The 241290-nt window shown below is 32.8% G+C and overlaps 2 protein-coding genes and 2 long non-coding RNA genes across 6 annotated transcripts; 2 read left to right on the top strand and 2 right to left on the bottom strand.

Annotated features, from left to right (window-relative positions):
- Positions 1–47510: 47510 nt before the first annotated feature.
- On the top strand, positions 47511–240653 carry LOC139525466 (coiled-coil domain-containing protein 149-like). Of its 3 annotated transcripts, none has more exons than XM_071320820.1 (12): positions 47511–47696; positions 59592–59747; positions 86347–86403; positions 117778–117882; positions 153037–153159; positions 159838–160010; positions 161548–161620; positions 177919–178006; positions 204044–204182; positions 213536–213612; positions 219062–219487; positions 240190–240653. In XM_071320820.1, the coding sequence occupies exons 1-12, from the start codon at positions 47628–47630 to the stop codon at positions 240501–240503; spliced, it is 1800 nt and encodes a 599-aa protein (XP_071176921.1). In that variant the 5' UTR covers positions 47511–47627; the 3' UTR covers positions 240504–240653. The 3 variants fall into 3 exon arrangements, with proteins under 3 accessions (XP_071176921.1, XP_071176923.1, XP_071176922.1); XM_071320822.1 differs by having other exon boundaries at positions 47558–47696; positions 86347–88987; XM_071320821.1 differs by lacking the exon at positions 47511–47696 and adding an exon at positions 54083–54104.
- Positions 180585–185554, bottom strand: LOC139523881 (uncharacterized). Its single transcript, XR_011664707.1, has 3 exons — positions 184843–185554; positions 182059–182145; positions 180585–181363 (listed from the first exon to the last, which is right to left on the bottom strand). It is a non-coding gene; the product is annotated as an uncharacterized lncRNA (long non-coding RNA).
- On the bottom strand, positions 188297–193536 carry LOC139523880 (uncharacterized). The gene is made up of 2 exons (XM_071318249.1): positions 192592–193536; positions 188297–188405 (listed from the first exon to the last, which is right to left on the bottom strand). Exon 1 carries the CDS (start codon positions 193412–193414, stop codon positions 192599–192601), a length of 816 nt encoding a protein of 271 aa, XP_071174350.1. The 5' UTR covers positions 193415–193536; the 3' UTR covers positions 188297–188405; positions 192592–192598.
- Positions 196868–201342, top strand: LOC139523879 (uncharacterized). Its single transcript, XR_011664706.1, has 3 exons — positions 196868–197256; positions 199540–199632; positions 200652–201342. It is a non-coding gene; the product is annotated as an uncharacterized lncRNA (long non-coding RNA).
- Positions 240654–241290: the final 637 nt, after the last annotated feature.

Genomic DNA, 241290 nt, shown 5'->3' with positions numbered 1-241290 from the left:
TAAAACTGTAAGGGATGTAATCCAAAAGTAAGGGAACTACTTCACACTGCTTTAAAAAATCTGTATTGGAAATTTGCCAATAACTTCAGTATAAATAAACTACATTGGAAACTTGCCAATAAGTTTAGTATAACAAGTAATAGCTTTTCTAAAAAGTTTCATTTTTTACATAAATAAGGCCGCTAGTTTTCTCGTTTGAATTGTTTTATATTGTCTTATCGGGGCCTTTTATAGCTGATTATGCGGTATGGGCTTTGCTCATTGTTGAAGGCCGTACGGTGACCTATAGTTGTTAATGTCTGTGTCATTTTGGTCTTTTGTGGATAGTTGTCTCATTAGCAATCAAACCACATCTTCTTTTTTATATTTATTCTAAAACCTGTTCATTTTTAGCTCACCTGGCCCAAAGGGCCAAGTGAGCTTTTCCCATCACTTGGCGTCCGTCGTCCGTCGTCTGTCGTCCGGCGTCGTTAACTTTTACAAAAATCTTCTCCTCTGAAACTACTGGGCCAAATTACACCAAACTTGGCCAAAATCATCATTGGGGTATCTAGTTTAAAAAATGTGTCCGGTGACCCGGCCAACCATCCAAGATGGCCGCCATGGCTAAAAATAGAACATATGGGTAAAATGCAGTTTTGGGCTTATAACTCAAAAACCAAAGCATTTAGAGCAAATCTGACAGGGGGTAAAATTGTGTAACAGGTGAAGATCTATCTGCCCTGAAATTTGCAGATAAATCGGATAACCTGTTGTTGGGTTGCTGCCCCTGAATTAGTAATTTTAAGGAAATTTTGCTGTTTTTGGTTATTATCTTGAATATTATTATAGATAGAGATAAACTGTAAACAGCAATAATGTTCAGCAAAGTAAGATTTACAAATAAGTCAACATGACCGAAATGGTCAGTTGACCCCTTTAGGAGTTATTGCCCTTTATAGTCAATTTTTAACCATTTTTCGTAAATCTTATTAATCGTTTACCAAAATCTTCTCCTCTGAAACTACTTGGCCAAATCAATCCAAACTTGGCCACAACCATCTTTGGGGTATGTAGTTTGAAAAATGTGTCCAGTGACCCAGCCATCCAATCAAGATGGCCGCCATGGCTAAAAATTTAACCTTGGGTAAAATGCAGTTTTTGGCTTATAACTCAAAAACCAAAGCATTTAGAGTAAATCTGACATGAGGTAAATTTGTTTATCAGGTCAAGATCTACCTGCCCTGAAATGTTCAGATGAATTGGACAACCCGGTTTTGGGTTGCTGCCCCAGAATAAGTAATTTTAATGAAATTTTGCTGTTTTTGGTTATTATCTTGAATATTATTATAGATAGAGATAAACTGTAAACAGCAATAATGTTCAGCAAAAAAAGATTTACAAATAAGTCAACATGACCGAAATGGTCAGTTGACCCCTTTAGGAGTTATTGTCCTTTATAGTCAATTTTTTAACCATTTTTCGTAAATCTTAGTAATCTTTTACATCTTCTCCTCTGAAACTACTTGGCCAAATCAATCCAAACTTGGCCACAACCATCTTTTGGGTATGTAGTTTGAAACATATTTACGGTGACCCTGCCATTCAACCAAAATGGCCCCCATGGCTAAAAATAGAACATAGGGGTAAAATGCAGTTTTTGGCTTAAAACATAAAAACCAAAGCATTTAGAGCAAATCTGGAGTAAAGTTGTTTATCAGGTCTGGATTCATCTGCTCTGAAATTTTCCGATGAATCGGAAAACCCGTTGTTGGGTTGCTGATCCTGAATTGTTAGTTTTAAGGAAATTTTGCTGTTTTTGGTTATTATCTTGAATATTATTATAGATAGAGATAAACTGTAAACAGCAATAATGTTCAGCAAAGTAAGATTTACAAATAAGTCAACGTGACTGAAATGTTCAATTGACCCCCTAAGGAGTTATTGTCCTTTATAGTCAATTTTTAACAAATTTCATAAAATTTGTAAATTTTTTCTAACATTTTCCACTGAAACTACTGGGCCAAGTTCATTATAGATAGAGATAATTTTAAGCAGCAAGAATGATCAGGAAAGTAAGATGAACAAACACATCACCATCACCAAAACATAATTCCTCTTCCTTTGTTTAATATTCACAAAGACCAAGGTGAGCGACACAGGCTCTTTAGAGCCTCTAGTTTAGGTAGTTAAGCTGCCTTATGCTAGTTTACAATGGTACGGGATAACTATAATTCCTGGGTACAGTATATCTAACAATATAAATGTTCCTAGCAGGCCTGGTGACAGTATAAATTTTCTTTATCAGTGATAAATGTTGATAATGCATGTTAGATGCTTTTTAGCTCACCTGGCCTAAAAGGCCAAGTGAGCTTTTCTCATCACTTGGCGTCCGGCGTCCGGCGTCGTCCGTCGTCGTCGTTAACTTTTACAAAAATCTTCTCCTCTGAAACTACTGGGCCAAATTAAACCAAACTTGGCTACAATCATCATTGGGGTATCTAGTTTAAAAAAATGTGTCCGGTGACCCCGCCAACCATTCAAGATGGCCGCCATGGCTAAAAATAGAACATAGGGGTAAAATGCAGTTTTTGGCTTATAACTCAAAAACCAAAGCATTTAGAGCAAATCTGACATCGGGTAGAATTGTTAAACAGGTGAAGAAGATCTATCTGCCCTGAAATTTTCAGATGAATCGGATAACCTGTTGTTGGGTTGCTGCCCCTGAATTAGTAATTTTAAGGAAATTTAGCTGTTTTTGGTTATTATCTTGAATATTATTATAGATAGAGATAAACTATAAACAGCAATAATGTTCACCAAAGTAAGATTTACAAATTAGTTAACATGAGTGAAATGGTCAGTTGACCCCTTTAGTAGTTATTGCCCTTTATAGTCAATTTTTAACCATTTTTAGCTCACCTGGCCCGAAGGGCCAAGTGAGCTTTTCCCATCACTTGGCGTCCGGCGTCCGTCGTCGTCCTGCGTCCGTCGTCCGGCGTTAACTTTTACAAAAATCTTCTCTGAAACTACTGGGCCAAATTTAACCAAACTTGGCCACAATCATCATTGGGGTATCTAGTTTAAAAAATGTGTCCGGTGACCCGGCCAACCAACCAAGATGGCCGCCATGGCTAAAAATAGAACATTGGGGTAAAATACAGTTTTTGGCTTATAACTCAAAAACCAAAGCATTTTGAGCAAATCTGAAATGGGGTAATATTGTTCATCAGGTCAAGATCTATCTGCCCTGAAATTTTCAGATGAATCGGACATTTCGTTGTTGGGTTGCTGCCTCTGAAATGGTAATTTTAAGGAAATTTTGCTGTTTTTGGTTATTAACTTGAATATTATTATAGATAGAGATAAACTGTAAGCAGCAATAATGTTCAGCAAAGTAAGATCTACAAATAAGTCAACATGACCAAAATGGTCAGTTGACCACTATATGAGTTATTGCCCTTTATAGTCAATTTTTAACCATTTTTCGTAAATCTTAGTAATCTTTTACAAAAATCTTCTCCTCTTAAACTACTGGGCCAAATTTAACCAAACTTGGCCATAATCATCATAGGGGTATCTAGTTTAAAAAATGTGTCCGGTGACCCGGCCAACCAACCAAGATGGCTGCATGGCTAAAAATAGAACATAGGGGTAAAATGCAGTTTTTGGCTTATAACTCAAAAACCAAAGCATTTAGAGCAAATCTGACAGGAAGTAAAATTGTTGATCAGGTCACGATCTATCTGCCCTGGAATTTTCAGATGAATCGGATAATTGGTTGTTAGGTTGCTGCCCCTGAATTGGTAATTTTGAGGAAATTTTGCCGTTTTTTTGTAATTATCTTGAATATTATTATAGATAGAGATAAACTGTAAACAGCAATAATGTACAGCAAATTAAGAACTAAAAATAAGTCAGAATGACCAAAATTGTCAATTGACCCCCTAAGGAGTTATTGCCCTTCATAGTCAATTTTTAACAATTTTCTTAAAATTTGAAGATTTTCAATAACATTTTCCACAGAAAGTACTGTTATAGATAGAGATAATTGTAACCAGCAAGAATGTTTAGTAAAGTAAGATCTACAAACACATCACCATCACCAAAACACAATTTTGTCATGAATCCATCTGTGTCCATTGTTTAATTTCACATAGACCAAGGTGAGCGACACAGGCTCTTTAGAGCCTCTAGTTCGTAAATCTTAGTAATCTTTTGCAAAAATCTTCTCTGAAACTACTTGGCCAAATTAATCCAAACTTGGCCACAATCATCTTTTGGGTTAGTAGTTCGAAAAATGTGTCCGGTGACTCGGCCATCCAACCAAGATGGCTGCCATGGCTAAAAATAGAACATGGGGTAAAATGCAGTTTTTGGCTTATAACTCAAACCCAAAGCATTTAGAGCAAATCTCACATTGGGTAAAATTGTTTATCAGTTCAAGATCTATCTGCCCTGAAATTTTCAGATGAATCGGACAACCCGTTGTTGGGTTGCTGGCCCTGAATTAGTAATTTTAAGGAAATTTTGCTCTTTTTGGTTATTATCTTGAATATTATTATAGATAGAGATAAACTGTAAACAGCAATAATGTTCACCAAAGTAAGATTTACAAATAAGTCAACATGACTGAAATGGTCAGTTGACCCCTTTAGGAGTTATTGCCCTTTATAGTCAATTTTTAACCATTTTTCGTAAATCTTAGTAATCTTTTACAAAAATCTTCTCCTCTGAAACTACTTGGCCAAATTAATCCAAACTTGGCCACAATCATCTTTTGGGTTAGTAGTTTGAAAAATGTGTCCGGTGACCCGGCCATCCAACCAAGATGGCCGCCATGGCTAAAAATAGAACATGGGGTAAAATGCAGTTTTTGGCTTATAACTCAAAACCCAAAGCATTTAGAGCAAATCTGACATGTGGTTAAATTGTTTATCAGGTCAACATTTATTTGCTTTGAAATTTTTAGATGAATCAGACAGCCCGTTGTTGGGTTGCTGACCCTGAATTGTTAGTTTTAAGGAAATTTTGCTGTTTTTGGTCATTATCTTGAATATTATTATTGATACAGATAAACTGTAAACAACAATAATGTTCAGCAAAGTAAGATTTACAAATAAGTCAACATGACCGAAATGGTCAATTGACCCCCTTAGGAGTTATTGTTCTTTATAGTCAATTTTTAACAATTTTCATAAAATTTGTAAATTTTTACTAACATTTTCCACTGAAATTAATGGGCCAAGTTCATTATAGATAGAGATAATTTTAAGCAGCAAGAATGTTCAGTAAAGTAAGATGTACAAACACATCACCATCACCAAAACACAATTTTGTCATGAATCCATCTGCTTCCTTTAATATTCACATAGACCAAGGTGAGCGACACAGGCTCTTTAGAGCCTCTAGTTTTAAAAGTGTAAACATATTACTACAATTTCAATAGGTATTTTTTTCTCAATGATTTTGATGAGTAAGTTAAAATAGCTGGAAGTTTTTACTTTTTTTTTTACAAAAAGTGCAACTAAATTACATAATACCTTTATGTAAGCAAATCATATGATATATATAGGTGGAGTCCTTTGGGCCACTCTACCCTTCCTGTTTAATAACTGAGAAACGGATGAGATCCCCACCCCTCAACCATATACATTCATGTTACTGTATGGGACTTTATAACTAATCAAATGAAATATAGGGGAAGTCCCTAGGGTCACCCCATCCCTTCCTGTTTTAGAACTTGGAAACAGTCGAGATCCCCACCCCTAAAACGTATATATTCATGTATGGGACAATATAACTAATTAAATGAATTATAGGTGGAGTCCCTAGGGTCACTGTGCACCCTCCTCACAGTGGTCCTATAAAAAATTTCCATTTGATATGGCTCATTTTAAAAGAAAACATGCTAGTAGTCTGTTGTTATTTATGTATTATTGTCATTTTGTTTCTTTTGTTACATCTTCTTACATCAGACTCAGGCTTCTCTTAAACTGAATTTTAATGTGCTTATTGTTATTTGTTTACTACATTGGCTAGAGGTATAGGGGAGAGTTGAGATCTCATAAACATGTTTAGCCCTGCCTCATTTTTGTGCCTGTCCTAAGTCAGGAGCCTCTAACCTTTGTGAGTCTTGTATTATTTTAACTTTAGTTTCTTGTGTATAATGTCAATTATTTGGAGTTTAGTATGGCGTTCATTGTCACTGAACAAGGATGTATATTTATTTAGGGGCTGAAGGACCCCTCCGGGTGCGTAAATTTGTCGCTGCATTGAAGACATATTGGTGACCTTCTGCTGTTGTCTGTTATATGGTCAAGTTGTTGTCCACAAATCCATTCTCAATTTTATATCTTTCAAGCCAAAGAATGTTTGACCAACTGTTTTATAATTACCTGTCATTTTATTCCAAACTTAGACCTCGTGGACTTGGGGAGAAGGTGGGGGTCACTTACTATGTGCAGGTCAGTCAGACCTCACCTTTGATCCCTTTAGTACTTAGTAAACATTTGTTTGATTTGTGTCTCATGCCTTTTGCACTGTAGAACACAAACTCGGTTTTCTTTCCAGGGAAGCAAGTCCATTCATACTTTTACAAGCTCGTACTAAAGTCAAATTGAACTACTAAAAGTCAACTAATACCATCATTAACTATATATATATAGCTATCAACTAGAAGAACTGCAATCATTGCGAATTTGTACCACTGCAGATTCGTGACCATGAAACAAATATATTTGATTTATGTGTTGCTTTTGAAAACCTTGATAACATTTGAATTATTTGCTTTAATGATTAATTCATTAAATGAACATAAATGTACAATATATGAATGTTTAATGTTTGATCTTTTAAATCTTTAAAAAAAAAAGCAACATTGCCACAGTTTTCATAATTATGCTTGCCTTGGTTTTTGGTTAACTGCCTACAGCGCTTACAGTGCTTTGATTTTAGCTTGGCAATACATCATATACTGACTTCAGCTTGAATTGCAACATATGTGGCTCCATCTTCCAGATCACATTCCATCCTAACTTCTGCTGCCTTGCTCCTTCCCAGTCTAACCAGCTTCCTTGTTTCTTCATACTCACTGCATTAACCATTCTACTTTCTTCTTCCATTGATCGTACCTCTTACCAGGTGTCTTTTGTATACGACCGCAAAAAATTTAATTTTTTGGTTGTATATTGGTATCACTTTGGCTGCGTCGTCGTCGTCGTCCGAATACTTTTAGTTTTCGCACTCTAACTTTAGTAAAAATAAATAGAAATCTATGAAATTTTAACACAAGGTTTATGACCACAAAAGGAAGGTTGGGATTGATTTTGGGAGTTTTGGTCCTAACATTTTAGGAATAAGGGGCCAAAAAGGGCCCAAATAAGCATTTTCTTGGTTTTCGCACCATAACTTTAGTATTAGTAAATAGAAATCTATGAAATTTTGACACAAGGTTTATTACCACAAAGGGAAGGTTGGGATTGATTTTTGGAGTTTTGGTTCCAACAGTTTAGGAATTAGGGGCCAAAAAGGGCCCAAATACCCATTATTCTTGGTTTTCGCACAATAACTTTAGTATATGTAAATAGAAATCAATGAAATTGAAACACAAAGTTTATGACCACAAAAAAAAGGTTAGGATTGATTTTGGGAGTTGAGGTCCCAACAGTTAAGGAATTGGGGGACAAAAAGGGGCCCAAATAAGCATTATTCTTGGTTTTCGCACCATAACTTTAGTATTAGTACATAGAAATCTATGAAATTTAAACACAAGGTTTATGACTATAAAAGGAAGGTTGGGTTTCATTTTGGAAGTTTTGACCGTAACAGTTTATGAATAAGGGGCCCAAAGGGTCCAAAATTGAACTTTGTTTGATTTCATCAAAAATTGAATAATTGGGGTTCTTTGATATGCCGAATCCAACTGTGTATGTAGATTCTTAATTTTCGGTCCCGTTTTCAAATTGGTCTACATTGAGGTCCAAAGGGTCCAAAATTAAACTTAGTTTGATTTTAACAAAAATTGAATCCTTGGGGTTCTTTGATGTGCTGAATCTAAATATGTACTTAGATTTTTGGAAAGTTTGCTATAGCTTGCTATAGCAATAAACTTTCTTAAGGCATCGGCCTAACCGGAAAAGAGACAGCCTAACTTACTTTAGGAAGTGTGTCCTACTTCTAGATAATGTAGTACTGTTGTTTGAAAACTAATAATAGAAAGATGCTTTTGAAATTTTGAGCTCTTCTATTTTAATAGCATACAGCTTGAATAAAAAATGCACTGAATTTTCATCGATAAATCAAATAATTCAACTTCATTTGAAAAACGAACAAAAACTACTTCGCGGATCTGCGCTACGCGGAAAGTAAAATCAATACACACACGAGACAGCAGTTTCTACGTTATGATTTTATCGGTATTCTTCAGACATGCGTCAGATCCATATATGTGTGCCTCCAAACGGGAGTACTACAATCCCGGTTTCAAAGGTTTCCTACCTTCCTCCGGTTGAAGAGAAAATTAATAGCGTGTTTAAAATATTTCATGAATGAACATTTTTCGTCGCTTTATACTACGATTTTTACAAATTTCTATTCAATATGTAAAAGCCCGAGAGTATCGGAAGTATCATGGTATCTCATCTGTGTCCATACTTGCCCCAACCGTTCAGGGTTCAACCTCTGCGGTCGTATAAAGCTGCGCCCTGCGGAGCATCTGGTTCTCCTTGGGGTCTATTTAGTTGTATTTTGAGGGGCCAACAGAAGGGAGGAATTTACTAAAGAACCCTAAGGGATTTTTTTTTTAATTTTCAATAACAATAATAAATTATAAACTTGAAGAAAACAGTAAGTGACAGACACACATGGTTTTCAGTAATGATCACAGGACCATAAAACAAATCAAATTAATTAAATTTAGGTTGAGTCCATGGTGTCACCCCACCTAACCCCTCATGTTTGAATACTTAAAAACAGTCAGATCCCCACTCCTAAACATTATATGTTCTTTATATGTTACAATAAAACAAATCAGATGAAATAAAAGGCGAGTCCCCTGGGGTCACTCTCACCCCTTGTTTTTTTGAGAACTTATTAACAGTTGAGACTTCAACCAATATACCATATATATTATTGTATGGGACAATGAAATAAATCAAATGAAATATAGAGGAACTCCAGAGGGGTCAGTCACCCCACCCATAAACCATATGTATTTTTGTATGTGGCAACAAAACAAATCAAATGAAATAAAGTGGGTGTCCCTTTGGGTCAGCCCCAACCCCTCATGTCTGGGAACTTAGAAACTGTCTAGATCCCCACCGCTAAACCATATATATTTTTGTACTGGACAATAAAACAAATCAAATTCAAAAGAAGGCGAGTCCCTAGGGGTCACTCCCATCCCCTTGTTGTTTGAGAACTTGTAAACGGCTGAGATCCACACCCACAAACCATATATATTTTTGTATGAGAAAATAAAATAAATCAAAATGAAATATAGAAGAAGTCCACAGGGGTGATCCAGCCAACTTTTTTTGAAAAACTTATACGGTCGAGATGATCACCCCTAAACCATATATATTCTATTTTATGGGGCAACAAAACAAAACCAATGAAATATAGTGGGAGTACCTCTGAGTCATCCCCAACCCCTCATGTTTGAGAACTTGTAAACGGTTGAGATCCCCAACCCTTAATCATAAATATTCTTGTATTGGACAATAAAACGAATAAAGTGAAATATAATTAAGTCCCTCGGTGTAACCCCACCCCATCCTGTTTTGAGAACTTGTTAACAGTCAAGATCCACCCCCTTTTCGAAAACTTGAAAACTGTTGAAATCCCCACACTGAAACAACATATATTCTTGTACGGAATAATAAAACAAATCAGATGAAATAAAAGGCTAGTCCCCTAGGGCCACTCTTACCCTACCTCCTGCCTGTTTGAGAACTTGTAAACTGTCTAGATCCCCACCCCCAAATCATGAATATCACTTTACTAGACCGGACCAATTTGTATTGGAAATGTCAATTTGAAATATTACAATCTACAGTTGCAAACTTTCCACAGGTGCTATCCAGCACTTTGATTGATTATTGGCCCAGTTTTCAAGTTGGTCCAAATCGGGGTCCAAAATTAAACTTTGTTTGATTTCATCAAAAATTGAATAATTGGGGTTCTTTGATATAGTTGTCAAATCTAACTGTGTATGTAGATTCTTAATTTTTGGTCCCGTTTTCAAATTGGTCTACATTAAAGTCCAAAGGGTCCAAAATTAAACTAAATTTGATTTTAACAAAAATTGAATGCTTGGGCTTTTTTGATATGCTGAATCTAAACAGTTACTTAAATTTTTGATTATGGGCCCAGTTTTCAAGTTGGTTCAAATCAGGATCCAAAATTATTATATTAAGTATTGTGCACAGGTAAACGGGAAAGCGGCGGGCGTCCTAATACCACATATATGACTTTGTCCCCAGTTCATCCAAATCTCGCATATTCTCGCATGAATTTTAATTAAACGCTTGACCAACTCAGAATTCTAGGTCGCGACGGGCAAGCTTTCCCTGAACTAGAGTATTCTTGGTCACTCATGTTTAGTCACCCGCTGATTGATACTTCGACACAAACGAAAACGTTTGTGTAGATAAGTTTGAAACAACAGCAGGGGTCCAGTTTAGTTTAGAACATCTTCGCTAGCCAAGGGTTACGATCCACTCCCGTTCTCTTCATGGCTAGCGAAGATGGTTTACACAGACGGGGGAGAATTCCAAACAATAACCGACCAATCACAAACTTAGATATTTTCTTGGTAGGGGTGTGCCATTTTTGCCTCAAAAAACGTACCCATTTTAATATAACATTCACTGAAATTCAGTACCTATAGTTATATAAATATTTAAGAAAGAATGACCTATACTTATTTACAATATTTAAAATATGAGCCATGCTTATATAAGCACTTACTCACCGGGGTTCATTTGGGAACTTATTTGAAAGCACTTTGTTTGAAAGGTGAACTTTCAAATGAATTGATTTAATTTAATATAATAATTGACCATTAATAATGTATGATTCTCAATAGTATATTTATATATGATATGAAGATCATACCCCGAATCAATCTATAGTTATCAAACGTAAATGCATTTTAATATAGGATGTCATTAAAAAGGAGGGTCATTTTTATATAAAATCTCGCAAAATTATGACCCATATTTTTGGCACATCCCCGTATACCCAATAATAGGAAGTTGACCCCCGTGTATATTACATCTTTCCACTATCGACTGAGACTCTTTGTTTTCGATATGACAGAAAGTCTGTTATCCAATCTAGGATAAATTTTGTAATTGCCTATATATATATCTATAATACTAAAATTACGAGGTCCAATTTGTCAGCCGTCATCGTGTAAAAACGACAAATCAAAGAATTCAACTCTATATATAACTAATATATTTATTGAATATAATGCACATTTGTACCCATATGGGTTGAAGGCATACATAAATCAACATAGTAATTTTACAATACATCATACAGAAAAAACCAACAAAAGAACCAAACATTATATACATATATGTATCTATCATGCAGTTGTTGAGTCCACCCTCCTCAGTGACCATGACTTTTTAACAAATGAAGCAGCATACTGCATAATTGACGGACAAGAAAGACATAAAACCAATTTATCCAAATTATCCATATTATCTATATCGGAATAGATATTTTTAACTTTTTGCAAAAATTCAAATCTCAAATCTTTATTTTGGTGTAGATTAAAAATTACACCACTCCAGACCCTTTTGTTTTCCACATAATTAATATTGCCAATAATTAACAAGTTCCGGGTCTAATCCGATACCGATACCAATAGAATATATTCACCTGTTAGCTATTACCTTATCTGTACGTTCCGCATTTGACAGGCGCACCACCAAACGGTGTATTTAGGATTTTGCTATATACACGGGTCATAATCAAAGGGCTGACACTACTAAATTCAATCATTTCAAATTGTTCCCTATTGTAGCTTTATTCAGCAATCAGCAAGAAATTCTAAGATAACTAATATAGGACAATGCTGTTGATACCCCATTCCTGGATACCCTGGACCTTTTGTTTTCAAAATAATTAATATTTCCAATAATTGATAAGTTCCAGGTCGACGGGTTCAAACAGAAAGATTTGAAAGCAGAGAAAACTGTGTATCTTATAATCGACATGACTTTATCAGATGACAATACCAATTACTAAAATAAGGCTTAGGCATAGTTATATACTTTAATTCAGTCATGGACCCGCGATATCACGGGTCGGAACTTGTACTACTCAAAAATAAACAAAAGTCACACAGTACTTTGTATTTGGTTACTCTTACCAGCACAATAAAAATGATCTCACGATGTATTATGATTTCGTAAAAAATAAAAATAGGGCTTCCTATTATTTATTGTCAATATTGGTATAAGAAAACGCAAATCAAAGCATATAAATGTCAAATAACAGTTATGGCACGAAAGCACAACTTTCAAGAAACGTGGTATGACCACAAACCCAGATCAGTGATTTCTTCTACATTTTGGTATGGAATTGATTCAAAATGGTTTATATATGCATATATGATTAATTAAGGTTTGGACAATATGTATTTTGCGTTTTTTTTAGGTCGATTTACACAGATTACAAACAAAACCCACCAATTCATATCTGATTTTTCTTAGCTCTAGTTCAACCACATCAACAAACGACCACTGAACGTCATATTCCTGACTTAGATAAAGGCAACAGTAGTATACCTCTGTTCAAAACTCGTAAATCCATGGACAAAAAACAAAATCGGGGTAACAAACTAAAACCGAGGGAAACGCATTAAATATAAGAGAACAACGACACAACACTAAAATGTAAAACACACAGAAACGGACCATGCATCAGACAAAATCCCACGAGAATAACAAATATAACATCAAAACCAAATACATGAATTTCGGATAGACAAGTACCGTGACACGTCTTATCGCAATGTGAAATTACACTCAAAAAAAAGAGAAAACAAACGATGCAACGTTAAAATGTAACACACACAGAAACGAACAATAATATAGCAATAGCCATATTCCTGACTTGGTACAGGACATTTTTAAAGGAAAAAATGGTGGGTTGAACCTGGGTTTGTGGCATGCCAAACCTCGCACTTTAATGGCAATGTTTAGGACACGTTCAAACAATTACAGCGGGGTTAAACCTTTTAATGATACCAAGCCTTCACCCTTATCTGAAACAATAGTGTAACATCACAACATAGAAAGACACGCTATAAAATATCCGTTGGAATGACTTAACTCAATCAATGGACGAAGTAACACAAATGAACATACACTGAACGAATAAATTTTATCTAATGATAGAATATAAATACAAAGTTAATAAAAAATAAGGAATGAATAATTAGAGTAAAAGTATTCTACCGCTGTGAAATGCTAAAAAATTCAGAATAAAATATCAACTTCGAAAAAAAATTACGCCATTTGCAAAAAAAAAACTATACACAGGTAAATGAAAATATTTTGCTGTTACGTATACTTCTTCTGTCTGTTTAACCTTTCGTTAAGGAATATCAAGATTTTTTTGGATATCAATAAAACTATTTTAAAACTTGGTACATATGGGATGAATACACAGTCAGGATTCTACTTCGTCAAAAATTATCTCCCTATTACGCCAGTTCATTTTCACAATCGTAAATGGAAGCCATTGTAGGGATGACGCGCTGCCAATTTTGCTCTTGGAAACCGATAAATTTATCCACATTGCACCATTACGATCCTTATATGACAAATGTATCAACTAGCAAATGAGCATCAGTTAATGATCTTGTCTGCATTGATTCAACTTAAAACTATTGTCTGATCGGTTGTCGGGTGGAATTTTCGAAAATTCATAAACATTTAAAAAAAAATCTAATTAAATATTTCGTGGAAGGGCAGACTAGATTCTTTTAGTGGTTGAAGACTATAAACCCTAGTTGTCACACACAAAATAATTATAATTTTTCGAAGATATGCATTTTCATCATCCAACTTGAAAGACTGTCGTTAAGTACTTTTAGTAAAAAAAAATAGCTATTCTAACACACCTACTCTGTTTTTGTGATTCATTAGATAGGTATTTCACTTGACCCATATATTTCATCTTTTAGCACTGTGATTTTTTAATGTTATAAAGTCAACCTGTAGCTTCGATATATAAAAATGATAGAATCTGAAGCGAGATGATGTTTGAAATATTCTTGCTTTGTACGATATCAAGACAAAATATTCAACTCAAACACGCCCTAACATAAAAAGGTGCATTCTCTTTTCTCTTTTTGATACAATTGTTACCCTTTTCTTGGAATTTTTTCTTGAGTCACATAATGGAAGGTCAGACACGAAAATTACTGAACTAATAGATTGATATGTTTTCCGTCCGTGGTAATCTTTTTTTTTAATCGGAGGTTATGCATTTTCTACATCCAACTTGAAATATACCCATGTCGTCGACTTGATATCTAATTGTTTTGCTTAACTATGTTCTAGATAAATTGAAAACTTATGCAAATGGTGTCTAAAAGAAAGTACGTTATGATGGATCATTTTAAACTATATGGTTCAATTATTGAAAGAGTGGAGTCGTACCCCTATCTTGGTTTACTTTTAAACCAAAATTGGAAATTTGTAATAACGAAAAAGAAGCTAGCAGAACAAGGACAGAAAGCACTTTATGCTCTATATAGAAAGATTATGTGACTCAAGAAAAAAATCCAAAAAATGGGTAACAATTGTATCGAAAAGAGAAAATCGAGTGCACCTTTTTATGTTATGGTCTGTTCTAGTTGAATATTTTGTCTTGAAAACGTACTAATCAAGAATATTTGATATATCATCTCGCTTCAGATTCTAATAGTTTTATATATTAAAGCTACAGGTTGACTTTATAACATAAAAAAAATCACAGTACTAAAAGATGAAATATATGGGTCAAGCGAAATACCTATCTAATGAATCATAAAAACAGAGTAGGTGTGTTCGAATGGCTATTTTTTTTTAACTAAAAGTACTTGACGACAGTCTTTTAAGTTGGATGATGAAAATGCATATCTTCGGAAAAAAATCTATTTTTTGTTTGTGATAACTAAGGTTTATAGTCTTCAAACACTAAAAAAAAATCTAGTCTGCCCTTCCGCGAAATATTCAATTAAATTTTTTTTAAATGTTTATGAATTTTTAAAAATTCCACCTGCCAACCGATTAGACAATAGTTTTAAGTTGAATCAATGCAGACAAGATCATTAACTGATGCTCATTAGCAAGTAGATATATTTGTCTTTTATAATGTAACTGACATATAAGGATCATAATGGTGCTATGCGGATAAATTTATCGGTTTCCAAGAGCAAAATTGGCAACGCGTCATCCCTACAATGGCTTCCATTTCTACGATTGTGAAAATTAACTGGCGTAATGGGGAGATAATTTTGACGAAGTAGATTTCTTACTGTATATATAACCTTAAACTGAGACTACTATAACTATAGTACCCAGCCACGTCCACTTCTTATGATTTTTGTCCATCTGATGAGATAATACTTTGTCAACTGATTTTGATAGTTCGTTCTTATGTTGTACTGTTGATACCACTGTCCCAGGTTAGGGCCAAGGGGAGGGTTGGGATCCCGCTAACATGTTTAACCCTGCCATAATATTTATGTATGTGCCTGTCCCAAGTCGGGAGCCTGTAATTCAGTGGTTGCAGTTTGTTTATGTGTTACATGTACATATTTGTTTTTAGTTCATTTTATTATATAAATAAGGCCGTTAGTTTTCTCGTTTGAATTGTTTTACATTGTCATTTCGGGGCCTTTTCTCTGAGGGCCTTTTATAGCTGACTATGTGGTATAGGCTTTGCTCATTGTTGAAGACCGTATGTTGACCTATAGTTGTTAATGTTTGTGTCATTTTGGTCTCTTGATGACAGTTGTCTCATTGGCCATCATACCACATCTTTTTTATATTATGATATCTTATTACGATAAAGGTTCTTTATAATTTTTCATTGATAACATATTCTTTATTGTAGGATTATCCCAGAAAGAAATCATGCATTGGATTTGGAAGAAGTTTGAAGTCTACTGGACAAAGTGAAAAAAATAATAATTATTTTAAAATTTCATGGTCATATTGTTATGCTTGTCTCAGTATATGGAGAAATAAATATTTATGTATTTTGATATACATGTTTATTTTTATATGCCGATGATTTCTATGACTGGATTGCAGAAATTTACAAACATGCTCAGTCTGAATGACAGTTCAATTAAAAAACACACAAGTAACCACACATCTTGATATATTAAAGGGATAAGCAATACTAATACTATTAAAAGAGGAGATGTTGATATATTTCAGTAGAAAAAAGGAATAGTCTACATTAACAAAGAAATTTACAAACAATCAGATATGACAAACATGAACCACACCCAACCACTGAAATGCAGTATCCTGATCGGGATCATCAGATTGACTGTACATGAAATATTCATCATTGACAGCAGTTGTTAATCAAATTTAAATTGACAGAAAGGGTGACATCATCATATGCTATCATATTTAATTTTCTTGTTTGGATCTGACCTTGCTACATCTTTATACATTCTGCAATGTTTTTGCTTCTCAGAAATTTCACATGGAAAACTGTCAGCAGATTGTTCCTTGTTTGGGTTTACGAAAGAGGGTCCATATTTCTCGTGTTGAAAAAATCTCGATGTTTACACACATGTCAACATAGATATGATTTGTTAGACAATTTGATTATTTAGTTATGCAACTTGGAAGCTTTCTTCATATAGAAGATCTTGTGTCATTAAACCTGGAACTGCACTATGTATACATTTAATGGTATATAACTAGATTTGGTACACCAAGAATACACCACCAAAAATACTTCTTCAGTGTAGTAATATTTGGAAATTGTCAACAAAACAACGTGATATTACAAATTAAATTGAGTTTTAGATACTTTATACAACTTCAATCACTAGGGTACAAAAATTATAATGAACGTCATAAAATCTCATAAAGATTTTGTAAAAACGCAATGAACCCCATATTGAGAAATATTTGCCACTGACGCTCTCGTTTAGCTCAGAAATTGAAATTCGACAATTCTTCACCATACTTTTTATTGATCAAATTGAAAAAGGGATTTTGATTTTTATTATTCAAAATTGTTGTTTTTGTTAAAGACAATTCCTGTTAATATAAAGCATTTCGTTGTAAATGTTGCCATTAAACACAAGATTTGGAAACAACAATATACTATCTTTATCTTATTTATATAGCTCACTATGGTATGGGCTTTGGTCATTGTTCAAGGCAGTTCGATTTCGGAATTCCTTAAGTTTACCATGTTTACTTCTGTGTTGTTTGGTCTCTGAGTAGAGTCTTATTACTTACCTTTTATCTTGATTAGCCTGTGCTTTTTTCCTAAATGGCGAAGGAAACCAGAAACGGAAGAATATGTATTGTCACATTCGGGGCACTGATATATAGCTTGACGTTTTGATTGACAAGCACCTGTGGTTGCTGCTTCTTTTGTAGTTATTTTTTTTTTAAATTGATTGAAAAGGAAATCTTTTAATTATCATTTATTACTGACTATGAAAGGCATCCTTATTAGCTGAATCTTTAGAAAGCAACGACTATGTGATCAGGAATAAACCGCACACCTAATTATCAAACTAGAAATCAAAATAAATAGACAAAAGAGATAGGGTGTTGAAACCGAAAAAAATATGGGTTCAAAAATTAAATTTACGCTGGATAATCTGAATGAGGTTCTAGGTGGGGTTTCTTTATTTACTATAATAAAATATTTGATTTGATTATTTCTGTGTAATTATTCTCTATTCTTTAATTTTTTAACACCGAATTAGTTTCTATTCTTTATTTGTCGGTCCATTTTTCTCCATTCTCTACATTTTTTTGCCCATGTAAAACCCCAATTATACCCTCCCGAATCCTACCTTAAGTGCAACGACGGTAATTAACAAGGTTTACTTTCTTGTGTACAATTTGGAAATTAGTACGGCGTTCATTATCACTGAACTAGTATATATTTGTTTAGGGGCCAGTTGAAGGACGCCTCCGGGTGCGGGAATTTCTCGCTACATTAAAGACCTGTTGGTGACCTTCTGCTGTTGTTTTTTTCTATGGTCGGGTTGTTGTCTCTTTGGCACATTCCCCATTTCCATTCTCAATTTTATTACTGCAAAAACATGTAACTTGGGTACTCAGCTGTAATAATACCTTACAAGTATACAAGTTAATTGCAATAAACGGAGCCTCGTCTATCTTGTGGGCACCCAGCTGTGAAACAAATTCATCTCCCATGCTATTGAGACTACCTGTCTTTACAGGTAAAATATTTGTATATTAGATACAATTAACGGACCTGTAGCAAAACAATGTACCTAAAAGATGGATAAGATTAATCACATTTGCATTTTCAAGAGTCGCCACATAAATACAATTTATTAACGAACTATAAACTGATTAAAAATAAAATCTAGATACATGAGATATGCATGCCAAGAAATTGCCTCCGTTGAAATTCTGCAAACACCCCATAAAGCAAATTACATGGACGATTAATTTTGACCATTTGGTATATGGCCGTACATGAAGGTCATACATTAATTTCTTGAATGAAACAGGCGCGTAGAGCTCTACGTTTACGTCAAAACGCCCGGGCGTACACTTGAATTTAGGTAAATAAAAATAATCTAAATAAATTAAAAAGAACCGCATGGTTAAAAGGGGTCTCTAAAAACACCTCAAAGGACCTCCTTTGTGCACAAAGGAGCACAAATGAGCACTAAGAGTAGTAGTCTAGTGCCTGTTCTGAAACAGCTTCCGGTTTAATTTTATGCCTGTTCTGGAACACTTCCGGATTGAGTAATGATCTAAGGACACAGGAGGTCAATCAAAGTTCAAATAAGTGACATTCCAGCAATTGTCAGAATGATGTCATCAAGAATGTTGTAACCTTAGGAATGTGTAGAATGTGTGTATTTTGATTTTATGAATATACAGTATACATAGGTATACCTCATTCAATAAAGAAACTAATATGTTGTTTTCTCAGCTAGTAAATGATGTGATAAAGAAAAGATGATTAAAGCAAATTAAAATTTGTTCACATCTAACATCAGTGTTTCAAGTGGCTAAATTATTTTTTAAGTAAACATCATGTTCTCAATAACCTATATGTATATATAATATAAAATTGCGATTTTTATCCAACGCAATTATAGGTTTGAACGTAGTTTTCAATTTAGACTCGTTTATATATAATATATATATATAAGTCGTCTAAATATCAGCCCAACAAAGTTAGATCTGTAAATTTGCTTTCGCAAATGTTTTGTTCTTCCTTCGCCAGGATTAGAACTCATGGTACTGATATATCGTGCCATCAAATCGCCTCGCACTATGTCCGATGCGAAAGACCACTCAACCACCTAGGCTTTACTATGGTACATTGTTTTAAAATATGTTACCTGAGTTTTTTTCATTGAGAAAATTATGCAGTGTATAGTTGTTAAACATCAATATATAAACATATAAACATATAACCTGATATAGTATTCAAAAATATGTTACCTGAGATAGCTTTGATTTAAAGAAATACACCAGTCAAGGACAATTATGTGATAAATACTATTATGTATTTACACTATATTTTGACATTGATGACATGATGTGTAAAATAGACGATAAACAACTATACATGTCAACATCAATAATATTCATACATATGATAAAGTCTTTAACATATGTAAAAAACAAATAAAAAAAACCCGCTAAAATTGAAAACGTACCTGAAACGAATTACATTGAGCTCATTTAATCGATATCTATATTAAACTTTAAACTATAAATTAAATTTTGAACTGATATAAGGTATGAAAAAAGTTACCTTATTTTTTTTCTTCTTTGAAACAGGTTTCTAAATAAAAATAAATAAATTGATTTTTTTTTTAAAAAGAATTGCACCAATATATCATAAAGAATCATAGAATAAGTATCAAATGAAACCCATAAAAAAAACCAATCAAAGTATACACATGATTATATAAAAAATAATTTGATAAAAAATATATCTGAAACACGGCAAAACCATAAAAATGCGACAATATTCTGTATACTAAACTTGGATAAACTAGTAACTATGTAAAATGAGACATATATATAAACAATCAAAAGAATGACTTAAATATCAAACTGTAATTTATAACATAAAAATTTGTCTATAAACCCATCAAGCGCAAGACTCGAAAAATACCATTTTCATAAACACCATCTATTTTAATTGAAATACCCGACCATGTAGTAGCTGAAGGTGTGACATATCACATATCACATAATTGATTTTTGTAAAAACACGACACATACCACATTTCCTGTAAAATAAAAAACAGCAAAAACTTCCTTTCAGAACTGTCTCGAATATCTGGAATAAAAGTGGGGAATGGTAAAAAAAAAGATTAATGTATTGATAGTTAAGTTCTGTCTTTACATATTAATATTAACAACACTAAGAATGTTAAGGTATATATCATATAAAAGTCAGTTATATTAAAAGATCATATATTAAGAAAATAATTGACATAAATAAGTGTTTAATTATATAGATGAGAACGTTTACAACTTAATGATTTTATATGCATTGGTAAAGCTAGATTTTTAACATGCATTTTGAAACATTAAGGAACTCTCAAAAAGAAGCAATAAGATTGATAAAAAGAACTTCACATACAAAATTTACACAAACAAAATTTTTCCATCCATAGTATTGTATTTATGTACGCATTTATTTATCTGTTTCTGAATAAAATATTGTTTACACTAAAATTTGACAAGTTTGGTCTTATAACTGTGGTTTTTTTTTGTCTTTGAGACCTTCTCAGTACTTCCATTACATTGACATATGGTATTGGTTGATTCTGAAGGGATTATTTGTTTATTCTGAGCAAGTGCTGGAGCAATGGGATGGTCCTGACCAGCCTATGGTTTATCATCTTGTTGTGCAGCAGGGTTTTCTTGGTGGTTAAGTAAATTTTGAAGTCTTTGTACACATTTTCTTATAATTTCTATGATACCTTCAACAATCATCACCACAGCTAAGATATATTCTGTAAAAATAGTATTATCTACTTATTATTACATCTCTTGTTTCATCTACTGATATTCCATCATCAATTGATGTATAATACGGTTTATCGCTTTTATAAGATAAACCAATTTAATTAAAGAGAAATGATTGTTGCCTCATTCGGATCCGGTTCTTGTTTCCCGCCAATCAACGTCACATGACTCGTCAGCATTACATTGCACTAGCCAATCTTGTAGATATGTAAAAGTTGAAAAAAATGCAATCGTAAAATATCTTTGACATCCGCATATCCTATTCTAATATTTTGAAATGAAACTATCGTAGAGACAAGACAATTCTCCAAAAAAAGGATTTTCATTTGCAAGGGTCAGCAAACGACGATATTAAAAGGTAAACCGAACGGTCACCACACGATCCAATGCCATCAACCGAGTCATCAACACGAGGAACACATCCAGCTTCTTTCGACATGTTTATGTTTGTGAGATTATTAGAACAATTTAATAATGTATCTTCGCCATAAAAGTTATACAATGCTCGAATGACAGGGACAGCTTCCAATTTGTCAGTGGCTCATTGACCGGTGATCAATTTAATGGCAGAACAAAATCTTCACACCAGGAGCCCCCGTTTAGAATTCCACACAGCACAAGATGCACTTGTAAGGAAAACACGATTTAAAAGAAGGAAAACCACTGATCCAAAGAATTCACTACCTGTTTCCAGCGGTTTGCAGATTTCGTCAAGCTTTAACCTCGGTATGTTGAATTTATATATATATAAAAAAAAAAAAAAAAAAAAAAAAAAGTTGATGTTTTGTGGTGTATAATTATTCTAATTGATATTTATCTCATTAGGAATAAGATTATCTGATGGTGATAAGATAAGATTACTGAAAGGATTATTTATGATGATAAGATAAGATTACTGAAAGGATTATTTATTATTACAATTTGATGTCATATATTTAATTCGTGGCCTTTTTTACATGTCTGCTTTAATGTACATAAACTATATAACCATGCAGTCGTTTTGAAGACGCACCTAGCGCTATTACACACAAGATACACACGAGGGCAATAAGTGCAAATTCCTCATCTTTATTTACTTTATAGATTCTACCACTATTATACACAATTTTACACTATGTGTTAGATGGCTCAGCTGACGTGTAATAGATGAAATACACTATATGAGAGTTAGAAGAGAAATTTTGTGGCGGATGACGCGATAGCTTTAGATTAAATCCATCAGAGTCGATGGCTTAGATTAAAATATTTACAAGTGGAAATCCTTTGAACATGTACAGTCTTAAATATTTCCTAAACTGTTTGATACACTTAAAACGGCATTACTATATAAAAAAAAAAAAAATGTACATAAATTATGCCTACTGTTTTCTCGTTTGACTTGTTTAACATTTTTCTTTTTGGTTTTTAATTACTCTTTAATGCAGTATCATGGGCTCTGCTCATTGTTGAATGCAGTACAATGACTTCGTTTAATGCAGTATGGGCACTGCTCATTGTTGTAGGCAGAAAAGTGACTAAATGTTATTAATGCGACTTGGGCTCTGCTCATTGTTGACGGCAGTACACTGACTTATTGATATTAATGCAGTATATGGGCCCTGCTCATAAATGAAGGCAGAAAAGTGACTAATTATAGTTAATGTGGCATGGGCTCTGCTCATAAATAAAGGCAGAAAAGAGACTACTAATAATTATAGTTAATGTGGCATGGGCTCTGCTCATTGTTGAAGGCAGTAAAATGACTTTTTGTTATTATTTTATTTGCCGTTTGTTCTACTGCGAAGAGTTGTCTAATTGAATCATACCAATTCTATTTACACGAGGGAGCTTCTCAGTTACATGTATATATTTATACTTTTCAATTTGCGTTTATTTTCTTGTTAGCTTGCTTGTTTTAATTTTTGCATGTTTGCCTAGCTATTTACATTATGCATGTGTTCCTGTTGTAAAATATGCTTATATTAAATTTGATATTTGATTTTGATATGAAATATCACGTCAGTTGAACTTGTGAGAGATTTGCTGAGCTCTTGTTTACGTTATTGAATCCTACATACCAAGCCCAACCCTAAATTTTCTGACTTGCGTAAATATAGTTCATATAGTGATACAAGCAAATATAGTTATACAAGCAATAGTCTGTATAGGTTTCAAATAGCTTACTTATGCTCATGAACAGGACAATTAGTTTACCAACAAGTCAACTTAGAGAAAATAAGAGAATTATGTGCACTATTCACACAATTATCAAATTACTTTATAACTCACGAAGCAGTAGACAGAGCATGGTACACAACATCCTCTATACTTTGAAGTGCGATAATGTTATTGTATATATACACATGATACATGTACATGTATTGTTTAGATTATTTTTGATTGTCTTATCTAACTCAGATATGTGAACATTGATGTTTTAATACGTTTGTATTTTACTATCATATTTATTTTACATGTCGGCACGAACTATGGGCTTCCCCACATCTATTTTTAGAAACAAAACAAATATGCGGTATATAAGTTACTGTTAAGGACTTTTACAAACGAACACGCGTATTATCCAGATGGGAAACTCGATGAATTTTTAAATTTATTTCAAATACTCTTGATCTATTTCCTTCTATCAAAGGGAACATTTAGCATTCTTATCTAGAAGCTGATGGACACAATCTTTTTAATTCTAGTCGGAATAAATCAACTATCCATTACTTAAAGTAATACCATGGAATTTTACTCTAGCACATCGTTCTTTTAGGTCACAAAATATATTCGACGCAAAACTATTCAAGATAGAACTTTCCAAAAACATGTATTCGAATTTTTAAGTACTACTAGGAATGCATGGGGTAGCCAATTTAGTACAGGAAACGCCTAGTTCTTTTAGGTCTCAAAATATATTCGACGTAAAACTATTCAAGTTTGAACTTTCCAAAAAAGCGGCACATACTGCTTAGCTGTATCCGAATTTTAAGTACTACTAGGAATGCATGTGATTGCCAATTTTAGTCATGTTAGTACAGGATATGTGGTACTTTCTATGTATTGATTGATATGATTTTTTTTTTTTTTTTTTTTTGTGTACGTTCTACTCCCTTGGTTTCTAAAATATTGGTCACGTTACTTGTTTAAAATTAATATATAGATTAGCCTATACAAATGTACACGACTTTGAAGGAGTGCCTAGGATAGCACTTATTATATATACAGGTAATGTATTTTCGTAAACTTTGTAGAGGATTATAAAATTGAAAATGGAAAACTAATATTAGTGCATATTACAGATTAACAAAGCAATTGAGTAGATTCATGGCATACCACCATCTTGCATTGTACTTTTGCAGTGACCAATCAATCTAGTTATTACCCAAATCTCCGAATGTATACACAGATGTTCAGTTTTATTGATTATACTGTTTATTTTTATGAAGAAACTTCCTGATTTATCGAATTATATCTCTTAGAAATATTTAACAAGTTCCAAACATATGTGCTTTAGAATACATTTTGTTCAACTAAGCCGGTTAAGGCGAGATAACTCTTTTAGTAAACCCATTGGTAATTCATGATCGGTTTATCAGTGGATGTATTACTGCTAAAACAATGCGTTTTATGATGATAAATATATATATATATAACATGGATTATACAACGAAAGAAGTGATATCTTCAAAAACAGCACCTTTATAACAAAGCTATTACAAAAGGAAAAATATGATTGTCTAAGATTCAAACATATTAACAAAGAATAATGCCTTCTTAGCTAGTTCACCTAAATGGACCTTTATGTTGTAGGAAAAGGGGGGGGGGATTCTGGTGAGTGTGTATAGACACACTCAAGTGGCAAGATTAAGGGGTTATGATCGTTTCCCGTAATTGTACGTCGGATCATATTAGGTTTTTACTTTCCTGCGGTACCGCAGGAAGTTCTGTTGAGACCATCTCATGTCTACCCTGAGTGGCCGGTTCTGAATTGGTACCAGTTCGAGCTTGACTGTTCATGATACATAGTATGGCCTATGTATTCAGTGTTTTATAATATAAAAAATGTTAATCTTTACTCCCCTGAAACCAGGGGGTGATGCGAATAAGACCCGACGTATTTGGGGATCATAACCCTCGTTCTCTTTAGAATTTAACCTGGAGGAACTTGAGCATCCATTGCTACCAATGGTGCACAGATTTGTCAGTTAAAACTAGCATGTCGGCATTCTGTAATCATGTCAGACCTCGTCATTCTAAGTGAACTGTGGCCGTTATTTCCACAATAGCTATTTGTTTGTTATGTTTTTGCCTAAAAATGGATTCTGTGATTAATACGGTTTATCGCTTTTATAAGATAAACCAATTTAATTAAAGAGAAATGATTGTTGCCTCATTCGGATCCGGTTCTTGTTTCCCGCCAATCAACGTCACATGACTCGTCAGCATTACATTGCACTAGCCAATCTTGTAGATATGTAAAAGTTGAAAAAACCCACCCACCTCCCCTTGCAATCTGCCATCTAATAACAATTCTTGTGTCTGCTGCTGTTTTATTTATCTTTTCAGAATGACCAGAACATGCCGGATTCATAACTTTTTGGACAAAACAGAGGAGACAATCAAGCCGATGGATTTGCTAGCTGAATGATACGTTCGAGAACTATAATTATTATGTCAATGCTAATTTTCATGAATGGCTACAACCTTTATCTAAATATTTAGACACATTCAGTGTGAAAATGGAATTACCAATACCTGGTATTAGTTCTTCGCCTAGATGCATTTAACTTTTGACTTTATTTGGATAAAAATCATGCAGCATTTATTTTAATTACTCGATTCTAATTGTTCATTGTTTTGTAATAAAATCATTCGTCACAGTCAAAAAGAATGTCGGGATCTGGCAAGATTAAGGGGTTATGATCGTTTCCCGTAATTGTACGTCGGATCATATTAGGTTTTTACTTTCCTGCGGTACCGCAGGAAGTTCTGTTGAGACCATCTCATGTCTACCCTGAGTGGCCGGTTCTGAATTGGTACCAGTTCGAGCTTGACTGTTAATGATACATAGTATGGCCTATGTATTCAGTGTTTTATAATATAAAAAATGTTAATCTTTACTCCCCTGAAACCAGGGGGTGATGCGAATAAGACCCGACGTATTTGGGGATCATAACCCTCGTTCTCTTTAGAATTTAACCTGGAGGAACTTGAGCATCCATTGCTACCAATGGTGCACAGATTTGTCAGTTAAAACTAGCATGTCGGCATTCTGTAATCATGTCAGACCTCGTCATTCTAAGTGAACTGTGGCCGTTATTTTCACAATAGCTATTTGTTTGTTATGTTTTTGCCTAAAAATGGATTCTGTGATTAATCCTCATTTTACTTCTATCCAGTTGAAATTGTTCCATTTGAAATTCTTCAATAGGAGCTCCTTTTCTTTTGATATTTGATTATGAATAATGTTGAAGTGCTCAAAAGGATTATCAAAACTGAAAAATAAGAAGAATGTCCGAATATCATGGCTCGCACATTTCAATTATTTGGTTTTTTTCTGCCACAAGATATGATATGAATAGTTTTATTTTGAAGGCACCATATAACATAACTCCAAATGCTATAGCAAAAACCACTGAAAAGATGAAAAAAATAAAGATAGTTATTTTGAACTTACCTTTCTTCTCAGTGTTTTATTGTGTAATTATATTTTCCTTTTCTGTGATTTTTTTTCTTTCTGTAGTTGTATTTCTTTTGTTTAAGTTGTATTTCTTCTTTATGAATATGTTTTTTTTCTTTAACTGTATTTCTTATGTTTAAGTTGGATCTATTTTTTATAAATATGTTTTTTTTTCTTTAATTGTATTTCTTTTGTTTACGTTTGTATTTATTTTTTGTGAATGTGTTTTTTTTTTGTTTTTTTTTTGGCTAAAATTATCATAACATGTCAACAATTCTATTGAATACCTACTTTTTTTTATTAATAAATTTTATGAACGTTTACTTAAATATATATCCTACCAAGCTTACCCCATAAAATTAAAAAAGTAACTAAATAAACTCATGATATATTGCAAGAATGAAATTTTGTATTTGCGTAAAACACGCGTTTCGTCTTAAAAAAAATCACTTGTGACGCTCGAAGAAACAAAGTCGAGCATTATAGTCCATACCCAACGACAGAAATACAGTGTTTTGTGGTCATTGCTACACGAAATAAATGGATTTTATGTATATTTTTTTTTAAACAAATGTATGTCAAATTGTTTAAAGGACAAACAAAATATGAAATATAGAACCCCATCTTGAGCCTGATATTACACACCATTTCAGTTCCTGGTTTTTTTTAAGACCTTGCTTTACTTTTTACATCAAAAGAATGTAAAATGTCTGCAAACCTCTTAGTTCATGTTTAACGAGATCAATAATCTATTGTTATGCCAAATATAATTATCTACATGTATTGTAATTGTTTCTATCTTTTCGAATAATGACTGCATGCATTTTATTATATATATATATAAATATATATGAGACCGTTTGTTGTGTTTCAATACAAAATATGATTGGTTTAAATGACAATTATGTATTGTTTACATGTTAATATTTGGATAATGCAGTACTGTTTTCTTATAAATTTTTTTGCTGGTATATAGACTTTGAAGGGGTTCTTTTAAAACAAATACACATAAAAAAGTTAATAAACAAAAATGAAATTTGGGAGAAGTTTTCGGGGATAAAATTTTCGTTCTCTTTGTTAAATATTCATATTTTATGCAAAACAAACCCATTTTCAATGATCTCAATTTCTAGTAATCAGAATGATTTTTTTTACATTCTAAATATTCAAGAAGGTGCTATATGTATATATAAATATATATGTATTAAAAACTGTAACACAATTAAAATATTGTCCATACAATTCTGTCATTACGGCCCTCTTCATTGGAATAAGTTCCATATCTATATGTTTTAGGGTAAAAATCAATGATACAAACAAAAATAGTTCATATCAGAAAAGAAAGCAATAAAATGAATAATATGTATATATTTATAAATGTATATGTTGAAATAAAGAATTACTAACAAAATAGATAATAAGTTAACGGAAAAGAAATTTGAGAAATTTGAGGTGATTTAACCCATAAAGAAGTCAACCCATTTATGGTTAAAGTATTTTGTAATGGGGGTTTATTCTCTAAAATATTCCTTTTCATGTAAGAATTCTTTAAACTTACTGATTTTAAGAAGATGCTAATATATATATATATATATATATATATATATATATTTATTTTTTTAGAAATGTTTTTTGTTGCAATAAAAGAATCGATAGTAGTTTGTATAAGTTTTATGTAGACTGAAGATGTGCGAATATTCTGGTAGCTGCCTTGTCAAATCAAACATATATAGCTACAGAAAACTTTTGACAATATTCTGTTACACAAAAAAAACCCAACTTGTTGAAAAATCCCTAACGAAAAAAAACACCGTTATAATATGAATAATTTTTAGAAGCAGACGAATTTTTGATTAAATTTTCGTAGCCATATTTGGAATAACGTTTTGAAATGTGTAGGTATAAATTCCTGTCCACTTCCATTCAACATGTTTGTAATCTGGCAAAACTGTTCTTTTATTAGACATTTAGTTAGTAGAAATACTGGTTTGCCAAATTATTGGCTTGCCATCCTTGATGATTTTATTTTATGAACAGACTCGTACCAATACTGAGTCATACTTGAGTTTTGAGATTTCAGAGTTTCTTGTTTGAAATTATTTTTGTGGAATTCAAACAGGTGCATACGGACAGTTAACACAAAGTCAGTCTTGAAAATATCATAAACTGTACAATACCTTCAAAATAGACAAGATGAAGGCATCTCACTAAAGTTCATTTAATGGAATAATTCCCCGAATTAAAAAATATGTAGCTACTATTAGAACAGACCAATTGATCCTTCTAGGAAATCAAATACCGTCATATATAAGACCTTCGGATTTGTTAGACATTATCGGTCCATTTTTGTTTTGTTTAAAAGTTTTCTTTCTTTCTAAATTTAATTTGCCAAAACCTGATATTTTATTTATAATGGTTACTGTATACTTTTGTCCTTTAGCTTGCCTGACCTCACAAGACACACGAGATATTGCTATGACTTGGAAAATTTTGGAGTGAATAATAATGTTTTTCTTTAAGTATATACATAAATAGATAAAGATTATAGCATTAACTGGAGTTAACTAATTTATGGTTGAAGTATTTTGTGATGAATTTTATTTCTCTGTAAAATATTCCTTTACATGTAAGAATCTTTGAAGCTTTTTCTTTCCTTCTAAACTTACTGATTTTAAGAAGATGTCTTATGATGTATATATAAATGTTTTTAAATGTTTTTTTTGTTGAAATAAAAGAATCGATAGAATTTTCTGTAGGTTTTATGTAGATTGAAAGTGGGTGAATATTCTTGGTACTACCTTGTCGGCTGCCAAATCAAATACCGTAATACAATGCCATAGTACCATTAGGGCTTATACAAAGACATCAGTTTTCCATTATTTTTTTATTAAAAGTTTTCTTATTTTCTGAATTAAATCAGCCAAAACCTGATTTCTTTTTATAGTTGTTACTGTTTACTTTCACCTTTAAGCTTGCCAGACTATACTAGGTACGTAAGCTTTTGCTATAAGTTATTGTTTGCTGAAATGGTCATAAAGTTTTCAAAATCGTCACTTCGAAATCCACTTGAAAGCTCCAATTTTCACTAACGTTTGTATAAAGATCCTTAGACTATCTAAAGGATAATGTGTTTGATTGTTCCTTTCTATGAAAATATAGAATAACTTAACCTTTTATTTTGCTCATATCTTAAATAATATGATATAATGTACTAAGTCAGGAATACGGCAATTTTAATTTAATAGTTCGTTTCTTTGCATGTTGCATTGTCGTTTGTATTTTGTTTCACTTCCGCGTTCTGTTGTTTAGTTGTTTTACTCTTATAGTTGATGCGTCCTCGATTTAAGTTTGTAGTTCGGATTGCGTTTTCTCTCCATCAATTTATGATTTTTTTACAACGGTATACTACTGTTGCCTTTATTTAAAAGATTTCCAATTTGTAGAAGGTATATTGGCATTCGGAGCTAAACATATTTTACAAGAAAATTGATACCGTTAATTTTATTACTATCACTTGGTCGATGCCTCTGCTGGTGGACTATTAGTCCCCGAGGGTATCACCAGCCCAGTAGCCAGTACTTCGGTACTGGCATGAAAATACGGATTTTTTTTGTGTTATTAAAATTTGCTGTTACAAAATGATAGAAATTGTTATAAATTAAGGAATGTATCTCCCTCATGCAAAGCTCTGATTCCTTTCACGGATTTGGCTATACTTTTTGGACCTTTTGGATTATAGCTCTTCATCTTTTATATAAGCTTTGGATTTCAAATATTTTGGCCACGAGCATCACTGAAGAGACATGTATTGTCGAAATGCGCATCTGGTGCAAGAAAATTGATACCGTTAATTTTATTACAGATATCTACAATATTACATAAAAAATACAATTGTTACTAAAAAATCCGTAATTTCAAAGTTCACTGGTACAATATTGCAATCAAAAGAATGCATATTGTCTTTTTTAAATAATAAAGATAACAAATTTTATATCTGTTCAACCTTGAAAAAAGAAAAGTATATTTTTGATACATAAGTTTTAAAATGTTCTAAACATAAGCTGCCATTGATTGATTACATATTCAATGTAACAATAAAAAACAACGAGTGGAAAAAGAATCATTTGATGTATAAGATATAAAGTTATTCCAAAGTCAATTAACCTATATGAATCTACGCCTAAAAAAAGAGTTTATCAAATAATGGAAGAGTTTGTATAAAACTGAAATTATTTTTTACAGATAAAATTTCTGAAATATTTTGTTGAAAATAGACCTTACGCATATATTAATGTACTTTCAAAAAGAAAAAAAGTACAAAAAGCATACTAAATAAGTATAAATTGATCTTAAGCCTTAAACACTACAAATTACTGTGGGTCAATCAAAGCGATAGCACATATTTAATTATGGAAATTCATTCAGATGGGAGAGAAGTAGAAATTAGTTATTTCTTTTTGCTCATATCTATGCTAAGATGTTTTACAAATAAGCCTGAATGGAAAGAACGCTTGTTTTATACTGTTCTTCCAGACAATAAACATTTCTACAATTCTCTATGCAAAAGTGGAAATTCATTATGTATATTTTAACTCTTTTTAGGGGGAGGGGGTGACAAACTGATACCGGTAGTTGCAAAAAAAAAAAACCCGCAGTTTTATATTTACTGAATGCATCTCTAAGGCTTAAGAGAACACAATAATTCTGGTAGAAAATGCAGCGAATTTCTTTATAATGCGAAATAAATTAGAATAAAAACTTGTTTCTTTAATCGCAAATACAGACAGGAAAAACAATTATTCTTAAACTCAATGTTGTATTTAATTTTATCATAATTTTCAAGGGAAACTATTTGTTCACTTCCCTTATAAATAAAATAAACTTATTCTTTTCAGAAATTAATAATCAAACAATGTATCTCCTTCCCCTTTTTAGACTCCTCTGGGTTTTTTTCTTCAATAGCCTAATACGTCAATAAAAGTGTGTGCAGTGACTCGTTTTATGATATACACTTTAAAACAATATCTACCAGATCAAACTCAAAACATGGACAATTGGATGTGATAAAGACAATTTTATTCAGGTTGACGCACTGCTCACTAAACTAATATCGAACCATTTATCCAAATAAATAGGATTTCGTTTTTAAGGTATACACACATATATAACAAAAATTGGTAATGTGCAAGAAAATATGGAATTAAGAAATCAGTGGATTAAATACATTACTATCACTACAAAAAAAAATCAAAGACATTAATCAAAGCTGGCCTGCTGAATGAGGTAGATTGGAGAAGAAACAAATCAAATAAGCCTACATCTGGAATTACAGCTTTACAAAGGAATATATTTATAGCATTCTTACTTGGACATTGTTGCATTGCCTGGTGTAAAAATGCATTCGATTTTATGATTAATAGTAGGCTCAAGTAAAAAAGTTGGCTTTACACGTATGAATGTATGCTGAATTAATATAACAATTCCACAACTTGTGGCATATTCGAAAATATTTTAAACAAAACTAAATTTATTAGTGCATAAAAAATGTTAAAGGAACATATGCAGAAATCCTATTCATTTGGATAAATGGTTCGATATTAGTTTAGTGATCAGTGCGTCAACCTGAATAAAATTGTCTTTATCACATCCAATTGTCCATGTTTTGAGTTTGATCTGGTAGATATTGTTTTAAAGTGTATATCATAAAACGAGTCACTGCACACACTTTTATTGACGTATTAGGCTATTGAAGAAAAAAACCCAGAGGAGTCTAAAAAGGGGAAGGAGATACATTGTTTGATTATTAATTTCTGAAAAGAATAAGTTTATTTTATTTATAAGGGAAGTGAACAAATAGTTTCCCTTGAAAATTATGATAAAATTAAATACAACATTGAGTTTAAGAATAATTGTTTTTCCTGCCTGTATTTGCAATTAAAGAAACAAGTTTTTATTCTAATTTATTTCGCATTATAAAGAAATTCGCTGCATTTTCTACCAGAATTATTGTGTTCTCTTAAGCCTTAGAGATGCATTCAGTAAATATAAAACTGCGGTTTTTTTTTTTTTGCAACTTCCGGTATCAGTTTGTCACCCCCTCCCCCTAAAAAGAGTTAAAATATACATAATGAATTTCCACTTTTGCATAGAGAATTGTAGAAATGTTTATAATTTTAGAATTATATAGCCAAAATACAGCTTCGAAAATTGCCCACTTCAAGTTTTGTTCCAAAACTAGAATGCTGACTTTCTATCTTAAATGTTTTAATGTTCTGATATTCATATGGCTAGGATAACGTCACGTTGTATTAATCATGTGTACACTATGAATTCAGAGAAAAGTAGATTAACATTGAACAAAACGTAGTTATGGTCCTGATCCTGGTTTGTGTCAAGCAATTTAAATGTGATGTGCAAAATGAACTTACAAAAATGAAGTCCTTCATAAAAATTTTACAACCCTCAATGCTCTTCAACTTTGTACTTTTTTGGCTTTATAACGATTTTGATCTGAGCATGACTGGTGAGTCTTATGTAGACGAAACGCGCGCCTGGCGTACTAAATTATAATCCTGCTACCTTTGATAACTAATCACAAAATCTATTTAAATATAACTGCGGAATGAATGTTTTGCATGAATTATTTCACAGTTTACTTCTGAAGGATAACGAGCGCTTCAAATATACTGAAATGTACTTAGGATAACCTTTTATCAAGTAACTTATTGAAAGTGCAAAACTTTGCCTCAAACCATATTGTCTGGAAGAACAGTATAAAACAAGCGTTCTTTCCATTCAGGCTTATTTGTAAAACATCTTAGCATAGATATGAGCAAAAAGAAATAACTAATTTCTACTTCTCTCCCATCTGAATGAATTTCCATAATTAAATATGTGCTATCGCTTTGATTGACCCACAGTAATTTGTAGTGTTTAAGGCTTAAGATCAATTTATACTTATTTAGTATGCTTTTTGTACTTTTTTCTTTTTGAAAGTACATTAATATATGCGTAAGGTCTATTTTCAACAAAATATTTCAGAAATTTTATCTGTAAAAAATAATTTCAGTTTTATACAAACTCTTCCATTATTTGATAAACTCTTTTTTTAGGCGTAGATTCATATAGGTTAATTGACTTTGGAATAACTTTATATCTTATACATCAAATGATTCTTTTTCCACTCGTTTTTTTTTTATTGTTACATTGAATATGTAATCAATCAATGGCAGCTTATGTTTAGAACATTTTAAAACTTATGTATCAAAAATATACTTTTCTTTTTTCAAGGTTGAACAGATATAAAATTTGTTATCTTTATTATTTAAAAAAGACAATATGCATTCTTTTGATTGCAATATTGTACCAGTGAACTTTGAAATTACGGATTTTTTAGTAACAATTGTATTTTTTATGTAATATTGTAGATATCTGTAAAATATGTTTAGCTCCGAATGCCAATATACCTTCTACAAATTGGAAATCTTTTAAATAAAGGCAACAGTAGTATACCGTTGTAAAAAAATCATAAATTGATGGAGAGAAAACGCAATCCGAACTACAAACTTAAATCGAGGACGCATCAACTATAAGAGTAAAACAACTAAACAACAGAACGCTGAAGTGAAACAAAATACAAACGACAATGCAACATACAAAGAAACGAACTATTAAATTAAAATTGCCGTATTCCTGACTTAGTACATTATATCATATTATTTAAGATATGAGCAAAATAAAAGGTTAAGTTATTCTATATTTTCATAGAAAGGAACAATCAAACACATTATCCTTTAGATAGTCTAAGGATCTTTATACAAACGTTAGTGAAAATTGGAGCTTTCAAGTGGATTTCGAAGTGACGATTTTGAAAAGTTTATGACCATTTCAGCAAACAATAACTTATAGCAAAAGCTCACGTACCTAGTATAGTCTGGCAAGCTTAAAGGTGAAAGTAAACAGTAACAACTATAAAAAGAAATCAGGTTTTGGCTGATTTAATTCAGAAAATAAGAAAACTTTTAATAAAAAAATAATGGAAAACTGATGTCTTTGTATAAGCCCTAATGGTACTATGGCATTGTATTACGGTATTTGATTTGGCAGCCGACAAGGCAGTACCAAGAATATTCACCCACTTTCATTCTACATAAAACCTACAGAAAATTCTATCGATTCTTTTATTTCAACAAAAAAACATTTAAAAACATTTATATATACATCATAAGACATCTTCTTAAAATCAGTAAGTTTAGAAGGAAAGAAAAAGCTTCAAAGATTCTTACATGTAAAGGAATATTTTACAGAGAAATAAAATTCATCACAAAATACTTCAACCATAAATTAGTTAACTCCAGTTAATGCTATAATCTTTATCTATTTATGTATATACTTAAAGAAAAACATTATTATTCACTCCAAAATTTTCCAAGTCATAGCAATATCTCGTGTGTCTTGTGAGGTCAGGCAAGCTAAAGGACAAAAGTATACAGTAACCATTATAAATAAAATATCAGGTTTTGGCAAATTAAATTTAGAAAGAAAGAAAACTTTTAAACAAAACAAAAATGGACCGATAATGTCTAACAAATCCGAAGGTCTTATATATGACGGTATTTGATTTCCTAGAAGGATCAATTGGTCTGTTCTAATAGTAGCTACATATTTTTTAATTCGGGGAATTATTCCATTAAATGAACTTTAGTGAGATGCCTTCATCTTGTCTATTTTGAAGGTATTGTACAGTTTATGATATTTTCAAGACTGACTTTGTGTTAACTGTCCGTATGCACCTGTTTGAATTCCACAAAAATAATTTCAAACAAGAAACTCTGAAATCTCAAAACTCAAGTATGACTCAGTATTGGTACGAGTCTGTTCATAAAATAAAATCATCAAGGATGGCAAGCCAATAATTTGGCAAACCAGTATTTCTACTAACTAAATGTCTAATAAAAGAACAGTTTTGCCAGATTACAAACATGTTGAATGGAAGTGGACAGGAATTTATACCTACACATTTCAAAACGTTATTCCAAATATGGCTACGAAAATTTAATCAAAAAATTCGTCTGCTTCTAAAAATTATTCATATTATAACGGTGTTTTTTTTCGTTAGGGATTTTTCAACAAGTTGGGTTTTTTTTGTGTAACAGAATATTGTCAAAAGTTTTCTGTAGCTATATATGTTTGATTTGACAAGGCAGCTACCAGAATATTCGCACATCTTCAGTCTACATAAAACTTATACAAACTACTATCGATTCTTTTATTGCAACAAAAAACATTTCTAAAAAAATAAATATATATATATATTAGCATCTTCTTAAAATCAGTAAGTTTAAAGAATTCTTACATGAAAAGGAATATTTTAGAGAATAAACCCCCATTACAAAATACTTTAACCATAAATGGGTTGACTTCTTTATGGGTTAAATCACCTCAAATTTCTCAAATTTCTTTTCCGTTAACTTATTATCTATTTTGTTAGTAATTCTTTATTTCAACATATAAATTTATAAATATATACATATTATTCATTTTATTGCTTTCTTTTCTGATATGAACTATTTTTGTTTGTATCATTGATTTTTACCCTAAAACATATAGATATGGAACTTATTCCAATGAAGAGGGCCGTAATGACAGAATTGTATGGACAATATTTTAATTGTGTTACAGTTTTTAATACATATATATTTATATATACATATAGCACCTTCTTGAATATTTAGAATGTAAAAAAAATCATTCTGATTACTAGAAATTGAGATCATTGAAAATGGGTTCGTTTTGCATAAAATATGAATATTTAACAAAGAGAACGAAAATTTTATCCCCGAAAACTTCTCCCAAATTTCATTTTTGTTTATCAACTTTTTTATGTGTATTTGTTTTAAAAGAACCCCTTCAAAGTCTATATACCAGCAAACAAATTTATAAGAAAACAGTACTGCATTATCCAAATATTAACATGTTAACAATACATAATTGTCATTTAAACCAATCATATTTTGTATTGAAACACAACAAACGGTCTCATATATATTTATATATATATATAATAAAATGCATGCAGTCATTATTCGAAAAGATAGAAACAATTACAATACATGTAGATAATTATATTTGGCATAACAATAGATTATTGATCTCGTTAAACATGAACTAAGAGGTTTGCAGACATTTTACATTCTTTTGATGTAAAAAGTAAAGCAAGGTCTTAAAAAAAACCCAGGAACTGAAATGGTGTGTAATATCAGGCTCAAGATTGGGTTCTATATTTCATATTTTGTTTGTCCTTTAAACAATTTGACATACATTTGTTTAAAAAAAAATCTACATAAAATCCATTTATTTCGTGTAGCAATGACCACAAAACACTGTATTTCTGTCGTTTGGTATGGACTATAATGCTCGACTTTGTTTCTTCGAGCGTCACAAGTGATTTTTTTTAAGACGAAACGCGTGTTTTACGCAAATACAAAATTTCATTCTTGCAATATATCATGAGTTTATTTAGTTACTTTTTTAATTTTATGGGGTAAGCTTGGTAAGATATATATTTCAGTAAACGTTCATAAAATTTATTAATAAAAAAAAGTAGGTATTCAATAGAATTGTTGACATGTTATGATAAATTTAGCCAAAAAAAAAAAAAAAAAAAAAAAAAAACCACATTCACAAAAAATAAATACAAACGTAAACAAAAGAAATACAATTAAAGAAAAAAAAAAACATATTTATAAAAAATAGATCCAACTTAAACATAAGAAATACAGTTAAAGAAAAAAAAAACATATTCATAAAGAAGAAATACAACTTCAACAAAAGAAATACAACTACAGAAAGAAAAAAAATCACAGAAAAGGAAAATATAATTACACAATAAAACACTGAGAAGAAAGGTAAGTTCAAAATAACTATCTTTATTTTTTTCATCTTTTCAGTGGTTTTTGCTATAGCATTTGGAGTTATGTTATATGGTGCCTTCAAAATAAAACTATTCATATCATATCTTGTGGCAGAAAAAAACAAATAATTGAAATGTGCGAGCCATGATATTCGGACATTCATCTTATTTTTCAGTTTTGATAATCCTTTTGAGCACTTCAACATTATTCATAATCAAATATCAAAAGAAAAGGAGCTCCTATTGAAGAATTTCAAATGGAACAATTTCAACTGGATAGAAGTAAAATGAGGATTATACATCAATTGATGATGGAATATCAGTAGATGAAACAAGAGATGTAATAATAAGTAGATAATACTATTTTTACAGAATATATCTTAGCTGTGGTGATGATTGTTGAAGGTATCATAGAAATTATAAGAAAATTTGTACAAAGACTTCAAAATTTACTTAACCACCAAGAAAACCCTGCTGCACAACAAGATGATAAACCATAGGCTGGTCAGGACCATCCCATTGCTCCAGCACTTGCTCAGAATAAACAAATAATCCCTTCAGAATCAACCAATACCATATGTCAATGTAATGGAAGTACTGAGAAGGTCTCAAAGGCAAAAAAACCAACAGTTATAAGACCAAACTTGTCAAATTTTAGTGTAAACAATATTTTATTCAGAAACAGATAAATAAATGCGTACATAAATACAATACTATGGATGGAAAAATTTTGTTTGTGTAAATTTTGTATGTGAAGTTCTTTTTATCAATCTTATTGCTTCTTTTTGAGAGTTCCTTAATGTTTCAAAATGCATGTTAAAAATCTAGCTTTACCAATGCATATAAAATCATTAAGTTGTAAACGTTCTCATCTATATAATTAAACACTTATTTATGTCAATTATTTTCTTAATATATGATCTTTTAATATAACTGATTTTTATATGATATATACCTTAACATTCTTAGTGTTGTTAATATTAATATGTAAAGATAGAACTTAACTATCAATACATTAATCTTTTTTTTTACCATTCCCCACTTTTATTCCAGATATTCGAGACAGTTCTGAAAGGAAGTTTTTGCTGTTTTTTTTATTTTACAGGAAATGTGGCATGTGTCGTGTTTTTACATAAATCAATTATGTGATATGTGATATGTCACACCTTCAGCTACTACATGGTCGGGTATTTCAATTAAAATAGATGGTGTTTATGAAAATGATATTTTTCGAGTCTTGCGCTTGATGGGTTTATAGACAAATTTTTATGTTATAAATTACAGTTTGATATTTAAGTCATTCTTTTGATTGTTTATATATATGTCTCATTTTACATAGTTACTAGTTTATCCAAGTTTAGTATACAGAATATTGTCGCATTTTTATGGTTTTGCCGTGTTTCAGATATATTGTTTATCAAATTATTTTTTGTATAATCATGTGTATACTTTGATTGGTTTTTTTTATGGGTTTCATTTGATACTTATTCTATGATTCTTTATGATATATTGGTGCAATTCTTTTTTAAAAAAAATCAATTTATTTATTTTTATTTAGAAACCTGTTTCAAAGAAGAAAAAAAATAAGGTAACTTTTTTCATACCTTATATCAGTTCAAAATTTAATTTATAGTTTAAAGTTTAATATATATATCGATTAAATGAGCTCAATATAATTCGTTTCAGGTACGTTTTCAATTTTAGCGGGTTTTTTTTTATTTGTTTTTTACATATGTTAAAGACTTTATCATATGTATGAATATTATTGATGTTGACATGTATAGTTGTTTATCGTCTATTTTACACATCATGTCATCAATGTCAAAATATAGTGTAAATACATAATAGTATTTATCACATAATTGTTCTTGACTGGTGTATTTCTTTAAATCAAAGCTATCTCAGGTAACATATTTTTGAATACTATATCAGGTTATATGTTTATATGTTTATATATTGATGTTTAACAACTATACACTGCATAATTTTCTCAATGAAAAAAACTCAGGTAACATATTTTAAAACAATGTACCATAGTAAAGCCTAGGTGGTTGAGTGGTCTTTCGCATCGGACATAGTGCGAGGCGATTTGATGGCACGATATATCAGTACCATGAGTTCTAATCCTGGCGAAGGAAGAACAAAACATTTGCGAAAGCAAATTTACAGATCTAACTTTGTTGGGCTGATATTTAGACGACTTATATATATATATTATATATAAACGAGTCTAAATTGAAAACTACGTTCTAACCTATAATTGCGTTGGATAAAAATCGCAATTTTATATTATATATACATATAGGTTATTGAGAACATGATGTTTACTTAAAAAATAATTTAGCCACTTGAAACACTGATGTTAGATGTGAACAAATTTTAATTTGCTTTAATCATCTTTTCTTTATCACATCATTTACTAGCTGAGAAAACAACATATTAGTTTCTTTATTGAATGAGGTATACCTATGTATACTGTATATTCATAAAATCAAAATACACACATTCTACACATTCCTAAGGTTACAACATTCTTGATGACATCATTCTGACAATTACTGGAATGTCACTTATTTGAACTTTGATTGACCTCCTGTGTCCTTAGATCATTACTCAATCCGGAAGTGTTCCAGAACAGGCATAAGATTAAACCGGAAGCTGTTTCAGAACAGGCACTAGACTACTACTACTAAGGACCCTAAAAAAGTTTGATAAAAGCACAAAGGACCTGAAATTCCCTTTAAAGCATAAAAATATTCTGATTCCTGAAGAAAAATGTAAAAAAAATAAAATAATTTCAATAAAAATTGCGATTTTTATAATGTACGATTGGATGTTATCACCGATATCGGATTGGAACCGACTTTATATCCGGGAAAGTGATAGCTCATGTATGTAAAATTTTATATAGTTGTAATATGATATAAATGATAAAAACGTCAATTATTATTCTTAATATTTTGTTGTTGTAATATATTTTAAGATAACAGACTTTACCAAAACTACGAAAATTATGTAAGGATACCGATGTTTTGCTTTCATATTTCATCATCAGCTAGCTTTCTTATGTATGGTAATATGTCAGTATTGCTATGACGAAAACGTTTCTAAAGGCACAAAGGGAATACTATGGCAATAATTATAAAGGTAGGTAATTAGTTTAAATTTGTCAATCCGTATTTCATAAACTTCAAAATACACTATGTTTTTATAGTGTTTTTAACTGGCTGTTTATGTATTGGCACTGGTATAGATTCAAGGTTTGCTGTATTGGCCTCGAGACCCGTAGGTATATTATTATTGTGCATATGTCTATAGTTTTCTTTTGTTTTTTTTAAATATATTTATAATTTAAAAATACATATTTTATTATTTTCTGAATGTAATTGTTTTTAAAGACAGTCTTTTAACGCTAATAATTAACTGTAAAGAATTTATAACGTTTTTTCATCCCAAGTGCTATCAAGTCTTCAATTCTTATTAATACTCGAGTCGAAATCTTGACCAACAATGTTTGCTTTATTTTTGTTCGGTTTATTACCCAGTCTGTATTTATATCATATGTTTGTGTTTTCTCAATATTTTCTAATTCATGAATGTATTACTAAGTAAAATCTTATAGAAAAGGGTCGTAATATTATGCATATCCGTACCCATTACAGAACACATGACTGTGCAGTTCGTATATCTTCAACTTTAATACCAATTTAACTTAATGCATATTTTTTTTCTTAAAAAATATTACAATAAAATATTAAAAATAATAAATGACGTTTTTATCATTAATATCATATTAAAACTATTTAAAAATTCACATACATGAGCTATCATATAGCCCGGATATAAAGTCGGTTCCAAACCGATACCGGTGATTATACCAAATCGTACATCATAAAAATCGCAATTTTTATTGAAACTATTTTATTTTTTTTACATTTTTCTTCAGGAATTATAATATTTTAATGCTTTAAAGGGAAATTAAGGTCCTTTGTGCTCTTATTAAACTTCTTTGAGGTCCTTAGTGCTCCTTTGTGCACAATTAAAGGAGGTCCTTTGCGGTGTTTTTAGAGACCGGGTTAAACGCACATCAGCCTTGTAAATCATCAGACAGTAGCTTTTAATTGCGAATACAAGTGACATATACTTTTCAATCGAATGGTACCGTGTTATATATTTGTTCATTTTCTGTCAAAGTCTGAATCTTCTGTGAATGCTACTTATTACTATCCTTTTGTTCAAAGCATGTCATTGCCTGCTGAGATTCGATATGTGGTTTGCCTTTTTTTTTTATTGAGCCTGCGATATATATGCGAGACAAACCGATCATAGATTTCGTTGGCGTCGTCACCATTTAGGTGGTTAAAGATCTTTGTTAAATATCATTAATTTTGTCAAACCTTCATGAAATTTTACAAAAGTTAGACAGTTCTAAGCTTTTTGTGATCAAAAGAGTATCCAGAGCATAATGATGAAATGTATTTTTTTTATTTTCCCGTATTTTATTGATAGAAGGAATTTCTATTTGAATAACAAGTCGATGGGGTCTGGGGTTAAAGTTTGTTACACATCAATTACTTTTTTAAACTGTCATCGAATTTTATGAATCTTTGGCAGAAGCTTTTTCATGATTAATGTCTAAAGTAAAATTTTGAAAGTACTTTTTTTCATTTTTCAGTTGACTTAAATTTTCTTACTTAACAGACGGTCTGGGATTATTATTTTTTACATGATAAACCAGAAAACCTTCAGACATTGTCATGAAACTTGGGAAGAAGTTAATATTCCAGATAAAGAAAAAAATATCTGTAATGTACTGATAAATTGATTCTCTTTTCGGGGAAGTTATCCCAGGCGAGAACCAGGGTTCCACAGGACCCTTTACGAATGTTCACAATGCACCTGAACATCTATTAAAATTAATGAATTCATGTCCAATAACGAAATTTGCACAAACAAGGGGTTTTGATCACAAGCACTTGTCTAAAAAAAAATCATATATACCTTAATATAACACATATATTGTATATAGGAATATTTTTTTTAGACAAGTAACTATGGTTTTAACCGAATGAGGCTCCTTTTATACATATTTTAAAGTAACTGGTTTTGGACATTTCCCCTTAAACCAATGACCATTAGATTCCAAATCACTACACAATTAATAAAGCAAACACCAGAGATAAACAAATTAGACTCTCAAGTATGTTGCTATTGATGATTTTTTAATGACAAAAATGGTATCTCATTCTCCATAACTCGTTAGCCTCAGGATGTGGACCACTGGACGCGTTAACCTGAACCCGATTGGGGACCCCAAACCCCTCGCCGATGTTTGGGCGTACACTTGAAAATAGCCTAGCCACGCCACTGTGAAATCAAATCTTTAGCTACTAATGACTGCCGTACATAGCCAGAAATTAGTAGTGGTTTTGCTGATTAATATTCATAATATGTAAATGAGAATTGTACCACGTGATAGTACTTTGAACTGGACTGGCTTGACATCATTAAAATCTTTAAAACACGGATATTATAAGTTTCCCGTCACAGAGTCCTTATTTACAATCACTTTGATATTTCCGTAAAGTTGTCAGGCGGTCAAAATCAAAACAATGAACGCGAATTTAGTGAATTTTTCGTGCTTTCGTGAGTTTATTTTTTTTGAAATAGTGACAAAGAGTTCAAAGACTACACATACAAGGTTTGGACTTGCCTATTCTTTGGAAATTCAAGTTTCATATTTCACCCCGGCAACCTGTTTTTGTAAGGCAGTGTCTGCGCGTACCCGCATGTGGGTACGAATAGTCAAATGATCTCAAATTGCCTTTCTAGCCTGTATTTTACACTGCAATGTTAAAAGCCTCTCGCTTCGCTTTTTAAATAGCTCAGGAACCTGTATTTTTGCAACAACAGTCATTATGTTTCGTTTAAATGGTGTATATTGTTGTGTATATTCATTTTCTGCCCCGGCAACCTGTCTATCACTTAAATTAAAATTAAAACAGACATTTTTTCAAAATTCCCTATCATTTTAATGTAATTTCCGTGACCCGTATCCGATTTCTTTAGTATAATATTCAAATAAGCAAAGTGGCGTTGATTTCTGGATATGAGGGGGTCGACCGGAATTTTTAGCGAGGATTTCTTGACATGAATAGTTCTAACAGAGACATATGAGGCCCCTCATGGGGGGTCCTAGTAATCACATAATCACCATTTTTTTGCCAATATAATCACATAATCATTAAATATTTGCCTATCTTTAGTAATCAAATAATCATAAACTAAAAATACAGTCCTAGGTAATCAAATAATCATGAAATATTTGGCTTAATAATCAAATAATCATTAAAAAAAACGGCCAAGTAATCACATAATCAAAAACCCCATGAGGGCCCTCACATATATACACATATTTGTATATATGTCTCTGGTTCTAACAAAGATACAAATAAATTATTTTCCTTTTTCCACTAATTCAATTTTGTTTTTAATTTATTTTTAATTATATCCGATACTGTTATAATAGTCTCAGTGATTTGGTGGTGATATATATGTCGTCTGCTACTCTTAAATACGAAACTTCGGTTAAATACGAAACTACGTTAAAATAACGTAGCTAACAAAGTGGAGACTCACGGCAGCTGACTAAAGTTCTCGTCTATTTATTTCCCTGAGAAACAATTTCCCCGGGAAACAAAATAATTTTTAAAACCACCGGTAGCCGATGGAAATCCATACGCAAAAAATAGTGCACCGTACTTCTAGTTTAGCAGACACTGTATACTGATTACATTACGTAACACAGATCACACATAATTAATTAATAATGTTTAAATTTAAAGAAAAGGAGTCATATTCACTTATCATAGATTGATTAATTATTTTTTAATGATTCTAGTAGATAGTAGGGGAAACATTGTTTATGTCAAACAAGTTTGCATTATGTCCGCCCATTCACTAGTGATCACTAGTTTGACATTCTGTCCGTCAGGACAATTTTTTAAACAATTTATCCTCATGTTTTGAATATATTTATTAGATATTTGGTATATACCATGAACATTTAATAATGCTATCAGGGGGGGGGGGGGGGGTCATTTTTTTGTGTTTCAAGTCAAGGACGTATATTTATACGTCCTTGTTCAAGTTAAAACATTTTTTTTTGTGTTTCCAGAGGAAACATATTGTTATGTTTCCAGGGGGAAACATATTGTTTTGTTTCCAGGTTTGTCTAAAAATTTGTTAACTACTTGTCAATTTCCCCCCTTCCAAGTATGGGTTTATCTTAGAAAATTTTCATGTTTCCAAGGAACACATTTCATTCTTTTTTTTATGTGTTTGCAGGGGGAACACAGATTTTTTTTTGTGTTTCCAGATTTGTCTAGTAATTATTTTTTAACTATTTGTTAATTTATAATGATGTCGCCTAGTATTGGTTTCTCTGTTCCTGAAAGATTTCGTTTTTGTGTTTTTAAGGGAAACATTTTTTGTTTCTGTTTCCAGGGTAAATTTTATTTTGTGTTTCCAGGGGAAACATTTTTTTTTGTGTTTCCAGGGGAAACATTTTTTTGGGTGTTTCCAGGCGAAACATTTTTTTTGTGTTTCCAGGGGAAACATTTTTGTTTGTGTTCCATGGGGAAACATTTTTGGGGTGTTTCTAGGGGAAACATTTTTTTGGGGTGTTTCTAGACGAAACATTTTTTTTTCCAGGGGAAACATTTTTTGTTTGTTTCCAGGGGAAACATTTTTGTTTGTGTTCCAGGGAAACCTTTTTTTTTTGGGTGTTTCCAGGGGAAACATTTTTTGGGGTGTTTCCAGGGGAAACATTTTTTGGGGTGTTTCCAGGGGAAACATTTTTTTCCCAGGGGAAACAGTTTTTTTTTGTGTTTCCAGGGGAAACATTTTTTGTTGGTGTTTCCAGGGGAAACTTTATTTTGTGTTTCAAGGGGAAACATTTTTTTAATGTTTCCATTTTTGTCTAGTCATAATTTTTTAACTACTTAGAAAAGATTTCATTTCATGTTTCCAAGGGACATTCTAATTATTTTTGGAGAAGCATTTAGTTTTTGTGTTTCCAAGGGAAACATTTTATTTTGTTGTTTCCAGGGGAAACTTTTTTTTTTGTGTTTCCAAGGGAAACATTTTATTTTGTTGTTTCCAGGGGAAACTTTTTTTTTGTGTTTCCAAGGGAAACATTTTATTTGTTTCCATCGTTGTTTAGTAATTATTGTTTAACTACATGTTAATTTAAAAAATGGTAGTAAAATAATGTTGATATTACTTTTAAAAAAAATCTAAGAAATAACTAAAATACACAAGAAAGCATTAAAACAAATAATTGTTGACAACCGAAGCGCTATCCAAAAAGCATACCAATCAACGGATAAAACACAAATCAGCTTTGGTTTAGTACTGTTAGTTTAAAAATTCCGCTTGAAACTTTAAAAAATATGCTTCCCCTGTAAGAGAAACCAATACTTGGCCTCAGAATAATAAATTAACATGTAGTTAAACAATAATTACTAAACAACGCTGGAAAGAAATAAAATGTTTCCCTTGGAAACACAAAAAAAGTTTCCCCTGGAAACAACAAAATAAAATGTTTCCCTTGGAAACACAACAAAAATGCTTCTCCTGGAAGCACCAAAAATAATAAGAATTGAATGTGTCCCTTGGAAACATGAAATGAAATCTTTCATAAGTAGTTAAAAAATTATTACTAGACAAAAATAGAAACACAAAAAAAAATGTTTCCCCTTGAAACACAAAATAAAGTTTCCCCTGGAAACACCAACAAAAAATGTTTCCCCTGGAAACAGAAAATAAAATGTTCCTCCTGGAAACACGAAAAATAATTAAAATTAAATGTGTCCCTTGAGAACTTTCCTAAGAGAAACCAATACTAGGCGACAATTAACATTATAAATTAATAAGTAGTTATAAAATAATTACTAGACAACTCTGGAAATACTAAAAAAAATTGTGTTCTCCCTGCAAACACATGAAAAAAGAATGAAATGTATTCCTTGGAAACATGAAAAATTTCTAAGATAAACCCATACTAGGAGGGGGGAAAATTGACAAGTAGTTAACAAATTTTTAGACAAACCTGGAAACATAACAAAATGTTGTCCCTGGAAACACACAAAAATGTTTCCACTGGAAACACAAAAAAATGACCCCCCCCCTGGTAATATTATCCAATGTTCATAGTATATATCAAATATCTAATAAATATATTCAATCGTGAGGATAAAATGTTTGGAATATTGTCCTGACGGAAAGAATGACAAACTAGTGATCACTAGTGAACGGGCAGACAAAATGCAAACTTGTTTGACATAAACAATCATTTTTTATTATGTTTCCCCTACTATTTACTAGAATCATTAAGAAAATAATTAATCAATCTATGAAGAATGAATATGACCCCTTTTCTTAAAATTTAAACATTATTAATAAATTATCTGCGAAAATAGAAGTACGGTGCACTATTTTGTGCGTATGGTTTTCCATCGGCTACCGGTTGTTTTAAAAATTACTTTGTTTCCCGGGGAAATTGTTTCTCAGGGAAATAAATTGACGAGAACTTTAGTCAGCTGCAGACTCACATTACACAAATTAGTGTAGAGCGAAGCAGTCCATAGCTTTTTTAGAAAGCTAAAACTTGTTTATATATAATTTTCAGAATCAAGAACGCGCTTTTGCTCATAGAGTTTAGACACACATTGCTGACAAACTATTAGATACAGAAATGAATATGCGGCAAAATCGATTTTCCCGATTTTTAACATACTAACAAACTTATTAACTGATGATGTCTTCTCTAGAAATGGAACAGTTAAACAGAATGAAAGCTAGATTCGAGGCATTACGTGCAGAGGTACCTCTACTCTAGTCAATCTGTTAAGCAAGCTATAATGTTAAATTTGTTTTGTTAAAAATTAGACCGTTACGGCGTTAAATTATTTAAGGCATGCCGTTTATATCTTTTTTATGTTGATGCCTTTTATACAAGAACAGGGGCTGATCAAGTCATTTTTAAAAGAGATTCCCAACCAAGGATAAAAAGGGGGATGTGTGGTGGTTCCAACTATATGATTAATTTACTTTATGTCCCATTCAACGGATCATCAAAATAAAAGGGGGAGTTCCAACCCCTGGACCCCCCACATTTCAAACCTCTGGATCTGACACTGACAAATAACTTCATCAGCACTATTTAACTAAGGACCAACAACAACTTTTAAATGATTGTTTGATTAAACCGTTATAGTCAAAGCACCACAGAAATGTTATTTTATCAATGAGAAATCCATGGCATGTGGATCAAAATAAAAGGTTATATCTCCAGGAGAAAAATAAATCTTTATAATGATCGGATTCTGGCAACGTCTATGAAATTATACGAGTTATCCTACTGTTTTACATAACGTAAAGGTACCCAACTTGCAACGAGTACCCAAATTGCACCTTTTTCATTGTTTTTAGTGAAAACTTAGTTTGATTTTAACAAAAATTGAATCCTTGGGATTCTTTGATATGCTGAATCTAAAAATGTACTTAGATTTTTTATTATCGGTCGTCCAACTGTCTATATCAATCTGCTCAGCTCTTAATAAAACTCCATATCACGGCTTTGTGACGTCAAATACGTTGCCCTGGCCTTAATAACTTTGACCCGGACATATCAGCGACGTCATAATGTTTGAACCGACGTTGATAAGTTTGACCCGAACTTATCAAGTCAACTTCTGGTTGCTGGTGAAACTAAGATAATACTTCCAAAAGACGCAAATACAGCCTGATAAATCGATTATCAGGTTATCGGCATATTAATATTGTAAAATATTAGCTGCTCGACATAATATGAAGACTTTTTGATCTCGTTCGCTGCGCTTACTCGACAAAAAGCTTCATATTATGTCTCGCAGCTGATATTTTACGATATCAACATGCAGACAACCTGATAATCGGTACTTATTGGCCCAGTTTTCAAGTTGGTCCAAATCGGGGTCCAAAATTAAACTTTGTTTGATTTCATCAAAAATTGAATAATTGGGGTTCTTTGATATATGCCAAATCTAACTGTGTATGTAGATTCTTAATTCTTAATAAAGTCCAAAGGGTCCAAAATTAAACTAAATTTGATTTTAACAAAAATTGAATTCTTGGGCTTTTTTGATATGCTGAATCTAAACATATACAGGCCTCTACAATAACTTTTTTTTCAACTTGTCCTGGACAAGTACATATCAAAATTAACTTGTCCGAATGAAGTTGTTACTTGTCCAAAAAATTCCTAAAAAATAACCTTATTTAAGTAAATTTACATTTTTAGTTGATTAAAGGAACAAAACAAATTTAAACAATAAACAGGATTTGATGTATTTCTTTTGATTTGAAATACTTTCCAAAAATATGAGTCAAGTTCAACAGAATCTAGTCATGTCACAGGACTTAGGTTCAAGTTTTTCATCAATGCCTGTCTTATCAGATTTAAACATGAGGCGCCATCTGGTAGACCTGTACACTCATTGGATTTGTATCCCGTTTTTTTTTTAAGTTGAAAAAAGTTTATTGAAATGCAATCAATAAAAAGAAGATAAGGTACATGTATGATTGCCAATAAGACAACTCTCTGCAAGAGACCAAATGACACACAAATCACCAACTATAGGTCTCCATATTGTCAGTATTGTTTTTTTCTACTTATGATCAAATATGATTTTGTGAATTAAAAATTGGTACATTTAAATAAAAAAAATATTTTTGTGAAAAAATTACTAGTATGGTATTTTTAATAAGGAACAGAATAAGGTAGCAAAATGAGGTACTGATTTGTCTTGGTCCCGAAATGTCTACTGCCTTGCCAAACTGTCTATCAATCATGTCTACTAAATATGTCTCCTACGGTGGCAAACTGTCTATTAAACTTGGAGCTAAACCTATCCAGTGTAAAGTTACCTTATCTACCAAGCCATCATCATTCATTTGATTTGGATCAGTAAGACTGGTTTCCGAGAATAGTATACATTTTACCTGTTAGAAAGTACCTGACAAAGAAACAGTCAGAAATTATCGATTGCAAGTAAACATGTTGAAGAAAAAGGTTTTGAATTTGAATAAACAAAACGCAGAAACATGTCAAATTAATATTTGTTTTCTTGTTTTTTGTTTACAATTACTACGTTCATCAAAGTTGGATTAAATTGATTTTCTGCTGAATAATTGCACTTGTCCCGACGGACAAGCTTGATACAGCTTTTACTTGTCTGACCTTTTTTCCCTCTGGTACCGGACAATTGGACAGGGGCGTAGCTATAAAGAAACGATGTGGAAGCAACTACTAAGAAAAAATTTTGGGACCCTATTATGCAGAATTTTTTTTTCGGTTTTCGGTCATAGGACGGTTAAAAGAGGAGCTATATGTAGATAAAAATTTATGAATGTAAAACTATAAATAAATCTTCTGAATATAGTAATAGATAAACAACACATATTTGTGATACAGAATTTACTCAAAATTGTCCAAAATCTGCTCTTCGGGTCTGGGCAGAAAGAAACTTCTCTATTACTTTGTCAACATTCACACTGAAATCCCGATGAATATGCAGTAATGCTATGTAACTTTCGTTGTTCATTGTTGATCGTACATTTGTTTTCAATTACATACGTACTGAGTATCATGACTGATAGATCTCAGGGCCATCATGGCATGGTAGCACTCGCGAGATGTTATAAACCAGCGTACGTGTTCAGCATCGAGCGACCTCCCAATTAAATTCGTCAAAATTAGATGCTAGGTCAGTTTTGTATGTTTCAGACAATATTGAGATTTGTTCGTTTGTTATATTTCCTACAACAGGATGAAGCAGATACAGCACAAAGAAGCGATTTTCTGATACTTGACGCAACTCCACTCTCCAGTTGCCTTATCATATGGTCTATGAACGCAAAAAATAATGAGACTTTCCAATACTGTTTTGGCGTGGTTGCAGGGTGATTGGCTCCGGTAGTCTGTCAACCACATCGCCTCGGCATATTTTCAACGATATCGAAGGGATCTGATAATTCTAATGCCGATTGGTACATCTCATTCCAAACTGATGAACTGTACAGTAACACTGTAAAATGTGCTCCAAAACTACATATCTTAGACTGAGTATTACAAATTCAAAAGTAAAAATCTTGTAAAAGATACAAGTAAACGGCTTCCGATTTTGTCATAATCTCCAAAAAATAATTTATTTTGAAACCAGATGTCGTTATTTAATGATATTTCATCAATTAAAAAAAGTGACAACATAGGTGTTTCCTTTAACATTCAATTAATAAATTTTTATTTTGCCATTTCTTTTTTTGCATGCCGAATCAATGTGCACGCAATTTCGGAGCTACGCATGATCTTTTTCTGAATGAAAAGCTTCATCAACACTTGTAACTAGGTTGTCAAACTAATATCCGGGATAGGCGGAAAAGACAGCAACAGTCTCCGATTCCGATTGACCAACTCATCTCTCTCGTGAAAACGACGTGGATGCACGTGCTGTCGTGCCTCCGTGTAGCTACGCCCCTGTTGGACAAGCGTTATTGTCGAGGCCTGATATACTTAGATTTTTGATTATGGGCCCAGTTTTCAAGTTGGTTCAAATCAGGATCCAAAATTATTATATTAAGTATTGTGCAATAGCAAGAAATTTTCAATTGCACAGTATTCAGCAATAGCAAGAAATCTTCAATTGCACAGTATTGTGCAATAGTTAGCAATTTTCAATTGCACAGTATTGGGCAATAGCAAGAAATCTTCAATTGCACAGTATTGTGCAATAGCAAATATTTTCAATTGCACAGTATTGCGCAATAGCAAGAAATATCTAATTGCAATTTCAATTGGAGTTATCTTTCTTTGTCCAGAATAGTAGTTGAATCAACTTAAATCATTGTTTTATACAATATATATAATTGATATTTCAATTGGAGTTATCTTTCTTTGTCCAGAATAGTAGTTGAATCAACTTAAATCATTGTTTTATACAATATACAATGTATATTCACTTTTACTACCAACTGATAAATTAAAACAATCTTTACCATTCAGTGATAACAAGCACTTTATTTTACATTTTAATCATTTAATATTTTATGATGTATTTAAATGAGTAGTTATTGTTGCAAACTCCATTAGGAATTTGAATCGAGATCAGTTTTGGAAAAAGGGAAAGGGGGATGTGAAAAATAAGGGGGGGGGGGGGTTAAATTTTTCTCATTTCAGATTTCATAAATAAAAAGAAAATTTCTTCAAACATTTTTTTGAGAGGATTAATATTCAACAGCATAGTGAATTGCTCAAAGGCAAAAAAATATTTTAAGTTCATTAGACCACATTCATTCTGTGTCAGAAACCTATGCTGTGTCAACTATTTAATCACAATCCAAATTTAGAGCTGAATCCAGCTTAAATGTTGTGTCCATACTTGCCCCAACTGTTCAGGGTTCAACCTCTGCGGTCGTATATAGCTGCACCCTGTGAAGCATCTGGTTGGTCATTATCTTGAATATTATTATAGATAAAGATAAACTGTAAACAGCAAAAATGTTCAACAAAGTAGGATCTACAAATAAGTTCGTATGACCAAAATTGTCAATTGACCCCTTAAGGAGTTATTGTCCTTTAATGACAATTTTACACAATTTGTTCATCATATTTGCTAACTTTAAAAAATCTTCTCCTCTGAAACTACTAAACCAATTTCCACCAAACTTAAGCTGAATAAAGTTTGTGTTTTATTTTCTGTTTTGTCAAAAAATATGGTTGCCATAGCTAAAAATAGAGCATAGGGGTAAAATGCAGTTTTGGGCTTATATCTCAAAAACTAAAGCTTTTATAGCAAATTTGACAGGTGTGAAAATGTTTATTATGTCAAGATCCATCAGCTGACACAGAAATTAACAACTATAGGTTACTGTACAGCCTTCAACAATTAGCAAAGCATAATAACCAATTTGGCTTTTGACCCCTTAGAATATTGGCCTTTTAACTCAACTTTACACAATAGTTCATCATGTTGTTTAACTTTTAAAATATTGTCCTCTGAAACTTATAAACCAAACTAAGGCTAAAGGATCCATATTGTGTTTAGTATATATCTATTTTTAGCTCACCTTTCCTAAAAGGAAATGTGAGCTTTTGCCATCACTTGGCGTCCGTCGTCAACGTCCGTCGTAAACTATTTCAAAGATCTTCTCCTCTGAAACTACTGAACCAATTCCAACCAAACTTAAGCTGAATGATCCTTAGGGTATCTAGAATAAAGTTTGTGTTTTATTTTCCATTTCGTCAAAAAACATGGCCGCCATGGCTAAAAATAGAACATAGGGGTAAAATGCAGATTTTGGCTTATATCTCAAAAGCTAAAGCATTTAGAGAAAATCTGACATGGGATAAAAATGTTCATTAGGTCAAGATCTATCAGCTCTGAAATGTTCAGATGAATGGAAAAACCCATTGTTTGGTTGCTGCCTCTTAATTGGTAATTTTAAGGAAATTTTGCAGTTTTTGGTCATTATCTTGAATATTATTATAGATAAAGATAAACTGTAAACAGCAAAAATGTTCAGCAAAGTAAGATCTAGAATAAGTCAAATGACCAAAATTGTCAATTGTCCGGTACCCCTTCAAAGACATGAAGACATTTTTCATAATTTTTTTTTTTGTTGGCTTACTTTAAAAAATCTTCTTCTTTGAAACTGCTGTATCAATTTCAGTTAAACTTAGGCTGAATGAATTTCAGAGTATCTAGTATAATTTTTTTATTTTATTTCCTTGTACATTGTATGTCAAGAAACATGGCCCCTATGGCTAACATAGAATATAGCCGAAAATGCATTTTTTTTCGCTTTAGAAGAAGATATGACAGATTAAAAGAACATTTATATCAATTGAAAAGCCAAAATAATCATTGGTGAAAGATTTAAGCAAACAATTTAAGGTGAGCGATTCAGGCTCTTGAGAGCCTCTTGTTTTGTATAAATATTGATTTTGTTATCAGTAAATTAAAGCAAACTAAATATTACTAGTATGTTATATACATGTACACATATCATGGATCTACAATCTGTCGATACCTGTAACTTGACATTGCACAAGGTCATGTTTTTCTCTAGCTGTTTATGACGTCTTTACACTAAATCCATTGGATGTTGGATGTGTACGGATTGATAGTTTAGTCTTAGATGCATGATTTTTTTTATTAGTTGTTATTGGCTTTGAACTAGCTGTCAGATAACTGTGAGTACTCTCAGATCTGTCTCTAGTGTCTTTTTGTTGTCGGGATGTACAAGTACCCGGCCACGTCCACTTGTATTTTTGTCCATCTGATGAGTTAAGCCTTTTTCAACTGAATTTTAGCTCACCTGACCTGAAAGGTCAAGTGAGCTTTTCTCATCACTTGGCGGCCGGCGTCCTGCATCCGTTGTCTGTCGTCCGTAAACTTTTTCAAAAATCTTCTCCTCTGAAACTACTGGGCCAAATTTAAGCAAACTTGACCACAATCATTATTGGGGTATCAAGTTTAAAAATAGTGTCCGGTGACCTGCCAAACCAACCAAGATGGCCGCCATGGCTAAAAATAGAACATAGGGGTAAAATGTATATTTTGGCTTATAACTCTGAAACCAAAGCATTTAGAGCAAATCTGACATGGGGTAAAATTGTTTATTAAGTCAAGATCTATCTGCCCTGATTTTCAGATGAATCAGACAATGGGTTGTTGAGTTGCTGCCTTGAAATTTAATATATGAAGCAACTTTGTAATTAAAATGTATTCAATAAATGTCAAATTATCAAATAATTCATTTTAATTGTTTATATGAAAAAAAATGTGACTTGGTACTTAAATTGCTTCATTTTGCCAATAAATATATTCTTTGCATGTTTAAAATTTAATACATTTTCATTTATCAATGTGTATATATATGTATCATGCCAGTCCAGCAGTTTCAACAATATAATACACAGAGATTTGGTAGTTTTAAGGAAGTTTTGTCCGTTGTCAGTTATTATCTTAAAAATTATTATAGATAGAGATAAACTGTAAACAGCAATAATGTTCAACAAAGTAAGATATACAAATAAGTCAACATGATCAAAATGGTCAGTTGACCCTTTAAGGAGTTACTGCCCTTAATAGTAATTTTTTACAAATATTTCGTAAATTTTTGTAATCTTTTACAAAAATCTTCTCCTCTGAAACTACTGGACCAAATTTAACCAAACATAGCCACAATCATTATTAGGGTATCTAGTTTAAAAATGGGTGCGGTGACCAGGCCAACCAATCAAGAAGGCCACCATGGCTAAAAGTAGAACATAGGGGTACAATGTAGAATTTGGCTTATAACTCTGAAACCAAAGCATTTAAAGCAAATCTTACAAGGGGTTAACTTGTTTATCTAGTAAATATCTATCTGCCCTGAAATTTTCAGATGAATTGGACAACTGGTTTTTGGGTTGCTGCCCCCAATAGTTAATTTTTAAAGAAATTAAGCTGTTTTTATACGACATGAATTTATCTGTGTCCATTGTTTAATATGTACATAGACCAAGGTGAGTGACACAGGCTCTTGAGAGCCTCTAGTTATATATATATATTAGTCCGTAAATTTTCTCGTTTGAATTGTTTAACATTGTCATATCAGGGCCTTTTATAGCTTACTATGCAGTATCGGCTTTGTTCATTGTTGAAGGCCATACAGTGACCTATAGTTGTTAATGTCTGTGTCATTTTGGTCTCTTGTGGACAGTTGTCTCATTGGCAATCATACCACATCTTCTTTTTTGTATTTCACCAACTTGCAAGAAATTGTGGTGAATTGTTTATATCTATTGACATGAGCTCCCTTTCGATTCTTACATGTCTTGTGATTTTAGATTTTATGTTTCCTACATTGTAGTTACACAGTTTTTGTCTAGCTTGACAGAGTCAAAAAGTGAGACATAGGTATGCTGTTTCTGGTGTCAGCAATAATGAAATGAAAAGTATATATATATATAATGCTTACTACAATGTTCTACCATTTAAACTCAGTTTAATATTTAGTTATAATATTGTGTGTTTTTTTTGGTAATCAATTTTATTCTAAAGTATTGTGATAAAAGTTGTAGATATTCAATCTATAAATTAAAATTAAATTTTGGCACTTACTCATTTTTATACGACCCCCAAAAAAACTTTGGGATCGTATAATGGTATGATGTCGTCGTCAGAACACACATTTGGTTTCCAGACAATGACTTTAGTTTAAGTGAATGGATCTCTATAAAATTTGATAAGAAGGTTCAATACCACAAAGGGAAGGTTGGGATTGATTTTGGGGATGATGGTTCCAGCCGTTTAGGAATTAGGGGCCCAAAAGGGGCCCAAAACGCATTTTTCTGCTTTTAGGATAATAACTTGATTTCGGCAGTTATGGTGCTATCAATTTAGGAATTAAGGGCCAAAAAGCTTTTTTGTAGTTTCTTGCCAATAACGTGTGTTTAAATGTATGGATTCATCTGACATTGTAACACAAGGTTCCATATCACAAAAGGACAGCTGGGATTGAGTGTGGGGGTAATTGCTCAATTCATGCAGGAATTAGGGGTCAAAAAGGGGCACAAAACAAGTATTTTTCTACTTTCAGGACAATTACTTGATTTCAGCAATTATGGTGCCATCAATTTAGGAATTAAGGGCCAAAAAGGGACCAAAAACAAGCATTTTTGTAGTTTCTAGCCAATAACTTGTGTGTAAGTGTATGGATCTCTGACATTGTACCACAAGGTTCCATATCACAAAAGGTAGGATGGGATTGAGTTTTGGGGTAATTGCCCAATTCATGCAGGAATTAGGGGCCAAAAACAAGCATTTTTCTAGTTTTATACAACCGCCAAAAAAAAATTTGCGTTGTATAATGCGTTGTATAATCTCATCGTCTGTGTCGTGGTCCAAAGACACATCTAGTTTCTGGACAACAACTTTAATTTTAGTGAATGGATCTTTATAAAATTTTACTACTACTTTATTACTACTATAGCAAGGTTGGGATTGATTTTGGGGGTTATGGTCCCAATAGTTTTGGAATAAGGGGCCAAAAACAGGGTTGGCAAAGTATTACCCGCCAGGGAATTCCCGGGTCCGGGTTTTCCCGGGCTGGGCAATACTCCCAGAAATGGGTAATACTGGCCATTACTGGGCAATATGATTTTTTAAGCTTATTTTAACACATAATAGTTAAGACTTGGTGTTATTTTATAGTATCACAGCTAAATATATACTTTTTATACAGATAACCATTGAGTCATTTCTAGTAGAATGAAAAATTCAATTTCATTCTGTTCTTCATTTATCATGTTTATTCTATATGTAAGCAGAATACAAGATTTGCACATTTAAGGATACCTTGTTTATCAATAATTCCAAGCATTGTTTCAATAACCCAAACTTTGATAAAAATGCATTTTTTAAGTGAATTGTTATTTTAATTGTTGTACATTCATATTGCTAAATAAACACCCTAAGGGGGTCATGCCATTAACATTTATAGAATTGAAAGGGCTGATTATTGTTACATAAACAAATCTGTGTTCTAATCTAAATAATTACTTATTAATTAGTGACAGTACATATACATTATTTAAATGTATTTTTTTCTTACTTCTTAGTAAGAGTTATACTTATTTGAAAACAAAATTTTTTTTTGCTTTATATTTACAGTTTGACCAATCTAGACAAATAAAACAAGTTATATACATGTATATATCTCAAATATATTACATTTGTGTTTGATCACTGAATCCTCTATAAAATTTAGACCAGTATTTTATATTACCCATTATTGCCCAGTATTACCCACTAAAACCCAGTAAAACCCGGGTTTCCCACTGGGCTGGGCAATACTCATAAAACCTGGGTTTTTGCCAACCCTGGCCAAAAAGGGGGCCCAAATAAACATTTTTGTAATTTTCAAACAATAACTTGTGTTGAAGTGTATGAATCTCTCTGAAATTATACCACAAGTTTCCATACCATGAAAGGAAGGATAGTATTGATTTTGGGATTTATGGTCCCAATAGTAGGAATTAGGGGCCCCAAAATAAGCATTTTTGTAGTTTTCAAACAATAACTTGAGTTTAGTTTATGAATCTCCCTGAAATTATACCACAAGTTTTAATACCATGAAGGGACAGTTAATATTGATTTTGGGGGTAATGGTCCCAACAGTTCTGGAATTAGGGGCCAAAAAAGGGGCTCAAAATAAGCATTTTTGTAGTTTTCTAACAATAACTTGTGTTTAAGTGTATGAATCTCTCTGAAATTATACCACCAGTTTCCATACCATGAAGGGATAGTTAGTACTGACTTTGGGGGTTATGGCTCAAATTGTTCTGGTCAATGGACAATTAAGACAATTTTAAAGCAGTGTAAGGGAGGTAATTCTAAAACATTTAACATATAATGTTGGGTATGTTCGTTTTTACCTCCCTTACACTACTTGTAAATAATGTATAAAGTAATGTCAGGTTTTGGACTAATTGCCAAAAAAAAGAGGGGGGGTAGTTTTCAATTTTTTTCCCCCCAATATTTGAAAAGTTTGAAGAAGAAATCTTTAATTGCACAACATTGTGCAAAAAAAAATTGTTCACAATCCAAATTCAGAGCTGTATCAAGCTTGAATTCTTTGTCCATACTTGCCCAACTGTCCAGGGTTCGACCTCTGCCGTCGTATAAAGCTGCGCTAGGTGGAGCACCTGGTTAGACAATAGCTTGTGTTTAAGAGTATGGATCTCTGAAATTGTACTACAAGGTTCCATACTACAAAGGATTGATTGATTGATTGTTGGTTGCTTTACGCCGCATTAGCACAAAAAGGCTATATTGCACATAACTACAAAGGAAAGGCTGGGATTGAGTGTGGGGGTAATTTGCTAAAAGGGGGATTCAAAAAGTTTAGGGGGTTTCAATTTTTTAAAGGAGTTTCATTTTTTTTTCAAAATTTTTCAAATTTCAAATTTTTGAAAAATTTCAAGAAGAATCTTTAATCGCATGCACAGTATTGAACAATAGACATTTATTTTGTGTCAGAAACCTATACTATGTTAAAAACTTGATCACAATTCAAATTCAGACAGTACAAAGCTTGAATATATTTTCCAAATTTGACCCAGCTTGTTCAGGGTTCACCCTCTGCAGTTGTATCAGGCTGCACTCAGTGAAGCAATTTATTTATGGTTGGTCGTGTGCGCATAAAAAATGAGCAAGTGGATGAGATTTAAATTTAATTAGATTGTGTCGGCTAAAAAAATGATTTTGGAAAAAAATGGGAAGGCTATAAAAATAAATAAAGTGGAGACTATTCCAACCTTAAAGTGTAATATCGAATATTACAAATTTATTTATAAAAGTTTGTTATTATTCACTTCTTCAATTTAATAACACAAAGTTGTACAAGTAGTAGTCTCCTGACTGACCTATATTTCTTAATACCATGAAGTATTGACAGATAGTTTGAATGTTTATTATTTATTCATTATAGTATTTTTAGATGAATTTTGTATACAAATTGTTTAACCTTTATTAATGGAGTTTTCTCTTTATGTTTTCAAACCATCAAAAAACTTCCTTCTTTATGTTGCCAAATGTACGTAAAGTTTCCCTTTATATAGTCATATGTAGTTGGCTAGTAACTACCTTTTTTAAGGACAATTGTTGTATTTAATGTTTTCTATTTCTTGTAGAATCAAGTTTGTAAGAGGAAACTTGAAAGCAAATGCCAAGCACTTATGATTATAAGTAAAGAGTTGGACCATTGCAGAAGTGAAAGGGACCAGTTTAAATTAATGGCTGAGCAGTTACAAGAGAGATACCAAAATATTAAACGACAACTTGGACATGTAAGTTTTTAGTACAAATGAGATTCCAAAATGGAGAACTTTTGTCTAGCCTGCATCATTAGGATGCCATATGCCTAAAAAATCAACCCAACATTTATTTCCTCTCCAGCTGGGCTTTTTCCTTTATACATCTAAAAAAACAGAAGTGACAATAAATTGTTCAAATAGTGTCTTTGAAAATAGTGAAATAACTTTTGAATTGTCAAATATTTGTTGGAAGTAAATTGCATGCTGATATAGGTGATTTTGAATCTGTACAAAGTTTGAATTTTCTACCCTATACTGGTACACAGGGGCCGAAATTAAAGCTGGTCTGGTTCTCCAGGACCAGTAAAATTTGCGTCAGAGCAGTAGATTTTGTCAGCTGGTGGTAGCTGACTAGTAGAAATTTGTCATTAAAATCAAGGATTACATCGCTTATAACTCAACCAAAGCATTTAGAGCAAATCTGACATTGGGTAAAATTGTTTATCAGGATAAGATCTATCTGCCCTAAAATTTTCAGATGAATCAGACATCTTGTTGTTGGGTTGATGCCCCTTAATTGGTAATTTTAAGGAAATTTTGCTGTTTTTATATGCCCTTGAAAATTCTATGCCCGTCAAAATTTTGACGGGACGTATTATGGTATACAAATGTCCAGTGTCCGTCAGTCCGTCCGTCTGTTCATCTGTCTGTCTGTCCGTCCATCTGTCTGTCTGTCTGTCCGTCTGTCTGTCCGTCTGTCTGTCCGGCGTCAACATGTCGCACCGTAACTTGTGAACGACTTATCTAAATTTCATGAAACTTTATATAGTTGTTTTTTATGATGGTCAAATGATCTGTATACTTTTTGGTGAAAATAAGATTTAAACTTTTTGAGTTGCGGCACTTTGTAACTAAAACAGGGGAGTGTTTTTTTTCACATGTCGCACAGTATCTCAAAAACGATTCTTGATTATTGCTTAAAACTTTACACACTTCTTAGTTATATTAATCTTAATATCTGTATACTTTTTGGTGATGATTCAAAATTTCATTTTTGAGTCATTGAGTATTTTGTAAAAAAGAGGGAGGGTTTTTTTACATGTTGTGCCGTATCTCAAAAACGATTTATGATTATTGCTTAAAACTTTACACACTTCTTTGTTATATTAATCTAAAGATCTGTATACTTTTTGGTGATGATTCAAAATTTCATTTTTAAGTAATTGAGTATTTTGTAAAAAAGGGGGAGGTTTTTTTTACATGTGGTGACGTATTTCAAAAACGATTTATGATTATTGCTTTAAACTTTACACGATTCTATGTTATATTAAAACTTAAGATCTGTATACTTTTTGGTGATGTCAAAAATTTATTTTTGAGTTATTGAGTAGTTTGTAAAAAAGGGGACGTTTTTTTTTTACATGTCGCGCCGTATCTCAAAAACAATTTATGATTATTGCTTGAAACTGTACACACTTCTTTGTTATATTAATCTAAAGATCTGTTTACTTTTTGGTTTGATTCAAAATTTTATTTTAGTGATATTTGTAAAAAAAAAACAGGGTGGGGGGGTTTCACATGTCCCGCCGTGTCTCAAAAGCAATAAATGGTAATTGCTTAAAACTTTCTCAGAAACTATTTATGATTATTGCATAAAACTTCCACACAAGACGTCGGGCGTATCATGCGCTCATGGCGCAGCTGTTTATTGGCTCACCTGACCCGAAGGGCCAAGTGAGCTTTTCTCATCATTTTGCGTCCGGCGTTGTTAACTTTTACAAAAATCTTCTCCTCTGAAACTACTGGGCCAAATTGAACCAAACTTGGCCATAATCATCATTGGGTATCTAGTTTCAAAAATGTGTTCGATGACCCGGACAACCATCCAAGATGGTCGCAATGGCTAAAAATAGAACATAGGGGTAAAATGCATTTTTTGGCTTATAACTCAAAAACCAAAGCATTTAGAGCAAATCTGACATGGGGGGTAAAATTGTTTATCAGGTGAAGATCTATCTGCCCTCTAATTTTCAGATGAATCGGACAACAGGTTGTTGGGTTGCTGCCCCTGAATTGGTAATTTTAAGGAAATTTTACTGTTTTTGGTTATTATCTTGAATATTATTATAGATAGAGATAAACTGTAAACAGTAATTGCTACATCATTAGACTTTAATATTTTTGTAATTTTATCCAATAAAATTTTAAAATAAGTAAACACTGACCTTTATTGTGAAGGTATGTACAAAAAAAAAGTCTTTAAAAAAAAATGGCACTTTTAAAATCAAAGCTTCCTTGTAACTATGTTTTTAAGTCTGATAATGTCAGTATGTGAAATAAGTTTGTATTGGTACATTAGCTCTATAATAAAGGGTATATTGGTGCTCTAAATTACATATTTTATTGCTTTAATGGACACCAAAAAGAGGCTCCCAAAAATGTCAGGAGTGTGACAACTGTTTTTTGGGATAAGCTTGCTTTCAAGCAATCTGCAGACTTATACCAGTGGCTCAGGACAATGCCCTCACCACAACCTTTTTATTCTAAACATTTAGGACCATCTCAGATTCTTATGATTGTCTTGGTTTAAAAGGTAAAAACAAACAAAGGGATTGAACTTAAACAACTTTCCTATAATGTTCTTTTCATAATCTTCATGTTTGATATTTCCCTTGACCTATATGCGTGTTTTTCACAACACGGAAAATCAGAATTAAGCAGTATTAATATTTAGTATTTTTATAAATTTAAAAACATGTCAGAGGGAATTCCCCAGTTGTGGATAAAATGTGAGAGTTCTCTGAATTCCGATAAATCTATTTCTGTTATATAAGAACTTAAATGTGGAGTTTTACTTATATGTCACCATTATTAAACTGATATTTTATATTGTACTTCCATAAAAAAAATTTGAGAACCATTTAGGTTTAATATACGTTCTTACTACAGGGTTTGTTTAGGTAATTCATGTAATTATGCACATGCGTATAGTTTTTTTGACTTCAATCAAGAGGTACCTATAGGTTAAATGGTTGCTCTGGATTCACCACTCAATTGATTAATTTATAACTCATGGGATCCTTTCTATGTATGTCTGCTATTGAGGGTTATTGTTGTTGCATATTTTTAAATCATATGCATCATCTAAATTAAAATAAATGTAGTCCACATCGTAAAGGTTTACTTTCAGCACCCCTTCAGGCGAAATGGAGTCTTCCATATTATTGTTTCAAGTTGTCTCCCTTCTGGAAGTCGCTTCCGTGAATTCTGAATCAAAACAAATGTTGAGAAAAATTAACTCGTTCTGTCGATAAACGTCGTATTATATTAAAAATGATCTCAATTTAAACCGAGGAATGTGTACAGAAAGGAGTCATGATCACTGACCCAAAGGAAATTAAATATTTAAAGAGTTAGGAATGGGGTTCTTCCTAGAATTAACGTAGGAAAATAGGTGATAAGATACGAAGTGAAATACTTCTCTCACTCTGAGTCTCAGTGACTGCTGTGGAAAGTAAACTTGGAATTGATAGTACAAAAATTAAACACAATAGGCCTAAGTACATTGTTCATACACTTTTAACCGGGATTGGCTATTTTGTAACTATTCAGATTACGTAAATTACATTTTACATGTGCAGTTGAATAAGTTGTGAAAATAATATTATCCAGCTACATGTATACATGTGTCAATGAAAACAATGGCAATCGTATCCCTCAGAGCAATCTGATCTTTGATTAAACATCTACCAAAGAATACATAGGACTTAAATGTTTTCTTCTTCTTTATTTTTCAGAAGTGGTTATTCCAAAGAGAAAAAAATTTATTACAACTGTGATATGTTTATATCATAGATGTGGGAGTGCATTATATATGTCAGGAGTGTGACGCTTTTTTTAAGGCATTTTCTGTCAATTCATAATTTCACATGAAAAAGTTCCACAAGTTTCTTTGTGTTAGAAATGTTAAAACCAAGTTACATTCCTATCATTTACCTCTTAAATGTGTTATTTATCATGATTGTTTTGGCACAATAAGTTTTAATTAGTCATTTTTCTATTTTTTGTGCACAATGATGCAAATTTATGAAAGGAAATAAGTGTCTTCAACTATAATATCATATAGGAAAGTGAGGAAATGTGTTTTGTACAAATAGATCAATTATTTTGATTTAAAATGGTATATTTAAAGAAGTTTCAAGGATTAATCATTCAAATGTTATTAGTCACACTCCTGACATGAATTTAACATTTTAAGAAAAATATGAAAATTAGCTATATTTTTAGGACAGATAATTGAAAGACAGCTAGAAAAATGAAGAAACTTATGATAAAACTAATTAAACTTCCATTCCTTAAAACATCCACTAGGCTTTCTGGCAGTTGTTTTCTAGTGCATTGTACACGTTTGTTTTCTCACTGTAGATCCAGAATCTGGCATGGTCACAGGTCTGTTTTCATTTGAATCAGCTGTTTTTGTTCCATTCTAAGTCCCAATTCAACCCAACTTTTTTTAAATTTTTATGCCCCACCTACGATAGTAGAGGGGCATTATGTTTTCTTGTCTGTGCATCTGTCCGTCCGTCCGTTTTTCGTCCATCTGTTCGTTCGTCTGTCTGTCCCGCTTCAGGTTAAAGTTTTTGGTCAAGGTAGTTTTTGATGAAGTTGAAGTCCAATCGACTTCAAACTTAGTATACATGTTCCCTATGATAGGCATTCGTGTACTGGGGACACATTCTTGTTATTTCTTTTTCTACTGTTTCTCTGCCACTGCCTTTGTTTTTCTTTATATTGTTTACCAAATTTGGAATTCAAAGTTCTTCTTTCTTTAAGCTTTTTTTTGTTACCTTGGTTTTGTAGTTTTTAATTTTGTTTAAGATTGTCTAACTTCCTCTGATCATTTTTCAATTTCAGATTCTGCCAGTATTTGCGGGTTCTCTCTTTTGAAGTCTCTTTCTTTGATTAATTTCTTCTAGAGAATTTTGCCTGGCTTATTTCAGCAAGTCTAGTGGATGTTTTAAGGAATGGAAATTTTATCAAAAGTTTCTTCATTTTACTATCTGTCGTTCAATTATCTTCCTAAAAATATAGCTAATTTTCATATTTTTCTTAAAATGCTAAATTCATGTCAGGAGTGTGACTAATAACATTTGAATGATTAATCCGTGAAACTTCTTTAAAATATACCATTTTAAATCAAAATAATTGATCTATTTTGTACAAAACACATTATCTCACTTTCCTATATGATATTATAGTTGTAGACACTTATTTCCTTTTGATAAATTTGCATTACTGTGCACAAAAAATAGAAAAATGACTAATTAAAACTTATTGTGCCAAAACAATCATGATAAATAACACATTTAAGAGGTAAATCATAGGAATATAACTTAGTTTAAACATTTCTAACACAAAGAAACTTGTGGAACTTGTCTCTGTGAAATTATGAATTGACAGAAAATGCCTTAAAAAGCATCACTCTCCTGACATATATAGAATGAAATTCAAAACAGTGTGGCTGTGGCCATTGATTGACACATTAAATTCATCCATTGACTGGGACAATTTAGTGAACGTTTGTATGTAACAACTACTGCTCACTATGTACTTTTTAAAGACACCTAAACTATGGGGTCACCAAAGGTTCTCAACACCTTAATAAAGTAATTTCTAAAAACTAATCAGAAATAACACGATGTTTTGATTTATATCAATTATATAAATCAAAACATAAACATGATAAAGGTTATTCCTGATTAATTTTTTGAATTATTTTATAATTAAAGGCGTTAAGAAACCTTTGGTGACCCCACAGTTTAAACGTCTATCGTAGGTACGTCGTGAACAGTGGTCGTTACAGACAAACGTTCACGTAAATTGTCCCAGTCAATGGATGAATTTAATGTGTCAATCAATGGCCACAGCCACACTGTTTTGAATTTCATTCTAATGCACTCCCACATCTATGATATAAACATATCACAGTTGTAATATTTTTTTTTCTCTCTGGAATAGCCACTTCTGAAAAATTAAGAAGAATAAGAAGACATTTAAGTCCTATGTATTCTGTGATAGATGTTTAAAGACAGTTGTCACACTCCTGACATTTTTGGATGCCTCTCTTTGGTTTTTTAAAATTGCCCTAAAAAGAAAGTCCTATAGTAAAAGATATCAGTAATTGAAATCAATGATATAGCAATGTGCTAAGTGATTTTTTGTGTAAGTTTATAGCATTTTTCAATCTTTGTAAAATATGTCAGTCGTGTGACAAAATACTGAAAATAGAAGGCTTTTTCTACATATAATTACATAAAAACGGTACAATGAAATGACATTTTTATTTTTGCAAATGATCACAAAAACTCAGGGCTTTCAAATTTACTATTTTAACTGAAATATATTAAGATTCTTTTTATTTGCAAAAACTTCAATCACTAGTTATTATTATTTTTTTCAAATTAAGCTATTCAATTTGATTGTTATTACTGTGAAAGTACCATTATTCGTGGGGTACCAATTTTCGTGGTTTTCGTGGATGACTTTATCCACGAATTTAAGTGTCCAACGAAATATCCCCATCGGGTAGGTTTGACTACTGATATGATCTAGAGAATATATTGAATAACGCCAAATCTGATATTACTTTAATAGCAGTCACAGAACTACAACCGCATGCAGGATTATACCTATTTAATCTTTAATAACCTAAACGGTACAATTTTTGATCTTTTAATTCTCATAAAAAATATTTTTGATCGATGAAAGTTAGATTTCCGGTATTGATATGCCAATATGATAAAGTGTTTATTTTATATCCTCATAATTATCTTACATATGGCATGTATGGGAAATAATAATTTCATGCTGGGCTTGATTTTGACAAGAATTATTTGACAATTCAAGATACGTTTAAAGCATATGTTTATGTTACTGTTTTCTTTAGGTGACATGTTTATGGCCTAATGAGCACCTTTGATGGTCTTTATTCTGTTGATCACTTTATCATGGGTTAATAAGTGTTATCACTACGATTTACACGGGTCAATGTTTACTTTGCAATTTCCTTCAATCAAGACTATTTGTAACCTTCGTTTCTAAAGGCTTTTATTTTTCAATTATTTTTATGCCCCACCTACGATAGTAGAGGGGCATTATGTTTTCTGGTCTGTGCGTCCGTCCGTCTGTCTGTCTGTCTGTCCGTCCGTCCGTCTGTTCGTTCGTCCGTCCGTCTGTCCCGCTTCAGGTTAAAGTTTTTGGTCAAGGTAGTTTTTGATGAAGTTGAAGTCCAATCGACTTCAAACTTAGTACACATGTCCCCTATGATATGATCTTTCTAATTTTAATGCCAAATTAGAGTTTTTACCCCAATTTCACGGTCCACTGAACATGGAAAATGATAGTGCGAGTGGGGCATTCGTGTACTGAGGACACATTCTTGTTTTTTATAAGAAAACTAAAATCCACGAATTTAAAAACCCACGAACATGTTAATATTTCCCAAACCACGAAAATTGATACCCACGAATTAACGTACTTTCACAGTATATGATTAAGCAGAAAATATGGAAATTTTGGTATTAGAATTTTTCTTTTTTTATTGACTTTTATTTGGAAAAGGTTAGAGCAATGATTTCTTGACTGTTTTATTACAAAACTTGATTATAAGTAGTATGGTTTCTGTTCAACTTTTTTGAGATGTATGCTATTAAAATTTAAAATTATTCAACATGTCTGTTTCATTCTGCCTGAACCTTTGGAATTATAGAATTTAAAGTATTGGTAATAGGGCAAGACAAAAAAAATACAAAATATTGAGTTTGAAATTGGACCCCCCATGTCACACTTTTGTCCGTTCGTCCCGCTTCAGGGAAAAGTTTTTGGTCAAGGTAGCTTTTGATGAAGTTAAAGTCCAATCAGTTTGAAACTTAGTACACATGTTGCCCATGATATGATTTTTGTCGAGCCTGCAACTTTTGTTGCAGAAAGCTCGACATAGGGATTGTGATCCGGCGGCGGCGTTAGCTAACTTTTTAAAAGCTTTATATTTTAGAAGGTGGAAGACCTGGATGCTTCATACTTTGTATATAGATGCCTCATGTTACGAAGTTTCTGTCAGTCACATGTCAAATGTCCTTGACCTCATTTTCATGGTTCAGTGACCACTTGAAAAAAAAGTTCAGATTTTTTGTAATGTTGAATTCTCTCTTATTATAAGTAATAGGATAATTATATTTGGTATGTGCGTACCTTGCAAGGTCCCCATGCCCGTCAGACAGTTTTCACTTGACCTCGACCTCATTTCATGGATCAGTGAACAAGGTTAAGGTTTGGTGGTCAAGTCCATATCTCAGATACTATAAGCAATAGGTCTAGTATATTCGGTGTATGGAAGGACTGTAAGGTGTACATGTCCAACTGGCAGGTGTCATCTGACCTTGACCTCATTTTCATGGTTCAGTGGTTTTAGTTAAGTTTTTGTGTTTTGGTCTATTTTTCTCATACTTTATGCAATAGATCTACTATATTTGTTGTATGAAATGATTGTAAGGTGTACATGTCTAGCGGGCAGATGTCGTCTGACCTTGACCTCATTTTCATGGTTGAGTGGTTAAAGTTAAGTTTTTGAGTTTTGGTCTTTTTATCTAAAACTATATGCCATAGGTCAACTATATTTGGTGTATGGAAATATTTTATGATCTATATGTCAGGCGCGCAGGTTTTATTTGACCTCGACCTCATTTTCACGGTTCATTGCTCAGTGTTAAGTTTTTGTGTTTTGGTCTATTTTTCTTATTTTTCTTAAACTATAAGTAATAGGTCAACTATATTTGTTGTATGGAAGCATTGTTAGCTGTACATGTCTGCCTGGCATGATTCATCTGACCTTGACCTCATTTTCATGGTTCATTGGTCTTTGTTTAGTTATCTTTGTTAATGTTAAGTTTATGTGACAGTTTTTAATAAAGCTTTATACTTAGAACTATCAACATAATATCAATGATTAGTAAAGAAGCCGAGACATTTCAGCGTGTGCACTCTTGTTCTAATTTTAATGCCAAATTAAAGTTTGGACACATCCCTTCGTCTGTTCGTTCGTCCGTGCAACCGTTCCTACGGCTTTAGGTTAAAGTTTTTGGTCAAGGTAGTTTTTGATGAAGTAAAAGTCCAATCAACTTGAAACTTAGTACACATGTTTCCCATGATATGACCTTTCTAATTTTAATGCTAAATTAAAGTTTTGATCCCAATTTCACGGTCCACTGAACAAAGGAAAAAGATAGTGCAAACTGCATAGCTCAGGTTGAAGTTTTGGTTAAAGTTGTTGGTCAAGGTAGATTTTTATGAAGTTGGAAGTCCAATCAACTTGAAACTTTGTACACATGTTCTCAATAATATGATCTTTTTAATTTTAATGCCAAATTAAAGTATTGACCCCAATTTTATTGTCCAATGAACAAAGAAAAAGTGCGAACTCACTGCTCAGGTTAAAGTTTTGGTTAACGTTTTTGGTCAAGGTAGTTTTTGATGAAGTTGAAGTCCAATCAACTTGAAACTTAGTACAAATGTTCCCTATGATATGATTTTTATATGACTGCAAATTTTTTGCGTTCTTATATTGGTATCACGTCGGCGTTCTCGTCGGCATCGTCAGAATCGTCCGAAGACGGACAGTTTCCATATAATAACTTTAGTATAAATAAATAGAAATCAATAAAATTTTAACACAATGTTTATAACCACAAAAGGAAGCTTGGGATTGGTTTTGGGGGTTATGGTCCCTAGGGTTTAGGAATTAGGAGCCCAAAGGGCCCAAAACAAGCATTTATCTAGTGTCAGGACAATAAGCTGTGTATAAGTATTTCAATTGTTCTGAAATTGTAACTCAATGTTTAATACCATAAGTAGAAGGTTGGGATATATTTTAAGGGTTATTGGGCAAACAGTCTAGGATTAAAGGGCCGAAAAGGGGCCAAAAACAAGCATTTTTGTAGTTTCAAAACAATAAATTGGAGTTATCGTTCTTTGTTGTTGTTGAATCACCTAAAACCAATGCTTTATGAAATATTCTTTGAAAATTGGAGTTATCTTTCTTTGTCCAAAACAGTAGTTGAATCAACTTAAATCAATGCAATATACAATATACCATGCAATATTCACTTTTACTACCAACTAATAAATTAAAACAATCTTTTCCATTCAGTGATTATAAGCACTTTGATTACCATTCTAGGGTTATGCCCCTTTACAAATGAAAAAAATTGAAAAAAAAATTGTTTCTGTTCTCTTAACTTAAGTTTGTCTCAACTCAATTTAATGAAATGTGTATATAATGCTTATTACCTCTAAATTCAGTTTAAGTTCAATTTTTGGCAGTGTCACTTTTACAGTTCTTGAGTTATGTCCTTTTATAACGTTATATGCTAGCGGGGGCATCATCTGTGTCCCTTTGGACACATTCCCCATTTTTTTTTTTAGAAGTTACTATTAATTGATATTAATTTTAACCATGACTATAATGTATTTAAATGAGTAGTTATTGTTGCAAACACCATTAAAAATTTGAGATCAGTTTTGGAATAAGAGAAAAGGGGAGATGAAAAAAAAATTGGGGGAAGGGGGTAAACTTTTCTCATTTCAGATTTCAGATATAAAAAGAACATTTCTCCAAACAATTTTTTTTTTTGAGAGGATTAATATTCAACAGCAAAGTGAATTGCTTAAAAGAAAAAAAGAATTTTTAAGTTCATTAGACCACATTCATTCTGTGTCAGAAACCTATGCTGTGTCAGCTTTTTAATGAATGGCTATTATCTATTTTGAATTTATTGAACCATAAAACTAATTTTTGACTCTTCACATTGAATAATCCGCGAAGTGGATTATGTAAAATGTGAAGAGTCAAAAATTAGTTTTATGATTCAATAAAATCAAAATAAATTATTGCCATTCATTATAAATAAATTTCTATCAAAAATTAAGGCACAAAGAACTTTTTATATAATTTATATTAACAAAAACAACGTACAAACATGTTGGCGTATGAATACTAAACTTCAGAGTGGGCGTGTCGCCATCAAAATTGACAACATTGAAAATAAAACTAATAATTTTAACCAATCAGAAGACAGTAAATACACCAAATTTATTTATTTAATCACAATCCAAATTCAGAGCTGAATCCAGCTTGAATGTTGTGTCCATACTTGCCCCAACCCTTCAGAGTTCAACCTCTGCGGTCGTATAAAGCTGCGACCTGCAGAGCATCTGGTTCTAATTTTAATGACAAATTTAAGTATTGACCCCTATTTCATGGTCCACTGAACATGTAAATTGTAGTGCAAGTGGGGCATTCGTGTTCTATGGACACATTCTTGTTTTCTTTTATGCGAAATGTGAAATATTTTCTATAGTACTGGACAGGATAAAACTTTACCCATGCCAAGTATTTCTGTATTAATAAAACAAAGATAAATTCTGCACAATTTTTTGAAAAGTGCAAATTTATCAAAGACTAAAGTAGAGAAAATAAATGGTGGTATTACACCTTATATGGGAATATTGAAAACAACACGTTATTAATTTCTTGTGTCCGAAGCGCTTTTCTGGATTTACCTTCATCAGGAACGCTCAAACCAATCATTTGAATTCCATAGATATATAAGTACCAAAACCGTTAAAGAGCTATATGTCAAAAATACCTAAAATAAATAGCCAAATTCATCTTAAGCCATCTTTGCCTGAGGGAGTTGAAACCTTAGTTTCTTAATATTTTCTAAATTTATAAAAGGACAATTTGAATAAAGTTTATTAAATCATGTCAGTACCAAAATACTGACTACTGAGCTGATGATAGTATTTCGGTACTGACATGATTTAATAAACTTTATTAAAATTGTCCTTTTATAAATTTAGTAAATATTAAGAAACTAAGGTCCCTTGGGGACTGATAGTCCACCAGCAGAGGTACCAACCCAGTGATGAAAAAAATATTGAAAACAACACGTTATTAATTTCTTGGGTCCGAAGGGCTTTTCTGCTGTACATGCACCTATGACCTTGTGAGTAGTCTCATTTGTTAAAATTTCTTGCTATTTAAAGGAAATATTATAAAATATTAAATGTTCTGAGTGGATTGAGTCTCCAAAACACATTTTATGAGAAAAATTCTTTGAAATAGGACGCTACCTTGAATATTCAGTTGACAGAACAAGCCATACTCGGTGTTTTGGGGAGCTTTTTCTCCTAATTTCTTATATTCTGCTATGATAGAACATTTTCCTAGGAAATACTTTAATAAATATATAGTTGTAAGAAAATAATTTTTTTTTAATACTGTATTACAACAAATTAATCACTTAAAAAGAAACCTTTTATGTCCCTCTCTGAAATGTGGTGTAAATTTAATTTTTACGTAAGAACTTATTGAAACTTCCTTGGAGACAGTTAACTTTTATATTGGTTGTTCATTCTGCTTGAATACTTCAAGTCCGAAGGGCCAAGTGAGTTTTTCTCGTCACTTGGTGTTCGCGTCTGGTGTCGTCCGTAGTTGGCGTTTACTTTTTACATTTTGAACTTCTTCTAGAGAACCACTGAATGGAATGAAAGAAAACATGGCATGATTGTTCCTTATGAGGTGCTACCCAAGTGATGTTATTTTGTAGCCGATCCATCATCCAAGATGGCCGCCAGTGGGGGGACTTAGTTGAACATAGGACCCTATGGGAAATGCATACTCATGACTTTTTTTTAGAGAACCACTGAATGGAATGAAACCAAACATGGCATGAATGTTCTTTATGAGGTGCTGACTAAGTGTTGTTACTTTGTAGCGGATCCATCATCCAAGATGGCTACCAGCGGGGGACTTAGTTTAACATAGGACCCTATTGGAAATGCATACAAATTACTTCTTTTAAAGAACCACTGAATGGAATGAAACCAAATATGGCATGAATGTTCCTTATGAGGTATTGACCAAGTGTTGTTATTTTGTAGCCGATCCATCATCCAAGATAGCCGCCAGCAGGCCCTTCTGGTTTGCAAAGTAACACTTCTTTGCACCTAACTTTAACCCTGCTGATCGAAATCTTTCGAAAGTTTCGTTCAAGTCGTTCAAATGTTTCTCAAATGTTTCCGAGCAGAGCAGGACGTCATCCAAGTAACACAGACATGTCCTAAATTTCAATTCATGGAGCACCTTGTCCATTAACAGCTGAAAAGTATTTGGAGCAGTTTTTAGACCCATCGGTAAAATTTTGTACTAAATCCGACATAGATTCAGTTAATTCTTGCAAATTTGGAACAACGTACTTGAAATCCTCTGTTTGAGCGTTCAAATGACGAAAATCGCAGCAGAACCTAAAATTTTGAGAAACCTCTTTATCGGTATTGGCACTGCGCTTTGTTACTAAAACGACGGGCTGGTGATTGGCAATTCCTCTGATTCACTAACAGGTGTAATGATACCTTGTCGTAGTAAATCTTCCAATTGTTCCCGTAATATTTCACGCTTATACGGTGGTAACCTATATGGATTCTGATGTTTTGATACTGCATTTGGTTTGAGATTTATTTTATGTTCATGTAAATTCGAGATCCGGGTTCTCTTTCGTGACAAACAAATCTCGATTTTCATATAGAGACATCGTTGTAGTTGTAGCAGTTGTAGTTCAGTCAAATCTTCGGCAAAATTTGGCAAACATATTCACACTTGAATCTACTGATTTACTCGGGTTGAAAGGAAGGTCCTGTCCTTCAACAATATCAATGCTTTAAGTCACAAGTTCTATATTTTGTACTTTAGAACTGTCTGTATTGTCACTCATTCTAACATATGAATTATCATTTGATAAAACAGTAAATTCTGCAATATTTTTGCCTTTGGGCAGTGTAATACGAACGTTACTTGCATTTAATATCTTTATACGAACCCTGTGATTATGGGGTACAACAACAAGCGATTTCGCTATCATAAGTCCCTGATGTAACGCAAATTGACTATTCAAGCATACCCCTTGCAACCCTACCATTACACAATTTGACACTTTGTCGTACGACAAAAGCTCAGTGTTTGGCTCAATAAAGATTTTCTTTGTAGTCTGGACATGTATGTTCTTTACACCATAAGAAAAATCACTAAAATCTAACAACACTTTATGAGTCCGTAAATATTCAGTCCCCAAAATTATGCGAAACAGTTGGTAGAATGTAAATATCAATAATTTGCTCCTGGTCATCAATGATAGCTTTTAACTTCGCTGTTCCAAACACTTAAATCTTGTCGTTATTAGCTAGTCTAATTTCAGGATCTGATAATTGTTTAAATGAAATTTTCAGTTTATCAGAAATTGAATCAAAAAGGTTCTTTGATGGCGTTACCTGTATCTATAGGTGTAGCTACATTCAACTGATCAAAAACAACATGCATATATATACAAAAATTGAGAGTTAGCAGTCACGCTGGCACTTACTGCGGAAACCCCGGACGGCTGTGCCTGTCGGCCAGGTTCATTTGGTTTCCCTGAACTATATTACTTATTGTAAAACAAAAGGCTGTGGTGTGTCCAAACTGATGACATAGCTGACATTGAGCGTTCGGCTGTGACGCACCGGCACTGTTCCAAAATGACCCAACCCTTTACATTTTCTGCATTCTGCGTTATCAAACCTAGATTGACGGGGAAACCCATTATTTGGGGGCATTTCATTTCGTGTATTTGATTGCTGACCAGTATTTATTTTAGAAACAAATTCTGTAAGCAGCTTTATTTGCTTCTTCATTTCGCTTAGCTCTGAAGCTTTCTCTGGGGGTTCCACATGCTGAAGTTGCGGCTTATGTTTTATTGCATTAACAACATCATTATGCATTTTAGCTGCTGTTAAAGAACTTTGAATGTCACTCAAATGACCAGTTCGGACAAAAAATGACATCTTATCTGGAAGCCGACTAATAAATTTAGCTACTACCTCATCATCTGGCTTCTGCAAAATTTGTGCTTTTTCTAGTATCTGACTATAATAATCCTCGAGCGACTGATCAGGGGACAAGACCAAACTTTGAAATAATTTCGCTCTCCATTATTACAGTGGCGCTATGTAAATTAAAATTTATGTATTTTTCTTTAAACAAAACACAAATATTTTGCCAAGACTGTTTTGAATCATCGCTTAAAGAATTGAACCATGTAAGTGCGGGTCCTTTTAAATGCAAGTGAAACGCCGTGATTCAGCGTTTTCCCTTCTCAGTTAAGTCGTAAAGTAAGACATTAGATTCAAATTCTGCTAAAAACCGCTTAGCATTATCATGTGGGTACCCTGAAAATGTGCTACATTTAGCCATTTTATCCATAGTTACGAAATGTCGGTAATGGTGCAGGCGTATCTGGGACTGTAGCTATATTAAATGGTTGAGGGGAAGTGTCGCTTTCATTACTGGGTGTGGGAACAGTATCAACAACAGAGGACTTGGATTGATCAAGGTCTGGAAATTCGTTTTCCTCAATAAAACTATCATTCAAAACGGAAGCATTATCGTCATCAAGATTACTGTTTAAAGGAACTGTAATACTTATATTCATTTCACATATTCGGCCCGTGTGACAAGACAACCCTCACCAATACCATGTAATCCTACCTTTATGTATATATAGATATAATCAAACTGTTTTATACAAATAATGATCCAAGAATATATGGCAAGGCAGTCCTCACAAAACGACCCTTTTTTATATATATATTTCCCTGATTTGGTATACAATACTAGAAGTGACGAGGCAGTCCTCACCAATTAATACATCAAGCAGATTTTTGTTGTTGAAACAGTTGAAGTGGCAAGGCATTCCTCACCAATAAATATCATCTATATATAAGCCAACTTTGAAAAAACTCATTTAACCATAACGATGCAGAAAATAAATCAGTAGTGTCAATCTTAACAAGGTCACAACGTGCGGACAAAAGACACCAAAATGTCAATCACTTGTTACCTGCTCGTCTCCTCAAAATTTCATGAAACTTAACAATGTCTGTAAACTAGTTTATCATCTTTTAAAATCCTTCACCATATCGTGTACTCGGCTGGGGGACTATGATAATCACAAGTAACGAGAGACGAATAAACTGTTTCTCAAATCAATTTTATTACATCTCCATGCTACTGCACTGGCAGAAGACACCTCAACGTAATCATATTAGCTAAAACATGTTCCACGTTTTCTGACATAATAGTATAAATTGTGTGAGGCAGTCCCGATAACCAGAAGACCCAAAATAGGAATATAACATATGGCTCAAACTGTTTAGGAATTAGAGGCAAAAAGAGGGAAAAACAAGGGTTTCTTGTTTAATGGCCAATTAAGACAATTTGAAACCAGTGTAAGGAAGGTAATCCAAATATATTGAAGTAATCCAAACATAAGGTATGATTAACTCTCTTACACTGCTTTAAAATTATGTGTAAAGCTTTTTTTCAGAAATTTTGCAAAAAAAGTGGGGGATACATTTTTTTCTTCTTTTTCGGGTTGGGGTCAATATGCAACAGCATAGTGTATTGCACAAAATAAAAAAAAAACGGGGGTTGGGGGGTTATATTTCTAATTTTGGGAGGGGTGGGGCAATTGGCAATAGCGTAGTGCAAAAGCAAAAAATTAAGTATAAATTCAAATATATAACCAATTCTGAGTTCTTTGACTACAGTTATTCTGTGTCAGAAACCTATTTTGTGTCAAATATTTAATTACAATCCAAATTCAAACCTGTATCAAGCGTGGATATTGTGTCCATTTTTGTTCCAACAGTTCAGGGTTGGACTGGTACTAGTACCTCTGTGGTCGTATCCAGCTGGGCTTGGGGAAGCAATTTATTAAATACTTAAAGTATATATATATTAAGTTGCGAATATAATGAAACTGATCTTCAAAATAAGTTTAAATGCCTTGATGTGGAATAAATTTGGTAAATTGATCATACTTCTTAATTTCCTTATTTCACTCAGTTTTAAATATTGTATACTTCCTTAATGCTAACATGACTTTAATAACTGTTTCAATTTGTTTGCTGGGCATAACCAATTATAGATTTGATAATTTCCGCTAAAAAAAAACTGAAGTTTACCGAATTTGAACCACCACCATCACATACATCAAACAACATCATCACCATCACTGATCACCTTTATCAACAAAAAACATATACTGTTGTAACCACTGCATATAATGTTGTGAACACTGCATATAATGTCCCAACAACTGCAAATAATGTTTGGACCACTGCGTATATTGTTGTGAGCATTTCATATAATGTTGTGAGCACCGCATATAATGTTGTGAGCACTGCATATAATGCTGTGAGCACTGCATATAATGTTGTGAAAACTGCATATAATGGTGTGACCACTGCATATAATGGTGTGACCACTGCATATAATGTTGTGACCACTGCATATAATGCTAATCATCTTTATAAGGCAGTCAGGGTGTTCCATATGATACACAAGATGATTTTGAGACGATAACTTTTCAAGTCAATAAATACAAATAATGGGGTAAATTTCACTCATTTATCATAGAAATGTTATAAAAACTAGAGGCTCTCAAGAGCCTGTATCGCTCACCTGATTCTACTTGGGTTGAAAAATGTTAAAATTTGGCTACAAAGTAACAAAACTTGGCCAGCACTTCATTAAGAAAAGAACATTTATGCTATGTTTGGTTTCATTCAATTCAGTGGTTCTCTAAAAGAAGACATTTGTATGTATTTCCCATAGGGTCCTATGTTAAACCAAGTCCTCTGCTGGCCGCCATCTTTGATATTGGATCGGCTACAAAGTAACAACACTTGGTCAGCATGTCATAAGGAACATTCATACTATGTTTCGTTTCATTCCATTCAGTGATTCTCTAAAAGAAGTCATTTGTATGCATGTCCCATAGGGTCCTATATGTTAAACTAAGTCCCCCACTGGCAGCCATCTTGGATGATGGATCGGCTACAAAGTAACAACACTTGGCCAAAACCTCATAAGGAACATTCATGCCATGTTTGGTTTCATTCCATTCAGTGGTTCTCTAAAAGAAGTCATTTGCATGCATTTCCCATAGGGTATGTTAAACTATGTCCCCCGCTGGGGGCCATCTTAGAGAATGGATCAGCTACAAAAATAACAACAGTTGGTCAGCACCTAATAAGGAACATTCATACCATAGATATAGGAAGATGTGGTGTGAGTGCCAATGAGACAACTCTCCATACAAATAACAATTTAAAAAGTAAACCATTATAGGTTAAAGTACGGCCTTCAACACGGAGCCTTGGCTCACACCGAACAACAAGCTATAAAGGGCCCCAAAATTACTAGTGTAAAACCATTCAAACGGGAAAACCAACGGTCTAATCTATATAAACAAAACGAGAAACGAGAAACACGTATATATTACATAAACAAACGACAACTACTGTACATCAGATTCCTGACTTAAGACAGGTGCAAACATTTGCAGCGGGATTTTTTGTTTAATTCCATTCAATGGTTCTCTAAAAGAAGTCATTTCCATGCATTTCCAATAGGGTCCTATGTTAAACTAAGTCACCTGCTGACGGCCATCTTGGATGATGGATTGGCTACAAAGTAACAACACTTGGTCAGCACCTAATATCGTACAATGTTTTGTTTCATTCCATTCAGTGATTCTCTAAAAAGAAGTCATTTGTATGCATTTCCATTAGGGTCCTATGTTAAACTAAGTCCCCTCACTGAAGTGCGTTTTTCTTGGTCTTGAGCTATCAAAAGACGGAATACGCCCTCCCAAGGACTGTATTCAGGCTATAACAGATTACCCAGAACCGAAAAATGTTAAACAGCTCCGTCGTCTTATCGGCATGTTCAACTGGTTTAGGAAATTTATTCCCAATTTCAGTGTCCTGATTTATCCACTTAATAGACTTTTGCAGAAAAATCACCGTTTTGATTGGAAATCTGAACAAAGAATAGCATTAAATGAATTGAAAACACGTCTCATTAACTCGGAAATTTTAAGTTCTCCGTCTTTTGACATACCTTTTTGGTTGGCAGTAGATACATCTTCTCGAGGCATTGGATATATGTTTTACCAAAAAGATTCACAAATTAGTAAACCGAAAATAATCCGCTTTGGTTCAAAATCTCTAAAGCCTTGACAACAATCATATGGACCGACAAAGTTGGAACTCTTAGGTATGGTGACGAGCGTACTAGATTGTGCCAATTATGTAAGGGGTGTTAAATTCATAGTCAAATGTGACCACCAGGCGCTTCAACCTCTTTTTCAGAAACAATTTAAAGGGGCCATATATGAAAGATGGCTCGCCGCTTTACAACAATTTTTATTCGTAATTGAGTACAAACCTGCTGAGCAGATGCAGGTTGCGGACGCTTTGTCTCGCTGTGAAAACCCAAATAGTTTACAAGTTGAAAGTCCAACGGAAGAAGATCCTTATTTCCCATATATAACTGATGAAGTCTGAGAAATTGAATAACAAGGTGGTAAAGACTTTGCGGAATTATTTAAACATCAGAAATCTACGTCTTAATGATATATCCGACAAAGATATTGTTCATACTGGAAAGGAAATACCGATAGTTTAAGTATTATTTTGCGACAAAAATCAGGACCCATATGACGCCGACACTGATGAGCCTACGGCCATGGGAAACAAAAAGAACGTTACCAGGACACGCAATATCAATATTTTGAACCACAACTGCTACAACTACAGTGATGTCTATATTCACTTCCTACTGTAACAAACATTATCATTGGTTACTTAATATGTAACATACATTGTGATTGGTTGTTCAATAAGTGAATGGTTACTGAATATGTAATGAACATTGTTACCAATTTGTGAGTACAATTCAAGATGACCACATGACAGTGCTAAAAGTACAAATTCTGCGGAGTCAACAAATGAGGAAATAACTGACGATAAGAATCATATTGATTTGTGTAAGGGAGTAAAGGACATGGCAAAAGTAAAAAATGAACAACGGAATGATTTTGAATATAAACATATTATTACTTATTTGGAAGATAACCAACTCCCTCTGTCTCAAAAACATGCTCGGCGCATACTTCTGAAAGCTCCAGATTATATATTGATACATGGTGTACAGTATCGAAACAGAAAAGCTAAATCAGAGCGAAATAAAAGCAAGTCCGCATATCAGTTAGCTGTTCCTCACAAAATGATCGATACGATATTATTTATGATTCATGACTCGCCGCTAGGTGGTCATAGCGGTATTCAAAATACGCTGGAGTTTTTGAGAGATTATGTTGCGTCATGTCATGACTTTCAATCCAGAAAATTACGAATCTGAAAACAAAAGCCAAGATTGTTCCGTATTGTACACCAAGTGAGCCATTTCAGGTATGGAAAGTTGATTAGTTTGGGCCGCTAAAACATCTCCGAACGGAAACCAATATTTATTTACTGCAAGCGATATGTTCTCAAAATATCTATTTGTATTGCCTATTCGGAATAAGGATATGCTTACTGTTTCAAATGCAGTATTTAGTCTAGTATATCAATTTGGAGTATGTGAAACACTGATTTCAGACCAAGGTTCTGAGTTTATAGGAAGTTGTACACAGGAAGTTTGTAAAATGTTTGGTGTTCATCAGGATTTTATACCGAGTTTTATGTATCATTGTCTCGGGCTATGGAAAGAACACACAGAACACTAGCGGAATACATTACCCCATATATAGAAAAATGGAAAGAATGGGAATTCATATTACCCGCTGTTGTGTTTTCAATCAATGGGTCAATCAATCAAAGTACAGAGGCCAGCTTTCCCGTTATCCACATTTCCTTCAACAGATTTAAATAATAGATTCTGATTTTACAAATTTAGATTCTGTTGCGTTGGAAACAGTCAATGGTGGCGTTTTTAAAGTCAAACGTATTTTGGCGAAAAAGCGAATAAGGGATGATTCCTATATCTCGTGCAAAAAGTTGGTGAACCTGCCTAAAATGCCAAGTGGCTTACAGGTTCACAATTACCACCGAAAACTCAGGAACTCATGATTAAACGACCTCCTTCTTTAATTGAATGAGGACTACGTAGTCAACATATGTTAGATTGCGCTTTGTGTAAATAATTTGTATCAAAGATCTATTCCCATTGAAATTTACAGTGTTTTGGTGATAATTGTATCGCCAAAGAAATAATAAGTGTTATATGATGCTGATGTACAGTCGGAAAGAAAATCCCGTTGTATAAAGACATTGGTTTCCGATTTTGTTTGGTGATAATTGTATCGCCAATATCAAAATAAGTGTTCAATTATGTTGTGGTACAGTCAGAGAGAAAATCCCGTTGTTATATATATAAGGCGTTGGTTTCCGTTTTTGTTTGGTGATAATTGTATCGCCAATGTTATAATAAGTGTTCAGTTATGCTGGAGTGCAGTCAGAAATAAAATCCCGTTGTTATAAAACTTTAATTTCAGTTTTGTTTGGTGATAATTGTATCGCCAATACTTAAATAGTGATCAATTATACTGGTGTACAGTCAGAATGAAAATCACGTTGTAATTATACCGTAGTTTCCATTTTTGTTTGGTGATAATTGTATCGTCTATATAATATGTTCAATGAGAATGGATTATAGTCAGAGATAAAATCCTGTCGTTAAAACATTAGTTTTAGTTTTATTGGTGATGATTGCATCTCAACGATTTATATAAAAAGAAGACTGCGTTTAGCTACAACTACCATTATGCCGATATTTTATTACTGTATACTAACTGAATTTAAGTCAACCAAATTTACTTGCAATTAAGACATATTGTGGAATATAAAATTGTGCTTGGTACTTAATTTCGTGTGTGAGTTACACATAAAATCTTCTGTTTCATATTATTATGTTGATCTTGTATGTGTGTGTGATTGTGAGTGATGTGTGCGTGTCTGGTTGTAAGCTTTTGTAGTTTGATATTTTCATTTGAAGTCAATTTAAGAGTATATATCTCTACTAATTTCACAAAGATAGGAACGCAAAGTTACCATTGCAAAATATACAATATCATGACATAGACATGTGTGCTTATTTAAGTAATTGTAGCAAGAAATGGTATGAAATATCTCAGAGTATACTACAGTATGAATGTAGAAATATATAATGGATTAAGGAAGAAAGCAGTCTTTCAAATTATATTGTAATGTGTTCGGCACTTCCGATAACCAGACAAAATTTTTCAAATTTGATTATTTGGGGCGGGGATGTTATATTCCTATTTTGGGTCTTCTGGTTAATCGGGACTGCCTCGCACAAGTTATACTATTATGTCAGAAAACGTAGAACATGTTTTAGCTATTATGATTACGTTGAGTTGTCGTCTGCCAATGTAGTAGCATGGAGATGTAATAAAAATTGATTTGAGAAACAGTTTATTCGTCTCTCGTTACTTGTGCTTACCATAGTCCCCCAGCTAAGTACACGATACATAACCCCACCCTCCAAAGCCAATCATTACCATCCCTTTGTGGTATGGAAACTTGTACAATTTCAGAGAGACCCATACCAACACAAGCTAATGTCCGGAAACTAAAAAAAATGTTTATTTGGGCCCCCCTTTTGGCCCCTAATTCCTAAACAGTTGAGACCATAACCCCCAATTCAATTCCAACCTTTCTTTAGTGGTTATAAACCTTGTATTAAAATTTTATTGATTTCTATTTACTTATACAAAAGTTATTAGACTTCAGACTTTCTCGGAATAAAATTTCCTTCATAATATAAGTTCCAAAAGGAAAAATTATTCTGGAATATTATTTCCATAGGATTAAATATTACAGTATATGTTCCTAACGGAATAAATAATAAACATTATCTTACCTCCTATACATTTCCAGGAATATGATTGGTTAAAAGCGTCCGCGTGCAAACCGTGTATATTTGATATTAGGTTAGTAGGGAGGCGGGGCTTATCTCATACACGGTTAGTAGTGGAGTTACGTCCCTTTATATTCCTTATTAGGTAAGAAGGGGGTGGGGCTTATTTCATACACGGTTAGTAATGGTGTTATGTCCCTTTGTAAAAAACAAAACGGTACTGAGAAAAAATCTTAAAAGTTCCAACAGACGAAGAAATAGAACAAATTCATAAAACACATTTAAACCTTACAAGTCGTTATTGTTGGCTTCTGTTTTTGTAGGATCAATGGAAGTATTTTCTTAGCGCTAACAGTATTGAAGACTTGCTCGTTTTGAGAATCACTAGTCTTAATTTCACACGTTAAGATAGTCGGTAAGATAAATTCGTTACATAGTGTGCTAGTGACGTAATACGGTATATATGGGGTCAGTAAATTCCATATGGGGATTTGAGCTTCGCTCTCACCCCATATGGGATTTACTGACCCCATATATACCGTATTAGGTCATTAGCACACTATGTAACTAATAATATTAGTTAGGTATAGATATTAATGACAATGTTTATAACAAAGTTTCTATTAAAACTTCTGTTAGGTGGAACTAATGTACATCGACAGGACGACGATGACGACGACAACGACACAACGTAATAGCAATATAAGACCATTTAAAAAAAAATTGCGGTTGTATTAAAACATATATTCCTCTTTTATGTGTTGTTGCTATCATCTGAACCTTAACACACATTTTAATCAGAATTAACCAATCATAAAACATAGGTCGAGGCAACCAACTTTTTTCAAGGTCCATTATTATCAAAGAAGTGCGATCTAAAAGATATCATTTCTATGACTTAATGTATCTTAACCAGAATTAATTAGGTCAAGATGACTCTTTTTTCATGGACAATCGTTACTATCCAATAATTTGTTTCAATCTTTACCTAAATGCAAAAACTTAGGGGCATGATTTTTTTTTATTAGTTGTTTGTGGCTTTGCACTAGCTGTCAGTAACTGCGAGAACTCTAAGATCAGTACTTAGTGTCTTTTTGTTGTTGAGATATACAAGTATCGGCCACGTCCACTCTGTTTTTTTGTTAGATGTATTTATATTTGTATCCATCTGATGAGTTGAGCCTTTTTCAACTGATTTTCATAGTTTGTTCTTATGTTGTTCTGTTACACCACTGTCCCAGGTTAGAGGGAGGGTTGGGATCCCGCTAACATGTTAAAACCCACCACATTCAGTATGTATATGTCCCAAGTCAGAAGCCTGTATTTCAGTGGTTGTCGTTTGTTGATGTGTTACATGTTTGTTTTTCGTTCGTTTGTTTGTACATAAATTATGCTGTTAGTTTTCTCGTTTGAAATGTTTTGCATTTATCATTTCGTGGCCTTCTATAGCTGACTATGCGGTATGGGCTTTGCTCATTGTTGAAGACCGTACTATGAACTATAGTTGTTAATTTCTGTGTCATTTGGTTCCTTTGTGGAAAGTTGTTTCATTGGCACGCATACCACTTTTGTGCATATATATTAACTGCGGACTGATGAACAAACGTAGTAAACGTTTTATTCATCCCCACAAACTAAGTTTTCATAAGAGATGATAACTATAAATGAAAATGTTAAACTGGATCTTGAAAGGGTAAATTTTTCTTATGAAACTGCTTGACATGCTAAAAAGCTTGTAAAAAATTGGAATAATAGATGTAAAGTTATGTTAAACACCTACAATGAAATGCTTTAAACTGCATTTTCCATATCTGTTAGAAACTTATTCATGTAAAAATATCAAATTCTGAAAATTGATGCCAAATAATGATCATGATATATATAAGTGAATGAATATGGCACTTAGGTCTTATAGAAAGCCGACTATTTTTTATTTAAAATGTAATTAGTTTTTTAAAACTAAATACCGACTATTGAGTGGCATCTTGCTAAAGATCTTCAGTAGGAAATGAACTCGAGGCATATATCATACAAATTTTCATTAACTAAAATTTTTATTATTTAACTAACATTATGCCATGCATATTTCTTACGACGAACAGACCTAGTTCATTCATTCACCTCTTAGTTTCATCTGTTCCTCAGAATGAATTTCCAATAAATTAATAACATTATGTCTGTCCAATTGTAGACAATAGCAGGCGTTATTGTTTTCTGATATAGTTCAAACAAATTGCCTTGATAACATGACTTCAACAACTGTTTAAATTTGTTTGCGGGTCACTATCAAACATAAATTTGAGAATGGAAATGGGGAATGTATCAAAGAGACCTCACCCGACCATAAATCAGACAACAACAGAAGGTCACCAACAGGTCTTCAATGCAGCGAGAAATTCCCTCACCCGGAGGCATCCTTCAGCTGGGCCCTAAACAAATATATATACTAGTTCAGTGATAATGAACGCCATACTAAACTCCAAATTGTACACAAGAAACTAAATTAAAAAATAATACAAGACTAACAAAGGTCAGAGGCTCCTGACTTGGGACAGGCGCAAAAATGCGGCGGGATAAAACATGTTGATGAGATCTCAACCCTCCCCTATACCTCTAGCCAATGCAAAAAAGTAAACTCATAACAATACGCACATTAAAATTCAGTTCAAGAGAAGTCCGAGTCTGATGTCAGAAGATGAAAATAAACAAAATGACAATAATACATAAATAACAACAAACTACTAGCAGTTAACTGACATGCCAGCTCCAGACTTCAATTAAACTGATTGAAAGATTATGATTTCATCATATGAATATCAGGCACAATCCTTCCCGTTAGGGGTTTAGTATCATACCATCATAACATATATGAGAAGAACATAACCCGTGTCATGCCAACAACTGGTTTTTAAATAAATGTGTTTAGTTCCGATGCAAAGACCCTATAAGTGAATCAATACTAACGCCAAAATATGCAATCTTTAATGACCTGACAACAGTATCGTAACTATATCCCTTCTTAATAAGTCTATTTAAAGGTTATGTTAGCTTCTGATGTGAATACTGACATTTTTGAAAATTTCCATAAAATATTGGTTGTGAAATACCTGAACGTATAAGAAGTCTGCATGTTGAGCTATATTTACGAATGATGTCCTTATACCGACGATAAAATTTAGTTAATGATTTGACTAGTTTGTGATATCGAAAACACTTGTGTAATAATTTTTCTGTAATACATACATTTTTCTCTTTAAAGTCTAAAACATTGTATTTGGTAATTTCCAATAAAAAATTCCAAAGTTTACCGAATGAACCACCACCTTCACATACATCAATTATCATCATCACCATCATTGATCATCACCTTCATCAACAAAAAACGTATAATGTTGTGACCACTGCATATACATGATATAATGTCCCGACAACTGCATATAATGTTTTGACAACTGCGTATAATGTTGTGAGCACTGCATATATTGTTATGAGCACTACATATAATGTTGTGAGCTATGCATATAATGTTGTGAGCACTACATATAAAGCTGTATCTCAGAAACTATTCATGATTATTGCATAAAAATTCACACACAAGATGACAGGCGTATCATGCGCTCGTGGCACAGCTGTTTATGTTTATTTAGATTTTCATTACTCAAGGAACCACCACTCACTAACAATGCCATTTCTAGTCTATTTGTGAAATAAGACTTTGCATAGATAAAATCAAATGACATTTATTTATTTCAGCCATGTTATTCACCATCCTTAGATGAAACCAAATCCAGATGTTCAACCAGCACTAAGGTGATTTAATTATAATACAGTATTATCAAATGTATATTTTAAAAACTCTTTATGCTTGCTTTTCTTTAGATTTTATATAATGAAATAATACTTCTTATATAAGTATTAGTATCAGCATTTTATGTTATTGCTGAATAAGAAACACACACTAAGTTATTTATAACTTTTATATTCTGAGTACAATTTAAAGCTTTTGTGCACAGAAGACTAAGTGTATGATATATGCATGCATTGCTTTAAGAATTGGATTAACATTATTTTTTACCAGTCACTCGTTTATTATTACTTTGACATTAGTTATTATTAGCATAAAAATGCTTCTTATAAAATTTAAACAAAATTTTTGTTATGAAATTATCTTTCATTGATTACGAGAATTATCTTTCTTTGGTTTTAGAATTAAGAGCTATTTTCAAATTATGTTTATCTGCTAATAAGCTTTAAATTGAATTTGGCCGTTTCAATTTTGAAATGTAAAGACTCTGTCACCACCTAACTGTTTTAGTTCTACTAGTAAAACATTCTGCCAAGTACCCTCTGAATTTGATAAATATCCCTTTACCCAACATAATTTTAGATATGTACAGAAAGACTGCAAATGCACCATATTTTAACCTCCCTGTGAAAAATCTGCAATAAGAGTATTCCGCTCTTACCACTCCAAATGAAATTAAAAAACATAGCACTCAGCTCATATAATTGTGAGTGAGGTAAATTTGGCAGGGCAGTCAACAAATGAATCAGTCTCGGCAATGCCAGAGTCTTAATTACAGTGCTTTTACCTAGTAATGTTAATGTTCTATGTTGCCAGTTTTTTAGTATAGCTGAATATAATTTTTAAATCAAGTGAAAAATCTATTCCTAAAAATCTAAAGTTTGTGTGTGACCACATAAGATATTATAAGGACACAATATTTGATCAAAATATTGTTTTTTACCAATCCAAACAGCTCTTGTCTTTGAATTGTTCATTTTCAACCCAGATAACATATAAAAAGAATCAAAACAATTAAAGTTAGAAAAGTATCATCTGCATACTGACTTAAAAGTTTTTGTTTTTCATTAATGAGGATACCATGAATTTTTGGGTTTGACTTAAGTTTCAACAATAATAACTCTTCGCCAATAACAAACAAATAAGAGGAGAGCAAGTCACCTTGTCTGCAACCTCTCTCGAGATTGAAAAAAATAGATAAATTGCCATTGTGGATTACACAACTTTTAACACTTTTGTAGAGAGTCTCGAACTATCTGCACATCGATTGACCAAAATTAAAACTGGCTTTTGTAAAAATACCCAGTCAACAGAGTCAAATGCCTTTTCAAAATCAACCAATAAAAGTAAGGCGCTCATGTTGTGATATTCAAGATAATGCATCAAATCATACAATAATCTAGTATTCTCCCCAATGAATCTCCCCTTGATAAATCCCTCTTGAGTGTCACTAATAATAATTGGTAATACTGACTTGACTCTGTTTGCTATAGCTGCAGAAGCTATCTTAATGTCTGTATTTAATAGGCTAATAGGTCGCCAATTACCAATATATCGCCTTTCTTTTCCTTCTTTTGGTATAAAAATTATGACACTTTGATATTGAAAATCTGAAAAAAAGTCCACTCATATCCATAGAATAATGATCGAAAAACAAATGGTCCAAGATCTGTAAAACTTGGTTGGTTGATAATATATTATAACTCCAGCTCCTGTGGAGAGAAGAGTCAACATTACATAGTATACAGATATAACACATTCCTGCGTCTTTCTTTAAACTAAAAGTTAATTGTCTGTTGGCAAAACTTGAAATGTTAATGGTCTATTCCATGCAAGAATTTAAAATATTTAAGAAAACAAAACAAATGTCTAAAATTTTAACATTGTCAATTTGAATGTTCGGTTTCAATTTCATGGTCCTTTCCCAGTACTGAGAACTTTGATCAAGGGATGGAAATCAGCTCCTGCTTTAGTTAAACAATCCGATATCTGGCGGCTGCTTTTAATCCATGTGACTGTGATGTCACTAAGACTAACACTTTCTTTGAAGCTAGCTAAATCTAAACACAATCGTTTCTCAGAAATAAGTTTTGTTGAGTGTATGTTTTGACACAGAAATTTGTTGTCTGTGAAACACTTGATTGGAATAGATTCTCTTGCATTTAATTTTATCATTTCTTGAAGAATGCTCCGTACAAAATTGCAAGCATCTAGTCCATCAACAAGTGGTAAAGCTTCCGCAGCTAGAGTACTTTTAATATCACATATCCACCGGCACTTGAAACACGATCAGATAAATTGGCATATGAAGCATCGGTATAGAGTATTACCTCAATGTTCTTTAGACTTTCTAAGTTTGGATATTTATTTATGTATGAATTGTTTTTATCTTTTCTGATTACTTTATTCAACTTTGATTGAGTCTTAGCTTCACTTAGCTGTACAGAAGTGGAAAGATCCAAAACATCAACGCACAAATCAGGTCTACTCTGTGTGGCAATCCAGTGTAACTGACCAACAATTTCTGGATATATGCCATTCTTTATGTCAGCTCTTGCTTCTTCAGTTCATCTGTATAATCATGTTGCTGTAAGTATATATAATTGCCTTCATGTTGAATATTGAGACCTATATATCTGAAATTACTGTCTAGTTCTTTCCCACAATCAAATTTGTCCCTTAGATGACATATAACCTGCTTTTTGAAATGTTCACTTCCTACCCATAGAAAATCATCTACATGCATTAGGAAAAGTCCTTCAAGATTGTTGTTGTTGTGCCAATAAATAATGGCAGGATCAAGCTTAGACTGAATAAACTCTAGTTGTAGAAGTTCCCTTTTAACACTAAGAAACCAGTTCCTAGAGGTATCAATAAGTCCATAAACACACTTGTTTAGATTTCATGCTACTGATTTATCAGAAGAAAGCTCTTTTGGAGGTTTTACAAAAATAATTCTGTCTATTTCTTTACCTTGTAAAAATGCTGCCTTTATATCTATTGAATGAATGTCAAAATCAGAAGTAGAAGCTATAGGTAAAAATAATCTTAGACTTTCTTTGTGAACGGTTGGTAAATCTGATTTTACTTCATATTTTTCCTCAAACCCTCTCACTACCAACCTAGCTTTCACTTTTCTTTCTCCATTCATTTCTTTTTCTGTAATAACCCATCTTCTTGACATTAATTTTTGGCCTGAATATGGAATTTCATCATAAACTTTAAATGATTTCCAATTGTCCATTTCTAGCTGTTTAGCATGTTTCACTTGGTTCTCATTATGCCTAGATTGAGGAACAACAACTGCATTGTCTTCATCTACATCTTGTTCTGTACACCACTCTTGAACATCTTTAGCAAAATCTATGCCAACCTGAGCATCTTCATTCTCATCCTGAAGGTTCAAATAAGCCCAATTTTTTCCAGTTGATTAACCACCTTTACTCACAACCTTAGCTTTGACTCATGTGTCATTTTCTTTCATTTTGTATACTATATTTTCACATACATATGGAATGTCTTTGGTCTTATTTTATTTTGGCCTTACATGCTGTTCAAGGTAATCAAATGCTGCTCCAGGTGCAATATTTTGATCTACTTGTTCATTGTCATCATTTTGCATTTGAGGAAGTTGTATATTTTGCTGATGATCATTTTCATTTTGTACAGGTTCTTGTTCCTCTATATTCGGTTCCACATTTCTATTGATGTTTTCCTCAGTTTGATGAATTTTCTCTCTAACTGGTTGTGCATTGTTTTTGTTTACATTCAGTTGCTTAGATGGCATATCATTTAACTCTGTTCCACATCTGATAAGCCTACATGGATGAACCCTGACATATATACTTCCATGCCTTACAGACACTACTTTGCCATCTTGACCAAGGACGGTTCCAGGGCCTTTCCACTTATTATCATCATCTCTTTTGTAATAAACTTTATCTCCATGCTGAAAACATTCACCAGAAGCTCTAATCTTATGACTTAGAGCCCTTCTTATTCTTTCTGATGACTCTGCTTGTATGAAAGCACGCCTACCAGAGTGCAATGCATTTAGATGAATGGCAAATGTCCGACTGACTGTATTGTGCTCCAAAGTAGGAGGTTTATCATTGAGCACGTTTGGCAAGTTTGGGTTTGTTCCAAAAACAAGTTGATATGGGCTTCATCCATATACCATGGAGAGACTGTTTTTTGCATTCAAGGCCCATACTGAAGCTACGTTTAAATTTAGTTTTGGTTGATCTTCCAATATTTTTGCAACAGAGTCATCAACCACAGCATGATTACGTTCACAAATACCATTCTGCCAAGGACTATAAGCAGCAGTATTCATTACATCAATGTTAAGGTTAGCACACATAGCACGGAAAATTTCATTTGCAAATTCACCACCATTGTCAGCTAAGAAACGCTTTGGAGGTCCCATTCCACTCCCTATCCACAGAAACATTATCTTGTCCGCTATGACATCTGGTGTTTTCCTTTTGATAACTGTAGCCAGACTAAATCTTGTAGCAATATCAATTAAATGCAAAAAGGATGTGTTAGGTTTCCATTCCTTTAAATCAACGGCAACCACTTCATTGAACTCTGTGGCCCAATGAAGTGAGACAACTGGTCGAGCTGGAGTTTTCTTATACTTCTTGCAGACATCACAACCTTCTGTTTTTCCATCCACACAATTTAAGTGTTCTTTGGTATAACCACCTGCATCTTTCAACAAAGTTTTCAGTCTTTTGGCTGATGAATGAGCAAACTGCTTATGTAGTTTTTCTATGATTTTGGTTTTGTCTTTGGTCATTTTTGTTGCTACAAGTGCAGCGGCTGTAACTTTAATATCAATTTTCAATTGATCTATTGGTACACAATAATGCCCTGAAGATGTGCTCTGCAGTTGAACATCTTTTCCGAATATATTTGCACTATCATTTTCAAGATCTAGCTTCATTTTTGCTTTCTTCATGGAGTCCTTACTTAACAACAATGGTATATCTCTTGTTACAACATCTGCTTGAATTTCACATTCAACACCTGCAATAGCACATGGAAAAGTTACCTTCTTTGTTGATTGCAGAACTGTACCTCCACCAAATTTGAAAAGAGTTTCACTTGGGTTTTCTACTTCTTTTTCTCTTATAAAAGAGTCGAGGGAGTCTAAATAACATTTCATCCATGTTTCCCCTGATACAGTGGAAGTACAAGCACTATCTAATATTGCTGAATTGGCAGATTCTGTCAAAAAAACAAGAGCTTCCTGTGACTTATTTCCAGTAAACAACACAGCTTTTTCAACACCTTGATTTGACTTGGCCATATTTTCATAAGAGTGTGGGCATTGCTTTACCAAATGTCTAATTGAATCACAACTGAGACAACGTAGTGGCAAACCATCAGGTCTATTTGAATTGACAGATTTGTTGAATTTTGCTTTGTAATTAGAGTTGCTTTGTGGTCTATAATCACTTGCTCTATTTGTACTTTGATTCCCTCTATATCCTCTACCTCGCCCAAAACGATTCCTTGAATAATTTACCTCTTTATCAGCCATACATGCTGCTTCCACTTTAATTCTGTCTCCCATATCTTTGCTAGCTTGCTGTCCAAAAACCTTTTCAAGAGAAGTTGCCATCTGCTTGAAGAGTGATTCAACTTGCTCGTAATTGACACAGGCTGTTGCAGTTCCATTTTAAACTTTTTGGTTTTGTTATACAATTTCTCAAATTCTGTTACATACTCCTCCATTGAACTAACCTCACTCCACCTAAATCTATCAAATTCAGAATATGCTTCATAAGCTTCACTTAGCTCATCTTTTTTGAAAATTTTGTCCATAAATTCAATGAGCTTATCTACTCCATCATCTGCATTTAAGGCTTCTAAACTTAAGTTGCTAAACACTTTATCTCGAATGGAATTTAGTCCTTCTTCAGGGAGTGACAATGCTATCTCTATAGCCATCTTCTTTTTGTCTAGATCAATCAAGCCCTTCCATGCTTTAATTTCATCAATCCATCTGCTATGAAGCTTCTGTTCAGTAAATACAGGTGGTACTTTATAGTTGACCGATGCTACCATTTTAACCCTACAGTACAATTCGCTAATCTACAATTCATTTCGCTAATCTACAAAACACTTCACTTATCTCCAATACACTAAGCTAATCTACACTAAGATGAGTGTCACTTTACTATACTAGAAATCACAACACTGAATATTTAGTCTCTACAATGTTATTTCTCTACAAAAGTCAATTTCTAATCTGTTTTCTTCAAAATTGGGTGGATCTCACTCTGCTGCCATGTAAAACTTGGTTGGTTGATAATATATTATAACTCCAGCTCCTCTGCAGAGAAGAGTAAACATTACATAAAATACAGATATAACATGATCTCTCCAAAAGAATTTGTAAAAATCGACAGAAAATCCATCGCTTCCTGGGGATTTCCCATTTTTCACCTTACTCAATGCTTTAGCACATTCCTCATATGTCAAGTTACCCTCACACAGGTCATGTTGTTCCTGGGTGAGGGCAAAATCGTGAAAAAAAGCTATCACTTGAACAATCAATGTTTCTCTTTGAATACAATTTTTTATAAGAATTATGTTGTTCTGAGAGAATCGTGGATTGGTCTGATATATGATTACCTTGATCCCCAATCATTTCAACCGTTGTCTTCTTTTTAAAATTTCTCTTTTCTAATTTTAAAAAGTATCAACAACTGTGAATTAAACTTCCAATATCCCTTACCCCTTTTATCAAGACTGGCAGAAAAGGTAAAAAACAATGGCTGAGTGATCTGTTTTGTATCCAGGAATAATTTTTATACGACCGCAAAAAAATGAAAATGTTTTGGTCGTATATTGGTACGACGTTGGTGTCGTCATCGTCGTCCGAAGACATTTGGTTTTCGCACTCTAACTTTAATATAAGTAAATAAAAATCTATGAAATTTAAAGACAAGGTTTATGACCATAAAAGGAAGGTTGGGATTGATTTTGGGAGTTTTTGTCTCAACAGTTCAGGAATTAGGGGCCAAAAAGGGGCCAAATAAGCATTTTTCTTGGTTTTCGCGCAATAACTTAAGTATAAGTAAACAGAAATCTATGAAATTTTAACATAAGGTTGCCACAAAAGGAAGGTTGGGATTGATTTTGGGAGTTTTGGTCCCAACAGTTTAGCAATTAGGGGCCAAAAGGGTCCAAAATTTATACTTTGTTTGATTTCATCAAAAAACAAATCTTTGGGGTTCTTTGATATGCCGAATCTAACCGTGTATTTTTATTCTTAATATTTGGTCCTGTATTCAAATTGGTCTATATTAAGGTCCAAAGGGTCCAAAATTAAACTTAGTTGGATTTTAACAAAAATTGAATTCTTGGGGTTCTTTGATATGCTGAATCTAAACATGTACTTATATTTTTTATTATGGGCCCAGTTTTCAAGCTGGTCCAAATCGGGGTCCAAAATTAAACTTTCAATTTGTTTGATTTCAACAAAAAATTATTATACGGGGTTCTTCAATATGCTGAATCTAACAATGTATTTAGATTTTTAATATTTAAGCCCGGTTATAAAATTGGTCCAAATTGAGGTCTAAAGGGTCTAAAATTGAACATTATTTGATTTCATCAAAAATTGAATTCTTGGGGTTCTATGACATGCTGAATCTAACCATGTATTTAGATTTTGGATATTGGACCATTATAGGTAAAAGTCCAATTTAAAATTTTTAAGTTTTTAAGTTTAAGTTCATAGACCATATTCATTCTGTGTCAGAAACCTATGTTGTGTCAACTATTTAATCACAATCCAAATTCAGAGCCGTATCAAGCTTAAATGTTGTGTCCATACTTGCCCCAACTGTTCAGGGTTTGACCTCTGCAGTCGTATAAAGCTGTGCCCTGCGGAGCATCTGGTTGTACTTTTCTTAAGTGAAAATAAGTTTTCACTTAATAAAAATAATTTAATCGACTCTGCTTGATAGGAGAGGTTTGATGCCAAGTAAATTTTTTGTCATCTGGATGACAGGTTCTCCATGGATCTAAAAGTTTTTGAAATTTCTTCAATCTTATTAGGAGAGTTCAAATTTCTATTGTGCAGAATATTATAAGTGTCCATATGAAAATCTTGTACAACATTCCAGTCACCACACATTAAGATGCTAGTACATGTATTAGTAAAGCAAGAGATGTTGTGTAAAATATCACTAAACAATGATGGTTCATCAGTATTAAATCCATAAACAGTTACAAAGATTAGCTTTTGTTCATATAATGATAAGTCTAAAACAATAAAACGACCTTTCTGGTCTATCTTAGAATCTTGAATCTTAAAATGTAGACCCTTTTAATCATCACACTAACACCAGCACTTTTATTGTTGCAGTGACATTCATTTTGCCAAAGTTTCTCGATATCCACATTACTGTGAGTCTCTTGAAAACAAACAATAGATGCATGTTTACCTCTTATGCCCCTTACATTCATAGATAAGACTGAAATATTTGATCAATACTCATTAAGTAATATGTTCAATCAGAGTGCCAAATGAGACATCTTTCCACCCAAGACACAATCTTGTAAAGTAAGCAATTTTAGGGTTAATACTGAAAAGTAAGCTATAAAAGGACCAATAATAACATGTGTAAACCCCCCCCCCCCCAAAAAAAAAAAAAAAAAAACACAAAAAAAAACAACAACAACGGCTTCATTTAATATACAAAAGAAGAAGAAATGTATCACAAAAAAATGAAAGAAATATAATAGCTTTATTTCCAATTCCACAAAATATATCAATGCTACCACCTTGTCGCACATAAAATAGATATCATTATTAATGGTTTTAATAAGGTTGGTAAATGTACGAGTCCATTAAAAAAATCCAATGTCTCTGTTAGAAAAAAATCGAACTTTGCAAAGACGAAAATAAAATGACCGAACTACAGTTGCTGCTTCACTACCTTTAGAACAAAATGACCAGTAAGTCCCAAGTACAGAAATATGTAAAAAATCAATTATACCTATAGATTTTTTTAACACTGTCAGACAAGAATTCAAAAAGGTCTTCACTGGCGGATCCAGAATTTTTCAAGTAGGGGCCCATTGACTGCCTAATAGGGGCCCGCTTTGGTATTGCTTTGGTATTGCTTCAGTGATTCACTATATTAGCACCACATTTTTTCCCAGAAAGGGGCCCCCACTAAATCTGCCTCTGGGTCTTGTGTAGTTTCGATGAAATATGATGGATGATATAGGCTTTGTGCATGTTCTGTACCTTTTCAAATTCTCAAAATGAAAATATTACCTAGTGTTCTACAGACGTTACTAAATATATTTCACAATGGAAAATCAAACATTCTGAAAGATGTTTGTATACAAAAATAAGAAGATGTGGTATGATTGCCCATTTAAGCTCAAATGAAATGGATGTAAGTAGTGATAGGAATCTGTAATGCCTTCAACAATGAGAAATACCCATACCGTATAATCGGCTATAATTTGCCCCGATTGATGAATATTCCTTGTTGTTTAAGACAAAGAAGTAAACACATTCTTTTCCTCGAATTAAATTACTTTTTAATCATATAAGAAGGTACAATATCATAAAATTAATATTGTGAAATCTTAGAAAGTTTAGTAATCTCGTCAGATCTTTAACAAACTCTAAGTCTTTGCCTTTTTACGAACACAAAATTCATATGATTCTAATTTTTTATTAACTATCTATAGCTACAAGCTATACAACAGTTGCTGAACCCCACGAATATTAGCACCGGCTGTTATCGACGGCTAACTTTACACTAGTAAGTTTGTCTGATGGGTAATTGTATTTTTCACTGTTGTTTCGCTGCTGTCTGCTGGACAAATACCTGAAATTTCATTGTCATCATCAAACTATTACTGGCTGTACATCCGGTTATTCAAACACTTGTTTCTTCGCATAGAAACAACTTTTCATTAATCTGAGCATGGAACGAATACTTTATATCACGAACTATAAATTTGGATACAAAAAATGAAAAACTAAGCCATATTGTCAATCCTGCATTGCATAAACAAATGTGTTTATTTCAGTAAATAACATGCTTGTTTGGTTGATTGTAAACACGTAGTAGTCCATCATGCATTGTTACTCATTTAGTTGATTGGTCAAAAACCCAGGTAAAAGTAAATTTCGTCAAACGTAAAAAACAATTACATGTGCGAGGACATTAGTATGCGTATTCATGCATTTCCATATAAGGTAGTGTTCCCGACCTGTGTAAGATGTTAAAGCATTGCTATTTTGATTTCAACATTAGCGTAGTCAAAATTACAATAAGGCGAGACATATCTCTGTGATAACAGTTTATGTTTTAATTATATTTTGAAACCCCACTCAACGAAGTTGCGGGAGGGTATACTGTTTTTGATCCGTCCGTCCGTCAGTCCTGTTTTTTGTCATCGCAACTCCTTTCAAACCACACAACAGAATTTCACGTGTCCTTTTTCGCTCACCTGGCCCAAAGGGCCAAGTGAGCTTTTCCCATCACTTGTCGTCCATCGTCCGTCGTCGTCGTTGTCGTCGTCGTCGTCGTTAACTTTTACAAAAATCTTCTCCTCTGAAACTACTGGGCCAAATTAAACCAAACTTGGCCACAATCATCAATGGGGTATCTAGTTTAAAAAATGTGTGGCGTGACCCGGCCAACCAACCAAGATGGCCGCCATGGCTAAAAATAGAACATAGGGGGTAAAATGCAGTTTTTGGCTTATAACTCAAAAACCAAAGCATTTAGAGCAAATCTGACGTGGGGTATTATTGTTTATCAGGTCAAGATCTATCTGCCCTCAAATTTTCAGATGAATCCGACAATCTGTTGTTGGGTTGCTGCCCCTGAATTGGTAATTTTGGGGAATTTTTGCTGTTTTTGGTTATTATCTTGAATATATTATTATAGACAGAGATAAACTGTAAACAGCAATAATGTTCAGCAAAGTAACATTTACAAATAAGTCAGCATGACCAAAATGGTCAGTTGACCCGTTTAGGAGTTATTGACCTTTATAGTAAATTTTTAACCATTTTTCGTAAATCTTGGTAATCTTTTACAAAAATCTTCTCCTCTGAAACTACTGGGCTAAATGAATCCAAACTTGGGCACAATCATCTTTGGTGTATCTAGTTTAAAAAATTTGTGGCCTGACCTGGTCAACCAACCAAGATGGCCACAATGGCTAAAAATAGAAAATAGGGGTAAAATGCAGTTTTTAACCGGATTTTTGTCACAAAAATGTCGGTTATTGATTTGGGGATGTACGGCGGCCGGGCGGTCGGTCGGTCGGGCGGGCGACAATCAAATGTTGTCCGTGCATTAACTCATGAACCGTTCAACCAAAGCTTTTTAAATTTTAATATGTTGTTACTGACAACTAAATGAAGGTCAAGTTCAATAATGGCGATTTTGACTTCTACTGTTCAGGAGTTATGGTTCTTGAAAGATTGAAAAATGGTGTTTCCAGTCGTGTCCGTGCATTTACACATGAACTGTTCTACCAAAGCTTCCCAAATTTTAATATGTTGTTACTGATGACAAAATGGAGGTCAAGTTCAATAATGACGATTTTGACTTTTACCGTTCAGGAGTTATGGTTCTTGAAAGATTGAAAAATGGTGTTGCAAGTCGTGTCCGTGCATTTACACATGAACTGTTCTACCAAAGCTTCCCAAATTTTAATATGTTGTTACTGATGACAAAATGGAGGTCAAGTTCAATAATGACGATTTTGACTTTTACCGTTCAGGAGTTATGGTTCTTGAAAGATTGAAAAATGGTGTTTCCAGTCGTGTCCGTGCATTTTCTCATGAACCATTCAACTAAAGCTTTTGAAATTTTTATATGTTGTTACTGATGACAAAATGGAGGTCAAGTTTAATAATGACGATTTTGACTTTTACTGTTCAGGAGTTATGGTTCTTGAAAGATCGTAAAATGGTGTTTCCATTCACGTTGTTCCATTTACTCATGAACCATTCAATGTAAGCTTTTCAAATTTTAATATGTTGATACTGATGACAAAATGGAGGTCAAATTTGATATTGACGATTTTCACTTTCACCATTCATCAGTAATGGTTCCAGGGTTTCCCTTGGGTCAATTATTTTTTTCGCCACCTCTTTCGCCAAAACAATATATTTTTCGCCACTTTATTATTTTTTTCGCCAAGTAAGATATAACTATATTTTTCTTTAAAAATTTACCTTTTTTTCTTACACCCCACCCCCTTTTCCCCTTAAATGAGGTGATTTTGCCCAATTGTGTCTATGATTATTCTAGAGTCTACATTTAATGAATAAACACTAAACATTTACTTTAAAACAACAGATTTTGTTTTTAACATAAAAGGGAAAAATATTCATTGTATTTTAAACAACTTTTCTAAATGAGGGGGCCACTATACTTTCAATAATAAAGAAGATATAAGTCCTGGAATACAACAAAATTAATGGACAGGTTTTGATTATATAATACAAGTAAAGTTCATAGGGAAAGTTTCTTTAAAAGAAAAATATTGATGTGCCCTTTAATTTTGTACTAAGAAGTGGTTTTTACAACAAAACAAAAGCTTTTATCACATGATATTTTGATCCCTCATTTCATGTGTAGTCATCACATTGAGGGGCTACTCTCATTCAAGGGGTTGTTCCCAACCTTTTGGATAGATTTCTTCATAACGACAGGTTTCATTTTTTGACCATCGTAAATGAAAAAGTTGAGACGTAAAACTATGCTTGAAACACACGTGTCACTCAAACGACTTTAAAGTAGTCTCCCTAATCAAATACCTATATTAAAGTCAAAGGATAATTAAAGTTTTAAATCGGAGATTTTTCTTGTTTTTGAAAATTTTTCGTCACAACAACAGCTATCTTTTCTAAACTATCTTTAAAAAGAGAGGAGACGTCAAAAGTTTGCTTCAAACACGTGCGTCGCAAAGTGGTAAATAAATTCTGTATGTGACATTTAGCGGAAGCCATTTAACCATATCATTTTGTCAAACAATTCAATCAACACCTTTATTAATTAGTCCTTTGTTGTCGATAGCTATAAAATGCAATCAGCTGATTATTGATTTTCTGTCCAAATCTTAATGATGTCAAGGTGAATTCCGAGTATTGTCTGATAGGTAAAGTCCGAGAAACTCGAAAAAAGTAAATAAACAAGATGGAGGAAAATAAATCGTTCTATATATTTCTTTCGCCAAATTCTTTCGCAAATGACGAATTTTTATCGCCACAATTATTATTTTTTCGCAAATTGCGAAAATGGCGACCGCCAGCGGAAACCCTGAATGGTTCTTGTGATATTGCCAGGACACAAATAAATGTTAATTAAAACCCAATTCTTCAGAGAACAATTGAAATTCTTTCCACCTCGATTATAAGAATGAAATTTAAAAAACGATGTTAGAAAATGTCACTCCTTGTTGATGTTATTAGGTTCTTCGAATTGATATAAAAAAAAATAAGATTAATAGGTATATGCAGAAGACTTAATTGTTTTAGTATGAACAGAAAATAATTTTTAGCAAAGGTCAAAATCTAGAATGTCAAATTGACCTTTGACTTTGACTTCAATTTCAAGGTAATAGGTCAGTGATCTCAAATCAAAAGACCCCAGGTCAATCATTTGTGTGGTTGTGGAGAAATACTGATTTTAAATACATAAGGGGAGAAAACTCCTATAAGGGTTAAACAAAACACTTCGACTGAAATAGGTTGAAGTTACGCCTTTTTGTAAACAGTAATTTGGCAAACAAATCATATCATTAATTGTAACAGTTTCTTTTGAATAACGATAACAAGCAAAATTCAAAATTTATAACATGACCTTGACCTATGACCTTGATCTCAATTTCAAAGTCATAGGTCAGTGAACTCAAAACGGAAGACCGGAGGTCAATCACTTGTATGGTTGTGGAGAAATACTGATTTGAAATACATAAGGGGAGAAAACTCCTATAAGGGTTAACCAAAACACTTTGACTGAAATAGGTTGAAGTTGCGCCTTATGGTAAACAGTTCTTTGGCAAACACATATCATTTACTGTCACAGTTTCTGTGGAATAACGATAACAAGCAAAATTCAAGATTTAAAACATGACCTTGACCTTTGACTTTGACCTCAATTTCCTTCTAATGGACCAAGTACTTCATATCAAAAGACTGTAGGCCTCTACGACTTATAACGTATGAATTTATCCAACAAATCGCCTATCTTAATTTTTTAAAGGGAAATAACTCCTATAAGATATCTTTCGATCACTCAAGTCAAAATAAACCAAATCATTTTGAAGAATAAACGAACAATTTGGTGAAAACAGTTTGTTAAAATCTTATACGGTTTTAGAGATATAGCGATAACAAGAAAAAAGGGATGCGGGGAGATAACTCCTATAAGAATAAGTGTTCGGTCACACAGGGTGAGGTTTGAAACCCTCATTACTGTACAACATCATTGGCCAAAAAATCCATTCGATATGTTGTAAGACAAAAAAGCATCTCAGACGGCAGAAGAAAAAAAAATTATCAGAAGAAAAACAAAAGGTCTTTCCACGAAAAGTGGAAAGACCTAATAAATCCGGTTTGCTGTCGTGACAGCCTCTTGTTGGCTTATAACTCAAAAACCAAAGCATTTAGAGCAAATCTGACATGGGGTAAAAGTGTTTACCAGGTCAAGATCTATTTGCCCTGAAATTTTCAGACAAATCATACAACCCGTTGTTGAGTTGCTGCCCTTGAATAAGAAATTTTAAGGAAATTTTGCAGTTTTTGCTTATTATCTTGAATATTATTATAGATAGAGATAATCTGTAGACAGCAATAATGTTCAGCAAAGTAAGATCTACAAATAAGTCAACATGACCAAAATTGTCAGTTGACCCATTAAGGAGTTATTGCCCTTTATAGTCAATTTTTAACCATTTTTCTAAAATTTTAGTATTCTTATAAAAAATCTTCTCCTCTGAAACTACTGGGCCAAATATAACCAAACTTGGCCACAATCATCATTTTGGTATCTAGTTTTAAAAATGTGTGGCGTGACCCTGCCAACCAACCAAGATGGCGCCATGGCTAAAAATAGTACATAGGGGCGAAATGTAGATTTTGGCTATATCTCTGAAACCAAAGCATTTAGAGCAAATCTGACAGGGAAAAAATTGTTTATCAGGTCAAGATCTACAAAACAGGCGACCGACCTGTTGTTGGGTTGCTGCCCCAGAATTAGTAATTTTAAGGAAATTTTGCAGTTTTTGGTTATTATCTTGAATATTATAATAGATAGAGATAAACTGTAAACAGCAATAATGGTCAGCAAAGTAAGATCTACAAATAAGTCAACATGACCAAATTTTTTAGTTTACCCCTTAAGGAGTTATTGCCCTTTATAGTCATTATTTAACAATTTTCATCAATTTTTGTAAATTTTTGTAAATTTTTAGAAAATATTTTCCACTGTAATTACTGGGCCAAGTTCATTATAGATAGATATAATTGTAGCAAGAAGAATGTCCAGTAAAGTAAGATCTACAAACACATCATGATCACCAAAACACAATTTTGTCATGAATTTATCTGTGTCCATTGTATGATATGCACATAGACCAAGGTGAGCGACACAGGCTCTTGAGAGCCTCTAGTTAGATAAAAAGGACATATTTTGTAGATGTGCATTTCGTCAGGAAATTACAATTCAATTTTTTTTCTAGGAGTTACGCCCCTTTGATATTATTTTCTTTAATGTACTTCTGCAACAGTCTGTCATCGCAACTTCTCTGAAACTACACAATAGAAGTTCATGAAACCTTTTAAGATAAAAAGGACATACTATGTAGATGTGCATATCGACAGGAAATTACGATTCAATTTTTTTTCTAGGAGTCACGCCCCTTTGAACTTATTTGCTTTAAGGTACTACTTCAATAGTTTGTCATCTCAACTCCTCTGAAACCACACAACAGATTTCATGAAACTTTGTAGATAATAAGGACATACTACGTAGATGTGCATACCGACAGGAAATTACGATTCAATTTTTTTCTAGGAGTTATGCCCCTTTGAACTTATTTGCTTCAATGTAATTTTACAGCAGTTTGTCATCTCAACTCCTCTGAAACCACACATCAGAATTTCATGAAATTTTGTAGATAATAAGGGCATACTATGAAGAGGTGCATTTTGACAGGAAATTTTTATTCAATATTTTTTCTTAAACAATTTTTATACGACCGCAAAATTTGAAAAATTTTTCGTCGTATATTGCTATCACGTTGGCGTCGGCGTCGTCGTCGTCGTCGTCGTCGTCGTCCGGCGTCCGAATACTTTTAGTTTTCGCACTCTAACTTTAGTAAAAGTGAATGGAAATCTATGAAATTTTAACACAAGGTTTATGACCACAAAAGGAAGGTTGGTATTGATTTTGGGAGTTTTGGTCCCAACATTTTAGGAATTAGGGGCCAAAAAGGGCCCAAAAAAGCATTTTCTTGGTTTTCGCACTATTACTTTAGTTAAAGTTAATAGAAATCTCTGAAATTTTGACACAAGGTTTATGACCACAAAAGAACGGTTGGGATTGATTTTGGGAGTTTAGGTTTCAACAGTTTAGGAATTAGGGGCCAAAAAAGGGCCCAAATAAGCATTATTCTTGGTTTTCGCACAATAACTTTAGTTTAAGTAAATAGAAATCAATGAAATTGAAACACAATGTTAATGACTACAAAAGGAAGGTTGGTATTGATTTTGGGAGTTTAGGTCCCAACAGTTTAGGAATTAGGGGCCAAAAAGGGACCCAAATAAGCATTTTTCTTGGTTTTCGCACCATAACGTTAGTATAAGTAAATAGAAATCTATGAAATTTGAACACAAGGTTTATGACCATAAAAGGAAGGTTGGTATTGATTTTGGGAGTTTTGGTCCTAACAGAATAAGGGGCCCAAAGGGTCCAAAATTAAACTTTGTTTGATTTCATCAAAATTGAATAATTGGGGTTCTTTGATATGCCGAATCTAACTGTCATGACTGTGTAAGTAGATTCTTAACTTTTGGTCCCGTTTTCAAATTGGTCTACATTAAGGTCCAAAGGGTCCAAAATTCAACTTAGTTTGATTTTGACAAAAAATGAATCAGTTAGGTTCTTTGATATGCTGAATCTAAAAATGTACTTAGATTCTTGATTATTGGCCCAGTTTTCAAGTTGGTCCAAATCGGGGTCCAAAATTAAACTTTGTTTGAATTCATCAAAAATTGAATAAATGGGGTTCTTTGATATACCAAATCTAACTGTGTATGTAGATTCTTCATTTTTGGTCCTGTTTTCAAATTGGTCTACACTAAAGTCCAAAGGGTCCAAAATTAAACTTAGTCTGATTTCAACAAAAATTGAAATCTTGGGGTTCTTTGATATGCTGAATCCAAAAATGTACTTAGATTTTTTATTATGGGCCCAGTTTTCAAGTTGGTCCAAATCAGGATCTAAAATTATTATATTAAGTATTGTGCAATAGCAAGTCTTTTCAATTGCACAGTATTGCGCAATGGCAAGAAATATCTAATTGCACAATATTGTGAAATAGCAAATTTTTTTTTAATAAGAGTTATATTTCTTTGTCCAGAATAGTAAGCAAGAAATATCTAATTGCAAAATATTGTGCAATAGCAAGATTTTTTTTTAATTGGAGTTATCTTTCTTTGTCCAGAATCAACTAAATCACTTTTTACTACCAACTGATAAATTATAATAAATAACATTCAGTGATAACAAGCAGTTTTTTTTACATCCTAATATTTTATGATGTATTTAAATGAGTAGTTATTGTTGCAAACTCCATTAGAAATTTTAATTGAGATTAGTTTTGAATAAGGGAAAGGGGGATGTGATTAAAAAAATTGGGTTCAATTTTTCTCATTTGAAATTTCATAAATAAAAAAGAAAATTTCTTCAAACATTTTTTTGAGAGGATTAATATTCAACAGCATAGTGAATTGCTCTAAGAGAAAACAAACATTTTAAGTTCATTAGAACACATTCATTCTGTGTCAGAAACCTATGCTGTGTCAACTATTTAATCACAATCCAAATTTAGAGCTGAATCCAGCTTGAATGTTGTGTCCATACTTGCCCCAACCGTTCAGGGTTCAACCTCTGCGGTCGTATAAAGCTACGCCCTGCGGAGCATCTGGTTTTTCTTACACTTATTTAATTTCTCCAATGAGAATGTGGGGACGTGGGGTATGTGAGCGTGCTCACTAAGGTTCTTTAATTTTTCTCTTCGTCTCTGTTTTGGTATATGATATCAAACAGTTAATAAATTTTTATACGCCTGTTTACAGGACGTATTATCATGATTATGGTATTATATTGTATTATGGTATACCGTTAACCGTTTGTCCGTTCGTCTTCAACATGTCGGACATTAACTCAAAAATGCTTTAACCAATATGCATAAAACTTTGGTGAATTGTTTATATATATGTGATTATCCTTTAGTTTTTAGCTCACCTGCCCCAAAGGGCTGAGTGAGCTTTTCTTATCACTTTGCGTCCGTTGTCTCTCGTCGTCGTCGTCCAGCGTCGTCTGTTAACTTTTACAAAAATCTTCTCCTCTGAAACTGCTGGGCCAAATTTAACCAAACTTGGCAACAATCATCATTAGGGTATCTAGTTAAAAAAATGTGTCCTATGACCCGACCAGCCAACTAAGAAGGCCGCCATGGCTAAATATAGAACAGGGGTAAAATGTAGATTTTGGCTTATAACTCTGCAACCAAATCATTTAGAGCAAATCTGACAATGGGTAATATTGTTTGTCAAGTCAAGATCTATTTGCCCTGAACTATTCAGACGAATCGGACAATGGGTTGATGGGTTGCTGCCCCTGAATTGGTATTTTTCAGGAAATTTTGCCGTCTTTGGTTATAATCTTGAATATTATTATAGATGGAGATAAACTGTGAGCAGCAATAATATTCAGCAAAGTAAGATCTACAAATAAGTCAACATGAGCAAAATGGTCAATTTACCCCTTAAGGAGTTATTGCCCTTTATTGTCTAGTTTTTACAATTTTCATAAATTTTGTAAATTTTTGTAAATTTTTACAAATTGTTTTCACTCTAACTACTTGGCAAAGTGCATTGTAGATAGAAATATTGTCAACAGCAAGAGTGTTCAGTCAAGTAATATCTACAAACGCATTACCATCACCAAAACACAATTTTGTCATGAATCCATTTGTGTCCTCGATTAATATGCACATGGACCAAGGTGAGCAACACAGGCTCTTTAGAGCCTCTAGTTTTATAAATTTCAGATTTACCGTTTCCAAGTTTGGAGTTTTATTCATTAAAAAAGGGGAGATTTTCAAGTTTTTCGACTATAACTGTAAATGCTTTCATCAACTTGGAAGAAATTTTGGGAAATTGTTTATATCTGTTGATGTAAGCTCCCTTTAGAATTTTATAAATTTTGGATTTCACATTTTTGAGTGATGGGGTTTTATTCATTTTAAAAGGGGTGATTTTCCAGATTTTGGACATTAACTCAAAATTGCTTTCATCAGTTCTCATGAAACTTTGGTGAATTATTTATAGCTATTCATGTTATCTCCCTATGAATTTTCATAAATTTCAGATATGACATTGAGAAGAAATTGAACTTTATTTGTTAATAGTCTGACAACAGATTTACTAAGTATTGCGCACCAGCACAGTGTATTGCACATGACAGCAATACATCTTTAATTGAATATAAATTCTATTCATATAACCAATTAAAAGTTCTTTGATATAGAAAGATGTGGTGTGAGTGCCAATGAGACAACCCTCCATCCAAATAACAATTTAAAAAAAAGTAAACCATTATAGGTCAATATACGGCCTTCAACACGGGGCCTTGGCTTACACCGAACAACAAGCCCCAAAATTACTAGTGTAAAACCATTCAAACGGGAAAACCAACGGTCTAATCTATATAAAAAAAAACGAGAAACGAGAAACACGTATGAATAACATAAACAAACGACAACTACTGTACATCAGATTCCTGACTTAGGACAGGTGCAAACATTTGCAGCGGGATTAAACGTTTTAATGGTACAAAACCTTCTCCCTTTTTCTGAAACAATAGCATAACATCACAGCATAGAAAAACATACGATAAAATATCAATTGGCATGCTTAACTCAATTAAAAAACGTTAATTTAATACACTACACTCTTTAACTATATTTATTCATAAACCTTTTATATTATTACCATTATTACAATCCAAATTTAGACCTGTATCAAGAATGTCAAGCTTAATATCGTTTCCATTTTTGCCCATACTGTTCAGGGTTGGACCTCTTTGGGCGTATTTAGCTGCGCTCAGCGAAGCAGGTTAAGAAGACCTATCCGTATACTAGTTTCACAATCTATGAATAACAACACGATTTTAAATTTTAATTTTGAAATTATTTATTTCCTCCACTTCAGCATCAATATAACAACTTAGAGATTCTACATTCTGTCGTTGTCGTCGGTGGGGCCACATATATTTACTCTGTGGTTAGATTTTTTAAAATTTTAATAACTTTCTTAATAACCTCATCATAGATACTAGTACCAGGACTAAATTTCAAATATACGCCAGACGCGCGTTTCGTCTACCAAAGACGCTCGAATCCAAAAAAAGTTTAACAAAAAGCCAAATAAAGTACGAAGTTGAAGAGCATTGAAATCCAAATCCTAAAAGTGTTGCCAAATACAGCTAAGGTAATATATGCCTGAGGTAGAAAAGCCTTAGTATTTCAAAAAATTCAAAATTTTGTAAACAGTTAATTTATAAACTATCCCTGGGTTTTACAAAACTTAGACTTGTTGTCATCGGCGCTGTCCACAAACATTCACTCTGTGGTTAAAGTTTTTTAAATTTTAATAACTTTTCTAAACTATCATGGATTTCTACCAAACTGGGACAAAAGCTTGTTTATGATCATAAGATAGTATCCAGAAGTAAATTTTGTAAAAATAAAATTTCCGTTTTTCCATATTTTACTTATTAATGGACTTAGTTTTTCTGCCGGGAAACATAACATTCACTCTGTGGTTCAAGTTTTAAATTTTTTTATAACTTTCTTAAACTACCCTGGATTTGTACCAAACTTGGACAGACACTTGTTTATGATAGTATCCAAATGTAAACTTCCATTTTTTTCATTTTTTCACGTATTTTACTTTTAAATGGACTTAGTTTTTCTGCCAGGAAATAATACATTCTAAGGCTAATATCTAGAAGGTAATTTTGTACCTGCTTATTCGTATTTTTCTTATAAATGGACTTAGTTTTTATACGACCGCAAATTTTGAAAAAATTTTCGTCGTATATTGCTATCACGTTGGCGTCGTCGTCGTCGTCGTCGTCGTCGTCGTCCGAATACTTTTAGTTTTCGCACTCTAACTTTAGTAAAAGTGAAAAGAAATCTATGAAATTTTAACACAAGGTTTATGACCACAAAAGGAAGGTTGGGAGTTTTGGTCCCAACATTTTAGGAATTAGGGGCCAAAAAGGGCCTAAATAAGCATTTTCTTGGTTTTCGCACTATAACTTTAGTTTAAGTTAATAGAAACCTATGAAATGTTGACACAAGGTTTATGACCACAAAAGAAAGGTTGGGATTGATTTTGGGAGTTTTGGTTCCAACAGTTTAGGAATTAGGGGCCAAAAAAGGGCACAAATAAGCATTATTCTTGGTTTTCGCACAATAACTTTAGTATAAGTGAATAGATATCTATAAAATTTCAACAAAAGGTGTATGACCACAAAAGGAAGGTTGGTATTGATTTTTGGAGTTTTGGTCCTAACAGTTTAGGAATAAGGGGCCCAAAGGGTCCAAAATGAAACTTTGTTTGATTTCATCAAAAATTAAATAATTGGGGTTCTTTGATATGCTGAATCTAACTGTGTATGTAGATTCTTAATTTTTGGTCCCGTTTTCAAATTGGTCTACATTAAAGTCCAAAGGGTCCAAAATTAAACTTATTTTGATTTCATCAAAAATTGAATAATTGGGGTTCTTTGATATGCCAAATCTAACTGTGTTAGTAGATTCTTAATTTTTGGTCCCGTTTTCAAATTGGTCTTCATTAAGGTCCAAAGGGTCCAAAATTAAACTAAGTTTGATTTTAACAAAAATTAAAAAGGGTTAAATTCTTGGGCTTCTTTGATATGCTGAATCTAAACATGTACTTAGATTTTTGATTATGGGCCCAGTTTTCAAGTTGGTCCAAACAGGATTCAAAATTATTATATTAAGTATTGTGCAATAGCAAGAAATTTTCAATTGAACAGTATTCAGCAATAGCAAGAAATCTTCAATTGTACAGTATTGTGCAATAGCAAGAAATTTTCAATTGCACAGTATGGTTCAATAGCAAGAAATCTTCAATTGACAGTATTGCGCAATAGCAAGAAATATCTTATTGCACAATATTGTGAAATAGCAATCAATTTTCAGTTATTTGGAGTTATCTTTCTTTGTCCAGAATAGATATTTGTGCAATAGCAAGATATTTTCAATATTCTTTGAAAATTTGAGTTATCTTTCTTTGTCCAGAATAGTAGTTGAATCAACTTAAATCATTGTTTTATACAATATACAATGTATTTTCACTTTTACTACCAACTGATAAATTAAAACAATCTTTACAATTCAGTGATAAAAAGCACTTTTTTTACATTTTAATATTTTATGATGTATTTAAATGAGCAGTTATTGTTGCAAACTCCATTAGAAATTTGAATTGAGATCAGTTTTGGAATAAGGAAAAGGGGGATGTGAAAACAAAATTGGGGGGGGGGGGGTCAATTTTTCTCATTTCATATTTCATAAATAAAAAGAAAATTTCTTCAAACATTTTTTTGAGAGGATTAATATTCAACAGCATAGCGATTTTTTTTTTAAGTTCATTAGACCACATTCATTCTGTGTCACCAACCTATGCTGTGTCAACTATTTAATCACAATCCAAATTTAGAGATGAATCCAGCTTGAATGTTGTGTCCATACTTTCCCCAACCATTCAGGGTTCAACCTCTGCGGTCGTATAAAGCTGCGCCCTGCGGAGCATCTGGTTTTTTTTTTATTCTTCCTATTTACATTACATACCATCTGCAGTTAAAGTTTTTAAAACATTTATTAGATTCATCAACTATGCTGGATTTTTAAAAAACTTGGATAGAAGCTTCTTACAATCAAAAACCATAGTCAACCATGCTCCTACCATGTTACATTGTTTCCTACAACCTTAAATTATCTTGAAACATATCTTCTACTTGTTATGAAGCATTGTATACTTCTCGTCCTTTCTGCATTAGGACTATCAACAAATGCTGAATTACAGATGTTCATGAAACTTCTTAAAGCTATATACCAAGGCAGATCTGTTCATTCATATACAATACACCAATATCTTCACTTGAATTTTATGCGCAAAACTACATGTGCTGATGTCACATGTCTGTACATCTGTTCCCAGTCATTTAAAAAGTAAAATCACAACAATATGAGGAAAATTCAAAACGGAAAGTCCCTAATCATATGGCAAATATAAGGATAAAACACATCAAACGAATGGACAACAACTGTCAAAATGGTGAATGAACCTGGTTTTAAACGTTTCACTCTTTGTGAATAATATTAAATAGTTGCTGATAATAATTGACATGGCATATTTTTCGGATGGGAAATAAAACAATGATGCATTTTATTATTATCTGAGATTTTTCAAGTTCTTTTATATGCTGTATTATGACAAAGAAAGGCACAACTACGAACTTGGACAAAGATTCAGAAAATAGGTTTTTAGAAGAAAGAAATAATAATTTGACAGTAAAAAAATGAGCAGAAATTGAAATCGTATCAAACAAAAGTTTTCCCAATTGATTAAATGGTCGTTTTGGTAAATCTGAATCCAAGTTTATTAGCTGCAACTCATTTAAGGCCTTCTTCTCTAATGAGAAAGGTTGATATGCTAGATATACTTACTGGAGGTGTGATGAGATGATTGAAGCTATTAATTTTTAACTTGATAATATTTGCGTACGTTTTGGTAACAAAGTTTATCGACATATTGTAGGTACCCCTATGGGCACTAATTGAACCCGTTTACTATCAGACTTTTTGTACTGTTAGGATTAACAGTTTATGACCAAACTCATTAAAGACCCGTCTGAATTGCATTCAATTGATAAATTCAACAACACGTACGTACCGTTATCTTGATGATATTTTTTTCTAAATAATTAAAAAATATTATCAAGATAATGGTAAGTATTGTTGAATTATCAATTACAAATAGTTTATTCGGGTCTTTACTTACCGGTCTTTTACTGCCGAAATTTACCCAAAGAAACTTACTGTAGATAAATCAAATGCATACGATAAAATAACTATTCTTTCCTAGATTTAGATATTTCAGTTTTACACGGGAAACTCCACACTACAACAAAAGGGACGATTTTTGTTCCCTATTGTTAATTTTCCTTTTTCTGAATGGTGGTGTTCCTTTGGCACCATCTTACGGTGTTTACGTTTCACAACTTGCTGGAAAATGCAGGTGTCTGTTGTGATGTTTTAGATTTAAATGAACATAATCTATCTATTACTCATAAATTATTAAGTAAGGGATTTCGTTACCACAAATTGCTTTAAACTTTTACCTAATTCTTCCATAGAAAAAAAAGATTTCGAAGTTTGAATGAACGGGTTAGCACATCATCATTTTTACAGAGATGTTAACTGTGCTTGAAAATTAAGAAACGATCCTGGTAAACTTATCAATCCTTTAATTAAACTTATTCTAAAAGGTTACCAATTCAATCCAAGTCATAAGATCTTTGAATATTGTTTTTATTTGTATATCAATATTGATTTTATTATCAGTAACTTAAAAGCAAACTATATATTATTGTTGTATACTTATGCACCTTCATGGATCTACAATCTGATGATTCATGTATCTTAACATTGCACATAGTCATTTTAGCTCACCTAGCCAAAAGGGCCAAGTGAGCGTTTCTCATCACTCAAGGCGTCCGTCGTCATCGTCGTCCGTTGTCGTCCGTCGTCATTAACTTTTACAAAAATCTTCTTCTCTGAAACTACTAAGCCAAATTTAACCAAACTTGGCCATAATCATTGGTATCTAGTTTGAAAAATGTGTCCGGTGACCAGGCCAACCAACCAAAATGGTAACCATGGCTAAAAATAGAACATAGGGGTAAAATGTAGATTTTGGCTTATATCCTTGAAACCAAAGCATTTAAAGCATAACTGACAAATGTTAAAATTGTTTATCAGGTCAAGATCTATCTGCCCTTTAATGTTCAGTCCAATCGGGCAAGTTGTTGTTGGTTGTTGCCCCTGAATTGGTAATTTTAAGAAAATTTTGCAGCTCTTGGTTATTATCTTGAATATTATTGTAGATACAGATAAACTGTAAACAGCAATAATGTTCAGAAAAGTAAGATCTACAAATAAGTCAAAATGACCAAAATGGTAAGTTGACCCCTTAAGGAATAATTGCCTTTTATAGTCAATTTTTAACAATTTTTGGTTAATTTTTGTCGAGCCTGCGACTTTTGTCGCAGAAAGCTCGACATAGGGATAGTGATCCGGCGGCGGTGGCGGCGGCGGCGTTACCTAACTTCTTAAAAGCTTTTTTTTAGAAGGTGGAAGACCTGGATGCTTCATACTTTTTACATTGATGCCTCATGTTACGAAGTTTCCATCATTCACATGTCCAATGTCCTTGACCTCATTTTCATGATTCAGTGAAAAAAAAGTTAAGATTTTTTTGTAATGTTAAATTCTCTCTTTTTATAAGTAATAGGATAACTATATTTGGTATGTGCGTACCTTGCAAGGTCCTCGTGCCTGTCAGACAGTTTTCACTAGACATCAACCTCATTTCATGGATCAGTGAACAAGGTTAAGTTTTCGAGTTTTGGTCTTCTTTTCTAATACTATATGCAATAGGTCAACTATATTTGGTGTATGGAAATATTTTATGATCTATATGTCACTCAGGCAGGTTTTATTTGAACTTGACCTCATTTTCACGGTTCATTGCTCAGAGCTTAGTTTTTGTGTTTTGGTCTATTTATCCTAAACTATAAGCAATAGGTCAACTTTATTTGTATGGAAGAATTGTTAGCTGTACATGCCTGCCTGGCATGGTTCATCTGACTTTGACCTCATTTTCATGGTTCATTGGTTAATGTTTAGTTTTCTTGGTTTATGTTAAGTTTATGTGACAGTTATAGTAGAGATGTCCAATAAAATGAAATTACTCGTCATAACCGACCTATCTGACCGTATCTCGGCCTATTGCAGTGAAGGTCGACGGAGGGGACAATAGACTGCTTGACGTTTTGGCTCGTTGAATACACACACTTTGTTGGAATAAATATTATCTAGAAATTAGAACAAACTACTATTTTAATTATTTCCATATTGTGTTATCAAATTTGGGGTGATTCCATCGAAAACATACTTAAAGGGAATACCATAGGCGGATCCAGGGAGGGGGGACCTTGGGGGGGCCCGGGCCCCCCTTTCGTGGGAAAAATTTGGTTGATTATATAGGGAATCATTGAAGCATGACTGGAACGGCCCCCCCCCTTTTAGGTCAGTCAGCGGGCCCCCCTTAGGAAAAGTTCTGGATCCGCCACTGAATACTTAGTTCAGTAACCGGTAATCAAACACATCGATCATTTCTACGTCATTAAATTATCTCTTAATGCTCATGAATCAAAATTATGTTTGAAGAAATAAAACTAATGGAATATGAAGCGTGACCATATTCTCATTTTCATGTGATAAGAAAAAGAAAACAGTTTCAAACACGCCGGAATGTAAAAGGTGTAAACGACTTGCCTCTTTTCCTTTTAAGCATACTTCTAATTCTATAATTTATACTTTTGTCGAAGGTAAACAAAAACATTAATCGCTGTTGCATCTGTTTCACCTTTCCGTAGAGTTTTATCAAATGAATTTATGAGGACGCATCTGTAGGACAAATATTATTACACTTTACAATCCAATTAAATTTATTTGAATAAAATATTGTTTAAACTAGACTAAACTTTACTAAACCAGTTAATTTATTCATATCTTCATTAATTATTATGGTGCATGCATTCTAGGAAGAGCCCGTACAAACGTACGTGTAATATAAGGTCAATGTTCTTTAAATAATTTTTTCTAATATATTTGGCGTTCAATATCTGTCTCTTTGGTTGCCACGTCTTGACAGAAACCTCTAAAAGATGATCAAGGGAATAGAAATATTGTCACTATTGGTCTTGTTCCGATACGCATTTAAACCATTGTCAAAGTTTGGAGTCCGTTTAGATATGCGAGATGAATATGCACGCTGTCCCGTCCGATCAGAGTACGAAATTTGAATCCGATGCATCTTTTAGATATAATGTCACATTTTCTACACGCTAATTGTGCATGGAATATTTGCCACTGGACGTTAAGCAACCAACTGTCAAACAATCGACAGTACCGTAACTTTAAATATTTCTGGTGAGGCAAATTATTTAAATCCTGGCAGTTAAAGCCTCACCTTGGCGTAAAGACGGCTATGCTAGTAAGGAGTGAACGGTTACTTGAAAATATGAATCGCAAAATAGGTGTAGGGTGATCATACTCTTGATAGGTCACACAATGGCAAATATATACTGTCTACGAAAAATTCAGATTTGTGGAATTATATCATTAAAATATATTTATTGTGTGCATTCAATCAATATATTTCAATGAAACTTCTTGTTAAAGGCTTAATTTTCAGTATCCGGTTAGGAGTTAGAATAAAGATAGACAACATTATAATATGTCCTCCTCTAAAATGCTTTTTTTACAAATCTGGGGATACTAAGTTTAAGATACACTTTGTCTCTTAACTTTATAAATTTATTTTTTGTCAACATGTATGAATGATACATGTAATATCTGGGAGAACAATAAAGTATTGCTTATATTAAACAAGGTAGAAGAGTACTCCATAAAATGTAGGAATGTCAAATGTCTGTTCAAAACTTAACCTACCAAAAGTAACAAGTTCTTTGTAAAAAAAAGCGCGCAGTTATGACCTTTTGTTTTGATCAGTTGTTTGCGAGTTGAGTTATACTTTGTCTGTTACTTTAAAAAATATCCGTATCTAACTTATTCACTTTATGATGCATCTTGGATTCGCATCCGGCAACAAAATCTTACTATGTTATGTAGTTGTTCAATGTTACTTTCCTTAAACATTTCCGTGAATAATTTACACATAAAAAAGAATTCGGTGGCCCCTTTTAGTTCTTCATAAAAAAAATAGATAAAATACTCTTAGTGAGTTCACTTCAAGGGATATTGCATATATTCCCTGGAAACATCTTTTGTATTCGGACTCCGATAGCATTCCAGTTAAAAAAAATGATACAAAATAATACCTTATCGAACACACCTTAATTCTTAAAAAAACTAACACATATATTGGTATTTCTTTATCCATGCATATATTGTATAATAAATGAAAAATCTTTTTTTTATAAAGTAAATGAAAGCGATAGTTATGAATTTGCAATCTTTATAAAGATAGATTCTGACAAATTCTGCTTTCGATATTTCTGAAATTGTCAGAAACATATCCTTCTGAATATTTTTCCCGAAACAATATAATAAAAAGATCGATACACTATAAAGAAAGATTGAAATAAAGTATAATGGGGCGTTTATATGCAAACTATATTGAAAAATTATTTTCATAATTAAAACCACGAAAGATAACTCGAATCGTACGCATGATAGGAATGGGATACGTTTGTTAAGTGGTCTTATGTCAGTAAAATAAAGGCAGGAATCCGGAAAAACACGTGATTAATATAAATATATCAATATTTCTATAATTTGTTCGTCATAATAAAAAAAATTCATATGGACGATCATTCCAGTGTGTGATTTTAAAAGTCTTGTTATACTTTGTTTAGACTTTAGAGCGAATTCAATCAAATTTGATGGTTGGAAATAACCCGTCCCATTGCGTCCGTACGTCGAGTTACGTACGTATGTCATTTTATTGGAAACCTCTAGTAAATCTTTAGATATAGGACTATCAACATAATATCAATGATTAGTAAAGAAGGCGAGACATTTCAGCGTGTGCACTCTTGTTGTTATCTTTTACAAAAATCTTCTCTTAAACTACTATGACAAATTTAACCAGACTTGGCGACATTTATCATTATGGTACAATGTATCTAGTTTAAAAGAATTGTCGGATCACCTGGCCGTGAACCAAGATTGCCAACATGGCTAAAAATAGTACATAGTGTAAAATGCAGTTTTTACTCATATCTCTGAAACCAAAGCATTTAGAGAAAATCTGCTGTGAATAAAATTGTTTATTAGGTCAAGATCTATCTGTCCTGAATTTTTCAGACCAATCGGGCAACTTGTTGTTGGGTTGCTGCCCCTAAATTGATTATTTTAAGAACATTTCGCAGCTTTTGGTTATTATATTGAATATTATTATAAATAGAGATAAACTGTAAACAGCAATAATGAACAGCAAAGTAAGAGCTACAAATATGTCAACATGATCAAAATGGCCAATTGACCCCTTAAGGAGTTATTGTCATTTATTGTAAATTTTTAAACAATTTTCATAAATTTTGTAATTTTTTGTTAATATTTACAAAATGTTTGCTATTGTCACTTCTGGGCCAATTTCGTTATAGATAGAAATAATTGTAAGCAGCAAGATTGTCCTATAAAGTAAGATCTTCAAACACATCACAAACACCAAAACACAATTTTGTCATGAATCCATCTGTGTCCTTTGATTAATATTAACTTTAGGTTTTCACCTTTGTCCGTTTGTCTGTCCATCTGTCCATCCGTCAGTCAGGCATATCAGTTTTCCACACTTTTTTCTTCATGCTTAAAAATAATGATTTAATATTCAGTGTATTGTTTTATCATGACAAGGTAAAGATCAAATTCGAATTTTGTCCAGTCTGATGATTTTGTCCAGAGTTATGGCCCTTGGACTTAGAAAATTCACTTGAATAATCAGTTTTTAACACTTTTTTCGTCATGGTTGAAGATATTGACTTGATATTTGTTACATGTATATAGTTTACACCATAAAAAGTTATATATCTAGTTGGAATTGTGTTCCAATACAATGAATTTTTAACCGGTTGTGGACTATGTATTGCCATGCAATACTCACAGAATGTTTGTTTTATTAGTTTTTATTGTCTTTGAACTACCTGTCAGTAATTGCGAGAACTCTTAGATCTGTTCTTAATATTTTGTTGTTGTTGGGATGTATTAGAACCAAGCCATGTTCACTTTATGTTTTTGTTATAGGTATTTCTATTTGTATTCATCTGATCAGTCAAGAAGCCTTTTTCAACTGATTTTTATAATTCAGTCTTATGTTGTACTGTTACGCCACTGTTCCAGGTTAGAGGAGTGTTGGGATTCCGATAAAATGTGTTACCTAGCCACATTCTGTATGTATGTGTTTGTCCCAATTCAGGAGCCTGTTATTCAGTGGTTGTTGTTTATCGCTGTGTTGCGCATTTGTTTTTCGTTCATATTTTTGTACATTAAATAGGACATTAGTTTTCTCGTTTGCAATGTTTAACACTTGTGATTTCAGGGTCATTTATATCTGACTATGCAGTATGGGCTTTGCTCATTGTTGAAGACTTTACGGTGACCTATAGCTGTTAATTTGTGTATCATTTGGAGAGTGGTCTCATTAGCAATCATACCACATCTTCTTATTTTATATCTTTTCTACAGATTGAAACATTTTAAATTCAGCTGAATCAATAATATAACATAAGAAAAACAATTCTCTGGGTTGTGATAATAACTGATTTGTATACGACCGCAAAACAATTAAAAAACGTTTGGTCGTATATTGGTATCACGTTGTCGTTGTCGTCATCATATAACCAATTTGAAGTTCTTTTACTACAGTTATTCTGTGTCGAAAAATTAATTACAATCCAAATTCAGACCTGTATCAAGCGTGAATATTGTGTCCATTTTGGCCCCAACTTTTCAGTGTTGAACATCTGCGTTCGTATCCAGCAGCGCTCAGCGAAGCAATTTATTTTCATTGAAATTGAATCATAAAAATGCAATTAAGTTTGTCTAAACTACTGTATTCTCACAACATTTATTATAGTACTGATCTTGCAATAGGGAGTCATCAATATAAGTTTTTAAAGAAAAAACAGTTGTATAATGCAAATATCTAGTTCTTTAAAATATTTTTTATCTTTCAGAATCTTGGAAGCTCGTTGATTTCATGCAAAGAGAGAAATAAGTCATTAGAATTTGAAGTGGAAGATTTTAAGCAAAAGCTTCATGATGCTAACGGAGACATTAAGGTACTGAGATAAAAAAAAAAATACATATGGAAGTCACATAAATCAATACCGGATTTTTTTTTCTACTGACGATCTTTGAATGTAAATGAGGGTCCCTGCATTAAAAGCAGGAATAACCCAAACTTTGTCATATTTTTATGCAACCGCAATGGGTTCGTAAAATGCTATGAAGTCATCGTCGTGTGCATCTTCGTCAGAAAAAAAATTGGTTTCCGGACAATTACCAAAGTTTAAGTGAATGGATCTCTCTGAAATTATTTGTACTTTAAATTCAAAAAATTGTGTGTAAATGTATGGATCTCTCTGACATTTTACCATCTGGTTCCATATCACAAAGGGAAGGCAGGTATTGAGTTTGTGGGAAATTGCTCTAACCATGCAGGAAAAAGGGACCCAAAACAAGCATTTTTCTAGTTCCAGACAAAAACTAAGTGTTAAAGTGTATGGATCTCTCTTAATATAGATTATTGAACATTGTGTCAGAATTTACCACAACTGTTTATGAATCGACTTAGACAGGCTTGCAATCACAAGTTTTTTGTGCACAAGTTAAAATTTCATTATCGGTTTTAATACCTGGTTTTGCTTATATTGAATTAAAAAAAATTAATGACAAAATCAGATGCAATGATGTCTAGTTGTCTATGAAATAATAAAAAATACTATTAAATATAAGATTTAAATTAGAGTACTGATATTTGTTTCAAAACAATTATGGTGTAGCATTAATATTTATTTTGAACAAAAATCAAATAGTCGAAAATTTTAAATGATATTCATTTTTTCTAAAAGATCCTTATGGTATATATTTCTTCATGTGTGTACAAGGGAAAGATAAAATATTTATTGGTACATTACAGAAAGTCTAAACTCTGGAAATACATATGAATGTTAATGTCACCTGGTGGCTTTTGGTTTGACAGGATTCCTTTGCATTACCTGACAATTTCTTGTTATGTAAGGGACATTCTCTTTAAAAGGCACAGAGCATTTATCTATTGTTGAGCATTATTTTTTTCTCTCTTAGAGACGAAAACTTTTTTCTATAAAACAATGATAATGAAATGGGGAATATATTAACGAGACAACAATTCGATTGTAGAGCAGATTACAACCAAAGGGCACCAATGGGTCTTCAATGCAGCGAGAAAACCATGAACCCGGAGTCATGTTTCAGCTGGCCCCTAAACAAAAATGATTACTAGTTCAGTGATAATGGACGTCATACTAAACTCCTAAATATATAAAAGAAACTAAATTTAAATCATACAAGACTAAAAAAGGCCAGAGGCTCCTGACTTGGGACAGGCGCAAAAATGCGGCGGGGTTAAACATGTTTTTTGATATATAAACCACCCTCCCCCGTTTTTCATCTTGCCAATGTAGAAAAAACAAATACACAACAATACGCACAGTAAAACTCATTTCAAAAGAAGTTTGAATCCGATGTCAGAATAGGTAACAAAAGAAACTAAACAAAATGACAATGATGCATAAATTAACAAAGGACTACTAGTAGTTACTGATAGCCAGCTCCAGACCCCAATTAAACTGATTGAAAGATTATGTCTTTTTAAATATTTTTCAAAATAAAAATAAATAATAAAGAAACTAGAGGCTCTAAAGAGCCTGTGTCGCTCACCTTGGTCTATGTGAATATAAAGCAATGGACACAGATGGATTCATGACAAAATTGTGTTTTGGTGATGGTGATGTGTTTGTAGATCTTACATTACTAAACATTCTTGCTGCTTACAATTATCTCTATCTATAACAGTACTTTCTGTGGAAAATGTTATTGAAAATCTTCAAATTTTAAGAAAATTGTTAAAAATTGACTGTGAAGGGCAATAACTCCTTAGGGGGTCAATTGACTATTTTGGTAATACTGACTTATTTTTAGTTCTTACTTTGCTGTACATTATTGCTGTTTACAGTTTATCTCTATCTATAATAATATTCAAGATAATAACCAAAAAAAACCAGCAAAATTTCCTAAATATTACCAATTCAGGGGCAGCAACCTAACAACCGATTATCCGATTCATCTGAAAATTCCAGGGCAGATAGATCGTGACCTGATCTACAATTTTACTTCTTGTCATATTTGCTCTTAATGCTTTGGTTTTTGAGTTATAAGCCAAAAACTGCATTTTACCCCATGTTCTATTTTTAGCCATGGTGGCCATCTTGGTTTGTTGGCCGAGTTACCGGACAATTTTTTTTAACAAGATACCCCAATGATGATTATGGCTAAGCTTGGTTAAATTTGGCCCAGTAGTTTCAGATGAAAAGATTACTACGATTTACGAAAAATGGTTAAAAATTGACTATAAAGGGCAATAACTCCTAGAAATAAACTGTAAACAGCAATAATGTTCAGCAAAGTAAGATTTACAAATAAGTCAACATGACTGAAATGGTCAGTTGACCCCTTTAGGAGTAATTGCCCTTTATAGTCAACTTTGAACCATTTTTCGTAAATCTTAGTAATCTATTACAAAAATCTTCTCCTCTGAAACTACATGGCCAAATTAATCCAAACTTGGCCACAATCATCTTTGGGGTATCTTGTTTAAAAAATGTGTGGCGTGACCCGGCCAACCAACCAAGATGGCAGCCATGGCTAAAAATAGAACATAGGGGTGAAATGTAGATTTTGGCTTATAACTCTGAAACCAAAGTATTTAGAGCAAATCTGACATGAAGTAAAATTGATTATCAGGTCAAGATCTATCTGCCCTGAAATTAACAGATGAATCGGACTACCTGTTGTTGGGTTGCTGCCCCTGAATTGGTAATTTTAAAGAAATTTTGCTGTTTTTGGTTATTTATCTTGAATATTATTATAGATAGAGATAAACTGTAAACAGCAATAATGTTCAGCAAAGTAAGATTTATAAATAAGTCAACATGACCGAAATGGTCAGTTGACCCCTTTAGGAGTTATTGCCCTTTATAGTCAATTTTTAACCATTTTTCGTAAATCTTAGTAATCTATTACAAAAGTCTTCTCCTCTGAAACTACTGGGCCAAATTAAACCAAACTTGGCCACAATCATCATTGGGGTATCTAGTTTAAAAAATGTGTGGCGTGACCCGGTCAACCAACCAAGATGGCCGCCACGGCTAAAAATAGAACATAGGGGTAAAATTCAGTTTTTGGCTTATAACTCAAAAACCAAAGCATTTAGAGCAAATCTGACATGAAGTAAAATTGATTATCAGGTCAAGATCTATCTGCCCTGAAATTAACAGATGAATCGGACTACCTGTTGTTGGGTTGCTGCCCCTGAATTGGTAATTTTAAAGAAATTTTGCTGTTTTTGGTTATTTATCTTGAATATTATTATAGATAGAGATAAACTGTAAACAGCAATAATGTTCAGCAAAGTAAGATTTATAAATAAGTCAACATGACCGAAATGGTCAGTTGAACCCTTTAGGAGTTATTGCCCTTTATAGTCAATTTTTAACCATTTTTCGTAAATCTTAGTAATCTATTACAAAAGTCTTCTCCTCTGAAACTACTGGGCCAAATTAAACCAAACTTGGCCACAATCATCATTGTGGTATCTAGTTTAAAAAAAAAGTGTGGCGTGACCCGGTCAACCAACCAAGATGGCCGCCACGGCTAAAAATAGAACATAGGGGTAAAATTCAGTTTTTGGCTTATAACTCAAAAACCAAAGCATTTAGAGCAAATCTGACATGAAGTAAAATTGATTATCAGGTCAAGATCTATCTGCCCTGCAATTTTCAGATGAATCGGAGTACCTGTTGTTGGGTTGCTGCCCCTGAATTGGTAATTTTAACGAAATTTTGCTGTTTTTGGTTATTATCTTGAATATTATTATAGAGAGAGATGAACTGTAAACAGCAATAATGTTCAGCAAAGTAAGATTTACAAATAAGTCAACATGACTGAAATGGTCAGTTGACCCCTTTAGGAGTAATTGCCCTTTATAGTCAATTTTGAACCATTTTTCGTAAATCTTAGTAATCTTTTACAAAAATCTTCTCCTCTGAAACTACTGGGCCAAGTTCATTATAGATAGAGATAATTGTAAGCAGCAAGAATGTTCAGTAAAGTAAGATTTACAAACACATCACCATCACCAAAACACAATTTTGTCATGAATCCATCTGCATCCTTTGTTTAATTTTCACATAGACCAAGGTGAGCGACACAGGCTCTTTAGAGCTTCAAGTTCGTAAATCTTAGTAATCTTTTACAAATATCTTCTTCTCTGAAACTACTGGGCCAAATTAAACTAATCTTGGCCACAGTCATCATTGGGGTAACTTGTTTAAAAAATGTGTGGCGTGACCTGGACAATCAACCAAAATGGCTGCCACGGCTAATAATAGAACATAGGGGTAAAATGCAGTTTTGGCTTATTACTCAAAAACCAAAGCATTTAGAGCAAATCTGACATGCGGTAAAAGTGTTTATCAGGTCAAGATCTATCTGCCCTGATGTTTTCACATGAATCGGACAAACCGTTGTTAGGTTACTGTTCTGAATTGGTAATTTTAAGGAAATTTTCCCGTTTTTATACGACCGCAAAATTTGAAAAATTTTTCGTCGTATATTGCTATCACGTTGGCGTCGTCGTCTGCGTCGTCGTCTGAGTCGTCGTCTGAGTCGTCGTCGTCGTCTGCGTCGTCGTCGTCGTCCGAATACTTTTAGTTTTCGCACTCTAACTTTAGTAAAAGGGAATGGAAATCTTTGAAATTTTAACACAAGGTTTATGACCACAAAAGGAAGGTTGGTATTGATTTTGTGAGTTTTGGTCCCAACATTTTAGGAATTATGGGCCAAAAAGGGCCCAAATAAGCATTTTCTTGGTTTTCGCACTATAACTTTAGTTTAAGTTAATAGAAATCTATGAAATTTTGACACAAGGTTTATGACCACAAAAGAACGGTTGGGATTGATTTTGGGAGTTTTGGTTTCAACAGTTTAGGGATTAGGGGCCAAAAAAGGGCACAATAACTTTAGTTTAAGTAAATAGAAATCAATGAAATTTAAACACAATGTTAATGACTACAAAAGGAAGGTTGGTATTGATTTTGGGAGTTTAGGTCCCAACAGTTTAGGAATAAGGGGCCAAAACGGGACCCAAATAAGCATTTTTCTTGGTTTTCGCACCATAACGTTAGTATAAGTAAATAGAAATCTATGAAATTTAAACACAAGGTTTATGACCATAAAAGGAAGGTTGGTATTGATTTTGGGAGTTTTGGTCCCAACAGAATAAGGGGCCCAAAGGGTCCAAAATTAAACTTTGTTTGATTTCATCCAAATTGAATAATTGGGGTTCTTTGATATGCCGAATCTAACTGTCATGACTGTGTATGTAGATTCTTAACTTTTGGTCCCGTTTTCAAATTGGTGTACATTAAGGTCCAAAGGGTCCAAAATTAAACTTAGTTTGATTTTGACAAAAAATGAATCAGTTAGGTTCTTTGATATGCTGAATCTAAAAATGTACTTAGATTCTTGATTATTAGCCCAGTTTCATCAAAAATTGAATGAATGGGGTTCTTTGATATACCAAATCTAACTGTGTATGTAGATTCTTCATTTTTGGTCCTGTTTTCAAATTGGTCTACGCTAAAGTCCAAAGGGTCCAAAATTAAACTTAGTCTGATTTTAACAAAAATTGAAATCTTGGGGTTCTTTGATATGCTGAATCCAAAAATGTACTATATACAATGTATATTCACTTTTTACTACCAACTGATAAATTAAAATAATCTTTACCATTCAGTGATAACAAACAGTTTTTTTACATCTTAATATTTTATGATGTATTTAAATGAGTAGTTATTGTTGCAAACTCCATTAGAAATTTTAATTGAGATTAGTTTTGGAATAAGGGAAAGGGGGATGTGATTAAAAAAATTGGGTTCAATTTTTATACGACCGCAAAATTTTTTAATTTTTTGGTCGTATATTGCTATCACGTTGGCGTCGTCGTCTGCGTCGTTTTCGCACTATAACTTTAGTTTAAGTGAATAGAAATCTATGAAATTTTGACACAAGGTTTATGACCACAAAAGGAAGGTTGGTATTGATTTTGGGAGTTTTGGTCCTAACAGTTTAGGAATTAAGGGCCCAAATAAGCATTATTCTTGGTTTTCGCACAATAACTTTAGTATAAGTGAATAGAAATCAATGAAATTTTAACACAAGGTTTATGACCACAAAAGGAAGGTTGGGATTGATTTTTGGAGTTGAGGTCACAACAGTTTATGAATTAGGGGCCAAAAAGGGGCCCAAATAAGCATTATTCTTGGTTTTTGCACCATAACTTTAGTATAAGTAAATAGAAATCTATGAAATTTAAACACAAGGTTTATGACCATAAAAGGAAGGTTGGGTTTGATTTTGGGAGTTTTGGTCCTAACAGTTTAGGAAAAAGGGGCCCAAAGGGTCCAAAATTGAACTTTGTGTGATTTCATCAAAAATTGAATAATTGGGGTTCTTTGATATGCCGAATCTAACTATGTATGTAGATTCTTAATTTTTGGTCCCGTTTTCAAATTGGTCTACATTAAGGTCCAAAGGGTCCAAAATTAAACTTAGTTTAATTTTAACAAAAATTGAATCCTTGGGGTTCTTTGATATGCTGAATTTAAAAATGTACTTAGATTTTTAATTATTGGCCTAGTTTTCAAATTGGTCCAAATGGGGGTCCAAAATTAAACTTTGTTTGATTTTTATCAAAAATTGAATAAATGGGTTCTTTGATATGCCAAATCTAACTGTGTATGTAGATTCTTAAGATTTGGTCCAGTTTTCAAATTGGTCTACATTAAGGTCCAAAGGGTCCAAAATTAAACTAAGTTTGATTTTAACAAAAATTAAATTCTTGGGCTTATTTGATATGCTTTATCTAAATATGTACTTTGATTTTTGATTATGGGCCCAGTTTTCAAGTTGGTCCAAATCAGGATTCCATATCAAGTATTGTGCAATAGCAAGAAATTTTCAATTGCACAGTATTGCACAATAGCAAGAAATATCTAATTTCACAATATTGTGCAAAAGCAATTAATTTTCAGTTGGAGTTATCTTTCTTTGTATAGAATAGTAGTTGATAATATATGTTGGAAATTTGCCAGACATGACTATGATGTCATTTTCTATTTTTATTTGCCAATAACTTTATGTAAATAACTTCATTGGAAATTTGCCAATATAAAATGTTGCTGATGAAGCTTTTTTTCCTTATCTTATCTAAAATGTTTTTAGATAATGTATGTTGGACATTTGCCAGACATGACTATGATGTCATTTTCTATTTTTATTTGCCAATAACTTTATGTAAATACCTTCATTGGAAATTTGCCAATATAAAATGTTGCTGATGAAGTTTTTTTTATTGTTTTATACAATAAACAATGTATATTCACTTTTACTACCAACCAATCTTTACCATTCAGTGATAACAAGCACTTTATTTTACATTTTAATATTTTATGATGTATTTAAAAGAGTAGTTATTGTTGCAAACTCCATTAGAAATTAGAATTGATATCAGTTTTGGAAAAAGGGAAACGGGGATGTGAAAAAAGGGGGGGTGAATTTTTCTCATTTCAGATTTCATAAATAAAAAGAAAATTTCTTCAAACATTTTTTTGAGAGGATTAATATTCAACAGCATAGTGAATTGCTCAAAGGCAAAAAAAAACTTTTAAGTTCATTACACCACATTCATTCTGTGTCAGAAACCTATGCTGTGTCAACTATTTAATTTTAGATTTAAAAAGTTTGAAGAAGAAATCTTTAATTGATTTGTAAAATCTTGGCATTTGTTTTGTGTAAAAAAAAACATGTAATGTCAAAAATGTGATCACAATCCAAATTCAGAGCTGTATCACGCTTGAATATTATGTCCATACTTGCCCCAACTGTTCAGGGTTCGAACTCTGCGGTCGTATAAAGCTGCGCCCTGCGGAGCACCTGGTTTGTTATTATCTTGAATATTATTATAGATAGAGATAAACTGTATACAGCAATAACGTTCAGCAAAATAAAATCTACAAATAAGTTTGCATGACCAAAATAGTCAATTGACCCCTTAAGGAGTTATTGCCCTTTATAGTTAATTTTTTACATTTTTTCATAAATTTTTGTAAATTTTTAGAAAATATTTTCCACTGTAATTACTGGGCCAAGTTCATTATAGATAGAGATAATTGTAGCAACAAGAATGTTCAGTAAAGTAAGATCTACAAACACATCACTATCACCAAAACACAATTATGTCATGAATTTATCCGTGTCCATTGTTTAATATGTACAAGACCAAGGTGAGCGACACAGGCTCTTTAGAGCCTCTAGTTTGTTATTATCTTGAATATTGTTATAAATAGAGATAAACTGTAAACAGCAAAAATGTACAGCAAAGTAGACCTAAAAGTAAGTCAACATGACCAAAATGGTCAATTGACCCCCTAAGGAGTTATTGCCCTTTATAGTCAATTTTTAACAATTTTCATAAAATTTGTGAATTTTCACTAACATTTTTCTGAAACTACTGGGCCAAGTTCATTATAGATAGGGATAATGGAGGATTTGGATGGGGTGAAATGATTAAAGAATAATGCCCTTAAAAAATGGAAGATTAGAGAATAACAGGCCAAAAAAAGTCGTTAATTTTTTAAAGATTAGAGAAAAAAGGGGTGAAAATTAAATGTTACAGAATAACAGACAACTCACCCCCCCCCCCCCCACCCCCCATCCAGACCCTCATAATGGTAAGCAGCAAGAATGTTCAGTAAAGTAAGATCTTCAAACACATCACCATCACCAAAACACAATTTTATCATGAATCCATCTGTGTCCTTTGTTTAATATTCACATCTATAGACCAAGGTGAGCGACACAGGCTCTAAAGAGCCTCTAGTTATTATGTATATAAGCAACCCGACTTTACTAAGAGAACAAACGACCTGGGGAAATCCCAGCGGAGTAAAATAAAATACATTAAATTACTTAGATATTACGTATACTTAACAAACTAAGCAACGTTTCCACCAATACAAGCTATTCAGTTGCATATCCTTAAGAAATGCAGACGTATACTAGTATATGTACTTGAATCTCCATGCTATTATTCAGTCCCTGTTGCAGTAGTATGGTAAATCCCAATTTTGTTCTGTATGATCCAAGAGGTACCGAAGGTGCTTTCGACTATTGTTGATCGTGCTTAAAACATACCTGTCAACTGACCTGGATCCTGTGAGTTTTTCACAATTCTGAGGGGTCACCGTCCTGCCCGCCGGGTGACCAGATAACCCGGGATTCGGAAAATAGACCGTTTTCACCCGGATTCCTTAGCCTTTAGACTGATTTCGTAAGAGATATTTTTTTGAAATATTCAGTAAATTCGTATTTCTTCCTGGACAAGAAGTTCAACTACCTGTGTGATTTCAAATCAAGTGACCAATTTTAGTGCATGGCTGCACTTGACAGCTTTGGTGTCTAACACACTGTTAATTAGCACCAATTACCGTAGCTTTAGGTCGTAAATAATTTGTGTATTTAAATTTTGTTTTAAAAACAATTCAAGTTACTTTCCCTTTTTTGTCATCTCACAATAATCTCCTTAAACTTATGTTTTTTTGTGAAAAGATAAAATTGAATGCAAAAACATAGCAGAATAATACATTTACTTATTTTTCTACCTTAGAACAATTAAAAAATAAAAATTTTAATTTTTTCTTCTTCATCTTTACCTCTTTTAATAAAATTAACGGTACCAATTTTCTTGCACCAGATGCGCATTTCGACAATACATGTCTCTTCAGTGATGCTCGTGGCCAAAATATTTGAAATCCAAAGCTTATATAAAAGATGAAGAGCTATAATCCAAAAGGTCAAATTTTATATGAATATCAACGGCTGATATGATCTGACAGTCATGTGACAAATGGAGGACGGCAGTGTTTTTTTAATGAGAGAAAGAAAATGTGAAAATTTTATGGTAATATGCCTCGCAGAGGTGTCAAAAGAACAAATAACAGTAACAGCAATAGCAACACAAGTGATTATACTGCTTTTGATGAATCAGTTAAGAAAAAAAACCGATAAATGCAATTTTTGTTAAACAAAAGAATAAGATTAGTTGCATTTCTTTATTACATGTTCATTTTTGAAAGATTTTTGGGAGAAAGTGCATTATCTTCTATCAAAAATTAATTTTCAAAACAAGATATTAGCAAAACATATAGTATTTGGATACAAAAAATCAGATCAAGGATATAACGGTTTTAATTATTTCTTGACAATACTAGGTTTTTGTATTTACAAGTCGTACTATGTATCCGAGCAAAAACTGAAATTTTTAGATGTGTATGATACGGAGGTTTATGAATAAGAACAAAACAGTATCTCAAAATGTATTTTTCATAAAGTTAAAATTGATTTAATTGATGGAAAAAACAAAACAATGTTTATATTTTATTATATTCTGTGTATTTTCCTGGATACTCGGAAAGCATTTCACAGGGATATTTTATTGAAGCTTGGACAATGAAGTAAAGTTGTAACAAGCAATTTGAAGAATAAAGAATATTTATTTGTTGTAAAAAAAAAGAAGAAAAAACCGTCCAAAAAGAAAAGTAAATAAAGGAATAAAAAAAAGTTATCAAACGTAAACAAAGAGGAACACATAAGTGAACACTTGAATGGTTCAGATGATGTTCGAAATGTAAACAAGGAAACCTTTTCTACAGTAGATAATGTGAATTTAATGTGTAGCTTTAATCAACCACGGTACTTTAACGATACAAATTTAATGTATTCACAAAGCCCCAGTCCGATGTTCCAAATGCAGAACCAGAGTCAACATCTTTGCTCTACACCTATTAACGGTAACCCCGGTATAATGTTGTATCCTTTACACCAAGTCCATCACACATCAACTCTCGCCCAACAATTTCCAGAACAAAGGCCAAGTTTGGTTGACGAAATGTTCCGAAGAATGGATAGCTTTGAAATTAAGTTGGGTAAGCTCGAACAAATTGACTCGGTAGTTACGTCTATAAATTCTAAAGTAAATAAACAAGAACAAAATGCCAAATCGATAGACGATCGAATAGACCAGGCAGAAAGAAGCTCCCAGCTTATCAGCAACGATATTGATACACAGAAAGTTGTTTTTTTCTAAATTTATAACTGAACTTGACAAGATTTCGAAGCAAATTAAATCAGAAATGAAATAGGGGAAACCTTAGATGTTATTCGTAAGGAAAATACCAAACTGAAGAGCGAGTTAATAGACGTTCAAATGAGGTCCATGCGGAATAATTTGATATTTTACAATATACCGGAATCGGAAGGTGAACAATGTACCCAAATCATATACAAATTTTGCGATGAAAGTCTGAAAATAGAAAATGTGGCCACAAAGTTATCTATTGCTGAGGCCTATCGTCTAGGAAAGCATGGTGAGAAGACTCGTCCGATTCTAGTGAAGTTTTCAAATTTTGAAAGCCGGGATTTGGTGAAAAAACGCAAAAAATCTAAAAGATACATGTTTCAGTATTTCAGAAATGAAGAAAAGAAAAGCTGCCGATTGTAATGGATTTACGCGAACGGGACTTTAAGACTTACTTTGTGAAAGACCATATATTTGTAAATGGGAAGGAATATTTGCCATAGGACAAATCCAGAGAACAATTTTGTAAATTAAAATGTCTATGTTGGAATGTTCATGGTTTAACTTCAGTCTACAAAGATAATGACTTTTTGGACTTAATAAATGATTATAATACTTTATTTCTCAGTGAGACATGGTTAAAAAATAATACTTGTTAGTTATAAATGTTGGAATGTTCATGGTTTAACTTCAGTCTACAAAGATAATGACTTTTTGGACTTAACAAATGATTATAATATTTTATTTCTCAGTGAGACATGGTTAAAAAATAATAACTTGTTAGTTATAAATGGTTTTGAAAGAATTTCTTGTGTATTTCGTAATAAATATATAGGTACTAGAAATGAAGGAGGTATTGCTGTTTTTGTAAGATTTGTTTATGTAACGGTATTATTGTTGAAAAAGAATTAAATGATGGTATTATTCTGTTAAAACCTGACCATAGTTTCTTTAATACTGATAAAGATATTTTTATTTGTTTTTCTTATGTACCACACGAAAGATCTAATTATTACCAATTATGTGATATAGATTTTCACGATATTATTGAAAGTATTGTAAATAACTATAGGGATAAAGGTATTGTTTTGGTGTGTGGAGATTTAAATAGCCGCATAGGTGAATTAAGTGATTTTTTACTCAATGATGATCTAGATAAATATGTTGAAAGTGTAGAGCACGTTGTAAACCTCATTATTTCTGACAGAAGTTCAATGGGCAAAACAGTTGATGCATATGGCCGTAAACTATTACAAATGTGTTTTAACACGGGTTTAGTTGTTGTTAACTACTGTGTTTTCTATTATTTTGTTTATATTATTTTCAGGTACATGTTACTTGGTGGGTTTAGTTTATAGTTTAGTAAAGACATAAGAATAGACAATATAATTATATTGAAGCCAAAAATAGTCAATCAACAGTGATAGCAGAGCTTATACAGATGGCAACAGCACCTAGTTACAAGAACCCACCAGGTTTGACCAAAGATAAAAGTTATCAACATTGAAAAATGAAGTTTTAATGTGGCAACTCGTGACTTATCTTGACAAGAAGAAGAGAGGTTTGGCTTTAGCTTTGTCACTACAAGGAAAACCAAGGGAAGTAGCCCTAGAAGTAGATCCCAGTGATTTAAATGTTGACGAAGGAGTAGATAAAATTGAGAATGGAAATGGGGAATGTGCCAAAGAGACAACAACCCGACCATAGAAAAAAACAACAGCAGAAGGTCACCAACAGGTCTTCGATGTAGCGAGAAATTCCCGCACCCGGAGGCGTCCTTCAGCTGGCCCCTAAACAAATATATACTAGTTCAGTGATAATGAACGCTGATAAGCTAGATAAGCTGATAACTGAGTTGGACAAGCTTTTTGAGAAGGATGAAATAGATCAGGCTTATGCTGCATATACTGTATTTGATCAGTTCCACAGAGTAGATGATGTAAGCATGTCTGATTATATCATTGAGTTTGAGCAGAGATAAAATAAATGTAAGAAATATGAAATGGTACTCCCAGGTGCAATTCTAGCTTTTAAACTTCTTGACAATGATGGGTTAAGTCAAAGTAATCGTCAGCTGGCATTAACTGCATGTTCTGACCTTAAATTCGACACAATGAAATCTGCTTTGAATAGGATATTTGCATCAAAATTTAAAAAATTTCCTGGAGAACGAGACTCTGTTGTAACTGTAAAAGAAGAATCAGCTTTTGTCAGTGATGGGTATTATCAGAGAGGTCGAAGTTCAAGAAGAAATTTTCCTCGGAATCGAGCTGATAGATCAACCAACTCTAGTAGACTTAAGACTAAAATGAATCCAGTCTTCAATGGAAATGTCTCAAGATGTATAATATGTGATTCCAAATTTCATTGGGTCAAGGATTGTCCTCACAAGCAGCTCGATGTGAATTTAACAGAACATGAGAGTGATGAGTTAAATGAAATTGTGAACATAACATTATTTACCTCAGCACAAAAATTTAAGCCTCTAACAGTGTTTGTCGCAGAAGCCTACAATGCTGCAGTTATTGATACTGCATGTTCCAAGACAGTGTGAGGTTCTAAATGGTTATACGAATTTGTAGAATCACTTGATACAGGACTTGATCAACTTACTTGTAATGAAAGTCATGTACCATTCAAATTTGGTGATGGACAAACATTATATTCATATCAGAAAGTGAAAATTCCAGCACTAATTGGGTCAGTTAAGTGCTCAATTGAAACAGAAGTGGTGGATTATGAAATACCGTTATTGTTAAGTAAAACCTCTCTGAAAAGAGCAAGCACTATTCTAGATCTCAGCAATGACAAGGTTACCATGTTTGGACAGTTAGTTGATGTGAACCTAACTTCAAGTGGTCATTACTGTATCAACATTAAAGACAAGCAATGCACAAACAGAAATAAAAATGAGACTGAGGAGGTTTTTATCATTGATACAAAATTATCTTTTAAGAAGAAATAGGAGATTCTTTTTAAGTTGCACAAGCAGTTTGGACATGCATCATCAGATACACTTGTATCCCTTTTGCAAAGTGCTGGTTCTGTTGATTCTGAAACAAAGAACATTCTTAAAGATATCTGCACACAAAGTGTTTAATTTGCCATAAGTTCAAGCATGCAAAAGCTAAACCAGTGGTTGTCTTTTCACATGCAAATGATTTCAATCAAATTGTGGCAATGGACCTTTATGAAATTGACCATAACTTTTATTATCTACATGCTATTGACTTATTTAGCAGATTGAGTGCAGCTGCAATAATCAGAAGAAAGGACTCTAAAGTCATTGTAGATAGGTTCATGCAGATATGGGTTGGCGTTTATGGTGCACCTGAAGTTGGTGTTTACACAGATAATGGAGGTGAATTTAATTCACAGATATTTAGAGACATGGCAAAAAACTTGAGCATGTCAGTAAAAACAACAGCAGGATGTAGTCCGTGGTCCAATGGTGTAGTGGAAAGACACAACGCAACGCTTACAGAAACAATCAATAAAATGAGAAAAAGCTCTAACCTTTCATTGGAGACTTCCGTCAGTTGGGCAGTTCATGCTAAGAACAGTTTGTTGAATGTCTATGGCTACAGTCCATATCAAATAGTTTTTGGAAGGAACCCAAACATGCCATCGACTATAGTTAACAAGCCTCCTGCATCAGAAGGTACAACGTTTTCTTCCTTCGAGACAATAAGTGGAAAGGACCAGGCTGGGTAATTCGTCAAGATAACGTACTAGTAGTTGTTTTTGTACGATATGGAGGTACATTTGTGCGTGTACATGAAAGTAGAATAAAAAGACACATTAATGTTGAAAGAAAACAAAAGATTATTCATAAGCATACAACAAAGTCAACTCCTGTGCGTTAGCCGCAAGCTGCGACATATAACAACAACACTGAACCAGATCATGACTTAGTATACTATTCGAGTGACAATGAAGAGCCTCATCAAAATGATACTGAGAATGATGAAAACCAAGAAAATGTTGAAGAATCTGCAGACGAAAGTGCTGATCAAAATGATAGTCATGCTGGTAGCTTGAATGGTAGTTTGCATGGTGAAGATGGTCCTTAATCTGAAGGGAGAGACAGTTTTGATTTCGAAAATCAGGCAGAGAATGATATACATGAGGAAAGTATGGAACATAATCCTGAGTCACAGGCAAATGATTGTATGAAAGCAAAGAAGGATCAGATAGTGAATTTTAAAATCCCTGGTGAAAATGACACAAGAGAAGCAATAATTTTAGGCAGGGCAGGAAAGGCTACAACTGTTAAAAAGAGCTGGTACAATATAGAATATAATCAGCCAGAAAATATGAGAGGTGATCAGATATCAATTGATCTAAGAACAGTTAATGATTTGAAAGTTGTTAACCAATCAGATGAGGTGAATGAGGATGTACTTTTAAGTGATATTGATTTAACTGAGGCTAGAGAGGCAGAACTGGATAACTGGAGAAAGCACAATGTTTATGAAGAAGTTGAAGACAATGGTCAAAACTGTATTTCCACAAGATGGGTTTATACTATGAAAGAATTAGAGAACGAATTTCATAGAAAAGCTAGATTGGTAGCAAAAGGTTTTGAAGAAGACAGCCTAGATGAGATACCAAAGAATTCGCCAACATGTGAAAAGCAGTCTCTACGACTAATTTTATCAATTATTGCTAGTAAAAGATGGTCAATTGATTCAGCGGACATTAAAACTGCTTTCCCATGGGGAGAAAATGCAAAGAGAAGTCTACTTGAGACCTCATAAAGAAGCTTAAGCAACTGGTAAAGTCTTGCGCCTTAACAAATGTGTATATGGTCTTGTTAATACATCCTTAAAGTGGTACGAAAAAGTAAAATCAACATTGTTAGATTGTGGAGGAACAGTATCCAAAATTGATTCAGCAGTATTTTATTGGTATAATGAAAAAGGTTTGACTGGTGTCCTAGCAGTTCATGTAGATGACTTTCTTTGGGCAGGATCCAGTTCCTTTGAGAAAAGTGTTGTGTCCAGAATTAGGGATATGTTCAAGGTAGGGAAAGAATCCTGTGAGTCTTTCACATATTTGGGTCTTGACCTCAGCCAAGAAAATGACGCTATTGTACTCAGCCAGCAAGACTATGTCAGAATGTTGAAGACTGTTTTAATAGATAAAGACAGAGTTAAAACATCTTCTCTTTCATCATCAGAACAGACACTATTGAGATAAAAAAAAAATAGGACAATTGTTATGATTAGCAAGACATACACGTCCAGACATTGCATTTGATGTTGCTGCTATTTCATCAAAAATTAAGTCTAGCACTTTAGGAAGGTGCAAAAAGATCACGTTTCACAGCAATTCCAGAATCTTGGACATAATGTGAATTTTTTTTTTGTTCAGTGATACACTATTTGGAAATCTTCCAGATGGTGGAAGTCAGGGTGGTTATGTTTTGCTTTTGATGGGCGATGATGGTAAAGTGAACCCAATCACTTGGCAGTTTAAGAAATTAAGAAGGGTTTTACGTAGTACTTTGGCAAGCGAAGCCTTGGCCTTAGCTAATGGTGTGGACTGTGTTATATCTTTAGCAGCTCTGTTTAAGGAATTAATGCATAATGAGAACAATTTGATGCATACTCCAGTAGATTGTTTCGTTGACAACAAAGACCTTTATCATGCAATATACTCTGACAAACCTGTTGGAGAAAAGAGATTGAGGGTGGAGATTAATGCAATAAAGCAATTGATTCAAGGTGGAGAGCTTAAAGAAGTAAAATGAATTCAGACTAATGAACAAATCGCCAATGCTCTTACAAAGCATGGTGCTTCTGGACAAGACATCTTACCTTGTTTTGAAAAAGGACTTTTGAATTCAAGCCTTTTGTAATAAGTGCAACTGACAATAAAAAAAAGAAGAAGAAAGATCAGATAAATACTTGATACTATGACATTTTAATTGCCTTCGTTTTCATTTTTATTTGGACATTAACATTTCTAGTGAAAAGAGAAAAGGATTAGATTGTTAACTACTGTGTTTTCTATTATTTTGTTTATATTGTTTTCAGTTACCTGTTACTTGGCGGGTTTAGTTTATAGTTTAGTAAAGACATAAGAATAGACAATAGAATTATATTGAAGCCAAAAATTGCCAATCAACAGTTGTAGCCAATGGCAGACTTTGTAATGACAAAGATGGTAATTTTACGTTCTATACGGCCAAAGGAAGAAGTGTAAATGACTACCTACTAGTGCCCCCGAGCGAATGTAGATTAATCAATGATTTTAAAGTGCTACCTATAAACGAATTTTCGGATCACATGCCTGTTTACTTCGAACTAGACTTATCTGTCATTTCAGGCCGATTGTATTGGTGAGCATTCTTTCTGTGATATTTACTAGCATATTAACGGAACGTTTGCTGTCGTGGTCGGAAGACGAACAGAAATTAATAGACAATCATTTTGGATTTAGTCCTGGTCGTTCAACTATAGATGCCATTTTCACACTGCATGGAATTATATCACATGTTTTAGTACACCAACTTTTGTTTGCCTTCGTGGACTTTAACAAGGCTTTTGATAAGCTACACAGAAAAATTGTAATGTACAAACTGCTAAACAATGGCATTAGTAACAAATTTGTTTCTATTGTTAAAACTTTATATTTGTCAGTGCGTCTTCGTGTACGATCTGGAGGAGTGCTGTCAGATGCGTTTGACAATTTTCTTGGTGTGAAACAAGGGGCACCTTTATCGCCTTTGCTGGTTTTTTTATTTTTTTATTAGCGACATTATTCAAGATATTTCCGTTGAAACAGATAAACATCGTGTCTCTAAATGGATTTTTAATATATTTGATCGTATTTGCTGATGATACTGTACTTTTAGGAAAATCGACGAATGTGTTGCAGCATTTACTGAATAAATTACTATTATATTGTAATAAATGGAACATAGAAGTAACACGGAGAAGACAAAAGTTGTTGTATTTCGAAATGGATTGAGGCCTGTAGTAAACCGTTTTTATTACAACGACAGAGAATTAGAAATTCTGAACTCCTATGTATACCTCGGTGTGTTGCTCCACTATAATTGAACATTTTTACAAACTCAAAAGTGTTTATCTCAACAAGGATCAAGAGCGTTATCTTCACTAATAAATTCATTGAAACAAATATATGTGACTACTGAACAACACATTTTTCTATTCGATAGTATGGTTGGATCCGTTTTAAGTTATGGGTCTGAGATATGGGGTTTTCATCGTGCTGGTGATATATATAGAGCTGATATATATAATAGATTGTGTAGATTTATTTTGAAACTTGGTAAAAAAGTCCCTACAATTTTTTTATATGGTGAACTTGTACACTTGCCATTGCATATTTTGAGAAAATATAAAATCCTGAAATATTGGATTCATATTGTAACTAATAAACCTTATATCGTATATGAAGTTTGTAAACTTTTGTACGAAGATGCAAATAATGGTGACACTAATTGGGCGTCTAACGTCAAAAAGGAGTAGGTCCGGTAAGACCCCTTTTTGGCCCAAAAATATAACAGTTTTACAAAATTGTTAAAATGTAAACTTTTAGTTATTTATTGGACAGTTAAATGCTTCTGCTACATAAATATGGGCTGTTTTTGACAATACAATGCACATATATCGGGTTGTAGCACCATTAAGTCATGCTAAATTACTGAAATCTTCAAAATTCTATCATTTTAGTTAAATTTTAGACGGTTTCCTTGTAAAACGAAAGTCGCCGCATTCGTGTTCATCCTTAATATTGAAATGTAAGTTGAATTTTATGATAATACATAACATATATAAAGTTTGTGGATGAACACAGATGCGGCCACTTTCATTTTTGACAAAAACCATCTGAAAAGTGACGTTTTTTGGCATATTTGAGAGATTTGAGCTTGAATCGGATCGTTTTTAATGACTAAATCAGTTAAAATCTTTCACTTATACTAATTAAATCAAGTGAAATAGACACTTAAGTCTTTAAAAAGTGGTCAAAATCTTTCGTCAGATGAAACTGAAATTTGAGGCCAAAATGAGTCCTTACCGGACCTACTCCTTTGTTTTTATGATGTACGGATTTCACAAGATACTAGTAAATTATCATTTGATTGTATAAAAACACGTATTAGAGATCAATTTTTACAAAGCTGGAATACAGTTTTAGAAGAATGTAACAAACTTTGTATTTATAAACGATATAAACTAGTATTTGGTTTTTAAAAAATACTTAGATTTTCATTGTAATGTATCTATTTTAACAAAACTACGTAGCGGCACACTTAAATTAAATGTTGAAGTTGGTCGTTTAAATACTCAAAGAGAAAACAGAGTATGTATATGTTGCAATATGAATGTTTTAGAGGACGAGTATCATTTTGTTTTATCATGTCCGACGTATAGATCTGTGCGTATAGAATTTTTAACCGGATTTTTGTAACAAAAATGTCGGTTATTGATTTGGGGATGTACGGTGGGCGTCCGGGCAGTCAGGCAGTCGGGCAGTCGGGCAGTCGGGCAGCCGGGCGGTCGGGCGGGCGGCAATCAAATGTTGTCCGTGCATTAACTCATGAACCGTTCAACCAAAGCTTTTAAAATTTTAATATGTTGTTACTGACAACTAAATGAAGGTCAAGTTCAATAATGGTGATTTTGACTTTTACCGTTCAGGAGTTATGGTTCTTGAAAGATTGAAAAATTGAGTTTCCAGTCGTGTCCGTGCATTTACGCATGAACTTTTCTACCAAAGCTTCCCAAATTTTAATATGTTGTTACTGATGACAAAATGGAGTTCAAGTTCAATAATGACGATTTTGACTTTTACCGTTCAGGAGTTATGGTTCTTGAAAGATTGAAAAATGGAGTTTCCAGTTGTGACCGTGCATTTACGCATGAACTGTTCTACTAAAGCTTTCCAAATTTTAATATGTTGTTACTGATGACAAAATAGAGGTCAAGTTAAATAATGACGATTTTGACTTTTACCGTTCAGGAGTTATGGTTCTTGAAAGATTGAAAAATGGTGTTTCCAGTCGTGTCCGTGCATTTTCTCATGAACCATTTTACCAAAGCTTTTGAAATTTTTATATGTTGTTACTGATGACAAAATAGAGGTCAAGTTCAATAATGACGATTTTGACTTTTACCGTTCAGGCGTTATGGTTCTTGAAAGATTGTAAAATGGCGTTTCCATTCACGTTGTTGCATTTACTCATGAACCATTCAATCTAAGCTTTTCAAATTTTAATATGTTGATACTGATGACAAAATGGAGGTCAAATTTGATATTGACGATTTTCAATTTCACCATTCATCAGTAATGGTTCTTGTGATATTACCAGGACACAAATAAATATTAATAAATCCGGTTTGCTGTCGTTGTGACAGCCTCTTGTTACCTTTATTCTACTGTTTACAAATCAGCACAAGTTACATAATTTATTACCAGCTCATTCTAAATCTCAGAGAGTAAAACTATATAGCTATTGAAATGCAGCTTAGAAAATTAGATCACATATATTGTCATAATATTATTGTATACTCTGTAGCTACTGTTCTCTGATGTTTTTTGTTTGTCCTATCTATAATACTAAAATTACGAGGTCCAATTTGTCAGCCGTCATCGGGTAAAAACGACAAATCAAAGAATTCAACTCTATATATAAATAATATAGGACAATGGTATAGATTAAAAATTACACCACTCCAGACCCTTTTGTTTTCCACATAATTAATATTGCCAATAATTAACAAGTTCCGGGTCGAATCCGATACCGATACCAATAGTATTTTCACCTGTTAGCTAATACCTTATCTGTACATTCCGCATTTGACAGGCGCACCACCAAACGGTGTATTTAGGACTTTGCTATATACACGGGTCATAATCAAAAGGCTGACACTACTAAATTCAATCATTGTCAAATTGTTCCCTATTGTAGTTTTATTCAGCAATCAGCAAGACTTTCTAAGATAACTTATATAGGACAGTGCTGTTGATTAAAAAATACTCCATTCCTGGATAGCCAGGACCTTTTGTTTTCCAAATAATTAATATTACCAATAATTGATAAGTTCCAGGTCGACGGGTTCAAACAGAAAGATTTGAAAGCAGAGAAAACTGTGTATCTTATAATCGACATGACTTTATCAGATGACAATACCAATTACTAAAATAAGGCTTATAGGCAAAGTTATATACTTTAATTCAGTCACGGACCCGCGATATCACGGGTGTGTACTTGTATTGTATATATTTGCGTTTGCCATAGCATGTATATGCTTCGCAAATAAAGTATTCATTCATATTCATTCATATATGACTTATGTATGGAATGAAAACAGAAATTGACACATTGAATGTCATGAAATGAATATGAAAAAGGAATTAAGGCAATATAACAAAAATCTATCAATGGCCCTCAAGTACAATGAATTAATACTTTGTAAAATTTTAAAATTACTTTGATATAAATTATAAAAAAAATGTCCCCTAAATACTGAAAAATTTGTACGCCTTATGGGCTTAGATTTCATTCTTCTATGCAGGTCATCACTTGCATTTTCATTGTTATAGGTTGACAGGTATGCTGGACGGACTTGCGGAATTAACTATAGTTGCAATGACTCGATCTTTAACTACTGAATTGACACCTGTCTACTGTTGATTACTGTATGACGACCTCTGGATGTTCTTTGGTTAAATATAGTCATTGGGTTGCTACTGTTATATTTGTCTAAGTGGAGGTGATCAAAGGCAGTGTTCTGCAAAATAACCTTAACAGGTTCGTTTGTTTCACGATCACTGACTTCCCGAGCATGCAACCGCGGTAGGAACATGCTTATTCAAAGACAGTGACTGAAAACATTGAAGCGCCGACTCAATCGAGTAGTTACCTGTAGAGCTTGGTTCAAACTGGCGGGCCAAAGTGTACGGGCGGACTTTTAATGATACTGTAATTTTTGGAATATTGTCAAGTTGAACAAACAGTTACTTTATTATTCAAAGCTTAAGATTTAAACATTGCACGGAAGCGTACACACTAAGTCTACTGAATTGCTGTTCTATTTCCATAATTTGTTTTTTTGTTTTACATTGTTAAGGTGCATTATGGTATTGCGCACTTGTTTCTTGTGATGTAACTTCTATTTACTTTTACTATGACCGCCGCTTATTTCCTCGACACTCGGAAGGTTTAACAAAACAACGAACTAGAGCCAATTAGCCATTCTCCTAGTGTCAATTGGAAATTTAATGTTCTTTCTTCTCAATTCTGCATGAAGTTTAATTTATTTCCAGTTTCGAAAGTTCTGGATCATATGGAGAGGGTCTCTGTTTACCTGGGCGTTTCCCATGACACACACTTCGAAATGAAATAACCACCTAATCAAACAATATCCAATCACTATTTCGAAGAAACGTATATCCATGTCAATTAATCGTTAACATTAGGATGTCAAGTAGATTTTCGAATATGGTTCTCGCGCTATTTTGCCGGCTCCTGCAAAAGGGTGCTCTTTTGCCGGTCTTATTTCAGTTTTTTTATCAAACCAATTGGAATTTTTTTTTTAAGGAAACTATTTATGCACAAATGATATATGTAGCTAGATGTCAATAACTTTTTGTTCGCCTTGCCTTCCTAGTCATTCAATTTTGATGAACTGGACACATTAAATTACAGGTACATACGTACGTTACTGATTTCTGTTGAACATGAAATAAAAATAGAAAACAACAAATTTGTTATCAAACAAACTTGATTTTTGACTGATAATATGAAGAGCTACGGCAGGTTTTTTGGAGTACTTTGAAACGTGAAACGAGGACTATAGAATTCATGAAAACCAGACAAAACTTTTAAAATAATCATTAGTCTTTTGCGCAATAGGATATAAGAGTAATGAAAAAATATTGTACACACAATGCATAGAAATCTAGCTATTAAACAGCATTTAGTCTATAAATGTTGAATACTAAACTACTAAATATATTAAAGAAAAAAAATGTTCGAGACTAGTATCAATTTTGATATTTTTGTGTTTTGTTTACCTCCTATTAATTAAAGAAAAAATGTACTAGTACCAATTTTAGTAGTTTACAAGTTAACAATTGTATTTAGGTTTTGGAATGACTTATAATAAGTCAGTGGTATTTGGTATGCAGTTGTATTAGCATTGGCACATCTCATTTACACGGATATTGTTTAGCAATGTAACTCAGTCATGATTCATAGACTTTGAATATTTGCATATCTTGTGTAAAATGTTAAAGTATTGATATTTTGATTTCAAAATTGCATAATCAAAATTACAAAAAGGCGAGACGTATTGTGTGATAACAGTTTATTTTACATTGTGACTTGGATGGAGAGTTGTCTCATTGGCACTCATACCACATCTTCTTATTTAATCAAAGGTACATTATGAATAAGACATCAAATTCTTGGTGACCTACAACCAATGTTATATATCAGATATCGGATTCTTAGTGACCTACAACCAATCTTATACAAGTATTAACAAGGGTAAATTATGTATCTGTCATTATTGTCAGATATCAGATTATTAGTCATCTACAATCGATTCTGTACAAGTATGTATCAAAGGTATATTATTATCAGATATCAGATTCTTAGTCATCTACAATCGATTCTGTACAGGTATGTATCAAAGGTATACTATTATCAGATATCAGATTCTTAGTCACCTACAATCGATTCTGTACAAGTATGTATCAAAAGGTATATTATTATCAGATATCAGATTCTTAGTCATCTACAATCGATTCTGTACAAGTATGTATCAAAGGTATATTATTATCAGATATCAGATTCTTAGTCATCTACAATCGATTCTGTACAGGTATGTATCAAAGGTATATTATTATCAGATATCAGCTTCTTAGTCACCTACAATCAATTCTGTACAAGTATGTATCAAAGGTATACTATTATCAGATATCAGATTCTTAGTCACCTACAATCGATTCTGTACAAGTATGTATCAAAAGGTATATTATTGTCGAGCCTTCGACTTTAGTCGAAAAAGCGAGACTAAGCGATCCTACATTCCGTCGTCGTCGGTATCGTCGTCGTCGGCGGCGTCCACAAATATTCATTCTGTGGTTACAGTTTTTATACGACCGCAAAATTTGAAAAAATTTTCGTCGTATATTGCTATCACGTTGGCGTCGGCGTCGTCGTCGTCGTCGTCGTCGTCCGGCGTCCGAATACTTTTAGTTTTCGCACTCTAACTTTAGTAAAAGTGAATGGAAATCTATGAAATTTTAACACAAGGTTTATGACCACAAAAGGAAGGTTGGTATTGATTTTGGGAGTTTTGGTCCCAACATTTTAGGATTTAGGGGCCAAAAAGGGCCCAAATAAGCATTTTCTTGGTTTTCGCACTATAACTTTAGTTTAAGTTAATAGAAATCTATGAAATTTTGACACAAGGTTTATGACCACAAAAGAACGGTTGGGATTGATTTTGGGAGTTTAGGTTTCAACAGTAGAGGAATTAGGGGCCAAAAAAGGGCCCAAATAAGCATTATTCTTGATTTTCGCACAATAACTTTAGTTTAAGTAAATAGAAATCAATGAAATTTAAACACAATGTTAATGACTACAAAAGGAAGGTTGGTATTGATTTTGGGAGTTTAGGTCCCAACAGTTTAGGAATTAGGGGCCAAAAAGGGACCCAAATAAGCATTGTTCTTGGTTTTCGCACCATAACGTTAGTATAAGTAAATAGAAATCTATGAAATTTAAACACAAGGTTTATGACATTAAAAGGAAGGTTGGTATTGATTTTGGGAGTTTTGGTCCCAACAGAATAAGGGGCCCAAAGGGTCCAAAATTAAACTTTGTTTGATTTCATCAAAATTGAATAATTGGGGTTCTTTGATATGCCGAATCTAACTGTCATGACTGTGTATGTAGATTCTTAACTTTTGGTCCCGTTTTCAAATTGGTCTACATTAAGGTCCAAAGGGTCCAAAATTAAACTTGGTTTGATTTTGACAAAAAATGAATCAGTTAGGTTCTTTGATATGCTGAATCTAAAAATGTACTTAGATTCTTGATTTTTGGCCCAGTTTTCAAGTTGGTCCAAATCGGGGTCCAAAATTAAACTTTGTTTGATTTCATCAAAAATTGAATAAATGGGGTTCTTTGATATACCAAATCTAACTGTGTATGTATATTCTTCATTTTTGGTCCTGTTTTCAAATTGGTCTACACTAAAGTCCAAAGGGTCCAAAATTAAACTTAGTCTGATTTCAACAAAAATTGAAATCTTGGGGTTCTTTGATATGCTGAATCCAAAAATGTACTTAGATTTTTTATTATGGGCCCAGTTTTCAAGTTGGTCCAAATCAGGATCTAAAATTATTATATTAATAAGTATTGTGCAATAGCAAGTCTTTTCAATTGCACAGTATTGCGCAATGGCAAGAAATATCTAATTGCACAATATTGTGAAATAGCAAATTTTTTTTTAATTAGAGTTATCTTTCTTTGTCCAGAATAGTAAGCAAGAAATATCTAATTGCAAAATATTGTGCAATAGCAAGATTTTTTTTTAATTGGAGTTATCTTTCTTTGTCCAGAATCAACTTAAATCTTTGTTATATACAATATACAATGTATATTCACTTTTTACTACCAACTGATAAATTATAATAAATAACATTCAGTGATAACAAGCAGTTTTTTTACATCTTAATATTTTATGATGTATTTAAATGAGTAGTTATTGTTGCAAACTCCATTAGAAATTTTAATTGAGATTAGTTTTGGAATAAGGGAAAGGGGGATGTGATTAAAAAAATTGGGTTCAATTTTTTATAGGACCGCAAAATTTGAAAAAATTTTGTCGTATATTGCTATCACGTTGGCGTCGTCGTCGTCGTCGTCGTCGTCCGAAAACGTTAGTTTTCGCACTCTAACTTTAGTAAAAGTGAATGGAAATCTATGAAATTTTAACACAAGGTTTATGACCACAAAAGGAAGGTTGGTATTGATTTTGGGAGTTTTGGTCCCAACATTTTAGGAATTAGGGGCCAAAAAGGGCCCAAATAAGCATTTTCTTGGTTTTCGCACTATAACTTTAGTTTAAGTTAATAGAAATCTATGAAATTTTGACACAAGGTTTATGACCACAAAAGAACGGTTGGGATTGATTTTGGGAGTTTTGGTTTCAACAGTTTAGGAATTAGGGGCCAAAAAAGGGCCCAAATAAGCATTATTCTTGGTTTTCGCACAATAACTTGAGTTTAAGTGAATAGAAATCAATGAAATTTAAACACAATGTTAATGACTACAAAAGGAAGGTTGGTATTGATTTTGGGAGTTTATGTCCCAACAGTTAAGAATTAGGGGCCAAAAAGGGACCCAAATAAGCATTTTTCTTGGTTTTCGCACCATAACGTTAGTATAAGTAAATAGAAATCTATGAAATTTAAACACAAGGTTTATGACCATAAAAGGAAGGTTGGTATTGATTTTGGGAGTTTTGGTCCCAACAGAATAAGGGGCCCAAAGGGTCCAAAATTAAACTTTGTTTGATTTCATCAAAATTGAATAATTGGGGTTCTTTGATATGCCGAATCTAACTGTCATGACTGTGTATGTAGATTCTTAACTTTTGGTCCCGTTTTCAAATTGGTCTACATTAAGGTCCAAAGGGTCCATAATTAAACTTAGTTTGATTTTGACAAAAAATGAATCAGTTAGGTTCTTTGATATGCTGACTCTAAAAATGTACTTAGATTCTTGATTATTGGCCCAGTTTTCAAGTTGGTCCAAATCGGGGTCCAAAATTAAACTTTGTTTGATTTCATCAAAAATTGAATAAATGGGGTTCTTTGATATACCAAATCTAACTGTGTATGTATATTCTTCATTTTTGGTCCTGTTTTCAAATTGGTCTACACTAAAGTCCAAAGGGTCCAAAATTAAACTTAGTCTGATTTTAACAAAAATAGAAATCTTGGGGTTCTTTGATATGCTGAATCCAAAAATGTACTTAGATTTTTTATTATGAGCCCAGTTGTCAAGTTGGTCCAAATCAGGATCTAAAATTATTATATTAAGTATTGTGCAATAGCAAGTCTTTTCAATTGCACAGTATTGCGCAATGGCAAGAAATATCTAATTGCATAATATTGTGAAATAGCAAATTTTTTTTTAATTAGAGTTATCTTTCTTTGTCCAGAATAGTAAGCAAGAAATATCTAATTGCAAAATATTGTGCAATAGCAAGATTTTTTATAAGACCGCAAAATTTGAAAAATTTTTCGTCGTATATTGCTATCACGTTGGCGTCGTCGTCGTCGTCGTCCGAATACTTTTAGTTTTCGCACTCTAACTTTAGTAAAAGTGAATAGAAATCTATGAAATTTTAACACAAGGTTTATGACCACAAAAGGAAGGTTGGGATTGATTTTGGGAGTTTTAGTCCCAACATTTTAGGAATTAGGGGCCAAAAAGGGCCCAAATAAGCATTTTCTTGGTTTTCGCACTATAACTTTAGTTTAAGTAAATAGAAATCTATGAAATTTTGACATAAGGTTTATGACCACAAAAGAAAGGTTGGGATTGATTTTGGGAGTTTTGGTTCCAACAGTTTAGGAATTAGGGGCCAAAAAAGGGCCCAAATAAGCATTATTCTTGGTTTTCGCACAATAACTTTAGTTTAAGTAAATAGAAATCAATGAAATTTTAACACAATGTTTATGACCACAAAAGGAAGGTTGGTATTGATTTTGGGAGTTTAGGTCCCAACAGTTTAGGAATTAGGGGCCAAAAAGGGACCCAAATAAGCATTTTTTTTTGGTTTTCGCACCATAACTTTAGTATAAGTAAATAGAAATCTATGAAATTTAAACACAAGGTTTATGACCATAAAAGGAAGGTTGGTATTGATTTTGGGAGTTTTGGTCCCAACAGTTTAGGAATAAAGGGCCCAAAGGGTCCGATTTAAACTTTGTTTGATTTTATCAAAAATTGAATAATTGGGGTTCTTTGATATGCCAAATCTAACTGTGTATGTAGATTCTTAATTGTTGGTCCCGTTTTCAAATTGGTTTACATTGACGTCCAAAGGGTCCAAAATTAAACTAAGTTTGATTTTAACAAAAATTAAATTCTTGGGCTTATTTGATATGCTTTATCTAAATATGTACTTTGATTTTTGATTATGGGCCCAGTTTTCAAGTTGGTCCAAATCAGGATTCCATATCAAGTATTGTGCAATAGCAGGAAATTTTCAATTGCACAGTATTGCACAATAGCAAGAAATATCTAATTGCACAATATTGTGCAATAGCAATTAATTTTCAATTGGAGTTATCTTTCTTTGTATAGAATAGTAGTTGATAATATATGTTGGAAATTTACCAGACATGACTATGATGTCATTTTCTATTTTTATTTGCCAATAACTTTATGTAAATAACTTCATTGGAAATTTGCCAATATAAAATGTTGCTGATGAAGCTTTTTTTCCTTATCTTATCTAAAATGTTTTTAGATAATGTATGTTGGACATTTGCCAGATATGACTATGATGTCATTTTCTATTTTTATTTGCCAATAACTTTATGTAAATAACTTCATTGGAAATTTGCCAATATAAAATGTTGCTGATGAAGTTTTTTTTATTGTTTTATACAATAAACAATGTATATTCACTTTTACTACCAACCAATCTTTACCATTCAGTGATAACAAGCACTTTATTTTACATTTTAATATCTTATGATGTATTTAAAAGAGTAGTTATTGTTGCAAACTCCATTAGAAATTTGAATTGATATCAGTTTTGGAAAAAGGGAAACGGGGATGTGAAAAAAGGGGGGGGGGTTAAATTTTTCTCATTTCAGATTTCATAAATAAAAAGAAAATTTCTTCAAACATTTTTTTGAGAGGATTAATATTCAACAGCATAGTGAATTGCTCAAAGGCAAAAAAAACAACTTTTAAGTTCATTAGACCACATTCATTCTGTGTCAGAAACCTATGCTGTGTCAACTTTTTAATTTTAGATTTAAAAAGTTTGAAGAAATCTTTAATTGATTTGTAAAATCTTGACATTTGTTTTGTGTAAAAAAAAATCATATAATGTCAAAAATTTGATCACAATCCAAATTCAGAGCTGTATCACGCTTGAATGTTTTGTCCATACTTGCCCCAACTGTTCAGGGTTCGACCTCTGCGGTCGTATAAAGCTGCGCCCTGCGGAGCACCCGGTTTGAAATTTTAATTACTTTCTTAAACCATACTATATTTCTACCAAACTTGTTTATGCTCATAAGAAAGTATCCAGAAGTAAATTCTGTGAAAATAAAATTCCATTTTTTCCGTTTTATACTTATAAATGCACTTAGTTTTTCTGCGGGAAAACATTACATCACTCTGTGGTTGTATTTTGTAAAATTTTAATAACTTTCTTAAACTATCCTTGGTTTGTACCAAACTTGGACAGAAAGTTGTTTATTATAACAAGTACACACCTGTGATATCGCGGGTCCGTGACTGAATTAAAGTATATAACTATGCCTAAGCCTTATTTTAGTAATTAGTATTGTCATCTGATAAAGTCATGTCGATTATAAGATACAAAGTTTTCTCTGCTTTCAAATCTTTCTGTTTGAACCCGTCGACCTGGAACTTATCAATTATTGGTAATATTAATTATTTGGAAAACAAAAGGTCCTGGCTATCCAGGAATGGAGTATTTTTTAATCAACAGCATTGTCCTATATTAGTTATCTTAGAAAGTCTTGCTGATTGCTGAATAAAACTACAAAAGGGAACAATTTGACAATGATTGAATTAAGTAGTGTCAGCCCTTTGATTATGACCCGTGTATATAGCAAAATCCTAAGTACACCGTTTGGTGGTTCGCCTGTCAAATGCGGAACGTACAGCTAATGTAATAGCTAACAGGTGAATATACTATTGGTATCGGGTATCGGATTCGACCCGGAACTTGTTAATTATTGGCAATATTAATTATGTGGAAAACAAAAGGGTCTGGAGTGGTGTAATTTTTAATCTACACCATTGTCCTATATTAGTTATATATAGAGTTGAGTTCTTGATTTGTCGTTTTTACCCGATGACGGCTGACAAATTGGACCTCATAATTTTAGTATTATAGATAAGATAGTATCCAGAAGTAAATTATGTAAAATGACAAATCTATATTTTACTTTAAATGGACTTCTTTTTCTGCCAGGAAACAACACATTCACTCTGTGGTTAAATTTTTTAAAAATTTTGATAACTTTCTTATACTATTTTTTATTTGTACTAAACTAAGACAGAAATTTGTTTATGATCAAAAGCTAGTATCTAGAAGGAAATTTTGTTAATATTGTGTACCTGTGTATCTGTATTTTACCTATAAATGGACTTAGTTTTTCTTCCAGTTAACATTACATCCAGTCTGCAGTTAAAGTTTTTAAAACATTTATTAGATTCATAAACTATCCAGGATTTTTTACCAAACTTGGACAGAAGCTTCCTACAATCCAAACATGGTATCAAGCGGAATATTTTTATTGATTTTTTTCCTCATTTTTGTTGATCCTGCAATTTACAGCAAAAGTAGGCGAGACACTGGGTTCCACGGAACCCTTACAAATTTGTATCAGATATCCGCTTCTTAGTCACCTACAATCGGTTCCGTACAAGTACACTGTGTATCATCGCCACCGGAAATTGGGTACTAACGAAGCAAAGAGAAATAGAAAAAAAACAAGTTAAGAATTCATTCAATTTAAAGCATTTCCACTCATTCGATGAGGGTGTCGCTTAAGAAATGATTTTCTGATATATACTTCTTTAAATTAATAGGTCGATAAGTACACAATTAAGACAAGATTTTGTGTTATAATCCAAAACTTACCACTTAGTACCGGAACATTTCGATGTCGATCGTCCTTTGTCGCCCCATTGTCAAGATATTGCACTGTTTTTCATTATTTTTCCATATGTTTTTAGATTATTAAAGTGTGGCATCATATTTACTGAAATTTAATGTCAAAAAGATGTTTTTTAAAGAATATGGACAAAAACATTGTTTGTTTATTGTACGGCAAATTGCAGGACGTTGTACGGCGAATTGCAAAATAACAACCTTTGTCTGTACGGCGTCTTGCAAAATATTGTAATTTTAAGATGAATTTAATCACTGTATAGATAATATCAAGTGACAATATTTTGTCGATATCAAAGCTTTACAGGCTTACAAATATACAAAATAAACTTCATATCAAATATTATAAACTATATGCAGTTAATTCCGTTCAGAAGTCGTCGTTGCTTACCGCTATTCGACTTTGTCCAAAAAGTTTTTTTTCAACCATATTATCCTAAATACATTCATATATCGTTATACTACTAACGATTGTTGTCTTATTTGTAATTAGGGTGAAATATTGTAAGTTTAATAAAAACAAAAAAACCCGACCATTCATCTTTTGTTGATGCTGGTTTTTTTTTAATATAAACAGTGGAGATGTGGTATGATAGCAAATTCGATAACTATCCATCAGGGTCAAATAAAATGTATGCAAGCAATCATATGCTATCGTATGGCTTTCAACAACGAAAAATAGTACCCTATAGTCGGTTTAAAAAAGCCCCGACAAGAAAACTAACGGCCTAACTCAACAATATTTTTTATGAAAAACAACAAATATGATAGAGATGAACCAAGGTTAAACACCGAACTACAGGATCGAGACTTCGGACAGACACATAAAGTATGTGCTGGGTTAAATGCATTGCTTATTTTTTTAAATTTCTGAAATGATTCATTTGTAATCGTGATTATTTGTTTACAAACACATTCACCTTCTCTGTTTTAAAACTTATAAAAGTATGGCCGTATGGATCTCGGCCTGATCTGTTTGGATGAATTTAAATGTGAATTACTGTGTTTCAAAATAAACAGTTATCCCTAATTGTGTGTAGGTGTGTGTGTGTAAATAATATAATCTTTAGATAGATGCTAAAATTAAAGTCATTTTAATTAATAAAAAGAAAAAAGTGCAACTTGAGCACGCCTGGATGTTAAAAGGTGTACCCAAGTTATTCTTTCATGATAGGAATTTACCGATTACAGTATTTTAACAAAACTGTTTACGTGGGCAAATAAATAAATGAACGCTATCAAACCAACAGTTATATTTTCGTGGATTTTCCATAAGAATTTATGAGTATGCACCGTTAGGATTGAAAAATATTTCAACCTGTTCGTAGTAGATGTTATTTGATTTTACGGGTCGCACAGACATGGGTTACACTTAGCAGTACGTCAGGGGCATAAAAACAGGTCAGTGAAACAGTGACATGCCTTTTCAAAAGTTACAACATTTACCTGCTTTTTTAATTGTATACATCTGGTATGTAAAAGATGTAATAGAACTGTGTTAAAGCCTTATATTGTGTATACATCTTAAATACTGTCAAGCGAATAGTATTTTTATCAAATGCATTATTAGATAATATTTGAAGTAAATACTTTATTTTCTTTGAAAGGACGGCATTTAAATATTTTAAAATTAGCAAGTTGCCATACAGTAAATTTGTCAACACAAGCAAGTTGCCGTACCCGAGAAAGTTATTTCTTATGGTCTATATTCTTTAAAAAACATCTTTTTGTCAACAAATTTCAGTAAATATGATGCCACACTATAATAATCTAAAAACGTGTCTGGAAAAATAATGAAAAACAGTTCAATATCTTGACAATGGGGCGACAGAGGACGATTTACCTCTAAATTTTCCGGTACTAAGGGGCAAGTTTTGGAGTATAACACAAAATCTTGCCTTAATTTTGTACGTATCGGCCCAATAACTTAATTAAAGAATTATATATCAGAAAATCATTTTATAAGCGGCACCCTCATCAAATGAATGGAAATGCTTTAAATTGAATGAATTCTTAACTTGTTTACTTTTTAGCTCACCTGTCCCGAAGGGACAAGTGAGCTTATGCCATCACTTGGCGTCCGTCGTCGTCTGTCGTCGTAAACTATTTCAAGAATCTTCTCCTCTGAAACTACTGGGCCAAATACTTTCAAACTTTAACTGAATGTTCCTTAGGGTATCTTATTTGTAAATTGTATCCGAAGTTTTGATCTATCAACAAACATGGTCGCCATTGCTAAAAATAGAACATAGGGGTCAAATGCAGTTTTTGGCTTATAACTCAAAAACCGAAGCATTTAGAGCAAATCTGACATGGGGTAATATTGTTTATCAGGTCAAGATCTATCTGCCCTGAAATTTTCAGATGAATCAGACAACCCGTTGTTGGGTTGCTGCCCCTGAATTGGTAATTTTAAGGAAATTTTGCTGTTTTTGGTTATTATCTTGAATATTATTATAGATAGAGATAAACTGTAAACAGGAATAATGTTCAGCAAAGTAATATTTACAAATAAGTCAACATGACGGAAATGGTCAGTTGATCCCTTTAGGAGTTATTGCCCTTTATAGTCAATTTTTAACCATTTTTCGTAAATCTTAGTAATCTTTTACAAAAATCTTCTCCTCTGAAACTACTGGGCCAAATACTTCCAATCTTTAACTGAATGTTCCTTAGGGTATCTAGTTTGTAAATTGTATCCGAAGTTGTGATCTATCAACAAACATGGTCGCCATTGCTAAAAATAGAACATAGGGGTCAAATGCAGTTTTTGGCTTATAACTCAAAAACCAAAGCATTTAGAGCAAATCTGACATGGGGTAATATTGTTTATCAGGTCAAGATCTATCTGCCCTGAAATTTTCAGATGAATCAGACAACCTGTTGTTGGGTTGCTGCCCCTGAATTGATAATTTTAAGGAAATTTTGCTGTTTTTGTTTATTATCTTGAATATAATTATAGATAGAAATAAACTGTAAACAGCAATAATGTTCAGCACAGTAAGATCTTCAATTAAGTCAATTTGACCAAAATTGTCAATTGACCCCTTAAGAAGTTATTGCCCTTTAAAGACTTTTTCACAATTTGTTCATCATGTTGACTTACTTTAAAAAATCTTCTCCTTTGAAACTGCTGTATCAATTTCAGCCAAACTTAGGCTAAATGAGTTTCAGAGTATCTAGTATAAATTTTATATTTTATTTCCTTGTATGTCAAGAAACATAGCTCCTATGGCTAAAATAGAACATAGGAGAAAATGATTATTTTTTTTGGCTTTTGAAGAAAATAGGACGATCCAAAAAACATTTAAATAAATTGAAAAGCCAAAATAATCATTGATGAGAGATTTCACCAAAAGAATTAAGGTGAGCGATTCAGGCTCTTGAGAGCCTCTTGTTTTTCTATTTCTCTCTGCTTCGTTAGTACCCAATTTCCGGTGGCGATGATTCACAGTGAAGTATGTATCAAAGGTATATTATATATCAGATATCAGCTTCTTAGTCACCTACAATCGATTCTGTACAAGTATGTATCAAAGGTATATTATAAATCAGATATCAGCTTCTTAGTCACCTACAATAAATTCTGTACAAGTATGTATCAAAGGTATATTATTATCAGAAATCAGATTCTTAGTGACCTACAATCAGTTCTGTACAAGTATGTATCAAAGGTACATTATTATCAGATATCAGCTTCTTAGTGACCTACAAGCAATTCTGTACAAGTATAATCAAGGATAAATTATATACTGGTATCAGATATCAGCATATTGATGACATAATGTACAAGTATGTATGAAGGGTATATGTTATGGATCAGGCATCAGATTCTTAGTGATATGCAACTAATAATGTTTAAGTATGTATCAAGGATATGATATATTGCTGTATTTTTTTTTTTTTTTTACTATATGAATGAATAAAGATGTGGATTAAATGAAGATGTTGGTATTATTGAATTCCAGTTATTTTAATTTGTTTTAGAATCTTGTGTATGAGTGTCTCATTTAGATATAACTTTTCAGCTTTTAAGAGAACAGATTGCTCGTCAAAGAGTTGGAACTTCAGACGAAGGCATTAACATCAGACATTTTCCTGCACATGAAAGGGAAGATCTTGTCAAACAACTGGAAGCATCGAGAGAAGAGGTAAAAATAATTGTAAAGTAATAAAATTCTTTGGTGAATGATAGGTGTCAATCCTAAATCACATTTTCTTATATAGGTTGAATTGCATGTTGAGAAGGAAAGATATCTATTGATGTTTTTGGTTGTTGGATCCAATGTCAAGGTCACATCTCAATTATTAATTCTAGATACTACTCTTTTAGTCTTATGCGACGATTAACCAGATTTTCAGTGCATATTACATGATTTGATCCATCAATGCAAGTTTCAGGCTTGCTAATTTTTATTAGACAATATAAAAAAAAATTAAAAAAAAATTGCATATTTGAAAATGGGAATAAAAAAATAATAATATAGTGTTGCTATTTTAAAATCTGTCAGTATATGTCAACAGCATGTCAAAGAGGATATTTGTCTTCATTGAAACTGATATATTATTTTCTGTTAACTAGAAGAAATTAACACAAAATATTGTTTCACGATATTGTTAAGTCACTTGTACAAATTGGGTAGGTCAACTCGGTGAAAATTTACTAATCGATTACTCGTTGGATTACCCAAGCGATACTATAGTACTTTCTCGGTATGACATTTAAAAAATGACCCTTTTTATGTATTGAAGGTTATCTTAAGTTCGTAAAACCCTAAACATTTTTACCTAGGACTAGATAACAGTTCAAGGAATTTTATACCACAATTAATAGCTTATTTATTAGGCCTAAATTTATATATTGTTTTTTTCCCCAATCCCAACACTGCAAAGCCAGATGTGGGAAGGTAGGGAGGGAAATAATTTTTATTTTTTCCATTAAGGTTTAACAATATTGGTCGATCCTGCAAGCCTGAAAATCGGAAATGAATAAAATAATATTGGACATTGTTTTGACAATAAAATATTATGAGTCGCTGTTTTTTGGAGGGTCGGTCGGGATCGGGGAAACACAATATTTTATTTTAGGCCTTACATGTATATATCATGTAATCTGTTAATAATCTAATCAAGTAATTAATTTTCTATGGACAAATTATAACTTGAACAACAGTATTTGTAAATCCGTAAAAAAAAACCACATTTAATGATGAACAAAGGGGTGATTATTAGAACTTACTGATGCCATTTATCATTTTCTGAGGGTTGATACAGCTAGGGTACAACGATTTTGTTCTTATTTAAAAATATTATCCTGTCAACTTTTTCTGGGACGTAGCGTTTCTCAAATTTGTAAGGTAACTAAGAGTCCTGACGATGAAAATATGAGGGAGTGACTAAAATTAGCTAAAAGTGTCAGCCTTGGGTAAATGGTCTTGTTCATATATTGTACATGTATCTCTGTTTGGAGGAATCTTAAATGACAGTTAGACGCAAACATTCGAACCTACTTTGATTTTTGTGGAGCCTTCGACTTTTGTCGAAAAAGTGTGACATAGGGATCCTACATTCCGTTGTTGGCTTCAGCGTCATCGTCGGCGGCCACAAACATTCACTTTATGGTTAAAGTTTTTAAAATTTTAATAACTTTCTTAAACTATCATGTATTTCTACCAAACTTGAACAGAAGCTTGTTTATAGTATCCAGAATTAATTTTAGTAAAAAAAAAATCCTGTTTAACCGTATTTTACTTATAAATGGACTTAGTTTTGCTGCCAGTTAATATAACATTTACTCTGTGGTTAAATTTTTGAAAATTTTAAATAACTTTCTTAAAATATCCTGGATTTGTACCAAACTTTGACAGAAGCTTGTTTATGATCAAAAGCTATTATGCAGAAGAAAGTTTTGTAAAAATATATTTCCAGTTTTCTATATGTTAATTATATATGGACTTATTTTTCTTCAAGTTAACATTACATACAGTCTGCAGTTAAAGTTCTTAAAACATTAATTTCATTCATAAAATAGTCAAGAAACTGGGTTCTGTGGAACCCTTACAGCTTTTTTTAATTTTGAATAATAAACAATTTCCCAGGAGGAACTTTTAATAAAAATGAATTTGTGTTTAAACGATAGAAAGCAACATCATTGTAACAAGAAACAAATTAGTCAAGTATATAATTTTTAGTCCCCTACCGACAAAGTCAAAGGGGACTTTAGGTTTGCACTCTGTCTGTATGTCTGTTAGTCCATCAGTCAGTCTGGCAAATCAGTTTTCCATACTTTTTTCTTGATGCTTGAAGATATTGATTTGATATTTGGTCTTTTGTTTTATGTTCTCATTGTTAAACTTTCCCTAGAATAAGATTTTTGATGAAATACTTATTAATTACTTGATTTCTGTTAGAAGGGAAATAACTCATTTATTTTTAACTTTCCCTAGAAATGTACTTTCAGGATATCAGCTTGCAAATAAGTATTTCAATTGCTCTGAAATTTTACCACAGTGTTTAATACTACAGGTAGAAGGTTTAGGTTGATTTTGGGGGGTTATGGTCCTAAAAGTTTAGAAATTAGGGGCCAAAAATGGGCCTAAATAAGCATTTTTGTAGTTTTCAGTCAATATCTTATTTTTAAGTATATAAATCTCTCTGAAATTATACAACAAGTTTCCATACTACAAAGGGATGGTTAGGGGGGGGGGGGGGGGGTTATGGCACAAATAATATAGCAATAAGGGGCAAACATTTAACAAATGGGGAAAACAAGGGTTTTTCTGGTTAAAGCACAATCTAGACAATTTAAAAGCAGTGTAAGGGAGGTAAGTTAATTCTATTTAAAGAATACTGTTAAATATAGTGTGTTTACCTCCCTTACATTGCTCGAAAAATATGTATTAAGAAATGATGATTGTCTTGAGATGATTAGCTATAAATTAATATTTAAACATGTTAGAAGTTACTATCAATTAATATTAATTATAACCATGACTGTCATTTTATATTTTGATATTTTATGATGTATTTATGAGTAGTTATTGTTACAAATTCTTTTTGAGGGGATTAATATTCAACAGCATAGTGTATTGCTCAAAAGCACAAATATTTTTAGGTTTATTAGACCACATTCCTTCTTTGTCAGAAACCTATACTGTGTCAACTATTTAATCACAATCCAAATTGAGAGCTGTATCAATCTTGAATGTTGTGTCCATACTTGCCCCAAATATTCAGGGTTTGACCTCTGCGGTCATATAAAGCTGCACCCTGTGGAGCAGCTGGTTAAACTTTCCCTAGAATTAGATTTTTGATATACTTATCAATTACTAGATTTCTGTTCAAAGGGAAATAAATCATTTTTTTCTAAAGATTTGTTAAAGATATTGTATTAAGATAAATGGATTTTTTCCCTTTTCTGGGAGTAAATTGTTGGAAGAATTAAGTGGTAGGTTTGTTTGTTATTTTATGTAGTTTACACCATAACAAGTTTTAGATTAAGTTAGCATTTCGTTCTATTACAATGATTTTTAACCGGTGTCATATGGTATTTTGAACCCCATGGTAAATTGACTCAGGGGTCAAAATACCGCTATGGTAAATTGACCCCCCCTGGTAAATTTGCACCCCCCCCCCCCCCCCATGTATGGAAAATTGACCCCCACGGTAAATTGAACCCCTCTGTTTTTTTCATTCTAGATGATTGATAAAACATTTTACATTACATAAAAGCTAATCAAAGATTAAAAATCATTCGTAAAAGAAGGGGAGGTCAATTTTCCATGATAGGTTAAAAGAAATATTTTCTTGGTATAAGTGCTTTGAAGTCTTAACCAACCAAATTTCCTTCAAAAAAACTTCTCAAAGCATTATAAATAGACCATGTAGCTTGAACACTTTAATTATATGAAATTTGAAACATTTATAAAGAATGCAATGGTAGACTTCAGCTTTAATTTTCAATGGTAAAAAGAGGGGGGATCAAATTACCATGGCTCAGTTAAATCTAAAAAGTAAAATTTTCTAAACATCTTTTCAGGCTAGTAAAATACATGCAAACTACTCATAAGAGTATAATAACTTTATAAAGGAGTTTAAGTGACTAAATTTTTGAAATTCAAGGTCTATAGTAGGGGGTTTAATATACCATGATAGGGGGAGGGGTCAAAATACCACGGCAAAGTAAAATTTTCAAAATATCTTTTCCATCATATTCAATACATACAAACTACTTATTGGAGTATTATTACTATGTTAAGGAGTTAGTATAGCTAGAATTTTTGTTATGCGAGGTCTATAGTGGGGGTTCAATGTACCACAGAAGAGGGGGGGTGTCAAAATACCATGGCTAAGTAAAATTTTCAAAACATCTTTTCAAGCTAGTAAAAAAAATACAAGCTACTTATTGGAATATAATTACAATGTTAAAGAGTTAATACAGCTAGATTTTTTGAAATCCAAGGTCTATAGTAGGGGATTCAATATACCATGGTAGGGGGGTCAAAATACCATGGCAAAGTAAAAAGTTATCAAAGGTACCAGGATTATAATTTAGTACGCCAGACGCGCGTTTCGTCTACATAAGACTCATCAGTGACGCTCATATCAAAATATTTATAAAGCCAAACAAGTACAAAGATGAAGAGCATTGAGGATCCAAAATTCCAAAAAATTGTGTCCAATACGGCTAAGGTAATCTATGCCTGGGATAAGAAATCCTTAGTTTTTCGAAAAAATTAAAGTTTTGTAAACAGGATATTTATAAAAATGACCACATTATTGATATTCATGTCAACACCGAAATGTTGACTACTGGGCTGGTGATACACTCGGGGACGAAACATCCACCAGAAGTGGCATCGACCCAGTGGTGTAAATAGTTATCAAAGGTACCAGTATTATGATTTAGTACGCCAGATGCTCGTTTAAACTGCATAAGACTCACCAGTGACGCTCATATCAAAATATTTATAAAGCCAAACAAGTACAAAGTTGAAGAGCATTGAGGATCCAAAATTCCAAAAAGTTGTGCCAAATATGGCTTTTCAAAATATCATTTCAAATAAGTAAAATACATACAAACTACTTATTGGAGTATAGTTACTATGTTAAGGAGTTAGAATAGCTAGAATTTTTGACATGAGAGGTTTATAATAAGGGGTCAATATACCGCAGGGGGTCAAAATACCATGGCTAAATAAAACTGAATGTTATCAAAACATCTTTTCAAGCAAGTAAAATACATAATTACATACAAACTACTTATTGGAATATAATAACTATGTTTAAGAGTTACAACAGCTAGATTTTTTGAAATCCAAGGTCTATAGTAGGGGGTTCAATATACCATGGTACTGGGTGTCAAAATACCATGTCAAAGTAAAATTTTCAAAATATCTTTTCTATCATGTTAAATACATACAAACTACTTATTGGAGTATTATTACTATGTTAAGGAGTTAGAATAGCTAGAAATTTTGATATTCAAGGTCTGTAGTAGGGGGTTCAATATACCGCAGGGGGGTCAAAAATACCATGGCTAAGTAAATTTTCAAAACATCTTTCTCATCATGTTAAATACATACAAACTACTTATTGAAGTATTATTACTATTTATTTTACTTGCTTGAAAAGATGTTTTGAAAATTTTACTCAGCCATGGTATTTTGACCCCCTGCGGTTTTTACTTGCTTGAAAAGATATTTTGAAAATTTACTTTGCCATGGTTTTTTTACCCCTCTACCATGGTATATTGAACCCCCTACTTTAGACAGACCTTGAATTTCACAAAATCTAGCTGTTATTACTCTTTTAACATTGTAATTATATTCTAATAGTTTGTATTTATTTTACTTGCTTGAAAAGATGTTTTGAACATTTTTCTTAGCCATGGTATTGAATATTGAACCCCTATTATAAACCTCTCTTGTCAAAAATTCTAGCTATACCATTTCCTTAACAAAATCATAATACTCCAATAAGTAGTTGTATGTATTTAACATGATGGAAAAGATATTTTGAATATTTTACTTAGCCATTGTATTTTAACACCCCTACCATGGTATATTGAACCCCTTACTATAGACCTTGGATTTCAAAAAATCTAGCTGTTATAACTCTTTAACATAATTGTTATATTCCAATAAGTAGTTTGTATGTATTTTACTTGATTAAAAAGATGTTTTGAATTTTTTACTTAGCCATGGTATTTTGACCCCCCTGTGGTATATTGAACCCCCCACAATAGACCTCTAATTTCTAAAATTCTAACTATTCTAACTATTCTAACTCCTTAGCATAGTAATAATTCTCCAATAAGTAGTTTGTATGTATTAAATATGCTGGAAAAGATGTTTTGAAAATTTTACTTAGCAATGGTATTTTGACCCCCCCTGTGGTATATTGAACCCCTTCTTAAAACCTCAAATTAAAAAAAATTAAAAACCACATTACAATTTGTTGGCTATCTGCAATACTATTGATCAAAAACAGGAGGGTTCAATATACCGCAGGGGGGTTCAAAATACCATATGTGAAAAATGACCCTGGACCCTAGGTTCACTTTTTAGGGGGTTCAAAATACCATATGACACCGATAGGGAACTATGTATTGCCATGCTATACTCATAATATGCTTTTTTTAATCGATACTTGGTACTACCGAGCGATACTCGAGTACTCGTTGACATCCCTAGTACAAATGTGTTTGATGGCCTCCTTTTTCAATTCATGAGTTGTTAATGATACCATTCCCTAAAAACCCTTACAGGATATGAAATGCTTGTCAAATATCACTAGCAACATGAAATATTATTAAATCTAATTTTTAGATTAATCAGTTAGAAAGAGATCTTCAACAAGTGATAGATGAAAAAGAAGAATTAGTAATTGAAAGGGTGGCATATAAAAGTAAATATGACAGACTGAACCAGGAACTCAATTACATTCTAAAAGGAGATGAGAACAGAATTGTTGATATAGATGCACTTGGTATGGAAAACAAGTAAGTTAGTTTCAACTGTACAAAGAGATATAAAATAACTGTGATTGATATTTAAATCAATTAGTTCTTTATCATATTTTACATGACAAAAACAATAAAAGGAGGAGGTATATCATAAGAGTCAACATCTGTCCCTTGAAATTTAAAAAAAATAATGAATTTCTTCGATACTTCCAATTTCAGAAAAGTTAACCTAATCACATAAATGATGATGTAACTGGTTTGGCTTATATATGAACTCTCTGTTTGTATCCCTTTTCACGGAATCTGAGATTTTTCAATATGAATCTTTATTTAAGAATTGAATGCTTCTTTTTGTAACTTCATTGGGATGTAAAAGCGTTGACCGACGTACATTCTAAAAATGTGCGCACGGTCAACGCTTTTACAACCCTATGAAGTTACAAAAAGAAGCATTCAATACTTATAATTACATTTGTTAGCTATAATCATGAAAACACGAATTTTATAAAAAAAAAAATATTTAATTCACCTGACAGGTGCACTTTATTGTGGGACCATGTGTTATCATGAATGATAAGTTTTATTGAGTACTGCAATTGCTTAAGGAATAACATGTGATGTGCAGTTAGCCAATCAGAATAAAGTATTATAATGAAACATACATATGATGTAATTATATAAACTTGAAACGTAACTACAAATATTTACTCTGTGGTTAAAAGTTTTTGAAATTTTAATAACTTTCTTAAAAGAGGGACACAATAGTACACACGACACAACATAGAAAACTAAAGAATAAACAACACGAACCCCACCAAAAACTAGGGGTGATCTCATGTGCTCCTGAAGGGTAAGCAGATCCTGCTCCACATGTGGCACCCAACGTGTTGCTTAAATTATCCTGGATTTGTATTAAACTTGTACAAAAACTTGTTTATGATCATTAGATGGTATCTAGAAGGAAATTTTGTAAAAAAAATCCTGTTTATACATTTTTTACTAATAAATGGACTTAGTTTTTCTGCCAGTAATCATGACAGTCTGCGGTTAAAGTTTTTAAAACATTTATAAGATTCATAAACCATCCTGGATTTTTACAAACTTGGTCAGAAGCTTCTTACAATCAAAACATAGTATCTAGAGGAAATGTTTTATTACTTTTTCCTCCATTTATGTTGAGCCTGTGACGCAAGACATAATGATTCTACATTTTGTCTTTGTCTGCAACAGCAAAAGTAGGCGATACATCGTGTTCCGCGGAACCCTTACAAATGTTTTAGTCAAAAATCAAAACATATCTGCTAACCTGCTGGAAGTAACAAAACAAAATATCTATGAATATCATATATCTCCCCAAAAAAGGCCTGGTTTGTGTATTTACAAAGGGCAACCTTTACAATTTTTAACACTGCCATGTCCTTTTATGTCTTACTACATTATAAGATTTGCTCATAGTTGAAGGTCTTACAGTAACCTATAGTTGCTTTCATTTAAGCATTTCGTCTCTTGTTTATAGTTGTCTTATTGACAATCTTTACCACATTTTTCCATGTTTATCTAATCATATTTGTAGGTATTTACAAGAGAGCTTAAAGCAGATGGCAGAAGAAAAATCAATGGCTATGGCAACAGTTTCTAAATATAAGGTTTTGTAATTGATAATATATAAAAATAATTTGAAAAGGCAAAAGGAACTTAAAATTAAGTCTGTTCAACAGATATTCCAGAGAACAAACACCTGACATACAGTTGACGGTTATTTTCTAGATAAAATCTCTTACTAAGGATCCCAAATATTCAAAAAATCTTGCAATTTTTACTTTTAACATGAATGACTATGAGAGATGACATCTCATTGCATTAATCACTTATTAAGTCTCCCAAACAAAGTTTGGAGACTTATTGTTTTTGCTCAGTTCTTATTAGGTCTTTCCACTTTTCTGTGGAAAGACCTATTGTTTTTCTTCCGATTATTAGGTCTTTACACTTTTCTGTGGAAAGACCTATTGTATTTGTTCTGATTATTATTATTATTAGGTCTTTCCACTTTTCTGTGGAAAGACCTATTGTTTTTCTTCTGATTATTTTTTTTTGTTCTTCCGCCAAATTTTGTTCTTGCGATAAACATTTGTTTCGCAATATGTCGCTTAGATATTTGGTATATGATATCGAACAGTTTATGCGCTTTTGAAATTTACCCTGCGTAACCGAATACTTTTCTTTGTAGGAGTTATCTCCCCAAACACTGTTTTCCTTGTGATCACAACTCCTTCGCAACCGTAATAGATTACGACAAATTTATTTTATAAAATTGCTCGTTATATCCTTCACATGATTTGTCCAATTTCGACCGAAGCAATATGAACGCTCCATATGAGAGTTATTTCCCTTTTTGTATTTGAAATTTTGAAATGTATTTTAAACTGGAACACCATGAGTGATAGAGACCTAGGATCTTTTGATTTGAGGTCCTTGGTCCAAAAAAATGAAAATTAGGTCAAGGTCATATTCTAATTTTTGAATTTGTCTTATTTTCACTCATTTTCATTAACCTTATAAGATATCGACAAATTATTTTTACTAAATTGTTAGTTGCGACATGTCGTAACAAAATAATTTTGGTTGAAAGGGTGCGTAGACAATAAATGGGAGTTTTAGCCCTATCATATCTAAAATTATGCGTTAAGTGATATAACTTATTTACCATACAAATTAGAGACCTAGGGTCTTTTGATTTGAGATCCTCAGTTTGTGACCTTGAAATTGAGGTCAAGGTCAAAGGTCAAGGTCATTCTAAATTTTTGGTTTTGGCTTATTTTCACTCATTTTCATTAACCTTATAAGATATCGACAAATTATTTTTACTAAATTGTTAGTTGCGACATGTCGTAACTTAATAATTTTGGTTGAAAGGGTGTGTAGTCAATAAACGGGAGTTTTAGCCCCTATCATATCTAAAATTATGCGTAAAGTGATATAACTTATTTGCCATACATATTAGAGACCTAGGGTCTTTTGATTTGAGATCCTCAGTTTGTGACCTTGAAATTGAGGTCAAGGTCATAGGTAAATTTGACGTTCTAGATTATGACCTTTGCTTAAAATTCATATCTTTACATCATAAAGCCATAGGAATTGACATTTTAGACTAATTTTTAGTATTTTAATATCAAAATAGATATTTACTGGTGGAAAGAATAATTATTATTAAGTCTTTCCACTTTTCTGTGGAAAGACTTATTGTATTTGTTCTGATTATTATTATTATTATTATTATTATTATTATTATTATTTTTTTTTTTCCGCCAACTTTTGTTCTTGCGATAAATGTTTGTTTCGCAATATGTCGCTTAGATATTTCTCATATTGTATCGAATAGTTTATGCGCTTTTAAATTTCACCCTGCTAAGCCGAACCATTTTCTTTGTAAGAGTTATCTCCCTATTCACTGTTTATAATCAGAGTGCATCTCCTCTGTAACAAAAAAAGATATCGACAAAATTTCTTTAACACATTGTTCGTTACATCCTCAGAAAGTTTTGTCGTATTTTGATCGAAGCGATTCGATGAAATTTTATAGGAGTTATCTACCTTTACAAAATAAATTTGTCGGTATGTTTATTTAACTCATAAACAATTAATCGTATAACCCTGGAATGCTTTTATTTGAGTCCCTTAGGTCTTAACTTAGAAAATGAGGTCAAGGTCAAAGGTCAAGGTCAAATTCTTAATTGTGACTTTTGCTTGTTTTTGCATTTTCTCACTCACTTTGAGAGATACATAAAAAAGAACAAGTGCAAAATGTCTGCTTAATTGTAATGAAGATATGCTACATTTAGTCTTATACAAATAAATGGCATCTTATAGGAGTTGTTGCCCCTGAAATGTCTTGATATGAGGTTATTTGATTATATCTTCAAGTAAGTTCATTACAAAGACATTTGACCTTATACAAAAGGTTAAGTGACAAATGACCTTGAAAAATGGTTACCGGAAGTGACCTTGAGAAAACCGGAAGTAGCTTTTTTTGTAGTTTTTTCACATACAAGTACTCAGAATCCATATATTTTGTCATATAGATACATAAACTGATTACTGAAGAATAAAAATGACTTCCAACAAACCGGAAGTAACCAATTATTTCCCATTCTACATGCAAAAGTACATAGAAACTATATATTTTTGGAATCAGTGTGAAAGAAGCTATCATATGAGACCGGAAGTAGCATATTATCTCCCTTACATCACTCAAAAAGATAATTAAACCATTATTTATATCATCAGTATGAAGAAACTACCTTCTGATCCAAATTTCTTTGTTGTGGAAAGACTTTCAATTGTTCTCTGAACAATTGGTTTTTAATTATTATTATTTTTTTATTTTTTTTTCTTCCGCCAAATTTTGTTCTTGCGATAAATGTTTGTTTCGCAATATGTCGCTTAGATATTTCTGATATGGTATCGTATAGTTTATGCGCTTTTAAATTTCACCCTGCTAAGGCGAACCATTTTCTTTGTAAGAGTTATCTCCCCTTTCACTGTTTATCATCAGAGTGCATCTCCTACGTAACCGTAGAAAAATGCGACAAATTTATTTTATAAAATTGCTCGTTATATCCTTCGCATGATTTGTCCTATTTTAACCGAAGCAATATGAACACTGCATATGAGAGTTATTCCCCCTTTTGCATTTGATATTAGTAATATGCGTTTCTAACTGGTAAACCATAGGTAATAGAAACCTAGGGTCTTTTGATTTAAGGTCCTTGGTCCAAAAAAATGAAAATTAGGTCAAGGTCAAAGGTCAAGGTCATATTATAAATTTTGATTTTGGCTTATTTTCACTTTTCTTCACAAACCGTATAACATAAAGACATGTTATTTTTACTTAATTGTTAGTTACGACATGTCGTAACTTAAAAATTTTGGTTGAAAGGGTGCGTAAACAATAAATGGGAGTTTTCGCCCATCTTATATTTAGAATTATGCATAAAGTGATATAACTCATTATCCATACATATTATAAGACCTTCATCTTTTAATTTGAGGTCCTTGGTTTGTGACCTTGAAAATGAGCTCAAGGTCATTGGTTAATAGGACGTTCTAGATTTTGACCTTTGCTTTAAATTCATATTTATACATCATAAAGCCAAGTGACATTTTAGACTGATTTTTAATATTTTTATATCAAAATAGATCTTTACCGGTGGAAAGACCTTCAATTGTTCTCTGAACAATTGGCTTTTAATTTTTTTTTTTTCTTCTGCCTAATTTTGTTCTTGCGATTAATATTTGTTTTGCAATATGTCGCTTAGATATTTGGTATATGATAACGAACAGTTTATGCACTTTTGAAATTTACCCTGCGTAACGGAATACTTTTCTTTGTAGGAGTTATCTCCCCCAAACACTATTTTCCTTGTGTCCACTACTCCTTCACAACCGTAAAAGATTACTACAAATTTATTTTATAAAATTGCTCTTTATATCCTTCGCATGATTTGTCCTAAATTGACCGAAGCAATATGAACGCTCCATATGAGAGTTATTTCCCCTTATGCATTTGATATAAGTGATTTGCATTTCTATCTTGTAAACTATAAGTGATAGAGACCTAGGATCTTTTGATTTGAGGTCCTTGGTCCAAAAAAATGAAAATTAGGTCAAGGTCAAAGGTCAAGGTCATATTCTAATTTTGAATTTGGCTTATTTTGACTCATTCCCAAAAACCGTATAAGATATCAAAAAATTATTTTTACTAAATTGTTAGTTGAGACATGTCGTAACACGTAAATTTTGATTGCAAGGATACATTGAACTTAAAGGGAGTTTTCTCCCCTCTGGTATTTAAAAATATGCGTATGGTGATATAACTCATTGACCAAATATAAATAGGACCTATGGTCTTTTGATTTGAGGTCCTTTGTTTATGACCTTGAATTTGATCTCAAGGTCATAGCTTAATTTGACGTTCTAGATTTTGACCTTTGCTTTTACCTCATTTATATACATGATAAAGCCATGAGACTTTTGCAAAAGGTATCAAACCATTTAACTTTGAAAATTACAACCGGAAGTGACCTTGTGTAAACCGGAAGTAGCTATTTTTTGTACTTCATTGATATAAAAGTATATAGAACCAGATATTTTTGGAATCAGTAACGAGTAAATATTCAAATATTATCGGAAGTAACATTTTTCAAACCGGAAGTAACAGATTATCTCTCTTATTTTTTTTTGTATAGAAACCATATATTTTAGGAATCAGCGTACAATAAGCTATCATTTGACGACTGAAATGACATTTTAAACTTAATTTTACAACTTTCATATAAGAATACATTGTTTTTGGTGGAAAGACCTTCAATTATTTTTATTATTCTTATTTTTATGTCACCCGATCGACAATGTCGGGTGACATTGCTTCACTTCTGTTTCTTTTTAAACGACAGCAAAATTGTCGTCTGCGTCGTCCGAATACTTTAAGTTTTTGCACTCTAACTTTAGTAAACTTGAATAGACATCTATGAAATTTTAACACAAGGTTTATGACCACAAAAGAAAGGTTGGGATTGATTTTGGAAGTTTTGGTCCCAACATTTCAGGAATTAGGGGCCAAAAAGGGCCCAAATAAGAATTTTCTTGGTTTTTGAACTATAACTTAAGTATAAGTTAATAGAAATCTATGAAATTTTGACACAAGGTTTATGACCACAAAAGAAAGGTTGGGATTGATTTTGGAAGTTTTGGTTTCAACAGTTTAGGAATAAGGGGCCAAAATGGTACAAAATTAAACTTTGTTTGATTTCATCAAAAATTGAATAATTGGGGTTCTTTGATATGCCGAATCTAACTGTGTATGTAGATTCTTAGTTTTTGGTCCCGTTTTCAAATTGGTCTACATTAAGGTCCAAAGGGTCCAAAATTAAACTTAGTTTGATTTTAACAAAAATCGAATCCTTGGGGTTCTTTGATATGCTGAATCTTAAAATGTACTTAGATTTTCGATTATTGGCCCAGTTTTCAAGTTGGTCCAAATCGGGGTCCAAAATTAAACTGTTTGATTTCATCAAAAATTGAATAATTGGGGTTCTTTGATATGCCAAATCCAACTGTATATGTAGATTCTTAATTTTTGGTCCCTTTTTCAAATTGGTCTACATTAAAGTCCAAAGGGTCCAAAATTAAACTAAGTTTGATTTTAACAAAAATTATATTCTTGGGCTTCTTTGATATGCTGAATCTAAACATGTACTTAGATTTTTAACCGGATTTTTGTGACAAAAATGTCGGTTATTGATTTGGGGATGTACGGCGGGCGGCCGGGCGGTCGGGCAGTCGGGTGGTCGGGCAGTCGGGCGGTCGGCAATCAAATGTTGTCCGTGCATTAACTCATGAACCGTTCAGCCAAAGCTTTTAAAATTTTAATATGTTGTTACTGACAACTAAATGAAGGTCAAGTTCAATAATGACGATTTTGACTTTTACCGTTCAGGAGTTATGGTTCTTGAAAGATTGAAAAATGGAGTTTTCAGTCGTGTCCGTGCATTTACGCATGAACTTTCCTACCAAAGCTTCCCAAATTTTAATGTGTTGTTACTGATGACAAAATGGAGGTCAAGTTTAATAATGACGATTTTGACCTTTACGGTTCAGGAGTTATGGTTCTTGAAAGATTTAAAAATGGTGTTTCCAGTTGTGTCCGTGCATTTACGCATGAACTGTTCTACCAAAGTTTCCCAAATTTTAGCATGTTGTAACTGATGACAAAATAGAGGTCAAGTTAAATAATGACGATTCTGACTTTCACTGTTCAGGAGTTATGGTTCTTGAAAGATTGAAAAATGGTGTTTCCAGTCGTGTCCGTGCATTTTCTCATGAACCATTCAACCAAAGCTTTTGAAATTTTTATATGTTGTTACTGATGACAAAATAGAGGTCAAGTTCAATAATGACGATTTTGACTTTTACCGTTCAGGCGTTATGGTTCTTGAAAGATTGTAAAATGGTGTTTCCATTCACGTTGTTGCATTTACTCATGAACCATTCAATCTAAGCTTTTCAAATTTTAATATGTTGATACTGATGACAAAATGGAGGTCAAATTTGATATTGACGATTTTCACTTTCACCATTCATCAGTAATGGTTCTTGTGATATTGCCAGGACACAAATAAATATTAATAAATCCGGTTTGCTGTCGTTGTGACAGCCTCTTGTTGATTATGGGCCTAGTTTTCAAGTTGGTCCTAATCAGGATCCAAAATTACTATATTAGGTATTGGGCAATAGCAAGAAATTTTCAACTGCACAGTATTCAGCAATATCAAGAAATTTTCAATTGCACAGTATTGCACAATATCAAGAAATCTTGAATTGCACATTATTGTGCAATAGCAAATATTTTCAATTGCACAGTATTGTGCAAAAGCAAGAAATATATAATTGCACAATATTGTGCAATAGCAAGAAATTTTCAATTGGAGTTATCTTTCTTTGTCCAGAATAGTAGTTTGAATTTGAATTTGAATTGAGATCAGTTTTGGAATAAGGGAAAGAGGGATGTGAAAATAAAATATTGGGGGGGGGGGGGGGGGGTGTGGGCGGGTTCAATTTTTTTCATTTCAGATTTCATAAATAAAATTCAAACATTTTTTTGAGAGGATTAATATTCAACAGCAAAGTGAATTGCTCAAAGGCAAAATATTTTTTTTTTTAAGTTCATTAGACCACATTCATTCTGTTTCAGAAACCTATGCTGTGTCAACTATTTAATCACAATCTAAATTTAGTGCTGATTCCAGCTTGAATGTTGTGTCCATACTTGCCCCAACCGTTTAGTGTTCAACCTCTGCGGTCATATAAAGATGCGCCCTGCATCTGGTTCTGTATTATTATTAAGTCTTTCCACTTTTCTGTGGAAAGACTTATTGTTTTTGTTCTGATTATTATTTTTTTTTTACCGCCTAATTTTGTTCTTGTGATAAATATTTGTTTTGCAATATGTCACTTAGATTTTTGGTATTTGATATCTATGGAACGCCACAGCTGTCTTATGTGGAATTCTGATATTACTTTATGTTGTTTTATTATTACCTAATGATATTTTGTCTTTACTTAATATGGTTTTGACATTACGTTATCATGTTTTAATATAACTCAATATGGAATAGTCATTACTTATTGATGTGTATGTAACTTAACGTAATGTAGTTGTTTCATTACGTGATGTGGTTTTGTTATTTCGTAATGATGATTTGTCTATTCTTTATATGGTTTCAACATCACGTAATGACGATTTTACACTACTTGATGTGTTGCTTCATTATTTGATGTGGTCTTGTCATTCTTTGATGTGGTCCTGTCATTCTTTGATGTGGTTATCCCATTACTTGATGAGGTAAAACCACGTGACCAATTCGAAAAAAATATGTCTTATTTTTTAACAGATTTCAATATGTCGTTTGTTTAATGTGCTTTGGATGGGTATCGCCAAAGTTAAAGTTCAAATTAAAGTTCGAGTGGTTGTTCATAGTTATTTGGTATGAAAAAGGGGAACGGTAGACAATAATAATAAAAATAAATCTAAAAATTTTACAGTATTTCGGACATAATTTGGATATCCCCAAACCACTTGGTCCTGTTATTTCATCCAAAGTTCTCAAATAGAAGCAGTATTATAATAAATTTGTAAAATATTCCATGGAACGTTGTGTCTCGCCTGATGTTGCTGCTTTCAGTGTAAAAGCGTAATGTTGATCGTCTGTACATTCATCGGTAAAAAAAAATGTTTTTCTGTAAATGCTTTTTCTTGATATTGAGGAACAACTCCTATACAAGTTTTAAAACACTTCATGGAGGTTATAAATTTATCATGTCAAAACAGTTTAATTCGGTTTTATTTACCTAAAAAAAGTGTATCGTTTTCAACAATGAGCAAAACCCATACCTCATAGTAAGTCGGACAAAGCGACAAAGCATCAATACTATAAAATAAGAATTCTCCGATTTTTTTTTTAGCGTGTATATACGAAAATTAATCTTTTATTTTTAATCAATTGAGTTCACTGATCTACTCCCACTAATCGAAAAATAAACTTTTTGGAATATCTTTCACATGTGACGACGAACATGTTCCAGTTGTCGTAACCATAATACCGTCATCTTTTACTCGAATGTGAACTATCAAATAAAACCAAATCACTCAGTTTAAATTCGCGAATAACACAATGGGTGCCATAGTTGAACAGAATCTCTTTACCTTTCTGGGGAACCCGAGATCACCCCGATGGATTTAAATTACCCAGTAACACTGATCTATTGAGTCAGCCAATTGAAACTGTTTTTAAGCCACCGCAACTTTACCGCAACTGAAAGTTGGGGGCATAGTGTTTTACCTCTGTCCGTCCGTCCGTCTGTCCGTCCCATTATTGGTATATAGTTATTCCGCATAACTCTCCAACAGTTTGAATCCTAGGAAGTTTTCTCTTTACTGTCTGTTTGTACATATATTGAAGGTGTACTGCATGTGGTCAGGGTTTAATTTTTATTAATATTTGCTCTTTTGGGAGAAAGTTGAACTTTGTCATTTTGGGGGAAATTTACTTGCATAAGTAGGGCGTTTCCTGACAACTCCTCCTACAGTTTGAATTCTTGGAATTTATCACTCTACTGGCTGTTTGTACATGTATTGAAGGTGTGCATGTGGTCAGGATTTTTTTAAATTATTTTTCCTCTTTGGGAGAAAAATTGCACTTTGTCCTTTTGGGGTATAAGCGGTTAAATGAGTGGAGTGCGGGGGCATCACTTTGTCTGGTTTACATTTTTTTCTTGTGTTGTGCTTTTACACTACTGTTACAGGCCGATGTTAGGTTATGATTTATCACTCTCATACATGTTAAACTCCGCCACGTGCATTTTCTTCATGTACCGGCTTCAAATCAGGAGCATGAAGTTCAATTGTTGTCGTTGTATACATATGTGTTATATTTGTTTTTTTTGGTTAATTAGACCGTTAGTTTTTTCGTTTGATTTTTTTTTCATATAGTGCATGGTGGCCTTTTGTAGCTGACTATATATATAATTTCTTATATCCACTGCATTTAAACTCTGGTGGATAGTTGTCTCATTGGCAATCACACTACATCTAACAGTACTTTATTTCAACTCCTATGTTGCGCTTTGTATACTGTAACATTGTTTAATTAGTACGCATACCCCGGAGCCGTCTTTTCTGAAGTCCGAGCAAAAGCTCTTGTTCCGCGATAGAAAATTTAATTACAACCTCAAAAAGACATAAAAAAAATAGCTCGAATATCAACTCGAAATCTTAATTAATCTAAATAAGACTTAAATTCGAATCTTACTCAACTCTACCTCAAGAAGTGACTCAAATTCAAAGTTGTAACTAGAACTCTGACTTTAAATGTGATTCAAACTCGAAGTCCAACTCGAAACTCAATGCTAACAAGAACTTTAATTCTAAGCATGACTTGAATTCGAAAACTAACTCAAAGTTTAATTCAAACAGTAACCCGAACTTTGATTCGAATGAACTTATTCGATGGATGGCCACACACATTCAAGGCACATGCAACATTGAAATATATCTTAAAATAGAACAGGTTTTTCCGAATTGGTCACGTAGTTTTACATCATCAAGTAATGGGATAACCACATCAAAAAATGACAGGACCACATCAAAGAATGTCAAGACCACATCAAATAATAAAACAGAGTAGTGTAAAATCGTCAAATTTTGAAACATCATTACGTAATGTTAAAACCATATAAAGAATAGACAAATCATCATTACGAAATAACAAAACCACATCATGCAATGCAACAACTACATTACGTTAAGTTACATACACGTCAAGAAATGTTAAAACCGCATTGACTAATGACACAACCATATTGAATAATGATGAAACCACATCGAGTATTGACAAAACCATATTGAGTAATGACAAAACTACATCAAGTCAATACGAAACCATATTGTGTAATATTGAAATATCATTAAGTAATGACTATTCCATATTGAGTTATATTAAAATATCATTACGTAATGTCAAACCATATTAAGTAAAGACAAAATATCATTAAGTTATAATAAAACAACATAAAGTAATATCAGAATTCCACATAAGACAGCTGTGGCGTTCCATAGATATCGAACAGTTTATGCGTCTTTGAAATTAACCCTGCGTAACTGAATACTTTTCTTTGCTCGTTATATCCTTTACATGATTTGTCCTATTTTGACCGAAGCGATATGAACACTCAATATGAGAGTTATTTCCCCTTATGCATTTGATATAAGTGATATGCATTTCTATCTTGTAAACCATAAGTGATAGAGACCTAGGATCTTTTTATTTGAGGTCCTTGGTCCAAGGTCAAAGGTCAAGGTCATATTCTAAATTTGAATTTGACTTGATTCCACTTATTTCCAGAAACTGTATAAGATATCGATCAATTTACTTTTCCTAAATTGTTAGTTGCGTCATGTCATACCACGTGGAATTTTTATTGCAAGGGTATGTTGAACATTAAAGGGAGTTTTCTCCCCTCTTGTATTTGAAAATACGCATATGGTGATATAACTCATCAACCAAATATAATTAAGACCTATGATCTTTTGAATTGAGGTACTTTGTTTATGACGTTGAAATTGATCTCAAGGTCAAAGCTTAATTTGACGTTCTAGATATTGACCTTTGATTTTACCTCAAATGTATACATGATAAAGCCATAAAACCTTTTGCAATAGGTTTCAAACCATTTAACCTTGTAAAAAACAACCGGAAGTAAACTTGTGTGAACCGGCAGTAGCTATTTTTTGTACTGTATTATTATGAAAGTATATAGAACCAGATATTTTTGGAATCAGTGTCAAGTGAATATTCAGGTAATATCGGAAGTAACATTTTTCAAACCGGAAGTAACAAATTATCCCCTTTATTAAATAAATATTGTATAGTATAGAAACCATATATTTTTGGAATCAGCGTACAATAAGCTATCATTTGACCATTGAAAAGGCATTTGATCTTATACAAAAGGTAAGGTGACAAATGACCTTGAAAAAAGACTACCGGAAGTGACCTTCAGAAAACCGGAAGTAGCCTTTTTTGCATTTTTTTCATATAAAAGTACTCAGAAACCATATATTTTGTCATATAGATACATAAACTGATAACTGAAGACTAAAACTGACTTCCAACAAACCGGAAGTGGCCAATTATCTCCCATTCTACATACAAAAGTATATAGAAACTATATATTTATGGAATCAGTGTGAAAGAAGCTACTCGGAAGTGACATTAATTTCACCTGTAGCATTATATTATCTCCCTTATATCACTCAAAAATATAATTTAACCATTTTATTTATCGCATCAGAATGAGGAAACTATCTTCTAAACAAAATTTCTTTCATGTGGAAAAACTTTCAATTGTTCTCTGAACAATTGGTTTTTAATTATTATTATTATACTTCCACCTATTTTTTCCGGCAGTTTTCTCGGAGCTAATGGAACCAACCTTAATGAAAGTTAACTATAATGAGGAACACAAAATTTCGGTTGCAGTAGGTCTTAAGAACATAAAACATGGCTGCCGTTACCATGGATACGGAACTACTGTGAAAAATTCCACTTTTTGGTTTTGGTGGATTATTTGGATATGCTTAAACATAGAATCATTATATTTTGATACAATGTAGGTGTGGAGCATATTCTGGTTTTTGGATGATTTTGGCAATCATTGGAACTACTATGTTGCCATGGAAACTACACCAAAAATTTCAAAAATACCAAAATGCTCCAAATTTTGTGAAACTTCATAGTAACGATGAGCAACATTGGAAGATGCGTAATTTTGCGTTGGAATTTCCAAAATGTCTGCCGTTACCATGGAAACAATGCATAAGTGTCAAGATGCTCTAAAAACTTCAGGGTTTGGTGAATAATTTTGGTATGCTTGAACTAAAAATTATCAAATTTTTACACAATATAGTTGTCCACTATATACAGGTTTTGAATGATTTTAACCATGGATACAGTAGCAAAAATTTCAAAAATTTCAGAATGCTTCAAACTCAATGAAACTTGATGTGATTGTTGACTGGCAAGTCTGAAACAGACTTTTGACTTTGGCATTTCCAAAATGGCTGCCGTTGCCATGGAAACTGCAAAAATATAAAAAAAAAACTATCAAAATGCTTTGAACTTAATGAAACTTGATATTATTGTTAACTGGCATGTATAAATGAGACTTTTGACTTTGAAAATGTCAAAATGGCTGCTGTTGCTATGGAAACCACAAACATGTGATAATTTTTAAAATGCTCTAAATGTACTGAAAACTTACAGAAAGATGTATAGCCACCATATATGTTTAAATTTTTTGAAATGGCTGCCGCTTAGTGGCAATGGGGGAAGGGTGACATCCGCTATTGCTTGCAATGGCAATTCTAGTTCTTTTTCTTTTTCTTTTTCTTTTTCTTCCGCCACTTTAAAATTTGAACTTGTCCGCAGCGTTTCTCCGAAATCACTTGTTAGATTTACTTAGGGTTTCATTAAATGTTAGACTAATATGTCTAGCTGAACCATGAATTGTTCGTTTGTGCATTGGAGTCTATTAAGGGGTATTTTTTTTGGGGGGGGGGCGAAAGAAAGGAGGGGTTTACTAAAGAACCCTATGGAATTTTATTTTCGAAAATTTTCAAATAAATATTACTTGAAAACTTTAAGTGATAAACACACAAAGTCTTCAGAAATGATCATAGGACAATAAAACAAATCGCATGAAATAAAGGTGGAATCACTGGGGGTTACCCCACCCCCTTAAATTTGAGAATATGCTATTATCTTGTAAACGGTCCAAATCCCCAACTCTAAACCATATATTTTCTTGGATGGGACAATAAAACAAATCAAATGAAATTGAAGGGAAGTCCCTGGGGGTCGTCACCCCCACCCCATTCAATTCGAGAATGTGCTAGTATCTTGTAAACGGTCCAGATCCCCACCCCTAAACCATATAAATTCTTGTAGGGGACAAGTAAACATATCAAATGAAATTGAAGGGAAGTCCCTTGGGGTCACCCCCACCCCATTCAATTTTGAGAATGTGCTTTTATCTTGTAAACAGTCCAGATCCCCACCCCTAAACTATATATATTCTTTTAGAGGACAATAAAACAAATGAAAAGAAATGAAAGGGAAGTCCCTAGGGGGTCACCCAACCCCCTCTTGTTTGAAAACTTGTAAACGGTCAAGATCACCACCCCTAAACAATATATATTCTTGCATGGAACAATAAAACACATCAAATGAATATGGGAGGTTTGTTTAGGAGACTTCGTATTCTGTTACAATTACTTCTTGTTTATATTTAAGTTTTTTTCACAAATTTGCTTTTGTAACAAAATAAGTTAGCTTTTTTTTTTTTTTTTACTCATTAAAAACAGGTATATCTTAACATAGTAAATTACAATGTTGAAAGTTTTCTATGAAAAAAATGTTAAAAAAGTAGAATAATTAATCAGTTCAGCTAATTTTAAAGATCCAAATTTATAATTATAATGACATAGGATAATTTATGCATAATTTGTTCCTTTTGTTTAGACAAGGAGGTCATATGAGAAGGAGAGAGGACGAAAGACAATAATTACACATAAATTGTTACCGACTTTTCTGTAAGTGGGTGCTAACTAGTTGAGATCGAACCTGTCACAGAGGGAGATTTTGTCTTAATTACGTACCCGAGTAAGAATGAAAACACCCGAGGTGTCATAAACTGACCGGATATTCAATTATTGACATGTTAAAAAGATTTTTTGTGATATTTTTTATTAAGTAATTAAAAATTAATTTTTTTGGTTAAAAGTAAACTTTTAGTACCAATAGAAATGAAACGAACATCTGTTTCATTGCCGTCAATGTTAATATCAACAGAAAGCCACTATTACGTTCTTCCCGATAAATTTCGCTATGTTTCAATTGCAAATATTCCTTGCGGTCGTTACCGGACACCGTAATACTTTGCATATTCGTATATTTTCTATGATTATCACCTGCCAATTCTCATAAACAGAAATTGAAAAGTGAAGCGAAAATCTTTGTTAAAAGCAATGTAGTGTTGAATAAAAATCGCATAATAACTTTCCTTTAAACCCTCATAACTTTGTCATTTCTTTATCTATTTTCACCGTAGACAGACGATTGATTTTGAAATTGTGGTCGAATCTTTTTCCATATCATAAACACCTATACACGGCATTGGTACCAAAAATACACCTGAACTTTAATGACCCAGTCACTGATAACAATCATGTGACATATGCGATTGATCTAATAGCCCTAACTGCTCGCGGTAACAGCCCAGTACATCAGAGGGCCATGTCAAGTGGGTGATAAACATGTCGGTTTCTTTCTAATTATATCATTTTTCTCTGATCGAACTGCTATCCTGGGGATGCTAATTTTGTATCAAGCAGAGTGTTCACCCTCCTTCTCATATAACCTCCTTGGTTTAGATAACCAACCTAATTACAGATTATAAACGCCCCGTTATCAATAGAGTATAATATATAATCTGGGGCAATATAATGTAAATCTCCTTATTAATTAGACATAATTGAAATCAAAACAAAGTCTGTATCTTATTGATAAGTAAACTTTGATTATCTCATAAGCAAAGACAAGTAGTTTGTTTAGAATTAGATTTTATTTTATAAACAATATATATTTAGTGTGTCAAAATCAGATACATGTATCTATTTCTGAAAGTTTCAATGCATAGCCATTGGTTTATTGTCAAAATGATGTTGTGTTCTTTCTTAATTATATATATATATAAAAACATTAAAAGGAATCAACAACTATGTGGTATGGGCTTTGCTCAATGTTAAAGGCCATAGAGTGACATATAGTTGTTAAGTTCTGTGTCATTTTGGTCTGTGGTGGAGAGTTGTCTCATTGGCAATCAAACCACATCTTGTTTTTGTATCTTATTGAAAATTATGCTTTAAAGAATTTTAATACAAATAAGCTTACTACTCTTATGTAGTACAGAACTTAACTTAAGGAGGCTAGAGGGTAAACAAAAAATTCAGCAAAAATTTAAACAATTGTTTTCTCTTACAAATTTTATTTATTACACTATTAGTTGTAACTTTGTAATATGGTACAAAAATCAACCCCAAAAAATCAATTTGTTTGGGCCCCAGATGACTTTTAAAATGTTTATATCATTGAAAAAGCTCTAAATTATATGCCTTTGGTGAAAATAATGCCAATATTTTTGCATTAAAATTTAAATATCTTTTTAACTCATCTTTTTAAAGACATCCCTTCGTAAGTTTAATGGACGCCATCACGAGTTGGTTATGGAATAACCGTTTAACAAATGATATAGGATATGTTCCTTATGTCGTAACTACAATACCCTTCCCTTTTCACGAATGTGACCTACCGAATTAGACTATGTACTGGATTTGTAATAACATAGGAAACACGACGGGTGCCACATGTGGAGGCGGATCTGCTTTCCCTTCTGGAGCACCTGAGATCATCCCCAGTTTTTGGTGGGGTTCGTGTTGCTTAGTCTTTAGTTTTCTATGTCAAATGTATGTTGTGCCTTGTTATTTGTCTGTTTGTCTTTTAATTTAAAGCCATGGCGTTGTCAGTTTATTATCAATCATTGAGTTTGACTGTTCCTCTGGTATCTTTCATCCATCTTTTAAGTGTGTGCACTATTGATTTAGTGATTGCACTGGTACCTCAGATAGATATTTTTTAAATTTTAAATGTAATTGTTACATTGCCAATGCCTATTCTTTATTTGTATATTCTTTGCCAAAACACTTGCAAGTATAAATGTTTCAAATTAAAACATATGTTTAATTTCTAGATTTACAATATTTTTCTTGTAGAATTTACTAGAGAGAAGAAAAACTAAAAGTTCTTCATTAAAACTAGGACAAAGTAGAAGTGGAGGGTTAGTTATTACACAGAAACAAGGTATTTAAACTCTCAGGATTAAAATTTTGTACACCAAATGAAGGTTTTGTCTACATGACTCATCAATGATTCTCTCTGTCTATTATGTCAATCAATGTATCTGATGTTATGCCCATTCTGGGCCCTGTAATTTGGGAAATACAAATATTCTATTCTATTCTATTCTATAAGGCAAAGTAAGGTATGAAGTCGAAGAGCATTTAGGGCCAAAATTTCCAAAAGTCCTTAGTATTGAGAAAAACTTATTTGTAAACAGTTGACCTATATTCCCTCTTTTATTATTGTGACAATGAGAATTCATGTCAACACAGAAGTGCTGACTACTTAATTATGAAGTGTCAAGTGATCCTATATGCCTACAATATTAGGACATAACTGTATTTCCAATATTTGTCAAAAGGTTTCTACGTTTCCATTTTTTTTATCTTTTAATTATAACCCTGCTCCAATGGAAGGGGTTTACTGTTATACACTTTTCTGTTCCATGAAATTTTGTCGAGCCTGTAACATTTATGTCCCTTAAGAGAATCATAGCAATCCGAAATTCATCATTCTGTCAAAATTATGGTTCAATCTGTGGTTGAAGTTTTAATGTCCCTGTCGTAATGAAGTGGGCATTAAGTTTTACCCTTGTCTTTCTGTACGTCTGTTCGTACGTCCCAAAGTTGGTTTCCATTGAGAGCAAAATTTTGAAACTTATTTATTTTCATTTATCGGAACTTAATGATTAATGAGCATAGTTTTAAAGGCTTTATCTTTATGGTCATGATGTTCATCCCATTTTTTTTTTTTGCTGAAAAAAAGGGAAGAAGACTTTCATTCTTCTGTTCTAACAAGATCGAGTAAACTTTGTGTTTGCTTGATTTTGTATTGAAAATAAGGATAATTTGATCGAACATTACTTGAATTTTTTACATGTATTGTAATTTTTAATCACCTTTCTTAGAAAATGATCCTGCTTACTGTTGTATATATAACAGACTTAATTTTAGGCAATGAAATTAATTTTTCATCACTTGGCTCCTGGCATCTTTGATCGTCTTTGTTGTCTGTTAACTTTTACAAAAATCTTCTCCTCTGAAACAACTGAGACGAATTTAACCTTGGTCACAATCATTATTAGGGTATCTAGTTTAATATTTATGTTCCATGACCCTGCCTGCCAACCAACACGGCTGACATAGCTAAAAATAGTACATAGGGGTAAAATGTAGTGGCCAAAAACCTTTTTGTAGTTTTTTATACAACTTGTGTATATGTACTAGTGTACGAATAGCTCTAAAATTGTATTTCAAGGTTCCATACCTCAAAGGGAAATCTGGGATTGGGTTTTTGGTTAATTACTCCCAATAAATGTGGTCAAAATGTTTCTTGGATATTCTTTTTTTGGAGTTCATATATTTTTTTCTTAAAATTTTTTGAAATCTTCAATTGCACAGTACTGTGCAATAACAAGAAATCTTCAATTGCACAGTATTGCTCCAAAGCAAGAAATCTTCAATTTCACAGTATTGCCCAATAGCAAGAAATCTTCAATTGCACAATATTGCGCAATAGCACAGTAATGTACAACAGTACAGTATTGGGCAATAGCAAGAAATTTTCATTCAAACAGTATTAGCAAACAGCAAGGAATCTTCATTCAAACAGTATTGCCAAACAGCAAGGAATCTTCAACTGCACAGTATTGCTCGATAGCAAAAAAATCTTCAATTGCACAGTACTATGCAATAGCAAGAAATCTTCAATTGAACAGTATTGCTCAACAGCAAGAAGTCTTCAGTTGCAGAGTATTGTACAATAGTACAGTATGGGACAATAGCAAGAAATCTTCAATTGCACAGAATAGCACAATAGCAAGTAATCTTCAATTGTACAGTACTGCACAATAAACAGTCTCCGGGACAAGTTTGCAATTCCGCTGAGTGCAAAAGTTGTCACCTTAATTTTTGGAGTTAAGTCAAAACAAAGTTGATGACTTGGTTGGTAGTGGTTCCCTGATATTTGTCCTAAAAATTTTTTGATCTAGCACCACTGTTGAAAAAGTTATGCCCCTTTTTTCAACAATTTCCTCAGAGGAAAAGTACTTTTCCTCAAGGGAAATCAAATTTCCCTGAAGGAAAAAGATTTTTCCTCAAGGGAAATTTTTTTTTCCTCAAGGGAAAAAGATTTCCCTTAGGGAATTTGCTGCATAATTATTTCCTTTGAGAAAATTCTATTTCCTTAGAGGAAATTCTTTTTCCTTAGAGGAAATTCTTTTTCCTTTGAGGAAATTTGCAGCTTCAAATTTTCCTTGGAGGAAATACTTTTTCCTGTGAGGAAATTTGTAGCTTCAAATTTTCCTTGGAGGAAATACTTTTTCCTGTGAGGAAATTTTTGACAAACACTTTTCCTTGGAGGAAAATTCAAGACAACAAATTTCCTCTAGGGAAATCATTGTTCTTCAAATTTCCTCTAAGGAAATTTCTGAAGATCAAATTTCCCTTAAGGAAATGTTTTCCCTTATTTTTACTTGTTGAACATTTCTTCACTACACCATGTATACAAACAGTATGAATATAATTATTACAAGACTGTATAATTGATGCAAATGATATTTAAAACTTTAATAAATGTTTGACTCAACATTTTAATGACATTGAAAATAATACAGTCTGACTGTTTAGATCTAGGTATTGTTTATACTTTTTTTATAAATTTAACTTTGATTTATAATTTTTTTTGGAGCAAATGCTTCTATTTTCTTTGTAATTGTTTCAATGCGATACATTAATAAGCAACCAATTTGAATGTCATACCATTTGTGGTGTTCTAAAGAATTTGTTTATATATTTGCAGATCAAATAATAAAATAAACACTTTTCGTGTTATTTAAATTAGAATTTCTTCTGTTTCAGCTTGTGTACAGTTATTCAATCCACTACGTAAGAATTCAGTGAATACATTATTCCATTCACTAAACAATTCCCTTCAATTCTAAGAGAAATCATTTTTGCAAATTGTTCTTCAATGATCTTCTTCTGTATATTTGATATGAGGGAGCGATGTAAATGAGTGGATAAAACTGGTGTTCCTTTTTTCAACAACAAAATAGTATTTGTTCAGCATTCTCCTTTCTTTTGATTAAAATATGTTGTTGCTTTTATGCAATAGTGTTTTTGTGTATCTATGATAGAACTCCATTTTGTTTATGGTCATTATCATGTGATAATGTTGAAATTTCCTATTTCTTTTTTGCAGGAAAGCACACATTCCATTTCAAATTAATCCAATTATGCACTATGTAAATAAATTTCAACTATAAGTTTCCTCTTCAGTAATGACCTATTGATCATGAAAACCAAGATGTCTGATCACCTATAAATACACAAAATAAACAAATAAAATGTTATAAATGGAGAGAGAAACAGCAATAAATGTTTTTCATGTGTATCTTTCCTTATTAAAATACATTAAGTAAACTTGAACTCGAGAAAAATAAATAACTGCGATGTAGACTAGAAAGTATAAAATGCCAAATAAAGGATTCACGAAAAATTAGTTGATTTACAGAAGTCAAGTCCGTGTTTGCAGGAAATTTACATCATTGGTTGTCTGGTGGAGAGTTGTCTTATTGGCAATCATACCACATCTTATTTTTATATAACCTTGCCATATTCCTATTGTGCCTGTCCAAAGTTCAGAGCCTGTAGCTTTTGTCAGTTTAGTCTGACATTAAAATTTAGTGGTTGTTGTTGTTGTTGTTTCATACCGGTCATATTTATTTTTTGTAATTTATTTTGTTATAAACTAGGCAATTACCATGATTAGTTTTACAGTTTGGATTGTTTCAATGTTTCATCTTTAGGTCTTTTATAGCTGCCTACTTTGACTATAGTATAGGGTATGGATTTTCTCATTATTGAAGGTCGTAACAGGCCTACAATTGCTTTCTCAAAGCCATGATAGTTTTCATATTTAATATACCACATCTTTTAATTTTTATAGTAATCATGATACTAGAAATCATCTTTCAAGTTCAATAACTTTTTTTAAATTAAAAGGTGCCTTACCATTTAGGTTTAGTTGGCTTCTGCAAATTTTACATTGCCTATCATTTCTGCTGTATATAATTTCTTGTATCTTCTATAGTTCTTGTCCTATACATAAAAGATTAAAAGTTGAATGACATCTTGCATCAATATTTTTTTCTGTTTAATGTACATTATGTATATTAATGTGTGTTTAATAAAAATCTAAACCATGAGTGCTTGATAAGCTTCTTGCCCTTATAGCTGGTCTTTAAGCTTTAAATGAATTTTAATGATCGACTAAAAAACTATGAGCACTGTGCAAATAAGACCCCTGCCCTCCAAAAAAAACAAAACATGCACAAACAGTGGTATTTATTGACATAAAACATGTATATAATTTGGCTCCATTTATAGATATATATCTCAAGTGACTATAAGTTTAAGGCTGTGATTTTTTTAACAAATCCATAAATTTCTAAAACCTTTCAAAGTTTTTGAAAATGGACAATTTTAAAATAACTTTGCAACAACCAAAGTTCCTTAACTCTGCATCTTATAAAAAAATATACATGATAAATAGGGAATGATACTCCAGCTTGCATATTATTCAAAGTTTTAAAGGAACATAACTGAAGAACGGTAAAAGTTTTACTACCAAAATTTGAAATTGATCTGATTAAAATTGTGATAAAAAGTATTTTTTTAAAGTTTAATAAAATTTGGTTGAGGGAAACTTAAGTTAGAAGGCCGAAACATTTTTTTCCATTTTTATAGAACATAACTATAGAATTTAGTAAAAGAGACACTACCAAAATTCAAACTTAATCTGTATTTTGTGATGATAAGCATTGTGTATTGATTTCATAACATTTGGTTGAGACAAACTAAATTTTAGAGAACAGGAAACCAAAAATTCAGCATATTTTCCCCATTTCTAAAGGGGCATAACTCTGATACTCTAGTACAGTAACACTGACATCACCAAAATTCAAACTTGATATGAGAATTGTGAAAACAAGCTTTTGTAAAAGTTTAATTGAATTTGGTTGAGGCAAACTAAAGTACTGTAAGAGAACAAAAAACAACTTTGGGACAGACGGACAAACGATCTGACAAGTGTTAAACATTATGCCCCCTCCACTTTGGGTCATAACAATAAAAAGGGAGTTTGTCAAGATATAAAAACAATTCACCAAAGTTTCATAAAAATTTGTGAAAGCATTCTTGAGACTATCCTAATCCCAAGTCATGATAGTACAATGACATAAATCAGATTTTTTTTTAAATTAAAAGGAAAATTATCATGTTTATGTTATACAAAAATAATTCACCAAGTTTCATGAAAATTGCTCAAAGTATTATTAATAGTATACGTACTGGAAAAATCCCCCCTTTTATGAATAAAATCCCTAACTTTAAATTAAAAATTTAAAATCCCTAAAAATTAAAAAGGAGCTTAATTATCATGATTATATCAATAGATAATTCACCAAAGTATTATGAAAATTTTATGATTAATGTATTCTAATTCCAAGACTATCTAAGACATGGTTTGTTTGAATTAAAAAAGTTGGAATAAAGTACCTGCTAGAATTCAGGAGAATTAGACCAAATCAGGCTATCTTCTAGATTATCAGACAATTGACTGTACATAGAAAAGGAATTTTCTTTTTTCTTTTTTCTTATTTAGCTATTTGTTATCTCTGTCCTTAATATATACTGAACTAAGCCATTTTTTCACATATTTTTTTTGTTTTTTCTCTCTTGTGACTTGTTATTTAACATAACAAAAAAAAACCAAAGGCAATGAAAGAGAAACTGACAATGCCAAGGCAAAACATAAGATGCAGAAAAGAAAAACAAAACAAAACACTAAGCAACACCAACATCACCAAAAAACTAGTGTTGAATTCATGTGCTCAGTCAGTCAGTCAGTGAGAGTTCGCAGATCCTGACCTACTATATCTATGCTTAAAAACCTAAAAATCATATAGTTCTTAACATATTTTGTAAATTTATACTTGATTAAAATGTTGTCATAAATAGCATAGACACCGCTGAGTTTTGAGAACCACATGTGTTAATTGTGCGAGTATAATCATTGATAATCATGCACAAGATTGACTTTTAAAAGCCTATATATTGAAATTTTTTGAAAATATTGCATGCAATTATTAATATGACCAATTTCAAGAAATGCACAAAGATATGTGAGATGATTTATATAATTGTAATTTCAGGAATTTACAGTAAAGGTTTTTATCCTCACTGCATTTTGCACTTTTCCTAATTCAGGAGCCAGAAGTTATATGGCCTTTGTGACCTTTGTATGATTTTTATTTTAGTTTCTTTTTTTTATATTGAAGAGTTTAGTATGACGTCCATTATCACTCAACTAGTATACATTTTTGTTTAATGGCAAGCTAAAGCATGCCTCACAGGCACGGATCCAGGGGGGGGGGGGGCTGAAGGTTGGACATGTTGGAACCCCCCTTTCTTTATTGGACGATCAATGCATTTGAATGGGGAAATGTAGTTGGACACCCCCCCCCCCCCCAAAAAAAAATTGTCCTGGGTTAGGAACCCCTCCTTTATATGACTAGATCCACCCCAGTCTCAGGTTGCGGGATTTTCTCGTTGCAATGAAGACCCATCGGTGACCTATGGCTGTTATCTGCTCTTTGGTCATGTTGTTATCTCTTTGATACATTCCCCATTTCCATTTCCATTTTCTTTTCGGTTCTATTATAAATATTAGAAACGAGTATGGCGCCTTTACAAAAATATAATTGTCTGTCCTGATAGGGGAGTATGTGTGCATACCAATATTTAAATTTTCTAGGCCTTCTTTTTGAATATTTTGTGCATTTCTTGGTAAAATACTGTCAGACCTCGAGTGCTGTTGTTTTACAAAAACGGTAAAGTAATGTAGGGGAAAGAAACTAACTAAAAAGACCAAAATAAGCCACAACTAATGGGGGTCTCATTGGGGGTTCTGTTCACGGATCCCGCTTAGTTACTACTTATTTTTTTTTAGATTCTCGCATGATGCCATCCCGCGTACACTATGTAAGTGAACAATTCTGCTATTTTTGTAATTTCCCATGTCCCGCTAAACTTCATTTCGCGTTTTCACGGCACAATAATTTGAGGGAGGATAGGACCTTTATCGGGACTGCGGGATCGGATGTTTTTAAGCTCTGGATTTCGGGATTGACCCTTTCGGGATACGATAATTCTTTTTTCGAATTTCGGGACCTCTGGATTTCGTGTTTTTTAAGCCCGGGATTTCGGGATTTCGTGTTTTTAAGCTCGGGATTTCGGGATCAGTACCCCTCCTACCCTCCCTCATAATTTGACTTTCATGTGTCACGTTTACAAAAAATACGCCTCGACAATCCCGAGTCCCGCTCAGACCCCCCTTATAGGTACATAATGAATAGTTTACTATGTAGTCAGTAGTCGGGTCAAATACACATGTATACACTTTTAGACGACCTTAGATTCATTTCACAGCGAAAATACTCATTAATATTGAACATTTTAGATCACTTTATAACTTTTAAAATAAAGACCATATAGATTTAAGATCATTTAATCGAAAGATTATAATTTGTCAATGCGCAACTGTAACCAGGTACTGCATTTTTTTTTTGTGCATGCGTTAAGTTAAAAGTGCCGGGAATAGAAAAGCAAGTTAAACTTCTCATCTGGACTTTTTAATAAGTCTGTATACCGGACCTCTTCTCTATTTTGGGATTGAAAAAAAATCTAAAGTTAAAAATGCGGTTTTGAGCCTATTTCTTCTTTTTAATTTGGTAACACGTTAAGCCATTAGTGACACTAATATGGTATATTACCAATAATAAGGCCATATATTTCGGTGTGTAGAAATACCGCAAAAGACTTCTTAGTGCACTAAGAAGAAAGTTTTTGCATTAAGGACACTAAAACGATGTTTTAAGATCACAGCGAACATGAATATAAGAGGATATGATTAAATACCTCAAATCTATAAAGTTAGGTATCAATAGATTTTGTAATTTTGAAGTTAAATGACTTTTTAATCAACGCCTGCCACTCGCCACGTGACCAACGGTTTATTGCAGATTCCCGAATCATCATGTTCAATCAACCTAATCCAATAAACAATTGTCTTTTGATCGTTACTTATTGATTAATCAATAATTACATTAGATGTAGATTCAGATTCAGATTCAATATTTTATTAAAGTCTCACTACTTGCAATACATAAATATACAGTACATACAGAGTATATACACACTATAAAACAGACAATACACAAATATAAATTACAAGTACCATTCTATTAAGAATTATGAGAGACTATGTTTCATTATAATACTTTATCTTGATTGGCTAACTGCACAACACGTATTATTCCGTAAGCAATTGCATCACTCAATAAAACTTTTTCATTCATGCTAGCACGTGGTCCCACAATAAAGTGCACAGGTGAATAAAATACAAAATTTATAAAATTCGTGTTTTCACGATCATAGCTAAAAATGTAATTATAAGTATTGAATGCTTCTTTTTGTAACTTTATAGGGTTGTAAAAGCGTTGACCGTGCGCACATTTTTAGTATGAAGCGCTTCCGCGCTTTATACATAATGTACTTCGGTCAACGCTTTTACACCCCAATAAATTTACAAAAAGAAGCATTCAATTCTTAAATGGTTGTTAACCTAACGGTTCAGCGTGGTATAAATTCAAGTTTATGAAAGAAAAATAAAAAATAAATTTTGTGTTTTAAAACTTTGCCTTTGTTATATATATTTAGTTTTTAAGGAAATTGCTACGCAAGCTTTTTTTTAATTTAAAGAACCCTATTTTGGATAAAAATTGAGAAACAAATGCTTTTGATATTTCATTTCCTTACTAACAACACAAGAGTTTACATACTATCATTATTCCTTGAAAGACATTTGAGAGTATGTGGTGTCCATGGGGTTCTTCAAAATCCGATTACAGAAGTAACATATAGAAAAACTCCAAGAGGTAAAATTATATTACGTTTTAAAAAGAGAATTATAGAATAAATCATAACTGTCTTCTATGAACGATAACTTTAAACTGGTGTCAATGCTTTTTTTTAACAATTCATCTTTATTTCAACAATTGAAGATGAATACCATTTTATTTTATAATGTAATAAGCACTATGGGCAGGCGCGGATCCAGAGCTTGAGGTGGGGGTTTGGGGAAGGGGTTGTGTGAGAAATGTTTAAAACACTAGAGAAGTTTTCATGTTATACCAAACCATATGTTTTTCAATAAATGGCACACTTTTTGTTCATCCGGCATATGGTTACTCTAAATAAAATTTTAAGTATTAATTTTATAAGGTTAATTATTTGATTACAGATCGTATCTACCCGTTTTGCAATTGTTGTATCACTCTAAGGGAGGCTAATAAAGATATATATAATAAAATATAGAGATAGCAGCCTTGGATTGTCTTAATTAAATCCTTTGGTCCTCTAATTATCAAGTTACCCTCTGGCCAATGTTATCATGACTTGTGTATATTTAAAGGGGCGATATCTTTTTGCGCCAAAAAGTAACTCATTTGCGCCACAACTTAATTGCGCCAATACTTCTTTTGCGCCACATAATTTTCAAAACTATAGGTATCATTTGCGCCAATAAAATAATCATCTAATTGCGCCAATTTTATTTATTTTTATTTATATATAACAACTAAATGATTGACTTCCATCCTCCTATTTTTGGGCTTGGGTCCGGCAGTTTACCGACTGGCGGAGTTTAAGTCATTTTAATAACGAAATGTATGCTGAATTAAAACGTTCACCCGTATATATATACAGTTAAAACCATATAAAATGTCTCTGTTCATCATTGAATTAAAGGCTGGTTTTTGTAGTTGAGAAAAGACACATATTCCTTTCTGCTTACTTCTCTACTCATTAGTTCTTTACAAATGCCTGACGGAATTTGTGTTCTTCAACAATGATGACCGGGTTTCCTCTATCAGACTCTAGTTTTTGAATGGTATATCAGACATCTTGACTCGTGAAAAAATATTCTTTTACTAAACAATTTATTTTTTGGTGAGTTTTCTTAAATTTGATAAGTGTTCAGTGGAAAGGTCAATTATAATACATGTATGATATTGGTAAAACATGTACATGTATGATATAGGTAAAAAATATTTACATTTATGTTCTTCTTCGCTGTACTCATACGAACATAAAAATTGTCTTAATTATATATAAATAAAACAAAAAGCAATTTGGGATGAGAAATTGTACTGATCAGTTTAATATATAATAGAAATAAATTGTGACAACTCTGGTCATGTAAGTCGTGGTCTCTGGATCTCCGAATAATGGTAGGAAATCTACAAGTATAAAAATGTTACATCAGAAACAGAAATAACTGCAATTACATATCATCAATGCAAAATATACGTGTCGATCTGATCAGTAAATTTTTCTCGACAAGAGAAAAGGCGCGAAATCCAGATATATATGTGTGAAAACCGAATTACTGCGGATATAAGCGAATGCGAATATTTATACGCCAAATTAAGAAATGAATTTATGTTCTTCTTCGCTGTACTCATACGAACATAAAAATTGTCTTAATTATATATAAATAAAACAAAAAGCAATTTGGGATGAGAAATTGTACTGATCAGTTTCGACAAAAACAAAGGAAGGAAGGATGTTCTAATCACATAATTATAATCCCAAATTTTGAGAAATTTTAAGTCTATTTTCTAACTTTTCTTTTATGTAGCCATCTTTAGCCTTGTCTGTCTTCCATCTACCGTGAGCTTTCAAAAGCCTGTCGGGAACAGAATTACTAGCAGCTGCTGTAACGCCCCCGCTCCTTAGACTATGTAAGCCAAATAAAGAACTATTCAGGCCTATTTCAGAAATCGCGTTTAAAATAATTTCCCTAGTTCGAGTGTAAGAAAGCGGCCTATTCGTGCAAGCTAGTTTATGCTTATCAATAGATTTGAAGTATGAAAGAGCTCTGAAGATGTAATCTTCACTCCCAACTGGCAAACTTGCAACGCGAAAATATTTCTGTAGCATAGCAACTGGACAAAGGTCTGTACCAGTTCTAGAAATCAAAATAGTGTTACCCTGTCGATATCTATCAGTCTTACTTTTTTGAATGCTTATTTGTAGATGAGAATCGTTGAACGTTAAATCAGAAGATCGGATGTGTGCTAACTCATCGTATCTTAAAAACCCGGAAAACCCTAACAACATCATAGCACAGATTCTCAACCCTGGCAGATTGTCATTTTTGTCGAATTTTGCAATAATACTCTTCAAAATCGTAGGGGTGATGGGTTCTTTCCTTTTCAAAGGTTTAGATAACAATCTTATACCACCTTCTAATACCATGTCTAGTAATTTGTCATTTAATATACTGTCATATAAATTCAGATCATGTTCCCACTTAATTGAATAGTATGCTGCGTTTAAAACGGCAGTGGAAACTCCAGATTGTATCAAATAGTTAAGATAAAGGGCAACTGTACACACAGTGGTAGGCAAAAACGGTAGATTGTACTTTAAGCACCAGTATTTGAATCTTTTGAAATATCCTTTATATTTCTTCAAAGTATTTTCGCTTTTTGAAGCAGTTACTACTGAACACAAAGAAACTGTTAGAGCTTTCAAGTCAGGATTAGAAAAATGCCTTAAGGATTCCCAATGTGAATGTTTGAATCTAAACTGAAAAATAAATTTTAATGAAATTAATTTGATTTAAAAAATCATATAGCGAAGCACTATATGTAAAAGAATTTATTCAAAATACTCTCAATTTGATTTACAAGTATACAATTAACGGGTTAAATGTATTAATATGAATTAGAAAATCATTAAATTAAATGGCATTTTGAGAGTACCAAAATGAAATTATCTCCTTTGTAAAATTCAACAATGCATGATAAAATATCTTGACGTCCGAAGGGGACATAACTCATGCATACTAGAGGCCCAAGCTGGACTTATCTCGAACACAATAAAACAGAATAATGCTCAAACGAGACTTTGATGTATACGTGCTAGATGCCCAATCGGGACTTATCTCTCCAAAATAAAACAATACAATGCCCAAACGGGACTTATGTTAATGTGATAGAGGGCCCAAACGGGACTTATGTTAATGTGATAGAGGGCCCAAACGGGACTTATCTCTCCATTAAAGAACAAATAAAGAATAAATCAATATAATGCCCAAGACGGGACTCATATAAGCACACGAGAGAGCCCAATCGGGACTTATCTCTGACATAGAATAAAATATAATAAATGAACCTAAGTTATGCCCAAACGGAACTTTTGTAAGTGCAAACGACGGTATAAACGATTCCATATCTTATAAAATGCGTATTTAATGCATAACTCCAATTTTAAGTATGCTCAACAAATGCGTGTCGCAAAATAATTTTTAAATACTACTATGCCAAAACAGGATTGGTCTGAAACTACTAGTATAACACCCGACAAAAAATACAAATAAAACTAATAAAAAATAAATAAATATTTAAATGGATATTGAGTGATATACTTACGGATTTAACTACAATCAATCTTTAAAACAAGAACGTTGAAAGTTAATGGAGAATGAATGAAAATGCTATTTTTATCCGAACCTTGGCAAAAAAATCCAGATGGTTTAACGTACTCTACAAAATCCTTTACAAAAGATTTGTATTGGTTGTTCGATGATGACCACAATAAAGGCCAAAAACATGACGAGGTCCATTTCGGAACAACGATAGTACCCTTTCCTTTACAAATTAACATATGATTTAATGCTCTACCGACAAGGTGAACAGGGGGAACTAACCAACAGTTATAAGTATTCCACGAAAACCCGAAAGCATCAACACCACTAGTATCTGGACACCAATACGCCGAAAAGAAAATCGGTAATTTGTGATTGTTATAGTCGGCAAAAACATCACAATCGAACGGACCCCATAAAGAATTAAAATACTTGAAATACACATCATTCACATACCAGTCATTAAAGTCAAATAGTTTACTGTAAAAATCTGCAGTAGTGTTAAACTCACGGGGAACCCATTCTACTTCAAGGGATATGCAATTACGAATACATAGATTAAAAATTTTCAAAGCGATGTCTTGTAATTCTGATCTCATGCTCCCAGCCTGCACAATTTTAACTACATTTTGATTGTCCGTATAAATTTTCACCAAACGATTTTGAAAATCGGGCAATAAGGAAAATAGGGTTATAAATACTGCTGAAAGTTCTCTGAATGTAGAGCTTTTCTTTGCCTCGTCGGGAGTCCACATTTTATGTACAATTTTATTTGACGTTTCAACAGCAAACCCCGCACAAGCGAAACCACTTGCATCAGTAAAGACAATTCTATCTGGCAAAAATGAAACGGGTAAGAGAGATTTCCTGGGAAGTGATGTGCAGTTATTCTTCCAAAAGTTTAATTCAAAAATAGCTTCGTCGGTTAACTGAATGTGAAAATCCCAATAATCGCTAGCGGCGATAAGAATGAGCATATTCCTAGACATTATTCTGCAAATGTTTCCAAAACTGGGAATAAATGAAATAATCTTGCCAGTAACTCGTGCTAATTGTCTAGCAGTTATATTATTGATATTGCTAAAAATATCGTCTATAGTAGATTTAAAACGCTCAATCTTATCTTCAGGTAACTCTAAATTAAAAGTGTCCAAATGCCAACGGAACCCAAGCCAAGTTAAAACTTTTGTGGGGTCCCAAATACTTTTTTCATGATTCAGGAAAAAACCTGCTGACAATAAATCATGCTTTACGACCTTAGAAAGCTTCACACAATCCTCAAAAGAGGACTCAATCCCCCAACCGTCATCTAAATATATGATCATACGATAACCTTGTGATCTCCAGTGCTTAACTAGTGGCCTCAACACTTTAGAAAACACGTGACCAGCTGTAGACAAACCAAACGGTAAACATCTAAAAACGAAATAACGGGGGCCAGTTGGGAAAATCCAACAAAAACCTAAAAACTTTTGATGATCTTCGTGTATATTAATGTGATGATAACCACTCTTTAAATCAAATTTTATCAGAAATCCTGGATTTGATACAAATTGCAAAGCCTCAGTAACACCTTCGTATTTGAATTTTCTTTTTTCGTTAAACTTATTAACGTGCCTCAAGTCCAAAATCAATCTCTTTTTACCTGAGCCGTTAACTGACACCGATAACGGATTAACGATAAAAGGAATGTGATCTTTCACCTCACGAATCACACCTGTTGACAATAATTCTATAATTGATGACTCAACAAAAGATGTGTGTTTTACGGCTGAACTGTTGTTCTTTAAAAAAGCTGACGGTGGCAATTTGTAAAAAGGTATAAGGTATCCAAATTCGACAACATTAAGAACAAAATTATTAGCATTTAAAGTATATTTCCAAAAATCTAAATTTCTCCGTAAATTATCTACTCTAAAAGAGCTGGCTGAGGAGCACTCAAATTCAAAATCTTGATCGTGACTTATAAAAGGAGATAAATTGTACTTAACTGTTTCATCACTTTGCTCCTGAAGAGCCACTGATCTCGGCTGGTTGGAACCTCCGTCTCTTTGGGCAATGATAGGCCCAGTGACCCTCTCCATTGCAGTAGTAACACCTGTCTGTTGGTTGTGAACTGGTGAAGTACTCATTCTGGTTGTAGATACCGTTACGAGGTCCTGTGCGGGTTTGTGATCCTTGGGCAGCCGGGTATTTGTAGTTTCTAGATACTTCTCTTGTAGATGCTGATGAAGTTTTACGAAAAGGCTCATCTTGAGGAACTAGGAGACTCTCTGGTTCTGGAATATAAGGAGCAGGACGGGTGCTTACTTTGTTACGTCTCTTAGCTTTGGCCCGATAGTCGGCTTGTCTTAACTTTGTTGCGTCGTCGGTCCCCTCTGTAATAGGGTCGTCTATATATTCGTCCACTACGTCCCACCCGTACTTGTCGGCTATTCGAAGAAGCTTATTTCTTTCCTTTAGGGCCTTTATGCTCTTTTCTAGGTACTGAATGGCTAAAACCGGGGAATCTTTCTCTATGAATTTGAGGGTCTTTTCAAGTTCTGTTAAACGTTCTCCGTTAAAACTAAATTGCTTTTCATTACCGTCGTACCTGAATTTAGGAGTCTGTTTTACCGGAGGAACACTTTCAACTTCTTTAGCACCAATTCGCGTGTCAATCTCCTTGAATAACTCTTCTTTGTGCTTTCTCAATGTCAAATCAAGGCTCTGGGTAAACAGCGATAAGGCATCCTCAGGTGAAAATCGAGTAGACCCTTCACGTTCTTCACTGCGTTGAATTCGTATAGGCGATTCCGGTTCAGGTTCACTCATATTACCAAGGTCAGTATACGTGTCGATCTGATCAGTAAATTTTTCTCGACAAGAGAAAAGGCGCGAAATCCAGATATATATGTGTGAAAACCGAATTACTGCGGATATAAGCGAATGCGAATATTTATACGCCAAATTAAGAAATGAATGTAAATCTGGCGCAATTTCATTTCATTTATTGGCGCAATTAATACCATCAAAATAAAAGACAGTGGCGCAATTAATACCTTTTCAAAACTGCAATTGGCGCAAATTGATTCTGCCCATTTAAAGAAGTGTAGCGACAACGTGTCACCCTATTCAGTGCTAGATATTCAAATTATAGTAAAGATAACATTAAAACAAGAAATGGTTAATACAAAAAATATTTAAAGATTTTCAACCGGGGGTCGGGGGGGGGGGGGGGCTCGCTTTAACCCCCTAAATCCGCTAATGATGTGGGGAAACTAAATTATTTAGTTAACTTAATCATATGACTCTTAAGCCCGTTCTGCCATTATTAAGAAACGCTAAAGAACGGAAATGTATGATTTTAAGATTTGGAAATAAATGAAATTGGTGTCACAAATGGTATGTCTGCTAATATATAAATTATTTCATAAATAGATATAATGCTCATATACATAATTATTAACGGTTGTTTTACTTCGCTTATTTATAGCATTTAACAAATAACTTCGTATTCTTATTTTCGGCATCAAATAAAAATAATGGAATAAATATATTTTAAAAGACAAGGAAAGTGAATTAAAAAATATATACAACAAAAATAAGCGAAAGGAGATGTGGTACGGCTGTCAATGAAACACCTATCCACAAAAGTTAAAAATGAAGAAGATGTCAGAAATAAATTGGTCATAATTTATTTACAGTCTAAAACATCGAAGGGACTAAACATCAACCTATACATATTTATACTTGTAATGCATTTGTATATAAAAATCGAATCAGAAATATGTTCCTTTCCTAAACATGTTTAAAAACATTGCTGTGATAGTTATCAAAAGTACCAGGATTATAATTTAGTACGCCAGACGCGCGTTTCGTCTACACAAGACTCATCAGTAACGCTCAAATCGAAATATTGATAAATGGCATAGTTCTTAACATTAGAAAAATGAATGAAGTATTGGCAACTGGACGTTAAGCAACCAAATATCAATCCTCACTTTTCCGTGAAGTGTTCACAATTATTTGTCTTTTTAAAATTAAAAGGATGAAAAATCCCAAACTGAAAATAGTTGAAAATACGCTATTAATTTAGAAGTAAAAAATATAGCAGACAGAATAAATACGGCAAAAACAAACAAATGAAAAAAAAATAGAGAACAATTTGAAATACCATATACATGTTTAATCAGTATACTAGTAGATTATTCACGGGCCAAGGTTGAGCGAACATGAATTGCTATCGATTATACTAAAGGTGACAATCAACTTTTTGAGGCACGTGTCGAGAAAACATTAGAAAAAATATAATTTAAAATTATGAAAGGAGTAGGTCCTTAGTGCACATTTTTGTTCTTAGTGCACTAAGGAGGTCCTTTGCGGTGTTTCTACGGACCCCATATATTTGAAGCTGTTCAAAATTCTGTACATTATAGGTACGTGTATCAGATCGGACAATAATTTTCATATATATATATATAAAGAATTACTGTATAAGTTATCTAGTATGAAATATGTCCACTGGACCGACCGTGTAAGTGCTATATATATTATATCATGTATATAGCCAGTCAAAAAGATGTGGTATGATTGCCAATGAGACAACTATCCACAAAAGACCAAAATGGCACAAACATTAACAACTATAGGTCACACAAGGTCGTTAAAAACTTCCATTTGTTGTTGTCCACTGAAAATAAGCTCATAAAAACACGAATCCCCGTTTACTCAATTCCACCTTTATTTGTTAATATTTCTTTATCTTTTTCTTTTGATTTTATCATATCTTTTTTGTGAAATATTTTGTGTGGTCGAACATGAAATTGCCTCCGATGCTACAAAGAAAATTTGTTTAATGTCATCTGTTGCAATATATGCTAAGTACTACACGTGGACAGGATGTTCCCCAGAAAATAAGTTATACACACCCCGATATAACCCCGAGGGTACACGCTACTGTCATATGGAAAATTACTGGGTCACCTGTAAGATGGTAATCAGCCATGCAACTAATTAGGTTACTGACCATGTCACTTCAATTTAAAAAGTTTATCGTTTTTTATCGTTAGATATCAAAATGATAAATTCATTTTAATTAAAAATTTAAGAACTAAAGGATTTATCATTAAAATGAAGTGAAATAATTCAACCAAATCGTATATAGATTATATATATATACATATTTTTTTTTATCTATGCCGGAAAGAATTGAAAAACTGTATTTATAATTTTTGATTTGTTTTATAGAAATCTGTGTAGGTCTCATGAAATGGAACTCACGCAACGCATGCCTAATTAAGATTTATAAATTTATTGAAAAATATAACAAAAATTTAGTTTTGATATTAAATTACTGTTACCTTTCCGCGCTGTAATTTATTTGATATGACATGAATCAAGCAATTTTTGTTGAGGGATTTATGGGTTTGTCCATACAACGTATAAAAAAAGAATTGTATGTTATTAGTATTTCACATGCCTTGTTTTCGCCTTGAAGCTCATTATTCAGAGTGTTTCAGACAAGATGATGAAAATAACGTGCAAGATACTTTTTTCGATCATCGTGAAGAGACAATTTTAATTCCCATTCCTCGATGCACTCTATTGTTGAATTGTATATTTATAATTCCTCGTGCTTTTAATTAGCCCCCCCTTTCGTGGTTACCGTTATGCCAACAAATACCCGGGGCTTGATTTACATGTAAAATCATGGGCGGATCCAGATAAAGGGGGTTCCAACTACATGTCTCCATTAAATAAGGGGTGTCGTTGCCGCTGGTTTTCTGTTACCCCACCCTTTTCATATAATTTAGATTTCAAAAGTGTATACCTTATTCATATATTGTGTAGGTTAAAATGTTATCTTTTCCCATATTGTTTGCGTTTTGATTGGTGTGTAATGCAACAGTGCAATACCTAAGTGTCAAAAGAGAGTTTTTCCCGACCTATTCACATATTTTTAAGGTTCCTATATATACAAGGTGATAGGACGTTCGGTTCCGTTGGAATAGGTTACCTTTTCACGCTATGCCTTAAAACTTTTCCTCATGCACAGGTAACCTATTCCAACGGAACGTCCTATCACCTTGTATATAGAAACTTGAGAGGATTCCCGAGATTATCATTTATGCAATGATTGCTCACAAAATGCTAGGGGAGGCCAACCCCGGATTCCATCCCCTTCGACCCGCCACAGAATACAGATATAATTGATAATTGTTATTTAAAAGTCATATACTATAGCCACTATATAGTACTAGAACCGAACACCTGTTTTCGGATATATATATATATACATACACCACATCTTCCTATGTCTATATAGCTGATTTACCGTAAATAACTGCGAGAAAATGAATAATACACAAGTTGATAATTGTCTCTTCTCTGCTAATTTTAATGTGCATGCAATATTCACTCTGATTTACTTGTGAGACCACCGACACTAATAATAATTACCTACAAAATAATAGGTGCTCCTTTACTGGGAAGAACATTTCGGATCCGATCAATTTATTGGTTCCATTCCCCCATTCTACACTTCTCCTTAGAAAAAATGCCTTGCAATGCGTCATAATTATCTGGACTACTAACTTACTTCCATATAACTTCGAAAACAGACTATAATCTATTTCACTGGATGAGATTGGGCTCACGGATTTTTTAATGGATTGGTAATTTTTATTTATAGCACAAGTTTACAAAGCAAGATTAATCACATTTTTCACCCGGCCTACAAATCAAATGGTTGCCTCCTTACTGACTTACACCTACACAAGCTAAAAAAACATATTCATGGGGGGGGGGGGGGGGTTCAGATGGGGGATGCTTGCCTCAGTCATGTTTCTGTGATTCCCTATATAATCAACAAAATTTTTCACACAAAAAGGGGGGCAGGGATTTCTCTAGTCCAAATAATTATGACGTCTGGCAAGGCTATTTTAATTTTTTTCTGGGACGCCTTCCCAGAAAAAAATTAAAATAGCCTTCCCAGACGTCATAATTATTTCGACTAGGATTTCTCCTTAATAAGAAATCTCTATTTTCAGCATAAGCTCATATAAATTTGCCTTTTGAAGAACTGAAATAAATATGAGACGGCTAATGATTTTTCAGATGCTTTACATTAAAATACATCCATGTGACATTCACAATTATATATAGATCCAAATTTAAAAAGCTATTTTTTTCAATATTTTAAATATTATGGATGAAATACATGTAGCAAGTAAGGGATGAAATTAAATTGGATGAAACATGTGAAATGTGGCATTTTTTTTTTGATAAAGTAGTATGTCGTCTGATGTTGTCAAACTTAATTATAGACCCTTAAGGGGCGGATCCAGTCATTTTAAAAAGGGGTGGGGGTGGGATTCTAACCCAGGACAAAAGGGGAAAGGGGGGGGGGGTCCAATTACATGTCCCTATTCAAATGCATTGATTATCCAAAAAAAGGGGGGTTCCAATCCCTTGAACCCCCCTCTGGAATTATTCTGTGCCTGCCCTTTAAAAATAAAATTATCCTTATTTTGAGTTAAAGCTTATAGATTTTTCTATAATGCTTCTCAGGGGCGGATCCAGCCATTTTAAAAGGGGGGTCCCAACCAAGAGCAAAGAGGGGTTCCAACTATATCTCCCATTCAAATGCATTGCTCGGTAAAAGAAAAGGATTCCAACCCTCAAATCTATGGTCAGGTTGTTGTCTCTTTGACACATTCCCTTTTTCCATTCTCAATTTTATCATGTAGTCGTCGTTGTCCCAGGACATTTAGTTTTTGCTTAATAACTTTAGTACAAGTAATAGAAATCTATGAAATTCAAACACAAGGTTTGTGACCAGAGTTTTTGTTCAGAGTTTAGGAATAACATGAATTAGGGGCCAATAGGGGCCAATATTAAACTTTGTTTGATTTTATAGAAAATTGAATTATTGGAGTTCTTTGATATGCCAAATCTAACTGTGTATTTAGATTCCTAGTTTTTTGGTCCTGTTTAAATTGGTCTACCTTAAGGTCCAAAGGGTCCAAAATTAAACTTATTTTGATTTTAACAATATTTAAATTCTTGGTGTTCAGATTAATATGCTGAATCTGAATATTTACTTAGATTTTTTTATTATGGGCCCAAATTCAAGTTGATCCAAATCGGGGTCCAAAATTTTACTTTGTTTGATTTCAACAAAAATTGATTATATGGGGCTCTTTGATATGCTGAATCTAACCATTCATTAAGATTTTTTTATATTTTGACCTATTATCAAATTGGTCCACATTGAGTTCTAAAAGGTCCAAAATTTAACTTTATTTGATTTCACCAAAAAATGAATTATTGCATTGGGGTTCTTTGATCATGTTGATATGCTGCATCTAACCATGTATTGAGATTTTGAATATTGGACCATTTTAGAGGTTAATTGTCAATTTAAAATTTTTAAGTACTTGGACCGCATTCATTCTGTGTCAGAAACCTATGCTGCATCAACTATTGAATCACAATCCAAATTTAAAATTCAGAGTTGTATCGAGCTTGAATGTTGTGTCCATACTTGCCCCAACTGTTCTGGGTTCAACCTGTACGTTTGTATCAAGCTGAGCCATGCATAGCATTTTTATCTGATTTATATATTAATTTGAAATTTTGACAAGTGAGACACATACAGATTATACTGTTAACAATATTTCAGAGTTTAACGTAGTCAAGCGAAACAAATTTTAGAAGAATAGTTGAATCATGTCTTTGTTGTCAAATGAAAAATTAGTACGAACACAAAGAAAAAGTATGGGAATGTTTGTTTTTTAAACTATTGACCAGGGTGAGAGTCTTTGAAAGTCATGACTGGCAAAAAGTTTGTGAAATGAAATAGCACAAATATTCCATTCTTTTTAAATATAACTGAATATAAAGAAAAACACAAACTGATGTTTTATAATAGTTTTTACCCTTTTTATGTTTTATAGGACAAGAAATATAGAAAAATGATGAAAAATATAAACAGTTACAATAGAAATGAGCGCAAAACAAGATAAACAGAATACAACAAGGCCTAAATGGTAAGACCACTTCTATATACTGTAAATTCAGATTTTTCAGGGAAGGGACAACTTATTGTGATTACAAAAAAAATCTGCATAAAGATCTATATAGTTACATGATATATATATATATATGTTTCTGTTATCAAAATATGATTTCTTATTTTTGCGATACTCACCCAGTCACATTATTCGCATTACTAAAAAGTTTCGATAATTTCTGAATTACAGTAATAAAAGAAATTGCCTTTGAATGATGACTCATATAAAAATAAGAAAATGTGGTATGGTAAATGAGTGACTTATCCACCAGAGTTCAATGAAGCGGATGCAAGAAATTAAAGGCCAATCATGGGCCTGCCTTCAATAATGAGAAAACACTTCCTTTATAGGTCATCCATTAAAGATCTCAACATATAAAGATTTAAACAATCCAATATAGTTCAACATGTTCAAAGTCAATAACAATTAATAAAAAAAAATCATGCCTAATATAAAATATTGTTTGTTTCTCCAATCCTGACCGACCCTGCAAAAATGGCACTACTCATAAAATTTTATTGTCAAAACTAAGCCAAATATTATTTTATTCATTTCTGATTTTCGGGCTTGCCGGATCATCCGATAATATTCAGGCTTTTGGGAAAAATAAAATTATTTACCTACCTACCTACCCACACCTGGCTTGTCAGAATAGGGATTAGGGAAACAAACAATATATTAATTTAGGCCTCATGTCTGTGAGCACTCAACCTGACCATAATATAGGACAGTGGTTCAAATATTAACAACATATGAACATTCTATAACAACTATTGCAAGTGGCTCAACTTTAAATATCACTGCAAGGCACTAAACAACGAATATTAAATCTTGGACACAAAGCACTGAAATAAGAGAACTCATAAGCATGACAAGTAAGAATATCAAATGAAAGTTTCTCAAAATGTTCATTAAAACATGATAAAATAAGCTTATTTATATTGCTGTTTTTTTCTCCATTTATAACATTTTTTTTTTATTTTGTGTATTTATAGGTCAGATATCTTGGTTTTTATGATCATCAACAGGTCCTGCAGGTCTATACTGAAGAGGAAACTTAATTGTTAATACTTTTCTACATAATGTGCTAATTGGATTATTAATGTGAAATGAACTCAACTGTGTGTTTTTCTGGAAAAAGAAATAGAAAAAATCCTACAAAATTGCTATAAACAAAATGGAGTACTATCAAAGAACACAATTGTGTAAAATGTAACAACCTACATTCATATTAACTGATGGATTATGGAGAAATTAAGAAAAAAAATAGTATCTTTGTCATGTTTGTTGTCGAAATAAACACCTGCTTTATCAATTTATGTACATTGCTCCATCATATCAAATATACAAAGAAGATGTTTGAAGAACATACGTTGCCAAAATTTATTCAACCAATTGAAGGAAGATGTCTTGTGGATTGAATTATTTATGCACTGAACTGTTATGTAGGGGGTCGAATACACAGCAGCTGAAACAGAAGACAAGTTAATTTGACATGAAAAGTGTTTATTTTATTTAATATGCAAATATGAGCACAATATTAATAACATCACAAATGGTATGATATTCATAGCATTTTGCTTATTATTGTATTGTCTTAAACATGCTAAACAGTCAGCCTTTTGTTTTTGTATGTTTAATACTCACCATGAAAATTTGTATTACAGTATTAAAGTTTTAATTATCTTTTGTATCAATAATTCAGTCTAGGAGAAAATATATTAATACTGTTTGTACTGTTATGAAATTTCCATAGAGGAAAACATTTCCTTAAGGGAAATTTGATGTTCAGAAATTTCCCTAGAGGAAATTTGAAGATCAATGATTTCCTTAGAGGAAATTTGTTGTCTTGAATTTTCCTCCAAGGAAAAGTGTTTGTCAAAAATTTCCTCACAGGAAAAAGTATTTCCTCCAAGGAAAATTTGAAGCTACAAATTTCCTCACAGGAAAAAGTATTTCCTCCAAGGAAAATTTGAAGCTGCAAATTTCCTCAAAGGAAAAAGAATTTCCTCTAAGGAAATAGAATTTCCTCAAAGGAAATAGAATTTCCTCAAAGGAAATAGAATTTCCTCAAAGGAAATAGAATTTCCTCAAAGGAAATAATTATGCAGCAAATTCCCTAAGGGAAATCTTTTTCCCTTGAGGAAAAAACAATTTCCCTTGAGGAAAAATCTTTTTCCTTCAGGGAAATTTGATTTCCCTTGAGGAAAAGTACTTTTCCTCTGAGGAAATTGTTGAAAAAAGGGGCATAACTTTTTCAACAGTGGTGCTAGATCCAAAAAATTTTAGGACAAATATCAGGGAACCAATACCAACCAAGTTATCAACTTTGTTTTGACTTAACTCCAAAAATTAAGGTGACAACTTTTGCACTCAGCGGAATTGCAAACTTGTCCCGGAGACTGTTAATAGCAAGAAATCTTCAATGGCACAGTATTATGAAATAGCAAGAAATCTTCTATTGAACAGTAATGCTCAAAAGCAAGAAATCTTCAATTACACAGTATTGTGAAAAGCTAGAAATCTTCAGTTCCACAGTATTGCTGATCAATAGCAAGAAATCTTCAATCGCACAGTATTGCTCAACGGCAAGAAATCTTCTATTGTATAGTTTTGCACAATAGCAAGAAATCTTCAATTGTACAGTATTGCGCAATAGCAAGAAATCTTCAATTGCACAATATTGCACAAAAGCAAGAAATCTTCAAAGGCACAGTATTGGACAATAGCAAGAAATATCCAATTATTGTGTAGTAGCACAGTATTGGGCATTAGCACAGTATTGTGCAATAGCACATTATTGGGCAATAGCAAGAAATCTTCAATTGAAAATTAATACAAATATTTCAACCCATTTCAAATTTTTTAGATCTTTCACCCATTTAATTTCTGTCTGAAAACTTTATTATGTCAAAATTTCAGACAGTTTGACATCAAGCTTAAATATTGTGTCCAAACTTCCCAACTGTTATGGTTTGACCACTGTGGTCGTACCAGGTGCGTTAGGCAAAGTATTTTATTCGTTTCTGTTTGCCTCAACAAAATATTATGAAACTTATACCAATGCTTATTACCACATGTTACAGATTAAGATTGAAATAAGGTAGCGTTACTTCTACTGTTCTTTAGTTATGTCCCTTATAAACATATAAATTGCTGAATTTTTCGTTTATGTTCTCTAACTTAGGTGTGTCTCAACCAAATGTTATGAATCTTTAAAACCATACTTATTACATTGTACTACAAAACTCAGATCAACAACAAATTACGGTAGAGTCACTTTAGTTATGTCCCTTTATAACTGCAAATGGTATGCAATAGGGACACATTCCCCATTTTTGTAGACCCTGCAACTTTTGTTGCAGACAGCTCGACATAGGGATTGTGATCTAGTTGTGGCGGCAGCGTTAGCGAACTTCTTTAAAGCTTTATATTTTGGAAGGTGGAAGACCTGGATGCTTCATACTTTGTATATAGATGCCTCAAAGTTAAGATTTTTTGTAATGTTAAATTCGCTCTTATTATAAGTAATAGGATATATATATTTGGTATGTGCGTACCTTGCAAGGTCCACATGCCCATCAAACAATTTTCACTTGACCTCGACCTCATTTCATGGATCAGTGAACAAGGTTAAGTTTTGGTGGTCAAATCCATATCTCAGATACTATAAGCAGTAGGTCTAGTATATTCGTTGTATGGAAGGACTGCTGGGTGTACATGTCTAACTGGCAAGTGTCATCTGACCTTGACCTCATTTTCATGGTCCAGTGGTGATAGTTCAGTTTTTGTGATATGGTCTGTTTTTCTTATACTATGAGGAATAGGTTTACTATATTTGGTGTATGCAATGATTGTAAGGTGTACATGTCTGGCTGACAGGTGTCATCTGACCTTGACCTAATTTTCATGGTTCAGTGGTCAAAATTAAGTTTTTGAGTTTTGATCAATTTTTCTAATACTGTATGCAATAGGTCAACTATATTTGGTGTATGGAAATATTAATTTTTATGATTTATATGTCAGTTGCACAGGTTTTTTTTTTACTTTTATCTCATTTTCATGGTTCATTGCTAAGTGTTAAGTATTTGTGTTTGGTCTGTTTTTCTTTAATTTATAAGCAATAGGTCAACTTTATTTGTTGTATAGAAGAATTGTTAGCTGTGCATGTCTGCCTGGCATGGTTCATCTGACCTTGACCTCATTTTCATGGTTCATTGACCAATGTTTAGTTTTCTTGGTTAATGTTGAGTTTATGTGACAGTTATAATAAAGCTTTATATTTAGGACTATCAACATAATATCAATGATTAGTAAAGAAGGCGAGACATTTTAGCATGTGCACTCTTGTTTTAATAATAAAAGAAAAGATTTCTTCTTTTTCCAGTACATCAGATTTTAGAGGACCACACACAGATGGCAGCTACACCCCAAGCTATGTCAGACCTTCAGGCTCTTGCGTCAGCTTTGCTTGAAACTGTCAATGATAAAAACTTAGCTTTGTCTCATCAAAGAAAAACAAACAAGTAAGTAAATAATTGAATATGAAAAGTGTGTGTGAGGCTGTGATTTTTAGGCCATAAAAAAGAATACATTAGTTTGCCCTTACCCTACCTATCCAGAAAAAAGATTCCTATCAGTACTCAAAATACTTTACTGCCCTGATGTTTGAAATTGATTCTTTGTCGAGCTTGCGACTTTTGTCGCAGAAAGCTTGACATAGGGATAGTGATCCGGCGGTGGCGGCGTTAGCTTACTTCTTCAATGCTTTTAATTTTAGAAGGTGGAAGACCTGGATCCCCATACTTTGTACATGGATGCCTCATGATACGAAGTTTCTGTAAGTCACATGTCCAATGTCCTTGACCTCATTTTCATGGTTTAGTGACTACTTGGAAAAAAGTTAAGATTTTTGTAATGTTAAATTCCCTCTTATTGTAAGTAATAGGATAACTATATTTGGTATGTGTGTACCTTGCAAGGTCCTCATGCTTGTCAGACAGTTTTCACTTGACCTCAACCTAATTTCATTGATCAGTGAACAAGGTTAAGTTTTGGAGGTCAAATCCATATCTCAGATTCTATAAGCAATAGGTCTATATAAAAAAAGAAAATGTGGTATGATTGCCAATGAGACAACTGTCCACAAGACACCAACATGACACATACATTAACAACTATAGGTCACCATACTGCCTTCAACAATGAGCAAAGCCCATACCGCATAGTCAGCTATAAAAGACCCCCATATGACAATGTAAAACAATTCAAACCAGAAAACTAACTTCCTTATTTATATAAAAAAAAAATGAATATTTGGTGTATGGAATGACTAGGCTGTACATGGTAAACTGGCATCTTACCTTGACCTCATTTCCATGGTTCAGTGGTTATAGTTAAGTTTTTATATGTCTGAAAAATTGGTCGTATATTGGTATCACAGCGTTGTCTGCAGCGTTGTCAGCGTTGTACGAAGACAGATTGTTTCCGGATAATAACTTTTGAATACGTAAAATGAAATCAATAGAATTTTAACATGATGTCTATAACCATTAACGGAAGCTGCGGATTGATTTTGGGGATGATGGTCCCAAAAGTTTAGAAATTAACAGTCTAGGAATAAAGGGCAAAATAGGGGCCAAAACAAGCATTTTTCTAGTTTCAAGTTAATAACTTGTGTGTAACTGTACTGTGTATGGATCTCTCTGACAAAATGACAGGGTAGGGGGGGGGGGGGGGGGGGTATTTGTTTACAATTTTTTTTCTTCTTCAAATTTCTCAAATTCTACATTTTTGAAAAGTTTAAAGAAGAAATCTTTAATTGCACAATATTAAGCAATAGATTTGTAAGATCTTGACATTGTTTTGTGTCAGAAACTCATTTTATGTCACAAATTTTATCGCAATCCAAATTCAGAGCTGTATCAAGCTTAAATGTGGTCGTATAAAGCTGCATCCTGCAGAGCACCTGGTTGTGTTTTGGTCTGTTTGTCTTATACTGTATGTTATAGGTCTACTATATTTAGTGAATGGAATGATTGTAAGGTGTACATGTCTAGCTGACAGGTGTTATCCGACCTTGACCTCATTTTCATGGTTCAGTGGTCAAAGTTAAGTTTTGAGTTTTGGTCTTTTTTCTTATACTATATGCAATGGAAATATTTTATGATCTATATGTCAGTCGCTTTTTATTTGACACTGACCTCATTTTCACGGTTAATTGCACTGTGTTAAGTGTTTGTGTTTTGGTCTGTTTTTCTAAAACTAGAAGCAATAGGTCAACTATATCTGTTGTATGAAAGAACTGTTAGCTGTACATGCCTGCCTGGTATGGTTCATCTGACCTTGACATCATTTTCATGGTTCATTGGTCACTGTTTAGTTTTCATGGTTAATGTGAAGTTTATGTGACAGTTTTACAGTACAAAGCTTTATATTTAGGACTGTCAACATAATATTAATGATTAGTAAAGAAGGCGAGACATTTCAGCGTGTGCACTCTTGTTTAAATCAGATATAATAACATGTAGGCATGAAGACTAAAAAACATCTGACACTCTAATTGATGAAAGAAAGAAAAGAAAGTCCCTACCAACCTACCGACTATCTCTACCTTGGGCATGTTAGGGTAGGGTTTGGACAAGCCAAAATATTTATAAGTGTGGTCTTACTTAAAAGGGACAACAAGAAATATATTATATTAAACAGAAAAAAAGACAAAATTTTACATGAACACGCAACACCTCCAGAGAATAGACATACACACAAAGTTAAAAGATGGCAAATGAGTGGTTGTATTTTGATGCTGTATATCATGAAAAATAAAAATTGAGAATGGAAATGGGGAAGATGTCAGAGAGACAACAATGCGACTAAAGAGCAGATAACAGGTGAAGGTCACCAATGGGTCTTCAATGCAGCGACAAAATTTGATTGTCATTTATTGTTTTGAACATACATTAAGCCGTTTTCTTGTACAGATTTGAGAGAACTTGCATTAATAGAAAACTAGATTGATCAAATCACAACAAACTGATAACTCATGTGTCCAAGACCATAATAACAATCAGAACTCTTCCAAAGGATTTAGTCTAAAGATGACTTTTTATACCTGCCAACTTTTGAAAATCTCCATGGGGGTTTAATTGTGTGACAACAATTTTAAATGTTGAATACAGATGTGGCATTTTTTAATCGTGCTCTTTTGTGCGCTAGTAAAAAAGAGGGTCATATCTGTTTTATATGGGTGATGAGCTTATAAGCTTTTCTTGTTTTGCATGATTTTAGTACTTATATTTTTGTGAAGAAAAAATGATCATGTAGCTAGAATACCGGTAGCAGGATATAGCTTCTTCAATAGACACAAGAATATTAAAGTGATTGTTAATATCAAATATAAAAATATATGCACATAGAAAGAAATATATATCTGATTCCTTGTGAAAAATAAAAGATAGAACATTCTCCTTTAATTGATTTTGTAATTTAATTACAAGAATAAGAATGACAACATGTATGATCTATTACCTTCAGTGTATTATCCATAAGCTACTTTTAAGTATGTTTATGGTAGAACTTTGTCAATCAGTCATGATTTACTTTTTAAGCTGTGTAAGAAACTTTCTTGCAGTTGAAAATTGGTCCGACATGATCACCATTACAATTCTCAGTTCTAAACAAGTTCAAAATTTAGCACATTTGCAGTTGAAAATACCCAAAGATCAGGTGAAACAATTAATAGCTGATCACGGTTGTCTTCCTTGGGAAAAGATTGGGGAAAGTTCATAAGACCACAGACCTGGCACAATTAATTTCCCAATCATTTCTTTATAACGTTTTTTTTTCTGTGAAATAAAAAAAAATAATACACTGTGAATTTTAATTTTTTTGTGTTTTGTGTAATGTTTAACCAAGGAATAGATTACCTTAGCCGGATTTCGCACAACCTTCTGGAATTTTGGGTCCTCAATGCTCTTCAACTTGTATTTGTTTGGTTTTATAACTATTTTGATCTGAGAGTCACTAATGAGTCTTATGTAGACGAAACGCGCGTCTGGCGTATTAAATTATAATTCTGGTACCTTTGATAACTAAAGCATAAGTCTCACATTATTTTATGTCCACTTTGAAGGAAAATACTTACTGTATAGTTCATTAAATTAGCCAAAACACATCCCTACTGGTATGGACAAGTCAATAGATATTCCAAAAACTATAAATTGTACCTTTGCAACTGGCCTAATCACACATTCCCACAACTGAATAGTTAAAATAATGCATCTAACAATTCATATTAACTCTTATTTTATTTCCACCCTATAAAAACTAAGAAATCAGGAAGGCAGAGAATGAAAAAAAGAAAAAAGACACCTTAACTTAACTATATTCGTGGACAAACAGGGTCATTAATTGTGGTCTGGGGCCTATTTGGTGTGAAAAACTTGGTATGACATAAGCTTTAGGTATTATGAGACAGATTATCCAGTTTCAAAGCCATATTATATGAATTAAAGAAAATGTGGTCTTTTTTTATATCTGAACTAATTTTGGGGCCCTTTATAGCTTGTTGTTCGGTGTGAGCTAAGGCTCCGTGTTGAAGGCCGTACTTTAACCTATAATGGTTTACTTTTTAAATTGTTATTTGTATGGAGAGTTGTCTCATTGGCACTCACACCACATCTTCCTATATCTATTTGGTTGCTGAATTGTGATGTTGAAATAGAAAACAAATCAACTATAACCAACTATAAAATTTTGGCTTAAAAAACAAAAAGATACAAAACTGTGCACTTTTAATGTCTCTAAGTATATGATATCATTTATCTACAGTAAAAGATAGCAAACTGAATCTTTAAAAAATTGGCAAACTTAATTTTCAATGACCATGGGCCAAAAAATAGAGGTTTTCAAATAAAGCGAGGCTGAAATATGAAATGTAATATTTTCCACAAAAAACAATTTTCAGAAGTTATTAAAAGTTAGAAAAAAACATCTTCTATTACAAATGTACTTTTCATGGAAATATAAGTTTCAAATAGCATAACACATGACAATGAAATGGTCTTAAGGGATGTCAAGCTTAAAAAATAAATGATATGGGAGATGGACATATGCTTGTATTTGCTCAAATCTTTGCTGAGATAAGATGAAACATGACACCTGGATGTAACAAGACATTTGCTTTCAACTTTATATTTAGATATTATGATCTGATGCCAAGTTTATTCATTTAACTGTTGAAAACCTGCATGAAATTTCAGCCTCAAAGGCTGAACCCCTAGCTATTCAACAGAAGAAAATAAAGGTAGTCTTGAATTTTTTTTATTTCTGGTAAATGTATAGAAAAAAATAATTTGACTCATCACTGAAGAGAAGAAAAATTGTTTGTTTTAAAAAAATGACAGAAAAAAATATTTGTTAACTTATTTAAAACATGATTGATTGATTGATTTTTGGTTGCTTTACGCCGCATTAGCACATAAAGGCTATATCGCGGCGATTTAAAACATGAAAAACATAGTTGGACATCATGTATTTTTACAACTGAAAGAGAAGAAAAAACTCTGACTGAAAAAGACGGGGTATTATAAGGTTTGATTCTATTATTGTCAAGCTTGTGACTTATTATTGTCGCCAAAGCAAGACACTGTGATTCTTCATTCCGGCTGCAGCATCCAGAAAATTTCACTCTTTGGTTAAAGGTTTTGAAACTGGGACAGAAGCTTGTTATGTTCTAAATCACTTAATAGCATATTTTGCATCAAATCTATATAGTATCACTATCAGTATAAAATTTCTATGATTTATAATATCAGTAACCCAATAGTCATCTACCTAGGAGTTCGACCATACTCAATATGAAGTTGCATTCACAAAGTAAGTTGAAGTTCAACTAAAACTATTCAGTATTCAGCAACACAAAGGCAAAATTAAATGAGTGCCAATGAGACAACTCTCCATATGTATTTATATATATTTGTGCCACTTGACATTAAACTCTAATCTATCATCATAATCATGAAATGTACATTAATTTCAGAGCTCTATCAACATTACTTTAAAAATTAGAATGTAATATGCTGTTTGTTATTAGATTCCTATAGTATAGATACAGCCATTCTTCTATAGAATGGCTACAATATGATAAAAGTGTCTTGTATATTTAAATTCTCCACTAATATATCATCTATGACTTTTTTGTCGAGCCTGTGACTTCTGTCGCAGAAAGCTCAACATAGGGATAGTGATCTGCGGCGTCGTGGTCTAACTTCTTAAAAGCTTTATACTTTAGAAGATAAACAACATAGATGCTTTATACTTTGTATATAGACGCCTTATGTAAGGAAGTTTCAGTATGTCATATGTCAATTGACATTGACCTCATTTTCATGGTTCTGTGAATACTTGGAAAAAAAGTGGAGATTTGTAATGTTAGTTTCTTTTTTATGTGAAGATGTGGTATGAGGGCCAATGAGACAAATCTTATTTTTATATATCATTAAAGACCTTTTTTTGTTAGCCAGTTGTACAAATGTTATGAAGTATCAATCATAACATGGATATAACTGTATTGAACTCTGAAAAGTATCGAAAAAAGTTCAATTCCATGTGATGAATGATGAATTTTTATAATGATAGAGCATTGACCTGAGTTAACCTCTGTTGATGTAATTTATCACACAAATCTCTAGAAATTGTTTCAACTGCATTTAAGAAATTACTGTCATTTGGAAGTTTAGAACCCACTAGTTTTTTGCAGTCAACAATTGATTGGCTTAATGTTTCCTTATTTTGAAAATTAGTTTTCCGCTGATGGGGCATAGAAATAGACATCTAGTGAGAAAATGTTGAAGGTTTTCTTCCTCAAGTTTGCATAGCGGGCAAATTGGGTCTGTATTAAAAATAGCTTTAGCTGCTTGTTAAAGGTTATGTCCATGTTAGTATTATATCTTTTGTTGTGGCTTTCTTTGTATTCCCTGGAATTTACATGTAAAGTAAAACCTGTAACTTACCTGTAAATCCAATTATGAGAAAATATAAATCGGCGCAAATGAAAAAATGAAATCGGCGCAAATGAAAGAATGAAAGTTTTCAAAATCGGCGCAAATGTCATACGCCGCTATAAGCAATGGGTCTACTATACTTAGTGTATTGAACGATTGTAAGGTGTACATGCCCACTGGCAAGTGTCATCTGACCTTGAAATTATTTTCATGTTTCGGTGGTCATAGTCAAGTTTTTGTGTTTCAGATTTTTGTCTCGCCTTGACGGAGTCAAAAAACAAGACATAGGTGTGCTGTTTCCGGCGACGGCGTCAACTATGTATTAGTGTGTGATTAGGTCTAGTTTATGGTGAACCACAGTGTTAGGTCAATGATATTTGGTATGCAGTTGTTTAAGCATTGGCACATCTTATTTCCATGGAGAATATTTGGTCCTGACCCTTCAGTCATGGTCTATTGACTTCGAAACGTTTGCTTATTTTACATGTATTAGTTTGTGATTAGGTCAGTTTATGGGGAACCGCAAGTGGTAGGTCAATGATATTTGGTATGCAGTTATTATAGATAGATAGATAGATAGATAGATAGATAGATAGATAGATAGATAGATACTTTATTCTCTAAAAACTAAATACAAGTTTACAGAGAAACATACAATATAATACAATACAATACAATATAAGCATTGGCATATCTCATTTTCATGGAGATAATTTGGCTCCGCCCCCTTAGTCATGGTCTATTGACTTTTAAAATTTTTCAAAGTTATCATGATTAGGTTCTGACTAGGTCAGTTCAAGTGGAACCATTTGTGGTAGGTCAATGTTAATTGGTATTCAGTTGTATAAGCATTGGCACATCTCAATTTCCATGGAGAATATTTGGCCTCGCCCCTCAGTCACAGTCTAATGACTTTGAAACTTATCTTAGTTTACATGTATTAGTTTACAAGTTAATGTTAGTATTTAGGTTTGGTAACAACTCATAATTAGTCAATGGTATTTGGTATGCAGTTGTATTAGCATTGGCACATCTCATTTACATGGAGATTGTTGAGCCATGTCATTCAGTCATGGTTCATTGACTTTAAATATTTCCATAACTTTTGTAAGATGTAAGTATTGCTATTTTGATTTCAACATTTGCATAATCAAAATTACAAAAAGGCGAGACATAATTCTGTGATAACAGTTTATTTTTCTTATAACTATATTTGGTATATGGAAATATTTTGAATAAATTTAGATGTCAGTCTTGCAGATTTTATTTGATCTTGACCTCATTTTCATAGTTAATCTCTCAGTGTTTTTATGTTTTGGTCTGGGTTTTTTTTTATCTCACCTGACCCGAAGGTCCAACTGAGCTTTTCTCATCACTTGGCGTCTGTCATCTGTCGTCCGTCGTCGTCGTCGTTAACTTTTTTTATATTTTGAACTTCTTCTAGAGAACCACTGAATGGAATGAAACCGAACATAGCATAAATGTTCCTTATGAGGTGTTGACCAAGTGTTGTTACTTTGTAGCCGATCCATCATCAAAGATGGCCGCCAGCGGGGGACTTAGTTTAACATAGGACCCTAAGGAAAATGCATACAAATGACTTCTTTTAGAGAACCACGAATGGAATGAAACCAAACATAGCATGAGTGTTCCTTATGAGGTGCTGACCAAGTGTTGTTACTTTGTCGTCGATCCAGCATCCAAGATGGCCACCAGCGGGAGACTTAGTTTAACATAGGACTCTATTTGAAATGCATACAAATGACTTCTTTTAGAGGACCACTGAATGGAATAAAACCAAACATAGCATGAATGTTCCTTATGAGGTGCTGACAAAGTGCTGTTACTTTGTCGCCTATCCAACACCCAAGATTGCCGCCAGCGGACGACTTAGTTTTACATAGGACCCTACGGCAAATGCACACAAATGACTTCTTTTAGAGAACCACTGAATTGAATGAAACCAAACATAGACTAAATGCTCTTTATGAGGTGATGACCAATTGTTGTTACTTTGTAGCCGATCCATCATCCAAGATGGCCGCCAGCCAGAGACTTAGTTTAGCATAGCAACCTATGGGAAATACATACAAATGTTTTCTTTTAGAGAACCACTGCATGGAATGAACCAAATATAGTATGAATGTTCCTTTTGAGATGCTGACCAAGTGTTATTACTTTGTCGCCCATCCAACATCCAAGATGGCCGCCAGCGAGAGACTTAGTTTAACATAGGACCCTTTGGGAAATGCATACAAATGACTTCTTTTTGAAAATCACAGAATGGAATGGCATATTACTTTTTTTAAACCAAATCTGATCTTTTTTTTTATGATTTCAAAAACCAAAGTAGATTCAGGTGAGCGAGCCTCTTGTTTTTAAAGCAATAGGTCAACTATATTTATTGTATGGAAGGATTGTAAGGTGTTAGTCAATGTCAAGTTTTCATGTTTAAAGTTTGTTTCTTATGTACTACATTGTTATAAGCAATACGTCAACTATATTTAATGCAGATATTGATTTAAAAAGTTGTACATGTCTGTATGTCATTATACATCTAACCTTGACATAATTTTCAAGGTTCATTGGTCAATGTTTAGTTTTCTTGGTTAAGTTTGTTTCTTAGAAATTACAAGTGATATGTCAACTATATTTGGTGAAATGAATATGATTGTAAGGTGTACATGTTTTTCTCGTTCAGTCTATCTGTCCTTGCCATCATTTTCTTGGATCGTGTTAAGTTTATGTGAAAGTTGTAGTATAGCTTTATTATTAGGACTATCAACATATTAATATCAATGGTTAGTAAAGAAGGCGAGATATTTCAGCTTGTGCACTCTTGTTAAAGTAGCTAAAGGGTTGTTGTTCTTTTTCAGAATTTTAGGGAATAGAGTTTCAGAACTAGAAAAAAAGATCAAGACATTAGAAGTTGCTGGATTATGGAATGTACCATGTGTGTGTTACAACTAAATGAGTATTTACTGTTACAATCAGAGTTATGTCCTATAAGGGTACTAACATTGCACTTGGTTACTTACTCTCGCAAATTAAAATTTTAACATGATTTTGGTATTCATGAATAGGTTGCATACGATTTTGATTATCTTCCCAACTTCAATCGAGGTTCTAGAAAATTGATTTACATAGAATCTGAACTGGAAAACACATTTAATAGCAAAACTTATTTTACTAGATACGATTCATGGTGGTCAAACTGCACATTTGATTGCATCTACATATAACAGGCTATTATTTGATTTTGGAATTATTTTTTATTATATTGAATTTGCATAATTTCTTGTGCTTGAAATTTTTAATGAATTCCATGTTTATTTGGTATTAAAATGTTTTGAGCGGTTCATAACACTTTCTATACAATGTATTTTGTATAGATAGTGTTGTGCACGGCACAGTTCATTCTATTGAAAATGGCACAGTTCATTCTATTGAAAATGTTCTATCTTATTTGTAATAGAAATTTCTGTATGCGCAGCACAGAACATTAAAGCACAGAATAAACATGGAATTTTTTTTTAATTTCAAGAACAAGAAATTATGCAAATTCCATAATTTAAAATAATTCCAAGTTCAAATAATAGGCTGTTATATGGTTGTTATCTGCAAGTTGAGGGTTTAACCCAATGAAATTGTATAGATGAATGCGTATTCGGGATCGGCCATTCCACGCTCACACAAGTTTTTGGTTATATGTCCGATACTTTTTGGTCCACCCATAACATATAAAAATCTACCGTGAAAAAGTTTGTAGCCACCTATTTTCCAACACCTATTTGTTTTTCCCCTATACCACATTTCCGATGTTTTTCTTTTTGTTATTAATCTTATCATCACCAGGAAAAGAAGTGTAGAAATATTGTCTAAAGGTAAATTATTTTCTTTTACCATTTGGATAAAAGATAAAAAAAATAAAAAAAAACACTAGCCAAATTAAGTTTTTAAGATTTTGAAATCGTAAAGAATAGTAGTGTCATCGCCTTTTTGTCTGCTTGAAGCTGTACTTTCATTTGATGATAAAAATGCCGTAGAGTGTTTCATTGGAGAGAGTAATCGAATCCATTTTGGAGTGAGTGCTTTTTGTGGCGTGCACGAGTGCTTTTGAGAGGAACCTGGTAAAGAATTTGATGCCAATGATGAAGTGTGACTGTTGGTGGCTTCGGCCAAATCTTATACGGAGCTCTGTTCTATGATTTTCCTCCATGTTTCGGTGTATTGAGCCACAGTCGTGAATTTTTCTGACCATGATAGTGACTGAAATTTTGACACCCAAGCGACACTTTATATTTTGATGAAAAACTAGTTTTAAAACCAACAATTAATTTTAAGTAGGATTAAAATTTAAGTAAGATTAGCTGGTGTTTTATAAAATTCCATGAAAGGAATTCAATTCTATATAAATGATACAGACTATAGTCGTCTAAAATAGTTTTTTATCCAGAAATTTGCAGAAAACTAGGGAGAGGTGTTTGAGAAAACAGAGCACTGAAAACGACTGCTTCTGCTTGCAGGAAATAGATTATATATCAGTTCCTTCTGTGCCATACATAATGTGGTACTAAGAGTTCTAAAAAAAGAAATTTTGATACTTGAACTTACTTTGATAGTTTTTCGTCACTTCGAAATTGCCACCTCGTGTCAAAAATAGCCGACACTCCGCATGTGGCGTTCTACACGGTGATCTTTGTCATTTCAAAATTCTTGAATCGTAAATTGTCAATTTGTATATTGATGTTTTGTAATCCTGGTACCTTTGATAACTATTTAAACCACTGGATCTATGCCACTGCTGGTGGACGTTGACAGCCCAGTAGTCAACACAACAGTAATGTGGTCATTTTTATAAATTTTCTGTTTACCAAACTTTTAATTTTTCGAAAAACTAAGGATTTTTTTTATACCAGGCATAGATTACCTTAGCCGTATTTGGCACAACTTTTTGGAATTTTGGATCCTCAATGCTCTACAACTTTGAACTTGTTTGGCTTTATAAATATATTTTGATATGAGCGTCACTAATTAGTCTTATGTAGATGTAACGCGTGTCTGGCGTACTAAATTATACTAAACTATTGTCACTTGTAGATTCGTTAAATGTCAATATGTGAAGTGTCAATGTGTGAAATGTCATCATTGTATTATGCTAACAATCATTATGACGACAGATGGCGCCCAGTTTCTTCTTCGGTGTATAAGCCTCCTGTAAGTAGAGGCACGGCCATATGGAACATATACATTAGTAATTTAAATCAATTATGTTCGGCACATATATATAAAACAAAACAAGTAGATTAATACATTGTTTGTTTTATATGGCTTGTATTCCAGGGATTCGATTTTATATAAAGGTGACCTCAAATAAACATGTTTGTTTACTGTACTGGTCACCAAACCTGTGATAGGGTGTTTCACTTCCTGTATTAAGGTATATATAGATATGTCGCTCAAATGGGCTTCCTTATATATCAACTTCGCAAATATAAATAACTGCCACTTTCTACTTAATATTTGACAGGGTCAAAATTAGACTAAATATATACATGAAATATAAGACGGTGCTGGAAAATTTATACTTATATTGTTCTGGGCCACAAATTTTGGACCACATGTATAATGGGAGAAATTTGTTGATATTATTCTTTAATATTATAATCTCAATATGCAAATTTCAGAGAAGAATGTAATTATCTAATGTTTTTTTAACACATGAAGCAAATGGACAAACATTCTTTATTTACTGGGCTCCGAAATTTTCAGCCCCGAAAAGTGAATGTGATGGTTCTAGTATTTGAAAAAGTCTGAAGAAATCACATAATTGGTCGTTCATTTTAGGTCCGCGTTTAGTTTTTTCTTGTTTCTTTAGATTTTATTACAAAATAGTACATATTCAATACAGTTTTAATATATATAGTAAACATTAACTAAGTGACTCATTTAAAATAAAACTTCATTCATTTTGTTTTGCAAAATACAAATTTGATGTAAAACATTTTTTATCTTTGACTCGGTCAAATATTAATTAGAAAGTGATAGTAATCTATTTGCGAAGTTGATAAGGAAGCCCATTCCAGCGACACATCTATATATACCTTATTACCTTACCTACTATAGATTTATAGAGATACGCTTGGTTAAAGGACTACATGTGGTGATAATGTATATTTGATATAGGGTGTCCTAAAAAAATAAAGGGACAATATAAACCCTACATGATATGTTACCATATGGGACTAGTAAAGAGTTACTGCCCTTTCAAAACAAAATAAAAAGCCACAATGTGGCTGCCACAACCCTTTATAAACACAACACGGTGTTGAGGGAAAATCTGAAAGGATTCAACAAACAAAGAAATTAATAATGAAAGGTTCAAATAAGTTCTTAAAACATAATTAAAGCTAACAAGTTTTATTGTTGGCATAACGGAGTTACTGCCCTTGCCAAAAGAAAAAAAGAAATCTGAAGTGATTCAACAGACGGAGAAATTGATCATATAATGAACGATTGAAATAAAACAATGTTAAAGCTAAAAAGTGGTTATTGATGTCATTTGTTTTCTGTTTGGACAAATGGAAGTAGGATCTTCATACTAAGTATTGGAGACTTGATCACTTTGATAGGCCGCTAGTCAAAATACCAAATGTGAAGATAGTCGGTCAGATAAATATGTTACACCTCGTGCTAGTGACCTACTACGATAAATATAAGTGTCAGTAAATTCCATTTGGAATTCCATATCGCTCTCACCACATATATGTCGTTTTAGGTCACTAACACACCATGTAACTAATTATACAGGAAGTGATACACCCCATCACAGATGTGGTGACCAGTTCAGTTAACGAACATGCTTATTCGAGTCACCTCTATTATTTATAAAACCGAGTCCCTGGTATACATGACATATAAAACAAACAATGTATTTATCTATTTGGTTTTTTTTTATATCTGTATGTGCTGCATATAATTCATTTAAATTACTTATGTATGTGTTCCAGAGCATAATAATAGTTGGACCGTACGCGTACGGTCTAGTACGAGCCGGATCTTATATGTATTTGGATCAGTATGGATTAATTTTAGCCGACATATCTTTTATTGGCTTTTACAAATCAATATTATTACAATTAGATGAATAAAGTGAATAAGCGAACATTCAATTTAAATTATGTATTTTTTAATTGTTTATATGAATCCTTATTTAAGTTTTTAGTTATTTTATTTCTATAGACTTTTTTTTATAATTTCTTACCAGTATTTTTGTAGATTTTGGTAGTAAAGGCCTCTGCTGGTGGATTTTTAGTCCCAGAGGGTATCACCACCCCAGTAGCCAGTACTTCGGTATTGGCATGAAAATACGGATTTGTTTGTGTTATTAAAATTTACTGTTACAAAATGATAGAAATTATTATAAATTAAGGAATGTATCTTCCTCATGCAAAGCTCTGATTCCTTTCACGGATTTGGCTATACTTTTTGGACCTTTTGAATTATAGCTCTTCATCTTTTATATAAGCTTTGGATTTGAAATATTTTGGCCACGAGCATCACTGAAGAGACATGTATTGTCGAAATGCGCATCTGGTGCAAGAAAATTGGTACCGTTAATTTTGTTCTTAAATATTCTTCAAAAAAATCTTCCGACATTTGGATTACTTCCAATAACTTCCAATTTCAATGAGTGAAAATTAATTACATGTAATTTGCTAAATACAGGAGATTTACAGATTAGAATATTAAACCTGTAATTTTTAAATAGTTAAAAAAAAAGTTTTTATTCAATTTACAAGTTAACTTTTAAAATTGATTCGAGATTTCAGTTATCTTATCTGTAATATATATTCTAGTCTAATAAGTAAACTTGACCAACTTCTTAAAATTTGTCAGACCGTACATTCCATATGGTGGTGCTCCTTCTTACAGGAGACTTATACGCCGAAGAAGAAACTGAGCGCCATCTGTCGTCATTATGATCGTTAACATAATACAACAATGACATTTCACACATCAACATTGAACACATTGACATTTAACAAATCGACAAGTAACAAATTATCCATATACAAATTGTCAATTTACGAATTAAGATTTTTGAAAGACAAAGATACAAGTTGCAAATTTACAATTTACGAATTAAGAAATTGAAATTACACATTTACGCTATACAAATTGACAATTTATACTTTGAGGACTTACACACATTGACAATTTACAAATTGACAATTTACGTATTAATAATTTTAATCCTAATGGTATTCATACTTGTGTCCTATTGACAAAATTTTCTTTTATAAACATAAGCCTGTAACTTGTTTTTAGGGAAAAGTTGAAAATCACAAGAACTAAATTAAATTGATGTAAACATATTTCACTCTACTTTGTCATTTAAGGCAATCTTCCAAACCTGGAAAAGTTGAGGGCAGAGTGTGAAGATGTAAAGACACTAATTCCGCTCATGTCTCAATCAAGTGAAGATACAGCACAAGATACAGGTCAAGATATTGATCACTTCAATAATGATAACCTAGAGTGTGACCTTACCAGTCATTCCAGCAGTGAAACGACAAGTCCCACACATTGTAGTTATATTAATTCTCCTGATAACAGCCTTGTGCTTCATGGAGATATTACAAATACTAATTTTAACAGTTCATTTATGCAACTTCAGGGTGTGTCAAAAGACTATGGAAATTCTGCTGAATTCCTTTCTCCAGATCATAATGCAGTTTCACTGGATGACCTAGACCTTCTTCCTACAAAGGAGGAAATAGTGAAATGTACTGAAAGAGATGATTTAAAACAGAGCAATTTATTGTGTAAGTGAATTTAAAGGGCAAAATTTATTTATCTAGATATTTTTATTGTGCTTTATTATACTAAGGACATGTGGTATGATTGCCATGAGACAAGTATCCCAAGAGTTTTGATGATGTGAATATAAGTAAAAGTAGGTGACCTTAAAGCCTTCAATAATGACAAAACTAATACTGTAGTCAGTTATAAAAGAACTCAACTGGACATAATGTAAATGAATTCAAATGAAAAAACTAAATGACAAAACAATAAACAAAAGCAACACATATGACACACACTACTTAAAAAAAAATTACAAGCTCCTTGCATAGGACAAATCATAGAGAATGTAGAGTAGCTTAGCATGTTTGCAAGAACTCAGCTCTTCCTCTAAGCTTGGAAATGTGTGATACTGTACAACATAAGAAAATGTTTGTATAGGACTGGTACTACAAAAAAATCATTCCATGCTGTTTACTTTACATCTTAAACTACAATAGTTCTTTCTTTTCTAAAAAAAATTTAAAAAAAGGTACACAGATAGTAACAATAAGTTCTCCTCTATGAGGCCCTCAGATACATGAATTAGACTTTTTACCGGATTTGTTATAACATGAGCAACACGACGGGTGCCACATATAAAGCAGGATCTGCTTACCCTTCCAGTGCACCTGAGATCACCCCTGGCTTATGGTGGGGTTCGTGTTGCTTATTCTTTAGTTTTCTATGTTGTGTCACGTGTAGTATTGTTTGTCTTTTTTATTTTTAGCCATGGCGTTGTCAGTTTATTTTCGAGTTTGACTGTCCCTCTGGTATCTTTCGTCCCTCTTTTACATTACAATCAAAAACAGATGTGTACACATTGTCAATTTACATTTGAGCACTTAAGTGTATTATTATAAACATAAGAGAAAAAATTGCTCAAGATGGACTTGTAAAAAAATGAAAAATCTGAGGAAAAAAACAGAGTTCAACACATAAACCTCATTGACCACCAGATGAGCTAAGCTGTTTAAGAAATCTTTTCTTTACTTTGCAATACTGGGAATACAAATTCAGGCATTAGATATCAAAATTGAAGTTCTTAATTATAAATGCAATACTCAAGAAGTCTCATAATTGGCAATTTTAAAAACCTCACAATAATTTTTGATTTTACAGTAATCTCAGAAATATTAGAATTGTCTTCTTTTTTGGTAAAATATATTTTAATTTTAATAATGAAGAATTCATGATTACCCATGCATTAAGTTAGTAAATTTTAAAATTTAATTTTGAATTTGATTACAATATTTTTATAAAGTAACTTGCAGTACCACAATTTATTATTTCACGGTTAACTCAAGAAATCTTGTTAATTTATGCTGAGTCATCATAGTTAGGTCCCAGGACTTTCCCAATCATCATGAAATATTTATAAAACTCCATATTTGAATTTCTTTAAAATCTCTGATTTAAACCAGATTTTGTGAAATTCTGTATGTTCTTTTTTTTTTAACCTTATGTAGGTTGCATTTCTGTAAATATAGACAATGCAAATTCTCATAGGAACTCCTTTTGCGGCTAAAACTTTTACTATGAAGTTTTGTAAACCATTATCCTAGAATGGAAAGTTGATAATCAGTACTATTTTATTCAAAGGTCAAACCTAGGGCTGTGCGGCATTTTTTCAACATTTGTTTGCCGAACTTGTTAGAGTTTAAACTTATACTAAAATTCTCTTTTACCCCTACCTGTACTCTTTGCCAACTTTAGAATTCATTTTTCACCGCAATAGTATGTTTTTTAAACTGGTAACAGTCCCAAGTTATGTCTCTATGAGATGAAACATAGAGATCATATCTAGGAACCAGTCTGTCAACAAATCAATTATCTATGAATATAATATATCTCCCCAAAAAAGGTGTGGTTTGAGAAACAGCTGTTTTTACAAAGTTCAACCTATACTAACATTTATTCAAACAGAAAACTCTCTGAAAGCACATTTTCTCACAAAAATACTTATTTATCAGAATAACAGCCTTTAAAGAAATCACTGCATATACTTTAAGTTACCTTTTACAGTACATGTTATACCCCTACCCCTGTTTCAATTTTTTTTTAAATTTGAAAACAAGACATATTATTGCCAGCTTTCACAGGTTTTCTGACATGAAATGTATTGAACATGTTTAAAATTATTCTGATAACAAATTAAAAGCATTTAAGAATACTATAACTGTAAGGTCCAACATTCAAGATTATAGAAAATATGCAATCCTGCCTCTGCCTCCAGTTCACATCTTACTGTAACCCTATTTGTCAGTTTTATACGACCGCAAAAAATCTTTTTGGGCGGTATAATGCTATCATATGGTCGGCGTTGTCTGCGTCGTCCAAAACGCATTTGGTTTCTGGACAATAATTTGTTTAAGTCTAAGGATCTCTATAAACATTTACCAGAAGGTTCAATATCACTTAACATAAGGTTTCAAATGATTAGGAATTAAGGGTAAAAAGGAGGCCAAAACAAACTGTTTTGTAGTTTGTGGACAATAACTTGTGTATTAGTGTATGGATCTCTTTGAAATTGTACTGCAAGGTTCCATACTACAAAGGGAAGGGTTGGATAGAATTAGGGGGTAATTGCTCTAAAAGGGGGAGGCAAAAAGTGTGTGAGGGGGATTATTTTAAGGGGTTCATATTATTTTTTCTTTAAAAATTTTCAAAGTGTCAAAAAGTAATCGTCAATTACACAAATTTGCGCTATAGATTTTAAGAATCTTTCACCACATCTATTTTGTGTCAGACACATATATTCCTTCAAAAATTCGATCACGTTCGAAATGTGTCCCAACTATTCTGGGTTCGACTCCTGCGTTCGTTATAGGCTGCACTCAGCAAAGCAAGGTATCATACCACAAAGGGAAAGCTGGGATTGAGTTTGGGGTAAGTACTTAAGGTGGGGAGGGGGGTAAAACAAATTTGGGGGGTCATAATTTTGGGTTTTTTCCCCATTAAATTTGCTATGTTTACAATCATTATTTCTGATTGATATAAAAAAAAAAGAAAAAAAATACAAATATGGCAAGAGATACACACCCAACATGATGTGTAAATTTTTATATGAAGTATTGTGCAATAGCAGGAAATCTTCAATGGCATAGTATTGCGAAATAGCAAAACATCTTCAATTGCACAGTATTGCGCAAAAGCAATAAATATTCAATTGCATAGTATTGTGCAATAGCAAAAAATCTTCAATTGAACAGTATTGCACAATAGCAAGAAATATCCAATTGCACAGTATTGCGCAATAGCACTATACTGACTAATATCCAGAAATCTTGCAAGAAATATTCAATTGCATAGTATTTTGCAATAGCAAGAAATCTTCAATTGAACAGTATTGTGAAATAGCAAGAAATATTCAATTACACAGTATTGTGCAATAGCAAGAAATCTTCAATGGCTGCAGTATTTTTCGCAATAGCAAGAAAACTTCAATTGCACAGTATTGCACAATAGCAAGAAATATCCAATTGCACAGTATTGCGCAATAACACTATACTGACCAATATCCAGAAATCTTCAATTGCATAGTATTACGCAATTGCAAGAAATATCCAATTGCACAGTATTGCACAATAGAAAGAAATCCTCAATTGCACAGTATTGGGCAGAGGCACAATATTGCACAATATCACAGTATTAGCTGTATTTGGTAAAACTTTTAGGAATTTTGGTCTTCAATGCTCTTCAACTTCGTACTTTATTTGGCCTGTTTAATTATTTGGGATTCGAGCGTCACTAATGAGTCTTTTGAAGATGCAACGAACGTCTGGCGTAAATACAAAATTGAATTCTGGTGTCTATGATGCGTTTATTTAATGCAAATATTTCAATCCATTTCAAAATTTCAAAGATCTGTTACCACATTTATTTTGTGTCAGAAACCTTTATTATGTAAAAAAATGGATCACAATCAAAATTCAGACTGTATGATATCAAGCTATGATATTGTGTAAATACTTGCACGTACTGTTCAATGTTCGACCTCTGTTGTGGCATCTGGTCGCGCTCGGCGAAGCATTTTATTTGTTATTATCTTGAATATTATTTAAAATATTGATTAACTGTAGACGGCAACAATCTTCAGCAAAGTAAAATCTACAAAAAAATTAAGATGGCCAAAATTGTCAATTGATTCCTTAAGGAGTAATCGCCTATTATTGGACAATGTTACTCAATTTGATCGTCATGTTTGCTAATATTTAATTTAATCCTCTGAAACTACTGCGTCTAATACTTCTAAACTTAAACTGAATGTTCATTAGGGAAGCTGTATTATAAATTATATCAAAAGTTTTATTAAAAAAAAATGGGCACTATCGCTAAAAATAGAACATAGGGATCGGATGCAAATTTTGGCTTTTACCTCAAAAACTATAGCAGTAAGATCAAAGGTGACATAGTGTTAAAGTGATGAATGATGGATAAATCAAAATGTCTGCTATGTAATTTGGACCACCTATTGTAGAGTTTTCTGTCCGAAATAGTTTATTTTTAGTGGGATGTTGAATACTTGGTAGTGGGTTTGAAACCACCCCTACCAAAAAAAATGGCATTTTCAGTCTATTTTTTCGATTTTAATACGACCTTGAGAGGTGAGCATAAACCAAACTTTGTTTCTTTGTCATTTAATTATCCCTTGTGGTTACAGCAGTCCAACCCATACCAACTGACGAAGTCCTTGCTATGTCTTATGGCACATCAGGCAAGAACACGTTTCTTCCGCTCTTTTGTTTGCTTTTCTTTTTACTGTGCCCCAGGTATATCCCCTTTCTTTAAATTCGATTTCTATAATGCGTCTTCATGTTGCTTTTGGTCTTTCGTTTTTTTATTTTTATTGCTGGTGTCCATCTTAGGGCTACCTTGGTCATGTGTCTTCAGATGATTTGTGTAGAACATGACCATGCAACCTCCATCTCTTAGTATCAACAAAGTCTCAATGTCCTTGGTGTTTATGATCCCCTGTATGCCTTTGTTTGTCCAGAATATTTTCATTATCTTCCTCATATATATGTCAGGAAGCTGCAGAGTATTTTGATATCTTTCTGAGTCATTCTCTAGTACTGAATCATATACAATTGATAAAGGTGTACATATAATACACAGCTGTTATAGAGTCTAAGCTTGGTCTTCTTTGAAAACGCTTTTTTTTCCGAAAATTGGCTAATGAAAACTGATCTAGCTTTTCCAATATCTCTTTCAGCAACACCTTTTGTTGTTATACAACTTCCTAGGTGAATAAATAAGTCTACTGTATTCAGCTGTTTCTCTCTACAAAAACGACGGGCAGTCTCTTTGTTTTGAGGCACATTAACTTTATCTTTTTGGCATTGATCTCAATTCTAATCATTCCAGCATATTTTTCTAGCTTTCTGGTCTTCTCCTGTATAAAGGTCTTCGGTATGCAATAAAAGTGCTAAATCATGAACTTATTTTGTATCCTCAATCGTCAGTCCATCTCAGTCCGGTTTAACTTTCTGCTAAGGTCTTTCCCGTTACCCAATCAATGGCAATTATTAAAAGAACAGACGAAATAACACATCCTTGCCGTACTTTTGATTTTACAAGGAAAGTAGTGTCAGCTTCAGAGTTAAAGGTACATGAGAAGTTTGCATAGAACTGCTCGATGAGTTGCACTATCTTACTTGAAACTCCATAGTTTTAAAAATTTCCAAAGACCTTCCCTGTGTAAGCTGTCTATGGCTTTTTCGAAGTCCATATCATTCACAAGCAGTTGTATCTGTCACTCATGCACTACAAAAGTCCAAAAGTCTGAAAAAAACAGTATTTGTCTTAATTTGCATGAACAATTACTCGACAATCTCCAAAAGTATGACTTGTGTCTTATTTTTTTTTAACAAATTCTAACTTATATTAAATTTGAATGAAATTTCCTCGACATATTCTCGACATTCGGATTATGCTCTTACATTTCTTGACAACATCTTGACATTTGAATACTGTCTTGAAATTTCTCGACAGATTCTCTGCATTCTTTTTTTTTCAGTATAGCTTGGCATATTCTGAACATTTTGAATTGTGTCTTAAATTTACTTAACAAACTGTGTTTTACAAAGCATGATTATTTACAAACCAACATTTAAATTGGTTTATATCAACATAGCAATATTTGTATTTATAAAATATTTATACAACCAAATTTTCAATTATTTTAAATGTACATGCCCAGCTTTTGTAAGTGTAACTTGAAACAACAATATAATATATAAAGAAAAATAATCATGCGTCTCTTTTGTTTTTATGTTAAATAATTTCATTTCATAAATTTTTTCTGATAAATCAATAAGACTATACAAATCCTTGGAATAATTAGTATACAATAATACTTTGCTATTTATTAAAACCATAGTTTGATACATTAATTGTTTCTTTACCATATTAACACTGAATATTATGCATGTAGAATGACATTTGTCTATAGTATGATTGGTTTAAATCATTTAGCAATTATTTATAAGATCAGAAGAAAATTTGTGTTATGTTATCTGTTGCAATATATATATTAAGTATTATATGTGGACAAGATGTTCCCAATAAAATTAAGGTATTCCAAATAAGTTATACTCACCCCAGGGTACACGCGACTGTCATATGGAAAATTACTGCTTTACCTGTAATCAGCGATGCAACTTATCAGTTGTGTGACCATAAGAACTGCAACCAGAGTTCATTTTTTTAAACTTTAATGGTCCAGAAGAACACACACCTAAATTATATATCGATGGAAAGAGGAAAACGTGTATAATAAGAAAAGTTGGGTCGTAAAAATCCAGAGTGGTCACAATTTTGTGAAATTGAGGTAAAAGGTCAGACCTAAAAATATCAACATTTCAACCACAAGGACAAAAAGGAGAAATATTTTGATATTTATTCAATAGAATGCTACAAAAACGATTCAATCATAAGCATATGGTATAAACGATGTTAAAACGACAAATTTGACTACTTATATGAAAAGCTGCCATTAAAAAATGGCGTTGATTTGGAACCTTCTGATTTTTTTTCCATTTAAGACATACCAAAAGAAGAAGTGGCCTTGACCTTTTCACATCCATAAACTTTCATATTGTGTATAGTATTTCACTATAGTATATTACAGAATTATTTTCTAAAGTATAAAACACCAGTTTATCAAATTATTTCAATATTTTTTCTATCTTTGAAAAAAACAAAATTCAAGCGCTGAAACAGTGTTTTTAATTTTGCATCTTAAAGGTTGTGTATTTTGTGAAAATTAGTATCTAGTTATAGATAAACACATATTGTGTATTTGCAAAGTCTAGACAGGGCAGTTATAACACAAAATATACTATAGTCACACGAGGCGAATGCGAAGTTTAAAAAAAATGAGTGTACAACAAAGTCAGTTGCATGAACATTTTTTTAGTGGGATAATCCTGGTCAAAAAGTTAACTCATTAATTTTTTAAGGGAAGGATGAAAAATTATACAATGCAATGCCAATTTTCTAATGTTGTAATTCAAAATCAGTCATGGTCCTTATATAACTTTTAAAAGTGACACACAATAGCTCAAGTATTCATAAAATAGGGACATGAATCAATCTCTTAGTCATCATATGCGGATTCAGTACGCGTATTAGCATTACAAGACACTTCCTTTTTTTATAAGAACAAGTTCGGCGTAGGACAGAGTTTGTTCAAAGCAAACACATTTTTTGAGTACAAATGCTATCTGGAGCGTAAATACCGTCATGATACGGTCAAACTCGTCAGATATAGTTTTACCTTTGCATAGGAAACACAAAAGAAATGTGAGTACAAAGTTTCGATCAATGTTAGTGACCCATATTCCCATATGCATGATGTATCTGCACTGCCAATCCAAAATGTAATGTGGCGAATGTTGCTACAGAAACGATTGATTTTGTTATAGCCATCCATTTACGAATTTTTGTTATCTTTAGGGACAATATACGGTTCAGAAGCGCCTTTGTGTTATTTTTATCAATTAACTAACAAATGAACTTTTGAGCCTAGGTTCCGTGTTGAAGACCGGACCGTGACCTTTAATGGTTTACTTTTATAAATTGTGACTTTGATGGTGTGTTGTATCATTGGCACTCATACCACATCTTCCGATATCTATTAACAAGCTATGCATTTCCATAGAAATACCAAAACGAGGACATAGCTCATAAGAGCACTGGTGGCAGGGTGAAGTAATTGTTCTTCTTTTAATGTATCCTTAATATTTTCAGACACACCTTGGTGTAATTCTGAAAGTCTTAACATAGACTTCAATTTTCCTGCAGCAGAGATGGCATCCCCTAAATTGAGTTCAGAGCTAAACTCTTTATTTTATATCCCTTGGCCCCACTGTGTCTGAATTGTAAGGTGTCACAATATCTAGTTACATGTAGTTCTGGAGTTTGGCAGTTTGGTAAGCATCAGAGACAATCTTGGGTAAAAGTGATAGGTATATATAGAGGATGTGCTACATGAGAAAGGCTTTTTTTTTTATGGAAGAACAAATCACATCACTAACAATCGTTATTAATGAACTGACAGCAAGTTCAAATTCTAATTTTTCAGTAACTGTTTTACTTAATTGCACAGGTGTTGACTTCAATAAGTACTTGGTTATGCATGGATAAATAATTACTCACATTAATAAGCACAACTTAAAAGACTGTCAACACGTTTAGAAGACTCAGTTTTGCGTAGTTTTCTGGGTTTTTTTTAAAAGGTTTGTCTTTTACACAAAAACCCTGTTTTCATATCCCAACTACAAGGAAGAAACTGAGCGCGAGATCGTATAAAAGTGTCAGGTTGTGAGGATACATGTCGATCAGTTTGATCACATGTATGGATTTCTGTTGTTTCTAATTTAAAGTTCCCCAAGGGTGACTGGGGAAACGAAATGTGGTCACTTGGTCTTCTCCCGACCGGCAGTAAAACGAAGTGGGGCGTCCGTTTGGCTGTGCGGGATGTATCAAGTTCGCAGTCACGTCCGGTCAGGGGACGTTAAGTCCGATGCCTCGTGTAAAGGGAGTGTCACGTTCTTTGCATGTTAAAACTCTTGCATCAACTCTTTGAGGAGTCCGAAGGTGGCCTGTTGCAATGGAAAATTTCTGTCCCAATCCAATATACCATCATTTTCCAGTGGCAGTCTAAATTTTCCCGATCATCATCCCGAATGGCCTCTATTATGACAAAACCTACCTATTGTTTTTATTGTTAAGTTGTTCTCGTCCTGAACATGCATGAAATATTTGTCACTGGACGTTAAGCAACCAACAATCAATCAATCTAATTTAAAGACGCACCAATTTTGCCTTCTGGTGCAAGTCTCATAACATCACTGATGATTCGCCCACGGAAAGCAGAATATTAAGAGAAGTTGGTTTTAGCATCACCTTATCACACACCAAATCTCGGCGAATCTTCAATAGTACTTTTCCCCCGACCACTTGCGTGCATATTAATTGCTCTGAGGTTAAACATTGACATACAATGTATTTTCACACAATGTCAAATATAGTCACTATCCGGAAAAAACTCTTATCCGAAAGATTTGGTTAACTTTTATATAAAGTCAAAATTTTATTAACAAAAATATAACTTATTTACAGAAAATACACGAAAGAACTACTATATATATTCAAATCACTCAAAAATAAATTAACTTCTCCTACAAAATCTACATAATCACATCGAAACTATCAAATTGATGGTGAAGGAAAAAATAAATGGTGGAGCTGATTGACGGATAGGAAATTTCCGTAATTAAAAAAGGTACAAATGAAGTTTTTATTTTTGAGTTTTTGACAAAATTGTTTTGAATTTGCCAAACAAAATTTGCATGCAGTATCGCAATAATATGTTTTGTCCTCTCAAATGTCAAATACTATTTTTGAATCATATGTTATCTCGTTTTCAAAGAAAAACGCGTTAAATTTCTACCTAAAAAACAGCTAACTTTAAGTTTTAAAGTTTTACTTGGAGATGGTATTATATTTATGTCTTCATCATTCCGATGCTCCTTGATGATATGTGCATAGAAAATATTTACGAAAATAGCGGGAAATTTAACCAAAAAATATATTTTTGGATTTTAAGGTAACTACCCAAAACCGTAAATTGTGGGATACCCCCATTAAAGGGATAAAATACAAAAATGTGACCATAGAAACTTTTTACGACCCGACGGAAATTAAAATATAGATATTTTTCTATCATTTAAAACAATTTGCAGCCGTGTGTTATTCCGGACCATTAAACTCGTTAACTAAGCGTCTTTTTCGATGTCAGTTGCAGTACTACATGCCACTACATTTTTAAAAGTTCTTTAAATTTTTAGTACTAAAATGGGATTTTCTTTAATAAAATTATGAAGTTAAATTATTTAACATAAAAACAAAAGAGACGCATGGTCACATTTTAAAACTGCCTCAAGTCTTCCATTCTAGTAAAGCAAATCTGACTGGCAGTTCTTCGACCGGTAAAAATCTCAAATGCTGTTTGTCAGTAACTTCGACATATAGTACAAGTGAAAACAATTTAATTAAACGTTTAATAAAAAAAATAATCAAAATTAAACTACATCGGGGATTATTCGGGGTTTTCCCACTTAGGTGTACTCAAAGGGTAAATTACAATAAAAATCCTTGACTCCTCTAGGTTTAGTTAAGCGATAATAAAAATGAGTATATAACAGCAAAAGAAAGTGTTTAAATAGTTATCAAAGGTACCAGGATTATAATTTAGTGCGCCAGAAGCGCGTTTCGTCTACATAAGTCTCATCAGTCACGCTCATATCAAAATACTTATAAAGCCAACAGTGTGGAATGTGTCTATACACAATTCAGGCGAAATTTATACTGCTGAGATAGTGTCAACACATCTTTAAGACTGTGTCGAAATATATTCAGACAGCTTAAAGACTGTCAAGATTGTGTCAAGACATATTTATACATTATTAAGAATGTCAAGATTGATTGAGACAAATTTAAGACAGTCAAGAATTGATAGAGACTATTCAAGACTCTTATCAGATGATGCAGATAGTGTCGAGACATGTTTATACAATGTTGATACTAGCAAGACACTTTCAGACTTTTCAGACTTTTTGACTTTTGTAGTGAGGGCACTGATATTCTTGATATTAGAATTATACAGAAGACCTTACTTGGAATGGATAGTAATTTGTTTCCTCTCCAGTTGTTCATTATGTCTCCTGATTTTGGTATTGTTATGAGGTTGACTTCAGACCAACTGTTGTGAATAACAGCTTGTTCTCATATTTTTTGGAATACTGGATGTAAAGTATCCGCTGCTAGAACTGGATCTATCTTAAATAGGTCTGCATTCAGCTGGTCCATCTTTGATGGCTTTCTGTATTTCTTGTTTTGAAGGTGGATCTGTATCCATACTGACTGGATGTAAATATGACTGGCTGGGGATTTATATTGACAAATCGTGTCCATTTAAAATTATTTTTATGTTATTAAAAATTGCTGTTACAAATTTTGGAAATTATTTAAGATTAAGGAATGTATCATTTTGATTCCTTGCCCGGTTTTGGTTATACTTTTTGTTCTTTTTTTGCATCTGGTAAAGAAACATTGGTACCGTTTGGACCCAAAACAATATAGGTGGGATTCAAGTTACCATGCCTATAATGGTTTACTTTTATAAATTGTTATTTGGATGGAAAGTTGTCTCATTGGCACTCACACCACATCTTCTTATATCTATCTACCAGACTTTTTAGTCTTAATATTTTTTGGTCATTTTTCATGGTGCACTATTTAAGTCAAAAGTTTGCTCCAATAGACTCAATTTACTGTTTATATGTAACTGGAACCTCACATACTGTTTTATTGGCCCTATGTTATTTGACAAAACAGTCACCTAGATTTTACAGACCAGATTTATAAATGGTCATATTTTACTTCCGTGGGTTCCTGTACCTTATATATATGCATGTATATATGATAATAGTTTATACATACAGCCCGTACTAGTATTCCAGTGGCCATCAAAAGACTCCTACTCCACCGGATTTCGGCAACTTTTAACGTTTTCCGATTTTGAACACTGAAAAGGCCTTTACAATTGTTATATTGCCTCAAAAAACAAACCTGGGGGCAGTTCACAAAAAGTATGAAGGGTCATATAATGACGGTTGGAATCACACCTACAGGCGTGATGTAGGGTGATGGGGTATGTTCAGTGGCAAACAATCCATGTATGTCCCATTAAACAAATGTTCACGCGCTATTTAACAGGTTGAGCGTGACATTCATTTTCAAAAAAAGAGGGACGAAAGATACCAAAGGGACAGTCAAACTCATAAATCCAAAACAAACTGACAACGCCATGGCTAAAAATGAAAAAGACAAACAGAAAAACAATAGTACACACGACACAAAATAGAAAACTAAAGAATAAACAACACGAACCCCACCAAAAACTAGGGGTGATCTCAGGTGCTCCGGAAGGGTAAGCAGATCCTGCTCCACATGTGGCACCCGTCGTGTTGCTTATTTGATTACAAATCCGGTAAATAGTCTTAATTCGGTAGGTCATATTCATGAAAGGGAAGGGGATTGTAGTTACGACGTAAGGAACATATCCGATATCATTTGTGAAACGATCATTCCATAACGGTCAACCAACTCGTGTAGCGTCCGTAAAATTTACGAAGGGATGATTTCAACTTCACCATTTGGAACTCTTGGTTTAATACCTTCCTTGTGAGCAGCAAACCTCTATCAAGAAAATCATGATAGGAAATGCAAGCACGGCAATATCGTATCAATTGGGATATATATACCCCGTATGCAGGTGCTGCTGGAATATTGCTACTTAGAAATGGAAAGTTCACATTGGAAAGCTGAAATCATCTCTTTTGTCGTAAAGTTTTGTTTTCAACCGACCCTCTTGGTCAATTTCTAGATGTAAGTCAAGATATGAAGCCGACTTAACTGTATCTGTAGTATCCTTTATCTCTAGTTCGATTGGATAGATGCGTTCCACATAGTCACCAAATTTTGAATTGTTTAGTGAAAGAACATCATCTATATAGCGGAAAGAAGAGTTAAAGGATATTGCTAACTTCTTATCTTTCTTCCTAAGAAGTTCCTGCATGAAGTCAGCCTCATAATAATAAAGAAACAAGTCGACGAGTAGAGGGGCACAGTTTGTTCCCATTGGAATGCCGACAATCTGTTGAAAAACACGTCCTCCGAACGTAACAAATATGTTGTCAATCAAGAAATCAAGCATCTTGATAATATCAGTTTCAGAGAATTTTTTGTTTGAATCAGAGTGATTCTTTACAAAGTAGGATTTATCCCTCTCTAAGACAAGATACTTTGGCCATTCTTTTTTATGAAGCAAAGTAATACCAACTCTTTCAATTTGTCTTTTAGTTTGGAATGTGGAATACTTGTGTACAGAGTAGAAAAGTCAAATGTTTTAATACTGTTACAAGATGAAAGAGAGTTAGATTGTATGTACTCTAAAAGATCTTTTGAATTTTTAAGTATCCACATCTGATTCACGCCACCTCTAGAATAGGCAGTTTCACAATAACTTTGAAGCCCGTCTTTGATTGCTGATAAAATAGATGTTAATAATTTAGAAAGAGGTTTCGTTGAGCACTTGGAAGACCCAGCAATATACCGTTGTTTGTAAGAACACTTATGTAGTTTAGGTATCCAATACAGTGACAATACAGTGATGGAAGATCCAGTTCTTCATCTTTGGTTGAAATTCCAAAGGAACATAGAACAGACCTATGATTATCCAGGATTTCCTCTTTGGTAAGTGTCGTGAGGATATATGTTGAGTTTCCAAGTGAATTGTCAATACCTAATTCGTTTATCAAGCAACTGATGTAGTGACTTTTACACACAAAAACAATGTTATTTGGGGCTTTATCTGCGGGGACAACAACATATTTGTCATGGAGGTCGGATAGGTGTTTTGCAACATTTGGGTCTTTAAAGATTGACGTAGCATGGGCATTGATGGACCCATTCAGTTCCTTAATTCTGATTTGTATCAACGACCTCACTGCCTTAATCCATTCGGAAAGAGTGTCTACGTCTTCCTTCTCGCGCTTAGCCCATTGCCTGGCATAATTCTCGACTGAATCCATCAAAATTTTAAAGTTGTATTTCCAATTGATGGATTTAGGCTCACGATATTTGGGACCTTTCGATAACACATTTCGTAGAGAAGTGTTAATAACAGTGTTAAGGTCACCGGTAATAACGTGACTAGCAGGATTATATGTGAATTTGGAACTAGCACAAGTGCAATCAGGAGGTTTAGACTTGAAGTCGTCAATATCGAGATCCTGCAAAACGCGTTTGTAATTGAAAATTTTAGTTGCAATAGGTTTGGTATAGGTATAAGAAATTATTGGTACAGACTGGTCTTTGAAATAAGGAGGTATTTTCGATTGCACTAATTTATGATGAAGGATATTACCTAGGTTGACGCCATCGAGACCTTTGTTGCCAAAGGAAAGATTAAGAAAAGATCTTTTCTCTTTTTCATCTTTTCCAATGTGAACTGGCTTGACAAGTCTGTGACTACAATATCCGAAATTATAGCTTCAAGTTTGTATTGGTTTGAATGAGGGAATCAAGTTTTGGGATTAGCATCCATTCTCCAACCTGGCGTGGCTACTAAATGATACATCCCAGATCATTATCCATTGTACAATATAGTATTACCGTCAATATCTTAATGTTACTTAGGATTGATGATATATAATATCGAGTCGAAGAATATAATAAGTTTTTCCTTGTCTTATAAAATTTCAAAATTGATGGTACAACTGGCTTATTTTGCGTAATTAGTAATGTCGCTATCTAGAACTTCCGTATAGCCTTAAAATATTTTTATTCTCGATTTAATTTCTGAAAATTTGCAAATTTACATAATTAACATACATTCATGCTTATAATTAATATAATACATTGTCTTACCTTCCATCAACCAGTGTTACTGTTTACGGATGTACAATTTCTTGTGAGCTTATGCCATCACTTGGCGTCCGTCGTCGTCTGTTGTCGTAAAGTATTTTAAAAATCTTCTCCTCTGAAATTATTGGGCCAAATACCATCAAACATTAGCTGTATGTCCCTTCTAGAGTATCACGTTTATATATAATATCCAAAGCTTTGATTCATCAACAAACATGGCGGCCATGGCTAAAAATAGAACATAGGGGTCAAATGCAGTTTTTGGCTTACATCTCAAAAACTAAAGCTTTTAGATCAAATCTGACATGAGATTAAAATTAGAAATGGTCTGATCTATAAGCCTATAAATTTTCAAACGAATTCAACAACCCATTGTTGGGATGCTGCCACTAAATTGGTAATTTTAGAAGACATTTGGTTTTCGCACTCTAATTTTAGTAAAAGTAAATAGAAATCTATGAAATTCAAACACAAGGTTTATGACCATAAAAGGAAGGTTTGGATTGATTTTTGGTGTTTTGGTTCAAACAGTTTAGGAATTAGGGGCCAAAAAGGGCCCAAATAAGCATTTTTCCTGGTTTTCGCACAATAACTTTAGTATAAGTAAACAGAAATCTATGAAATTTTAACATAAGGTCTATGACCACAAAAGGAAGGTTGGGATTCATTCAGGGAGTTTTAGTCCTAACAGTTTAAAAATAAGGGGCCAAAAACAGGTCCCAAATAAGCATTTTTCTTTGTTTTTGCACAATAACTTTAGTATAAGTTAATAGAAATCTATGAAATCTTAACACAAGATTTATGACCGCAAAAGGAAGGTTTGATTTTGGGAGTTTTGGTCCCAACGAATTAGGGACCAAAAGGGTCCAAAATAAAACTTTGTTGATTTCATCAAAAAATGAATTATTGGGGTTCTTTGATATGCCAAATCTAACCGTGCTTTCAGATTCTTAATTTTTGGTCCTGTTTTCAAATTGGTCTACATTAAGGTCCAAAGGGTCCAAAATTAAACTTAGCTTGATTTTAACAAAAATTGAATTCTTGTGGTTCTTTGATATGCTGATTTTAAACATGTACTTAGATTTTTGGCTTTTGATTATGGGCCTAGTTTTCAAGTTGGTCCAAATCGGGGTCCAAAATTATTTTATTAAGTATTGTGCAATAGCAAAAAAATTTCAATTTCACAGTATTCTGCAATAGCAAGAAATCTTAAATTGCACAGTATTGTGCAATAGCAAGAAATTTTCAATTGCACAGTATTGCGCAATAGCAAGACATCTTCAATTGCACAATAGCAAGAAATTTTCAATTGTACAGTATTGCGCAATAGCAAGAAATTGCTAATTGCACAATATTGCGCAATAGCAAGAAATTTTCAATTGTACAGTTTTGCGCAATAGCAAGAAATTGCTAATTGCACAATATTGTGCAATAGCAAGAAATTTTCAATTGTACAGTTTTGCGCAATAGCAAGAAATTGCTAATTGCACAATATTGCGCAATAGCAAGAAATTTTCAATTGTACAGTTTTGCGCAAGAGCAAGAAATATTCAATTGCACAGTATTGTCCCGTTTTCAAATTGATCTACATTAAGGTCCAAAGGGTCAAAAATTAAACTTTGTTTGATTTCAACAAAAATTGAATATATGGGGTTCTTGAATATGCTGAATCTAACCATGTATTTAGATTTATAATATTTGGGTCCGGTTATCAAATTGGTCAACATTGAGTTCTGAAGGGTCTAAAATTTAACAATATTTGATTTCATCAAAAATTGAATTCTTCGGGTTCTATGATATGCTGAATCTAACCATGTATTTAGATTTTGGATATTGGACCGTAATAGGTAAATGTCCAATTTAAAATTTTTAAGTTTAAGTGCTTAGACCACATTCATTCTGTGTCAGAAACCAATGTTGTGTTAACTATTTAATCACAATCGAAATTCAGAGCTGTATCACGCTTAAATGTTGTGTCCATACTTGCCCCAACTGTTCAGGGTTCGACCTCTGCGGTCATATACATCTACGCCCTGCGGAGCATCTGCTTTGTTATTATTTTGAATATTATAATAGATAGAGATTTACTATTACGAGCAATAATGTTCAGCAAAGTAAGATCTCTGCCACTGCTGGTGGAGATTTATTCCCCGAGGGTATCACAAGCCAAGTAGTCGGACTGTTTGTGCTGACATGAATTATCATTGATATTGTTATATTTATAAATTAACTGTTTACGAAATTTTGATTTTTTTGGAATACTCAGGCTTTTCTACCCCAGGCTATAGATTACCTTAGCTGTATTTGGCAACACTTTTAGGAATTTTGGATCTCAAAGCTCTTCAATTTCGTACTTTATTTGGCCTTTTTTATAACTTTTTTGGATTCGAGCGTCACTGATGAGTCTTTTGTAGACGAAACGCGCGTCTGGCGTATATATAGAATTTAGTCCTGGTATCTATGATGAGTTTATCTACTAAAGGATTTTATATGACCAAAAATGCCAATCGACTCCTTAAGGAGTTATTGCTCTTTAAAGACAATTTTACACTATTTGTTCTTGTTTGCTTACATTTAAAAATCTTCTCATCTGAAATAACTGTGCCTTATACTGTTTAACTTTAAATGAATGTTCCTTTCGGAATCTAGTTTATGAATTGTATCCTTATTTCTGATTCATTAATAAACATGGCCGCCATGGCCACAATTAGAACATAGAGGGCAAATGCAGGTTTTGGCTTATTTGTCAAAAACTAAAGCATTTAGAGCAAATCTGGCGGTAAAAATGTTGATTAGGTCAAGATCTATCTGCCTTCAAATTTTTGGGTTGCTGCCCTTTAACTGGTAATTTTAAGGAAATTTTGCAGTTTTTATACGACCGCGAAAATTTTGGGGTCGTATATTAGTATAACCTGTCGTCGTCGTCGTCTGAAGATATTTGGTTTCCGGACAATAACTTTAGCACAAGTAAATAGAAACATGAAAATAAAACCACAACAGGAAGGTTAGGATTGATTTTGGGGATTTTGGTCCTAACAATTCAGGATTTGGGGGGTCACAATGGGGCCCAAATTAGCATTTTCCTAGTTTTCAGACAATATCTTGTTGAATGGTGTATGGATCTCTCTGAAATTATATCAAAGGGTTCCATACCAGAAAGGGATGGTTAGGATTGCCTTTGGGGGGTTATGGCTCAAACCGTTTAGGAATTAGGGGCATAAAAGTGGGAAAAACAAGGGTGTCCTGGTTAATGGACAATTACTTTTAAGTAAAATGTAAAAAAAAATTGCTTTTAAATTATTTTGGTAATTATGGTTGCACACTCTATTGGAAATTGGAATGGACATTATGACAATTTATTGAGGGAAAGAATTGATTGGTTTAAAAAAAAAAGGGGGGGTATTTTTTTAATTTTTGGGGGGTGGGATCAATTCGCATCAACTTGTAATGCACAATAGCAAAATATTGAATATAAATTCATATCATTTAACCAATTCTTATTTCTTAGACTACGGTTATTCTGTGTCAGAAACCTAATATTTGTCAAATATTTAATTACAATCCAAATTCAAACCTTTATCAAGCACGAATATTGTGTTCATTTTTGCCCCAACTGTTCAGGGTTGAACCTCTGATGTCGTATCGAGCTGCGCTCGGCGAAGCAATTTCTAAGTTCTTATCTTGGATATTATAATGGATAAAAATAAACTGTAAACAGCAAAATTGTTCAGCAAAGAAATATCTACAATAAGTCAACTTGACCAAAAATGTCAATTGACCCCATAAGGACTTATTGCCCTATAAGACAGTTTTACACACTTTGTTTATTTTTTCTAACTTTAAACAATCTTCTCAAATGAATCTAGTATAAATTTTGTATGTAATGTCCTTGTACGTCAAAAAACACCGCCACTATGGCTAAAATGGAACATATGGGTAAAATGCATGTATTTGCTTTTGAAGTTTATATGACAAATACAAAGAATATTTAAATGGCATTTGTAAGCCACTCATTCTTATATATTGAAAAGCAAAAATAATCATTGATGAAAGATAGAAACAAAACAAACCAGGTGAGCGATTCAGGCTCTTAGGAGCCTCTTATTTCACAATTAACTCTAAAATGAACAATAAAACTAAACGTAAATTGTATTAAGAAGTAAGTTTTTCTATTGTGACTTTTTTTACCTTAGAAAAGTTGTAATAATAGAATAGCAAAATAATTGTAGTTTTTGAATCGATAGATGATACCAAAATTTGATTTCTTAACATTAGACCGATCATAACTCCTGACACAGTAATGATATGCAATCTATGATCTGCTGTTCATTAACACATCGATGGTTAAGCATTATTTTGAATTGTGTGCTAATTAAGTTATAGGGTGTTTTGCATACATTTGCATACATCCCTACCGTGCATTGCAAACAATTTGGTCACATATTTTGTTACTTTAGATAAAAATTTCATTCAAATGCTGCTTCAATCACAGTTGTAAGTTCGGGGGCATCGTGATCTCCTTACTATATAGCGGGTTGCACACTTCCACTATTTATGGAAAAAGTTATGTGCTACATGTTTTTGGTATTTTCAATATTTATTATATATAAACACTCATGGTTTCGTTATTCACATTACTTCTTTGTTTTTATGTCAGTCGCTGTTTTGAAGTCTTATGTTTGATTACGTTATTAAATGGCAATAGCTAACAACGACCCTTTTGATCAGTTCAGCTGTATTTATTGAATATAAACTATTTTGTCGAGCCTTTGACTTTTGTCGAAACAGCGAGACATAGCGATCCTACATTCCGTCGTCGGCTGCGTCCACAAATATTCACTCTGTGGTTAAAGTTTTTGAAATTGTAATAACTTTCTTAAACTATGGTGGATTTCTACAAAACTTAGACAGAAGCTTCTTTATGATTATAAGATAGTATCAAGAAGAATTTTACATTAAAAAAATCTGTTTTTCCGTATTTTACTTATAAATGGACTTAGTTTTTCTGCTTAACTATCCTGGATTTCTATCAATCTTGGACAGAAGCTTGTTTATGGTCATGAGATAGTATCCAGAAGTAAATTTTGTTACATTTCTGTATTTTACTTTTAAAATGGACTTAGTGTTTCTGCCAGGATACATTACATTCACTTAATTGTTTCAGTTTTTTAAAATTTTATAGTGTTTCTGCCAGGATACATTACATTCACTTAATTGTTTCAGTTTTTTAAAATTTTATATAACTTTCTTAAACTATCCTGGATTTCTACCAAACTTTGACAGAAGCTTGTTTATGATCAAAATCTAGAAGGAAATTTTGTTAAAATGTGGTACCTGTTTATCCGTATTTGACTTATAAATGTACTTAATTTTTTCTTCCAGTTTAAAATTTACACACAGTCTGCAGATTAAGTTTTAAAAACATTTATTAGATTCATATACTATCCTGGATTTTTACCAAACTTGGACAAAAAAAAAAGACAAAGAAATAAAAATGAGAGGAATATTTTTATTGATTTTTTTCCTCAGTTTTGTTAAGCCTGCGTTAACAGCAAAGGTAGGCGAGACACTGGGTTCCGCGGAACCCTTACAACTTTTTTAATGATGAAGATTTAGTTAGATCATTGTTATAATAATCTATTTAATATTATACAATTTTATATACAATCCCTTTTCTGTCATTTTTAAGCATCTGGAGGACAGCTGGTAGATATTTCTTTACAGAAGCAACAATATGAAGAAACTGTTACTGAAAATAAACTGAAATCGTTAATGAATGATGTCACAAACAAAATGGTGGGGTTTTCTCATAAAACGAAAAGTCATGGACAATTCATAATAGAGACAAGTGTTGATAATAACCAGCAATCCGAGGACTCACAAACAGATGCCAGTATGAAATCTAAAAATGAAGAAAAAGAGTGCGAAGCTTCAACTGTGGCATGCAATAATTCATTAATAAAGGAGACTTTAACCCACTTTTCAAACGAGAATGAATGTTGAATCCCCTTATAGTTTATTGAATACAGTCAACATTTTGAAATCTTAATAATAACTATTGGATATACAGAATTATATATCAGTTCTTTTATGTAATTAGTCTTATTGGAACTAATATTACAGAATAGCCAATAAAAACAATTTCAATATTTATTTCTGTTGATGCAAACAATAAAAAATGTTTTATCATATGGGGAAACATTTATATCTTGGGATTAATTATGATAGATTATTTTGAGAAGAAAATCTTTATTGAAAGATCCGGCCTTAGTGAGTACTGATTTAGCTTTTTCGGTAAAGCTTCATTTTGCAGAAAGTAGATGGTTGATCAATATTTACACAATTGTTGGTATAATATTCATCCTGTCCACTTTATCACCCTTCATGTTTTGTCAGCTCTTCTTTCAATTTGAATTAAGGTGTTCACTCATTTAATTCGTACTTGAGCAAACAAAATGAGAAAATTTCTGAAATGGAGAAATAATGATTTTGTTAATTATTTTTTTTAAATTTGCATGAAAGTTTCTGCTGATCAAACTTTTGATGAGTTGGATAATAAAAATTAATCTACATATTTTTTTCAGAGGGGGGGGGGTCGTCTTGTACGGACGCCATCACGAGTTGGTTGACCGTTATGGAATAACCGTATCATAAATGATATCGGATATGTTCCTTACGTCGTAACTACAATCCCCTTCCCTTTCTTGAATGTGACCTACCGAATTAGACTATTTACCGGATTTGTTATCACATAAGCAACACGACGGGTGCCGCATGTGGAGCAGGATCT

The sequence above is a fragment of the Mytilus edulis genome, chromosome 5 (assembly GCF_963676685.1).
Source record: "Mytilus edulis chromosome 5, xbMytEdul2.2, whole genome shotgun sequence".
Lineage (NCBI taxonomy): Eukaryota > Metazoa > Mollusca > Bivalvia > Mytilida > Mytilidae > Mytilus > Mytilus edulis.
Note: the sequence above shows the minus strand (reverse complement) of the source record. Positions and strands in the feature narration are given on the sequence as shown.

Bases quoted from the DNA above. Each gene is read 5' to 3' on its own strand.
- LOC139523880 (XM_071318249.1), bottom strand. From the start codon at position 193,414: ATGAGTGAACCTGAACCGGAATCGCCTATACGAATTCAACGCAGTGAA.
- LOC139525466 (XM_071320820.1), top strand. From the start codon at position 47,628: ATGATGTCTTCTCTAGAAATGGAACAGTTAAACAGAATGAAAGCTAGA. The intron at 204,183-213,535 runs GTAAGTAAATAA...GTTCTTTTTCAG, and splicing joins CATCAAAGAAAAACAAACAA to AATTTTAGGGAATAGAGTTT. The intron at 219,488-240,189 runs GTAAGTGAATTT...GTCATTTTTAAG, and splicing joins AAAACAGAGCAATTTATTGT to CATCTGGAGGACAGCTGGTA.